Genomic DNA, 288358 nt, shown 5'->3' on the forward strand with positions numbered 1-288358 from the left:
ACTATTTTTTTTTTCAGAAGTGTAAAATTGAGCCAATGATTTAAACCAGTAGTTCACTGCTTCATTAATATTTTCATCATTAGTTAAGTTGTCAACATTTCAGCTAAAAAAAAAAAAAAAAGAAATCTAATGGTAAGTAAAGACATATTGCATCTGGACAGTTTAATTCATAATGAAACCTCTCCTGAAATGGCTGGAATCTGACCAATCTTCTGTACTTATTCCTGTGACACTTGGGGAAGAGTGGGGCAGGAATTGCACAGATTATTGTTGGTATTGCACTTTGTTTTTCCTCAGACGTACACACTGGATTCATCTTGTACACATGTACCTCTACATACCTCTGATATTATTAAAGGATTCATGAGCTCTGAGTAATGTGCTGTGATGGAGACGATGCTTGTTGCTGTGAGTATTGATCCATAGAATTTCACAGAATTATAGAATCATTAAAGTTGGAAAGACCACTAAGCTCATGAAGTCCAACCATCAACCCAGCACCACCACGTCCACTAAACCACGTTCCTCAGTTCCACGTTTGCTCCTTTCTTGAACACCTCCAGGGGCGCTGACTCCACCACCTCCCTGGGCAGCCTGGTTCAGTGCCTCACCACTCCTTCGGAGAAGAAATTTTTCCTAGTACCAAACTTGAACCTCTCCTGGCACAACAGGAGACCATTTCCACTCATCCTATCACTGTTACATGGAAGAAGAGGCCAATCCCCACCTTGGCACAACTCCTTTCGGGTGATTGTGGAGAGTGATCTGATTTCCCTTGAGCCTTCTTTCTCCAGAACAAACAATCCCAGATACTACAGTGAGTAGCAAAAGTGTAATTTTAAACTCAGGTATTTTCTCTGACCTTATGTTATGCTAAGCTTACTGAGATTTTGTGTATTTTACCCCTTCGGATGCTGGATACTTAGTCCCTTGCCCATTTGAACACTGAAAGTCTCAAAGACATTATTCTATGAGTGAAGCTGCCTCTTGGGCCTCCCGAGTTCGACAAATTCAGTTTGCTTCACAAGTGAATGTTCTGCTTAACTGAATTGAACTGTTTTCACTTCCCCCAACAAAGGCTGCCACATGCAGCTCCCGTAACTTCTTTCTGGCTGCTTCCCAGGAGCAGCACCAATGTGCTGACTGCAGAATGTTTCACGGGCTGTTTCCAACTAGCCCATGATAACCAAGTGGGATGTAAACCTAATTCAAAGAAAAAAAAGCTACACTACATCGCAATAACATTTGAGAACAGATATTGTCAGATGAAAGCAAGGAAATTCCATGTGAAGACAGCTGCTATGCCCTTCATTCACCCCCTGGTGTTGCAGAGTTTCGGGGCCTCAGAGCTGTGCACATTTAACTGTGAAGTTTGTACAAAACAGTGTTTGAAAAGCATCAACACAGTGTCAGATTTTTAAATATTAGGCAACTTGTACAACTGCAAATGGACTCCCTTGTGAGTACAAAGTAGAAGGAATTAATTATGTGTAATCATGCTCAATTCTTGTAGTTTGGAAACCTTCCTCAAGCAGGACACAGCATGGATGCATCTCACAGGAAAAGGCAGCTGGTTATTTTAAATCTCTGCATGCAGCATGTGCCCTTTGCCATATTTATTTATTCATTCCGTGAGTAACTACTTCGGTATTCTTAGGGCATTTGTCATTGTATTAGTTGATATGTCATTAGCATTAGTGGGATTATTTCCTCATTCTGTCTTCCAGAGGAAGAGTTATAGCTGCATGTTACTTACAGGGGAGCATTTGCTAGGTGTGTGGGAGTCTTGGTGTTGCATAGCTCAGTGTTGTGGCACTGATCATTAAAAAATCATGCTGCTTGGTGGAGTTGATGGTTCTCAATCCAGGTTTCACAGATGGTATGTGGTGGAGGAAGCTGGAGGAATGGGATCACATGGGATCCAAACAAGAAGCTGGCTAAGCTTCTCCCTGCGAGAGATTGATGGCATTTGTGTGACTGCAGGCACAATGCTTGGATTTAGTGCCTAGGAATCTTGGAATATAATGCTCTGTTGCATCCCATAAGCAAGTATTGTGACTGCTGCTGGAAAATTGGCAGAGGGACTGTGTGTGTTTGCCCTAGCTGCTGCAGTGGGAATTTGGGAACTCTGGGTTAGGATCACACTGCAAATTCATGGTGAAGATGCTGACAAATGGTCCATTTTACCAATTCCACTATAAGGGAGGTGTTTCAATGCAGAGTGGACTGGTAAGAACAGCTGCAACATTTACAGTGTCTCTCTTGATGCCCTCAAAAATAAAACTGAGTGCAGCAAAGAGCTGCATGGTGGAGTTCACTCCAGCACATTTGGTGCTTATATACTTGTATATCTTTATACAAGACATGAATTTGAGGGATAGGAGAAACCTTCCTTTTCCTATAGTTCGATATTAGAAAACCCAAAACTTAGGCTACCTGGGTTTGGTTTCAACCTCTACCTGTGAAAATATAAATTCCTATTTTCCTTCACCTATAACCATCATACAGTTATTACTGCTTCCTTAAAACTACCCACTAGACATTGTTCTGTTGTGACTGATTTCGTCAGACCCTTAGGAGAAGGATTGGGTTGCTGGGAAGTACATACTGAAGTCACTGAAATGAGAATTCATGGAATGTAAGCACCTCATGGCTGGAAAGCAGCTGGGTGAGTGTTTAAGGATCATAAATGTTCACTTTCAGTATTGGAGACCTCTTAGTGATGTAGTCTTGTCTCAGGTCAAACAAGAAGATTGGTGACAGGGAGCTGGGGTGAGGCTTTGGCATATAGACAAGTACGTCAGACCATGGAAAAATCAACATCATTTTTTGTAGATAGAAAAAGCTTTGTCATTATGAAGTCCTTTGACAAAATGAACAAACTGATAAACCAGGGTGATAAAGTGATTTCAAAAGAGCTTTTGGCACAATTCCACACCAATGCTGCTAAAGAAAGTTGGCAGTCATGGGTTCAGAGGGAGGGCTGTCTTGTGAATCGGTAAGTAGCTGAAGGAGGAGGGTTAACGGGAAGCAATAAATAGTCGTTTTTTACACTGCAGGAAAGTTACAATCAGACTCCCACAAGGATTCATGCTGGGACCTGCACTGGTTGGCATGTTCAAAATGGTCTTGGAAGGAGAGCGAGTAAGGAAGCAGCACGGTTTGCTGCTGATGCAAAATCCTGTACAGTAGAGAAATATAAAGCTGACGGCAAAGAGCTTTGGAAAGATCCCATCCTGCTGAGCCTGAGCGTGAAACTAGGGGCTGAAATTCAGTCTCCATAAGTGTAAAGAGATATATATGGGTAAAGCCAATCTTAATTATGAGTGCATAGTTCTGCAAGTGATATTATTGCAGAGGAAGGAGTTCTTAAGTGTCTCTGTAGGCGGTTCTTTGGAAACTTCATTACTAGCTCCAAGTAAGAAAAATATCAGGAATTATTTGAAAGGGAAGACTGACTGGAGCAAAAAGTGTTGTGATATTTCTGTGGGGATCAGTCGTATGGCCACAGTTAGAAAGCAGCATAAACTTGGTTTTCCCATGTCAGGAGGAAGGTGAATACAGCATAGACATTGGTTTCTGTATAAGACATAATTACCAGCACTGGAACTTTTCAGATTGAGGAAGACCAAGTGATCAATTGCTGGGTGATCGGAGGAAAGTGACTGAACTGTGGAGAGAAGGTAGGGAACTGTCATAAACTTCTAGCAAGTGGTAATAGGAAATAACAGACAACTGGTTTAGAGCAACAGAAGGCAGTGTCTTTTGCAGATGCTCCAGAATTTGAGTACAGATCTTTGCTTCCAGAACATAAAGGCTAAAACTATCATTGCTTCAAAGAAAGGGTTAGACTCAAAGGTGCTGTTGGCAGCTGGCAAATGTAACAAGGCAAGGGAAATACTGCTAATATATGGAGTTGTTGTGGTTTTTTAATTATTTTTTTAACTTTTACTATGAAGATAGTCAAGTATTGGAAAAAGCTGCCCAGAGTGGCACAGCTGCTATCCTGGCAGACATTCCAAGCTTGGCTGGATGTACTCCTGAGCAGCCTGCCCTGCTGCCCAGCCCTGCTTTGAGCAGCTGTGTGTACATGACTCCATACACTATGTTCACAGATAGAAGGAGAATATTTTTGTTCTAGGATAACTGATCCATATAGAGTGCAAGAACATAGTGGGGACAAGGCACCTTGGTGTATTGTTAGTTAAACACAAGTGATGGGGGAAGGGCATAGCATGTGCTGCCATGGCACGTAATGCAGTTGTGTGAGCACATATTTTCCACTTCTGGATCAAGAAGGCATGCAAAAAGATGCTCTTCATCTTCATTTCCCTAACTAGGGTCAGTGCTTGTTAGTATTTTGGTTAAGATTTTCAGGTGATAAGATAGCCCTGTGCTCTTTGTGACTGTTTATGCTCAGCAACTGGCCTGCATGGCATGAACAAACAATTCATAAAACAGAAATATTCCAAACTGCCCATCACTGCTTTCCCCTCTAACAAGAAATTTTCTGTGTAAGATGAAGACCATGCTACAGCTCTGCAGCTGAACTCAGTGTGTTCACATGCAACAGTCATGGAAGAAGCTGAGCTCTGTAGTTTTAAAGAACAAATGCACTTTAATTTTTATTCAGGTCTGCCTGCAATTAAGCTGAAGGGTTTGCATGTCTGCTAGTCTATATGTGGGTAGAAAGGCAGTGAGGTTAAGATAATAGGCTTAAAATGTATTCTCAGAAAACATTTAAAACCACAGTAGGGTGTGATTGTATGCAAATAAGTATTTTTGCAATAGCAGATTAAGCACCTTATGGAATTTGTATGGCAAGCTGCATGCTTGTACATGATGCAAAGTATGATTAAGCACTGGTGTGTGGAGTTTTTGCCTTTGGTAAAAAAAAAATTAAGGCAGATTTAAATCAATCATTGGCTTTCTCAGTCTTTACACAGCATAAGCTGTAAGTTGCAAATGGTAATTATAAGAGAGAAAATGTTAAAAATAACACTTTCTTTTTTTTCCTTGGGTCTGCATACTTGGAGCGTGTGTCCTGCTGTGGTTGCTAGTCCAGGAAAACCATTGCACTTGCAGAAGTTCTCTGCTATAGAATGGCAACACAGAGGATCTGCAGCAGAGAGAAAAGAAAACTGGTAAACTGATATCTTCTTATCACAGCTGTTCTGGTGTGCATTTTGCCATCAGCTTCCAGAATTACAGAGTGTTTTTTATAGGACTCCTTAGAGCACCTTTTTGATGCTTTTCATGTATGGATGGATTAATCATTCCAGGTTCTGGGTCTGCTGTATTTTTTTTTCATGCTCAGAGATCATTAACATGTCTGAGATGCAGCAAAATCAGATCCAATTGTGTTTGTTTCCATCCAGTACTTTTCCTACCTGGGTAACAGATATATACATTTGTTTGAGTTAACCTCGATGTAAATATTGAAGTAACTTGGCCCTACACTGCTGTTGTGCAGTTTGCCTGTAGAAGAAATGCAAGAAATAAAATCTTCTCCAAAGAAGTCAAATTACCAGGTTGAAAACCAGCGAAACGCACTCTCCTTCTGCCTTCCCAAACAGCTCTGCCTGCTCAGCAATAAACATGCAGAGGGAATCTGAGCTCACCCTGGCAGGGTTATTCTCCTTTCCTGCCTCTTCATCATAATTTGTTAGTGAAAGCAGTGGTCAGAGAAAGTGCAAGATCAACAGTTCTGAGTACTGGTGCTCCAGGCTTTGCTCTCCTTCATCCCACATATTCTGAAAGCACAACTTGAATTGAGTGGAGAGCCAAGCGCTGGGATTGAGAGAGGCAGAAGGCCAGGAGGACTGTGGAGGATCCCAGCAGGGCTTCAGCTGAAGGGTCCCACCCTGCTCAAGGGAGAACTCCATTTCTGAAACCACTGCCAGACTGCTGATCAGAGCCTGATGTCCTAAGAGAAGAAAAATAGCAATGTCTTTATTTATCCACGCTGTGTAAGGAGTGTAAGGCTCCTTCATGAAAGAGAGAACCTTCAAACCAATGTGGGCAGAAACTGCTACGTGAAGGCAGTGGGCTGATGAGAGCAACTGCTCCAGCCCCAGTAGGATAACACTGGGCATGTTCCCTCAGAGGAGGCACAGCACAAGAGTGGACGAAGTGCAGAAAAGCAGAATTATTGGTAATAGGGTGTAAAGGTGTTTGCGCAGTGTCTCATTTTCAATTACTGTATTATTTTTCAGCTTTAGAACTGCCATAATTTGCACATGAAGCTGGCATAAGCAAACTACATAATTGCTTGAAACATGGGAAATAAAAGTAGACTTGTTAATTTAATAGTATTTCAAGTAATAATTATTTTAGCAAAAATAATTATATTTCCCTTCAATTACTTATAACAACATAGATTTTAAGCCAAATCAAGAACGGAATCAAAATATATACCACCCTCATTCTCTCACACAGAAAGATGTCTGCAGAAGAGCCTGGAGGATGGAGACCATGAAATTCTTCTCAGATTGGCCTGGTTCAGGTGGGAGCAGCTAACTGCTACAGGGGGAAACTCGACCCTTCTGTTTGTTCATCCATACTGCCTCATAGCAGGAGGAGAAAAGGATGACAGAACAGCTTTTGTTTTAACAAGGCATGAAAAAAATGACTTGCTTTTAAATTAAAGAGCCCTAAAGAAATAGACCTTCCAACTGAAGTGAAAAAAGTTAAAGTTCACGAGAATTTGACTCTTTGGGGAAGTTCATTCCACTGTTAAGAATGTTTGAACTCTCTTGTGGCAGAACAAACAAGGCTGGTAACTGTGGCCTGCAGTGATCTGTGGTGGTTTTTCCTTCTCTGTCATGCCATCATCCCTCCCCTAGTTGGTTCAAGGAGTTGCTCATGTCAGCACTCAGGGCAGGTGGCATATCCTCATCCTATTAAGATCCATCTGTCAGTGCAAACCTTTGTGTGACAACCTGAAGTGTTTGGGTTTATTTGTTCTACATTCAGAATTGGTTGATGCAGGATTAATTTGCCAAAATGAAATGAGGTGCTTAGACCTTCTGCTCTGACATTTTCTTCCCAAGGGTGATTTGCTTCTGTACCAAACAAATGCATGTCTTCTCCATCTTCCCAGCTCAAATCCATTTTGATACAAATGGGAGATTGTCAGAGAATTCGGGCTAAAGTCCAGCTTCCTTTTTTAAAAACAGAAGGACAATCTTCATTCCCGAGTCTTCCAGGAATACTGTTTTTTAAAAAGCTTTTTTAAAGGTAATGAAACCCATAGCACAACAGTCAGTCACATCACTTAGCCACTCCAAACAGGCTGAGTTAGAATCATAGAATCAGAGAGTTGTTTGAGTTGGAAGGGACCTTCAAAGTTCATTTAGTCAATTCCCCTGCAATGAGCGGGAACCTACGGCTACATCAGGTTGCTCAGAGCCTCCCCAACCTGTCTTTGAATACCTCCGTGGACGGGGCATCCACCACCTCTCCGGGCAATGTGGTCCAGTGCCTCACCACCCTTATGTTAAAAACTGCTTCCTTATATCCAATCTAAATCTCCCCTCTGATTGTCTGAAACCATTTCCCCTTGTTCTATCACAGCAGACTGCATAAGAGTCTGTTCTCTTCTTTCTTACAGCTCCTTTTTAGATACTGACAGGCCACCCTCAGGTCTCCCCAGAGCCTTCTCTTCCCCAGGCTGAACAGCCCCGGATCCCTCATACTCTGTTGCCCCAGAAGGATTTCAACTGCACTAAATGCTACTTCAGATCAAAGCGAGTGAAGGCAATAACCTTAGAGCTGAAGGACACCACTTACAGCTCAAGTACAGCTCTGCAATTTATTACACCACCCATCTTCTACTGACCATTTTGCTTGCAGTCTCCAGGCCTGGCACCATGCCTGCATGCTTTGCACGTGCACCATGCAGTATTCTCAGGGTGCTACATAAATAATAATACAGCAGTAGAGGAGGGAATTGTTCCCAGTGGAGCAATCCACAACTGAGCGAACCTTTCAGATATTATGGAACAAAGCCAGCATTACTTCAAAAACTTTTTTTTTAAAGACAAAGTCAGTCAAATGCCTAAATTAAAATCCCACTCAATTGCTTTGATCTTATCAGATGCAATATCTGTAAGTTCATTTAATAAGGCGCTCATGCATTTTATCTTTATGCTTAATTTAAATATGAGAAGCAAACACATTTTATATAGTTGTTATTCTCCAATTACTACAAAAGCTTCTTAGAATCTTTGATCATGAGAATGTTGTTTCAAATCCAGTTCTGCTCCACAATTACTAAATCTCTTCACTGAAGTTAGTTTGGATGCAATTTTGGCCCAACAGGAGTGAGCTGCAGGCAGTCCTTGGGAAACTGAACGACTGTGGGATAGCAAAGAGATCACAGTGCACCAAGTAACTGAGTTGATTTATTTGTTGGTGGTATTTTTTAAGGCAGAAATTCCAACCGAAGTGGTAATGATGGCAAGTTTGTGTCTGACACAGTGATATAACAATGATTTACTGTTACTGAAAAGAAAAAACATAAACTCGTGAATTTTGTTTTTGTATCAGAGCCACTTCAGTAGAGGTTCAGCCTTGGGGTTTGGGTTTGTTTGGACATTTTTTGCACAGGGTAACACAGGTATAATGGCTACCAACCAAGCACAGATCTTGGTTATGTACAAGTGTTAGATGACTACAAAATGTATTTGGATTTGTTGCACAAACCATCTCAGGATTCAGGCAAAGTTGAAGCTAGCAGACTATACTGTCAGATAAAACTCTGAGATCAACAGCAGTAACAAAACCAAGCTCTTTTTGTCTTACAGGTCTTTGCTTTTTACTGTTTGACAAGTGTGATAAAGCAGCTGGAGCACAAAAATGGGGAGGGAGGAGGAACTTCCAAAGGACAGCTCTTTGGGCAAATGTACAAAATACACTGCAAGAAAATGCAAAGTCGATGTGAGGGCATACAGCAGCAATGGCTGAGTGGGAAATGTGAAAAAAAAAATGTTTCTTTAAACTTATACATAGGTGGCTACCAGGCTTCTGAGAGCTTGAGCTTAATCCTTATAAAGGAGTGCTGTAAAGTCTGCCTACCATGACATATAAAACATTACCAAAATAAGTGGCCTTTCAACTGAAAATGTAGCATCTCCATTTATTGATTTATTACCTCTATCACCCAGAGGCCTGAATGAAACCCACTTCACAAACTGGAAGTCAGATTGTCTTAGTGAAGTATGAAGCATTTCCAGCTCCAAATGCACAAGCAGGATGCCGTTAGCACTCAGTACCGCATGGGATCAGATTAGACTACAAACAAACTTTAATTAAATTTCACTTTTTAGACAATAAGGCCATGAAAGCTTTTACTGCTTCTCCATTTTTAAAATGCACACACTGTGTCAATCTGTTCAAAAAAAAAAAATGCAACACAAATGCATATAAAGCAATTTAATCATTTTTACAGTAACCACTGTTTTCCTGCCTTTATCCTTGATGAAACAAAACCAAAAACAACACTAGAAAGAATTCACAGCCTTAGAAATCTTCTTTATCCTCTGCAAATGCACAACTAGGACTCCTTGCTTGTTTGTTAATAAAAAGTAAGCAGAACTTGAAACACAACTTAATTAATACAGGTAGATCACATTAACTCTTTGAGATTACAAGTGGATCCTCGTCTGCAAAATACTGTAGAATGAGTCTAGCAGGAAGCAGGACTGGCAGACAGAGCAGTAATGAGATACTCAGAACATCAATTGCTGTCCCAGGAGCAGACTGCTGCCTGAGGCCTGGTAGTTGGCTGTACAGCAGAGCTATTCTGCACTCTGTTTACATTGCCCACAGCATGCCTGTCAATGGCTCAGTGTCTGGATGGAGACCAGTGACAAGTGGTGCCCTTCAGGAGTAGATACTGGGACCAGAGCTCTTTAACGTCTTCATCAATGACATTGACAGTGGGATTGAGTGCACACCTCAATCAGCACATCTGTGAATGAAACCAAGCTGTGTGGTGCAGTCGACATGCCTGAGGGACAGGATACCATCCAGAGGGATCCAGACAGGCTCCAGCAGTGGGCCTAGGAGAACCTCATGCGGTTCAACAAATCCATGTGTAAGGTTTGGTGCCTGGGTAGTGGTAACCCCCCCACCAGTACAAGCTGGGGGATGTAAGGATGGAGAACAGCCCTGCTGAAAAGGACCTGGGGGTATGGCAACTGGACATAAGCCAACAATGTGCCCTTGTAGCCCAGAAAGTCAACCTTATCCTGGGCTGTATCAAAACTAGCATGGCCAGCAGGTCAAGGAAGGTAATCCTGCTCCTCTGTTCTCTGCTGGTGAGACCTCACCTGGAGTACTGCATTCAGATACGGAGTACAGGAGAGATGCGGACCTGTAGGAGCATGTCCAGAGGAGGGCCACAAAAATGATCCAAGGGATGGAACACCTCTCTCATGAGGGCAGGCTGAGAGAGCTGGGGCTGTTCAGCCTGGAGAATAGAAGGCTCTGGACAGACATGATAGCAGCTTTACAATATCTAAAAGAGGACTATAAGAAGGAAGGGGACAGACTCTTTAGCAAGGTCTGTTACGACAGAACAAGGGGAAACGGTTTCAACTAACAGAGGAGAGATTTATATTGGATATAAGGAAGACGATTTTTTTTTACAATAAGGGTGGCAAGGCACTGGATCAGGTTGCCCAGAGAGTGGTGGAGATATACCAGGAGATATCTAAGGTTAGGCTAAATGAGGCTCTAAGCAACCTGATTTAGCTGTAGCCATCCCTGTTCATTGCATGAGTTGACCTGAGCCACCTTTAAGGTTCCCTTCCAACTCAAAAGATTCTAAGTTCTAAGGTCCTAGAGTGACCAGGGCAACAGTAGCCTTTACCTAACACTGCCACTCCTGGCTAGTAACATATTCATTTACTGAGGCTCTAAATCTCTTCTAAGGATACCAGCCCAGTAAAGATAGTGACAATTTCAGCTCTAAAAAGAATACTTCTTTTGTAGTTTCCAGTGCTCTAATCACTGCATTACATTTTGGATTTCCTTTGCCTGTTGCCTGTCCCATTCCAGAGACCTCATGCAGATCAGACTCTCCGTGCTAAGGTGAACAGCAGTGATAGAGAATGCCATCTTGACCTCATGTTGTACAAAGCATGGAATGAAGATTCAGTGTTCCTCAGGAAAAATCTTCTCTAGTTTAGAGGTTGAATGCTCTAACTACTACACAGCCTTCCGTGCAGAAGCTAGGAAGTAACATCTACAGTTAGCCAGAAGTCCTTCAAACCGAACTTTTGAAGATTCTTCATGTTGGCTACAGTGAGTTGAAGAGGTTTAGGACCTGAATTGAGCTTTAGGTAGGACACAGTCATCACTCAGATCAGGACAGTGATTAAAACAAAAATGACCCGGATTAATGCTTTACTAAGCATAGGCATGAACAGAGTATGAAATAAAATGTGAGATGTGCCAAATATTGCAGAACTAGACGTTGAAGAATCTCTTCAGGTGGAAGTACTGACAAAGCAGTCACCAGTAGAACAGATTACAATTGTTTCTGTCCTAAAGGACAGAATTCCCCGCAGCTGTGAGAATAAAGAGTGCCAGCCACTCATTTAACATATAAGCACCCTATAAAGTATACTAATTACCCGGGAGGAAGAGGACAAATACTACATATTCCAATGCAAATGAGTTCTTTTGGTGGCTTAATCTCTCGGCTTTCAAGAGATTTTTCCTCTGGAAGTTGGTCAGGTGCATAGGAAGGCAGTGTTCCATCTGAAAATCACGATTTCACGATTTATCTTCTACTGCTTTTAAATGGAAATACTATGAATGTTGCATAAGTGAATGTTTAAACAAATCCCAATTAGTTACAAGAAGATGGATGTAAACCAAGAATTTCTCAGTGCTTCTATACTTTTCATCATCCTGATTCTCATAATGTACTTTTCTCATAGTTAGTCTGTCCTTCCCTACTCCATTCAGGAATATCAAAACTTCCAACACACTTGTAAGTTAAATGTTCACTAAGCAATGACTAGTGGTAGAACTCTACTATTGAAATTAAGTTTTAAAAATAATACTTGTGCAAAGACCGGCAGTTCTGAGCCTGCTGAAGTATGCAAGCCAGGGGATTGCCTGGCACGTTCTTTTTCATTCCCATTGTTACACAGTCCTGGCAAAGAAAGATAAAGCACTAAAAAGAACCCCAAACAAACAAACAAAAAAGACAGAAGCAGGCAGATTTTGAATTTTAAAACCTGACTGCTTTACTAAACGAACAAAACCTGCAAACAGTAGCACTTGCATTTGTTTCCTCTCTCAGTGCATGTGATTTGCTGTTGAACAGTTTCATAAACTGTTCATAAACTGAGAGAAACCGGTCACGTCTACAGAAAGCAGGACACGTTGTTTAACCCAATGAACTCGGTCTGAGCCCTCCCAGACGCGCCAGAATCCCAGCAATTAAAAGACTGGTGAGACCAGAGATCACTTTGCACAGAGCTGCCACCTGGTGTTTGCGAGACAGCATATTCTTCTTCAGCTACTGCTTAAAAGCAAATTTAATGAATAAACCGAACCTTGAAAGACAATTAACTTGGTTAACAAGGATCCTTCAATAGCAATAGCTCGGTTGCCAGTTTCTCAGCTTGTCAAAGTCAGTTCTAGCCTCAGAAGACAGCCTCTAACAAAAAGCAGGTTGCAATTATTAGTGTCCTATGCACCCAAGCAAAGCAAATTTGTCTTTCATTTATGTTTTTAATCAGTATACTCAAAGTGCTACGGAGCCAATGCATTTATACTTACCTACAATGCTTGGAAAACAATATAAGCAAATTGCTTGTGGCTGATAAAAACAGTTGCTCTCTGTGATCAGCAGCAATGGCAGTCAGAATGCCAGAAAAATTGGTCTGCAGCACCAGGAGGGATTTGTGTGGGCAGCACTTGTGCAAGCTGCCCCATTCTCTTCGATGAAACATGCCCAATTTCAACAGCTGTTTTTCTTAATGAAGTCTCCATACTGAGTTCACACTGTCACAACTATTTCAGCTCTGAATCTTTACCAAGCCATGTTAAATGCTAATTATCAATTGTTTCAAACCAGTGCTTTGTTCTCAAAGCATTAACAATATTGTTTTCCATAGAAGAAGGGGATGAGGTCTGTGGGGTTTTTCTCCTCTCTGCCAGAGGTAACTGCAACACAGAATCTCAAAGTAGCAAAGATGCCCAAGCCTTTATAAACCCGAGGGTCTGCCATCTCTATCAGGCTACAAAAGAAGAGGGAGATTTACAAGCCAAAGATCAGGCACTGATTTTTTTCATGGCTTTTGGACTCATGGATTTTGCAAAGGCTAAACACAGCAGAGTATGAGTGTTAAATAGAATATCCACAAAACAGAGCAGGAATCTATTCCTGCATCCAAACACACAAAATATAAAGGCATCAACTATATAAGTGAAAGCAGATGCAGGGCTAGAAACTCTTACCTGTTGATAAAGAAGTTATTAAAAATGCTATGTTTTTGATTTTATGAAGTTTTTTTTTTGTTCTGCTGATAGCAAACTTAAGCATCTTGGATACAATTACATTTCAACCTCTGACTTAAATCAAGATTTGTTATTAACAATGATACTTGAAGCCCAAACTGGATAGAGACAAAAAAGTATTTAAAAACCTGCATGTTTTATTTTCAACTTCTAAAACCTTAACGTTGCAGTAGAAAAAGTAAAAAACAAAACAAAAACAGTAAACAGTGGCGTTCTGTAAACTAACACAGGACCATATGCAGAATGTTCCTACACCACTCAAATGCAGTCAGTACAAGCAGCAATCTGGCCTCCCTCTCTTCGATCCCTTCTCCTTGAAATAAACCAGTACATACCCAGAGATTTTAACTATAAAATGAGGATACATTCATTCTTGTTTTCTCCCATTTATCAACAGTCAGTTGCCACACACTGCAGTGATTTGCAAATGAAATTCATACAGTCTCCATCACAGAACTGGAGAGAACGCATACAACTCCACGACTGAAGTCCTTTCATCCTCATTCCAGGCTCCTTACCAACACTCATCACATATCTTTAGACTGATCATCCTCTTCAAGTTTTCTGATTTCACTCTTTAAACAGTTGATGGTTTCACGACTTGCTTTTAACCTTTCTTTAAGCTCAGCAATCTCAAAACTGGTTTTCTTTTTGGCAGCTTCCAGCTTTTCCCTGGTTTTTACTTCAAGATCTGCAACTGTGGTGGCAATAAAGAAAAAGAAATATGAATTATCTTTAAAATTTCGACTTTTCTTTATACATGTGGCAGTAATTTGGAAAGCACATGTCCTGAAAAAATACAAAACAATTACTTCTAGCCTTACAGACTCAGCAATGTTAGTAAAAATGGTAACTGGAAAAAAAATGGAATAACAGAAGAAGAAAAGTTTGCTTGATGACCTCATTCAGTCTATCAGTTTCGTGGTTGAAACAGCGTAATTCACAACGGCATTTGCCAGAGTAAAAAACAAAGAAAAACAAACAAACAAACAAACAAAAAAACCAACCAACCAGCCAAAAAAAAAAAACCCCAAAAAAACCAAAGAACAACAAAACCCCAAAAATTAAAGATTAGGTGAAAAAAAATCTCAACTGGTTACAGCAAAAGAAACGGGTGATAGTGATCAAATCTCCCCTCAGTCGTGGATCCCTCCAGATCCACACATATCATACTTTTGGACAGTGCAATTCAGTGAGGATAATTTTTGCTTGCACTTTACACCTTCATAAAATCAACCAAACTATGCCAAATATGATAAGCCAGGCATCAATAATGCCACATCCCTAGAGGTGTTCAAGGCCAGGTTGGATGGGACTGTGGGCAGCCTGGTCTAGTATTAAATGTGGAGGTTGGTGGCCCTGCCTGTGGTGGAGGGTTGGAGATTCACGATCCTTGAGGTCCCTTCCAACCCAGGTCATTCTGTGATTCTGTGATCGTGCTGTCACTGCTAACACCAAGCTATTCAAAATTCATGCAGCCAGACTCACTGTATGATCACATCCTGCAGAAAACATTAATAGTAAATGACAGTTGGTGAAGGTATTCTCATTTTGCACTTACACTCTGTTTCATGCTTGTAAGCGCCAAGTGTCAGCTGACGGGACGTTGTTAACAGTTGCTGCATCATGGCAGTAGGATCTTGAAATATCTAAGGAAGGACCAAAGTACACAGCCCCATTAATACTTTTCTAAATAAAGTCAGGCTTGGTTTACATTAAAATTTTCATACCATTTCATCATAGAATTCAGAAACTACAGTTTTCTTTCCCAGGATCGCATTGGTGTCAGACTGAAAAAGCTTCAGCAAGTGATACAGGGTTACCTAGATACAAAGACAGAGCTTTATCAGCTTGACAACCATAGGGAAACACCAATTATCTCCTAGATACAAAACAGTAGCAGATGTTCTTACTAAACAACTGTATAGGATTTTAAATGCTTTTAGGAATACAAAAATAAACATCATACAACATCAGCAGAGTTACTTAAATTCAGTATTCATTATTAAACATGCCTGCTATAAATGCAGCTTGATGTCTTTATATTGTCTGGGCAAGTGCTTGAGGATAGATGCCTAAGAACCCACAAAGACCTTCTTTAAAGCATTTCCAAACAGAGAAGATGATTTAGCTTAGAGCCATTTTGCCAATAAATCAGTTTGAGAGTGGTTTCTACAGCCTTATCATTGCTGTAGCTTAGGTGCAGTGCGATGTGTTCCTGATGTGTTCCTGTACTGCTAAGCACCAGAGAAGCCAAGTGCAGCCAAAGCCGTCCCAGAAGCCTCAACCTGCAGTACAGCACAGAAACCAGCAAACACAGGCACCCACTGAATGAATACAGAGCACGTTTCCTGGAAAAGTGAGCTCTACCAGCTCCGTGGTTGGCGGGCTGTGACCGGCCGTACAAAGCAGCCCAGCACCGGGCCGCCAGAATGGCAGAAGCACTATCAGAAGCTCAGCAGTACTCACAGGTCGCTCGTTTGGGTCAATGAAAAATATCTTGATGATGATTTCAAATTCGCCCCAGCCCGTTTCGGTGATCTCGTACGGCGGTTTGGTAACGACTGCAGCGCGAAACAGAGATGAGGGCGATGAGCCTCAGCGGGACCGAGGGGAGCAAACGCCCCGACACAACACCCACCTCGGAGAGGATTCCCGTAGCTCTCGTGCAGCTTGAACTGGATTTTTTTCACGTAGGCGGACATGTCCTAGGAGAGAAGCTCGCTCAGCCCCACCGCGCACCCGGGCACGGCGCCGACGGCACGGGCGCTTCGGGCCCTACCTCGTTCCTGTAGGGCTTCACGTAAACCGTCCACTGATGCGTGTGCCCGTCCTCCTCCCTCTTCTTCCCGAAGTACCGCGCCACGTTCCCGTACACTACCGGCTTCACGATGGTGACGCCCTTGCGCGGGAGAGAAGAGAAGCGGCAGCGGCGAGAAGCGCGCCTGTAAGCGCCGCAGCAGCCCGAGCCGGGCGGGCCGGCAGAGGCCCCGGCACCCGCCGGACGAGCCCCGCGCCCGCCCCGTCCCTCCGCCCGCGCCGCACCTTCACCCTGCCCCCGGAGTCAGGCCCGAACTCAGCCATTCTCTTGAACATATTGCACCGGAGGGGGCGCCGCCCGCAGCCGCGCCGCGCTCAGCTCCCGCCCCGGCCCGGCCCGGCCCCGCCGCAGCGCAGCGCTCAGCCCCGCGGCCCCGGCGCCCGCGTCGCGTCACGGAGGCGGGGCGGCGCCGTCACGGGGCGCCTGTTGGCCGCCGGTTGGCCGCGAGCTCCCGCCCGGCGCCCGGCCCCCGCCCCGCCCCGCCCGCGCCGCGAGTGGCGCCCAGACAGCGGAAAGAGGCGCGGAGCGACGGGAAGCCGTTTGCGGATGGTGGCTTTAATGAGGAACGCGTTTAAAACTGCCAAGCGGGGATCGTCGCGCTAGCAAAGCGGTCGGCCGTGCGGCGGGCGGGCTGGGCGCGGCGGCTCCTCACAGGCGGCAGCCTCTGATCCACGCGTGGACGTCGGTGCCCTTGCAGCGGTTGCGCCAGGCGACCCTGAGCGGAGGGAGAGGAGCGGTGAGGAACGGCGCTGCCGTCGGCGCTGTTGGTTCCTCTCCCCGGAACCCCGCGCCACCTACCACGCGTTCATGCCGTTCCCATCGCTGACGATCTTCTTCGCGCAGTTCACGCTCGCCGTTATGTCCGAGCTCAGCAGTGCTTAAGAAGGGAAGCGTAAAAAGCGTCATTTCATGATTTTATTTTTAACCGTCTTCAGGCGATCAGCGTGTTGGCGTTGAGCACTTTGCTCCCCGCTCCCGTGAGCCCGCACGGTGTCTGCTGAAACAGGCAGCAGAGCGGCGCCAGTGTGTGCAGCACGCAGGGACAGGCAGCGTGGGGGAGAAGAGCGAGAGATGCGCCACGACCTGGGGAAAGGGAACCTGGGAGCAGCGTGCAGCCACCCTGGGCTTCCAGATCCCCATTGTAAGGCCTGACTGCACAGAGATCCTTACTCATCTCTGGGATGTCTGCTGTCCAGTCTTAGGTAAGGGATCGCAGAATCAGACAGTGCCGGGGTTGGAAAAGACCTCAAGGATCACGGTTATCCAGCCCCACTGCCACAGGCAGGGCCACCAGCCTCCCCATTTAATACCAGACCAGGCTGCCAGGGACATCCAACCTGGCCTTGAACACCTCCAGGGAAGGGGCATCCACAACCTCTCTGGGCAGCCTGTGCCAGCACCTCACTGCTCTCTGAGTAAATAGCAAAGCGTTGAGATGTGTGGCAGTTTCTCTGTTTCTAAGTTCCAAAGAAAACCAAAGAATTTTCCTCTAGCGACTTCCAGCTATCAGAATGCAGGCAGAGTAAACCCAGTGAAGCAAAGCCACAAACGATGCAGAATAATCCAGGCTGCAAGATGAAGCTCTATTTCATGCATTTGTCTTTGGAAGATGGAGTTAGAATATAGCATGCGGCTACTAGTGTGACAACAAACAACTTTCTGCCATCATTTTATGGTTAATCTGCAACCAAACTGTTTTGCCTATGGTACCTAACTGCACTGTTAGTTGGCTTCCTTGGCAGATAACCATCCATTCAGCTGTGCTCTAGAAAGACAAAAGGGTTATTGCACTGTTCTAAACACCCATACTTTAAACAAAACTGAAATCCTAACTAAAAGGATGTGAGAAAGAAAGATTTTAGTCTTTTCTATTTTGCTTTCCGTGTGAACATGGCCATTTTGGAGGTGAACAAGCATCACAAATTAGCTGGCAGCGTAAGCCCTGTGCTGTGTTGGACACAGGCAGATGAGAAAGCTTGCAGTTACAGTATGGTTACCCTGACCTCTGCTGCTGTCCCGTTTTCACTCTGCCTGCAGATTATTTTCCCTCGAATGTGTTGGTCCTAGCTATATGTGTAGGCATTCCTTGTCCGTGTCAAAATGAGTTGGCGTTACAGGGATGCATTATTTGTTTGGCCGTACAGATGAACAAAACACAGTACACGATCAAAATGTTTTCCTCCCTACACCTGCCATTGCACATGCATCCCACATGGATGGTACTTAGATAGAAATAATTGTGGGAGGGCCAACGCGTATAGGATGATTGTTTCATAGGAGTCTCCTATTAAAAATGATGCTTTTTCCTTTGTATGTACAGACCTCGAGTGTCACTTCACCTTTATCTAACTAGTGGGGATTTGCAAATCTATTCACCTCTCCTCCCCGTCACTAGTGGGATGGGGAAGTGGCATTTTGGACAATATCTTGCAAGGGTCAAGCTCTTACTACCTTCAAACAAAAATTTCCAGAGGTTCGTGCCAATGCTAATCAATAAATGGCTTCTCTGAAACCTCTTTTCTCTAGAAACATTCAGATGGGTAGACAGGGAAACACAGTTCCTGCCGTTAAGAAACTTTTTCCTCTCATGTGTGCATGGCTACAGTGCAGATCTCCTTTTCGAAAATGAGAAGAGTGAGTTTGAATTTTGTTCTGCTTTGTTCTAAAGATGGGGTTGTAACCAACCTTTGCTCATCTGCTAGCACACGGATTATGGAAGGGCATTTGTTGCCTTGAGAAACTGAGCTCACCTGAGCATGGGATATTGCACAGGTTCCTGGAGCCTGGGGTCCTGCCGTCGTTGCACCACCAGCGGCTGTTGATCTGTAGGATTCCGTAGTCGGTACTCCCGTCTGTGTTACGGTTTGTAGCATGGGTGTTGAAGTTACTCTCGAATTTTGCAGCACACACCCCTGTCAAAGTTCCATTCAAAAGAAAAAAAAAACCCTCCGAGATTATTATTTTAAACCTGTATCTGACTTATGTACGAAGGTACACAATCCATCTCTTCTCTTAATTGAAAGATGACTGTGTCCAGAGCACACCGTTTTTCCAATCCAACCAGGTGTGAAAAACACATGCAACATGTCTGAACTTCAAAATGTTCTTAGTAAACCTGGCACAGAATTTCTACTCCTAAAAATAAATTCCAGCATGCTTTTGTGCATTCCTCCCTATATACAGACACACAAATCACGCCTCAGGATGCTGGCGGGCAGGCTGTGCTCTGCAGCGCAGCTCCTACCACTCTTGGAAGCTTTGGGCAGCCCCAGCACGTCTCACAGGTGGTGCTTTTGGCAAGCAGTGCAGATGCATCCGAACAAAGCTGCTCGCATTGCTCCTGCTGCCAGGCACACCCCGTGTTCTTTCTGCATCAATACCTGCTCACCTTAATGAGGCTTATTTCAGCTGCTTGTACTTTACGTGGCTTATGATGGCCTCATTTTGTCCTATTTATGTGCTGCTGCATCCGTGTCAAGGCAGCAGGAAGGAGGAGGGATGGGGACAGCGATTCACGTTTCAGCTGTGAACATGATGGATTGCTCTCCAGATCTGGGAACAGAATGCATGCATGCCTCCCTTCAAAGGAAATTGGTTTAACAATAATCTGTTGTCAGTGCCCACCAGAGGAAAGAAGCTTTCAAGTGGCCCCTCACTCCTTGACTCTAGGATCCCCTCTCAGCCCACTTTCTTTCTGACTGACCTTCCCACATCAGCATGCACAGCATCCCTTCTCCCCCACTACTCCTTGTAGCAATCCCCACCAAGCCAGCCTGACACCAGTGTCTGTGCCCAGCATGGCTCCGCACTCTGCTCCTGCTTGCTCCACAGCCTTGGGAACATCTGCAGAGGAAGGAACTGAAGCAAGTAAAACCAGAGCGCTTAGGATCTGAGGAGGTAGAACGGGGCAGGCTGCTCCTGGGAAACCTTTCCGATGACAGCATCTCTGTTCAGCTGAGGAAGAATCATAGGGAAAGGAGCGTAAAGGGAAAATCTGTAGAAAATACCTGCAGTCTGTGCAAGCAGAGATGGACTAAACGGATGGCTTCTTAATATCTAAATTCCAACATCATGCAGACCTGCTCACTTTAAAGAAGCTTGTTAAATGGAAATTCCCACCCTGTGTGCTGCCTGGAAATCATAAGAGTACAGACTTACAGTTTCCCAGGCTGTATCCCCGATAGTTATCAAGTCCCAGACGCTTCATAGCTGCTGCCAGCTCACATCTTCCATAGACTTTCCCCAGAGCAGCCAGGGGCAGGAAGCAAAGCACCAAGATTAGCAAAGACCTCATGTTGCCAGTGTCGTACACACAGTGGGACTGCAGGCTCTCTTGCACCTGTCTCTTTTAAATTCCTCCCACCCCCTTTTGATTTCTCTGTTCTACAGTTGTCAGAAACACCCTCTTGAGTATACAGAAATTTCCCAACACTTAAAACATCACTCTAAACTTGCCAAATTTCTTATACAATGTGGGAAGTACCACGTTAGCTAAGCAACAGAGGAATTTTATTGTCTGTTGCAATATCTACAGTCTTGATTTTACTGCATAGCCACTGTTCATCATCAACATACCACTAGTAACAACATAATAAAAGTAGCCATAGTAAATAAACAGGTTTTAATTGGCAGAATTACTAAACCATTCCCTAACAATGCAAATTTAGCTTTTCTTCTCAAGTGCTGAAGGATGCGACACATCATTTGTGCAACTTGGTCATGCTGTGCTATTACACAGCGTCTGAAGCAGTGCTGGGTTCATCAGGGCTCTGGGTGCAGGGGGCCGTGGAGCCATTCGGCAGCAGGTGGGGTAAGGCATCAGGCAGGAGTATTTGGGGAGGAAGGAGCACATGCAGAAGGCACAACTTCAACATTCCTCTTCTACTGAAATCTACTGAAATCTGAGATCTACTGAAATGAAGAAGTGTGAAAAACTCTCTCCTCTAGCCATCGGCACCTGTTATATTGTTCCTGTTTTGATAGTGGAACTAATAAGGAGAAGTTGCAGCTCAGAAAGCCAATGATATCCTGAGCTCCATCAGAAGAGGGGTGGCCAGCAGGGTGAGGAAGGTGATTGTCCTTCTTTACTCTGCCCTTTTGAGCCCCATCTGGAGTTCTGCATCCAGGCCTGGGGTTCCCCAGTACAGAAAAGATGGAGAAATGTTGGAGAGGGTCCAGAGGAGGGCCACGAAGGTGATCAGAGGGCTGGAGCACCTTACCTATAATGGCAGGCTGAGGGAGCTGGATTTGTTCAGCCTGGAGAAGAGAAGACTGCGAGGAGACCTCATTGCAGCCTTCCATTTTTTGAAGGGGATTATAAAAACGAGGGGAATCAACTTTTTACAAGAGTAAACAGTGATGGAATGAGGGGGAATGGATTTGACCTCAAGGCAGGAAGGCTTAGATTGGATGTCAGGGGAAAGTTCTTCACAGAGAGAGTGGTGAGGTGCTGGCACAGGCTGCCCAAAGAAGTTGTGGATGCCCCATCCCTGGAGGTGTTCAAGGCCAGGTTGGATGGGGCCCTGGGCAGCCTGGTCTGCTACCAGATCTGGAGGTTGGTGGCCCTGCCTGTGGCAGGGGAGTTGGAGTTTAATGATCCTTGGTGTCTCTTCTAATCCAAGGCCGTTCCACGTTTCTATGATCCTATGAAGTCAGTTTTACCACTAATCTGGAGCCCCGATGTTCAGCCTGTACAAGATGTTTCTAGTGGGAATAACTAAGCTGAACTACTGAAAGCAGGTATACTTTTTAATGTTACTTTCTACCAGACTTTGAAATTGTTGTTTGCTGTGTTCATTTCAGAAGGACAGTGCTGGCAAGAAGCAATCTGCCTGCATATAGTTGTATTCAATTGGAAGTGCTATGTTTAGGCAGCCTTGCATGGGGAACTGCAGACGCTTCAGAAAGTGCACTGGAAAATTGACCCTAATGTTTAGGAGCCTCTTTAGGAGATCAGCTTTTTACAGTGTCCTGCTTCAAAATACAACTCCATTAGAGAGTAGCTGCTCCAATAGGGCTCCTAGACTCCATATTCCAAGCCAAACCACTTGATGATACTGATCACATTGAAGTATCAGTTCAATTTAATGGCAACAAATGGCACTTTTTGAGGATTAGCGTTGCCTCGTGGTCAATAAGCATGGCCCAGATGAGTGCAGCCCATCTGGGCCACGCTGCAATTTCAACAAAAGCCACTCTTGTGGTTTCACCTTTGTTTGAGAGCAGTGAGTTGGGACGGTCAGGCACTCCCTGACCATACCTGGAACTCCTGTTCCTTGGATCACAGCCTGACCCAAAAAGTGCCAGAACTGTACAAACTGGGATTACTGGAACTGTACAGCTGAGAGAAAATTCCAGGATTGCCTCACCTAAACTGTAGCCAGAATGGAAAGTTTTCTGACCAAAGTCAGTTACCTTGAGGCCCTATAAATAAAGGTCCTAAGAGTCCCTTTTGTTCTCTAGGACCGCACTGAGCTGTGATCCTCAATTCCCCCCTGAGCTGGGATATCTGTCAGGTTTGGCTTTTTTTTTTTTTTCTTTCCTGAGAGTAACATTACCAACCCTGTGATTTACTGAAGGAATATTAATAAACCCTAAATCACTGCTAAAACTACAGCTGTATGCAATCAATCCATGCCAGTAGCCTGAGAGACCTGAGTTCTTATTTGACCTCTGTTGGGGTCAATAAGTAACTAAGCAAAAAGACACATAAATACCCTAGCTATCCAGTAAAGGTCTCAATTTCTTCATGATAAATGCAGCTAAAACCTCATTGTCTTCAAACAGATTTATTATCCGTATGATTTTTAGCCTCTTCCTTGTAAGCAGACTTTCATAGCCAGAACTGTGCTGTCACCAACAGGGAAGAAATGAAAATCTTAGCAAACTCCTTTCCAGTTCACAGTTATTATTTCTAAATACCAGTAAAGAAACGGGTGACTTCATGATGTCAAACAGAAACATTCCCAGCTAGTTCCTCATTCTCCTGCCAGTAGTCATCTGCCAACTGCAGATGTACCATAATTAAGAAGCTTAAGAGGAAGATCCTTCCTGGAAGTCCTATAAAAACACACTCCTGTTTCAGACTTCATAGGAGTGTGCAGTACTGGCTCCAACAGGAACTGGATTCCTTCAGGGACTTTCATAATGTGCAAGGTGTTTCCTCCTGCTGCACCTTAAAGACAATTGTTCCTGTTTCTGAGCATACTGACTAGTAGTGCCTCTGCCAGGAACAGCTTTCAAAAGCTGCATTCAAAGAAGCCTGAAATTCTATACACGGTTTCTGATCCTCCTTCAGACCCTGAGATTACAAACATTTGGGACTGCATCCTTCATTTTGCAAGTGTGACAACTTCTCTCATGCCGAGAAGAGCACTTTTCATTTTCTCTGGTATTCAAAATGTTCCTGACAGCGTGAAAAAGAAAAAATAACAAAGGCAATTCTACATTTGCATACACACACTCTCCTAAGTAGCATGCATGATCATTAAAGGAAGATCTGGCCTTGGAGCTGGGGGTACATTCCCACTATGTGTTCCCTCCCAGTTTGGCAGTTCTGACTTAAAATCGTGGAAAAACAAAGATGTCAGAGACCACATTTAAGCATCTGAGAGGCATCAGTCAGGCCAGAGGTTTGATGATGTGCAGAAGATAAGCAGTTTTCCTCAGCTTGGGTTGATCCTTCTGATGGGCTGGTGAAGGTCAAAGTGATGCTAATGAGCAGGCAGCATGGGACCCACTGTTACTGCCCCAGCATCCATCAGCTGCGAGCATCCCTCATCTTGGTGTGCTAGTGCCATCGCTGCCAGGATGGCAGAGCACCTAGAGCAGCAAGTGTTACTTTGCCATCTCCTATTTTAGCGTCTTACCACAGCAAATAGCAAAAACTGCCATCGTGATTCTCCACACAATTCATCAGAAAAGTTACCTGTGACTTATTTTACAAACCAAGGACTGCAAGGTGGCCTTGGCAAACAGCACCTTTGGCTTGGGGCGTGCCTGTATAAATCAGGCAACACTGTCTGACAGCTTTATTATTTCTTAATTCTATTGAGCTACACAACCCTTCAGATGTCTCTCTCTTGATGTCAGCCTGCCCCACAAGTTCTTGTTTGGGTTTCTCACATCTTGTTTATTGGCTGAAGAGAATTAGTAAGCAAGAAATCTCTCTTCTTCTTATGGGCAGCTGGACAGATTGCCAAGATTGTAACAGAAGAATGACAGTGAAATGATCTGTAAAGAGCACAGAGACACTGACACTGTGGAAATCCCAGCAAAATATATCCGTGTCTGTGTTATGTCAAAGATAGCTGCATAATAGAAGTAGAAAAATGCAGAAATTTGTCAGTGACAAAGTAGTAGTAATTTATGGCTCACCTCAAACAGGAAGAACTGGTAAGAATATCAAATGGCAGAAAGCTTTCACCTAGACATTCTTTGCAAGACTGCTGAAAATCCTGTTTGGGTGGCATCAACAGAACAAGAAGACAACACTGAAGAATTAAACGGCTGCCAAAGTGAACACTAAAATAGGCCTCTATTTGTCAAAGATACAAGCTGGGAAAGAATAGAGGACAACAAGGAAGTCGTACAAGAACAACTGGGTGATGTAGAAAATGGCGTAGTCAGAACAGAACTTAACAGAACAGAGCTTAAGCACATTATAGCCCCGAGGATCTCCACAGATACAAAAGCTTATCTATTGTATCTGATCCCAAATACAGAATTTATGGGAGGCCACAGCTTGGAAGGTACTTGCAGCAAATTGATTATGTGCTAATACCACCGTGAAAACCCTACTGAGATTGCACTAGGAATTCTGCATGTATTTTTGTTAGAGGAATACATATTCTGTCCTGTTACAGGAAACATGAACTGAAATTTAAATCTGCAAGAATAGGGCAAGTAGATGTAACACAGCCTGTCCTAAAGAATGGAAACAAGCTTACAGAAGTGAGGGCAGAAGCATTAACCAGGTTGTGTGGGCTCTGGTGGATGAAAAGCTTGACACAAATCAGCAAGGGGCTCTGGGAGTCTGAAAGGCCAACAGTATCCTAGGCTGCATCAAAACAGGGGTGGCCAGCAGGGAGGGGGAGGTGATTGTCCCCATCTGCTCTGCCTTTGTAAGGCCCCATCTGGAGTACTGCACCCAGACCTGGGGCTCCACAAGAAAGCTGTGAAACTGTTCAAACTGAGTGGGTCGAGAGGAGGGCCACTAAGATGATTGGAGGTTTGGAGCACCTCCTCTACAAAGACAGGTTGAGGGAGCTGGGCTTTTTCAGCCTGGAGAAGGCTGTGGGGAGACGTCACTGTGGCCTTCCAGTACTTAAAGGGAGCTTATAAGCAGGAGGGAGACGGACACATTTCTTGGACAGATAGCAATAGGAAAAAGAGGAGTAGCTTTAAACTGAAATAGAGGAGATTGAGATTAGATGTTAAATGAGAATTCTTTACTCAGAGAGTGGTGAAGCACTGGCACTGGCTGCCCTGAGAAGCTGTGGTGCCCCATCCCTGGAAGCACTGAAGGCCAGGTTGGATGGGGCCCTGGGCAGCCTGAACTGATAAGTGGCAAGCAGTTCACAGTAGGGGGTTGGAAATGTATGTTATTTAAGGTCCTTTCCAATCCAAACCATCATTTGATTCTAGTTGTTTTGAATGCTTTAAGGAGTTAAACACAATGGGGAGTGAGACAACTACATAGAGAATGATATCAGCACAAGATCAAATTAATATAATCTGGACTAGAAAAAAATTAGGCTGCCTCTTTGGTTTGTAACCAAGGGGGCAGTGAAATGGTGAGATAGCCTTCCAGTAGGAACAAAAACCCCAGATAGACCCTATTTCATCTTAAGCTGAGTCTCAGAAAGGGCTGTAAGATGCGGTTAGCTGCCCCAGCAGGAGACTGAACTTCTTATCCCAGCCTGTATTCTACAGCTCTCAGTATTTTCGTGTGGCCTTACAAAGAAGAATGTAAGGCTAGAAGACCCTCCTCCACCAGCCTCTTTCACCTTTAATTTGCCATGTTGGATGCAACTTGTCATAGTGAAGACTGATATGGAAGAATGAAAAATAAATAAGCTTCCATTTGTTTTTAAGCCTCACATAAAGATTTGATCACCGTGAGAATCCTACATTAATAGATCCATTGTTTGAACATCCACAGGTTTGACTGGGATTACCAGCATGGAGACGCTCTTAGTAAAATGAAAAGGAAAAAAGCAGCAGCATAACTAGAAAAACCGTCACCAAACACATGCTCAACACATTCTGAAATAAAGGAAATTGCACCAAGTGCTGTCATTTCCAAAGCAGTTGCTTTCAGAGCCACGAGCAGGTTGTGGCATAGTGCCAGCAGTGGAGGAAAACCACTGCAAGAACAAAAGCAGAATGAAAATAGTCTGCATCATGAGATGACAGGGAAAGGGCTGGAAGCAGATGGGATTGTTGGAGTTGGACTGTGTTACACAGGCTTGCTGCTGCAGCGGAGGACAGGGCTATGGATTACCTGGAGACTGGCAGCTGTTATCCAGAGACAGGAGTGATAGGAGATGCAAGAGCTGCAATAAGCACGGGTATGCAAGAAACAAAAAACTGCTACGCATTCATTTGAGAATTGTGGTTTTAAATTTGCCAAATTTTTCAAGTTAAAAAGAGATGGGAACATTTTTGTTGTTCTTAAGGGGATTACCTATAATCTCCCAGGAGCTGATCTCACGTGGGCCGTGTGGGAGAATCCCCTCTCACGCTTCTTCCAGCCCCAAAAAGACCAAATGGAGTGGGGAAGAGGTGGCTGACACTGTGTGTTAACCACAGCTGGGGGTTGCACAAACCTGGCTGTGTTGTGCCACCATCCTTTCTGCTGGCTATAGCAGGCTATTAATTTAATTTGGTGGTAAGGCCTTTTTGTTTTCTAAATAAAATACTTGAGTTTATATAAGCTTTCCTTTGTTCCTTGGTAATACCCCCAATCCCTCTCAGTTAAAAATCTAAGCCAGTTATTGAATCAATTAAAAACTAAAATGCTGGAAGAGGTGATAACGTAGACATGTTTTATTTCCAAATTCATTTTGAGTAAAAGGATTGTTTTGTTTTGTTTTCCAAATCACTGAATGGAACGGTTGGAGTAACGCAAAATCAGGAAGGCACAGCAGGGATCCCACATGACGGGAAAAGAAAAGATTTTTCTGCAACGTTGTCCTGTTACTGCTGTGAGAGAAACACTAAGAAAGTGGTACTGTACTCCAACTGAGATGGCAGGCAGCCAGCAAAGAGCTTCAGCTGTTATAGAGAGTTTATACTTACACAGAGCTCAAAATAGTTTTTCTTGTAGAGAAAAGTGGTACTCGCTCATCTGGTTTTATGGCTGCTAATAAAACACTGACCTTCTCTCACCCTTTCCATTCAAAGTAGTTTATGTATTTTAAAAATATATCCACCACACACAGTTTATGCATTATTTCCATCAGATCTTCTGCAACACTCCGTTGGTTGTTCTGAATGGGTCCCCATTTTCACTATTCCTACACTAGTGGTCTTTGAGAAATTGGGAGCTGTGGACCTACATGCTGCAAAGAGTCCAGGATAAATGACTTAAGAATGCAAGAATGCAGTTTTAATTACATTCATACTCCAATTAACGTTTTGAGGTTGGAGCCCAAGTCCTTTACAGCTTGATCCATGAATAAGGATCCTGTTTGGGATGAATGGTCCCTGTTTTAATCCCCTTTCACTGGGGCAGAGCTGTAACACACCCAGGCAGAGCCACATAATTTCTAAGCAGAGCCCAGCCTTCAGTGAGGGTGGCCTGTCAGAAATACGACTGACTGTCAAGAGGGAAAAGGAGTACCAGGGAACCTAAGGAGTCTGTTTTAAGCACCAGTTTCAGCATCAGTTGCAAAATAACTGCAACTCTGCAGAGCTCCTCGCTTTCAGAGGAAACGCAGCTCAGAGTAACCCGCCCGCCTTCGGCCATTATTCAGAGGTGTGTTCATCAGAGAACTGCAACCAACATTTTCTCTTCCTGGGTTCTTTCACTCTAAGAGCATTCATGCTAAGAGTAGGAGGACACACACTTGAGAACAGCACACTCAAAAGATACTCGAAATAATGCACAGAATATAAGGCAAGAAAACTACTTCATGGGTGTCAAAGCCAGGAGAAAGCCTGCTAAGCTTACTTAGCAGGAAAAGGGGAAAGAAGCAACTGCCAACTGTCAGGTATGACAGATATGGGATAAGCAACAAATGCATGGATGTGGAATAGAAGAAGCAAGTGAATCAGATTTAACAACAGTGCTCATCTATCCAAGGCCTCATCAGTCAAGCAAGTGTTTAGAAGCAGTAGTTTTAGAAGATCTCATTAAGCGTGTTACCCTCTCAACTACTCAGCTTTCAGTCCCTCGCAACTCTATTTTAAATCGACCAATTCACTACGCTCCCTCACAGAATAGATGTCTGAAGTACAGGCTTTACAAACCAAAAAACTGCCCAAATCCTCCTCTTTCAGGCTTCCCTTATCTCTAAATCTCAAAACCAAACGCCAAACAAAAGCCACCAAAGAAGAAACATGCACTTCTCCACGGGCAAACCGAGCTGTAAGCACAGAAGCTAGTTCACGCCCCTAGATGGCAGGAGGGGCCTGCCACACTGCCTGGGAGCCTCTGCACCTTTTCTACCGTGTTCTGTGGGGCTGAGCACCCAGGGGCTCTCCTTCCTTCAAAGTGTCAGCACTGCTCTGAAAGTAACGCTTTCGGATCTCCTAAGAGGAAAAACCAGTGGGTAGATCAATGCCACTGCTAAACTTGCCTCCTCTCACATGTTTCGGTCAGTCACCTCAACTCTTGCTTGGCAAACTCCTGAGCAGCAGCAGCTCTCACCTATGACACAAACAAGCACCAACTCTGATTTTTTTTCACTGTGGTTGGAGCAATGCATTGTTAGCCCAAATGCATTCAGAAAGTCATGAGGAGCGTATCATGTTTTAACTGCTTTCAGCCATGCCAACCCTCTGTTGGAAGTGCTATGCGTGCAGACTGCGTCTCTATGAAACCACTTTCAAATTGAGTGCTTCTCCCTTCCCTAAATAGAACAGGAGCCAAGATGTTCACTTTCCATTACCTACTCGAGTACTGCTCTCCCAGATAGTTCTTACATCGCTTTCAATTTCACGTGGAGATGAATATTAAAAAACCTTTCCCAGATCACTAACATTCCTCTGCTGGCAAAGAAATGAAGCCCAGTGGAGCGCTCAGTGGCTCCGGGTGAAACTAGTTCAGTTTGCACAGACACCATGGGGATTTCTACTGTTCCACTGTCTATGCTACAAGGTCTGCAGCAGAGCATCTGCACAAGAGCTCAACTGCAACCACACCAATTCCTGCAGTCCAGAAGAGTCCTTTTGACTGTAGCTCAAGAGCCCATGGAAGGGACTGCTCTACATTTCCCTCCTAACCCATACAAGTACCTCTCTGCTCCCTCTCTCCTAAGAAATCCTACCAATGTTGTTGGCTCAGTCAGTACAGACCGTGTTCAAAAACTGCTTTATTCTCATAGGCCACGTGGTTTTGTCTTTGTGCTTGCTTGTTTTTTAAAACCCATTTCACCTTCAGACTATGGCGTATACACAGTTAGCTCTTTTTTTATGAGGCCAGTCTGCCTGCAACAAGCAGCAGCATCAGTTCCACTCTGCTGCATAGCGATGGGGGAAGAAGCAATGAAAATGACCTGCTGAAGCCTGGACTTGAGCAGAATCTTTTCCTGCAGCTCACCACAGACTTTGGTCCTTGCCATCTGCAGCAGGTGCTGCAGAAGACACCAAAAGCCAATCAGCAAGGTTCTTGCAAGTAGAATTCAGGAAGGAAGTTCTAGCACATGCTGCTGAATTATTTATTTCCTTGTCTCTGCTCAAGGGATGCTACTTTCCCTGGCTGCTGTACGTGAAGGGAAAACATATTAAGACTGCTCACCTTCCTCATTCTTCTGGTACCGCTTCCGATCAGAGCTCCATGATCTGGCGTTGTCAGACGACCAATCCTTGAGAATGCTTCCACTGTGAATTCATCCACATATTACCGAACCCACACTGTTAATTTTCAAGATTACACACCCTACATATTCGTGATGTTTGCAACACGATACTTCAAAATAGTAACTGCCACTTTTCCCTGTGCTCCCCACCCCCAAGCTCAGCTTGGAGTTCCCACAGTCCCCCCAGCCACAGCCCAGCACTCCTTCCACCCATCCCAACCTTCACCCTCTGGCCTCTGCAGCCAGGCTACAGTCCATGCTCAATAGTGGAGATGCCAGGTTCACTGTGAAACTGAGGCACGATGCAGTAAATAACCAGTGGCCAAGTTACCTGCCACCTTCAGTTTGAAAGCATTAAAGCTGAAGCCCTTTCAAGGAAGTGGGGGTTACTTTCCTCACTAAAGATTCAGAACACTAGCCAAAGAAATCCAGGTTCACCTTCTCCTGAATGTGTTGCCTCTATTTCATGGACCCACGGCCCTTGCTTAACTTCATTCATTCAAAATGAAGTTTAAACAAAAAGAAGAGTGCTGTGCTTTTTCATGCCAATTGGACTGTACTTCAGATTCAGAAGCTATGAAGTCTGGAAAACAATATATTTACAAATAATAAAAAAAAAAAAAAGAAGTTGACTTATCAGTAAATGCATGCACTTCTCACTAACCTTAAACTCTGCAGAAAGCGTCTGACAAGCAGCTGAAAACCACAGCTAGCATGAACAAAATCATTTCTAGTTTGAGAAATAATAACTGCATTGAACCTACAGCTGTAACTCCACTGAGCTCACATTAAGTTCTGATGTCTGAATATCTGACAGAACTGACATAATGAGCACTGCGAGTCGAAATGAAGACAGGCAAAAGTATTTTTTTAATATAAAAATGGTCTTTATTTCTTCAATACAAGGTAAACTACTATTGCAGTTTAAGACCAACACAAAAGTTGGACAGCAAATTGCTTAACAGTCTCCTAAAGGCTGAAAAAAAGGAACCCATGAAAGCTAAAAGTTATGCAATATTTCAAGTATAACATCTAAAAATGATGAAACGATCCCTAAAGGTAGAGATTAACTAAGTACTTCTGCTGAAAACGTATTAAAATCTGCAGTTGCTAGGATACCATCTTACCTTGCTGAGAAATACAGGTCTCCGGCAACGCAATATCCAGCAGACTCTGGCCTGCTGAAATCTGGAAACTGCTTACTATATACACGTATAAAATCCTTTGGAGTTGGGCATTCCGAGAGACATCCATTTCCTTACATTTTGCAGTGCAACTCTGCATTCCAACTCAGACAAGCTCCCATGCTGTATTTCAAAGCCATTTCTTGAATATTTTACCCAGACATCCTTGTGCAAAATGGGAATGAGGAAATGCAATGATACAGGAAGACAATACAGCCTTATGTTTAGAAAGTCAGCAGTGCTGGTAATCTTCATAAAAATTTAACTGTTTACCAAATAGGAATGTATTTCACTTGTAAAACACCTGGTCCTTTTTTATATCTTTTTTTTTTTTCAAGGACACCTGCACTGATTTGCAATCACTTGCATTTATAAAAGCACACGCATTCCTCATTTTCTCACATTTGAAGATCAACAGAACGTCTCTTTCGTAATGTAATAATAATATGCACAGTTTAAAATATTTTCTATTACAAAATACAGTACACAAGAGGGTGAGGCCAAAATCTATTGAGTATATTCCAAAACGTCAGCACTGGGGGTGTAAAATTACATCACATGGTATGAATAGACGGAATTTGTTTATTTTTTTTACTTTTTAACAACTGAAATGCTCAATTCCTTTGGGATCAAAGGTGAGCACTGTCTACTATCTTCAAGAGACTTCAATCAAGTCAGAAGCTTTAAAAGATTTAAGCACAGATATGGGCCACACCAGAGCCTACATCTGCTGCAATAACCGGGGCTATAGAAAGGATTCAGGAACTAACAAGTGCGTAATTTACAAAGAGAGATGCTTTATCATACTTCGTCTAGCATGGAAAAAAAAATTCCCATGAGAACATCCAACTGAGGAACTTCTCTGTTACCAACTCATCTTCTACAGCTAAGATGGTTTGAGAAGTGCCCAGCAGGTGAGATGTGTTCCAGGAGGTGGCTGCGTGGCAGCGTGTGGGGACACAGAGCACCTCACCCCTGTCTGCAACACTCACTGCATGGCAGTGCAGTGAACAGCTGCAACCAGCATCACTTCTGCATAAACACCGTGACTCATCAACACGCTGCAACTGTGTTTAAAACCTATGCACTCCATTACCAACAATAATTTAAATCCCAAACAAATCCATGCAGCTTGTTTCCTACGCCAAAATATTTTAGAAAGTATTCATTCTTTTTTAAGGATATCACGTGGATCTGCACTTCCCTGGGATCTTGAGTGATTTATACCTCAGTGCAGAAGCAGTTTAGTGTCCTGGATCTTGGGAAGGCAGCAGCCAAATGTGCACGTTTTACATTTGAACCCACTGACAACCCACCTCACTGAGCACTGCCCTACGAAATTTAAGGCTGTATCCTTACAACACAAAAACCAATGACAGACTGCATATAAAATTCTATAAATAAAAATAGGAGTGAAGTCTGTTAGACCTGTACACACAGAGCATATAGATAAAAAAAGGAAATTGGGAATTACATATTTCTATAAATGCCATATATTTTTACTAGAAACACAGATGACAAGTATATACAACATGTAAATCTGAAGTTATCAACATGTTAACTAGGAAAACATTTACAAGCATTTGGGTATGCAACTAGATCATCAGGTAAAAAAGTCCCATTAGAAAAATCTAAGCCTCACCAGTTTCAAAAGGAAAAAAACAGATTGCTCACTACTTAGAAGGGAAAAAATAAAGCACTAAAGCATCAAGCTGGCCTAAACTTAATAAGGTATCTTGTGTAAGAACAACTATCCAAGCTTTTAACCACACTATAAATAAGAACCTCAAGTTCTGGCAAACATTTTTCATAATGCAATCAGAACCAAAGGCATTGGCACAGAAAGCAAAAAGGGAATGAAAGAAAAGGGCTGTACAATTTCCAAAATCGTACGTTCTTCTTTTGAAGAAATGTTTCTGACCTGTCGAAACACACAGTCTAGTAGAAATTTTACTAAGAAAAAAGGAAACCTTACAAAAACAAAAAGCAAACAGAAAAAAACAGGCAAAAAACTCTTCTGTCACTGAGATGCCACCACCCCAACCACCTCCTGCTGTGGGCTTTGTCTCCTAGAACAAAGGACACACAGCCGTATCCCATTCTCAACATTGCTTATAAAAACACCGTTCAGAAGAAATATCAAGTGTTTCCTCACAGACTGCTTTATCCTCTTATCGGATCGAGAGGAGATGAAATACAACAGAGCGAGTATCAAAGAAGGCAGCAGGAGCCACCATGGCACCATCAGCAGGCAGCGCAGCGCCCAACTGCCGCTTCCTGAGCACACAGGAAGCCGCCAGTCACATGGAATAGAACAACACCTGGTACAACTGCAGTACGGATTCACTTATACATGATGTGCATCAGACATATTCCTTTTTGGTGTCTATCAGGGTCTTTGGATCTTTTTCTGTACAGATTTCTTGTTTCATTTAAAAAAAAAATTAACAAAACTCACAGTAGCAAGAGTTCCATCTAAATAGTGATACGTTGTGCCTGTCAGTTCAAACTAAGTACTCAGAGAACACGCAGAAATAAGGGGCTTCATGCGGGGACCTCTTCTTCTAAACACAACACACTCAGTTTAACCTGTGTTGTTTTCTTCCTGCTTTTTTTTTTTCCCCCCTGCTATTTCCATTGCCAGCAACAGAAATCTGCACAAGAAGCTACGCTCTGTAGAAGAGCAAAGGTATCCTTATATCTATTTCAGTGAGGAGTAAAATATCAATTCCTGCATAAAATGCTTTTGATTTTTTATTTCGAGTTATAATATAGCTCTGCAATGGAACGTTACTTACCTGCTGCCTCTCCAGCACGAGCTACAGCTACAGACAGGTTATTCCTTCCTTAAACTTATTACACACAGCAGTAAACAATGTTTTGAAGTAAAAAATAAAATTACAACAGTATTGTTTGTAACCAACACCTATTCATAAAAAGCAGGAAATGAGTCGTGACTCATTAGATACAACTTTCAGTTTACAAAATTTTAAAAGGCAGCTTTCATTTGGAAACAGGTTTAAACAAACATTGCAAATATCTTCTCAGTAGCAAATAGTTTGATTAACACCAGCGATCCCACCATGAGGATTTGAGGTACACAATTTAAGGAAAAAAAGGGGAGGGGGTCTGAAGCTTGCAGCCCAGTCCAACAGCATCAACCTGGCTGCAGAAAATCCGGCCAAGGGTCGGTGATAAAAATCTGAGAGCATTTCAGACTTAAGCAAAGCTTCTGCAGTAGTACACACTACTGGTCCCGACTCAGCAAAGCATCAGAATCACTCACTCTGCACAGATTAACTTAGAGCATATGTTTACATTCCTGGAAATAGGCAGAATGTAAGCACATGCTCTGGAAAACCAAGTGGATTGAAGTGCTTTCCTGAACAGGAGAACAGATTTTAGGTCTGCTGCAAAACCTTCCGAGAAAGAAAAATCGGTAAAAAAAAGAAACAAAGAGCTGTCTAAGAGTTGCCTCTTAAAGCCATCTGAGGTCTTGAAACAGAACTTAAAGCACAAAGTGCAGCTATGTGAATCAGTGAAAACTAAGAATAAATCCATTACACAATGATTCGCAACAGACAAAGAATGAGCCTCTGTGCAAGGCGTCCAGAAACGGAGTTTTTCCAAATTAAATGAATCTTTCCATTCATTTGTGCTTACTGAAATTTAAAACAATTTCTTGTAACTGGAATTCAGCTTCCACGCTAAGCTCCAGCAAACTGTTTTTAAGGAAATGTACAAAACCTCATTTGACGGATTTAATTAGCGCCGCTTTTTGCAAATACTTCAGTATTGCCCACAGTGGAACACGGACATACAGGCGTACCTTCTCTTCTATATGCACGTTTGGATAAACCCCAAAGCATTAAAAAAGTATCAAACCCATAAAGTCTGAAAAATGGAAACATCTGCTTCCTCCTGTCACATCTAATATACAGCTATGTACAGACCTGCGGCCTCGGGGGTCGAGGGAAGGGAGAAACACATAAGCACTAGCTCTATAAAACTGTAAACAACTGCAGGATCATTGTTTTGTTTTGTGTTTTTTTTAAAAGCTAACCTTTGCACCCCTCAATGTGAACGGGTTTAAGACCATGCAAACAGTTTAATATGAACGGCAGCGTCGACCAGGATCAAGACCGTGTGAAAGACACATTTTCAGCATGCTCCCATCAGTGATGTGGGAGCATCTTCCTCAAAGCAAGAGAACACAAAGAACTGCAGTTTTTACAGTTTTATATGTCAGTGAGCAAGTTCACAAGCCACCCAGGTAAACACTGCTAGAAAGCAAAATAGCATTAGAGGTTTTTGTAACCACCTGCCTTCGTATCAAAATTGAGAGTGTGAGAGCAACATTAGTAAGTTCAACTCACTGAATGCAAGATTAGGTTGAGGCATATGCAAGAACTATTGCGATGTTTTTAAAGACAGCATCAATGTTTTCATTGTAACATTATCTTTAAATATTGCTGAACACAAGACTTTCCCTGAGGTGTAAACATCAAATAACTTGAACAGCTTTACACATCAGCCCCATTAAACAGTTTATTACAACACTACATCTACTGTAATCAAAGTGGTGCTGTATACAGACATTATCATATGAACATTTTAACATGAACAAACTACTATAAAAACAAGCATTTACTTGACTTTTTCCAATTGCTCGCACATTATAATTGCCAAATGTATATAACCAGTAATGAAGTTGCAAAAGCTATAAGGTTTAAATCACACAGGTTTCCCTCAAATAAAACAGTTAAGCAACATAAAAAAAGTAAAAGAGCTACTGGTTACCATGTATGCAGATTTGCTTTATTCAGATCTATTCCTGTTCATTTTATCCATGAATCCTTACAGGCTCAGTTCAATCACATGAAGCAAACTGCCGGACAAGCATCTTTCCTTGAAGAACGTATCTTGTCTTGTACGCTGCTCCTCTTCCTTCAGCTGTAATGTGTCAAAATTTGTGATGTAGATTTTGCTAGTCCCCATAATACACAGAAAATTGTTGCCTTATCTATACATACACAAGTCGTGCATCTACTTCACCGTATGTAAACTAACACAAGCTAGCAGGAGCAGTAGCTACTTGTTTGTGCAATTGCTTTAGGATACCGTAATTAAAACCAATTGTGCAACAAAATTGAAAGAATGTGGATCCCACATTCGGAAGTATCCAGTGATAAAGTAGAAATAGCTACTGTTCCTGTGACTGATGGAAACATTTATAAAGAGCATTTTCTAAAGTATGGATTCTGAAAGAATAAACCAACAAGCATGTAAGGTAATTTTGCCCGCAGCTAGATTTTTACATTTTTACCTGTTCACTTACAGAAGTTTTAAACTGATTTAAATTTGACATTTAAGTAATGCACTGATTGTATCACGAAGTGGGAGGCTCACAGCCCAGTAACATTTAAGAGCACACAGAATTTATAGCGGCACTTCCAAATTCCCAGCCTAGTGGCAAGCAGGATGGACTTGACATCTAAACATACACACTCACAGTTTGATCGCACAAACCCACTCTTTGAGTAATACAATACAGACCTGCAGGTCTCCTCCTGCCCTAGGAAAAAACCCAAGCCCCTACTTCCTACTCCCATCTACTTAGGCAATGAGGAACCACGCCATTCAAAGTGTATTACTGTAAGGGTTCACAGAATACTTGGGACGGTATAATTCCATACACCGGCTTTCAGTTGAATTCCATTACAAAACAATTGACTATCTTCATTTCATTAATAATTCACAATTTCAACATTCAGTAACTTCAAAGTAATTTAAATCAAGTTCTGTAAAAACCAAACACATTCGATTGTTCATTTGAAAAACAGACATTTAGAGGAGCAATTTCATGAACGTATACCAGTACACAGCTGTCAAATATTCTTTTGCTATTATAATTGCAAAGCAGTTGGAAAAACAAAACATTCCACGTTTGTATAAGCGATTGACACATTTCTTCTTCCCTTTCTCAACACGATCATTAATGGCAATGTTAAAAAGAAGAATGTAAAACCCAAGCAGCTTAGGCTGTATACCCTCCAGTAACTGGGTCATAACTGATAAAGTATGCGGGCAAGGCTGAAGCAGCAGCTGGAATTTCTTTTATTTGCAACCTTTGTTCTCAAGTCGTCAACTAGTAACTACTCTGGAGAAAGTTCCCTCCCCAGAGGCCAAAGTTTCTGTAGATGTTACACATTTTTCAAGTGACCTTTTCAGAGGCTTAGCGACTTGGACACATTCCGAGGTGTGGGCTACATCAGCACAAACCGATGGGAGAATTTGGGGTTTTAGTGGACAAAAGGCATGACAGCTGTGAGACTGCATGTCAGAATTTGCTGCTCTCTGATACAATTGCTGCTGCAAGTCATGGATCTTGAGCACTTCTACGGCAACAGTTAACAGATCCAAAGCACCACATGTAGGATCCATAATACTAGCATGAGAAAGCTTCTGCTCCTGAGAATAATTTGCTAGATTTGGTAGGCTACTTATGCAACTACAGAAACTTTCAAGAAAGCACAATAAACAGTATTTACAATTGATGCTTTCCAAAAGGGATCCTAAGATGGTCAACACCACTCTAAAACTTTTAATATTTTTAATTTTAAAAACACACTGCCAACTAAAATCCAAAGGGGTGCTAATTTTGATTCCAAATATTCTGCCAGTATATCCTGGCAAAAATCAGAAACCTTTGCAGTTCCAAAAGGAAGAGACATATGTATGGATTATACCTTCACTCTCAGCCCTTTTCAGTATTCTACGAGCAAGTAGAATATTTCAGTATTCTACGAGCAAGAAACGCTTTGGGGAGAAAATAAAGATGAAATCTCTAGCCAACCCTTTGTTGTAATGCAGTTCTCCACCTGCCTCAAGTTTATATGAGCTATCTGTCCCAAGCATGTGCCAGGTTTGTACAATTTAACATCATACAGCAATCAGTTTTTCAGCATTTCCACTGATGATACCCAAAGAGCAGACTTATCTGTTGAATAGTTTGTTGTGGTTTAGAAGCTAAGGAGCATTTCACAAATGAAATCCCAGAGCTTAAGGGATCCAACATTTTTATATTTATGCAAAATGCAACTTAAGCATTGTTTTTCACACCCAAAGACACTCTTACACCAAAACCCAAGAGATTTCTTATATATAAGTATCTCACAGTAACAACTATTTTTGCCTTTAATTCCAATCATCAAGCAAGCATATGAAAGTTTTCAACAGCTTTTAGAAGTGTGAAAATTCTACAGTAATTTAAAGCCTTATGTGCATACATCTGTCAGTTTATAATAGTGATTTATCAGATAGTTTCAGAGACTGAATTTCAATCTCACAAAACGTTGACATTTGAGTAAAACACATGATACATATTTGTCATCATATTCTGATAGCTCCTATGAATGAATGTAGGTCTCATTTATTTTATTCTATACATAGGGGAAAAAAAATACACAAAAGCAAAAATCCCATTCAAAAAAAAGTTTGTTTTAACTTCAACTAGGTTCCAGACTGTCAGAAACCTTCAAATATTGTTGTTCAGCTATAACAGCACAACAAGAATTAAAGAGTTTCAAGCTTGACACTGTATTTGCCATTCTGCATCTCAATTGAGATATGCTTCAGTCTTTGCCCTTCATACACGTACAAATTACCTACCCTACCATCACTAGCAGCTGTTCCATTTGTTGCATTTTTTCCCCCCTTTTATTAGTGTACTTACCTGATATCTTTGACTTAATGTTGCTCTTAAATGAAACACTAAGGCTGAACAATTTCCTGATGTTATAAACAACTTCATATGAACAGAAAAAGAACACTCCCAAACTACAGTTTGTTTCATTGCACGCTTCTCCTACTATCCCAGCCTGTCTATTCACCAGAGACAGATGATGAGCAGAGGTGTGTTCAGAAAACCAGCTTTTTAGTTTACAAATTCAAGTACTATGAGGTTGGAAAGCACCTTTCACATTAATATACGAGGAAGACACAAAAGGTAGATCAGTCTGCCACAGGAAAACATAAAATGAAAATAGTTCTCTCTCTTATTTTTTGAAAAAAGAAATCTTACTTCTCAAACCACAATGAGCAAAACAAAACAAAAAAAAAGTTTGTTTGTTCTCTGAAGAACATTGTACAAAACCCATGTTTTCAGTGCAAGTAATTTCTTTGTTTCAAATGCTGTCATTCTTTATAGACAAATTTCTTATGGAACTTCCACACTGCTTAAATTTGCCAGAACTGCTGATTTCGCACAGCAAGGGGAAAAAGCAGAGGCCACGAGGAACAAAAAGTGTGTGTGTCTTAAGACACTTGAAAAGGCAGCAAAATTACAGCAACATTCATGAAAAGAAGTAATAAGATTTTCAGTTCATTTGGTTTTCAAACCATCTTATCACCCTTAAGAAAACGAAATTACTAAACATTCAGAAACAAAACATATGCTTCTGTAAAGCACCGGAATAGCTATCAAACAGCCTCGAGGAGGCAAACAGAACAATGGCACTGTTTGTCTCTTACACTCTTAAGGTGGATTTCAGCTATTGAAACAGATGCACAATACACGATTTCTGTGGTAAATGCTAGAAACATAAAAAATGCCAACCCCACATACACTCTTCCTCAAAAACACACATAAAAAAAAGTAGGTAGATAATGTTTGTTACAGCTCAATACCAGTAAGATCTGGAACCGTTCTAGACATGAACATGCATATCTAGGGTCTTGGACAATGCTCCTATACAATTCACTTGGAATTCCTCATTATTAAAAGCTTATTATTAAAATAATTTACAAAAATAAGCATCCTCCTTTTAATTTTCTTAGAAGGCTAACATCATACTTCATTTGGTGCTTAAGCATTTGCTAATACACTCTTACAGAAGAGTTGCTGCTTACGCAGGCAAAAATATAATGCATCTTTTTAAAACTATCAAGTACCATTTCCCCTTCTACTGACGTTAAAAAAAAAATACAACCATATTAGTTCTTAAGCCACTCCAAAGCTGAAACTATTTCAGATACCTGAGATGAGTTACTGAAGAAGCAGACCAGCCCCAGCAGTGCATTAGTATGCATTTTACAAATGATGTGTACAAATGATTTTGCTTACAGTGGTTTGAGAATAGAAAAAAAAATAATCAGAGAAAATTCATGAAAAATGGAATACAAAGTCCACATACATCATCAGCTGTTACAATGTTAGTGTATTCTTTCTTTGTAATTCAGTCCAAATCCAGTTTAAATAGGAAATCTCAGATGACCCAGTAACAAAAACATAAAATGAGAAACTTAACATTCAGTAGTTATAGAAATTCAGACAGATTAAGATTGGGACAATGTATCAGCTAGAAATACATCATTGAGTATCAGATAAACTAAAAAAGAAAAAAATCTGTCTAAAAAAAGAACCAGGACTCATGCTGATGAAGTTACAATACTATTCTGTTTGTACACATTTTGCTTGTTTGTTAATCCTAAACACCATTCTGTTGGACTCTTAGCTTTCTTGACTAATACAAGTCAGACATTTGTCTTTCAAATCCATCATTCTTTTATATCTATAGACTTTCTATGTGCAAAAGATAGTTTAGAAAATGCTTAGTTTACAGCGACTCTGGAGAACAGATTACTGATGCATGTGAAGCCTTCCTCAAGAGAAGGCACACAAGAATCTGGCAAGAATTTAATTTTAAATCATTAAGTGTACAAACAGAAGTGTAAATACCTGCAATGGTACATCTGAACTTTTTAAGAAGAGTTTTATAATGAACACATCCATTGAGTTATTCCAATTTAATCCATCTCTAAGTGTAAGTAAATACAATACAAAGTGAATTTTACTGTATACAAAAATATTCACATCTAAACTAGATGTGTAACACCCTTTTTTCTTTTTTCTTTTTTTTTTTTTTTTTTTTTTTTTAATATGCCAGTACAGTATCACATTTATGACTATAGGTACACACAGAAATAAAAGTACAGGTGCCAACCAGAGGGTGAGGGCACACAGGCAACTTCACGTTACTTGGTCAAACAGTAACAGTAATGTGGGGAGTGACTTCAGCACTGCTGATGTTTATTAAGTGACTGAGAGTTAAATGTGTTTATGAAAATTAACTAATGGAAATAGCAAAACAAAAAAAAAAGTATGGCAACATACATCTCGGTGAAAGTGAAACATACAAACCAAAAGTCACTGCACTTTTTTTTGTCTGTATATATATATATATATATAAATATAAATATATATATATATAAAAAAACAAAGCTACAGTAAAAACCCCTCTTCATTTAGACAGAAACAAGACAAAATGTTTACAACTTAACTTCAAAAAAAATACCAAATGTCTTCATTTAGATGTGGAGTATTTAATTTGCTCTTTAAATCAAGTTCTTAGAACCTATATTCTTTGTGCAAGGGAATCTTATCTATGCAACTCCTTTGAAAAGAAAGCTCCCAACACACAACAAAGTCAAAGCGGCACATATAAATCCCACCCAAACTGAGTCCAGTCCCACAATAAGATTGAAACTAATCTTGAAATTGTGTTTTGGATATTACATAAAGTGCAACCTAATGGTACTGGACATGTTTTGTTGGGGTGGTCAGGTAGCGAAACTGTACTTGACACAGAAACTCCACCAAGGCATACACAATAGTCTAAATATACAAAAATTAGAACTATATTAACAAAGTATGTCAAGGACAAAAAAAATAGCTGCCAAACCCCAGATTAACAATTTTTAGCTCAGCTCCAATAGAAGTTAAAAAAAATTAAAAAAATAAAAATAAAAATTCTGGAAGTACATTCATCATTCAAGCTCAATGGTTACCTCCTAGTAATAAGAACTATTTGCAAATATCACAAATGTTAATTTATGATAAAAGGGAAAAATACAGTTCAACAAAAGAAACTGCATTTGCTTCTGTTAAATCTTGATATTTAAGCTCTGACATTTTACAATTAAAAACCACAGTTGCTATTTTTATGCAACTCCAGAATGATTTCTACCAATCCATTTTTCATGACAAAAAGTGGCATTAACAGATATGTACTACTGCCAACTTTATTTCAGTTGCCACATTTCTCTATTTAAGCCTTTGACTCCCCAGCTCAAGGTACGTTACTACTTTTTTAGAATATAGCATCATCAAAGTTGGAAAAGACCCCTAAGATCATCTAGTCCAAACAAATAACCCAGCATGCCACTTCGTATTTAGTAGACTACAGAATTTAATTTGTTCTCTCAGTGACAGAAAAGCCTAGCATGTAATACATGACATTCAAATACTGTAAAACTATAGGAATGTTTTCACTTTGGAGTAAATTACAGTTTACATGATTTCTAATGAGTTTTGTTCTGTTTGACTTCTGCAAATTAGCTTACATGAATGAACGTCACAAGAAAATCTGGAAACTAAACCTGAGAGTATGCATAAGAAATGGAAGCTGGGCAGACCAGCAAAGTCTGCTGGGTTTCAATTTGAGTGTATGTGTAGTGGGAAATTCCAAAAAGGAAAAAGACTATTGCAGCAAAAACAATATGTAGGGTTCCTTTTTCCCCCTAGTTCCAAATATAAGGAATCATGAGCAGCTTGGATTACCAGTCCTCGAACCAGCATGTTAAAGGGGAATGCTCACACATATCTTAAAGCTTTTAGCAGCACACTAAAGAAAGCACAATTAACCTGCTACTTGGTAGCTATCCACATATTTGATGCATGCAAGATTGCAGATACATGAAATGAAAGAACATTTTAGTATGTGAATAATCAGAAAAGAACCAATCCTTGCATCATACACTCATTTACAAGTCTTCAGAAAATGAGTCTACTGTTCAGAGGAGGAAGAGAATGACAAAGCAGGATGGTGAAGAAAAATTGACCACAAATTTTACTGGCAATAACATCTAAATTTAGCTAGGAGACAGAAAAAAGTGAGAGGCCACGTTTTTTACAATAAGGTCCGAAATCCAGCTACATTTCCTGAACTTGAATAATACTTACTGAAACAAAAAATTTCTACCAGTGCAAGGACCTGCATGTACTTGTGCTCCCTACATCGAAATAATACTCACATGTCATACGAGGAGCTAATTGCTGCAGTAGATTTCCTTTGCTTTTATAAGATACAAATGAAAAATACAAACATACATTTACTATCACCTTTTAAGATTACGACAGAGCAGAATTACCAGTCTGGCTTACTGCTTGTTAAGAGTTGGTTCAACTGCACGTCATAAAAACTGCAAACATTACTACCATCTCAAATTAAAAAGGCAGCATGCCAGCTGCAGAAGGAATCACACCAGTTCTCCCTCCCAAGGCCAGAGTTACCTGTCATTACTTACCTAAGTTCATTTCAGATGCTAAAAGAAGAAAGTAATTCATTATGTACTGCAGGACCATTGAAATGCAAGCATTCACTGAGTAAACAATCCCAAATCTAGAGCAGTAACTTCAGTTACTCAGTAACAGTAAACTTCAACACAAAACAAACGCTCACCTTCTTTAGCGATGGCGATATTCTCTCTCTCTGTCCCGTTCTCTGTCACGATCTCTATCACGATCACGATGTCTCTCTCTTTCTCGGCTTCTTTCCCGATAATAGTCATCGTGACGATCTCTGCTACGTGATTTATGGCGTCTACTTTTTTCTCGTGACCTACTGTGGTCCCTCTCCCTGGATCGTTCACGTCTTCTAAAAAAAATTACTTCATTACTTTTTTTTTGCCCCCCCCCAGAACACAAGCCACCCGCACGCCTGTTTTGTATTCTGCTGATCGGTACAACTCGGATCAAAAAAAGGCATGAGAGAAATATCTTCTCAGCCATGAAAGAAATGTCTCTGCAGATATTTTTTATGTAACAGGGAAGATGGCTGGGGTGGCGGCTAAGAACAGCTAACGGATAGTAAGATGTCATCCACTTCCAAACAAAGGAAAAGTCAGAAATTACACATTCAGAATGAAGGACAAGACAGCTAACACCAGCTGGAGAATGTGATGTGCCTCAAACGATTCCTACATCACGGCTGCTCACTGGCATTCTGAAAGTGCGGGCCAAGATCAGCTGCCCATGTTTTTATTACTCAACGTCAGCTACTCTACTCCTACAATATCCAAATAAATCCAAAGAAGTTAGAGGCTCAGTGGTTGTTGCAACTCTGAAAGGGTTGCAAATAAGCAGTGTGTAGCAGGCTGTGAGTTTTAAACCTATTCTCAATTTTTTGACTGTATGAGGAGGAATAAGAGGAAAAATCATTCTGGCCAACCTCCTTCCCTTGCCAAATGTGACAGGTGAAGAGAAAGTTACTACTAAGCAAAATAAAACTGGTAACAAATACCCTCTAACTTAATTTTCAATAGAAAATAATGATAAAAATTATATATGTGATATATATTATATACAATATATTACATCTGAATTGATGAAAGTAATTCAATTCTGAAGTTTACTTTTTGCAATACTACCATATAGAAAAGGACACAGACTATAATAAGTTAAAAAGCTAGCCAGATCCACCTTAAAAACAAGAGTCAGTTAACAGACTATTTACATTCAAAAGTTGTATTTGGCTCTTTCACAAATTTCTTGTGCAGCTGAGCAAATCACTGAGCTTCTCACATGACTCAGATCCTCCTCTGTGAACTAGTCTTGTCCTACACCTTTCCCTTCAGAAGGGTGGATGGAAAAGGAAAGCTTTACCTGGATCCAGAACCATAGGACTTGGACTCGATTCCATGAAGGCAGTCTTGAAGTGAGCTAATAAGTACTTTACAACGATCATCAGCAGATACTTTGGACTGTTTAATTAAGGAAATTGCAGTTACCAGGGTCTCTATAGCACTTCCATAGTCCCCTGAAAACGATATAAAATCATGAGATTTTTATTTGTAGTAATAATACAGTTTGGAATATTTTCCTTCAATAGCCTTCCAAATCATTTACTATAGGACTAAACATTACAACACTGTCCAGATCAGTACTCAGAAGATACTCTCAAACATCAGTACAAAAAGAATCATAGGTTGTACCCAAATTCAACCTCCTAGTGAAAGGAAGTGGCTTCAAGGCTGCAGGCTTCCTAACAGGAAAAAAAACTGTAAACTCCTTTTGCTTGGGCAGAATAGAAAGCAAGTCTTACTAACCAGCACTGGCATCTGATACAGCTCTTGAAATGGCACTGCTTGAGATTGCCCTATTTCTGTTCATGATTTCTTCAAATTCTGCTTCACTCAGAGGTGTCCTTGCAGCATCCATCTCTCTGCAAGCAATAAAAATTAGTATTTAAAAGGTTAAGAAAACATTAACGAAACATCATTGCAACTTTAAGCAAAATGACAAATAGAAAAGAAAGCAGGATCTGGGTTTGTGTTAAGGACCATGTTACAGTATAAAATCCTGAAAGCTTGAAAATAAATAAGTTAAAAAAAAAAAAAAAAAAACAATTATCACATCTGCTAAATGAGTAGAGTTATTCTTGTTCTACCAATCTAGTTTGAAGATTCAGCAGCACTTAAACCGTGCTTTACAAATATTTAACGTTTTCATAAAATCCTTCAAGGTATCTAAGCAGACATTACACCAGCTGAGTGGATGCAAAAAATACACATATACATGGGTAATGCAACTTTCAGCAAAATTAGAAATCTTTTTATGACAATCTTGGAATTACAACTATATGATCCTGTTTCCCAGATTCTTAACTAAGACCAGAGGGCTGTAACTTATAAGAAGCAAATAAAGTTCGTCATCTTTAAAACGCTCAATTTTCTGAATGACACCAACATTTTACAGCTAATTCTAGCTTTTGTTTCTGGTCAAGTTCAAGGTGCTCCAATTTTATCTCCCAATCATAGAAAGGAGAAAGCAATTAAAGTGAATGCTTACACTCATTATACTTTTAAACTCTATTAGCTACCTACACGCAGATTCTAAAGTAACAAAATTTACTCATATGAAAAAGTTTCCCACAAGTTTTGCAGTGCTCTATTAGCCAGTCTCTGAATCATATAGAAAACCTGAAGAAATGTGTTAGAGACAAAAGTTGAGACTGTCAAATTGATCCACTGCTTGATATTTCTAAAACAGTGTTAGTTCCTCTGGTAGAAAGAAAATGCAGAATAACAAGCAATACTATCCTCTTAAGTGCAAGAAGTGGAACAAGATCCTATAGCCAGTTTAGCATAAGAGGAAATGTCTAAAAATTCATACCTCCCTGAGTTTTGAGTATTATTTTTCGTGTGCCTCCCATAGAATGGAATATGTAATTTTTCTCTTATGGACATGTTATTTCCAGTGAAACGCCTATGATATATAATTAATGACAATTTAAATAGTTATGGATGATAGTCTTAACATTTGTAATGAAAATAGTGGACAGAAGTTCTTCTGTCCTATCCCCACTCCTTCCCTCCCCAGCCATTCTATAAACTGCAGACAACTTAGATTTTGTCCATCAAAAAATACAAAGCACCTTATTATTTCCAGGCAATTAAGCCAAATGCTCAAATTTCTACAATTTCTACAGGAACAAAGTATGTACAATTGTTCTGTTTTTTTGAACTTTGTGCTCATATGTAAAAGGAAGAATCAAAGTGCCTTTGCAGAAAACACTTTAGGCAAGAGAAGACTCTCTCAACTATATCAGTAAAATCACAAGTGAAAATTCCACATGTAACTATGTAGAAAATATCTCTCAAAATCAGACCCCAAAAGTTCTACGGAATACAAGTATGGTGAAAATTAAGAAAACAGTGGCAAGACAGAGATGCTTGAAAGCACAGATGAAAAAGATGTTTCAAACAAGATGTGAAACACTTGACTAGTCAAGTCAGAGGGAAGAAACCCTGACCCAGATTGGATCAACTACAGAAAAGGCCACTGCTACAAACACAGAAAGACTATACAAAATTACAAGTAGCTTGACAGGAAAGGAAAACAGAAGTCTTGCAACAAATTCCCACCCAGCTTTTGAGACAAAAGCTAACTTTTAATTGAATCCTTAAGAAAAAAGGAACAAGCAGGACTGCCAGAAGATGAAAATGACATGAGCTTGGTGCGGCACCATCCTCAACACATGCACATATTCAAAGAGAAGAACTCCAGAGCATTTTACAGTGACAGCTTGCAAGGCAAGATGGTGAAGGGACAAGTGAGAATTTCAAGTTATGACAGAAGCACAACCAGAAGCAGGAAGTGATATAATAAGCTAGCATGTAGAACACACAGAATAATGGTACTGTGAACAATGTACACAAACAGTTAAAAGCTGAAAATGGAAAGTAAGATTACTAGCATTGCACTTTAGGATTTTCTTACTGCTACAAGCACAGTTACGAGTTCATATACTAAGAAGTAAATAGGCAAATCTCATGATTGCAGGGACCCCCTCCAGCTTATTTGTTTTTTTTTTTCCCCCCCTTCTTTACTTTTTCTAACATTTGCATTAAAAACAAAACAAAACAAAAAAAATTATGCGTCTCCTACAAGGAATAAAGTTATATATAAAGCACGTTACACCAAAAACACTCACCTTCCAGGTGGCCCATAGTCACCTCTGTCATACGGCGGAGGTCGGCCATACGGATCTGTTGGAGGTGGGCCACGGCTGTCTGAAGTAGGTATGCCACTATTGGCAGGTGGGGGGAAGAAAGCTGGATTCACATGCGGTGCGGGTGGTGGAGCACCTGGAGGTGGCCCAGGGAGATGTGGAGGAGGAGCAAGAGTCAGGGGTGGCCCGAGAGGGCCAGGTGGACGAGGGGGAAATGGACCCGGAGGTGGAGGTGGACCCTGCTGAGGTGGTGGCGGACCCGGTGGCGGCCCGTAGCCTGGAACTGGTGGTGGAGGGCCTGGAGGAAGTGGCCCAAGTGGAGGCTGACCAAAAGGCTGTCCTGGAAACAGAACTGGTGGTGGTGGACGGTCACCACGATTAGGAGGTCCAGCTAAAGGAGGTGGGAGGACCTGACCAGGAGGTGGGGGGCCTGGTGGGCCCGGAGGACCGGGAGGGCCTAAAGGTGGACGTGGGGGAGTTTGTCCAGCTACAAAAAAAAATAGAAAAAAAGTTAATAAAGAAATAAAACAGTCACAGAAATAATTAAGATTCTTGTACTTTTTTTTTTCCTTTTCCTTCTCAGACAAAAAACCCTCACTGAACAATTCACAACTTGCACAAGACATGCATAGTCCCACTTTTGGGTCCAGTAGCTTAGATAAATTTATAATTGGTGATCTATACTGAAAGAGAACAGTAACCTGAAAACAGGTGCAACGTATATTAAAAATGCATGAAAAGCTATATTGGAGAAAGTACAGCAAATGCAGCACTCAAAACGAATTTCATGTCCTTGTTAGGGGTTTGCTGCTTTTTTTTTAAATTATTATTTGTTTGTTTTATTTTATTTGACTGTGTTCCTTTGACTGCTAGTAGAAAATACACAGAATGACATTTATTAAGAATATTGAAGCTGAAATGAGAACTTCACTGCAATACAAACCTGACATTTAAACAGAGATTTGTCCCATGTCAAATACCTGACTATATATGAACACCTGCACTTCAAGTTTTTGGCATTCTACGTGCCTGCTAACTGACCTTGACTTCTGTAATTCCCAAATAAGCATACTGCATTAACAGAAGAAAATAAACATTAAACTGAAACCCCATACACTAAATAATTTACCTGGGAATGGTGGCGGTGGCCCTCCTGGCCCTGCTGGTCCAGGGAATCTGTCTCCACCTGGAATAGCACCGGGGAAACGGCCTCGCCCTCTATTACTAGGTGGAAATGCTGCTCTTGAGCTTCCTCCTGGTGGACCAGCTTTACCTTCCCCAGACATCTGGCCAGACTGTGTAGCTGCAGTGGAAAAAATTAATTATGTAAATCAAAACAGTTTAAAGCTCTTCAATTCTTGATCTGAAGTTTTATGTTGCACTAAAGCACCGCTATGATCCTCAGTACCAAAAAGGAGCAAATGCTTCACTAAGATTCAACAGCGTTTCAGTATCCCCACACCACACTAAAGGAACTTGAGAAACTGTCAGTCCATGAAATTAGTCTAATCTGCCTATAAATGCTGTACCTTTAAATATTCTCATGCTTTCTTAACATTAAATCCACAAGAAGGAATTGAGAAAGCTTCTCCAACCTTAAGAAGAGTTTTACATAGCTGCATGATAAGCGCTTCCAACAAGTCCCATCTCCTAGTAAAATCACAGACATTCATTATATTGAATGATTTCTTTTATTTTCAGTTTTTAAGAGGATCTTCTATTTTATTTTTTTTAAACAAAGTTGCAACTTCATCCACTTAAGTATTTTACAGAAATTTTAAACTGTGCAGAAGTTATCAGATACTGAGAGAAAAATTGCAGGACAACTTTTGGAATAAACTTCCAATTGTTTCCATAACGGCACATGAGAGAGACTTACTTTTCCTTGACTGCATTTCAAACTGACTCAGAAATTGTTTATTGCATGGAGTCACAACAGGATTCTGCCCATGCAATTCTCTTTTAGGCAACAAATCCATCAACTTTTTGGAGGATGCTTCTGATCCCACACCCACAAGGGCAAACCTGAAAAGAAGGAAAGAACAGTCACACTGCAGTTTTTTTGTTCCCTGGTATCCTGATACCTCACGAGTAACATTTAACACAGTTAGCAGAAGAATATTTGAAATATAGAAACTTTCACAAGTCTTCTTCCAGTTTTAGAGATAGACAAAGCAATTCATTCTAGGACACAGATGAAGAACCACAATGTAAGTCCAAGATGCAGCAACACAACGAAGGTAGCTTTCTCACACAGTATCAATATACCATCCAGGGATTATTATAACCAAGTCGTCATTAACAATTCACTGTATTCTCATTGCTACTCTCATTAGTAATAGTGAGAGCAAAGTCAAGTAACGAAGATTAGATTGCCAGTGAGGAATCAAGTCAAGTGCTTGCTTTCAACAGTTAATGGAAAAATAAGCATTTAAAATCATTCAATAACAGGGACGGGATAGGTAAAAATAGCACTTATATTATGAAGAACAACATACATCACCACTACACTAACTGAAACTTAGGAATAGTCTTCATGAAAACCATAGAATCATAGAATGGCCTGGGTTGAAAAGGACCACAATGATCACATAGTTTCAACCCCCCTGCTATGTGCAGGGTCGCCAACCAGCAGACCAGGCTGCCCAGAGCCACATCCAGCCTGGCCTTGAATGCCTCCAGGGATGGGGCATCCACAACCTCCTTGGGCAACCTGTTCCAGTGCAAATGCCAATATAATTTAACTCATTAAATAGTAAGAAGTTAATATCCCCATAAAATTTATGCCTGGAATTTAATTAGTCCGAAATAATACACCCAATCATTGTTGGATATCAATACACAAGGGCCATAAGTTCACATACTGACAGAAAAATTACAACTCTTTCCTCACTTAGACCCTCCTAAACTTCAGCCGATGTACAGAAAAAGCAGACAAGAAGGTCTTACCCTTTAGATTGGCCATTAGCACGGTTTTCAAAAAACTTTATCTCCAAAATATCATTTACCCCCAATGAATGAACCGCTTCAGTTAAGTCTTCATCTGTTGTCCACTGAAAAATATAATATTCAACTATGAAATCTTACCAAAAACACTTTGACACTTTTCCACGCTCTTATTTTGTAATATAAGTGGTGAAGAGGAATACTTTACACAGGTTGTCAATATTTTCTGACTCCCAGAGGACCATCATTTATACTATACTGTGCCCAGAAAATTCATTTTTGAAGTATGCACTTCCTCACACACCATGCTGTCCAAACCCCTTCACACAGCAAACCAGCTCACAGGTACCAAAAAAATTCCTGAATAACTTTCTGAAAGCACTTTTTCCAAGAATATTAAGCCTAAACTGAATCACTTAAATAACTGCCACGTTTTTTGACATCCAATCCATTTTTTTTTTCTCCCACTGACTCTACTTCCAAACCCAAAAATCAATTTTTAAGACCATATTAACATATTTGCTCACTCCAAGAGCTTTAACTAGTGAGGGCCTACTGAACCACATATTATTTTGCACAAAAATAGCAATATTTACAGACAAAAACAGGAAACGAGCACAGAAAACATAGCAACAACTATTTAATCTTGACCAAATCTCCTTGCTGTAAGTTTCCATTAGTTACTATCTAACATTCAACAATTACACATACACTCAAAGGGATACAAGACATTTATACTCAGAGTTTTCTTCCTCTTCCTGTAACTCCATCACCTCTTTAAATCCTATCTGGGAAGTACAAAGCAGGCTTTCAAGATCCTGAATTACTTATCTGACCTTCCTCAAATCAAGGTTTCGTTTAAAAAATTAATAAATTACTTTGCTTGAGATCTAAACACAAAAAAAAACAAATACAATAGTAATGCTCAAACAAGTTAAGTCTACTTTTAGTGGATAACTTCATTTGCGAAGCCTCACAATGAGCAGCAGGTACAAATTACTGCACACTGGCCTACCTACTTTAGAAATTGCCACATTTGACTTGGATGAGCCCAGCTGATTGCATTCCTGCATTTTAGAGAGGTACAACTGTTAAGTCAATTAACTCCCTTAGAGCCATTAGTTCCTGAAATTAGGTTACTGTACTAATTAGTGAAAAACACTTAAGAATGCCTAAATCATTCTTTTTCAAGCTTCCACCTAACAAAAATTTCTTCAAGAAGGGAAAAAAAACATGAAAGAGATTTTGCTTGCATGGACTCAATGAAATGGATTTCAGGTAAAGAGAGACCAATTGCAGTTAATTTAGCTGTTCAAGAGCTACTTGCACTTTTGTTGTTTAACTACAAATGATTTTCAAATACTTTATTGCTGACTAAAGGAATTGTCTGAAGGGAAATGGTAGTTCAGTGAGTTACCCTAGAGATGTTACTCCCAGGAATGCAAAAAGAAGCCTAGAGGCAAATGAAAACAGCTTTGTTCCAAGAATCAAAAAGGAAACAGGAAAAAGACAAAAAGTAAGAAAATCCCACATAACCTTGTTTTCTTCTTCGTCTAAAAACTTCAGGAAGGGCTCACTGAAAACTGGGTTTGTTTGACAGTTTTAAACTATCTCCAAGATACTTAATATCTTAAGCTTATTCTCCTTCATTATATTCTTTGAAAAGACAACTCTTCAAATAAAAAATATTTCACGACAAATCACGTTTGCAATTTTCAAATCGCTGGCCACTCCTGGATAGGAATAAGATACTCACCCAAGTAAGGTTTCCAATGTACAAGGCAATTCTCTTTCCAGTATATGTGTAGACAACATTTGGTGCAGCTCCTTTACCTACATCGTCTCCAACTGAAGGTGGGAGAGAATCCATATAGTCACGATCTTCTGGGGCATCTCCATTATTCGCAGACGGAGAGATTACATCATCGTACAGATCAATCTGATCATGTCCACCATATTCAGCTTCCTAAAATACACAAAGCACCTGGGTTACATTTAACATTAAACACTTCTCAGAAACAAAATAGTCTGGCAACTGCCACTTTCCATAGACAGTTTGACCCGACACCTACACAACATCCGTAACGAAAAGCTAAGCCCCGACTTCAATCACATTTAAATATATAAAATTCTTATGTCTTCTACCGTATTCCAAACTGATAAAAACAAAAATACACCTCCAGCAACTGCTTTGCACTGCAACACTCTTTACCTTGTAATATAAGCAGAAAACTAAAAAAACACAAGCTCTACTCCCACAATTATACATGTGAACAAGTATGAGCAATGTGCAAAACAACAGGCTAGTATCAGCAAGCAATTTTTGTCATGAAAATATTTGGTAGAAGGAAAAGATCAAACCTGAAGTGGTCTGCACTGATAAAATTCCACATTTCAGATTTCTACTGCATTCCTAATTTTATTTTTATCTCCTCATTCACAGAGTGAAAGAAAGGAATTCTATTTTATGTCATTAAATTTAACAAACCATTGGGTTTGTGTGCATTGCACATTTATTTATTCCTGGGCTACAAAGGAACTATTCTACAATATCAAGGCTGCCTCTGGAACACTCTGGTTGAGAAGAGTATCATGGGATTTCAGAGTGAATCACCTCGTCCCCCAGGTTGGTACAGTTTACAGCACAGATTTGTCCAAGTGAACTAGATCTCTTTCAAAGGGAACAGAATCATGAGTTTATTTACAAAAGCTCTGCTTCATGCACTTGACAACTGCATACTACCTGTTAAATGGGAACAGATGAGTCAAAATCAACCCGTGGCCCTTCAGATACCTTTGAATTGTAAGACAGGATGAAGTATTTGATCCAAAAGACCAGAGGAAATTTAGCCTGAGGCAAACCATGTAAGCAATGCATTAGGGGAAAAAAAAAAAAAGTAATAATAATAACAAAGAATAACCCCAACACTTCCCACAGTGCATTTAATTTCATACACTTCCATTCATCATACGTTGGACCAGGTCCAGAAGAGGCCATGAGGGCGATCAGAGGGCTGGAACACCTCTCCTGCAAAGGAAGGCTGAGGCACCTGGGCTGTTTAGCTTGGAGAAGAGCAGGCTTCCAGTACCTGAAGTGGGCCTATAGGAAAGCTGGGGAGGGACAATTTAGCAAGGAGAGCAGGGATAAGACAAGGGGTAATGGCTTTAAACTACAAGAAGGTAGGTTTAGACTAGATATAAAGAAGAAATTCTTCACAATTAATGTGGTAAGGAACTGGCATGCCCTGCTCAGAGGAGCTGGCTCAAGGCCAAGCTGGATGGGCCCTGGGCAGCCTGAGCTGGTGAGTGGCAGCCCTGCATACTGCAGGGGCTTGGAACTGGTATAATTTGAAGGTCCTCTGCAACTCAAACCATTCCGTGATTCTGTGATATTCTACAGTGATCAATTCCTATGCTGGGATATTGCTGAAAAAGAGGCACTATCTCAATTTCTACTGACAGGAAGCCAGACCACTGTTGCTCCCTGAGAAGTTACAGAAAAAGCTTAAGAGAGCCTTTTTATTAACTTGCAAAAGTTGCTTTGCCATATGCAAAGGCAAAGTTCGTAGAACATTCCTGGACTCATCCAGCATGACTCAGAACACAAACTGCCTCATCAGGTTTTGATATCAGAGATATTTCAGTGGCTGTTATCTTGTGATTTTGTATCTAGAAACCCACACAAGTGTCCTCAACAGAGTAACTCAGAATAACAGATATGGTGACTAGAGAGGATCAGCGTGGATTCCACGGGAAACAAGCTGCAAAGCCAGCAGTCTTGGTTGAAAACCAAATATATCCATGGTCAGATATCAGCTCTTCTGAAAATATGAAAACATTCATTATTCACTGCTGTTCTTAGAAGGGTATCACTAGAATAAATAAAATCAGATATGCAAGTTTTGGCTTTGTCAGTCAAGTAGATTTGATTCTCAGTGAGCTGCATTACTGCAAGACAACACCAAACTTCAACAGAAAAGTAATGTTTTCCCAAGGAAGTTTATCATCACTAAATTAATAAAGTTTTGCATTTTCACTCATTCTCTTCAGCTCTCCACCTACATTTGATTTCTCGTATCGTTGTAATTAATGAAACCAAGGTCAAAGAACTGCCTGGGACAGGCTGAAACATGCCATCTGATGGTAAGATTAAGAGCGATGTCACAAGGCAATTAAGGAAATCCTCTACTAAACGTGCAGCAATTCTTGCCATTTATGTGTGTAGATGAAGACTTTAGGAAAGAAGAATGCAGTCTTGGAGGACAGATTCAAACAAGCAGGCACCAGTTTTACAGCAGATGTACACAAACCTCCAACTATGAGAAGGTGGAGGTCAGCACTGCCAAAATACCAACAGGAACAGTAAGAGTCTGCAGCTATGCTGTGTTTCTTTACTGGCAAGAAACTCCTCTGAACTGGTTTGAGTTTCTGTTCTGTAGGCTTTCAGACCACCATCACAGCACAGAGAATCCGTGAGCAGGACAGTGCAGGTTGCACCTAACTTTTCTGGGGCCTTAATTTAAATCAATGAAGAAAAAAATTGACACTGCTCACTAAAATTTCTACCTACATCTTGCTGGTTTTGCAGCAAGCATGGAATGCAATGGCTCAATGGCTGTTACACACGATCCTTCCCTTCCTCTTTCACATGCATACCATGGAAACTCACCCAAACACACCCCTCTTCCCTAGAGGTAGAAGAAAAAGAACCCAAGCAGCCTCACTTCTCTACTCTTAGCTATTTCAACAAACATTCCACCCAGATCACAAATTGCTTTTGACATCTTCCAACTTCCTTAGTTATAAGAGAAAGCCATTGAGCATGAAAGGATTTCTGCTTATTGTCATTCACACTCTTGCAGATGAACACCCTACAGAAAAGTCAGCACCATCACTGTCACTCCTCCTATACCCAAATCAGAGTAGCAGTGTTTCCACAGATCACGCTTTAACAAGATCTCTGTCTGAAATCAAACATCGTTTGCTCTGGAAAATCAAGACTGAAATTTCACACTCGGGGTTACTCAATGGGCTTTGGTGAATAAAAAGGGTAATGAAAAGATACACAGTCAAAAACTCACCCCAGACTAGCTGTTACGCTTCCAGTTACTCAGCCCTTCTCATGTATTTTGTATTTCAATCACTGCTTGCAGCATTTTGCAACATTCAAGTGAGAAAGGCAAACCCAGGGAGCATCGCCATCTTGTCCAGAAGGGATAAACTGAAAGTGTTACTTTGTTTTGAAATTCAGCAGCCCTACTCTTGGGCATCCCAGAAATTCCTGGTCTCTCCCACTCCCCTTACAAAGGAAAACAGTTTTTTCCTTTTTTTTTTTTTTTTTTTTTTTTTTTGGGGGGGGGGGAAAAGATGGGGGGGTGAGGGAGTAAAAGTTCTTTAAACTGTACATTCATCTGAGATATCTGAGATTTGTTTCCTCTCTCCGTGCTGTTTGAGAGTCAAATGCTGCACGCCCTAAAGATATTTTTAAAAAGATGAAATTCCATTTAAAATTTTCTATGATTTCTGAGAAAAATCACTTAATTATTAAAAAGCAAATTATTCACCTTCTCCTATATCACCTTCTCAATTCAAAATTACAGTACATGCAGTCAAAGACTTTAAATGGATGTTAACAATCTCACTTCAAAAAACATCCGCAGGTCCTGAAAAACCACAAGTTGAAGGAACAGGCAGATGTCTTTCTGGTTTTGATTAGCTGTCTGAATGCACAAACAAACTGGAAGAAAACAAAAGCCCTTGTTTCCAAAATAGCACACAGCCCATGGTGGACAAGTTTGTTAAGCCACAAGACTCCCATTAATTTTAGAGGCCCAGACACTGCAGCTCCACCAGCAGCACAAGGGCAACATTTGAGCAATCCAATCTGTCGGCCAATGTGAGAAGAACAAACTCGCACACGGTCAAAAGCATAAAGGAAGTGCAGGTAGTATCACTGTTTGCATTGCAGCAAAGCTAACAGGCCCCAGCTGAGACGATCTCAGGTTTTCTTTGTAGAGTGATATTTGCAAACAACAAAGGTTACCTCCTGCCCAGTGCCCTTTCAGTAGATCTCTTGGTCAGTAGACCAAGACAATCAAGGAAAACCAGCCATACAGAGAGAGAAGTAAGGCATCACACACACTTTTTAACACAAACACAAGGTCTGCCGGCTTACTCGTGACCAAGACAGTACTGCTCTTCTGAGTAAAAAGGTATCATGTCACAACACACCCATCCCCTCCAAGACAGCAATTGCCTTCTTGACATAATGGCTATGTTCAGTAGTCAGTTTTTACACAACCAATAAATGGCAGCATTTATTATTTATTGAACAAAAAGTATTTTTCTTTGTGTTCTGGACAAAAAGTTGAGAGAGTAACAGAATCCACAGCCACAGTGGTTCCTACGTAATAAGTCTCTCAGCTGCTTTCTCCACCTAAAGCACTTTCATTACCAAGCTACAAAATACAAAGTCAAAGCTCTTTTATTTCTAATTTGTTAGTATTTAATTATTGAACAAGAACTCTTCAAGGTATGTTTACAGAAACCCAGCAAGTACACTTATCAGAGTATAAACAGCACAAGCAATTTTTTTTCTTCCCCACAGCATTAAAATAAAAAGGTATTTCTGATCAAGCAGAGGATGTAAAGCAACAGAAAAAACTATATACACACACACACTCAGAGATAAAAAAAAAAATATGTTACTATTTAAGATGGTGGCAAATAACGCGTAATGTGTTTTTTTAATTTTATTTAAAAAGTTTATTTCTGAGCACGTGCATGCATTCATATATAGAAAAAACTTGGGGGAAAGAAAGCCAATCAGACCACAAGAGAGCTTTACAATGTGGTGGTCATATCTTCAGTGCAGGAAAGTAACTCAGTTCACTGGCCAAAGGTACAGGAAACCTTAAGGCAGAACCACACCAGCCTCACACTCAGGCTCCTCACTATCTTGATATCATGTAGTAACACTCAGTATTGTGGAGTACAAAAACACATTCTAACACTTTCTAAAAGCACCTCTAATCTTACCATGGTCTTCTGCCACCAACAGGATGCCAGCTTCTGCCATTTGTATGCGGATAATGCACTCTTGTGCACAGCACAGACGTAAATGTCTGTGGAAACGGTCAAACCAGAACACACCATGCCACACGTATTTCATGCAGGTTACAAGTGATGCATGCAAAAATACTGTGGTTATGGGACTCTCAGTTCAGAGCAAGACACTACATAATTATGAAAGACCTCTGGATGGGGAAGCCAGTTTAGAATAAAAAAATGAACTGAGCAAATTATCAAGAAAAGGGGGGGGAGGAAATGAAATGGAAATGCAATTAAAACCAATTTAAATACAACTGATGGGAGACAAATTGAGTAAAGCATTAAACACAAGGACAAAGGACACAATTATGATGGTCAATAGATTAATGAAAGAGGCAACACAGGCACATACAGTTTTGATGAGCGCCAGATGGAAAGCTGTGTTTTCACTGCAAAGATGTGACTTCAAGTCCAGTGAGCGAGCTCCTTGCAACCTGCAGTTTTCATTCAGTTTAGCCAGCCTGTATACCTGGGGTCTGGAGTCTACTTCAGCCTTGTAACCCATACTTCATTTAGTGCTAATCAGGCAGAACATCCTCCCACCTCATGGAAGCAGGCATAAAACAAATCCCCAAAGAGCTGCAATGATAAGCACATTGAGGCCGAGAGCAGGACAGAGCAACGAAGGGCTCTCTCAGCCATGAAACCTAAAAGATTTATTTCCTGCAAGTAAAAACATTCTGTCCCAGCTCTGCTATAAATACAGTTATATTGTACTTGGAAGAATGAAGAAGCTACACGGTATGTTTTCGGTCCCTGCTACTGACAAAACTAATGGGAAGGGTTCCTGCAGACCAACTAATATTGGCAACTGAACACAGCACCATGCAATTCAAGAGAAGTATGTTGTTTTACACATAAAACAAATTTTCGTTAGAAATACAGCATTGCATAAAATGTCTGTTACATAAATTACCATCAAATTGCCATCATTTTCTCCCTACAGCATTTGACAATTGTCATCATCTGTGCACCCTTGCACAGACATGCTGAACTATAAGTGCTCTCTTATTAATTCAAGCTGTCAGCTTCAAATCAGAAGCCCTGAATAGAGGTTTCAAGAGGACTCATCACAATGGCATCAGAATTAGAGGTAGCAGCACTGTAGGTGGTAACAATTGGCTTTTGTTCATGCTCTGCAGAAGGAAATGGAAAGTGCAGAGGTGTCAATCTTTGCCAATCTAACTTTCTATTTTAACGTAATATAGTTCAGCTGAGGGGTTGAGACAACACGAAAGTCCCAGAACTCAAGCTTGGAAAAAAATAAACAGAAACATTTTGCAAAAATTAAACAATCTCTGTCTGCACAGAGGTTACAGCCACAAACTACAGCACCTGGAGGTCTCCCCCCTATGCAAATCTAGCACTACTAGATTCAAATTATTTTTTCTGAAGAACTTGATTCGTATCAGTTTTTTATGTGGAAGCGACTAACACAAAACTAAAGCTGGTACAGAAGCTGCTGAGATAGAATCAAAGAACAGCTTAGGCTGAAAGAGATCTCAAAGTTTGCAGGGGCAGCTACAAGTTGTTCGCGGGTCCGAACCCCACTGTGCTCTCCAGGCAGGCCGTAAGCGCGGGGCTCTCGCGGCAGCTTCGTTCTGGGGCAGCGCCGCCCCGAGAAGCGCGGCACCCGCACGCGGGACGGACGGTCCACAAAGCCGATAGGAACGTCGCCTTTGGTGGGAGGGGATGAACGCGGCTCACGGGGGAAAGGCGAGTGAAAAAGGAACCGGAGAAATCAGTCGGTCAGTCACTCAGCAATCCAGGAAGTTCTGCGCGTTTCACCGCCACTTCCTCGCGCAAATCAATCCCCTCCGCTCACGAAGCGCCCGGGCAGCGCGGGCGGGCTGCGGTCCCCCCAGCGGCACAAGGCCGCGCTCCTCCCGCCTCCCCGAGGAGCCACCGCCGCTCCTCCCGCGCCGCGAACAATGGCAGCACTCCCCGCCGCCACCGGGAACGGACCGCTCTCCCTGGCGGGACGGCCGCAGCAGGGAGAGGAGAGCGGGAGGAAAGGCGCCCGCCCGCGGCCCGCTTCTCTCCCTCACTCCCTCGTTCCGCCCCCGAGCGCCGGCGCTCCCCTCCCGGTCCAGCCCCGAGCCCCCGCGGGCCGGGCCTGAGGCGCGGCCTCGCGCCGTCCCGTCCCGCGGAGCGCCCTGCGGCGCGGCGGGAAAGCCCTGCGGCGGGGCGGCCGAACAATGGCGGCGCGGCGCGGCCAGGCCCCGCGCGGAGGGCCCTGCAGGCGGCGCGGCGGCGTAAGGCGGGCGAGGAAGGAAAAAGGAAAGCGAGGGGAGGAGGGGCCGGGCCGCGCCGGCCCGTACCTGGTTGAACTCCTCGCCCACGTCGGCGTAGATGTCGATGTGGTCCACGCCGTCCGCCATGATCCCGCCCGGCCGCGCCTCGGGCTGCCGCCAGCCGCGCCCGGCTCCGCCGCCGCTGCCGGGAGGGGGGAAGGTGCACGCGGCGTCACTTCCGAGCTAGGAGGGGGAACTTCCGGCGGCCGCCGCTTCTCGGGGGGCCGCCCCGCCCCACCCGCCCCCTCGGGGCCGCCCTGGGGCAGAGGGAAAGTGGACCGCGCCCGCCTCGGCCCCGGGTGCTGCTTGGCCCTGCGCCCCAGGGCCCCGCCGTTCCCCCTGCGCGCCCTTGCCGGGCCGCGGCGCGAGGTGCGAGGCCCGCCCTCGGATCCTGGAACGCGGAGCACAATGCGCCTAACGCTCTGCGCGATGCGTCGTGTTGTCCGTTGTATGTGGTGTTGCTCATCCGAAAATAAAGCTGCCTTCTGACAACGAGAAGTTTCTCTTTCGCAGACCGAATGGAAAGAGCTTTAAAGACTACAGGTGGATTCAAAATTCTTTTTTTTCCGTGAGTGGGAATGCGTCCTAGCTCCTGGATCAGCATCCATGTCCCAGAGCAGCCCTGCTTCATATTGGGTGCAGCACTCGTATGCGTGCCTTGGTGCTCTCACAGTATAGTTTTATCTGAAAGGAAAGATTTGTGTTTTCCTGACAGAAAAGAGGTGAAAAATCAGAGAGCCACAGGAATAGATATGCTGTGGAGTATGCAATCTGATGGTCCTGCTGTACCTTGGGCATGGAGATCCTCAGGTGGTCCCTGGAGTTCTCATCCAATTTGTGGCACACAAAAAAAAAAAATTGTAACATGTGCAGACCTCTTGTGTTGTTCTAGGTGTTAACAGACAGAAAATCTACAGCTGGGTTTGTTCTCGGGTGTATGGGCTTTCCTGATGGAGGAACTAAACCCTCCTTCGAAAGAGCTCTTTGGAAAGGTTCAGAATACCACCTGAAGAGACATTTGCTAAGGTGTATCTAGGCATTGAGTATGGAGATTTAAACCGGATCATGACTGCTTGATGATGATCTTGTTACTTGTAACAACATGAAGCACTTTGATGCAATACTTCTGTCCATCTGTCCAAATTGGACAAAATTACTGAAGAAAAAATTAACCCTTCCTATCCTGACAAGAATTCATGGGAGACAGCAGAAAGCTCTCTCCTGACTGGCTATCTGGGCACTGGGACAGGCTGTCACAGGAAGAGGCCATAGTCTCAATCACAGAATCACAGAATGGCCAGGGTTGGAAGGGACCTCAAGGATCATGAATCTCTTACTCCCCTGCCACATGCAAGGCCACCAACCTCCATATTTAACACCAGACCAGGCTGCCCAGGGCCCCATCCAACCTGGCCTTGAACACCTCCAGGGACAACCTCTCTGGGCAGCCTGCTCCAGCACCTCACCACTCTCTCTGCAAAGAACTTCCCCCTGACATCCAAGCTGATGGAGTTCAAGAGGTATTTGGACAATGCTCTCGGAAGTGTACTTTGAATGTTGGATGGTGCTGTGTGGAGCCAGGAGATGCACTCAGTGATCCGTGTGCATCCCTTCCAACATTGGATATTCTACGGTTCTGTAATTATAGGATTCTATGTTAGGTTGTGTTCACCTAAATCTTTTATGTGCATCTGGATACCTTATGAAAATTGCAAGTAGATTGTAATTATGTTTCAAAGGGCAAAGAGATTAAAGAATGAATGATAAAGTCATTATGCTCACCTCAGAAACCACCTCAGGGATCACCACTAGCATTTCAAGGACCCTCCAGGGGTCTTTGAAGAGACAGGAAAAGGCATTGCCTCTTCTTTGCTCTGTGAGAGAGCAGAGAGTGATAAGCTTGGACTCCCGGCCCCATGCTGTTTTTCTGTTCTCAGGAAGCTTCTCCACTTTGGAGCCTTTGTAAATAGATTCAGCAATTTATTGCACACAGACATGTACAAAATTTAGTATGATTATTTTTGTTCTTGTACACATACCATTAAGCAAATTCTGTAAACAGTGTAGGAGACTAAATGTCATGCAAGCTGTTCTATTTACGCTGTGCTATGTTTTCATTCTTTTTGTGAGTAGACTCAATAAATACATCTTCAAGTTTCTTGTAGTCAGCAACATCTTCTTTATGAATAATTCCCTCTCCATGGAACAACTTAAGATAGATCCACTCTAGTGAAAATGTTAATGCTTTGTATTTTGTGCACATGAAAATCATTTACACCATATGTTGTCTTCTCCCAGTAAAATTCAGCAGGCTGAGCTAGTGTGAGGGCTGAAGCAGAAATGTGGTTGTGAAAGAGATCTTGGTGGCACAGCCTGGTCTTGGAGATGTGTGCTTCTGAAGTTTGTTGGAGACAGCAAGTGATCAAGTGACTGCAAGCCTTCCAGACCCATCTCTGAACAAGAGAGCACACAGATGAGCAGGTGTCTTCCCTCAGTTCTTCTGTCACACTGATTTCCAACTGATAAAACAGCTGGAGCTTTCTTCCTATCAAAAGCAGGAAGGAAAGGGGGCCCTGACAGCTATGCATAAGAAAGCAGCCCATACCTTAAGACTGTGTTTCTCATGGATCCCCAGGAGCCTATTTACTTGTATATTGCTCCCTTAGTCTCTGGTGCTGTAATGATGCAAATTCAAGCCTAATCCTGATTTTAAACCTAAAAGCAGCAGCTGGTGCTGTTGAGAGTCTCGCTATACATGCCTCACCTGCCCACAGACCTTTGTGCTCTCCTCCCAGAGCCCTTCATGGCCTCTCTATGAGGATGTAAACTGCTGCAAGACAATAGGGAGAAGAAGGCTTTTCCACCCATTTTTATTGCATGTGAATATTTCAAACTACATGTAAATGTACTACTTTTGCTAAGAGCAGCAGAACCAGTTTCAGTAGTACAGAAATTTTAAAAGTGATCTATTTTTGCTGACATCAACACAGGAAAAATGTCTTTTTATATTAAAAAAAAAAAAGAAATGAGAAATTTCCCCAAGGAATCAAGACTGAGAATGGCACATGAATTTTCAAACAGACTACTCCTGTAGTAGTGCTAAGGACAACTAAGTGAGAAGTTAAACAATTCAGTAAAATGCTGCATAAATCAACGTGGTGCTCAAAATCAGAAGAGGCCTCAGCCTCCTTGAGATGGACAATGCATGCTTTGTTATATAAACTTATGTCCAAGCTGTGTTAGTCCAATGGTACTGAATATATGTTTTGTTTGCTCAGCTGTAGTCCTGAAGCTTTTGATCTTTCCAAAGCTGCCTGGAGCCATTGTACAAGCACTTTTATTGTTGTGTTGTGTTTTGTTTTGCTTTCTCCCAGTAAAATAATCCAAATGGTAGAAATCCGTACATCTCCAATGGTAAGAAATTGTCTTTTCCACTGAAATTCCTCAGTTTATAAAACCACACAGAGAGCAACTGAGGAGAAAACAAAACAAACAAACAAACAAACAAAAAACAACACAATCACAAATAAAATGCAAATGGGCACAAATCCTTGTTCGTATACTTGCTTTCAAGGGCTGAAATTTTTGGATTTTTTGATGGTAAGATAATACAGGCTGACAAGGAAAGGGGCAGTCATGCTCATGCCCAAGCAAAGGCAGCAACAGCCTGTGCAAGAAAAGAGAATTTCCTCCTCACAGGTAGGTGGAGTAAGTCTAACATGAAAGTACAACAAAAGGGCATCCACAAGACCCTCTGCTGACAAAGCTGCTGTAAGAAAGAAGCAGGTGGCAACCCTGCCCTCAGCAGGGTATTAGAACTTGCTGATCGTTGAGGTCCCATCCTACCCAAGCAATTCAGTAATTCTGTGTAGTTCAGTAGATTCTATGGTGTCTTGCCCAGATTTGCCTTTTTATAGGTATTCAGTTCTGTGCTCGGAGTTTCATAGTTTATTCACACTGCACCTGCCCATCAGTCTGCTCGCTCTCTTGGTTCAGCTACATCCCCTGTAGTTCAGAGCCAGGTTGCAAATTATGGGGAATCAGGAGATGATTCACAAATGGCGTGGATTTCCCAACCCACAAGGCAGGGAGGCGTATTAAGAACAGCAATTACAGGATGAGAGATGACAATAAATTTTGTTACCCCATTTGAATCTACCCTGATATAATAAGTTAGAAGGCTCAGTTAGCTTCAGAAGGAGTATGATATAGAATTTTCAGCTTTAAATCACACACTATTTTTTAAAATTAGCTTTGTTTAAAAAAATTTCTCATAATTTTACCCTTAAGAAAAGCACTAGAATATTTTATGCAATACCTTATTGCAGCAAATTTCCACTTCTAAATCAACTGAAAGTTTTTAAACTCATTCAGTGCATTAAACACCTTTGCCTCTGAATGGGCTACACAAATATGCAAATGAAACATCCCAGTACAAGTCACTTTCAGATGTTTGTCATTTTTCCAAAAAATTTAAGATCAGGAATAAGTTAATTCCATTGTTTTTTGTTCATTTTCTAATTTATTTTTCTTAAGGAGTTCATCTGAATTAAATATATACATATATCTACTGGTCCTGTGAGTGACTGGGGCCATTTTCTGCAACTGTACTATAGTAAAAGAAATGGGAAAAGAGGAGAGGAGAAGAGGTTGGACAGGTAAAAGCCACATCAAGGTTTGGAGGAGTGTATCTCGAAATAAAATTTTGGGGAAGTAGTTGAGGCTTGCCTGAAATTGTGAGCTAGAGGAAGAGGACTATGTAGATGCAGTGGTACAATGAATTCCCAACTAACATCGTGCCATCCATTATGGCACACTCTGCACATGTGGCACGCTGCTCTACCCATCTGGCTGGGAGCAGGTACCCCACTTCCCCACAGCAGTGCACCAGCCCCACAGCAACTTCCACCTCTTGCTGTGGGACACGTCTCCAGCCACAGAAAAATGGCAAAGGAGAGAGAATAAGAAGCTAGGGGCCAAAGCTGCAGAAGATGCACCCATGTGAACAGAGGTGGACAGCAGGGCACGGAGGTGTCATGGCTGGGAGAAACCTACATCTTCATGTGAACGCCATGGGGAACAGGCAGCACCCTGGCAGCTGCCTGCAGGGAGGATGGTGGTTCAGAGGTTTTCCTTCAAACATCCCATCACTACACTTCCCTTGAGTTCCCTGGGTCAAGGCTGATGGACTCACAGGGGGATTTGGTGTGAGGGTGCTGCAAAGTGAATCATGGCAGTAACACTCCTGGCGGCTTCTTGCTACCCTGCTTGTCAGAGTGGAGGGGGCTTGCCCTAGAGAAGCCCTGCCATAATGATACATACACCCATTGCAGGACTAAGGTTTGTCTTTAAAAGGAAGCAAAAGGAAGTCTCTAAGCAGAATTTAAAATATTAATACATGTGCCCTGGTGACCTGGCACCATTAGACTTACTATCAGAATACTGTTATATAGCAAATTCATATTTTTCAAGGCCATTCTCAAGGAGTGTTTTGATGTTGATTTCAGTTCTCTAAATAGAATGTACTTCTGCTGTTAACAGCTTAGTGGCAGAAAAGTATTCCTTATTCTGACAAGGATTGTTTCTTTAGGAGTCTAACAGATATATTAGGAATAAGTAATTTTTGTATGCAATAATTAACTCCTGGTCTGTAAGGGATTCTGATAGCTCAACTTCATTTCATGTTACAGAAGATACACAAATACTCATCATAATTTTGCATTTTTCCAACATTTTACATCTGAGCTTAGTACATGCTTTACAAATTTTAGTATACATTCATTAACACTCTCCCTTGTAAGTTAGCTAAGTATATAATGATACTTATTTTAATAAGGAAGAAATATTTGAGTTCACATTTCCAAATACACCTACTGAATTTGTGAGGATCTCTTATCCAGCCACTACAGCTGGCATGTTGATAAATCAACATTGATAAATGCTGATAGAATTTATCACGTTCACCTATTTAAGCTACTCAGAATGAGTAGACATTTTAAGAAACATTGATTTTTCCTTCCTGCAAGTGTGAGGTCGTAACATATAACCAAAGCATATAAGAAAAAGAAACATCAAATTTCAGAAATACTGGAAGAGCAATTCAAAGAATGAAAATAATAACAAAAATTGTATAGCTTGATGAATTTTTAATGCAAGTAAGTGAATACAAACTCCACTTTTGTATTTGAAACCCATCTGAATGATTGAAGATGAGAAAACTGCGAGAAGAGATGAGAATATATATTAGATTCTTATAAAGGATGATATCATCCCAATGTTAATCTAATACTCCATTAAAACAGAAAAGCAAAGGAACAGCACCGACGACTAATTTTGTTTCTTATGTGTATCTTTATTCCTTTTGTTTGCCCAGTCTAGCTAGAAATAGACAATTATTGTAGATTGAACAGAAATATATGAGGAGTGATGGAAAGTTTCAGAGATGATATAATAAATGTATATTTGGGCTTTAGGTAAGTATGCATCTGTGAGTCATTTTGCATTGAAATGGAAATCAAACATGAAAAGAAAGAAAGGAAAGCAAGAGAAATCAGAAAAGCAGGATCAGGAAATGTGAGGTTTGTCAGCAAGATATAAAATGGCTCGAATGGCTGTTTCTATGGCAACTAAAAATGAATGGCTCCGAAGATAAATTCAGTTTTTTTCCTCAGCAGGACGTTAACATTGCTGTCTGTTGTCACACTCTCCAGATGACAGGCTTGGCTCCAGACTTGTACAGGTGAAGATTGTTTTACAGCAATGACCAGCACCAACTGTCACGGACGAGGATGGACCCCTGGCAGAGCTTTGGCCAGGCCACAGAGTGGCTGCAGGCCTTGCTGCACCGTCTGACACCCCAACAGCAACAAAGCCATAGCTTGGCAGACCACGGTGAACCAGGTCAGAACACTGGTCCGGCTCCAAATGACCTTGGCAAAAAGAATAAGACTGCATGAAGCCACGTGAGCCTTTGTGTGAGCAGGTGGGAGTTAAGGGGTAGAGCACACCTGGGGATGGGCTGCTGGGTCTGGGAAGGGTAGCATGACCTCTTTCATTGGCAGTTCTGCTTTATCTGCTTTCAAACACCTGTGAAACTATGGCCTTGCTTAGCACCTCAGTTTGTTATTTGGTTTGTTAAAGGTCTTTTCCAGAAGTTCTGGCACCTTACTTCATGGAAAATGGCCATTTTTTTTTCAGCTCTGTATATTATAAATGTATTGAACAAAGGCTTTCAGAGAAGAGTGCCTTTGGTTATGTGTTTTCACATAGGCATACTGAAATTTAGGAACAAATTCTTTACTCAGAGGATGGGGAGGCACTGGCAGAAGCTGGCACAGGCTGCCTAGAGAAGCTGTGGATGCCCCATTCCTAGAGGTACTTGAGGCCAGATTGAACGGGGCCCTGGGCAGCCTGAGATGGTGGGTGGCAGCCCTGTCCATGACTGGGCTGTCAGAACTAAACAATATTTAAGGTCTCTTCCAACCTAAGCCATCTGTGATTCAGTCATTCTGTGCAACTATCAGCATCAAACACAGCAAGCTGAAGTGAAATTAAATTCTTAGAAAGTCTGATCTGGGTCACAACTGACTTGCAGCATGCTTTATGTTAGATGACCTCTCAGTGAACTGTAATATCATGTGTTTCTTTAAGGCTTTTTTTCCATTGCTGAATAAAACTTCCAACAGAAGAATCATTCACAATACCAGTAAGAAGGAGAAGAACATACAGTGGAATTCTCTGGAAAGAGGTAATTAGCTGGCTGTAAATCTCCTGTCTTTGCAGTGCAACTGTCAGCTGCTAAGCAGCCTGAAAAAGCAGCAAAGAGACTGCTTTAAAGAAGTAGGTATCAAATTAGAACAGAGATTCAGATGCACTAGCCCGAGGCACAAAGCAGTAGGGGCTTATGTCAGATTTCATGTTCAGTGATGCAACAAGTTGTGACCTGCAGCTGTGAATCCACCTAACCTGTAAGCTAATGCACACATTTTTGGGAAGAAATGAAGTGATACATGGCTGCAGGTTAAGTAAATTAGTGGATCTTGTCTGGAGTGTGGACAGTAATCAGAGCATGCAAAAGCTGTCTCACTCTCCAGTATGAAGATTTCTATCTTTGCGCTTAGAAAACCAAATACAGACAAGAAATGGTGCTATGCCTGTTTATTCATAGTGGTATGTGATGTAATTACAGACTTACATCAGTGGGGAGGGCCTCTGGAACACAATTCTGCTCTAATGAACGTATAGAAAATGAGATGCTTGGATGTCACTAACTACTCCCAGGGCTGTCCTACAGCATCACGATAAACATCTAGGCTGCAAAACTGTGTTGGCTATCCCCATTCCTGAGAACTGTTTGTGTCCAGTCATGATAACAACAATTCAAAAGGCTCTCAGATGGTTCCTCCACATCTGCTTGAACTGGGGAAACTGTCTCTGACTACCTTCCATCTCTCCAATGTGCTGCAAGTGCCTACACAAAGACAAGGGTTTCACCCTCGGTTCCGCTTTTGCAGTCTCCCTGCAGGCACTACGTTCTGTCAGCGTCCTCTAGTATTTACTGGTATTCATTGCACTAGGGCACTGGGGGAGAATGTATATGTAAATGTACAACTTTGCAATCCTGCTGTAGGGCACAAACTTCAACTCTGTGGCTTCTTCTGGGGGAGGTAGGAGGTTAATTTTGGCAAATAGTGCATTTAGTAGTACAGAAAAAAACGCTGCTGCAGTGGTTCAGAGGAACATTCATCTGGTGTAGGAGCCTCTCCAACAGCAGCACTCTTGTAAGTTACAAAAGAAGCTGTGAAAGCTCCAAACATGGCAGGTACAGGAAAATTTAACAGCAGGAAAAGTTCCTTCTAATTCAGTATTTTAAAACTGACTTTTTTCGGCCATTCTGAACTGCAAAGTAATAGTTATAGCCACTCAAGAAGTCATTTTTGTAGTCTTGATGTTTGTCTAGTTTCCTAATATCGCACTCTAACCATGTTTTTATCTCTGGATGTCCCTTCTTTTAACACTCATAGCAGATAGTATTTTGTATGCTCCTAAGCTCATAACTTGGTTTGATTTCAAGTGCAGTGGAAAGGATTGAAAAATATGCTCAAGACTGTGGCTGTTACTACAGTAGGTGGCACTACAACTTAAGTCAAACAAGCAAGTCAGCTGAGCTGGGATCTTACATCCTTCTGCACAATAGGACTCTTTGTGCAATTTTAAAGAACATTCCAACAAACAAAGTAAGGATCAGGCCTTTGGCATGCATCTGTGCTGGGACCAAATTCCAATTTTAGGTTTTCAGGTCAAATTATTTCCTTAGGAAAACTCTGAATCATGCATAATAGTTCTTTCCATCTGCTTGCATTTCTTCAGTTTAGATTTTTTTTTCTCTGTTCCTTACAATATTTCACCTGAAAAAAAACCAAAAACCAACCAAACAAGCATATATCTTGTTTTCTTTATTAAATTCTGTGAAAACCCAGTTTTTATTGACAGCATATAACATCATGATCTAATCTTGCTATCATAACAAAACCAATCATCCCTTGCTGTAATTTGTGAAAATCACATCCTAGAATGATACCACACATACTCTATACTTTGTATACCTGAGCTAGAATGTATACCTGACTTTTTTACCTGTAATATTGGAGCACCCTAAAATGATTTACTGTTTCCTCTGTTGTAAAATCTCAGGAGGTAAGATGGAAGTGTTTCCAAGTAAAACGCCAACAAACAAGTAGGCCAAATAGCTTCATTTCATTCTTGTAGACACTGTGTTACAATGAGTACTTGAATTTTATATGGAATATTTCTGCATTTCAGATGTACATAGAGCGCATTTTTGTTTGCACCCCTTTTAAGCAAAATAGTGCACATTCTTCTACTGTGTTGTTTAGGCTCTTGTGGTGTTTTGAAGCGCTAAGACTTGATCTGAAACGAGTCTTAATTGTAAGTCCTATATACTTTGGAAAGAGCCATAAGGATACCAAAGATTTGAAATAAAAATGTTTGCGTTGGGCAAGAGCATTTGTACATGTTTCCAGTATACTAAAAAAAAAAAAAAAAGAGGACAACACAGAGCTTTAAACAACTCTTTCCCTTCATAATGTGTTTAAAACAGAAATCTAATAACTCAAAGGAGAAGAGAAAGAAATTATTCCTCATGAAAGCATAAGAGATGTAAACAATTCCCATGTGCATCGTTTTATTGTTCAGTGTGTACTGAAATTCAGCTGTGGCAGCTACTGCATTCCAACAGGGTCATAACTTTCCTCAGGATAATTTTGGATATGTATGGACTCTTGTTTCTTCAGTAATACACAGGCAAAATAGATTTTGAGGTGCAAAGATTTTGGATTGTGTTCAGGAAGAATGCTTGGTATGATTTACATCATCTTAATTGGAGAATGTCACATTCAAAAGAAAAATGAAGGAAACAGCCTAAATAATTTCATTTTACACTACCAAAAAATTGGTATTTTCTCAGTTGATCTACCTAAACTAGAGGTATCTGCTCCTTTATTACAACATTGACTTCAATGGAGAAGCAGTGCAGAAAGGACATGGTATTTTTTATTATATTTCTTGGCATATATATTACTATGTTTGTCAGAGCTAGTTTTTTCTACAATGCATGGACATGTTTTTCTAGTATACAAAAATGCGACTTAGAAAAAACAAGAGCTGAATCTGGAAAGTCATAGAGAACAAGGAACTGCTGCCTTAGGAATATTATTAATTTAGTAAAGAGGTTGTCACAAAGCCTTTCCAAAAGCTAAATCTTGTGTGATTCAGGTTTACATTAGAGTACGCTAGACTGCCAGAATGAAGGGAGATAGAACATTTTTATATAAACAAAAAACTGTTCCGTAAAATGAGAACTGTTATTCGAAGTGCACGTGTTTCTGAAGATTGTTTTCTTTTTCTTACATTAGCAATCGTGTGGGAATTCTCAAATGAACAGTAATTGAGGACATAACTTGAATCAGTGAGCAAATAGCTGTCGGCGAGACAAATGATTGAAACAGTGAAGTAGTGAATCTTAGTGAATAAATGCAAACTGCAGGCACATTTTTTTATTCCAAAAAGATCAGTTGCTAACAACTATTTTATGAATAAAATCTTACAGTGCAAATTTTGAAGGAAATTATATCCACCATGAAATACAGTACATTTTGCTCATCTTCAGTATCATAGGTGTCTTCTTTCTATATAACCTGTCTTAAAAACAAACACAGTGAGGGTTTTCATATACCTTGTGCTTAAGGTCTTTATACAGGCACTGGAAATAAATTTCTTAGTTAGGTTCCCTGAGTTAACCAGGAGAGGAGCCTCACTCACTCCATTAAGAAGAGGCTTCAGAAATGAACACCTTAGTTCAAACAGCATGACTGTCCTTCTCAGGGTACTCTTATTTCATAATGCATTTTGTTGGAAAATGACATACTATTCAAATAACTTGGATATTAGATGTTACTGCTACATCATTAAGCGACACATACAATAGAAGACTCAGAATCCTTAGGCTGAGGGTACTGCTTTAAGAAATGTGTCTCTGGCAAATCTATGGCTTAAACCAATTATCTATGTGTGAAAGAATAATCTTGAAAAGACGTTTTTGAAATAGCTTCTTTTCCAGTTCTTCAGCCTTTTCATCATCTGTGTCTGGAAAAAATACTATTTTGTGCTTATTCGGTGGGAGTGTAACACCTACACAAAACCGGTACTGAACGGAGGCCTTATGAGCTAAAATTTTGGCTAAAACACTGAAATGGAGTAATGAATTGGCATGAGTTCTGATCTAGTTTTAATCCAAATAGGTAGACTTTTCTGCCCATATGATTATAGACGTAGTCCGTAGTTCAAAATGAAAATGATTATATTTATATCATGGAAGGCCAATATTGTCTCATACAAGCATAAGTGTTTCTGTGCCAATAACTGCTTTTTAAAAGAAAAAGTAAATATAAGTATTTCTCATTGCATTTAGTACACTTTCCAAAGCATCGAGTTTATAATAATTATTTGATTCCAGGTATTACCTCATGTATAACCAAACTGACCGCCACTGGCAGGAGAATTACTGGCATTTTTTGTTTGTTTTTCTTTACTTTTAAAGAGAAAATCAGCATTTAATTCCTCAGCAGATGCCTGTTCTCTTGTGGGTATGTTGAATTTAACAGACATAAGCTGAACAAAGCACATGCATTTAACAGTGCAAAGAAAAGCTTAAGAACCAAACAGGAACAGAGCAAAATCTCCAGGCTGACACTTGCCTTTGGAGACAGTAGTAACAGGCAATCACATGGTTTCTTGCATTTGTCATTCTTGGTGCCATGCCAAAATGATCAGGGCTGTCAACCGATCTTTTTTCTGACTTCAAAAGAGCTTCCCAAACCCTGAGCAAAGTCTTCAGCTTTAATTGAAAACACCTCATGCCTGTGTTTTCTACAAAGCGAGACGATGTCAAAATATTTATCTTAGAGACAAATTATTGGAAAAGTGGTGGCCTGAAGATAATTTGTTAGGACAACAGGATAATTGGTTAGAAAAAGGGGATGATTATGTAAAAAGATTTATGGCTTGTGCTGTTCTCTGTGCTGGACTGTGGTATTCCCATAAGCAAACTTTTCCTCCGGTTCTGCCTCATGCCGTGTCATTTCAATGTCTATGGTGTATGGAGAAGGGAAGAAATATTGTGAGGAAACAGTGGGCAGTTCTGCAGTTCTGTTTGCTTTCAGGCATTTTGTTAATGCATTTCTATTCTTATAAGTATGAACTTAATTACGAGTGAGATCTCAAAATATGCCAACCACAGAGGGAGCAGGTAGGAAGGCAAAAGCCCAGACAGTGCTCTTCCTTCAACTGTCCCATGAAAAACAAGGAACAAGTGATTTAGCAGCAGTATTTCTAACCCATACAACCATCAGAAAGTAAAAGGGCTTCTTGTTGAGATGGCAGACACCAGCAGCTGATTAAATCCAGCAGAGGAATAAAAGGGCCGCTTTTGCAGGAGGTAGCCGATACCTCCCAGCTACAGCAAAGTGCTCGAGTTTCTTAAATGAGCTTCTGTTACATTCATGCTCACAAGGGGAATGCTTAACGTGGGTAATCTTTCTAATCACTATGCAATCTGAAAGTTTATTTTTTCTGGAAAGGTCGCTGCTAGAGCTCTTGAGAGAGGATGAAAAGGGTGTGAACTCTGAGAGGTTGTAAGCTGAGAAAAGAAGAAAATCCTGTCCTTGTGGGGCTGTTCCCTTGTGGAAAAGCAAAAAGAAAAAAAAAACCAAAAAAACAAAAGAAGGAAGGAAGATGAACTAGAGAACAGAGAGTGTAGCAAAAATGTCACAAGCTGCGTGAACCTTCTGTAAGGGAATCAATGGGAGCTGCATGCAATCAGTGTGTAAAGCTGGCCACAGAGACTCTCAGGACAGCAATGAACGCTGTTAAATCAAGGAAAAATATCTCCAGATGTTGTTTCTTTTCTTTTGCACTCCTCGTTCTTTTGTCTATTCTGATCTCTCTCTCTCCCTTCTGGAGGTCTGTGTCTTCTGCTTTTATCCTTCTATGTGTGGACAGATGCGTTCTACACAGAAAGAATTCACAGCCATACAGAGAGCAGAATTTTCAGTTCTAGTAACTAGAAAGACTAAGATATTTCCCCCCATGAATTTCAGGAGGACAAAATAAGCTGAATGTATATCTTGATGTGTGTGTTGTAAAGTATTTACACTCTGTGCATTGTTAGTTAAGCTTATCCTGAACACTCTAATTTCAAAGAAAAGCAGTGCATTGTATTTGTTTCATTGGCAGGACTTACAATGTGGCAGTATGGAGTCTGTTTATTTGACGGCAGAAGTCCCGAAACCCCACTGTAAAGGTTCCTATATCCAATGTAAAGTCCTAGACTTTCAGGATAATGATAATTAAGGTTGGAATGGATGCCAAGAAGCCCAAAGCCCAGTCTCCTGCTCAAAGGAGAGTCAGCCACAAGATCAGACTGTGTAACTCAGGGTTTAATCCAGTTGGGTCCTGAAGACCTCTGAAGATGGAGGCATTTTTGGGCAACCTGTTCCAGCGTTTGAGTGTTGTCATCGTGAAAAATATGTATATATATTGGTGTAAGCCAGTATCCACGTTGCTCTTAAGGAAGGTTTATCAGTCGGAAGTATAAACAAGCACCATTTTAATATTCAAAATTTCACATTCAGATTCCTGAATTACTTTCTTTAACCACGATGTAGGAGTGCAAATGTGTGTGGCTGAAGAGTGTTCAGAAGACAGCTGATTAAACAGAGAGCCACACAAATACCCAGCTGGCTGACAGCCAACCCAGATTAATATTAGGGTATAAAAAAGCATAGAATTTATACTTTTAGCTGTCTATTTTATGAAATGTCATGCAAGAAACATCTGTGGCTTCACCTTCTAATGAAAGGAAGTCCGGATTACAAAGCTGTCATAGTAATATACACTAATCTATGCAGTTCATGGAGATTTCAAGGAGAGGGGAACACTGAATGGTTCTCAACCTTCGGAGCTGAGAAGCGATGTGAATCACAACCCTTCAAAACCCCAGAGACAGAACTTAATGTTTCATAAGATTAGTTTAAAAATAGAGATTTTAAAAATAGTAAATGTTCCTTTAGTTGGTATGCTGGTTTTCAGTCCATTTAGGTCACACTTGCTGGCTACAAAGGCCTGAAATCCATTGAAAAGTACAACTATTTAAAAAGCAACTGAGATAGCAACTGAGACCATTGCATAATGCAGTGGCACTAGGACCCTGAATTTGTACTGCTGAAAGGAGCTGTTATGCTGCAAAAGTGCAAGCAAGAGTCAGGTCCAAGAGAGTCAAACCAGACCAATACTTTCTACAGCAGGATGTTAATTAAAAGCTAACATACTAAATTAACAAATCTGACTCAAGATAGAAGAAAGCTTGAGCTGGAGCCATTTTAAGCCACCATTCTGAACTCCTGTTCTACAGATCACCACTCTTACCTGAATAACAGAGAGAGGCCAGCTGGGGCGGATGTCGGCTGCCTTCTGCATGTTGCCCTGCTAGCCCTTGCTGCTCCCTGACTGCAGAGCTGTGTACTGCAGTGGCATTTCTAACATGCCATCCTCTGCTCTGTCCCTGAATTGCCCTTTGCACTGTGACTTGGTGGTGTTATTAGGAGACATCCTTACAGCTGCTTCCCATGATGCCTGCCTGCACTCCAGAAGCCATCTCAATTACAGAGTGCTTAGGACTCTTCCACAATTTCAATTTCTTTTCCTATTCTATCCCCGTCCCCCGGAGCATAAAGGTTTTAGAGTGCTGATGAGAATCTTGTGATAAAAGGTCCCTTCCAACCCAAGCCATTCTATGATTTTACAATTCTATGATAAACCAAACTTAATGTCCTCACTCAGATACTGTTTAAATTTTACTCAATCAAAACTCCCACTGACTTCACTAACTCTTCTGAGATTTGGCCCTATCATATTAGCACATTGCAGTCAGCTATAAAAATAACGACAGAACTGAATCCCAAAGAGTAACATCAGAGTAGCATGCATAATTTCCATCCAAGCAAAAAGATCTTCCAAGATTTTCTTTTCTGGCCAAATCTAAGCTAAACACATTCCTCATCTGTGCACAGGTCTGCTTGCTTGCCAAGTCAAAACTCACCAGAAAAACAGGAAATAATAAGATTGTGATATATAAAACTAGGTTGCTCTATTCTGTTAATTTGTTACAACTACAGAATGTGTTTTCCATTAGCTTTCAAGTACAGGGTGAAATGTTTAGCTCAACTATCCATCCTTCCTTCCTTCCATCCATCCATCCATCCATCCATCCATCCATCCATCCATCCATCCATCCATCCAAACATCCTTGTTTTTTTCCTGAGCAGAGCAGAAGTTCAGAGCATTTTTCAGCTATACAATCCCCATGAAAAAGAAGTAAATGAGAATCAAGGACTTTGTGCCTAAAGGTACATCTCTGCTGGCACCAGTCCAAACAGTTTAGAAAGTGTGACTTCCTACAGGAAGCTAAAGGCTAAGGAAAGTCATTGGAAAAATCTTACTGAACTCCAAGTGCACTTCATTATTTGGATCATTTGCCTCTCATTTTCAAGCTCCTTAACCTGCATCCTCTCACTGGACATACAGTGATCAACCTCCAGATCTCTTCACTTTCCGATCATGTTTTCAGAACCAAATGAAATGATTTGGTTAACTGGTTTTCAGAGACTATTACAGATGTTTTAAGAGTATGCATGCTGATTTAAATCTTGGAATCTGTGGCAATTTTGTCTTCCTGTGTAGAAAACAGGGCTTAAAAAATGTAACATAGGTCTTTGATTTTGTAAACTCCAAAAATATTTATGATTATGCTGCATAGATGTGGAAAATAGCAATCATTCCTGAGAATTAATACACCCAAACACTCAATTTTTTAATAATTAATTGTACTAGAAATAAATGGTTATGTCTGGTATTATTTTTACTTATGCATCTATTATTAATTGTGCTTGTAATGATTTTATGGGAGAAGTCAGAAAGTCCCATTTACTTGCAAATACATTAATCCTAAAAATAGAGCCCAGGTAAATCTAACTCAAGTCTTCCTCTTAATATACTAAACTTCTGGACAATATTAAGCCTTGCTAGTGTCTAAAAATGTTACTGAACACACTGGTATAATAGAACCCAAACTGTCAAGCAGATATATTTAAGATAACTTTTCTATGACTCTGTAATGCTGTAATGCTATAAGGTGATAGAAAGTACAGCAATAATAGCAGAGTGGCACAATGTTAGCCTACAGCAAATGAGAACAAGTCCAAATGCAGCAGCTGTGGATGCAGAAATGAAGAAAAACTTCTTACTTTCAGAAGGCCTCTGGTAGGCATACAGATTGAGAGATTGCAGCAGATCATCCTTACAAAACTGAATGAATGCTGGGAATGCTGAATGTGTCTTTCAACAGATTTCATGAACATTCCACAAAGGATATGGATGTGAGGGTATCAGAATACTAAATTATTAATTGCTTTCATTATAAAAATAAAAGCTACAAAAGGACAGAAGCTGTAATGAATTTCAGAACTTCTGAGGATCACACAATGACCAGACAGTCATAGATGTAATTTTGGAACTGAGTGAAGCCAGAAAATGTTAGGTCAGTGAGAAATACACAGATTTATTTAGGACCAACCTCATCTTTGTCCAGGTGAGCTACAAATGTGAAACCCAAGCTAATTATAGGCTTGTAGAATAAACTGTGTATTAATATATTAAGTAGATATTTACATCATGGTGCTAAATTTCTCACTGACATGTACAACCCTCTGTGCCAATAACTGAATGCTACATACACCCCAGACATGTAATTGCCACTGTTGGTATTGCTAATTTTTAATTCATTAATGATTTTAGGGACAAAACCAAGAATGTTTGCAGCTCACGTGTGTTGCTGAATGCCATATACTTCAAAGAATGTCCAAGAGTGTTAAGCAGTTCTGCAACTCTTTCCAGAAGCAGAGTTGCAAGGTAGGCCCATGTCACAAAGACACATAAGAGTCTGTTAGGCTGGAGGCAGCTGCAGGAGAAAGCATACAGAGAGAGGAAAGTTGATGCTGTAGAGGCTATCCCATATGGGAGAAAAACAATGACAAGATAGGGCACAACCCCAGTGCATAAGCTGAACAGCTGTACCTGCAACTGTGAGCTTCAGGTAGGGCCTGTACAACAGCAGGAGGTCCTTACGGCATGGAAGAAGGCTCTGTGCTCTTTTATAAGACTGGGATAGGATACAGGCAAGGCATTGTTATATCTCTGAGGGTTCCATATTGTTTTCTGTTTCATGCAAACTACTCTGTACCTCACCAGAAACAGATTTTTTTCTGTCAAACTGTCTTTGGTGGTCTGTTCCAGGAAGTGTCCCTCTGGTACACCAATGGGGCAACCATGGCAGCTGCTAATTCCACTTAAGTCGTGTTGTAGTTGCTGTGGCAGCATTACCCTCTTTTAACAGAAATGCCCCAGAGTCGCAATCCTTGGCCCACTACTTTGCCTGGGAGCATTCATGGCTCCCTTTCCATATCTCCTGTCTTTTTTGAAGGCTAACTTAACCACTGATCTGTGATTTACTCCACCTTCCACATGAATCTGTGCCCCTATGAAGAAAAGAATTAGTAATTTCTTTGGCCAGAGGGAATATCCAGAGAGAGCCTGGCTCTGATTGCAGCCTCACTCTGGTAAGGCAGGATGCTACTGGTCTCTTGGCTACCGATGAGCAATACAGAAGCCATAATAAGGTCAGCATGGGAAGAGAACCTGCCCTAGAGGCTGTTCCTATGATACTGGAACAGAGACTGATTCCCACGAGCTGCTGTTGCTCCAGACAGTGTCTGAGACTTGCCACTGGGAGCAGCGGGACAGATAGAGGAAGCTGAGAGAAGCTGGGAAGGAGAACGCTGGGGAGGGGCCACCAACAGCAACAGGAAGTAACTCGAAATGGCTATAATGACAAAGAAGGCATATTGGAGGACTGAGCACGCTCATCTTCTTCCCCATTCCCTGCCCCTTGCAGCCTCCCCTGATGCAGACAGCAGCATGGCCAGTGGAAAGACATCAGAGACTTGCATTTCATGGGAGACAGCATCAGTGAAAGCCAATCAACATGGCACTAAATAAATAAATAATTTCTCTTCTGAGAGCAGATGTTGGAGTTGAGCTGACTGCCTTGTCACCTGGGCAGCCATCACCCTTTTGCTGGCATTTTTGCTCCGTGAACTTTGCCCGCAGCATTAAGGAGGTAAGCGCTTGAACAGTGAGCACGCTGTGCACCATATTCACACTCTGCAGGCATGTTCCTTAACTGAGATGTGTCTGCCCATTATGCTGGCTCTGTGATTTATTGTTTGCCAGACTGAAAACCCTAATCAACAGCCTTGTGTTCTCAGTGAGTTGTTATGTGCTGGGGGAGTGGGAGGGTTCAGTGGAGTTCTTCTTTCCCAATCTTCATAAGCAAGCAGCCTCTTTCTTTCCTCCGTGCAAAGCAAACATTCAATTATTGTGGGAAAAAACTCACTGCAGGGACAAACTGTAAACTTTTTCAGCAAAAAGCACAAGCAAGTCTGACTCTTTGTTATAAGCATTTCATTCCAGGTTCATGCATGGAAGGTCTGGATTCATGCAGTGTGTGAAGCTGAGTACAGAGGCATAGAGAATGAGGGATTAAATCAAAGGGAGGGTGGGGAAAAGAAAACCATGGGAGTGAAGAACAAGTGGCCAAGAAAGACTGGAGGCGTGGAGAGGGGATGGGAGAGGGTACAGACAGCTGAAGAATGGGAACTGGCTGATGGATGATCATATGAATGGTGTGAATCATCCTGTGCTAATCTCTTCTTCCACTTGTTTGATACTGCAGATACCACTTGGCATTTTTCCATGATGTCCTTCTGAGAATAGAAGTATCTCTTGTTTCTGGTGTGCAGGAACTGAACTATTAAAAGTTAAAGACTAGAAAACAGTAGCTTTTGGAAGATATGTGGCACCTCACAGATCTGAAAATAGAGCTGAGCTGGAAACTTCATTAAAATGTTCAAGTCATTGCCACCTGGCAGGTTTCCTACTTTCTGAGGGGGTGGTTGCTGTCCAGTAACATATTTTGCTAAACCGTGGGAAATGATTCATGTCTAATGTGGCATCCCTAAAAGAATTCTTTTCACTGAGTTGCATTTTTGCCTTCTCCTAATTGATTTGAGATGTGTAAATATCAGTATATTATGTTTGTAACTGGAGTCAGTTCCAGACTTTTTGCTAAACTAAATGTACCATCCACCAGACATCCAAGTATTTTCATAAGGAATGGGAAGACAAATTTTAAAGGTTTGTATTTCCTCAAGGGCTGCAGGATTTGGCTAGTCCAGTTGCACATAGGACGTATCTGTCTTTAAGACTTTTCTGGATCTGGACAGGGATCTCTTGTACTTCATCTTCTACCACAAATATCCCCCTTGAGATATATTCATCTGTCCCAGCAGTACTGCCAAGAAGAACTGATTGAAGTAGCAACTAACAGTATTGTTGACACTGTGATTTTAATTTCCAAAGTGACTACAATAATTTTTTTCAGCTGAGCCTCAGTGCCCTTGCTGGCAGCCATCATGTTGGAGAGAATGAATGTGTTCTTCTCAACTGTCAGTAACCTTCTTTTGCCAAATACTTTCTTGATGGTATTTAGAACAGTTTGAATGCATCTGCTGTTTTGTTCTGGAGGATTGGGTTGGAAGCTCTGGAGGTAAATGGATATCCAGATACATGTGGTCTTGGCACAGCATGTCCCTCTGTGCCATGGGGCTCTTACCCTAGCTGCACTCCCCAAGTGGACTACAAAACCGGCAGAATTTGACTCTGTTTTTCTTCTTCTGCTTAATGTAGTGGTAGCTTAAGGTTGAATTTTATTACGAGTATAAAATTTTGAAAAAGTGGTTAGTTAGAGGGAGTTTTGTTTTACAGAATCATAGAATCATCAAGATCGGAAAAGACCATTAAGGTAATCTAGTCCAACCATCAATCCATCACCACCATGTCTACTAACCACATTTCTCAGTGCCACATCTCCATGTTTCTTGAACACCTCCAGTGGTGCTGATTCAGCCACTTCCCCGGGCAGTCTATTCCAATGTATAACCACTGTTTCAGATATGAAATTTTTCCTAATATTTACCCTGAACATCCCCTAGAACAACATAAGGCCATCTCTCATCCTATTGCTGTTATCTTGGAGAAGAGGCCAAATCCTCACCTCACCACAGCCTCCTTTCATGTAGTTGTTGAGACAAACACGGTCTCCCCTGAGCCTCCTCTTCTCCAGACTGAGCAATCCCAGTTCCCTCAGCTGCTCCCCATAAGGCTTGTTCTCCAGATCCTTCACCATCTTCATTGTCTTTCTCTGGACATGCTCCAGGGCCTCAATGTCTTTCTTGTAGTGAGCGGCCCAAAACTGAACGCAGCATTCAAGATGTGCCCATGTACAGAGGGACTGTCACCGCTCTGCTCCTGCTGACTACACTGTTTGAGATACAAGCCAGAATGCCATTGGTCTTCTTGTCCACCTGGGCGCACTGCTGGCTCACGTTCAGCCAGCTGTCAACTAGCACCCCCAGATCCTTTTCCTCTGTGCAGTTTTCCAGCCATTATGCCCCTAGCTTCTAACATGGGTTTGTTGTGACCAGTATGCAAGACCCAGCACTTGGTCATGTAAAGCTCACACAATTGGCCTTAGCCCATTGACCTATCTTATCCAGTTCTTTTTGTAGAGCCTTTCTACTCTCAGGCAGATCACCACTTCCTCTCAGCTTAGGTGCACTCAATCCCTTCATCCAGATCTTCAATAAGGATATTAAATGGGGCTGGCACAATTTTGCCACAGTTTTGCTGATGAACCAGTAGTGACAGCCATTGCAGAGACAAAACTAATGGATAGCAAATACAACACCATAAGTTAGATTACCATTAATATGTCTAAAATATTAGAAGGAATGATATACACACAATATAGGGAGATCATCTAGCAGCCCAAGCTTGAAAAAAGGAATGCAAGATCCGTAAATGAAAGCAAGAAAAGCTTTTTTCCTCATTTTGAGCACAACTGTGATATGTATTGTAAAGTTCCTGCCAAACAAAAACAAGGAAAGCCCACCCAGGGACTGCTAATAGGGTGAATCAGAAATAGCCTTCACAGTCTTTAGGTGTTAGATTTACCTCTGTGATGCTGGAAACCAAAAAGGTATGTAATCATAGAAACGAAGGTCATGGCATATTTCCAAATAAAACTAGAATCATCGGGTTAGAATTTTTTCAATTATTTATGTCTTCTTCATCAGCTTAGTTTGTCTGAGGTTGCATTTTATCTGTAACTAATTTGAAAGAATAAATAACCTGGATAATGTTGCATGGGCAGGTCTTCCCATAACCTCAATATCAACATGTGGAATTGCCTTAATCCGGACCTGGAACTGTTACCTAAACAGAAATAGTCCTTTTGTTTTTTGCTTTTTAAAACAGATTCCAAATTCCATGTCCTTATTTCATGGAAATCCTACTCAGCTTTCCAGTAAAACTAGAAATCTTTATTTATCAATTGTACTTTATTTCCAGTGAGACACAAGGAACAGTGTCGTCTAAGCCTGCTGTCAGAACTTTTCAAACACAGAATTATCAACACAAATCATGCCATATGTTCTTCGTCGCTGCAAATTGCGTGCCTTCTGACAACAAGATGGAAGAGGAAGATTTATCAGGAGAATGTTGCCAGATGCTGTGCAGAGAACAGAGGCGGTCTGTAGCTCTGAGGCTAAAAGCTTATTCCATACCAAGCCAATAAACTTCTGGCATTGTAATAAATGTGTATGAGTATTTAAAACTTTGAGAGGGAGACAGTGAATAATAAAGTCTCCTAGCTGAATAGGAATAGTGTTAGCTTTTAAAGCTTCAAAAGGTTTGTTAATTTTGTTTTGTTTTGTTGTTGTTGTTTTTGCAGATATTCAAATAAAAGTACATCCCCATATAAAAACAAAACAAAACAGAAACCCTTAGATGTTCCAATTATCTATTAAAATAGATGTTTGGTATAATTTCTGGAGGCTGTGAGCTTTAGAAAGTTGTTTTGTCTGTTTGGTCCCCTTGATGATGACGTTGGAATAAACAACACACTAACTTTGAAAGTAACAGCTAAGTGGCCTTCAGCTAGTGATCGGTAAATTGCTAATTATCTCATATGAAAGATCAGGTTTGTTTCTGTGCTGACCATGTTTCTGTTCATACTAAACACACAGCACTTCCAAAAGATGGAAATAAATCTTCTATTCCCTATTCCCAGACTAAAAATCACAAGAGATAAATCACGTGAGAAACTAGCAACAAGAATAAGAAAGGCATTATGAATTTGGAGTAAGGTGACTGAGTAAAAGAAATGAAGAAACCTGGGGAAAATATACTTGCTCTGTTGAAAAAAAAAAAAAAGAGGCAGAATGAAAAAGAGAACCATTTGCTTTTCTTCCCGCTTTTGTTGTTATCTTTTCATTTGATGTTTTTTATTAAATTTTATTTCTATTTTTTTGCATTTGTGGAATCTGTAACATGGCTTCTAAAATGTTCTGGAAGAGAGAGCGCAGTATGCAAGAATGTTCCCACTTGTTAACAAATCTAAAGCATCTGAAATGGGAGATTCAAGATAAGCAAATCTAAGAGGTAGCAGCATAAAAATTAATAGATCACGTTTAATGATGGCAGCGTTATGAAAATCAGTGTGTTTTCAGTTGCAAATCATTTGTGTGATTACGTGCTTAAATAAGATCCTGCAGCAGTCCGTACATCAGCTGCACAGTTGATAGGGAAAAAAAAGAAGATTAAAATGAATATGTTCTGTGAGTACCAACATGGGTAAGAGTTGAAAGAAATGTGGGTTAAGGATATGCATTTGAAGATTTGAGATGGAGAGAATGAATTATCTTCTCATTGAGCAGGGATACATTTGGCTTTGGAAGATGGAGCTCAGCTGTAGTTGTGTGTTTCTGACCACCGATGTTACAGTCAATTTCGCTGTTTATTTAAGGAGGGACTGTTGATTTAAGTGAAGCTGTTTCTGTCTTGTTATAGAAAAGAAATGGAAATAGTGGGTAATGTACTTAAAATGAGGACTGATACACAGATCAAAAGAAACTCCAACAGTAGCTTAGATTTGTTTAAATGTTTTTTGTTCTATTTTCATCATCACATATGTGCAAACAGAAGAGAAAAGATGTGATATGATCAGATTGATTTCTCTAACCGAACCTAAAAAAAAAATACAAACAGAATGAGGTGTACAAATAGATCCCATATTAACCATGCCATCTCCAAACACATTAAAGCATTTCTCTCAGTAGGGATAAATGTATGTCTGTTATTAATAAGAATCATGGCTAGCAGCTCACTAATATATAGGTGAAATGTCTGTATATGTAGCAAAGTACATACAGGCAGAGGAGTAAAACACTGAGCACTTTAAAAAAGAGGAGGCACATCAGTTAAGAATAGAAATGATTATTACATTACAAAGTTCCTTAAAATTTTGGAATATCTTACATCATTCTACAGCAGTGGGATTAGGAAAAAGCAACACTGTACAGAGTTACATTGAGCATATTTTTTAATGTTGATGAGTGGTAATTGATCAAAAGGAAATATCACATGGCTAAAACCAGAGGTTTGTCACTTGTGGACAGTAATACTCAAAAATTTACGTTATTTGTACACTCCAATTTAATAAAAAGAGGCATTTGGATTTTTTTTCCTTTTTTCCTTTTTTTAATTTAAAGAGCCAACCAGGTAATTTGAGAAATGTACAATGGTGTTTTACACTTAACATATTGCTACTGCTGTCATAAAATCTCATGTTCACCTGCTTGCTCAGGTATTATAATCCGAAATGTGTACTTTTTTAACCCTGCTATCTGTCTGTGAAGATGGATGAGAGCAGGAGTAAGCTTTCTGGAGAGTTTAATTGGCCAGATATCGCTAGCTCAAATTGCAGATCAGCCTGTGCAAAACAGCTGTGAAGACCTGCATTTACAGGTCAGAAGACCTGCATCTCTTTCGATACATGAGGACATATTCTGTAAAAATTTGCTTTCAACACAACAAAGAGATTCTGAAGCCAAATTCCTGTCTGCTAGAATGGGAAGGGCATGCTGGTAGGAAATGGCATTACAAAGCATATAGTCAGAGAAATGGAAACAAAACTGCAGTGTCCTAGACGTCAGAACAGGCCAGATACCGTCAGCGAAAGGACAAGATTGGCGCAGTGATATGCATCCCAGAAAGGCAGGACAACAGCCCCACTGTAGTTTATTTCTATGAATACAGAGAACTAACACAGTAACAGTCCGTACCAGAAGGCAATATGCTGTGTTAGTGGCTTAAGGACAATATTAAATCTTCCAAAACATACGAAAATCTCCCTGCAAAGCAGGCTTTATGCAGACTGCTAGTAGAGGATAATTTTATGATAAGGAAGACTGGCTTGTGATCCTTCACAGGAAACCTGTTCAAAAAACTATCTACAGAGTCCTCATCATTACAAAAATATGCAATACCTAACACTGGTTTGTGGCAGCCCCATAAGCCACCACAGAGAGAGATGACATTCATTGACACAGGACAACTGTTGTGCAGCTCTTCACTCAACGCATTTATTACACGGAATTTTTCACCCTATAGATTGCAGGAGCCTGGTATCCTTAAATTAGCCTCAGCATTCTTAGAATCATTTAACAGAAGATCCAACAGTCTGCCTCCCAGTAGCAGCAAAAGGCCACCCCAACCTCCATGTCAGGGCCTGATCCTGCACTGCAGTGCAAATAGTCTTCTCATAAAGTTGTAACAAAGCATAAACAGATAAACCCTCCCAAATAAAGATCTCCAGACGTGTTAAATCTCCTACCAGCATGTACTTTTCTTTCATTTACCATTTGTAGAGGTAGAGCACTTAACATATGATAAAGTGCAGAGAGCTCCTGCAAGATGAGACCAAACTGATTATACTATGCTTTAGGCAAAATAGTATTATATCCAGCACTCTGGAAAGGGCTATCCAGGTCCTATCTTGGTTTGCCTATAAACAACAGATTCACTATATAATTGTTATGGCTTTTTTTGTTGTTGTTTTTTTTTTTTTTTTTCCCAAAGCATTGGGCAGACCCTTGTGAAATTTCTGTAAAACACCTCTCTTAAGCAAACAGGGCATCAAGCCGAAGTTCAGTCTTTGCTTACATACACAAACTGAAAGAGCTAAAGGTGTAACAGGGCTGCTGCAAACTCCCTTCTGTGCCTTGGAGGAATCTTACACTAGAATGATAAGGATTTTATTTGACCTTTCAATTTAAAGTCTTTCTTGATTGTGATGAGTGACAGTATTTTCAACAACATGAGAGTTTGTTACAGGAAATTTTAGTGAAGGGCTCTTTTGTTCTGCCTGTACTATTCTTAAAGTATTGTCATATTGAATGCATGTATCTGTCCATTTCTTTTAATGGTTTTACTGAGAGCTGTAACTGGTGATGAAGCCAAGGTCCTGAGCTTTGTGTCTTTTCAAAGTATGAAGTGATGGGTTTGTCCATTTACAGAAAAAAAGAATGAGTTGGAATAGTCAATTCTGGGTTTATCCAAGGCTGGATTTAGCCTTAAGGTCTGGACAAAAATTCAGTGTTTTCACCTTGGGTTTTAATATTCTAATATTTCTGTTTCATTAATATTTGAGTATATTTATTTTACCATCCTTCTGGTGTCATTTCGCTGCATATGTCTTGTCATTCTTTAGATTGTAGTATTTAATATGAAGACTTTCTTTCTACTCTCAATATTTTGTTCCTTATGAGAATTATGTTATCTAACTATGTGTATATTTAGACTTAATTTAGCCCTTAAGGAACTTGACATACCTCCCACACATTTGAAGGCACTTGTGTTTATTTACAGAAAACCAAATTTCGACCTGCAGTTTTCTTTGTAAATAAGGAATAAGGAACAACAAGGAGCTTAGGTCATTAGTTAAGAACCAAGTCATTAATTGTACAAATTCATTGCAACTATTCCTTTGCTTATATTACATAGATACTTCAAAGCCTTCACGTCAATTAACCGCTCAGCAACTCAAGCTTCTTGAGTTTCCTTGATAAGACTCCTCTGTGCTCAGATTTGTTTGCTGGATGGATGGTACTGAATCAGAACCTGAAAACCTCAAATTACCAGCCTGATTGCTGTCTCTGACTTTATAGTTCTCTCATTAGTAACAATTTTGTATTGTGGAAGTATGAAAAAGCTGATAATATTTGGATTTTTAATTGTTGAGAGATACATACAGTATACTTAAGAATGCTGTTTTATTATCAGTGCCTCTTCTCTCATTCTTGTTGAAAATTTATCATTTTAAAATGAAACTATCCATTCTCCCCAGTTCATTCAGGTATTTCTTATGCTTTCCCAAGCTATTCACTCATATCCACTTATTTCATAATCTGTGCAATTCTGCTATAGTTTTGTATTTTAAGAGCAAATATTCTGTTTGCTAAAAGGAAGAAAGTTCAATAAAATGGGAGAGTTACATAAACAAGGAGAAGATACCACACTTGTGTGAATTCATACACTACAGTATATTAGAACATGCAATTACTTTCAACTTAGATGTTGAAATTAGTAGCATTAGTAGCTTACTTGTCATGGAAAATCAGTGTCATCTATTAGGTCAGAAAATCCAACTTTCCATTGCCAGTTTTAATTTCCATAAATAGAAAATCTCACATATAGTGGAAATTACATTCTCAATTTTCCTAATTTCCTATGTGTTGTACAGAGTAATAAAGAAGCCAAGAAAGCATTTGTAATGCCTCTCAGCACTGCCAGAGATTTATTAGTGTGGCAATATTAGGAAAAATGGAAGTAACTGAGCCTAAGGTCACCAAATGATTGCAGCCACTGCTGCACATGTATATGAGAAGAAAGTAATCTGATCAGTGAGGACCTTGGCTTGCTATGCTTGGCTGCTTCCTAAATACTTCTGAGAAGGTCATCAGATCTTCCTGAGTTTAAGCAGAGAGAAAGGAAAAAATGTTTGTAGCCCTTAAGAAAATCTTAAGAGTGGCCTTACAACCTGCTGGGTACCACGTGATACTTCATAATCAGGCTGAAAAGGAAAAAAAGTCTTTTGAAGATTCTACAGCAAGTGGTTCAACTCTCTTTATGTTTTCTATCCTTGCAAATTTTTAAGCTTTTAGCAAATATGACAGGTGTCAGTATTACCAAATTACCAAATACTTGTGCAATAATTCACTTGAGCTAATATAAATAAAGTACACAGAAGTGGTAGGAAAGGAACAATGAACTGACTAATGCAATGCACCCTGATCATCAAAAAAGCACCATGTAGGCATTTAGCACTGTACAGATTTACCTGACATGACAGACAAGAATTACAGTCATTTTATAGGTTCAGGAGTTCGGCCTATTTGGATCTCTTAAGTATTAAGTATTCAGCTGAACACAATGCTGTGAATAGAAGTGTAAGTGCAGAACTTTGATAAGCCAGATGATCTTGAAAGTGAGAAGATATTTTTGCCAATGCAGAAGTCACAAAGATATCTTTGAGGCAGATGTGCACATCTAGCATCCAAGTTTTTTAGTGATGGCTTCACACAGTGGTACACATTTTCTGTATGTGCAGAAAATAGCTGAAAATGTGTAGGTAGTAGTGACTGACTCAGTATAGAAGTGAGTAATGTAATTGACTCAATATAGAAGAAAGTAATGTAATAACTTTTTTTAAGTAAATGGAAGCAAACTGGACCTAGGAATATCCTTGGTGCATTTTGGGAGTCTTGTCAAGTAAAGAAAATAAAATTGGAAGAAGTCAAGTAGCATGGTGAATCGGCCTGGAAATTGAGGGTTGGTGAGCAGAGGAGACAAGAGGTCAAGCTGGGCACAGATACTGAGAGCAGATCCCTGAAGTTCCCAAACCTCTGCAGGCATCGAAGTGCTTTGAAAGGCACAGGCATTGTCCCTGATGAACCTGCGGACACAGGATAATAAACTCTCAGTAACTGAATTAGCAGTAAACAAATATAACCTTGTTCATGAACTACACAGGGGTTGGTGTAGAACTGAATGCTTGTTGTCTCCATTTGTTTTTTTTGTTTTATTTTTTGCACAGAAGGTTACATAACGAAACCTCTTTTCTACAAGAGCGCTGTTACAAAATAGCATCCATGAATCCTTTTCCTGGTCCCTTCACACATGGACTTGTTAAATGACACTTGACTTTAGGCTGTAAATAAAAGACATAGCTGAACCAAGGGTCCTACTCTCATTTGCTGCTGAAGCTGGAAGAAATTACACGAGATCATAGAGTGCAGACAGAAAACACAGTTATGTGTTTAAGGTTGCTAATGCTGGTGAATTTCATAGGATTACGTCTCTGCTTCTGCTATGTGATATGCCTTAGTAAAATAAGACTTGCCAGATGTGGAATGTTCCTTATTTTTAAGGCAAATATAAGGTGGTTAAATTAGCCATATTCATTCTGGTGTATTATTCACATTCCACTTTCATGAACAACAACAAAAACCCGCAAAATAAACCCTCACCAAAAACAAGCAAACAAAACAAAACCCAAAGCACAAATAAATAAATAAAACAAAAACCTGAGAAAACTACTGATTTGGTCTCCCTACAAGAGTTCAGAATATCTTTTTTTTTCTTTTTTTTTTTTTCTGGTGGTCAAAATAGTGGCTTATTGAAATTAAGTTAATAATTTAAGGAAATGCATCAGTATCATGCAAAGGAAATTGTGTTTGTAGTTCACTCTGAATATGAAAGAGGATAAATACAATCATGTTTTAAATGAGTCAGTTACTAAGTTGGTCAGAAGAGATTTCTCCATAAAAGACCTTCAGTTGTAAGGACAGAAGAATTAAAGTCTCTTGAAAATGTAAGCAAAGAAAATGTTTCTTGTTTAACTCCTACTGAGTTCAGCAAAATACAAATTCATGACTGTCATTCTTTCTAAATGAAAGCAATTGTATTAACAAAATGTTTGATTCCATCACCGGTCTCCACTTGTAAAGGGAACACCCGCAAGACCTCAGATTGACTGGTCTCTGACATGAAAAAAGGCCACCCATTGAAAAATGAGTATGAAACAAAACATTGAATAGTTGTTGATCAAGAGGCATTACTTACTGTGTACTCTGACCAAAATAGGCTTCCTGGGTGTGAAAAACAATATCAAGTTTGTATAACAACTATCATAATGCAGATACAAAGCATGAAAATAACTATTTCATAGTAGTCTTTATTCTGTCATTTATGTCTTAATTTTCAAATGCTGGATTTTTGCCACTCTAACGATGTTGGTTTTTTCCAATTTTGAAGCATATAGAATTCTATTTCATGTATCAGGAGTTCTGTATTCCATGTATCAGGAGTAGGATTACTACATAAACTGAGATCAGCACACAATGCATTGTCCTCAGAGACCTCAACTCCATTTATAGAAAGAGGCATTAGAAAAACATTTGTTAACTCAAATAGATGATATTTCAAAGGGAGAAACTAAACTACTGTATTCAAAAATTATTCCTTTGTGCTTCTAGCTATATTAAAATTAGAATCATGACTGAGATTTGCAAAACAGCAGTGAGAAAATGAAAAAACAAAACTCTTCCATTTTAATTAGTTAAATTCCAAGTTAATCAAAGCATTTTAGCCACATATTCTATCTCATTAAAGAAAAAAAAGTACTTAATGGAAACATATCTATTTTCATAGCACTTTCCTGTGGACATCTTTGTGGGCATTTCTGACCAGAGAGAGAAAGAATGGGGATGAGAGGCGCTTACATCTTCAAACAAGAGTAAGCAACAATGTATAATCGTATTTTAACCAGATAAAATGCTTGTGTGGGACAGGGAAAGTTCATTACATCACTACTGACCCAACAACTCACTACAATTTTGTTTTGTTTCAGAATAGGGTGTGAGGAATTCATGATGACCAAAATTCTGATCCCGAACCACGAAAAGAAGACACAATGGAAGTTACATTTGCATATGTCCATTTATCAACTTTAATTTTAGGTAAAGTTATGTAAATTCCAGAGTGATGAGTAAACACAGATATTTCTAGAACTGTAAAATTCCCATCCAGGAGAGCTCTCAAGCCCATTTCCTCTCCTGCAAGATAGTACACAAATAATAATAGGTTTAACTGTGATTGAAGTCAAGGAAACTTTTGCATATATGTAAAGTTGTTGGAACATGGTTGTGTGATTTATGGGCACAAATTCTGTTTACCGCTAGGTAAAGCTGAACAACAGATAAAGATCTTTTTGTAATTCTAGATCTAGTAAAAAGTACCTAAAATACAAAGATTAATTAGGACAACACTGGCTGGAGAGGAAGAAATAAATTCAGGTCCTTTTATAAACAATAATATGTATGAACTTACACAATAATTAATCCAGTATTTTTTGTGTTTTCTTTCCTCACATGTAGGTAAAAGAAATATCATTTGTTTTTAGACAAAGAAATTAGTCTGATAAAATTATCTAGTACAGTAAACACCCAATTGAATTTCATGAGGAGGTTTGAGAGTACATCTTTCTGGATATATTTAAACTAAAAAGGCCAAATTTAGGAGAACAATATCATGAAATATGAATTGTAGGGAACCATAACAAGTCAAAATTAGAAGTTTGCATTCATGTAGCTTACATTGCAGAATCAGAAGAAGATGCAAGTTCTGCCAACTTGGATTCTCCTTTAAATTTGGTCCAATAATCAAAATGATTACAGATAAAATAAAAACAAGAATTTTCTTCACTTCACTTAAGAACAAGTCAGCATTCTATTTTTATAAAACATGGTTTGATTTTTGGATTGTCTTGTGTAGAACCCTGAATTGGACTCAGTGATCTTTGTGAGTCCCTTCCAACTCGAGAATGGTTCTACCTGTCTACCACCATGAAGTTAAGCTCTCTACTGTGAGTTTGTAAGCCAGCAATCACATCAGGCTTATATTGAAATACATTCATAATGGTGATAGCCAATTTGAAATAATACCAAACATTGGAGCACAATATATCTGTGATTAGGGCGAGACAGAATATTTAGTATTCAAAGAAAATAGGTGCAGGAAGTAGCAATATTTAAATGATCAGATTAGGTATTAATATCCATGTCAATCTAGAAGCAAATTTTATAATAAGTAGTGCAAGTTAGAGTATTAGCCCACAATAAGATCTTTCTAAAGCATAAATAATTCTTTCTATAGTCCAGTATTTTGTCACACAATTCTTTATGTAGTTAAGCTTGCATAGGAGCAGTCAAGGCCTCAGAAAGTTACTGAGCGTGTAATGAAAAGAGCAGACTGAGGATTCATAGTCATCCATTCAAACTACACAGAATGAAAAAAAAAAACATGAAAAACAATGCAGAAATGCTTTTGGTAAGCAGTACATGAAGGCTTAAAATGCATGTAACCTTCAATCTTGCTATCTGTAATGGAAATTTCAATAGAAGTCTTAAAATAATGGCTACCTTTGCATTAACTTCATTTAGTGATCTCCACCACAGGTTCTCTGAGGGATTAATACTGTTTGCTTTCTTCATGCTCATTTTCAGGCATCCTCTGTGGGAGACTGCCAGAAGGATTTACTAATGCAAATGAGAAGCAGCAGCTCTTTCTCAAACAGTTAAAAGCCTCACTCCACTCCCAATGCAGAATTTTGTATTATGTACACGGTCATATATTAAAAATAAAAATGAAGATGTTTGGCCCCCAAGATTTCTTTCCTTCTGAGGCTGGGACAGACAATTTCGATCTTGCTCAGATACCAGGTTGCTGCCTGATAACCATGCGTAAGGCTGCTATAATGTGTGTTGTTGTGACACATCCATCCCAAGGATATGACAAGAATGCAAGAGTGTCTCTTGTCTTGTACATCTTCTCTAAGCATGGATTTGACTGTACAGGAAAAACTACTGAGTGGTTACCTCTAGGGAAATAAAGAGTAGCAAAATAATTATTCTTACATGATTTACTTTAAGTACAAAGCATTCTAAATTGAGAAATTACTTTAAAATATTTCTAAGTAAGTGATATCAGAAGAAGCTTAATCATATAAAGATTCAATTAACCAAGACAAAAATTAAGGCTTGCTGTGTCTTTCTTGCACTCTCAGCTTTCTAAGTCTTCTAGTCATTCCGTAGAACACAAAATAGAAAAAGAAGCATCTCTGGTGTCAGTAACAAATTTATTTAATCACTGTTTTTTCCAATGAAATTATGCATGAACTCCAATAAACCACACTCAGTGCCTGAGGACTGTAAGATATTTTCTGGCAGGTATCTTGCTTGTGAAAAGCTGCTCTTTTGCCAGCCACCATACCCATCTTGGGAGCAGCTTTTCTCCCTGGATTTGAAAACATTTGAGAATAAAAGTTATTATTTCCAGTGCTTATTTGTGCAGTTTATTGAGTTTGCAACCACAAATTGTGTCAAAATAACCTAAGTAAGTTTTCTGTCTGAATAGGCTGCCTTAGATGTCTTATTTATCTGAAGGATCTAGTCAGTGATTATCCTTTTCTATGCAAAATAAGCAACAGCATAAGACAAACAGGGCTTTCTACATTGGAAATAGCATCGCCTTTCTTTACTTTTTATTAAGTCGGCTAGATAAACACTAATTAATCTATGGTTAAATTCAGTAATACAGTGCCTATGTTGCTAGCAGTGAAGAGTTACAGGATTTCATGTCCAGTCTGTCTGTCAGGAATGAGCCATTACCAGAACTGAGATGACTGTCAAGAGACAAGAGTCTTTCTCTTCTGAGCACATCTCACTTCTATGAAGAAATTCTCTCTTGACCTACGTTATCAATATCCACCTACCTCTTGCCAGCAGTTCACTTTAAATATCCCATCTAAGTTGCAGAGGCATGATTGGTGCTGGCTGATCCAAGATAGGTTTTTCCCAAGAAGCATATTCTTTCTCCTCTCTGGCCAACTACCCTTTCTACTCCCTCAGCCAAGGCCAGTGCTTACAATGGATGGACCAGCAACCTGAACCAGGTGAAAATGAAGACAATTTTTGGATTTTGTGTATGTGTGTTTGCTGAATTACCTTCCAGATGAATCAGTTCCCTGATTCAACTGCCCACATGGCTGCTTGCGTGCCTACACTAGGAAATAGGAAGCAGCAGGGCTGGGTGCTGTTATGACTTTCCCAGTGTAAGTTCAGTTTTAGGTTAGTTAACTCTGACTACGACACCACACCCTTCTCTCTGGAGAAATGGAGTCTCACGGAACCATACGGTTTAATAAACAACAGTCTATCCAGTACACAGCAAGTACAGATTAATCCAAGAAAGGCTCACCAGCTGCTTTCAAGGAGGTCAAGCAAGCTGCATGTTTGTTTACTGCTTCACTAAACATTCATTTTTTAACTGCTGATTGATAAAATCATAGACATCGATATCTAGAAAGCTCCCTTTTCTTTTCTCTCCCCCAAAGAAAAAAAAATAGTTCAAAATACTGCTATGTTGATAGGAGACCGCAGTGCATATTGTTTAACTGGTTGTCTGTGTAGAGGCCCAGTTTGCATAAATCAGTGCAGAGAAATAGAAGTTTGGATTTTTTTATTATACAACCAAGTTTTCTAAAGATGTCCTAATTTATTGTTCAGGAAATGGCACCATTGTTTACTTGAAACAGATACGTTGATTAAGTGGCCTGAGGGAATTTTGTTTTAAAGAGACAGGCTAGCCATTAATGTGAGTAAGAGTGTTGCATTCTTCATGACAATGGCAATTAGGAAGATATTTGGATTTGAAGATGGTTAGCAAAAATGATGAAAATCTTTTCCAAAAATGATATTTCCACATGTTCAAAGCTGAAATCGGTCCAGCTGTTGGGACAGAACTCAGATTTCTCAAAAGTATTGCTTAATATCAGCAAGAAATTATCTAAGGAGAATCTCCATAATTTCCATGGTATTAACTGCAATGCATTTAATATACAAATTAGGAGACCTGACAGGGTGCTATGTCAACATCTTAAATCCCTCAAGTTTAATTATCCTGTACACAGATTAGCAGGATGTTGGTGAGCAGAAACTTCTCTCAGTTCCTTTCTCCATGAAACACCCCCACTGAATCCTACGATTTCTTTATCTGGACAACAATGTCCGTAACACTTCCACCTTCTCACCCTTCTTTCCAGATTTCAGCCTTCCCATCTCCTCAAAACCCCCACGGACATATCTTCCCTTCCTTTTCCTATTTAGTTCCCAGAAACTTACCAGTTTCCAGCCCACTGATCTTCCCACCAAACCCTCCTGGCTTTCCTCATTCTACTTAGCTACCAAGAGACCCAACATCCTACAGGGGCTAAATTCAATTCTGCCATTCCGGAACAAATCTATTTTCAAATTAGGTCTAATTTTGTGCATTACTGAAAGGGCAAGTATAATAAGCCAGTTTAAGAGGAGAAAGATAAATCCACAACATTTTACAACTGTACTATAATACTCAATGCATAACACTGAAGAACTCTGCTTTGAACAAGGTCATGTTCCCATGCTTTCTGTATCTAAACAAATAAATGCTTTAACCTACTGCGGAGCAGAACTGACCTGTTCCACCATAGCACGACTGTGTGTTGTCATACAGTAGCTCAAAATCTCTGCTGTATGCAGATGTTGCTGTTTGCAAGATTGGAGAAGTGAGAGGCTTGTTAAGCAGCTAGTTGTGGTTCCAGATTCTTCAGCTAATTCAGTGCTTGTCTGGACAGCTCTAAACTATACCAGCTGCTAACAGTCCCCCTTGGGATAATTTTCTAATTGCAGATTACCAGACACAGCAGGGCATCCCTTTCTTCTCCTTCCCTCGTGCTGGGATGGAGGGAAGGAGATTTATGAACCGAGTATGCAAGCCTCAGATTAAAACTATCTGCATAGTAGAGACAAATAATAAGCTGGTGAATACTTGAATGACTTCTGGTGCTTTTGTTCTTTGTCATACAAGGAAAATAACATTTGCCAGGCTAAGAAGCAGCCTGTTAATTCAGCACGGTGGGTGTTATATTCCACAAGGACTTCATCACAGCTTATTCTGGTGATTGGTATCTGGGTTTATACTAATTCAGGACTGAGAAGTTGTACCAAGTTCTTGTTTCTGTGTCATCACTTGTACTGAACTCACCCATCTGATCCTCCTCACTTGAGAAAGACTTTATCTCATGTCTTTTCCCACACCACAGATCTGATTGTGAGGTTCTTGTTGCTACCTAGACTGAGACTCAAAGAACCTGAAGCTCCAGTCTGTAAGCCTAGGACATTATTTCAGATGAGAAAGTTTTAAAAGCAGCAGCAGCCCTTAAGAAAAAAAAAATCTTGTTAGTGGCTTCTTTTATTTCTCCAAATACTTCAAAAATATTTTGAAGCTTCCATCATAGTGTGGGATACTATTTTTTCTTACCAATCTTTGGAAAGTGATGAAATCCTGTATGACAGATGACAAAACACTGAGCAAGATTTCAAAAGCGAGGATTTGTTTTGTGACTGGCTCTCAAAAACCACAAAGCTTCCAGAAATTTTTACTGCTGAGACCCAACCTAAATATATTTCTGTTGCGCGTTCTATAGCGCATGAAGAATTTTTCCTACCTGTTGCTTCTGGCAGGATTTTCTTAACCTGTCACTAGAGGGCAACACAGCCACTCATATCGTTACAGTACTTCCATCTGCTTCCAAGTAACTGCTGAGATTCACAGGTGAGAATTTCACTTCAAAAATTGTATTTTCTTCCTACAAAATTCATGCTCAGGTGTTAGTCTTAATAGTTGCTTGTCAAACACATTTCATTGTATGACCTTGAATGTTTCTGAGAGGAGAGCAGTCAATGCTGTTTACAGCCGTAGAGCTTCATTTACCTTGCTTCATCATAGGAATCATTTTCCACTGTAGTGCTGAGAATGATATTGCAGTCAGTTTCAGCCTACGTGGTGCCTGATTTGACACTAGGAGATTCATCACTGACAGTTTTACACAGTATTTGGTCTTTAGCTCTGACTTTTAAGAACAACCTTGTAAACTGGTATATTTGCCAAGTTTGGATGAAACTGACCTTCTGAAGAGTAATTCAGGAGCAACAGGTATCCTCAAGCTTTGTACTTCCTATTACAATGCAGGCTTAAAACAATCACATAAACAAACAAAAAAGGATTCTGATACACGTAACTCATACTAACACCCCAAAGGATGACTTGTCCTATCTTGTGAGCACCTAGCATGGAAACAATCTATCATTTTGAAGTGTTTTCTAAATACCTAAAAACTGGAATGCTCTCATTTAACCATGACTCTGTTGGCTACAGTAAAGAGTGGTGTGATTTCAAAAGGAGATAATGCTGTGCAATTATCAAAGGTGTTTTTACTCATTTCACTGAGATTAATTTTTACAGCCCCCTGTCATTTCACAATGCTGCCAACACCCTAACAGTCATAGTTCTCTGATTTCACGTGATTACAGTGGGATAGTTTCCAAGTGTGTATATGTGGGATTACCAGTGAAATCATTTTCTTTCCTGCTTACCCAAATGGTGTCACCAGATCATCTTTCAAGGTGCTTGTATATATATATATATATATAAACACACACATTCAGGTCTCACATGTTGAAATGTGAGACCCATGTACTTCACTTCTACCTCCTGCCTCTCCGAACACATTCAGCCCACACATTCAACCCAACAGCTTCTCTCCTGTGCCATGTAGCAAATGCAAGTAACTGCAACCATTAACATCCTTTAAGTAAATAATATAAGGATACCCATATTGATGTCTCGTAAAAATGTTCTTTGACAAAATGTGAGGAAAAGTCTTGTAAACTTTTGATTGTTAGAAAACAGTGGAGTTTGAGTGTGGAACAAGGGTAATGGGGCTGCTACCTCCTGCAAAAGTCCATGCTAGAAGGAGCATCATTCAACAGAAGTCTAATGTTATGCACTCTGTTAAATCAAGTAGCTTTAAACATTCTATCCCTTGTCAGATGGCACAAGGTAGTTCTTCCCATGAACTACGGCTACTTAAGATGCCTGAACACTGATCTCTTACCATCATTTTTAGATGTTTATGTTTGGGATATAGATGCTCGCACCAAAATACACTTTGATGTTTTTCTTAAAGCTTCTGGGTTAAAAAATAAGAACAGGAACAAACTTTTTATTTATCAGAGCCTTCTATCTAGAATACAGAATCTGTTATTTTGGAATGGATCATGCACTGATTTGCTTTTCTAAACTCAGAAGGCAGCAGAGGGCATCCTGCTGTGAGTTGTAAAGAAAACTGTCCTTTGACTTGCTCACCCAAGTTCTCCAGAACATATGAACACTTGTATTCCAGCTCACAGCTGTAGCTATATCATATTTTAAAAGAAATCTTGATGCCATCCCAACTTTCGATGCAGGAACTCAACTTCAATTTTTTCTCTCAGCCCTTTCCAATACTAAATAAGACAACGAAAGGTGATGAAAATGCGCCTGTGGTGAATCCCAACAACAGGATATCCCCAAAGCAATGTGGTTAGCACAAAAAACAAGAGAAGCACTTATTTCGTAGATATAGTCCAAGCCTATTAAAAACTGATTTTAAAGAAAAGCTGCCAAGCAGAGATTTCGTCAGATTTGGACACCCATATTCTCTTAGGAGTCGCTCTGCACACAGCAGGCGTGGTTCAGCCCCTGCTAAACCTCAGGGGGAGGAAAACAAGGAGCAAAACCGCGCGGGGACACGGTGCTCCCTCAGGAACAGCCCCGCCTGAGCCAGCAGCAGCGACAGCCGGCGGTGTGCGACAGCCCGTTTCCCCTCGGCAACCTACGTGGAGGGTCGTGGAAAGGGAGGATGAGAAGCCAGGCGGCAGCTCCACAGCGGATGGAGGCCACGCCACCCCCGCGCTGACGGGAGCGGCCCGCCGCTCAGGTGAGAGTCGCCGACGGGGCGGGTGAGGGAGCTCCCCCCTCCCCTCCTCCCTCGGCCCCTGGGCGGGCCGGGGGACCTGAGTGGATGGAACCGGCGTCAGTCAGGGGCAGGGCGAGGCCGGGCGGCGGGGATGGCGGCCCCCGCCCGGCGCTGGGGCTGCAGTTGCGAGGAGCGGTGGCAGCATGCGGACGGGAGCTGGGGTAGGAGCGCTGGGAGAGACACCTGCTCCTCAGAGGGGTGGCGGGCGGGCTGTGCCAGAGCCGGGCACCCACGAGCCCTCCGACCGCCTTCCCTCAGCGGGGTCACGGGTTTTTGGTTCGTCTGCTTCTTTCTAGGAGGCGGTGGGCGTCCTCTGCCTGGTCTCTCTGGTGTTCGCGCTGGACTACAAGTACCACCACAGCGAGGAGCTGGAGGCGTACCTGAAGGAGGTGCACGCCGCCCACCCGGATCTCACCCACCTGCACAGCATCGGCCGCTCGGTAGAAGGTGGGTGCGGCGGGGAAGCGCCGGCTGGTTTTGCTCTACTGGGGACGAGGCAGCGTTCCCCTGCCGAGGAGGGGCCGCGGGGGTCCTGCGCTGACCGCGGGCGCCGGGTGCTCTCTGCTTCGGTCTCTCCTGAGTTTCCTCCGCCTCTTGCTTGAGCGCGAGTAACCAGCTCTGATGTCACCACGGCGCTGCGGCTTGGGTGGAAGTCCTCCCGACGCCTATCTCTGTTGCGAGTAGAAACTACCGAGTGGCAATTTCAGAAGTGGGGCTGTTGCTCAGGAGCTTAAAACGCGTTTATCCCGTGGGCTAAGTACTCGTCCCAGGCGAGCTGCGGAGGAGCATGTGTCTTCTAACCTGTGGGCATGTTTGAAACATCCACCCTCTCTTGGTCTTGTCTGTTACCTGAGTAAATTGGGACAGAAAAGAAAAAGGCTATCAAATACCATATAGAACAGAGATTGTAAGTGAACATTTAGGATTTCAGTCTCCACCCACGTAGGAGAAATCTCACTCAGTAACCACCTTTCTGATCTTACGTATTAAAACTTTTTTTCCTCTATGATTGGTGCTTCATTGCAATGCTTTATTTAGTGGATACAGCTTTATGTGTTCTTTGAATGCTAACTTTTCTAATATCTTTATTAGCAACCTTAACACTTGCCTGACTTTGAGGAAAAAGGGAAAAAAGGCTATGGAGATCTATTCAGAAAACAATCGTGAGATATAAAACCAGATCATTCTTTGGAAACATGTCTTTCTCTAATCCTACTTTATATTACTACAATTAAAGTATTTGAAGCTTGTTTTGCTTCAAGTTTTTATTATTCTAGGTAGATAACAGTGAAGAACGCTGACAGTTTATTTCTGCACATCCTTCCTTGTGTTATTGTAACTTCTGGTTGAAAAGAGTCTGGTCTATTTCAGCAGGGTAGCAAACAGCTGTCAGGTAGCTATGGACATGTGATCTCGTCTCTGTGCATGTCTACACTCATTTCTAAGGAAGCCTTTTTATGGGAAGGTTCAAACTAGACAAGGAATCTTGAAGTTAGTTACACTGTGGTGTCCTTGCTTTCATCAAAGGCAGAATCATATTGGATTATGTTTTTCACTCAAACAAGAAGTCTGTACAGTTCCTCATGTACAAACTAATTATCCACATCTTTGTATCCCTACCTTCGGGGGACTTAGGTAATTTTTTTTATTTTTTTTTTTAATGGTAGAACTTGATTCTGACTTCTCTGACACAATCTCTGTTGGCTTATCTTTCTGCTGCTGGAACAAAAGTCCTTGTTCAACCTGAGACTAAAATTTTGCCTCTTTCATATCTAGACATCTGAAAGCAGGTAACATGAAGTGTTCAACTTGTCTGACTTTAATTAGCATGAAAACAAACTGGAAATGCATCATGTCTTGACTGTGAATGAGTGGTGCCCTGAAACTTTATTCGGACTTCAGTATGTTGCCTTCTGCTTTGCCAAACTGTGGGAGGGAAGAGAATTATGTGGGCTCTTGCTTGCTCTGTCAGCATATCTTCATGATCCCCAAAAAGATTACTGGTTACTCTTTATGCGCTTCTTGCACACCTGCTGTATTCTTCTGAATGGAATACATGGACAGTAGAAACATTCTCTGTATCAGGTAAGCAGAGTGGCAATGGAAAGAAATAAAAATAAATGAAGGGGGAAAAGATTAGAAAAGTACTGAACTTTTTTAAGCACTAAAAGATTTCTTAGGAAATTTGCATTTAGAGTCCCATGAAATACAGCAGAGGATGGGACTGAAATAGGATCTTTCAATTCACTTGCTCATAGTAAGAGAAAGTTTTGTGACAGCAGTGGTTATATAATTTTGCTTAAAATGAAACTTCAAATATTGGTCAATGAGCTGAAGTTTCAGTCCCCTCTTCTATGTTAAGCTGGTGAAAGCAAGAATGCATATATGTATACACATGTTGTATGGATATAATACTGTTGTCAATTAGCTAAACTGTGAGAGCAAAATCATGGATAAGAAACAGAATTTAAATATTAGAAAATTCAGTAGTAAGTCTCTTGTTATGAATTTAAATATAAAATATTATGAATTGGAGAGGTGACTATAAAGCCACTAGATGTAATTTTACTGTTGCTATGAATGGCTACTGTTTTCAGATTGCTACTTATTAAATAACATCAGAATAAGGCCTAGATTAATCTAGTATTACATACTGCCATTAAGATTTGAATTATGCCAAATGTGAAGTGAGAACTTGGGTTTTTCAATTTATCTTTTTATTATTTATCTTTGACTTGAGTGGACTCGGAGCTCCGTAAGGGTTTAGGATCTGTCCTTGAAGCCCAGATGTGGAGGAGTGTATCACCTCTTCAAGAGATGACTGCAGGTAGTTCTACAGAAATAGCTGAGTGCTCTTCATGCCAGAAGTCACACGTGCTCCAGACAGGGTAATTTAGGTCTTGAGGCCAGCTACTTTAAGCTAGCCTTGTGGGCTAAAAGTTATGATGCTCAGGGCATTCTCCATTCCAATTATGACCGTCTGCCAGGATAGAGATTCTATAGAATCTGAGTACCTGACCCAGTGCTTAACTACCTTTGCTGTAAAAATAACTTTTCTACCATCTAATTAGTATTTGCTTTGTTGTGTCTTTTTGCTATGTGCCTTTAAGAAGGATCTGGGTCCATCTTCTCTATAATCATAGAATGACTTAGGTTGGAAGTGATGTTAAAAATCACCTAATTCCCTCCCACGGGCAGGGTTGCCAACATAAAAGGCCACCAGCTTGGACTCAGATCACCTTCTTGTCTTGCACGTGCCTTAAAATAACTTCCAGGAGGATCTGCTACAGGATCTTCCCAGGCACTGAGGCGAGGCTCATCAGCCTGTAGTTCTCTGGATCTTCCTTTCTCCCTTTTTTAAAAATGAGAGTGATGTTTTCCTTTTTCCAGTTGCCAGGGACTTTGCCCAACAGCCATGACTTTTCAAATAATGGATTGGCAAGCAAATCAGTGTTTCCTCATAACTGTGGGATACATGTCATCCAGTCCCGTGGACTTGCACGCATTCAGTCTCACGAGGGGTCTCTTACTTTCACTTCTCTTACACTAGGATAGATTTTGCTCCCTCGGTCTCCACATAGAGGTTCAGAGACATTAATATGTCTTCCATTAGGTAGTGGAAAGTTGTTGTAACATCATCCAGGTCAAAGAAGCCAAACTTCATCAGCTTCTCCTCAGGCATTCTTCAATGTTCTAATCATCTCAGTGGCTCTCTATTGGACTTTCTTTGGTCTAACAGTATCCCTCTTGCACTGAGGAGCCTATAACTGGATATGGTAGATATAAATTCACTAGTGCTGACAGGGGAGAATTTTCATTTCCCTCATGCTGCTGGCTTATGTTCTTGTTGATGCAGCCCAGCACAGAAGTTACCTTTTCTGCTGCAAGAGCACTCTGCTGGTTCAAGTTTGTCTTATTGTCCCTGGGGATATCCCTCCAGCTCCCTGCAACTCATAGCTTGCAGACCTGAAACCTAGGTAGTCAATTTGTAGCCTGTGCAAACAGGGAGTTATTGGATTGATAATCCCAATATGAAGTGGTTCTGTTCCAGGACAAGGACTTTGCATTTGCTTTTGCCAAACTTCATGATTCTTTGGTTGAGAAATTCCTTCAGCTTATCAAGGCCGCTTTGAATGGCAACTCTGGCCCTGCCGACAATGTTAAACAGTATCAGCCTCAGTACTGGCCCCTGAGGAATGCTGTTAATGACTTGCTGTCACTTGAACCACAAATTGCTCGGTCTCACAGTTCAGCCTCTTTTTTGACCTTGCTGTAGCCTACTGATCTAGCCCATACGTCCCCAAGTTTGCAAAGATAATTGGAGGGGTAGTTCTGACAGCTTCACTAAGGTCAAGGTTTAAAAAAATCCAGTATTCGTGTCTCTCCCACTGAGCCAGTCACTTGTTTATGACAGCTAAGCAGTCAAGTGTGATTCACCACAGATAAATATGAGGGGAGATTTAGAAAATGTGTACTTTGCCATTTATGTATAAGCATGTCAAATGAACACAACAAGACCAGTACCAAGAACCTTATTGAAAAACAATGTAAAAGATGTTCAGTCTGTTTGCAGTGATTTACATCAACACATGGAAATTCACGGCTCCTCTGCCAGGTTACTGGGAAGAATGTATTCTAGATTAGCAGCGGTCTGTTCAGTCTTCATTCTGTACAGTGGAAGAGATGATGTTTACTTTACTATTTCACCTTGCAAGCTATTATCTTGGAGTCTGAGGAGAGGGATATGTAAGTGCAGTCAAAAAACTTAAGCAGGGGTAACGAAGGCAATAAATGAGACCTCAATTCCTGGCATGGATGTCTGGCTCCTGCAGGTGGAACGTTGGGTACTGTATTCTGGGCTATCTCTATGTATGACTCCTGTGAAAGAGAAGGCTAAAAGAAAAAAAAAATAATCTCCCCAAACCTAAATTGATGGAGCAGGTTAGTCAATGGCAGGTGACAATTCCCATAAATGCTATAAAGTATCAATTTATTATGCAATTAAGTTCTAGGAAGTGCGGTTCCTCTCTTCTCAGAGACCCATCTGTACAGCAGTGACAGGCACGTATCTGCCAAAAAGAGCTTTGCTTTCCTCGTGAAGTTACTTAAGGTCAGATGTGCAAATGTGTGGTGGCTCAGGACACTCTCGTTCTTTGTTGCTGATGCGTTGTTTGAATAAGCTTGTGGAAGACCTTTGGCAGGAGCTGTGTTTTCTAATCTGCACAGTATTCAACCTCAGTACAGCATGTATGCTCTACAATAATAGAGAAGACTGCACAGCTGTGTCAGCCTAGAGAATGGGATGCATTGTGGTCGTAATTAACCTTGCCTGCCTAATGGCAGCCTAGTGGAAAACAAAGACTGGCTCTGTAGCTGATGAATCTTACGGTGTCTTTCTAAAAAAGATGACTTTCAGCGCATGTATTATCCATAGCTTTTTGTTGTTAGAAGTAATGTGCATTTATTTTATTTTTTAGAAGAGGGTGGAGGGGAAAGGTGGGATAGCAGACTTGATGATGATAATTAAGTAGTCCTGATGATTATCTTATTTGGAAAGAATAAGCAACATCGAAATAGCTGAGTGGCTTCTGTAGTAGATTCATGCTCATTAAAATCTTTTTGGATACACTCTGGATTCAGATAAAGTTGATAGCATAGCAATTTCAGCTTGTTTTAGATCTATATTTTCTGGAGGCTAGTCTGCATTTTTAGATTTCTAGTCCAATTGGAATAGTTGTAAACATTTTCCTTAGGACACTGAGCAAAGAAGGTTGTATTTGGTTCATGTTACTTCTACACAATGAAGAGCTTAGAAGGCTAGCTCTTCTTTGGCCAATTCTATCATCAGAGAAATAAAAAGGAAAATAAACTGGCCAGGTTTTGTTCTAGTTTCACTAGAAACTTTCAGAAATAGGACAGCTTTGTTGCAAGTAGATTAAAGTTGGTATGTGCTTTTCTGTTGGTTTTGTTTTTTTTTTTTTTAAGGGCAGAACTATGTGATTTAATCATCCTGTTTACTGTTCAGTTACCGTTTGTTGCTTTTGAATTGGCACATTCCCACCCATTGATCTTGAGCACATCTCCAACTCTTAATAGTAAACAAAAAAGAATATCTCATTTATTAGCATTATGCTATCCCTGTTCTATCAAGAGAAGCTGATACTTACAAGCTATTCTTGCTTGGCTGTGTGTGTACATATGCATACATATGTCTACATGAAGACATAGTTGGCAGGGCTGCCAGCAGACCAGGTTTCTCACTGGTTCAGAGGAGGTGCCTGTTGGAGCTCACCACATCACCTTCCTGCCCACATTCATGTGTTTCCCTCCTGAGAAAATAGAAGAGAATGCCACATGCCCAGGTCTGCATCTCATAAGCAGCTGTCACTCAGCTGAGGAGCACACTAGTAGTGAGTGAAGGCTGTGTAGTACAGAAGAAAGTGTGTCCCTACTTTGTAATGTAGTTGGAGAACCTAGACAGCTGCTTCAATGTCATTCTGTGCAGGTGTCAGTGGGAGTTATGCCTGAGATGTATGAGGAGTTGATGCTGATCTGCTAACTGTGCTGATACTGTGTGATTAATGCCTGTAAGTGTTTAGGGGAGACTATTTAACAGAGGAGAACAAAGTTCTGGATTGTTGCATTCCAGTGAATATATTTTATAAATATTTTTATTATAATAATTATTTATGATTATAATTTAATTAATTTAATAATTATATTTAATTATAATTTACTATAATAATTATTTATAATAATATTTAATATTTAATATAATGTTTTATTATATTAAAATATTATTATAAAAGATTGACTACTGTGTGTAGTCTCTATATTGATAGAATTTGAGTAAAGCACATACAGACTACCTGGGGGCAAAATAGGAAGGTATTTTCAGGCTTTTCTCATGGTATAGTATGTAAGGAGCCTGGGTTACTGCCATCAATACTACCATGAGCTGTAAATGTATTACATTTGTATCAGAAACTCTTTAGGTTCCAAATGCTCTTAAGTACTAGAAAACAAGTTTTCCTGCTGGAGGAAACAAGAACAATTCCAGTAGAGCACTAAGGTTTTGTAGATACATATTTTGGTTTCTTCTGGTTAGTTTCTGGGGTACTGGCACTGTGCTAATAGAGAATGAGAAAGCTCCACCTAACCCAGTATACCTTGAGGTGAGTTTCTCAGTGCTACCCATTGATGTTTGACAAACCACTGTGAGAACCAGTGCATCTAAAAAGAGGGAGGAAACATAAACATAATAATGACAGCTGTTAATTTTCAAGACAAAAAAAGAAACTGCCTAGAGGAATATCCACGGAGAATATGATATCTTTAAAGAGAATACTGTAGGGCTTTTTGTGCATGTACATAGTGAGAGAGGCGTTTGTGTATACAGGAGTATTAGTGTTTCTTCCATTTGAGTGACTGCTGCAAATGTTCTTCCTCCTGTCTCCAATCCTTGATAATGTCTCCCCTTCTCTTCCCCCTGCTTGTTTCCCACCCCGCAGATTTCCTCAGTCCTATGATTCACAGGCTCATCATGCAAGCATGGCGTGTGTAGATAATATAAGCATTGAGATTTTCAAAGTTCATTCTAAGAAACAAAAATGAATGGGATGTTTCCCACTCTAAGGGCCCCATTTAAAACACACTTAAGTAATCTGCTGAAGTCTAGAGTTTCATTTAAAAACAGGCATTCTAAAACTTACAGTGATTGCTACTTTTGCCCATTCTTGCTTCTTTTTATTTTTTCCTCTCTCCCCACTGTCCTCTGAGTGCTTCTTCTAGCAGTTTAGTTAGCAGAGTTGATGTAACTGCATGTGCCTTACATGCCTGACTACAGAAGAGCCGCAGTACTTCCACCTTCTACAGTATTTTGACCACTGTAATGCGACATCGGTTGTTTGGGTGCAGTTAATTCCGATAGCCAAACATTACACTTTTTTTGCCTGATAAAATGACCTCATACTGTCAGCAATGCCCTGACAGACTGCCTACACTCCCTACACAATTCTGAAAGAGTACTTAGCTTGGGCCAGTGTTGCACATTTGGCTTGAAAGACGATTAAAACATTGAAGAAGTCAGTCTTAGAGGTGTGGAAACTGACTGTAAGTCTCTTGCAATGAAGGACAAATAATTTGCTTAAATCTCTTTCCTTACCTTTCCTATGAATTGGTCAGTCCTCTTTGCCTTCTATGTGGTCTCCTATACCTAAAAAATAATGATGGAAGTGTGTGTGCATGCAAATGCAACTCAAACACAATTCTTATAGAAAATATGGTCAGAAATGTTTTTTTTTCCTCTATGAAATTTACCAGAAATACTATCTAGGAGAGGAAAATAAGGGGAGGAAGGAGAAAAAAAGACAACTGCTTGAAGGAAACCTGTCTTAGCAACGTAGTCCAAATGCTTTTTGTATAAAAACTTTTCTTGTACTGGAATCATTCTGTTGTAACTTTGGAAAGGAAATGTGATCTACTTATAAATAGTATATAGTTACTGTGAGCAGAGTTTATCTATAATCTGAGCTGTGGGAAAAATCACAGCTTTCCTGCCTCCTCTCTGCTTCTGGACAACTAGAAAGCAGGGAGCAGAATGTATTTGTTAAGCTTTTCTTCCTTTATTTAGAGTAGTAAAGGTGTAAGGGTACAGCTATCCTATTTTTCCCTCAGTAAGGCTCTGCAGGTTTCCACGTTTGCTTAGAAGTAGACAGAAGTGATGACTGGGTGTGATTATCAGCAGTAGCAATGCTGGCTCAGTACTCTAAGAGCTTCAGTTACACAAAAGACAGTTAATTTACCTTTTTTTTTTTTTCCCCCCTCTTTACTTTCTGGAGGCTTCTGCTTTTTGGAGCTGTGTATGTGTGTGTGTACATTTCCAACCATACAAATGAGAGGGGTGATCTTCACAGAATCACAGACGGGCTTGAGCTGGAAGGCATATTAATGATCATCCAGTTCCAACCCCATGCTGTGGGTAGGGTTGCCAACTTCTAGGTCATGCTGCCCAGGGCCCCTCCAGGTCAGGAATATCCACAACCTCTCTGGGCAGCCTGCTCCAGTGCCTCACCATCCTCTCCTTCCTAACACCTCTTCCACCTAACATCAAATTTAAATCTGCCCTCTCTTAGTTTAAAACCTTTCCCCCTTGTCCTATTGCTATCAGACTATGTCAAAAGTCTGTCTGTATTTCCCTGAGAATAAGGAAAATTGGGTGAATATTATGTTAGCTCAATGATATGAGCTGAATTGCAACTTACAGTACAAAGTCTTAAATTTTAAAACAAATTCTAGTCTCAGGCTTCTTGGAAAGAAAGAGGATTGCTCTCTGATGCCTATTCTTTTCCCAGGTGATCGACAATTTTCCTCTTGTTTGCAAGGAGAGCACAGTAATGCATCCCTCCTCGCCTACTCCAGGTGATGCAGCTTTGCAAGATAAGAGCAGTACACCTTGCATCCTTCCTGTCCAGGAAGGCACCTAGGGCTAACAGTGTTGCTGATTCCCAGTGTTTCCTAATTAAAGCTTTACTACATGTAGTTATGGCGTATTGTGTCCAGCTAGTTCAGTGAGTACAAGTATGAGCATACTTGTATATAGGCAAGATGCAATTTCTAACCCTGAAGCATTTCTTCCTTAGACCATTCTACTACATTTAGTCATGCACAGAAGAGATCTAGATTATTTTTTATAAAGCTGGATTTTTCCTTGTGAATGCAAGTTGGATGTGTGCAGTTGCTATTTCTGCTTTTTTCAACTTCCTGTGAATTAGGTAGTTAATTGAAAGGGGAGAAAAATGTGTAGGTGTGGTTGTAGCCCTCTTTTCCCTCCCAGTGAAGAGGCTGCCCTGCTGGTAAATGGTTCCACTTTGGGCACAGGAACTTTTACCACCTATGCAGTAATTCAGACAGGACAGAGCTTAGATTATGCTTTAAGAAGAAAGTTCTTCAGTTTGATGTCCAGGGCTTACTTGCAAATTCTTGTTGTTATGGAGAAGTTTGGTCTCTGGCAGTTGAAATTATTTAACGGAATGATTGTAGTGGCTGCATTACATGCTGAGTTCACAGTGGATTTAGGGCAGTTGAGTTATATTTCCTGTTTGTTCCCAGTACATATTTTCTGCATCCTAGGGTCTGCAGTTACCTGAAACATTTGAGCAGGGAGAGCTTGTACAGATCTGAAAAAGTAAAATTTGTGCTAAGGATAAAATAAAGAAAACACCGTTTTCAGTAAGAAATAGACTCCTACTGTGTCGTTCAGAAGTTCAGTCTGGTTCAGTATTCTTTTTGTCATGAACAGCTAGAGAAAACTCCAAGAATACGTTAAGCACAGAATACTTCCAAATACGTACAAATCAGGTGTTTCTGACAAAGCACATTTCCTAACTGTGATGACTTGAACTAAGTTACAGTACAAATCTTGCTTTGATGCACAGTTGCATTAGGCTGGTCTTAAAATCCAGAAGGAAACAAAGACCATCAGAACACACTCCCTTGACAAGAGAAAGGACTAAGTTGCTTCATTTGCTGTTGGTAGTCACACTGCCTGGATGTTCCTGTCATGTTTGTTAAAATGGATTACCTTTCCTAAAAGGAAGTCACTACTATTCCTTGAGAGATTTTTTTTTTAACCCATTATGAGAGAATCTAGAAGCAACTGGTTGAACTAAGGTAACTTATTAACTAAACCAGGAGCAAAGGTGGTGATAATAACAATTGTATTGTTTAAATTAATTGATCTTGCATTTTTTCCTCTCCAAACTGTTTGATTAAAAACAAAAAAAGTGACAAATACAATGTCTAGAGTATGCCAAGGATGCCTAAGTAGATATGCTTAGCAAGTTTCTTGGCAAGGTACCTCAACACTGAGGCCCTCATGTATACTAGTAGCTTTCGAGCCATGTAGGAACAACAGCCTATGGTGTCCTCCTGGTTTTCTTCTCCTTCTCTTGGCTTCGAATGCCAGGAGTAGTTTGGCCTCCTCTGCCTTTGGCATTTAAAAACAAAACAAACAAACAAACAAACAACGACAACAACAAAAACCTAGGCCAAATAAAACCGTTTAATCAGGACAAATTACATTGAGACCATCCTCCTTCTTGTACCTGGCTTGCATTATACTTTGCTTGTGATAATCCAGTGTGTTACTGTGAACTGATAGCATTTCTTTATTTTATGGACACAGTTGCTTTTCTGAAAACTACTAGAGTATACCACTTTTACACTTATCTCAGAAAATATTATAAATTACACATCTGTAAATTTGGTTTTAAAATCTTGTGCTAATAGAAGCAAGAGTTGGTGAGGAGGATAAATGTTTTGTTTGGTTTCTGGGAGTGAATATGAAAGCAGGGAGTGTAAATAACAGAGAATGCCTGTTTAGGGTAATTCTATGTGTCCATGGAGTTTTCCCCTCAGTGACCAGCACTGAATAGGACTAGTGTACATGAATTTAAAAACAGTGTTCCCTTCTGGATTGTTTTTGTTTGGATGTTTTAAAAATTGATTTCTATTTCTTGTGTTCAAATACAAGGTGCTATTGTAGAAACTGCTCTGTGTTGGCAATTTTCCATGTTTTTATATATAATGAGTAAGATCAGCTTGATTATGAGAACTGGAAATGGTACTGCATGGCGAGTCATATATACATAGGAAATAGAGGATTGTTGTCATAAGATACAAGTCCCCTGAAATTGTTTAAGCAGCTATAGGTGTCACAGACAACCAAAGATGTGTAAATCTTTAGGTAGATAAGCAAGAACTATGAGCTGTTCTGACCCCTTTCTGTTCTCAAATGCTTTGATGACAAATGACCTGTGTCTGAGGTCAGTCCTGCCATCTTGCTTATCACTTGCTGACTCTAAATCAAATTGACTGATACAGTCTCTGGAAACAGGTGCTTACTGAATATAGAGAAATTATTATTTTTGTTTATATATAACCTTTAGAGATATGTATTCTTTTCAGAGAGAGATGGCCATAAGCCTCTAAGAAAGGATACAAGGAAAGAGACCAGAAGCAAGAAATCAAACAGCATAGTCAGCACAGTAACTGTCAATGTCGGTGCATCTCTTGATGGGATGTCTGTATTAGCACTTGAAGGTTGACAGGTGGAAATGGAGAGCACAGGGTAGTCCTAGCACCTTGAAACAAAACAGCGTGGGTAGGACATCAATTAAGCATTCATTTTCTTATTGATGATTTTCACTCTCGACTGCAACCTCATTAGGAACAGTGTGTCTAGAATAGTTCTTGTGAAGTATGATCTCTTTTACAGCTTCTCTATTAAGCAGGGTACTTGGGAAAGCAAAACAAGTAGTGAGACTTTTGCCCCCTTCTGCAGGATCAGAAGCACTATTGATTTTTGGGGTATGGGCTGGGCACAATAATCTGATGTTATCTGAGGATCTTTTGGGTTTGTTCTGCTTATATATGCACCATGCTGAACACTGCTAGTCTTGCACAATTGATGTATGTGACTGATCTGTCTTTAGCGCTTCAAAATACCTTGAACAGTTTCTTATGTTTGAAGTGTCCTAGCTTCTCTTGGGATATCAGTTTTGTCATTCATTACTAATGGAAATCCAGTCCAAGTGTTTAGATAAACCTTTCCGTCAGTAGACTATGAGAATATGGTACATTGACAGCAAGGGTAAACTGATGTGCTACAGTTGCTTATACATCTGTCTGACCCTCACTTCAGGTATGCAGGTTATCCAGAGTATAAACTGTACATCTAGAATGTGTGTTTCCTGAGCAAACACAGCTGCCTTCTACTGGTTGATAATTTACAAAGTTTATATCCCTGAAGGATACTTTTTTTTTTTTTTTTTTTTTAACTTACTGTAGTCTAGAAGATACTTTATACAACAGTCTGGCTGGCTTAAACTTGCATATTTGCTCATGTCTATAATGCTACTTCTGCAGTACTACCTAATTTTAATTATTTATGTAACCAAAATCATTCAACGTGCTGCTAACTCTCAATTTTTGTTGGAATCTGAATCAAGTTGTGTGTGCTGTCGAGCAATCCTCTTGCAGAAACAAATTTAAAAATAGCTTTAGAAGTCCAGCTTGGAATGGTGATGACTAATCTGAGTAGTTAAAGTTTCAGAAAAGAGGTGTCCCGTGCTGTTTGTTAGATACCCTGACACAGTTCTGCAATGAAAAGAAAACTGTCAAGATCAATTAGTATCTTGCATGGTAATAATTTGGACTTACACTAGTGTTGCATACAAGGATGGAGTACCCAAAGACATAGCTGAAGGTTGCCAAATACAGTTAAGGAAATGTTTCTAATATTAGTATGCACTGTTAAAGTGGATTAAGGAGTGTTTGAGGGATTGTGTGGGAACTGTGGTACGTCTACAGAAGAACTTACCAAGGAGCAACTCATACCATCCTGTCTCCCCGCAGTGTTTTGTATAAGTAATACACATGGCAGTTATTTGCATCGTTTCTCTTTCTTCTGTCAAGCCATAATTATAGTAGCGGCTGCTTTTGCATTGGAAGCTGTTACATCAGCTGGTATGTTTATTTCACTGCTGTTCTCGTCGTGGAATCTAGGCTGAAGTTCTTCTGCTTATACTGGAATCAAGTATGATTGATATGATATAAGCTATGCCTAAGGTGTAACCATCACCCCATTATGTTCTCATAGATCAAAACCCTGTTTTTTTAGTCCCCCTTCTTATCTTGCACTGCTTTGATCATATGTTTTAGGGACAGAAACGTGCTTAAGTAATTTGTGTGGTGCACGATAGAATGAAGCCCTGATAGGTTAAGTTGACAAGATTGCTGAAATACCAGTAGTGCATAGCAATCTGAAGAAGTACGACAAAATTATTTATGCTTTTTAACTGCTCTGTACATACTAAGATGGCTGTCCACAGAGTTTAGAAACACATGTTTATGGATAAACCACCCTGATGGTTTGCTACTTCTTGTCAAACATGAGGGAAAACTTACTACTTCTGCTTAAGAAGGAGGATATGAAATAGAAAGACATGTAAATTGTTGTGGCTTATTTAACATCTCAAGAGTATTGCTTGAGGTCCTTACTTTGATTTGTATAATGACTGGTATCATATTGTCTTTTTTCATAAGCTTGCATCATGTTTTTTTATAGGCAACGGAAATGGATCCACATAGTTTCATACCTGAGGCTTTGATTTAGACATCTAAAAATTCAACTTTCCAGTCAAAGTCAGAACAAGTTTTGCATGACCTATGTTCAGTGCTGCATTACTCAAATTAGTTTTTAGTCAGATTTGGAGCCAGCGTGAACTGGTTTTGGACTTTGTCTTCTAATTAGCATTGGTCTTTCTCTTCTCCCTACCTTGTGCCTTTTTAGGAAGGGAGTGCCTCATGGATAGGATCTGCAGTGATGCTGATCTGTGCTGAGGTGATGTGTAGCATGTATATGGTCAGCTTGGGAGAACTGTAGTCGGCATACTACTTTTCATTAATTAAAGTAGACCTCCATGCAAACATTTTAAGCTGGTTGGCTGGGTCTGTGGGTATGGACAGCATATTGTCTAGTTAGTTCATTTCGCTTCTTAGCCACAACTGCCTTTGAAATAACAACTCTGTTTAATACATGGAACCATGAAGAACAAAGAGAAGAGAAGCAGAAGTAAACTTCAGAGCAAAACAAGGAGTGTAACCCAGTCTCCAAGGCCTACAGATAATCTGGTTTCTTTCTCACTTGATCTGGACATCGGTTTCAATTCTCTGTTTTAATTCCCACTTTTTGTGGGTCTGTTTAGAGTATTGATACCGTGTCATGAATATTGCTGTGGCAAAGGTAGAAAACTCATCAATAAATCTGCTCACCCTACCAGAAGCTGTATAATCGGGCTTTGCTCCAACGCAATTACAAACACAAGTTTGTCTTGATTACTTGCTATATAGTTCAGTGATTAGCTGAAATAATTTCTGGTTTGGCAGTGAGGAATGGTTTCTCAGTGTATGTTCAGTTGATGCAAAGCATGGGAGGTGGCTTAGCTGTTCAACTATGAAAACAGAGTTATCTAGGGCTTACTGATTAAAGGAAACTTTATCTACTGAATCTTCTTATATGCAGTAAATTACTGCTATATGGAAAGAATCTTACATCATCCCTTGTAGGTACACTATCCAGTACTGCAGGCTGAGCAGACCCAGGAATTTATTTTAATTGTTAATGGTAAGCTTAATGCTTCTCACAAGCTGGAAGTGCCAGAAAATAATTGATGTCTCAGTTCATGGGAGTGTTTATCATTATGATGGCCCTCATGCACACAAACTGTAAACAGTCTAAACATTCATGCTGGAAAGACCAATTTAGATCAGTACTTAATGCTAGTCTATACTTAGCTCTTCCATGTGCTTCCCATGAGGACCATGAGGATGATCAGAGGGCTGGAGCACCTCTCTTATGAAGACAGGCTGGGGGAGCTGGGCTTATTCAGCCTGGAGAAGAGAAGGCTGTGGGAAGTCCTCATTGTAGCCTTTCAATGCTTACAGGAAGCCTACAGGAAAGCTGGGAAAGAACTCTTTGTCAGGAAATGCAGTGATAGGACAAGATGTAACAGTTTTAAACTAAAAGTGGGTAGATTTGGGTATGTCAGGAGGAAATCCTTTATTCAGAGGGAGGCAAGGCGCTGCAACAAGTTTCCCAGAGAAGCTGTGGATGCCCCATCCCTAGAAGGCCAGGTCAGGTTGGATGGGGTTTTGAGCAATGTGGTCATGTCCCTGCTCTCAGCAGGGGCTGGAACTGAATGGTCTGTGAAACCATTCTGTGATTCTAAGGCACTGGAAATGTGGGCTTTTAAAAAAAAAAATATTGTTTTTGTTTGTTTTAAATCAGAATATATGTAATTTGCAGAAAGCCTTAAGTGACACAGAATTAGCTTGTAGCATTGATGGGTTTTTGTTGCTTTAGAACTATGGTACGGTGCAAATGCTGCTAAAAATAGGGTGCTGTTCTACATTAGCTTGTAAGATACCCTGAAAAGCCTACATGCAATGGATGTGCATGTCAGTCATCTTTGCCCTTAGTTAGATTTGAGATAGCTCTGATGGTCTTGTTTTGTTTGAAAGGAAGCAGAGGCAAATCTCAATGTCTGATTATTGGTGAGAAGATCCTCCCTTTCTAGGGACTACAGTACAGCTTGTCTATTGTAACTGGTTGGGTATTTTATATGCTACGTATTTAGATATAGGAAAGTAATCCAAACATAGTTAATATATTGGTTGGCTTGAAGTACAGATCCCACTTTCAACTGCTTCACCTTTTAGGTCACTGCTTTGTATTCGTATGGGAAATGAAAAACGATTTGAGGAAACGAATGCTTTTAGTTGACACATATTTCATTTCCTCTGAGAGGGCTTTTGACACATAGTACACTCAACCAGTTGGCTCTAAGCTATTTCAAAGACTTGCCTGTGTGCTTGATGCTCACTCTGATAACAGTCCTAGAGTTGGATGGATCTGTAACCTTACAGAAAGTGTATGCCTCCTCTGTAGGAAATAAGTGATCTACAGTTTAACTGTATTCACCTCCATCTAGAAGAGAGAGCTGGGGCACATCTCTTTTATAGGTCTTCTGCTGCCTTAATCTTATAGTTTCACCATAATCTTTTAGATGCTGGACATGCTTTTTAGCACTGCTGCTTCACCTGACCAAGCCCTGGCCAGGGAAGCTGCATGTTGTAAGGCTGCAGGTTTGAGCCTGTGGTTTGAGCTGGGGTGGAAAGGCTGCAGCCAGAAGCAGGTAGGTAGCTCCCAGTGCAGCAGTCTGTGTGGCAACTGAGAAGCCAAACATTAGGGAGGAATGTCCGATATATATATATAATATATATATATATTTAAGTTTTTTTCTTTTATTTTTCCAATAGAAGGAAGGAGAGCATGGCTTAGAGGGAAGGACTTTCTTGGTAGCTCACTATGGATTACCTCTGGATGCAACCAGGGAGAGGATAATGTTAAAGACACGGAAATCAGGTTCAGACTCTCATGCATGCTGGATTATGAATAAAAGCAGCATGTTTTCTTTCAGTACTGCTGTTTTTTTCTAGTTCCAAACATACTTCTGCAGTAAGACTTGTCTTGTTTCCACAGAATTGCACAATGGCTGGGGTTTTGGAGGAGAAAAGGGCCAGGGTTCTGGGGGCCGGTGCTTCCTTTCTCTTTTTGAAGAAAGATGTGCTTAAAAGCTAGTATCTGGCTTCTCCATTCTGCTGCTTGTCTAGACTTACAGAAGTTGAACTTTTATTATTAATGAAACAGTAGCTCTGCACACAACAAAGCTGAATAGCTTCCTCACCAAAGCACTTACTGCAAACTCATTTCTGGATGTTCCGGACGACTGCTTGCTCGCATTGTCCTTTGTAGTGGATGTCAGTGGTGGCATCTCTCAGCATTGTGTTTGCAAGGATTGAATAACAACGTCTTTGGAGTGACTGTGGACAACTAGGGAATGCTGACAGCACTCTTGTTCAATATGTCTGCTGGCATTGCAGTCTCACTGCTTCCTGATCCTAATTAATCCAAGATTCCGACTCAACCTGTGAAGTGAGCTTAGCTTGGCAACCACTGACTTCAGTTTTAATCATCTCACGGTTATTTCAGTACATCTTGTAGTGCTTCTGGTTCTCTTCAACATTTGTCTCCTGTTTGCTAAGATACTACAGTTGGTGCAGCGTTCCTGTTTTCTTTCTAGCCATGTAACTGGCTCCTTGCCGCTGGACCATGAGTGTTATGGGATCTACCTCTGGGAAACTGCTGTCTTCCAGAGTTTCCTACAGACTTAATGATCCACAGTAGTGTAGGAAGTAATGCTCTGTATTCTTGCTGATAAATAATAACAGCTGAACTCCTCCCAGATAGCTCGTGGGTCCCACTGAGCAGTGTGTGAGAGCTGGGGACAGGCAATATGAATGAGATGTCTGGCCATTAGCAGCCCATAGGCTGTGACTGCTGCTATCAAGGAACTGGTCCGGTTTCTTTGCTGCCATCTGCTGAAAGCAGTGCTGGCCCACCTAAGGGAGCAGCATAGTGGGAAGCACAGTTGTGTAGAAGAGCTCTGAAATGCCACAATATCGCTACTAATAATAACAACAACAAAAATGCCCTCTCCCATTTTCAATTGGGACTTCCAAAATATTTACTTATTTTATTACTTACTTAAAGCTCAGCTTCCTGTGCGTCTTTAATGATCTTAACTAACGCTCTTTCTGTTGCCGCTAGTTCTTACACTGTGAATTTTTGGGACGTGTTTCTGTGCATGCCAGCTCCTTCTTATTTTTTCCCTGAGCAGTAATTCATGTATGTGTTCAGCTTTTCTACCTTGTCTTTAATTAGGGGGGGGGGAAAGAAAAAAGTTTCTTCTTTGTGACAAGTATCATATATAAATACTATACATTTGCTTGGTTAATTTGATTGACAATCTTCACTGTAAAATTTGATTAGAAAAATATATATTTCATATTTCCTACCACTGTTTAAATGTTCTTGACATTTTAGGATTCACTGCACGCTTTCATTTGGAAGACAGAACAGTGGTTCCTATGACAAATTTAACAAGTATTTCTGTGAATAAATCTACTTGAAAAAACTACTATAGGATTGTCGGTGCAATTATGAAATATGGAAACTTGTTGGTCTTCTTGATGACCAACTCTTGTGTACATTTTGTTCTTTAAGTTCTGTATCATTTTATACTTTGTTTAAAAAATTGTCTTTTCCCCTTCCCCTCTTAAAGGTAGAGACCTGTGGGTTCTTGTTCTGGGAAGGTTTCCAACCCAACATAAGATTGGCATTCCAGAATTCAAGTATGTTGCTAATATGCATGGGGATGAGGTACGTTACAACTTTTGCAATGTCACTTATATCAAATATATTTACTAGAAGTTTAAGGTGATCTGCTCTCAGGTGTGTGCTGCTTATTATCAAAGTATACACGTATTTCTTTGTCAAGAAATAGCCTCAAAGAATTTCAAGAAAAAAGTTACCTTGCTATGGCAGAAGTGTTTTGGGAGATCTTTCATCATTACATTTAAGACCTTTCAAACAGAAAGAGCTTTGTCTTCTCCATAAGAATAAACCCAAAGGCTTTAATTTTACTGGCAATGAATCAGATGTAATTGTCTGCTTGTTACCAGCTGGGCATGAAGTATGACTGATGGAACTCTTCAAATCCATCCTAAGAGTGAAAAATAATTCTTGTGAACCACCAAATAAATTGTTTTTAGGGAGGCAAATTCTCTTAATTTTAAGGTAGGAATAAATACATTTGCCTAAGATAACACAGTGAATACAAAAAGCAAAGCAACTTCAGGTTGAATTTGCCTTGGAAAGAATCATTTATTAATGATAAAGAAGAAGAATGGTGATTGTGAGATTTCCAGGTGTAATATGTAAATGTGAAATAAAGTGCAAGCTTCACTCTTCTCTCTGATCTTTTCTTGCCTTCTATTTCCCTTATTCTTTAGCTTTCCCTGCTCTTATTAGGCATGTTTTGGATAAAATTGAACTACGCCATATATTTCTATGTAGACTTTAATTTCAAGGGTAAAGAATTCAACAGAGAAGTGGCAAAAACTGTCTTTGTACGCTAGACTGAATTCCCTACTCATCTACTTCCCTTGGTTTTGGAAGTGTATCCAGTGTAAAGTATTACTGATCACAAGCTGTTTCTATTATCAATGCTGTGCCTGAGCACTTGCATGCCTAGAGGCACTTGTGACATTCCATGCCAAGAATTTTCCCCGAGTTCGACTAATTTCACCTGGTTTAACAGTGGTCATTTTCAAAGTGCTGCTGGGAGTCTGACTGCTTTGGGATTTAACTCTCGTGTGGGAGGAAGCTGATTCACAGCCTCAAATGGATATGTGGTACTGGATGCCCAAAACAGAGCCTGCAGCTCATGAAACCTGTTGTGTTTCAGCAGGGGAGTGCAGGCTGCTTAGGGATTGCAGCTGTGTGGGACAGTCCCTACGGGCTGCTGGAGAAAGCTTCAAGACTGTGGTTACAGATGAGCCAGTTTTGGTGGAAAAGAATTGGAGGGGAGAATGCCATTTTGTCCAGAATGGCTTGCCTTTCAAATCTGCTGCAACTGGACATGAGGGCGGATTCCTGCAGCTACTCCTTTTGAAGCATTCACAATGGGGCACTCCTGGTACTCTTGCTACCTACAGAGATGTGCATAAGAAACTTGGGCTGTGGAGACACTCAGTGTTTACGTGCTTACATGGTTAGGGGTTGCTAGAGAGCGGGCAACCTGGCTTGCTATCTAGGATATGGATTTTGAAGTTAACTTTATAACGAATGAAGAAACCATCTAAGTGCTGTTCACAAGCTTGTCTGAGAAGAGTTGTTCCTTGAGCTAACAGCACTGGAGCTTTAGGTGCTGTATTATGTGACTCTCTAATGAGCTACGTTCTGGCTTGTTCATCAGAACAACCACGCACCTAGGAAAGATTCCAGAATTAAGGCTGATCCTCCTTATCAGGCCCCCAACCTTTGCCTTTCTTTGTGCGTGGACGTCATACTCACTTGGTGTTTGTTTTTTCTATCTGACCATAAATGTGTTTCATATGGCAGGAAATGAATTCCTCATATAGAGCCGCATTGGAGAATTTGAATATTTATTCCCATAATCTAAGATTCTGTTAGACTAGTCACTGGGGAAGGATTCAACTTCCCCTATAATAGATTAAGCAGATAAGTTTTTCATTAACTGTATGACAAGCTCCAACTTGTGCTCCACAGACTTTCATAACTTCAGATTGCTGGATTACGGCCTCATTGATCTCTGAATTCCTTTTGTGCTTCAGTGATGCTTTCCATAAGTGGTACACAGCGAGGAAATTCAGTTCTCTTCTATTGCTGATGCTCCCCCTTTAAGCTGTCACAATAATACAGACAGCACTTACCTCTGATTCAGTCAGTAGGCTTCTCCTAAAAGCACTGGGAAGCCTGAACTCTGTGTGTGCAGGCTGTTCTCATGTGCTGCTGGAGGGAAACCTGGGTTAACTGGGCGACTACCAAAGAGGGAAGCTCCACAAGAGTACGTAATGCTAGGAAGGGAGCACTTTTTTCAGAATTGGGAAGATTATGTTTAGAGTAGGTTAAGGTTTTTTTTATATACCATAAAACATGGCTGGCCAAAGCGGAATGATTTTGTCTTGTGACAGCCATTGCCAAACAGAGTGAACTTTTGCCCTGCATCCCTGGAGATGCAACAGGAGACTTTTCTCATTGTTTCTGTGCTTGAATGAAGTTGGACATCATTTTTAGCAGTACTTATTTAGCCCACGCCAAACTAAAACTGAAGATTAGCGATCGTTCTGTCACTTGGAACTTGAGTCTGAACTTCTGTGCTGGACTTGAGTCAAAATGCATTAATAGGCTGCACAAAACCCGTAGGCCTGTGAAATGTCGATGAAGTTTGCATTAAAGATGAGGGAGGTTGCCTGCTGCTCTGGGGCCCGTTCATTACAGTGGTAGTCCCTGTGTTTGAATCAAAGCACTGATTCGGGACTTCAAACAGTTCAAAGCAAATTAGAGGTTTGTCTGGTTTGGTTTTCAGCTGTTCCTCTCTGTAGGGAGCAGTGATGTGACTTACTGTGTTTTTCATTGTTTTGGTTTTTTTTCCAGTTGCAGCTCATTGTGAGTTAGGCAGCAGCTCTCTCCTGTCCCAGGGCTGTGCTCTCGTTGAAAGAGTTTCTATTCTATGTATGCAGTTGCGCATTCCTCTCTGGGGAAAAACTCATTCCTTGTCACACTGAGCAATGCCAAATCCCCTGATGCTTTGAGACGTGCAACTTTTGACCAGCAGTACTGCTGTCTGCAAAGCTAAGCTGCAGGATTTCACTAATAGGCTCTTTCTAAACCATTCATATGGTTCTAGGGCAAAGTGTATCCAAACAGAGTGTAAGCTATCTGTGTGATACTGCTTGTTCTCTGTAGTGTACTACATAGATGTGTAGCTAGAGCAGCATGCTTACAACAAGCAGTAGCACCAGTCATCACAGAATTCATCCCTTTTCCAGGGTGACAGTATTCATACCATCCTTCTCTGAAACCATTCCCTTCTAATAACTTAGTGCAGCAGTATTTTGTCTCTTTTTCACTGTGTACTGGTGGGCCTGGACTAGAATACGTGGAAGGAAAGTGTGTTTCTATTACTGGCTTGCCTCACAATTTAAGTTCATGCAGCTATACCCTATGTTATGGACGTAACCATCTCCACAGAAGGGTTTCCAGATTAGAGTAGCTCTATTGTGATAATTGGAGTGTTCTAAAACAGAAGAACAGGAAAAAAAATAGAGTGAGTCTTTTGTAGAGGGTTGTGACTTTATTTCCAAAAGTGAATAGGAGCTGCATTTGTGCTACCAAAATATCCCCATATGGTAATACATTATTTTTTTATCACAATGTTGGGCAAAAGGTTGCATCCATGTACTATAAAATCTGCTGTAATGAATTCTCAGGGCATATTCTACTGTCATTTATATATTGTACAAGACATACTATATATGTTTATATTTAATACATAGGGAGCTATTTTCTGCCTGCTTTCAGTATCAGGAGATGCGATATAAAGAAGGTTGGAGGCACGTGGCATTTCAGGATTCCCAGCAACCAGATCTATTTTTTTAACCTTACTTCAAGGAAGTGTGACACTGCTGAGATCTCTTTCAACACTCATAGGGCTGCTGCCTGCCCTCAGTTACCTTTCTGATCTCAACTCTCACCCTCCTCAACGGGAAAAGCAGTGACCCGTGTCTCAACCAGGTGAAAGTTGTGCAGATCAGAATTTGTCCAGGCAGAAACAACTCACACCAGCTGCTAGTTCAAAAGCAGGCTGGTGTTGTGCTGCTACTTTCTTCGGTTGTAAAACAAACTGCAGTCCCCACATATTTGGTATTTCCATGGTGATCACTGGTGTAGAAAGAAATGGGTGTTTGCCAAATGGCGTATGTATGAACAGTGCCTTTAAGACTGGTGGATTTTACTAAAGTAGGACAAACACAGTGGGGTGTGTCACAGCTGTGCATAATAATTAATGCTGTACAAGTGTTAAAAAAGAATGCCTTACATGTGTGGCATCTCAGCGATAAGCCTGAGGGCTGCTGGTTTCTCTACTGTAACGCTGCTCCCTTACGTGGGTCTGTATGGGAGTTGGGGCTGGAGCAAGGAGAGTGGCAGGGCTGTGCTGTTTCAAAACAGGTCCTACCTGATGGATTGGATCTCTTTCAACATAGATCAACTGAAAAAAAAAAAAAAACCAACACAAAACAAAAATCAAACAGGCCACGGTTAAGGAAAGAATTTCGATCTTAAAAAATGGGCAGCGTCTATCCACCCATAGTCCCCTGGCATTAAGTCTGTATTATTGGATAATAAAAAAGCTTTAAGACCAGATGTGATGGAGTGAAGCGTTAGGGCACAGGTACAGTCACAGCTAACCTTAATCTTTTAACAAGCTGCAGCTCAGGCTTCTTTAAATGCTTCAGCACCTGAGCTGGGTGCTGACCCAGCTGTGCCAGAAGTGACTGTCAGTAGGCTTAAGGTACGTGTTTACAGGAAGGGCAGTCACACCCTGCAGATCCATGTCCCAGCACACACATGGCTCTGCTTTCAGGACTTCCCCTGAGGATCACTGAAAGCCTTTTCTGATGATTCTCTCCCTCTGGGGCACTCAAAGAAACTTGGACAGCTGAAAGTGCAGAGAATCTTAACATGTCCCTAAAGAATCTAACTGTCCCTAAAGGTGGGGAAAAGGGCTCATCTGAGCTGTGGCAAAATAGTACACCTGGATGAGAGCCCATTGCCCTTAGGATGATGCAATTAAAACCGAAGACATGAAATCTTTGCTCTGCTCCCCACATCTATGTATTAGATAAGAGGTATGTTGAGGTATCTGTCCTTGGTGTTACTTTTAGCAGCCTGCCTCCAGCATATCGAGATTCATTTGAAGCCCTTAAGTTTAAAAAACAAAAACACCAAAAAAAAACCTTGTAGCTTGGTTGCACAGGTACAGCTGAACTTGTCAGGGTAAATGTTGGCTGGGCATTAAGTGCTTTCTGAGCGCTTGATCAAAACTGGAGCTACACTTTCTCAAACTAAGACTCCCTTCCCCTTCCTTCAAACACCTCCAGATGTGCTTTGTTAAGAAACCTTCTGGGAGTTCTGGAGGTACTCTGGAGCAAAGCAATACTATTCTGTTGTTCTACCAAAATAGAGTGGTAATACACACAGCTCAGATTAAGTACCCTCTGTGGCAGGTGGTAGCTGAATTGTTCTGGTACTCAGTACTTGGGTATGGCAATATGCAATAGGATCCCTATGCAAGGGATCCTATAAAATAGGATTTTTTAGTGCTCTATGTGTTAACAAGCCTGTGCTTAACTCTAAGTTACCATGAACATCATCCATTAAGCACTGCTGAACTGCTATTATTTATGAACATTATCCTTTTTCAGCCACCTTCTCTTTCTGCATCTTTCCCTTTCTTTTTCTGCTTCTCTACTTTTTTTTTTAATCTTGAGAGTACTTTTCTTACCAGACATTGAGGAGAAGTACTGTAGGACCAGGGGGCTCTTTCCCACTCCCTCCATGGAGCAGCCCAGTCTTGCCTGCAGTTCAGCTTCCTGTGTGGTAGGGCTGTTCTTGTTTCTCTGAGTGCTTGCTTTATCTCTGGTGCCCAGGGCCATGCTCTGGCTGACATCTCTCCCCTCCTTTCTTCCCCCCTCCCTTGCCTGCTTCCCAAGATGTCTATCACCCAGCACTGGAGCTGAGCTGCTTCTACAAGACAGGTTCTGTTGCATACCTTCGAACACCTCGCAAAGTAAATGTAGCAGACCTGTGGAGTGGTCTGGCTCCCACGTGCTGATTTGTAAGCTGCCAGCAACAGGGGAAGTTAGTATCTTTATCCCCCCCATCCAAGTCTGCTTGATGTAGAGTCCAGAAAAAGAACCACTAGTTACTGGGACAGTCAATGCATTTGTTAGTGCTGCTTCCCCCAGCAGATTAGTGGATGAGGCCTTGCAGAAGACCTTCTGGAACTGACAGGTAATAATTAAATTAGGAACAAATCTCCGCAGAGCAAGGTGGGAAAAAAGTCATTTTTCCTTATACAAGCAGCACTGCAGAATTGCTCATCTTTAGTGTGATGCTCCCAGAGGTGTGAGCTGCAGCTTAGCAGAGCAGTTTGGAACTGCTGCTCTCCCGTCCTCTTCCTGGGATAAATGTCAGCTGCTGAATAACTGAGACCCAGTTTGGTCCCAGCCTAAGTAGTGGTGCAACAGTACCAACCTGTCTTCTTGCAGGCAGAGCTCCTGCTGGGTAATGTTTGTGTTCCTACTTATGCCTACAGCGGGAGCAGGATTTGCCACTTGAAGTGAAAACCGAACAAGATATTAGTACAGCAAACAGCTGCAGACAACATTTCCTTTCCTCTGATTTCACCTTCATTTATTTACCTTACCTTGTACCAGTTTGCAAGCAAGATGAGGTTGACCAGTTTCCTTCAGTAATGTAACACCACGTTTCTCAGTTTAGGAGGGAAAGAATCATTTGTGGTACTTCAGTCTTAGTGGTGCAGGACTCATTTTAAAAAGATACTGAGATACTCCGTAGCTTGGAATTAGAGCTTGCAGTAATTTACCAGTCTCAATTCCTGGAGAAGAGTAGAGATAAGCTATCTGCAGAGCACATCCAGTTGCAAGTCTTGATTTGTTCCCATTCCAGTTTGAGATTAGGAACACTGCAGCTCCCTTGAGGCATGGGTCATGTTGCTATAGAAAGCGCTCCCGGAAAGCGTGGTGCAGCGAACGTGCTGTGCTGGTGGATGCTGGCACAGAACAATGTTGGTCTCAATTCTCTGAAATCTGCCAGAGCACACCAAAGGGGGAGATGTCCCAACAGTTTTTGTGACTTATCGAAGTTCATGTGAACAAAAATGGGTATTTAGCTTCCTTCTGCCACTGCCCTTTGAAACCTAACCTTTGAAAGGTTACATCAAAAAGGCTCTTCCATCTTTGCCAAAGAATTTGCACGTACCCATTCCATTTTCCCAGTGCCAGTGTTTATGACAATAAAATGCCTTATAACAATGTACAGCAAAAGTGGCGTCTCTCTATTTCCTGTACTGGGAATCAGCCTCTCTTAAGCCTGTATTAGAGCTGACTTCACAGAAAAGGAGATGAACAAGGAGAAAATCTGGCTCTGATAGATGGAAGGAGTCTCCTTCCTTCCCCCTCAGCTATTGCTGCCATGTGGTGATGCACAGCACGGGTGCTCGTGTGCAGGACGCAGGGACCCTCAGGCTTTGGCACAGAGCTGACTCTGCAGAGCCTCTGATATAATGCAGTGCTGCGTTTCCAGGCCCACGTGATCCCTAACAAGCAGCCTCTGCAGTTTTAGGTTTTGATAAGGCTGTGCCTTATCTATACAGGATTTAAGTAGTGTAGCTGACACAGTCAGTTTCTCATCACACAAAAAGTTCTGGTTGATCCAGGTTTAAAATCCTTGTGAAAATCTTCTAGTGACTCCTTTAATCTTTTAAATTACCTTAAATGTAATTGGAGGGAGAGCATGGAACAAAACAGTGTTGACCAGAAGGCTCTTTCACGCCTGTGTAATCCAGTTAGAACTGAAACCATACAAAAAGCTCCAACTATTCATGTATAAGGTGGTGGGGTTTGGAATGTTTTGGGTTTTTTTTCTTTCTACAGCAGACATAAGAAAACTTACGCTTCTTTTACAGACTGTAGGGAGAGAAATCTTACTCCATTTGATAGAGCACCTGGTGTCCAGCTATGGACGCGACCCAGCTATTACCCGGCTACTCAATAATACCCGGATTCACATCATGCCAACGATGAACCCCGATGGCTTTGAAGCTACAGTGGTGCCCGATTGTTATTACTCACGAGGAAGGTATGGGTGGCTTAGGTGGGTGGAAGTGGGTAAGGGAAATGGGCGTGGGGTAATGATTGGAGTTAGCAAAGAGGCTGAATCATACTGAGTGGAGAGAATAGTCCAGTGGATGCATTAGGGCTAAGTTTGGCCTCTGCTGTTCAGAAGAGTCACTGTTACAGGACAGTTTTTGGAAGAGTGAGTCACGCAGATGTTTGTATGTGGTGTGGTCAGAGAAAATTAGTCAGAAGGATATAACGACCTGACCTTCTGGGCAGGAGACCCAGGCTGTGAATAGAAGTACAATGACCTCTTTAGACCTTTAGAGTACTATATTAAAAAAAAAAAATGTCCACCCACAGAGATCTTTTTCAGTTAGAGAACTGTGTAACCCTTCTTCGTGTTTGCAGTTCATACTGAATGCAGATCTACTTAGTAAGAGGGAAAACTACAAAAACATAGCTTGCTTTAATAGGTGCTGTGCTAGGAAAAAAAAAGTCTCACATGGGAAAATGTAACCCAGAGTTGCATCTTGCACTACTTCTGCATTTTTTAACATAAACTGCAATGACCAAAAAGGGGAGGAAAAGTTTAATTGGCTAGAAGAGGGGGAAGAAGAGGAGAGAGTGGAAGAATTGGAAGAAATGTCAAAGGGATGAAGTTGGAATGTGAAGAAGGAGCAAACTCATGAGCTACTAGTTCTCCTGGAGCTTTGGCCGTGGCAACACCAGGAGCAAGGGAAATGGTGCTCTAGGTAGAAAGAATTCTGAGTTCTCCAGGTGGGTAGTGCTTGCAGAAAGCATACTGAAATCTATTTTCTGAATGCTTGAGGAGATAAATTTCAGTGGCCATCTTACTTGCTCGCTGAAGGCACCAGCGTGCCCCAGTTCTCCAGTTCTGTTGGGCTGGTGCTGTTGAGATGCCTATGGGCAAAATGGTAACAGGAGTGCCTTCTCTCTTTCCTAAGGTACAATAAGAATGGAGAAGATCTGAACAGAAATTTTCCCGATGCCTTTGAAAATAACAACAATATCATTCAGCCAGAGACTCAAGCAGTGATAAACTGGATAAAAAATGAAACATTTGTTCTTTCAGCAAACCTGCATGGGGGTGCCCTGGTTGCCAGTTATACATTCGATAACGGCAACTCAGGTAAGCCTGGAACAAGTTCTTTCTTCCACAGTTGATTCATTTTAGGAATTTTTGCTCTACCAAAGCAAAATGTTTAAGGTTTTCTACAAGGTATTTTTCAGCTTTTAAGTTGGGATGGGCTGGTTTTGGTAAACATCAAGGACAAAATAGGTTATTGAAAGACACTGCGTGCTTTGACTATCTGTGAAGTTCTTATCCTGTGTAAAAGATGATGCTGTATGTTTTATCAGTAAAGAGAATTACAATGGCTGTCTTCATTCTGCAGTTACTGGCACTTCAAATGGTTACAGCAGGTCTCCAGATGATGATGTTTTTGTTCACCTGGCAAAAACCTATTCTTTCAACCATGCCAGCATGTACAAAGGGACTGGGTGTGACAGCAGACAGACCTTCCCAGATGGCATTACCAATGGGTACTCCTGGTACCAGCTGGAAGGTAAGAATGTCCATGCTGCTTTTTCAGCTACCTCAGATTCCTTCTTGCTTCTGCCACCTGATGATAAGAGCAATGACTGCAAGGATCGATTGGAGTAGCTAGTGAGAAATGAGGAAGACAGCCCCAACAGGGATTATCTGAGAGGATACAGGTTAGCAGACTCCTCATCAGCATTGACAAGAGTGAAATGAGACAGCTTCTGCTCTGGCTTTGTCTGTATCCTTTCTTAGGGCATATATTGCACACATACATATGCATATACAGCTGCCTGCTGCTCCAGCAACAAGTTGAGAACCTCTGTTCTCCTTTCAGAAAGAAAACAAATGTTTGGCACTTATATTACCCGTAGGGAAAAAAAAAAAAGATTACTGAAATAAATCTTTTTCATTTCTGTTTTCACATGGCCAAATAGAATATGGGTCCTGTAAACTCTGGCCCTGAGTGCTGCTTTGGCACCTTAAAGGGCTCCTGGGACAGCTCAAAGAGGCAGACTCAATGCCAAGCCCTGAATCAATCCATCTCCGTTGGGCTGGGAGAGCCTGAAAAGCCTTGTGAGTTTTTGAGTCAAAGACCTACCCTTCTTCAACATTAAATGTCATCGTTTCCAAGACACCACTGTGCTTTAAAAAACAAGAAACTCTACAAGTATTTGTGGAGTTATTAAGCTGCTTTTCCAGAGGAAGCAGTAAATACAGGTGTGGCACTGAGGAATAATTTGTCTGTTTTATGTGCTGATTTTCTTACAGGTGTGATGCAATTAGCAACACTTTTCATTCCCCTTTTTCATCTTGCTTGACCTTTGGTGCTTCTTTGCAGTTGAACACTTTGCTTTATTTTCCCTTTAAGGTGGAATGCAAGATTACAACTACGTCTGGGGACAGTGTTTTGAAATCACACTGGAGCTGTCATGCTGTAAATATCCTCCAGCAGAGCAGCTGGAGAAATTCTGGAGAGACAACAAAGTTGCTCTGGTTGAATATATAAAGCAAGTACACCTAGGTGGGTACCAAGTGGAGCAGGAGATAAGGCTGAGGCTGGGCTGGTGGGCAGAGTAGGAATGTTTCAGCAGCTGGGGTCGGTGGTGGGGCTCTTGGCTATGGCACAAACCTTGGGAGCTCCTGCATTCAGGAAAGGACCTGAATGATGACTGCTGCAAGGCCAGGGCTGGTACGAGAGGACAGCTTATGGCTGTGCTGGGTGTGGGGCAGCAGGCGCTCCTACAGTGCTGCTTGGGGTTGAATGTGTGACTGGGCAGGAGGAAGGGATGGGCCTTTCAGGGAGCTGCCCTGGGACAGTCCAAAGGTCTCTAAATGGGTACATGCAGGCACTCAGTGTTTCAAGGATCTTTGCTGTTTGGATTTTGTATTTTTAAGGCCTTTTTAAGTTGGGTCTGCACTTCACAGCTGAAACAGAGAAAATCTGCTTATTGAATTGGAGATATTTTGCAGTGAGTTAAAGGGTTTGCATAAATCTGTTGCCGATGTCGCATTTCATTGCCATGAACGTCCAACTGTTTTGCTTATTGATGGTGCACACTTTAGGGTGGTTTGTGAGAATGCATCCAACAAGTATGTATGGTGCTTTCAGCAAATGAGGTTTAGAAGCAAAGCTTACTGGAACAGGTTGCCCAAGGAGGCTGTGGATGCCCCATCCCTGGAGGCATTCAAGGCCAGGCTGGATGTGGCTCTGGGCATCCTGGTCTGCTGGTTGGCGACCCTGCTCATAGCTGGGGGGTTGGAACTAGATGATCATGGTGGTCCTTTTCAACCCACTCCATTCAATGATTCTGTGATTACAGTGCTGTTTTCTAAAGTCAGAGGAAGCTACTAATGACAACAGAAAGGAATTTGTTTTAGTTTCCTCCAGTAAGATTTCAGTACTGGTGATATTATTACATGTACTTGAAATCACTGAAGTGGCCTTTAAGTACATCCAGCAGCAAACAGTCCGACTTTGCCAGAGAGGGCGGCTTGTCACATGTACACACTGTTATCTTTCCTCCTTCTCTTTCATAGGAGTCAAAGGTCAGGTTACTGATAAAAATGGGAATCCTATTCCCAACGCAATCGTGGAAGCCAAAGGGAGGCCTCACATCTGCCCCTACAGGACAAACGAGCACGGCGAGTACTTTCTTCTCCTTTTGCCTGGGAAGTACGTGATCAACGTAAGTGTGCTGCCTGCTTGAGTTATTCTGATTGTGCTTTGAATCCTTGAGCACAGCGAGGGTTTTGAGTAAGCTGGACTTGCTTGAGTCAAATATAGGAGTTGTCAAGACTCACTGGCAGATTTTTCTTTTGAAATAATCTTAAAATTTGAGTCAGCAGTAAGAAGATGTTTAGATGTGGTAAGATTTCCTGTCCCTGGGATGTCCAGAAATAATCACTCCACCGACTGGATGGTGGAGCCAGCTGAGTTGCTGGATTGTGCTGGGGCTGGCCTGAAGTGTTAGAGCTCTGAGGCAGCAGAGGCTGGGATCCACATAGCCCCAGGCAGCAGCAGGCTGACAATGCCATTGGTGACAGCTGTTCCCCTGAGGGTGGTGTCAGGAGACAGTAGAGGGCATTTGTACAACGCAGTCTCTGGCAGATGCCAGCCCAGGATCTGTCCTCAAGTGTGATTGCAGGATTCCCTCTTCCGTACTGCCTGAGGTGCTCCTGTGGTCTTTGAGCCAAAAAAAAAACCAAAACCCACAGCTGGTTTGCAGTGAGAATCCTCCTCTGTCACTTCCCAGGGAAATGACTTCCCTCCACTCAAACATCAAGCTGGTAAATTCCTCCTTGGGCTTCAGCGTCACCTGGGAGCCTCCTCCATGCACTCCACTTCCTGTCCCCTTCACCCTTCACTGCAGCCTGCAAAAGGAGTATGGCAGCAGTCCTTCACTCAGCCCCCAGAGGCAAACAGTCTCCATCAACAGCAACGCCTTACAGGGGGCAACACCCTGACCCAGAACATCGTTACGCAGCAAGATGGTCGGATGGTCGGTTCATCCACTGAGAGGCACTGACCCAAATAAAGCAAAATTAGCAGAGCCATGGGAACTGTGGGGAGAAAAAAAGTGTTCTGTTAACATTCCAAGCTCAGCTTTTGTTGTTTCCTCTTGTTTAGCTCAACTTACGTTTAGAACATTTTTCCTATACCCTGAAACTGTAAACAAGTTTAAAGTGGAACTCTGTGTTTAAAACACGAAATCTTTTGTGCTTGTTCCCAGGCTACGGTACCAGGATTTAAATCGATGCTGAAGACAGTGGACATACCTGACAACACCGCTAACTTCAGCGCTCTGAAACAAGACTTCTCATTCCCAGAGGTCTCTGTCAAACCGAGACCTGCTTCGTGCCCCAGAGCCCCTCTGTACCAGGAGCTCGAACGCTCGTCAGCTGCAGTGAAACCAACTCTACATATCTTGGTTTTAGTGATGGTTGCAATTTCCATTTTCAAATGAAGTCGGGAATTACGTGACGTGGCAAAAGTCTCCTGCACAAATATGGCTTCTGAAACAAAGATTGTATGCAAGAGAATGTTTCTGTAAAGCTGAGAATTTGGTTTATAATCACGTTTATTGCATTTTGTAAAATACTGCCTTGACAATCAAATGTTATACTTTAATTAGACTGTCCCTTTTCTACAATGATACTTCAAAGAAATACTGTACAGCCTATGGAGATGGTAGCTGTGGATGTTTGCTGCAGTGTTACAGACACACTTTAAAGAACTTGCCAGAGGTTCAAAAACAGTTTGGGATTGTGCTGCAAATGTTTCCCAGTGGTGCTCTATTGGACCAGCAGTTTGTGTGCCCACGCACGTGTAAGCAATTAGATCCATCCTAATTTCTCATAATAAAGCCACTTCTATAAATGAAGAATGACACTTTTAACTGTGCTCTTTCCTGTCTAGACAAATGAGACTGATCAGGACTGAAATAACATCAGTAACACCCCTTCTAAGAAAGGATGCAGAGAGGAAGCAGTGGGAAGTATGTGCCGAAAGGCTGTGTGCTGAAGGCTTGGTGCCAGCCTGTGCCACCAGGCAGAGCTCAGAGGGAACACTGGTTTCAACAGTTCTGCCTACAGTCTCTGAAAAACATACAGAAGTAGTCTTCTACAATTGTAGAACTATTTTTTTTTTTAAACTGGAGCTTCAGTATGAATGGTTGCAGTAACAGCATCAGCTGTGATTTGGTTTGTTTATTTAAGAGCACGTTTCACAGCCCTGCTCCCTTGCTCTTCGGCCCCTGTATGCCATACAGCAATAGCTGGAAGGTTCAGCTCTGCCAGGAGCAAGCCTTGAGCACAGGCACTGAGGGCTGTGCTACCAGCGTGGCACAGTGCTCACTGCGTGCACCACTCACAGATTCCTTTTGCTTCAGCAGCTGCAAATAATTTCCAGGCTGCTTTGAAGCTGTTCGTCGTTTATCAGGTTCGTTAGTCTCACTTCACGTGTTTATTTTAAAACTAAATCTGCCCTTTTCTTAAGCAATTCAAGTAGTTACAAGAGATTCTATTTGGAGATGCCTGTATTTTCCTGTACAGTCAATGAGATTGGCAGGAACACAGCTGTCCACTGATGCAAGTACAGCACTGTAAACACACCACTGTTAGTAACCTGCACTCTTATCTCTCCCATTAAGATACTGCAATATGGCTGTAAGTGCACACTGCTACAGAAACCCCAGTGCAGATTCAGATTGACATAGGTGTATGAAAGACAGCAGACTGTCAGTACCCTTGTTTGCCATACCTCGTGGGTTGTCTACTTTTAGAAGTTGCAGAGCATTTGTAAGTCAGAGGAGAGTACCAGTGCACAGCCTTGCTTCTGATTTTGTCACTTATGGTACGAGGAACAGGAGTGTGCTGAAGTCTACCATCTCCTCAAAACGTGATGCAGGAGTAGACTGTACTACCCACCCCAGGAACCTGCACTGCTGTTCTACAGTTACAGAGATGCATAAAAATCAAGCAGCACTTAAAAAACATCAAATCAGAAACACAAAAAGAGCACTGAGGAGGATATAAACATCTTTATTTAAAGCTTTTAAACAGATAAAATGTTCAGTTTCACCAGAAAAGGAAAAACTTGAAACACAAATGTAGTACATGTTGGGAATTCTTCTTGTCAGTGTAACTATACTCTGTGCAATGAGCAGAGAGCTGTATCTCACTGAATGACCGACAGAAATACATCCAGTAAGTCACGGGGGCAGCCTACAGGAGTGGCAAAATTGCATAGTTTGTAATCTCACACTCAGCTGTCTATTTAATAATGATTTCAGCTCTGCAGAGTCAGACAACAAAGTAAGACTCCGCTTTGGGAAATGCCATTTGATATTTTAGGTGTTATGGCATCAGGATGGTGACTGCCACTAATTTAGCTCAAGAACAAGAACTGCCCCCTGAAAGCAACATCTAGTGAAACAGAGGAGACAACACTTCCTAAAGTGTCAACAACAACTTCTACACATACAATATATGCGACAGAAAGACGTTCTCCTTTTCAGTGCACCTGTGGTAAGCAAGCATACGTTAGTTGGAAGCAACACTGCGAGACGCAACCCTTCAATATTCCAAGAGCCCCCATGCACCTCTGCCTGCACTGTGAGTAACAAAGGCAGTGAGCAGAGCTGGAGGCAGGCAGGAGCTGTGCCACCCTGCAAGTCATTACAAGTGCATGTGTTCAAAGCTCTTTTCTACTGCCACATAGCACAGCATCAACTGCCCTCCCCTTTAGGCTGTGTTGCACAGCAAAGCATCTCCTCTGCCTGGGGTAAACACAACACAACTTCTGGTTAAGATGAGAAAGAATGTTTCAACCCAATCCTCATTTATTTATTCACCTCATTTTGTTGTTTCATTATTCATGCTTTAATAATTTCCTACTCTCCCTCCTGTATAATCACAGTTTACTGAAAATTATTCTTGTTTGTGCTTTCTTTAAGAATGAGGAATTTCTTTTTGTCCTCATGTTTGTCTTGTAGGGGAAAAAAAAGAGCTTTAAGTCCTTCCATCCATACAGAAATTTCAGAGTGACATCTAAACAAACACATGGGAATTGGAACTCCGTGACAAAGATGTACCAGGCTGTTAGAAATAAATGCAACACCTCACCAGTTACCCTTTGTAGCATCTTCACCCTCTGTAAATCAGCCTCCTCACTGAAGCTACAGCCAGAGCCTCAGCGTGGCAGATATCACACTGCTCAGTGCCACAAACAGACAGTGCTCCATAGGAGCTGCTCTACAAAACCAACCTTTGCAGCACAAACACTCGCTACCACCAGCAACCCCGTTACCTGCTTCATTCCCACACTTCTGTTAGAAGCTGCTTCGAGTATTTCGCTCCACACTTAGCTTTCTTGGTTAAAGGGAATGAAGCCTTTAATCCAAGTGTGATTTTCTTGCACTTAAAAAAAAAAAAAAAAACACAACACAACAAACAACGGTGAGTTCTTGCAGCAGTTGTACCCAATTACTGCTTACTTGAAGCTCAGAGACAGTGACTGGAACTGGGCCCTTCTCTATTCTGTTGGTTCCCCCATCTCTCTTGGTCACCTTCCCAAGGGTGAGGGCAATCACTCCTAACACAGATATTCAATACGACGCCTCCCACTGATCAGTTCTGGCCACCTTGCAGACCTGCCCTCCGATGTTAACAGAGCTGTGTGTGGCTGCAGTGGGAGACAGAAGCATTCCTACAGAAACCACCACCCAAGCAGTTTCCCCGTGTTCATGTCGCATTAGCTTTCATCTCTATTCAGTAAGCATTTTACAGTTTCAACACCAAGACGATTTTAAGGGAAGGAAAAATGAAAACAAAGGCATATGTCTTCCATCTCTCCACCTGAATGTAGTCTGCATCTCTGTTTTAATGCTACAATTCCTTAAATGTCCTTCTTGTAGCTGTGACTTAGCAAGCACATGTGTTTATCTGTACAGGTACCAACAGACCAATCCAATAAATTAAAGCTCACAACACTAACTATAAGCACAAGAATATTTACAAACTGCAATAAATTAATGATTAAAATGCGTACAATATTAAATAACTCAATAATCTCAAAGACCTCACCAAGTAAGAACAGGAGTCCACTTTCATGCTACAACGTTGCCAACTTTTGCACCCTTACACAAGGAAGGGCAAAAGTCTGCCACAAAGAGGAGAGCAGCCAACAGCTTACGGTCAGCGCAGCGCAGGGTGACCAACGTTGCTCTCAGTTGGGTCTTGGTCTGCCCTGCACTGTGCGCGTCCCCAGCAGCTGCTCCAGTGGGAAATGAGACAGATGCCAATACCCCACCACTCTGCTCCCTTATTTGTAAGGCACGCTTTTAAAAAAGAAAGGAAAAGACAAGAACAAACAAACAGCAAACCTTCCTGGCTGTTAAAAATAACATTAAGCCAGAAAACAGAATTCAAAATAAAAATTTACTCTGAGAGAGCAATATGGCCAAGGACGCAGGCCCCTGAATCACCTGAATCACCTGAATCTCCTTAGCACTGTGTGGAGCAGCGAGTGTTTCCAGGGCTGCTCTCCACAAAAGAATATGTGCTAAAGAAGTAAAACTTTAGATCACAAATGGAGAAGTCAGCTGTGCTGTATGCTCCCATTTTACCTTCTGCCAACGCAGGTTTAATAGGAGATGAGACGGAACTGTTTCTGAAGGAAAATCCCAAAGCTGAGTGCTTGCAAACACCAACATCATTGCTGTGACTACTCAGGCATTATTAAGAGCTGATTTCTTTTTTTTTTTTTTTTCTCCAATATGGAGATCACACAAGGGAGCTGGAAGAGAATGCCCAGAGCAGAACAGCACAATTTGTCCCAGCAGGAACTGGGTTAGTGGCAGCTGCTTCCCACAGCTGGGGTTCTACAGCAATCACAGTGACTGCAGAGAAGGTATCCAACTGAAAAAGACATGAACTATTCGTCCACTGCAGTGTCTCTCAAGCGCACTCCCCATTTCATCAGTGCTTCTCCCAACTACACAAGCTGGGAATTCTCTGCCAGCTGCACACTGCAGACCAATCGGACTGCTGATCAGTTCTGACCTGCAGCAGCACTGAACAGTCTCTGTAAGCTTCACTGTGCTTCAATTTAGCAAATACAAATGCAGAGAAATGAAGAGGAAGCAGTATGAATGGAGTCAGGATCTGCACGTAAAGCAATTCTTTCTTTGAAGAAACACACAACTGAGTTCTCTGTTTTGTTTAGTTAAAAGGAACAACGGTGAAGCTTCAGAGCTACCGCTATCCTTTAGCAGTAGCTTTCAGCAGTCAGCTCAACTGCACAAACATCACTGACTCAGGTAATTTGGGAATTTCTTTGCAGTCACACGTGTTTACCAAGTTTCTGCTGTACACTTTTTATTTCCCACAAGGAAGTAACTAGGAAAATTAGCAGGCACTTCCCTGTATTCCTGGTGCTTCCAGTCCTGGTTTCCAGGCACTTATAGTGGAATAAATATTTCAGGTTTTTGATGTGGAAGAAATTTTAACACCACAGGCCTTTGTGCACAGAGGCAGTTTTGGACTGGCACCACGAAGGTAAGGAAGCCACTTCTCTGAAGGTTGTGAGATGGTAAAACACAGCACAACTTCTGCATTTAGATCTCATCTCCATTCTTGGAGCTCTCCTGACTCCAAGAGTATTTGTAGGCCCCTGCAGGACAGCTGAACTTTAACTACCTGTCAGATTAACAAGCTGAGAACACCCAAATCCTCTTAGGGTCATCCACAGGAAGAGACAGAAGCCACTTGTGCAGGAATTCTGCATCTGAAGATCAGATCAGATGAGAAATCTAACTACATTTTTAGACACTTCAGCTTACAGAGATGCACTCATGTTATCTCCTTTGAATGCATCACAGACCAAAGTCAATTAGCAGACTTCTTCATAAAGAAACTGATAAATTTCACGAGGGTTTTGTGGAAGTACACTGAGGGCACAAGAGCTAAAAGAAGGACGGATCCAACTGAGACAAACTCTTATCTGGCCAAAAACTTTGCAGCAGGTTTTCAAAATTCTTGTGATACACAAAAAAAGACAATGGCAAAAGTTAGAAAGGCTGCTGAACTTAACAATCTGAGCAAAGTAGAATGACAGAGCTTTCTCTCTCTCTGCAGGTGGAGGTGGACTTTTTTTCTTACTATTTTTAATCAAGTGCAGGAAAAAAAAAAAACCAAGCTATAAACATCCCCTATTGTTGGTGCTTTGCCTTACTTTTTAGCTAAGTTCCTCACTTTTTCTTTCCTGTTCACATCTTGCACACTTTGCTAAAATGACGAGGACAGTACAGACCACCACATCCACACCATGTGTCCAAAGTCTCTTTCTCAGGACATTTAAGAGGTAACCGTAAGACTGTAACTCTCAGTGACTTCTCACAGAGCACTCAGACAGCCCTGAAGTTCACAAAGTACACTACAGAAACAAAACACACCGTACCCTCTTCAATTCCCAAAACCTTGAATGTTACTTTCTACCACAGCTTCCCTGGTTTCCCAACAAGCATCCAAAAAATCTCCTTCTCAAAGCGATTTAATTTTTCGGGAGTGAGGGGAAACAAGGCTCTATTTTGTTCTTTTATTGACTTACTCAGATGGTTCTGATTCTGCCTGGTGCTTTCGCTAGGCAACAGATTGTGGAATGTAATCTTCTTTCTTCTTAACTGATTTTAAATGAACTCTTCAAAACGTCCCTCTTCTGATCATCGCTGAACAGGGGCTTGCAATATTTGTAGTCAATATCATAATTGAAACGTTACTGACTTTTATGCACAGTAAAACACCTGGAAAGTCAAACACTGACCAACAGGAATTGGTTACTTCTACTGAGAGGGATATAAAATGTTCAAGGTTAAATTAACTAGCAAATATCAGGCTAAACTTTACAACTCCAGTGCATTTACTTCAGCAATGACTTTTCATAACAAACATAAAGACACCCAAAATAGTCATCTGCAATAAGCATATAAAAATAATTTCTTACTCTCTTATTTGCTGTACCAGTTTATGAGCTCCTTTTGTTGCTTTCCATCACCTTAGCCAAAATAAGTTAGTACAATCATTTGGATGGGCTGCCTGCACACTGGGCAGGGCTTGTTCCTCTTCTTCAGTTTTCTTGCACACGTAAAACACGACATGAGATGTCCTGTTTTGCCATGTACTATGCAGCCATTTTTTGGCCTGCTTTGGCATATGACACAGGGCTCTATGCTGCTAACAGGCAGACTGGTCTCCGTACCTTCCTCTTTGTCTTTCATTTCTTTCTTCTCAGGTTCCTTGAAGTCCTCCTGGCTGCTGCAAAACGCGCTGCTAGATGTAGATGGCTGAGAATAATCTTCACTTTCCTGGGACTCAGATATCTGTACTGCTTTATCTTCATTCTCCTCCACAGCTGGTTCTTTATCTTCATCCGTTTTCACTTTCTTACAGTCAGGAACATCAAAACCTTCGTCAGATTCCAGGTGGAAAGAGCCTTCTGATTTGCTCTTCACCAGTTTATCGCTCTTTGCATCAGGAAGCCAGTCCTCACGGAGGGCCCAACATCTGTGGCAATGGCGTGGAAGCGGAGGATTCATTTCACTGCATTCAGGGCACTTCCAGTAGTCCTTTAGTAAATTAAAGGATGAAACAGCTTTAGCCACTTAGAATGCTCATTACTGAAGTATTCAGAGATCATTAAGAATTCATTACTGCTAAAATAACAGCAGTTTGGAGCTATCAACAATTTTGTACAAGAATTCCAGTCAGTGTTCAACTCTGCTTTTTGGTCCTGGATTAAAATAGCCTCACTGTTACACGACTTCCTATTTTCTTCCCTCTTACAGTAGATTTACAAAATAGAAGCATAATAACACTGGCTTACTATTTCTTAGCCAAAATTTGAGAAACCTCTTTCTGGCAAAATGGCCGTTGACCCCATGAGTTTCAGCAACTGGAAAACAGTGGAGACTGAAGGGACGCTGAGCTGGGATGCTGAGCTGCTGGTGTGCAGAGCGGCCAGATGAGGGCACTCTGACACAGCCGGGCGTCGCTGTGTCCGGCACCAAACACCAGCCATTAAAGAAGAGTTGCATCACTGCATCTCAGAGCTTCCTCCACACCATTCCAAAAATAAGCCACCACCTCACTAAAGACACTCCCTGCTTGTAAGGGCAAACACCTCCTTAGAATCAACACGCAGAAGGGGAAAAAAATTAAAAAACTTCTCATTTGGAACACCTGAAATGCTCTCTGCTTTGACCTCTGAATAGCATCAGCAACATCAAAAGCTTAAGAGCCTAATCCCTAAAAATGGAGTACAGGTATTCTTCCACACACAAGCAGTGCTACATTTTCAGACTGCTATCTGTAAAACACAGGGCTAGCTAGGCCCCCCTGTCTACAGACCATCAAAGAACAAACATTTCAGGTAATTCTTCAAAACAGCATTCTTCAAACTTCAACTATGAAGAGCAACAAATGAAGATGCTTTTAAATTACAGCAGGTATTTTTTTCGTGCCTGTACATTTTGCTCCAAAATCCTGAACTTCCTCCCCCACTACAGGAACCTTCTGACAAAACTTAAAAGCCATCTAATCAGCTTACAGTACTGTTCTGCAAACAGGTGTGCACTCACATCTCCGTGCTACGGATTGGCTCTCAGGCTGGACAATAAAACTAGACATTATGACTTAAAGGAACAGCATTTTTATAATATATTGTGACTTCATGATTTTTTTTCCCCTTTCTTTGTTTTGTTTTTCCATTTTGTATAAGGCAGATCTAGGCTCAAAAATAATTTCCCCCCTCTAAGACACTGAAACTGCAAATTAGTGTTTTTCTTAATGCACCAGGAAACTTACTAAAAACATTTTTCACAACATCCATGTTTTGGATTCATCTACATGCCTCCACCTACTGTTACTTCACCCAACTGATGATGCTTTGCCAGTCAAGATTTTACTCACAGCTAGAGAAATCTCTGGATCTTCATTGAATGAATCAGAATCACTATCTTCATCTTGATAAATAGTCAGCTGATACACCTATTAAAAATACAAAAGCACTGATGTAACTGACAGTATTCAACTAAAAATCTGGTTTCTGATAGACTACTTTTAATAAAATGCAGTAACAAGAAACGATGCACATACTCTCAATTATAAAGTACTTCCACAAAATTTGATGACTAGTTTGGGGATGAGGAAGAATCTTTCACATTAGGAATGAAGAAAAATGTAGAGCATCCAGACAGGAAGAACCACCCCTAAAGAAGTGGTTCTACTCAATGCTGGTAGGGTCACACCTGGAGTACTATATCCACTCTGGGCTCCAGTACAAGAGAAACATGGAGCTGGGGCAGCTCATCCTGGTGTAAAAGGGGCCCAGGGTGGGGACAGACTCATTCATGTATAAAAATATCTGAAGGGAAGACATGAAGATGACTAAACCAAGTTGTTTTGGCTTGTTTTGTTTTTTTTTTTGCCCAGCCATGGGCACCAACTGGAGCACAGGTGACTGACTGAACACAGACACTGGCTGCCCAGAAAGGCTACGGAGTCTTCTCCTTGGAGGTCTTAAAAGCAGTGTGGGCAAGCAGCTCTAGAGTGGCTCTGCCTGAACAGGAGGATTGGACAGGGTGATCTATAGAGGCTCCTTCCAACCACCAGCTTCCTGTAACGGTCACTACTGACTGCTCTTGGAAGCAGGGACCACCTCAGTCCTTTCCTCCTCCAAAGCAAACCAGTTTTTTCTCTCCACAGCACTCTAACTCACTGTAAATCACTACAGCCAGTCCCATTCCTTCTCTCCCAGGAATCATGCTTATGTATGCCCCTGTCTGATTCTGCCTTTGGTACTTACCTGATCTTGCCACGAGCCAATTCAGCTCTTAAGTACAAGAAAACAAACACAGGAAAAAAAAATATTTTCCTGCTTCCCTCCTGACAGTCCAGGTATCCAGATCTCTCAAAAATGATGACAACACCTATAGCACTGCCTTCAAGCCTCCTAAAGAAAATTTCTAAAACTTTATTTAAGCATGCCTCTATGAAATGTATGTATTCACTGAAGCAAGAATTCTTTAGCAAACCATTACGAGGAAAGTTTCCATTCACTATGAAGCGCTGTCAAAAGTCCAACAGCTCCAAATGAATGCCTCTAGAATTAATTACATAAGAACAGTCTCAACCCCAACTAGTGAGTTGGAATCAAACATGTGGATGCAATTTGTCAGGTAGCACACCTGAAGAATTACTGTTGCTTCTTGTTGGAATCTCAACATTTAGTGGTTTTTTTTTTTTTTTTTTAGAGCTGAGGGAAGGAAATTTAAAGTACCTCATCATCTTCATCTGTGAGCTCCTGTCCTTCTTCATTATGGCTATAGTCTTCTGAATAAATAGATTCAACTTCAAACTCTACACTAAACTGGTCTGAAACAGAACCGTGGTCAAACCAATCAGAGTTTTCACTTAGCGAACTGGCATCAAGATCCTGAATGAAACGAAAGAAAAACATTCAATCTCACTAGACCACATCCATAACCATCACTGTTAAGATGAGAAAATAATAAAACATAGAACAATGTAGTAGCTATGGAAGACATGAGAACAGCTGCTGTTAGATGGAACAGCACTTAGGAGACAAACAGATTACAGCTGGCTAAACAAAGCTAGCTGAAAGCTTTCTGTGGCCTCTGGAATAGAGGAAGCAGTCAGCCCATGGCCACCATGGAGACTGCTACTATTATTCCACAAAGGCTCTCCTAACAAGTGTAGAACACATGCTGTCTTTTGGCACGTTCATTAAATTCTCTATTTTTCATCAGCAAAATAAAGCATTAGTATACAGTCTGCGCTCAGTAATTCAGAATCCAGCATATGACTAAGAACACTACCAGCTTAGGTCTTCAGCAGCAAAGCTGTAGTGGAATTACCAGCAGCCTACAGCTATGAAGAATTACATACAGTGACTACTTTTCTTCTTTCATCACTCTAATGCTCATTTTAAAACAAAAGGTACCTGACATTTCTCCCATACTGTGCCAAGTAGTAAGAATTTGCCTAGTTTTTAATGAATATTCAGATGAATGTTGGTATTTTAAAAATGCTCACTCCAGCCTTGTCAACAAACATATTAAGGATCCCATTCCATCCACCCATCTCCTAACTTCTCTTTCCTCAGACTCAGACAAATTAATTACAGAAGTGATGCTTATCTGCACTTGCAGTAACTACAAACTGTACCACCAAATGAAATAAAATCAAGTACGTATTTTGACTTACAGGAATGGAAACAGAGTCTGTGGAATCACTGCTGTTGCTTCTGTCCCGGCACAGCCCGCTGACTACACACCATGAGAGACTTTCATCAAAGGTCAACGAGATGCTGTCTGACTTATGACGTTTTCTTCTGTCACTATGCAGATCATCTGAAGAATTTTCTTCTGGGCACATTCAAGAATCTTTATTACTCCAAAACATCTATGCAGTGTGCAGGTTTGTTTTGTTTATTTTTTTTAAACAGCAGCTTCAAATACAATTTACGTAAGAAGAAATTTGAGAAAACTAAAATCATCCAGAACTAAGTAAAGGCACCAGAAATTAACTTAAGACAACACAGTAACACCATGAAAGGTGAAACGTTCCTGAAACCAGCAATTCACGGGCTGGCTTTCCCTCTTTGTGCCATCAGTATAGCTTTCAAGTGGCAGCCTCCACACGTAAGAAACAAAATAACTGCACACCTGGAAGCATTTTTACCTCTTTTCACACACAACACTCATAATAAGACTATTAACTTTAACCAACACAGATAGGATTGTAATTGCACTAACCCCCTCTACAGGCAGAGGACAGAAAGAGATTTTCAGAGGGCTTATGAGGCCACCCCAGAATTTGGAGGGAGATGAGTAACTTGCTCCCAGATCAAATGTGTGAAGAGGACCTCGTGCTAGGCCAATTTGGGTTCAAGTTTCAGACACCTCAAGAAATTTGACAGTTAGTATCAGCACTAAATGCAGTTCTATTTACTCTGAATTCTTCAAATACATCATTATGCAAATGAGTTGGACAACACACAAACAAGAAAATCTTCAAGGCTAACATACTATATAAAAACTGAAGCATGAAAATACTTCAAATTGTACTTATTAAATATGCTTAGTCTGAAAGCCAAAAAGCAATGCTTTTTTACATACAACACGTTTTGATACATCAACCAACAGCAGCATAAGCAGTAGGGAGACAGCATTTATGGGGCAGGCAAGTCAAAATTCAGCTCCACTGACTTTTAGAATGTTTGATAACAAAAAAATGTGTAAGAAAGCATTACAAAGTCAGTATATATGCACAGTGGAGTGAAAGTTCCCCAAGAGGGCTGACAACTTGGTTCAGCAGACCTCATTAAGAACCTGCTGTCCCCTACAGACGCCCTCTGTGCGCCCCTCTATTGTCCAACTTCAACCTGGCCCTGCGAAACACACCAAAAAATCCACAAGTGTCCAAGTCTTGAATCTTTCATTGTAAAAGAAAAGAGAACAAAACACTTGTACATACTTTGAGACTTCTCTTACTTTCCCTTGGTGCTTCTTGGCTCAGCCCCTTTTCTTTTTCCGCCCTGAGAGCCCCACCAAATTTGGTGCCCCCAGGCCCAAGGGTTGCTCCTCTCCATCGTTGTCCTCATTTAGTTGCCATGGCTCCATGCTGTACTGATACTGTACCACCACAAGTTTGCTATACACTATGAAAGCGGCTCCAAGGGAGCCGCTACCATCACAATTTAACAATAACAGTGGTTTAAAAGGAAGATTTCCTATAAATTAGAAAAAAAGTGTATATAAAAACACTATATTAAAAGAACTTTTAAGGTTGTAACAAACTAATAAACGGATGCAAAGGCAAGAGTTAATAATCAAACCTACAATAAGTAAGCACAACACAGGACCTTACGTGCTCTGGGTCATGCCTAAATATTACAGGTGATGATGATTAACTGTGACTTTCCATCCCTCCATCAGATTTTGTTGCAACATTAAAATGTTCTTTTAATTTAGTGCAAACCGCTTATCAAAGCAGCACAGTTCTTGGACCAATGATACAGAAGTCTATGCTGAAGACACACACACACACACAAAAAAAAAAAAAAAAAAAAAAAAAGAAACACTACACAAAAACTAAGGAACTTTAAAATGTTCCCAAGCAATTGAAGAAAAAAAACCACCTATGCAATGACAGGAGGTTATCACTGCCCAGTTAGTTCAAGTGTCAACTCACAATGTAATGGAAGTGATGAAACAAAGTCGTGTAAGGAATCCCAAAGGGTGGCACTTAAGTTCAACTGCACAGAACATCTCCATGGAGCAATTTGAAGTTACACAGGTTTTTGCTGACCAACTTCTTATTTACTAATTATCAGAAGAAACACTCCATGGTCTGCAGATGTATTTACTAATCATAATTAACTACAGTAAAGAACTGGAGACAAATACGATGCTTATGTGGGCAGACTGTCATGAAATGCTTAAGGAATGGTCAGGTACCTAAACACATCCAACTGCATTCATTACCAACTGAAATCCAATGAGAGCTGCTTTAAGAGCAAAGAGAATGTGAAGTGTTGCAGCTGTCTACAAAGGGACATGGAATGCACTTGACTGCATTAATAGAAACAGAAGTGTCCTCATTATGAAGACAGCACAACTGACTAAGTCCTGCTGATGTCAATAATTTGGGTAGACCACAAGGCAAATTCTTCTACCTCGCTAACACCTCCTAGTAATCCAAACTGTAATGTGATACTGGAGCAGTGCAAGGAATTGCGTATCTCTTCCAGACTGAACGCTCTGGTTCAGACAGAGAAACACTGTTGGCATCTCTCAAGGCCAATAAGGCAACAGGATGTCCTTGTCATGACACTCAAAGCTCTGCATCACGAATCCGCACGTACCAGATTCACTGTGTGTTCTCCTCCTAGAAGATGTTGTTGGCTGCGAAGTTGCATTCGATGAAGTCTGCTTCTCTTCTAACTCTTGCATGGACTCCTGATTAACAGAAATACAGAATAAGCCCACACAGGAATATGAGGCGAGGGTCACAATTACTCTAACTGCATCCAAACAATTGACAATACAGAAATGAAACAACTTACATCTCAGAACATGAAAGATAATATTAAAGGTTACCTTTAGAACAGTTTCTTTTTCAAGCCGAAATCTGGCATCGTCCTCAGGTGGAACAGCCAGTGTAGAGTCTGAAAACAAAGCAGTAAAGCAGCACTGAATTTGGTTATTAATTCCCTTCAATGAATGTACCTTAGCTGCAATTCTGCAGATGAAAGAATATACGTACAGAATATTTTTACATTCCTATGAAGTATGTTTTACTAGCTATCATCTCACATGAACACTGAATTAAATGACATTCGACAGAAGAAACATAGACTGTTGTTAATTATGGATCCTTATGACCAGGTAGACTATGAATTAATCAATTATCTCCAAAGAAAAATTGTCTAAATTTAAGTTTGCTATCATAAGGATGAGTGCTGTAGTATGGATTTAGAAGCCCATTCACAAAACAGCTTCCACTATTTAACTTCTGCTACACTACTTATATTAGCCAGAAATTACAGCTAACGTATTTTATGCTGCAGAAAAGTTATGAATGTTTTAAGTATGCTTTTTTCCTTAAAAAAAAAAAAAAAAACAGAAACAAAAACCACAGAGGACTCAGTGTTGACAGTGTTATCTTCTAAATGTACGTCACTCCATTTTGGAAATGAAAACTGAACACTAACAGAACAGAAAGCATTTGTTCTGACTTCACTGTTGGCACAAGCTCACAAAACTCATTTCTGGAATTAAACCTTTAACACCACAAAGTTTTAGCCATAAGAAATGCAAGCAGCTTTTTAATCGAGTCCTGTTTGTGCTTCATCTGGTTCAAATCCCACAACATTATCCAAATGCAGTATAAAACCTTCCCAATCCCCCAAAGGAATACTGTTTGCTTTAATTTGCCTTCATCTGTGAGCACTGCAGCCACCAGTGCATAAGGCCCAGCAGCTAATTATGGAGAGGCAGATGCCATCTGATTACCAGACAAAAGATGCACTGACATGAGTTACATTTTCTCTCCTGCTATTTCCCAAACAGAAGGCTCTCCCAAACTAGCTTACCTTGTTGATTGATTGCTATCAGATTTCTGGAAATCATGGAATATATTCTCCTTAGATGGGGATAAAGAAAGATGATGCAGGTTAGCTACTTCAGCTTTACTTATTCATACACACATTCCACACGTTGCTGAAAAGTTCTTCCTTTTTTTTTTTTTTCCCCCCAACTGTGATAATTGGAAATTGCCCAAAAAAGCAAGGCAATTCCTATGACAAGTGTAGAAAACAGTTATTGTGAAGTGCTGAAGCACTTCCAGCAATGTTTCACTCAAAGGAAAGAGTTTTTATCCATCTCAGTACAGTCGAAAGAGCATTAGCTTCTAAATGCACTCAGAGAGCAGAAAAGTCACAATCCTTTCCACAAAGAGCCCCTAACAAATCAACATTTATTTCTAACGAGAGGAATTCTGAATCAGTGCTTTTTGGATGGGACTTCTGATAATCTGTACAGTCTGGCAAGACAAGCAATTTACTCAAAAGAAATGTTAAAGTACCGCAGGCTTGATCAGTGGCTAAGAGAACACACTGTGATTACATACTGCTGTTCTCTGCTGTTGACTTCCAAAGCCTACGCTGCTTCTCACATAAATCAGGCCAGCAGTCTGGTCTTAAATGTTTCTGCAATCCCCTTGCAGCTGTTACATTACAGAAGAGAACTCTCTTTCACCTTGGGATGGTCTGCCTGAGGCTACTGCAACACTTGTGAATGTGTGCAACGTTTGGGATTTCTTCATTACAGACACAAAGGTTAGTTCAGAGAAAAAGACCACATCAAGTGACAAATTAGGAAGGAGAGCTTACCATTTGTCAAGCTATAAAGAATTAATACAAGGCCCTACAAATTGCGGTCTCCATTATTTCACAACCAGATTCTCAGAAAGGAATTCCATTTTACCTGTGCTCTTTTACTGAAAAGCTCGTCACTCCAAATAAATCCCCAAGAAGATCATTTGCACAGTGCACAATATGCTGCTCTTTTTCATCGTATAACTGTTTAGACATAATATATTGTCCAAGATAGAATATTACCTGTAAAACAAACCACAGACATTATCATATACAGAGGCTTTGCTCTTTGAAGATCAAATACAAGATAACACATTAAACTGTGATTTGCTCCCCTTACTCTGATCACCCAAAACTCCACCAGAGCTGCCATTTTCACCTATTGTTCCCTAAGAAGTCTGTTATTCTAAGGGCAGCCAGAAATTTTTGTAGACGTTGAGAAACTTGAGAAACACTGCCTACCAACTGAGCAGGAAAATTCAAGCCAATACCTTGTTTCAACACTGTTTGTGAACCTCACTGCCTCCCCATCAGTCAAACCAGAAAAACAATCTCCCTGTATTTACTGCAATCTACCTTTATTAATTAAAAGTTCTCACCTCCTTCATAGTAAAAGTGTCTTTTTCTGCACCAGCTAACTTCAACAGCTTCAACAACAGTGGCTTTGGTTTAACCTGTATGGAGATGAAAACAGAACAGCATGCAGCAATTATGCCCTGAACAGCTCTACAGATAAACACAGATTGGTTTCCCTCTTCTACATTAACCTGACATAAAAGACACACCGGATAACCTATCCAAGGTTTTGGCTCTGCAAAGTTAAACTTAAGACCTCTATGATTCTGAGGTCCAGAGTGCAAGAGACAAAGCAAAGATCAGGTTCCCGTGACACTGTATGAGGCTGTGGTTTCACCCGTGGCAGCCAGCTCTGCCCCTGAATCTCATCACTTGGGACAGGCAGACAGACCTCGTCCTTCCCACTGTAGGATTTCAGTCACTCCTACACCCACAATACCCTCCCACAGGCTGGGCCGGCATTCTCTCCACAGCCAATCTGTGAACAATTCCTGGAGCAAAGGGAGAAAAATCTCCCAAGTAATTCTTCCCCCTCCCCTTTTTCCCTCTGGCTGATCCCATTCACTGTACTGTCCTCCAAACAGCTGTGCCAGCACAATGTAGGGGATGAGAACCAGCTGCAGGGCAGCCACAATTGCAAGCACGGTGCCTGCATGAAAACGGCTGGAAGTCCCTCGGCGCTCCCACTTTAACAGCACTGCCACTTTAACAACAGCACGATTCTGTGTCCAGGCTAATTTTAGTTATCCAAAAATATTCCCCCAATAAAACATGAGACAAGGAATAAATCTTTAAAGGAAGAAGGGAAGCTTCCCTATATTCCACTTCAAACATTTGCTACAATTAACATCAAGCATTAGTGCGTTAGCAAGTGATCAGCTGCAAGAATCATGCATAGAAAAGCCGGCAGACAACACCGTGTGCCTACTCACTCCCATTCTAAAAGCTTCAGCTCCTTGGAGCACGCAGGACACAGCAGCTTCACAGAGGAAGCCCACACTAACTTATGGGGAGAGGAAAGAAAACATGCGGGAGTGTAAACGCCTCTGGATCCATATAAGAGCCTGCTATATAAGCAGAGGAGAGAAGCCCCCCACGTGGGGAGCGCACAGCCGGCATCACCCCGCTGCAGCCCGCCTGGGCGGCGCCGCGCATTGCTGGGGGCTCGGACTAACGCTTCCTTAAAAAGCCCGGCGTAACCGAAAGCGAAAACGCCAAATTTAAAACCCTCAGTTGCGCCTCGATGGCTTTCCCACACCCCGAACGACATCCATCATCCAGAGCTCATTACCCGCTTCGAAACGCTTCGCCAGGAAACTCGTACTCAGCTCACCCAATCCTCCCAAGCAAGCAGCCTGCCCGCCACAGAGCTCCGGGAAACAGCGCTCGGCTCCCCGGCCCCCCACACGCGGGCGGTTCGGTTCTGCTCCGCTCTGCCCCGCTCTCACAGACGGGACCGAAAGGCGCCCGTGTCCCCGCACCGCCGCCCGCGAGCACTGACCAGAGCCTCCTGTTCCAAGGCGCTGACAGGAGAGCCGTCCGTCAGGGAGGTCATCTCGGTATTGCACGTTTGCCTGCAGTCGAGGGGACAACAGACGCGGCGTCACGTCACGATACGTCACGACCGCACAGCGCTGCGCCCCGGGCTCGGGACAGCCGGGCCATGCGGGCCGGGCCGCCCTTATATAGCGCTGCCAGGAGGCAAGTCGGGGCTTGGCTACGGCCGCCGCGGCCCGACATGTCCGAGCATGACCCGGCGCGGCGCTGCCGAGTCACCGCGGGGCGGTGGAGCGCCGCTGACTCACGGCACGGCGCAGCAGAAGGCCGCCCCTCACCGGCCCCGCTCTCCGACGCCTGCGGGCGGAAGCCGCGCCGCTCGCCTAGGCCGCGCTCCGACCTTCCCTGCCCGCCCCCCTCCGTCCCGCCCTGAGGCGGCCGCCCCAACGGCGTCCCGGCTCCCGCGGCTAGCTAACCGAGCCCCCACGCACCGCCAGCCGCGCCCGCTTGGCCGCCCGGCCCGGAGGAACACGGGCCTTACGAGGCCGCAGCGAGCTCCGCGCCCCACACCGCCATCTTGGCCGCGCGGCCCCCCCCCTCCAGCGCCCCCTAACGGCCGCGGGGCAACGGCCGCGTCGCGCGCAGCCCTCAGGCGGTGCCTCAGGAGCGGGGCTGTCGGGGCGCCGGGGTCGCGGGGCGGCAGGAGCGGCGCTGAGGGAAGGGGCTGTTGTGGAAGGCTTCGCTCTGCCGCCTTTTCCGTCTTAATAAAGGCAGAGGGTCCTGCTAACAGCGCTGGTGCTTTCACGGAGATAACAGTGTCGTGCCGGGCTAAAACGCAACCGTGCCTTTGGGTGATGATTTGATTAGCAGTGCTCACTTTGGCCACTTTTTTTTTTTTTTGCTGATATTTAGGAAACTAGGAGGAAATATTACTTCCCTAGAGAAATGAGCAGTGTGAGCTACGTTCCTGTCCCCTCTCACTCTAATTTTGAACATGAGGCTATTCAGGAGCATGTTATTGGGGTGGATGCTCATTAGTGGCCACGCTTCAATCAGGACTGATTGGTTATCAGTCTGTCTCCTTTTTCTTATTGTCAGGTTTATTTGCCCACAGTGACACTTCAGAATTATCTCTGAAGAGAGAAAAGGTTTGTTAAGGAACAAGAATGCTGCAAATGATGTGTGAAGATGGGCAGCAGCAGAGCAGCTCCGTGAGGCTGCTTTTTCCCATGACAACTAACTTGTTCCGACAAGCAGTGGGTAATTGCCTGGACTTGTCCACTGGCCAAACACAGATTTCCAGCAACAACAGCACCTCCGAAAAATCCCAGCCTTGGTTTATTACACTGAAGTGTTTGTGTGATGATAGAGAGCAAGCTTGCTGTCCATGTAGAGTGTAAAGCTCAAGGCCTAGTGAGGGACGGCTGAGAAGCTGCAGCAGGTCTGCTCTACGTGCTTGTCCCTATTAGCATCAATGCAAACAGACCTTGTTTTAAGTGCCTTGTCCTGCCATCAGCAAAGTTAGCTATCTGATTGCTTCAACACAGCACACAATTTACTCAGATCCTTTCTGAATTCCTAGTCTGGTCATCAATAGAAAATAACTTCTATACAAAAATGTGATAGAACGGAATGGCTACAGTGAGTAGATTTAATGCTGAGTGCTGCATCTTGTCCTTATGTGGCAGACAAGCAATGTACATACATAAGGTATTTTACTGAACTGAAAAAAAGAGTATTTCATAAAATGAATCGCAGAACAGCCTGGGTTGGAAGGGACCTCAAGGATCATCAAGTTCCAACCCCCCTGCTGCAGACAGGGTTACCAGGCACTAGATCAAGTACTAGATCAAATTGCCCAAGGTCCCACCTAGCCTGGCCTTAAACACCTCCAGGGATGGGGCATCAGGCACTTCTGAAGACATATCACATTACTGAACCATCTTTTAAACATGACATCATTTTGCTCAAGGTGTGTGGTAATAAAGATTTTTTTATATTAGCATTACATTTTCTACATAAATATAGCCCAAGATGTATTAAACTGGTGGCTATTATTTTGTTTCTCCACTTCTCCGCCAACAAGCATCTCATGACCGGTGTATTTGTGATCAGGTTGTGATTCTTTAAGGAACAACTTTTCTTACCGCTCTATTAACAGCTAAGACGGGGAAAAAAGAAAAAGCAGTTTCTGTCTAGAATTGTTATCTGGCTCCAAGGTCAACCTTGCCTCTTTTCTCAAACAGACTAATCTCGAGGAAGGAGAGGCTTAAGTAGGTAAAATATGCTGTTTATGCTTTGCTAGAGAGATAATGGCTATTTTCTGACTTGTAATGCTGCACCACTTTTGTCGCATTTGTCACTAATACAGCAGATGCTGTTTCACCAACATGCACGTTATTTTCTTACACCTGATAGTTCTGGACAAGTATAACTAAAAGTTTTATGAAGGGTGAGTAATAAGCCTGTATAGTGGTGCGAACTGACTTCCCCACTATGTCAAGGGCCTAAAAAGACAAGAAAAGAAAGGGTCTACAATAAGACCCCATATGCCACAGGTTTTCAGTATCTCTGTAATTTATTTCTAATGTTACAGATAGTATCTGGAGCAGTCGTAGTTAACTGAAGATACCCACTTCACATCACTGGTAGCTAACATACTACGACATTCATATCAGTATAAATTCAGGTTCTACATACAGATGTTTCATCATGTAATGCTTGCAAGCTAAATCATTTTTTCTGAGTTGGATCCAGTTTACCTATAAGCACATTTCCCAGAGGAAAGATGGGTTGCTGTGCTGCAGGGATGCCCAACTCATAAGAATAGATGAGCCATAAAAAACTTCAGTTTCAGATTTTTATTCCTCATCCCAGTTGATTTATTTTTCCAACATGTCCTGACTCTTTCCTCATGTACTGCCTAGACAACACTCAGCATATGCCTGAAATGGCCTGACATTCCCACAAGATGGTCAGAGGCACAGGTGGTCAGGTTTCTTCAGTTCTGCTCTGTAACCCATTTGCTGTTGCTTGGCTATCAGCTGGGCTAACCTCTTGTGCCATCCTTCAACTGCTCCCAGGCCAAAACAAAAAAAATTCTGGAGCTTCTGCTGATGGGTCCTTTCTTAAGCCTTAGCATCTCTGTTAGTGTGCCAGAAACCCGTGATCTGACTGTCAGGCACAGCAAGGGAAAGGACAGAGGAGAAAGGATGCTGAGATGGCGCCTGCAGCAAGGCTCACTGCAGGGCTGCCTGCCACAGCCACGACCCTGTGTGCTGCTCAGTGGGTCCACGCACGGCTGTGTAAATATCAGAGAAAGAATTCTGTTGTTTTCTTTCTTGACATTCCTGTTCTCTTGTGTAAGAAAAAGCACATGTAGGAAACATGGTTTAGAGAACTCACCCTAACACTTGCTAAGCCAAGACCTGTACTGGTACAGAGGTCAGTCAGTACCATCAGAAACTTTGTGCTATAAATGACATCCAGATTTTGTGCAAATGAAAAGGAGATGCAGCCTTCTGTGGGGTAATTTTGAACACAGTAATGCAAAGTGGAAATCAAGGGGAAGGCTCAGCAGCTGGGAGAACGCAGACAGCACGTTCAGTGCTCTTGCAGCTGTTAAGCAGGGAAGGCTATGCTGTATTTTGCTGTATTTTGTATTTTGTTAAACAGGAGCTGTGCCAGATACAACCTTCCACATTTTGAAAACCGTAGCCTTACTTCTGGGGGACTGACAAAGGCAGTGCCAAGCAGAAGGTTTTTCTGGCAGGTGGTCAGGAGCTCTCACTCCCTGCAGCCAGGCAGCACGGCTCTTGTGAGCACTAAAAGCAAGCAGCCCCAAAAACACCTGGAGCTGAACCAAGGCCACATCAGAAGACAGCAGGTTTTGGTTTTGCTTTTGTTTACTCGAAATACACATTCCTCCATGCTTTTGGGAGACCTGCATAGCGTCTGACTGCCTGCCCAAATCTGATTCTTGTTTGGTAGCAGCTCAGTCAGCCTGAAGCAAAACTAAACAGAACAGTAATGTATGCTGTCAAAAACTGGCAAAATTATAAACCCATTATCTGCAACTTATACTGAGCGGTGCCCAGTGCCTAATGTGGAATGCAACTTTTTATTCTTCTATTTTTCTCTCTCTAGTATTCAGCTCAGTCCTCGCTTTTGACAGGAGCTCGTGGAGTGATTCTGGAGAACAGAAAAGAAGAAGCCTAGGAAGGAGTTCTGTCTCCCAGCAGCTTTGGTGACAGCTATCACTGAGTGATAGAATAAATCCATTTTTTCTCCTACTCTTGTTAACCAGGGGTGAAGTATGCGGCTGGGATGTGACCACGTCCTGCTCTCCCAACTTGTAGCTGTGAAAATTGTCAATGCAGCGACCTCTCTCTCTGTGGGACTTGTTTGCTTCTAATTACATCAGAGAAAGCCCCGTTTAAACAGGTTAGGATGGCGCCAGTTGAGTTTAGAAGTGTTTCATCAATTCGGTGTTCCACGGTCATTCTGATGTCAGTCTGTTCAGGGAGTCACCCAGAAGGCTGCATACGGAGCTCGTGTGAAAGATGGATGCTTTCAGGAGCTCCCAAGGAGCCCCGCAGTGCATCCACCTTCTGAAATGTTCTCAGGGGAGCCTCGCTCCAGGAAAGGCTGCCAACAAAGTGGGCAGAACAAGCGCCGTCTGCTTGAGGTGCCGCGCACGGGCAGAGCCATACGGACAGACAGAACTCTGGCTGGGGGTGAGGTCAGCCTGACAGTGCTGTTTTTGCTGTTTTAGTCAGGCTGCAGTTTGGGTTGGGGGGGCAGGGGGGAAGATAATAAACGGATCCTAACTGCCTGGCCGTGATTCCAACTGCTCGTTGCTAACAACAGAGGCCCGCGGGGCGTTACATTACATGACACAAGCAGCTCCTTAACCAGGCCCTGCATTGTGGTCTGGCCGTGGATCTCCTACCGTTGTCCAAGCCCCGCTGATGTATTTGTCCACATGTCTCCTGCCTGCTCTCCTTCTTACTTTCGAGCTGCGTATTACACAAGAAATAGTAGTCTTTATTTTGGAACTTAAAATTGCTGTAACTCCCTCCCTTGCAGACCTGGTTGTGTTCTGCTTCACAGTGTAATGTTTGGTTGGTGCAGCCCTTTCGCTGTATGATTTTACATTGCACACAATGAACTACCCATTTCTGAAGAAGCCTCTGCATTTCCCTTCTGCTAACGATAGATGTGGCATGTGAATTACAAAGTCACCATTCTCCTGGTATCGGACTGATCTCTGCTTTTGAAAGCATTGCTTTACAAATACAGCTTTTAACATACATGGAGTGAAACAATACCAGCAGTTAGCCAAGTCGTTGGGAGCACTTTACTGAAAGCCTTACCCACCCTAGGGCAGCTTCCTATTGAAATCCTGAAGGTTAATGTGAGTAATCTCACTCAGGAGTCCCTAGCCATCACAAACAGGCTACCTTATGAATCTACAGAGAGCATTCCAACGCCTACGCTGGAAATGGGTTTATTGAGATAAGTTTGCTCTAAACTTGTTTGAGATTAGGTCTCCTCCAGACCAGACATGGATGCATACGTATCCTGAAATAAAATGTTGCACCCAGCTCAGTCATCCTTTTGAAGTGTCACCTTGCTTTCCTGGCTATCAAACCTACATCTTTTTTATCTATATTCAGGTATATCCCGATGAAATATCACCTCACCATCTAATTGCTACAACTACTTGTTGCTTAGCAAGAAGAGAAGTTTTTTATGTTGTCCAGTTGTCTGCTGGTGAATGAATACCTGCTTTAGCACAAACATGAAACAACCACATCTAAGTAAGGAACACTGTCACAGAAGTACAAAGGCTCTCTCTGGGCTGATGGAGCAGTACCATCACCACAGGGTGTGAGAGAAGGGTTCTGCAGTTCTGCTAGGAAGGAGCTCTTCCAGTGCTAGTTCAGTTATTTCAGTGTCTGTAGTGGTATGGACTCTTCTGACTGATGTTTTGTTCACCTTGTGAAACTAGCAGTCTAAATCTGCAGATGTCCTGGAACATCCTGAATCACAGTCAGAAAATCAACCTGAACTCCAGCAGAGACCCAAACCAAGAAGATGCAATTTATGGACTGCTAATAGTAAGCTTGTGAGCTTGCACACAAGCAAAAAAATGCATTGCTTTCTTTGTCAACAAGCAAACTATCATGTAATTCTTTGTCCAGACAGTGGTTATTCCAGTCTTGCCCTTTTCCCTTCAAAATGGCGTCTATTTGATTTGAAAGACTTCTTATAGGAAGAAAGACACAGAAAAGGTAGGCTTTCTACGTGTAGAGTCAGCATAAATACAAAAATGACAAGAGGGGAGAGTACAAAATAAATTCACTGATGAATCCCAGACAGTTATGGACAAACTTGCACCAAGTTTTCCCTTTGCCTCGTTGGCAAAGTAGGCTGTGATACAGCGCTTTGTACCCCGGGCATCTTGAGCTTTACACAGGAAGCAGGGTATACTGGAGAGGCAGTCTTCCTGAAGCACATTGTCTTTTAATCTTTAAATTTGCAAACCATAATGAACATGCAGTAAAGTACTGTTATTATTAATAATGATTGTTATTGTGTTTCCAGTGATGTATTAACATTCTGATCAAAAGAAAGATCTGAAAAGGAAGAGAATGTACACAGAACTTATTCAACTGCCCCAATATTCATACAACCTTGTTATTATGTAGTTGCACTTTCACCCTGAGTGATCCTTTCCCAAATTTCTTCTGGCAAAGGGTTTATATTTCTGAAGTCTCTTAGAATTTGCATCTTTCATTTTTATTTTTGGCTGATCACGCGGTTTACTTCCTGCATCCTACATGTACTTGGATCTTCACAAAGAACATAACTAATCATCTTGCTCTCTCTTTGCCAAAACCTGCCAGGATTGTCTAAGTGCATTATCAACACGGTGTCATCAGGTTAGTGAATGTTAAAGATGTGATACAAAGATTTATTTGCTGATGTTCTTAATGGGTCCGTTTGGGACCTCTTCCTTCCATCTGTCCTCAGGGTTTGTCCCTTGCCACTAAAACATGGAAAGCACCTATTTAGCCTTCACTTGAATGTCATTTGTATCCATTTCCCATGCTGCAGCTGCTCACACCACATCTCAGAGTTCCTTTTTCCTATTCAGGTGTTTGCTAAGAAAGGGCCTGGGAAGTAGGGACTGAACCTCATCTCCCAGAATTAAGGAACCATGACTGGTGAGGAAGAACAAACCAGGAAATACTTTTGTTCTATAACAGAACATGCAAATGTCCCTGAAGATCTACAGGTTTCTGCAAAAATTATTTCTCCTTCAACAGCAATCTAACTCAGAATAAAACCATTTTTCTGTTGGAAATGTATGAGGCCATGTGTGAGGGGATAAGCATGGTACCCAGGCCTTTCAGCTACAACTGCAGGGAAATGAGCCGGCCAAGAAAACAGCTGGGTGTTCCTGGGAGGCCTTCTGAAACCTTCATAAACACAGTTCTGTTATTGCAGCCTGGATGATTAATCTGCTCGTGCCAACTGGGGTGACAAAGCCCTGGTATATGACAGTCACAGACTTCTCCTGAATCACGGGGGAAGCTCTTGTATGTTTTCCACCCTCAAAGCTGCAGTGAGAAACTAAGCAGGGTTTGGGCATTCTGGAGATCAAGCGATCTTTTATGTACACCTCGGAGTTTCTCCACTTGCCCCCTTTGGTACCTCTCTCATTACTTGCATATTCTTTGTCTCTTTGTCCCCTATATTTTGGTAGTATTTTCACAGTCTGTTTAAATATATGCCCTCTCAACCCTTAAAAAGTAGTTTCATACCAAGAGCTTGTAAGCTGATTTACTCTCATGCAAGACTAACTCTTGCATGTCCTCATTTTTCTAGTTACATCTGAAAACGTTTCTACAATTGGATTAACTCAGAAGTACAATGCAGGAGGGTTTATTCTTTTTTTACTGTTTTAATGTCCATATATTTGACACCTTGCCTTTATTTATTTATTTATTTATTTTTTACTTTGGAGTCTTCATAGCTCCTGTCTGAAAGTCACCTGGTGCTGGCTGCCAGTGTGTTGTATGTTTTAGCCCAGGGAGGTCTCTGATGAGCCCAGCTGTGCTAGAGAAACTTGAGCAAGACGAGTAGTAGTTGAAGGGGACTTGGTTTTGTTCCAGAATAAGTTTTTGGTTCTGACTAAATACGAAATAGGAAAATGAAGGGGAATCCCCACCCTTGCAGTTCTACAAATTGAAACCTCTTTCTAAAGGACAGGATAACATCCACAGTGTTTATCAGCAAGGCAAGCTTTGCAGGGAAAGAGGATATACAAATCCAGCTGGTATATGCATTTCTGAAGGGTGTCATTAAGGTTGTTTTCCTGCCGTCTCCCCTGGCTACATTAGCTGATCTAACAGACAGCGCTCTGTTTACAAAGGTTGCCTCACTTAGCCTTAGAACATGCAGACTTTCGAAGTTTTGTCCGGAATGGCTTGTGAGTGATTCTGCCATCTGGTGGAGAAAGGTTGTTCTTTTTTTTTCTCCATTTTAAACACGCAAAGAAAGGCTCTTGGAAATAAATGCAGAAAACTTTCACAAACCCGCTGATGCCATTGTAAAAGCAGGACGCAAACTGAGCTCTGCAAAAGAAAAACTCACAATGAATATCTGTTCTATGCTTTGTTTTAGTCTATTAAAGGCTTAATTTCTCAATTCTCTCTTATCTTCCAGAGCAAGCATGTCCATGGACATTTTGGTATTCTTTCACTCAGCTGGTTTCACAGAGTCTGTCTCAACGCCCAGATTAGATCAGCCATCTCATTATTGTTATCTATAGTAGCTTTGATTCTGTAAACTTTTCCTTGGCAGCTCCTTCTACCTTTCTTGTGTATCAGAAGAGATATGCAGTCACTGGATTTTGACTTTTGACCCATCTTACTTATCTTAAAATCATGTCATTTAGAAATGAGCCAAGGCCAGATGGCACAGCATGAGAGAACATTTTGAGAGAAATGGACCATGGTAGTGCTACTCATGAGGGAAAAGTTCCAAACCTGCCTCTGGATCTGAGAGAGATTCCTACATCATGACCAACTTGGTTGTCAGAAGACAAGCCAGAGTTACCTTGCATAGACAAAATAAGCCTCAAACACATTCAGAAATGCAGTGCAGTAACGTATGTGTGAGTGCACATAAGTGGCTTTCTACACCAGAAGATTCATGAGAATATTTGCTTTTCTTCAATTTTTACTGAAGAAGGCCTGGTGGAATACAGACCATCCCTTTTGGCAAATACTTTGCCTTTCCTGCTCTTTAACTCTTGCAGTGCAGGAGATGCCACTATATCTAGATAGGGCAAATAGAGCTGCTGGGAACTATTGACTTGGGCCTGTTGTCCCTGATTCCTCATCAGCCACACTATCTGCATACCACCTCTGCTCATCGTATTTTCAGTTAGCTCAAATTCCTGACGTAGTCCTGAGTAGTTCCACAGTGGCTGGGCCGGGTCATAGCTGGGATGGTGGCAGACAGGTGGGCAGGGAAACGGCAGGATCTGCTTCAGCTAGCTTAGGCGTAGTACTAGTGCTGCCAATATGCAGACAGCTCGATTGACTTCAAAGCATACCACTGCAAAAGGGAGCTGCCCTATTCCCTTCCTCCTCTCCTCACTGCTGGCTGTTGGATTGACACAGCTATCTCCCTTAGTTAAGTGATGCACTGAAAACATGTCCTGAGCTCATTTAACACTCCACACAATGGTCTTGCCAGGAGCTGTGAATTCCCAGCCAAGTTTTTCTGGGAGCTGGCTTTGGCTCATTTGACCACAGAGCTATCTGATTCAACAGCAGGCTGTTTACTTTTATTTGCTGCCAGTCAGCTTGCTTTACCATGCAGTCAGATAGGCATGAGACATCACAAGGAACACGCAGCTGGAAGCAGAGACCGGGAGATGGAAATGGGGCCCAGGAATAATCCCTTCTAAAGGCAGAGAGCCATTCAGTGGCATTTCCCTTATCACCTCACCGCACTCTGGGTGTCCTGCCACCACCTGTGGTAAGTCACTGGGGCTGATAATCTCTGCGGTATCTCATGAGATTGAACCAAATTCCCAGAAGTTGCCCTCAAGTGCTGTGTAAGGAGAAGAGTACATGCTGCCCTACCCCCTTATTCCTGTGTTGCAAGGAAGCTGAAAGCTTTCTTTGCAAGGAATGTTGGGCTGATTATACCTGCAAAAACACTTCTGATGGGAATTTGCAGACTGTTCTGTTTTATAGCTCACTCTGTACTTCAAGCTAAACCTGTTCTCTTCTCTGAGAGCTTCTTTGGCAGTGCACATCCTGACATCCAGAGAGCACGTCTCAGCTGTGTGTTTTGCATTTCACTTGCGCAGCTGCTTAAGAGAGTTTTCTTACTGATAGCAAATGCATATATATTACTGCAGCAACTTAACAAGAGCGAGAAGGGAGGATCACTCATCACGCAGCTAAATCTTTGCATTGCCTTCAAAGCTTTCTCCCCCCACAATTCCAAAATTATGATCTTGATATTTCTTTGCCTAGTAGCAGGCAAGATTTGCTGTTGTTAATATAGCTTTGATCAAGCAGCTCGAGCAAGTAAAGCTGTTCCAGTTCCAGACATCACTTCCCTCTGCTGATTCCTCTCTTATAGCAAAGCTTACCGCCCCCACAGCACACTACAGGGCGGGATCACTGCCCACATCCCAGTGGGCTCAGATCACAGTCTGGCACGCTAAGCTGTTGCTCAAGTGGCTGCATCCAGATGAAACTATGGCACTGGCACACATTCCTCTGTGCTGACGTGGATGGGAAAGGACAATGGTCTCTAGGAGAGGAGAAGCCACAAGCAGCTGGGGACATCACTGTCCCCTTGGTCCATGCAGCCATAGAACTATTTTAAAGAAGACTGAAACTATAACTCCAATAAGACTAAGAAAACTTTATGGTGTTCTCTATACTATGCATGGATATCAGCCCTTCATTTTTGCTAGGTTTTCTTTCTAGTTTTCAACACAAGTGGAGCCTCTCAGAGCCCATTGTCTATTGCTTCCTCCCCTGCTGCAACCCAATCACAGCAAACCACTTTTGCAGAAGTCTGTCCCAAAGTTTATTTCATTTGTTCATAGCCCCAAGATGTTAAATTCCACTAGTAAGGATATCATATCCTAATGTAATGTATTTAAATATCTTTGTATATATTGATTTGACTGTATTTTTAAAAGGAAACCTCCAAGTGCAGGGGACTGCTTATCTTGCTTTTACAGGGTTCTGAAAACACTGAGAATACTTAACTATAAGAGATTTAAATCCCAGCTTGCCCAGGGACAAGTAACAGCAAGTAGAAATTAACCAACCTTTGACAGTAATATCTCACTGACTTCCAGCTTATGTGACACAATGTGAACTATTATAGACTGTCACATGAGTAAAGCTGTCTTCAGGGAAGGAAAAGCAGCTGATGCAGCACAGACTTGTTCTGCTAAAAGGAGCAGGCTGAAAACCAGGACCAGCGTCAAAATGCCTCATGCAATGTTGAGGTCTGAACGACAACCAAATACAACTGGTTCTGTAATCTCACACCTAGTTCTGCAGCACCAAAGCACTGCAGGTGCTGAGCATTGCGTGCTCCATCACTCTCCCCACTACACATCCGCTGTGCCATCAGCTGGACCATCAGCTGGACCACCTGGGGCTGCAGGTTAGAGCACGGCCCAGGATTTGCTTAGGGGTATGACAATGACCTGTCCACCTCTAATAAAGGCAAACTATCCATGAATCAGAAGAGCCCTTAGGGGGAACTTTTGCTTGGATTCTGTTTGTAAACAAGTCTCCTGCATCTCTCCCTACTTTTATATTTATAACATGCAAACCAAAGTCTTGTGCAATGTGAAGAAGTGGGTCTCCAGAAAACGACACCAGCAGAAAAGCATGGGAATACTGTTTATCCTAATCAGAAGGGTCATCTTGCATTTATAAAACTGGGAAGATGTTTTCAGAAATATCATTGCCTAAAACACATGTGACCTCTGCTGTTGGTTTCTCCTTTTAGCTGGATTAACAGAGCCAGCATTACAGCCTAACCATCACAACAAATATATTTAACAGGCAAACCAGCCTGGACCCCAGAAGACCCTAAGATCCCTTTGTGCTCCTTGGACAGCAGCATTTTATCTTATGACAGCTGATATTCTAAGGCACAGTGGGCTTCTCCCACTCAGCTAAGGGATAGAAACATACACATTTGTAAATAAACTACATTTTAATAAAAGCTTTTCTGATGCAACTGCAGCGTACTGTAAAACAAAACCTATCCAGTCCCTGCATTTAGCTATCCAACAACAGGAAAAAAAACAGTGCTTTTCCCCCCAGAGAGTAAGAGAGTAAGAAAGTGAAAAAGAAAAAAATATTACAGGGTAAGGAAGCAGCACAAAGACTCTGCCTCACTGTTGAACAGCATACCTCATTGATTTGGAGACCAGAAAAATGTCAAACTTGTCAACTATGCAGCTTCACTTCTGGAAAGGCTGAGCACACACCATTCTCCATTAAGTACAACAGAAAGGGAAGAAGTTGACCCCAACAGATCCAGCCCTGTTATTCAAAATCCTAATGGTGGAGTTAGGTACCTAAACTTAGACTCTGTACTCATAAACTTGCCAACATGCCTATATGTATAGTGTATCCATACGCTGTAAGCTTCACTCAGTTACCTATTAATCCAATCTTGTTTTCTTTTTGTTATTATTACTTTTTAAACACACAGTCACTTCTGTTCTGGGCATGCCAGGGCTGTGATAGCTCCGTGTGCTCCACCCAACCAGCAGGCAGCTCCTTTAAATAAATTTGTCTCTCAGCCTCACCTTTAAAGAAGTAAAAATACAACTGTTTTCTGTGCCAACGTCATTAAAAATATGTTCTCACATTGAACTTCAACCAGAGATCTCCTCCCTGCACTTCCTGGATGTGACACAGCCGTTTAGAGGTCTAAAAATAAACCTGGCCATTCGGAAACACTGCCAGCCTGCATGTGTATCCTGTATTTATATAGCTATGAATACAATTTCTGTCTCAATTGCCAAATTCCCTAGAAGATGGCATAGCTACACTTCATACAAAAGGGCAGACTGCAACAAGAAAGGGAGTTTTCTTATGCGCCTCCTAAAAGGAAATGGCAAAGACTGCATTTTGAAAAGATGGGTAATTGCCTTTCAACACTACCAATGAGAACGGAATGCATTTCAACTTTTGTTAGTTTCAGTTGTACCACAGATTGCAGCAATGACCCTTTGGGGTGGATCCCCTACAGCAGAGCTGACTGGACACTGAGTATGTTTTATTTCCCCAGAAAAGATCCTTCAGCCATCAGGAAGATAACAGCAAGACCCAAGTCAGCCAGATGAAGGTAGAAACAGAAACTCTGCAAGACAATCACAGAACTGTAGGGGTTGGAAGGGACCTCCAGAGATCATCGAGTCCAACCCCCCTGCCAAAGCAGGTTCCCTACAGCAGGTCGCACAGGTAGGCATCCAGGCAGGTCTTGAACATCTCCAGAGAAGGAGACTCCACCACCTCCCTGGGCAGCCTGTTCCAGTGCTCCATCACCTCACTGTAAAGAAGTTCTTGCGCACATTGGTGCAGAACTTCCTATGCTGCAGTTTCCGGCCGTTTCCCCTTGTCCTGTCTCCACTCACCACTGAAAAGAGTCCGACCTCGCCATTCTGCCCCCCACACCTTAGATATTTACAGACCTGAATCAGGTCCCCTCTCAGTCTTCTTTTCTCAAGGCTGAACAGACCCAGATCACTCAGCCTTTCCTCATAGGAGAGATGCTCCAGGCCCTTCACCATCTTTGTGGCCCTCCGCTGCACTCCTTCCAAGAGATCCCTGTCTTTTTTGTACTGGGGAGCCCAGAACTGGACGCAGTGCTCCAGATGAGGCCTCACCAGGGCAGAGTAGAGGGGGAGGATCACCTCCTTCAACCTGCTGGCCACGCTCTTTTTAATGCACCCCAGGATGCCATTGGCCCTCTTGGCCACAAGGGCACACTGCTGGCTCATGGCCAACCTGTCATCCACCAGGACACCCAGGTCCCTTTCCGCAGGGCTCCCCTCCAGCAGCTCATCCCCCAACCCGTACTGGTGCATGCAATTATTCCTCCCCAGGTGCAAGACTCTACACTTGCTTTTGTTAAACCTCATCCGGTTTCTTTCTGCCCAGCTCTCCAGCCTGTCCAGGCCTCGCTGAATGGCAGCACAGCCTTCAGGTGTGTCAGCCAATCCTCCCAACTTCGTATCATCAGCAAACTTGCTGAGGGTGGCCATTATCCCCTCATCAAGGTCACTGATGAAGATGTTGAACAAGACTGGACCCAGCACAGACCCCTGAGGAACACCGCTGCTTACAGGTCTCCAGCCAGACTCTGCACCGCCAACAATGACCCTCTGTGCTCTGCCAGTCAGCCAGTTCTCAACCCACCTCACTGTCCACTCATCTATCCCACACTTCCTCAGCTTTGTTATAAGGATGTCGTGGGGGACAGTATCAAATGCCTTGCTGAAACCAAGGTAGACTACATCCACTGCTCTCCCCCCATCCACCCAGCCAGTGACAACATCATAGAAGGCTACCAGGTTGCTCAAGCATGGTCAGACAAGCTAATAGGGAAACAAGATGTTTTCATTGGACCAGTGAACGTGGCTGAAAACAGAGGGCAGCTCTCAGGCACACAAACCGTCTTCTGTACTCACAGCACCACCGAGCGAGCAGGAGGTAGAATACTAACTCCCTTCTCAGGAAGGTTATCCACATCTGCAGGAAGAGCCTGGCAAAGATTTGATACTGACTGAATCCAGCTATTTATTTCTTTTTGCACGGCATCCATGTGTTCAATTATTAACAGTTCGTTTAAGCTCAGTATGTCAACTACTACAGCATAGCAAGAATTCATACAACTCAATTTTTGCAATACCTGTCAGGAGGTAAACCGACAGCTCTCCCTCGTGCTTAGCATGGATATGCCTGGTGAAATGGCTCTATGTATTACAGTAGGATTTCTCACTACCCAAGATGGTATTGGCTCCCGTTGATGGCTTCTCACTTCATGTTCTATTCCTTCTCTATCGTTGCAGCAACTGAGCTGCCAAATGGAAGGCTGAGATTGCTATCAGAGTACCAGCAGGAGGAGAACCTGTCTGCAATAGAAATGCGTTGCTTCTTTGTATCTACATGACAATACTGGAGGGGCTAACAGAACTGCATCGTCCCAGTTAGAGTGAGGTTTTGCAAAACAAAGGGTATCTTCACCACTTACCCACTCTAATTCTCCTTTACTCCCCATTCCTCTTCTGTTTCTAATTAAACAAGGAAGTTGGGTTATGAATGGCTACCAAAAAAATGGTGAGAGGCAAAAAAAACTCACAGGCCCTAGGTCTGTAAACCAAAATACACTTCTTTTAAAATCCAGGTGAAATAACTGAGTGCACACCAGGGAGCAGAACAGACATCCTGGGAGAAAAATCTTAAAACAAAAGGTAAATTGAGGGACAACCAGGCTTGTTCTCTGAATTCCCTTAAACTGCAAGTCCCACGTTTGTTGTCAAATCCCAAGAAGATACAAAGTTCTCTCACCTATCAGAGCAAATCTGCTTTTTCCCTTCTCGAGAAGGCTGCTGAATTGCAGGATATTTATAAGTCACTGCTAAATTTAAGGACAGCATGGCAGTCTTTGGTAGCATGGTACTGCTCAGGAGCAAGTCTCTTCTCAGCAGCTCAACCCTATAAATGCAAACAGCCTATTAAGAGAGCCAACATTTCCTTCTGATAGATTTTGCAGATAATTCAAACTAGACATTGGTTAAACATTACCTGTACTCCAAAATGCTATAACACAGTCTTCTGAATCTCCTATTACATAGGGCACTACTTTCAAAAAAAGTTTATTAATATGGGCAGCCCAAACAAGGTTTTCAGGCTGCTTTAGCTGTTGCTGGGCATTCATTTCATGGAATGAGACAGAGAAAGGACACATTCCTGCTCAATTGAAGCTCTGTCTTGAAGGTGGATTTCCTGGAGAACAAACGGGCCTTTGATAGGTTTAGCAACAGCACACCACCCTCCTTCAACCTCATGCCTGAAAGAGAAGCTGCTCACCCAGCAACAGGAAAACTCCTCTGGCACGGTGCCTCCCAGAGCCTGCAGGAACACACACAAAACCAGATGCAAAATCTGTCAGAAAAGTGCTGAGTTACCAAAGCTAGTGCTAACACCAAGCTTTGTACTGAGAATCTGTCCGTTGGTGAAGGCACATTTCCTATTGCTTTGGGGAAAATGAGAAAACTTGGCATCTGCAGTATTTGCAGGGACAGGGTTAGCGAGCAAAGATAAAATATGAGTCACTGGTAGGGTAAGCTAATTGGAGTCATCTGTATCTGCTCTCATTTTTAAATGCCACCCTCATATCTAAGCTAGTTTTTCCCCTCCATCTATAGTTAGTGTAGCTTTTTAAAAGAGAAGAACATTAACCTAAGCAGCAAAGCACCTGATAGGACCAAGGTGCAACTTGTATCTACAGGTTAGTCTTTTGTAGAACATAAAAACAAAAGCAGAAAGTAAATACCATGGTTTCTACAGTATGGCTTCAAACGTGAAGGCACGCAGAGGGTAACACTACACATTGTTAATGATGCCAAACTCTGGTTTCTCTTTGATGAAAGCCAAAACTGAATTAAATACATATAATTAGCAGGAAAACAAAGCAGTAAAATCCAGAGCAAGCATCTCTCCCCCTAGATAAGTACCAGTGATTTTTCTGCACCATTCTTCACCAGCACCATCCAGAGAGCATAGGGCCATTTCTGCAGTGGGATGAGGATGGAGCCTGAGCAGTCAGGAAAACACACACAGTACCTCCGGAAAGAGAACCTCTGCACTGGGGATCTTTGTGCAGGACAGAAAGGAAGAGAGGACATGCAGGGACTGGGCATTCAGAAAGGATTTGGGGGGGGATACTGAGAAGGGGGTGAATAAAAGCACGCAGGCAGCCTGTATGTGTGCAAGCACGTGCATACATATGTGTGTGGTCCATGATCTTGCAGAGGGAGGGGAGGCACGCAGCCTTTCTCATGTGCCATGAGCTCAGCCCCAAAACATGCAAATTCCCCTTAAGTTACTCAGACAGAAACCCAAGCAATACTATTTTGTTTTACACACTCTGAAAGCACAGATTGTTCAAGCAGGAGATGAGAAAAACGAGGACAGTTCTCCTCAATATGCAGGGATCAGTCAAGCATTAAAAAATTTATTTCCACCTTACACATGGCATCCAAAGAAACAATACATATAAAGAGATCACTTACCCAGCAATTACACAAGCTTCCCACAGTTAACATTTTGAATTATATGCCAAAAGTAGTTCAAGATACTTTATTAGTTAGGGACAATAGGTACATCTCACGGGAGAGTTCCTGAACATACGGAAACAATCACGTCACACAGGTGACTGACTTCACTGACATGTCCCACAGTCAGTCCATATTAGTAAAGTTCCATTTTACACAATACCCCTTGCTTTCTCCTGTGGATCTGCTCCTGTCCCTACAGTCTTTCGTCTTGGCAGGCATTTTGTTCTGTTCATTCTGCCACTTTATGTGTACATCAGTCCCATCTCACACGCTGCTGTCATACAGACTTCTAATTCAGTCGCCGTCCCCAAACTGTAGGAATCTTTATGGCCTGTCTACATTTTAGAAGAACTTGTGCACAGCACAAATTAATGCAAATGGCTTTCTCAGAGCACTTACTGAAAGATGTGCATCTAGAGACTGTCCTGAACACCTCTCTCAGCAGTCAAGGCTCCATTTTAAAACTACTTATAGAATTACAAAAACGTATACAAAAACTTTTCCTTGGACCAGAACAATGTCTAAGAAAGAGTAGAGGTGTAAAGTTATCCAGGTATATCTAACTCTGAAATGTTATGGAGTGTTGCAGTGCAATTCAGGTTACACAGAGTAGTATTTCTTTCTAAAGTGGAGAACTGTGTAACAGAATAAGGAATTTCTACTCTTCAGAAGATGTACGTTGTTTCTTACACAAAGACCTAGCTCCTAGGAACGACGTATTTTTGTCCACGGTTGTAAACGTCCGTACCTGTTTGCGTTCATGTAATTCCCCTCTTTAAATCTGCTAGAGGTAGATGAAGACGAAATAAAGCCCAAAATGTAAGAAGATACTGCAAATCAATTCTAACCTTGCAAATCTAGAGAACATATGCTTTCACCAGATTTACTGAGCGCATTTATTTTTTATGTCGTATTTAAAATAGAACAGTACTCAACTTCTTCCTCCCATGCTGTCATATCAGCGCTTGGTACTGGCACAAAGTCGTTGGCAAAGCGTTCCTGAATTAGCACACAGCCACCAATCCCAAATCACGCCCTCCAGCCGCATCAGTGCGCTTCAGGGCCCGCATCCCCAGGCCGCATCTCGCCGCGCTCAGCGACCCTTCTCCATGTTCCTCCACGGGTATTCTGAGCACGGCTGCTCACCTGTATGTGCTGCAAAGCATTTGGCGACCACCACGAAATCAGAGATTTTAGCAGGCTCGCCATCTCACGTCAAGCCTTGTTTTGGCAAAGAGAAAGTCGTGAAGCAGTAGCAGGTTTTCTAAAAACACTAATGAATGAGCTGACTCCCTGACAGCTTAGAAGAAAAACTGAAGATAGCTGTTCAGATCTCTTTTCATGTTTATCTACAGCTTGGCCTGGGGCTTCAAGTTTTCCAGGTCTCCCCTCATTTGTCAATGCATTCAAGTCAAGCATACAAGAAATAGGAATGAGCTCAGAGCCCTCTTTACAACAACAAAACGTGGGAGATTTCCTCTCTGTCACCTACCAAACAAAAGGGAGGAAGCATCGCCAGGAGCCAGAACATCCGCATTACAGTGCCTCCAAGTTTCTTCAGATCACAATACAGGCATGATCGCAAATGTGACATTACTTCTCTGTCTCATAACAGCAGCCACCACCATCTCATTTGGTATGCAAAAAATACAATGATCGCAGTAACATTTCCACAGCAATTTGAAGCGTGCCAGGTTCTTTGTTAAGTTACCACTTAAATGTAATGAAAACGATCGGACAGAGTGAGATAGGAGAACCCTGACATTTCACATCATTCAGTTTGTTTGCTTTAGTTACAGAATAACCATCCTGGCAGTAAAATTAAAGCCACCGTTCTAAATGAATGAGGCAATTCTGTGCATTCTAGAATCAATGCAGATTTAAGTACTCGTTGTCCCTCACAACATAGCATTGCTAAGCCCCAGAAAGCCCTGCTTTATGGACGCTGAACCAATTTACTCTTACTGCTTTCCTGCTCGCTAAGCTTGAAGTGCGTGTAGGCTAAGATGCCAAACAACGTGCACAGAATGCCAAGGCCTTGGTTAACAGACAGGGGGTCCTTAAACAAGAGGCACCCTCCCAGCAGGGTGATGCAGAACTTGAAGTGTCCGAACATGTTGTATCTAAGCACCTGTTAAGGATTACACAAAATCACACTGGCATTTGCAGTTAACAGAGAACGTTTAGGAATTTGGTTAGTTGTGCTCAGGGCACACAAAGGTGTATCACATTCAACTCATGTAGGATCACCATCCCTGGAGGTGTTAAAGAGACATTTAGAGGTGGCACTTCGGGCCATGGTTTAGTGGGAATGGTAGTGATGGGTTGATGATTGGACTTGATGATCTTAGAGGTCTTTTCCGACCATAACAATCCTACAGTTCTATGAATTAAGCTAAAAAAAAAAGGAATGTGCTTTCCCAGCTTAATCATATAAGAGAAAGCAGGCAGGTCACAAGCCGGTTTTCCCACAGTAAATCAATCCAAATGAATGCTAGCATAATTGATATGGAAACAGGAAAGGCAACTACTGTTACAAAGGATACGTGACAGGCGATGTGTTCCCAATGATCCAGTAAATGGACAAGTTTACCATAAAGGCTATCACACCAGACAGCAGTACCATTATCTGTGGATTAATGCACACAGTCAGCAACCCCACATACTTCTGACCACCTCTAGATACCTGTAGTTCCTTTACTTTCAGATACAACATATCAGGAAAGAGGAACACATCAAGAACAAAAATAAAACAATTTTGTGTCAGTACAGACAAAAGTGGATGAAAGCCTTACCACGGCAGAAAGCGTCCAGGGCCCAAATATGCCCCCTTCTCCAAAGACTGGTTCAAAGAAGGGAATGATGAACAGCAGCATGGCCAAGGACATGGGTGCCTGATAGTACAGCAACTGCATGGAGTTTACCTGCAGTTCATGCTGCTTTGCTCCGACCCACTAAGACCAAAAGAGAAGGCTGTTAAACATCAGGAAAACAACCCACAATTTGAGCAGAAGCAAACCACCTGCTAGCACAGAGGGTGTCTCATCTCACACGGACAACACCATTTAGACAGACTGGTGAGTGCTACCATCCACCTTTGCCAAACCAGATATTTGTCTTTTGTGACTACAAGCACATGGAGCACAGCCACGTGAGAAGAAATTTGCCTTCTGAGTCTACCTAGCCCTGAAGACACTCAGACAAGCTCAGACAGGATGGGGCTCTGAGCACCCTAGTCTAGGTGTAGGTGCCTCTGTTCAGTGCAGGAGAATTGGACTAGATAACCTTTAAGGGTCCCTACCAACTTGAACGATTCTGTGATTCTATGAAAGGGAACACAGTGAGACCCCTCTAAGCCAAATGCCTGGCACCTCAGCCTTCTCTTCCTTCCTGACAGGAAGAGTTACACTTCAGGATAACGAAAAAGGAACAGAGCTGGGAAGAAAACACTAGCTCCCCTTTACTCATGGGAAATTCAAGATCCTGCCTACGAAAGAGGCACCTTGGTCAGGGCAGAGTTGCAGTACTGCAAGGGCTGCCTCCTACACTACATTCTGGATATATAAACATGCTTGCATGTTTATTGCCTTCTAAACTGCTGCCTCTTTGAACACAGCACAACTTATGCTCATTTCCAAAGTGATACATTTACTTCCAAAGACAAAAATGGCGCTGTTTGTTGCCAGGAATATTTCTAAAGCTATATTAAAATATTTGACTACCAAACGTGGTGACCTTTCCTCCTTTCACATCTCATTTGTTGGCAACACGAATTCCAATATACATTTGCTATTAAAAAAATAAATCCTCAGGTACCATCACTTCCCCAGCCACCTGAAGCCACTCTCCAGCATCTCTACCATTCTGCCCCAAACAGGACAAACCACCACTATCTGTCATCTCACATTCCAGAGCACTCTGTGCGTACTGCAATCAAAGGGGCTCAAGTTGAGACATCATCTCTTTAGCAGGACGGGGGCTGCTTTTAGAACTGTGGCAGACTGATGTGTTGAAAAACAGCAGCAGAAAGGGCTGAGCCACTCTGTGTTCTTCTACCACAACTGAGTAGAAGGTTACACTGGGCATTATCACAGAAAATCCTGAATCTGAAGGGCCCTGTAAGGAGTCCAGCTCCTCATGGGAACATCCAAAATCAAAACTCCAGCACTCGGGGCCGTGCCCACTGCCCTGGGCAGCCCGTGCCACACCACCGCATTATGGTGAAGAACCCCAACCCAGCTCCCTCCCCTGACACAGCTCCATGTCGTTCCCTCAGGCCCTGTCGCTGTCACACAGAGCAGAGCTCAGCGCTGCCCCTCCGCTCCTGTGAGGAGCTGCAGCCGCCACCAGGCCTCCCTCAGCTCCTCTGCTCGGCGCTAAGCACACACAGGGACCTCAGCCTCGCCCTCCCGACCCTTCTCTATCTCCGTAGCTCCAGCGCAGCCCCTGCGGGAACCACGGAAGGATGCTGACGGAGCGTCAGCAGCTCAAGGACGCTCCGCAGCTGCCGGCAGCGAGAGCCGACCGCCGGGCACCCCGCGCGGCACTGCCCGCTCCGCTCCGAGGGGCGCGGCCCCTCCCGCAGCGCAGCCCGCCCGCGCCCCCCGGCCCCGCCGGTACCGACCACTTGATAGAGAGAGGTGACCAGGACGCCCAGCGTGGCGAACACCGTGCCGAGGGCGCTGAACTTCACATCGTAGTAGGAGTTGAGGAAGACGCCGAGCGTGATGGGCACCTGCGGGACGGAGAGGCGTCGTGGGGCGGCGGCGTTGGCTCGGCGCGGCCCCGGCCCCGCGCATCCCCCGCTCCCCACCCCCCCCCCGCCCTCACCAGGGTGAGCTTGATGCGGAGCGGGAAGCTCTTGCCGTAGGCCAGGCTCTGGATGAGCACGATGACCGGCGTGGTCATGGCCTTGGCCAGCTGATAGGTGCCGATGGTGTTGCTCTGCAGCGAGAGGTTGGTGAAGACGACGAAGCCGCAGAAGCTGAGCGCCAGCGGCATCACCTGGGCGGCCCGCAGGCTCTTGGGGGCGAAGGCGCCGAGCGCCTGGCAGAGGTAGAGGCCGAGCCAGGTAATGGCGAAGTGCACCAGCGTCAGGCTGAGGTTGGGGAAGCCCAGCCGCACGTACAGCCACTTGTTCAAGAAGACGATGCAGATGGAAGCGGCCAGGTTCACCAGCAGCCCCGCCGCCAGCCGCCCCTGCGCCGGCACCCAGCCCATGCCGCCGGTACGGCACCGCACCGCACCGCACCGCACCGCACCGCACGGGACGGGACGCCGCGCCCCGTGGGGCGGCAGCCCCTCACGGCCCCGAGCGGCTGCAGCGCGCAGCGGCCGGACCGCGACCAGCCCCGCCCCGCGACACGTGGCCACGCGCCTTCCGGCGGGAGCGGCGGGGCTGAGGGCCGGGCGGCTGAGGGCAGGGCTCCTCCCGGCAGCGGCTCCGATCGCGGGTGCGCCGCCCCGAGCAGGCGGTGCGGTTGTCAGCAGGCACGGATGACGGGGGTGGGCCTTTGTCAGGCGGCGGCGAGCGCTGAATTAGCGGAGCTGGTGCCGCTGTCACGCCCTCTGCGTTAGAGCTGCGCCCCCTGCCTCTCCCTTTAGGGGAGAAGCTAGACGCATTTACGCATGTAAACGTGCAAGATTTCTAAACGGAACGCAGAACCTCGCGCTCGCTTCCGGACACGATCGCTTCTTCCCCAGGTCAGGATTACCTCAATCTTTCGAATGACGGAACTGAGCCCTTCAGCAGCGCTGCTTCCTCTGTTGGATGTTCCCCTTCGCCCAGTGCTTCTGCCTTCCCCTCCCCTGCTTTCCACACGCTGCCTCACTTTCCTTTTCCGCTGCACCCCCGTGCTTTCTTGTACTGCTGAATAACGCTTCTCCTCTACAGGCAGCTTCTCAGCATGTACACGAAGGAAGTCCGCACAGCACCACCTTTCTATGTGTATTGGCAGCTTAGATGTGAATGAACAAACATTTTCTGTTTGTAAAGCACATTTATTAGAAAAAAAAAAAGTTACAAAAGAGACTGTGTAACAAATGTCCTCTTGTGCTGGCCAGGACTTCGAAATCTGTGTAATTGTGTTTCTTGGAATAAAGATCAGAATTAATTACACAACGAACCAAAGTTGATCAAAGTGTCCAGACTTAACGATCAAAAGTTTTGCAGATATCTAAAAGAAATTCTAAGACTGAATTTCATATCCCAAGGGATCGAGATCCTGGTCCAGAAGCATCAGAGAAGATTCTCTCAGCTTCTGTAAGAATTTTCGGAGTTCTTCCTTTGAAAATACCTAAGAATAAAAAAAAAGTACATAATTGAGTTATATTTCTTTGCAAGGAATTGCACTGGTATCAAAGTGAATGGTGGTTTGCTGAGCTACTCAATGTCTTCACTGATTTTTCATCTAGAAGAGTGCCCACAGCAGATCCATATTTCAGAAAGGTATTTGGTGTGGGACTGGGAGCAGTAGCTGTACTCAAACCCCACAAGGAGTGTCCAGATACTCTGTCTCAGCTGCTACACAAAGTACTGGGGAACTGACAACTTTAATTTTCCTGTTATTGCTGGCAGAGATATTATAAAGGCAATCCATGCAAATGCATCACAATGTTTTTCTTAGGCTCGATGTTTCCTATCTGGTTTCTAATCCTCTACTTCCATCCAACATGGATGCCTTTTGGGTATGTGATTTTTGTGAGGTATGTATTTTGGGGGACTGAATTTGGGGGTCTTGGAGGGAGAAGGTTGGGTAAACCAAGTGCTCCCAAGTGAAACCTGCTTATAAAATGCTCTGAAGTGTAATGGAGAAAAAAAATCAATTATAATGAAATACAGTTTTATAGTTCAACTTCTTTCAGTTCAATTACTGTCATCGAAAAATTGGTACTCAGAAGAACTATTCCGCCATCACCTTTGGTGTTTCAAAGTTAACGCTCGGATTCCTTTTAATCAGCATAAAAAGAAACTCTTTACTACTGCAGTGAATGGGAAGAGACGGAGAAACTTAGGATGTTCAGCACCATATGGTGTCTTCCTTTCAGTACGGAAGCTTCTTTCACAGCCAACCCACAGAGCTTTTAATTAGAAGCCAAGCTGCCTGCAGCTCTCAGTAACTCACCGTATAGAGCTTGTGTCGCTCGGATGCCACCATGTCAGCCAGCCGCAGGCACTCCTGGTACTGCCCAGTACTGTGCAACACCGTGTGCAGTAAGAAGCACATCATTGGCAGACACAGCTTTCGCAGCAGAATCATCTGATGCGTTCGTTCGGGGTCCTCCTCAGCATCCTTACCAAAGCACAATATACATTAGCATGACAAACAGCCACCTTTAAAAGGCAACATAATCAAGATATTTGTAGTGTCAGAGGAAAAAAAAGCAGGACTAAGCCTAAACTGGACTGCCAGATCTGGTTTATATCATACCTGAAGGGGAAGTGACCTATAACTGGCGACTGCAAGGCCAGAGAGAATTATTAATAAGTAAAGAGAAGGACATTGAACTAAAGATGACAAGGGTACAGCTGGATACAATCCAGCACTTTGTGGCCCATGGCGTGACATTAAAAATTATTTTACCTCTCTAACATCAACCATCCATCCTCCATCAACGAACAGCAACACGTTGTACATTTTCTCCTTGACATCACTTGTAAGACCATCCAAGAAACTTTTCCAGATACCATAGTCCACCTGGCAAAGAAACAGGAAATTATCTTCTGCTGGACAGTGTGATTCCAAGGCTACTGTAGCAGAATCTTCACCTCGTGCAGCACTGCTGCACAGCCAGCATTGCTGTAATTTAGATCAGAATCTTCAGCCAGGGAAGAGTTACTAGGGAAATCAAATACTCAGATTTATTTATAACATTGATAAACAATACATTGTAGTGAATACTTAACCATTACATAATGCAGTATTGCAAATAAATCTGAGTCACACAGGAAAAAAGTATGAGAATTTCTTGTGCAGTGGCTCTACTATTGTACTGTTTTCTACTCCCTCTTTTGGCATATCAATACAGTACTTTATAAATAGAGTTCTTCAGCAAAAGGAACGAGCAGACTTCTGCTCGTTAAACTAAGACTGTCTCTTAAGCAAGAACATAAATGTTGATAGTAAATAATTTTTACCTACCTCGTATTTTTTTTCTTTATGTTCATGGGCCACTTTTTCAGTGAAACTTGCTTGTGGCAACAAAGGCGGCTTCTGTGGAGCTGAGTTCATGTGCTGAAACCATTTATTGAAGATTTCATGGGCTTCCTGCATTGCGTTGGAAACAATGTTTGGACATCTGTTAATTTTGAGTACAGAAAGGAGCTCTCACTATTCTGTAAACTTTCAGGTACAATGTATCCAGGAATCAGAAGTTTATTCAAATAGGTAAAGCTTAAATTGTCACCAGCAAAGCAAAGCCACCATTATTTACATTATTATCACATTAGTATTTATTAATAACTCGGAACACAGTTTATTTAAAACTCACCAAATATGCCCTTATACATAAGTGTTCTCTTATAGCATTGTCGTCTTCAGCTGGAAGAGAGGCTTCTATTCCCTGTTCTTCCCATTGGTTATATATTTCTGCTATAGAATCTTGAGGAATCTTCACAAACACGTCTTTTGCAGCTTCATGCTTCTTGGATGCTGTAAGAATGTGAATTGAGTATCAGCTGCTGTGCAATTTCCATACTTTACCTACATAAACTGACAAACTGTATCACAGTTAAGTCACTATAAGGAAAAAAGATGCACTGTACAGTGCTATACTCTATCACACCCATGCCTTTTAACACACAAGATGCAAAGCCAGATCAAACACATTGCCAAAAGTCAATGAGAACAAAACCAACACTTAAAAAGTCTACAGTATTTGTGAAGTTGAGTACCCAAGAACTTCCTCATGATAGCATTGCTTTGCTTGAGTGCTTCAGCCCTCTGTGCAGGATCAAATACGAGCCAGTCAATTACGTCTATTTTCAGCCGATCTGCCTGTAAAAACCAATGTATTTATTAGAGTTACTAACATTTAAAACACACAGGTGGCATAAATATAATAAATCTACTCAAAGAAATACTCAGGCTTCCAGAGATCTTTGGACAGTCTTACAACGTATTAATAAGAATCATTTTATTCACATCTTTTGTATCAAAAGCTTAGGAAACCTGGTTTAGGGAACCTGGTTGGCAGGGGGGTTGGTCTCGATGATCTCTAGAGGTCCCTTCCAACCCCTACAATTCTGTGATTCTGTGAAACAATCTGTGTGCTCTGAATTCATCCAAAAAATTCATTTTGAAGTACCTCCAAAATTTTCAGACCAATAGGTAAGCATCAGATCTCAGGAACTTCTATGAATTACCAAGCATGGAAACCTTAACATGAAAGCACTGTATAAACGTGGTTTATCGAACCCTTGCTATAAACTTTAGGGTTACACTCAGCCTGGGACCAGTTTTCCAACTGTTGCTACTTCGTTAGCTCAGAGGGCAAGAGTTGAATTTTTTTTTATGAAATTGCAAAAAATTTACTCCATGTTTACAAGGTATCAGGGCTTTCCAAACACTACTCTGGAAATAGGTTAGCTATTAATAATACCTCCAATAGTAATTGTCACTTAAGTATTGAATTGGATCCAGCTGACATTCAGTGGTGATGACAAGGAACCTGTCAGCACAAACTATGTCTGTAGTAGCTAGAATGTATCATTTGAACATAGAATGAAGTACGTCTGACATCCAAACTATTAATCCTCATATTTCTTAGAAGCTACAATACTCTTCTCTCAGCTACAAAGTATTTTGTCACAGGTATTTCACAGGCTTCACCTTTACTTACTGCTCTCACAGTGACCTGCTCCTAGTGACACACAACTCAAGCCCAGAAGATCAAAGACATGTAGAAACAGAAGTTAAGAGTTCATGCAATTCATCTCCTTGCTTGGCCGCATGAAAGGCATGTTTCTCCCACAGACTCTCTCAAGGCAATTTCCAGCAGTGTTTAAAGAGAAATATGGAACAGATGTGGTGAAGGACTGAAGGACTCCGTGCTTGACTGCAGACTGGAATAGCTCCCTAACAAAGCACACTCACCTCTGTTGTGCCTGTGTCCAACATATGATCATGGTGACTGAAATCCCCAGCATCCTTCTTGCGGATGTTCTCAACAACAGTTTTTGTTATGGCTGCAACATCCAGGCCTAGGTGAAAAGAGAATTACACAGTGGGGATCAGAAATTCAAATTTCCTGCTGAATGAATTTCAGACTGGGGCTGTGGACCTTCTTTCTTACATTACCTGTAACTGTTACTGGGCTGGTCACACTCTTACTGCCACACTAAATTATAGGCTTTTAAGATACATAATTTATTGCACGTATATTAGATGAATAATATCCAAGATAACAGAAAACATCAAACAGTCTGTGCTGGGGACCTGCATGCAGATATGTTTGTCAAACTTCAGAGCATATATTTAAGATGGGCAGTTAGCATTTAATTTCTGCTATGTTTGGACATGATCCACAAGCAAAAGTGGTATTTAGCTTGTTTTAGAAATAGAATTGCTATTCCAGACTACAGGAAGAAAACACAATATAGAGCACATCTCACCTGCTTCTTTTGCTAACTCAAGACAGTGGTGGCGTTGATCGCTTTCAGTAACATCTTCTAGAAACAGAGCATACTGGGCAACAGCCAGCTCTGGGGGCAGGTGGCTCACATAAAAAGCTATTAAGTCTGTGTGCTTCTCTGATATCATCCGCTGAAGAACAGAAAGCAAATATTAAAAAAAAACAATGTTCTCTGTGTACACATCTAAGTTATGAATATTAAATAATGTGTAAGCCAGATGCCTAGTTGTGTGGGTTTTTTCCCCCTTGTACCAAAGACTCCACTTGTTTCTCAGCTTCTAAACAAGGGTCAGTAATCTCCTACGTAAGCATCTCTGACAGAAGTGCTGTATACTCAGGCACCTCCATGCATCTATTAGGAGAGCACTAACTCTTTCCACCATGTAACCTTTACTCTCACTTTTTCCTCCTTTATGTCTAACCTCAAAGAAAACAAAATAGAATTCTGAAGGCTTACCTGAATGTAGGTCTTTAGGACTTCAACAGAAACTTCCTCCTTATTGCAAACAAATACAAATTCAATTTTAAATGAGATAATGTAGCAAAAAAACAACACCAAAAAACAACAAACAACCCCTGAACACCATGAAATACCAATGACAGCCTGTACAATGCAAACAGCTTTAGCTACGAATCAAGTGTTGATTTCTGAGCCATCATTTTAGTTTGATATGGTTATCTTGTGTCTGTGCAGATTTTTAAGCAATAACAAACTAGTGTGATATCCCTCACCAAGGGGTTTTCAGAACTTAAAGAAACATCCACTGGTATGTATTTAGAATTCCTGTTCAGCCCACAAGGTGAGTTTCTCGTTGCAGCTAACAACTACAAAATCTAAAGCCATTGGACCATCAGGTGCTGCAGTAAAGCAAATCTAAAACACAAAATAAAGCGAGGTGCCAGCCCACCTTACATTTAATTGATACAAATATTAGTGCTGCTGACTCCAGGGCTACTAGTTCATAAATCTACTGCATTCAGTCGTAGTCAGTCTGTAAGCTGGAAAATGCTTAAAACCATGCAGGCTGACTTTTGTCAAATTCTTATTATCATCTGTGAGTAATGCAAAGCACTGCAGCATTCAATAAAAACAAGCTTGCCTTACTTTTGTCTCAGCACTTTGATGAGTGCTGACAGTACCTGAGGAGATTTCTCTAAGTTTTCTCTACAAGCAAGAATACTAAAAGCACACATAAATGACATCAGGGATTCTGATCTAAGAATTTATAGAATTTATATGAACTGTATTCAAAACATCAAAATTAACTTCAAAATATATTTTGGCAGGGGAATGAAGCAATGAGCTGACATGAAAAAAAAACAAACAAGCACAATAACTGAAAGCTAAGTTGAAATCAGCTAGAGAATATATTAATCTTTTAGCAAAAGAAGAACTTAGTTCATATGTATGCTTCTAAATTTTAAAGTAATAGAGAAATGGGGCTTTAATTACTTGTGATTGCCTCAGGAAAGAGTAACTGCAGCTCTGTGACTCATCCTTCTATTCAGCACAAAGTGGCTAGGTAGCTAGCAAACTGTACGTGGTATGTATTTGTAGAAGATACAATGGCTTTGGTTAGGACCAAAAGGAACTAATTGCCTCAAACAAATGCAGTTATGAGCAGAGCATCCAGCAATAAATACAATTCCAAGGGCAGTGCCTGAATCAGGTTATTTCGGCTGCTGTATGTAAATCTGACCTTGAATTTTGAGCTAGGCCCTTTTTTCCCCACACAGGCTTCTAAATAAAATCTGCCTTCCTCAAACAACATTTCTGAAGCTGATCTGGAGAGAAAGAGATGCTCTTTTTAGGATCCAATATCAACAAACACACTACAGGCACGTAGCTCCTCACCAGCCCGGCAGTAATTTACCATTACAGTACATACTTTGAGTATTTAAATGCATTTATCCGAATTCAAAGAGCGGACACTGCTACAAGAACTTCACCCTTACCTTGGTCTGCTGGCCCAAAGTGCGGAAAAACAGAATAAGATGTGTCATGAAACGAAGGAGGTGCCCTGGCAGCACACTTCTGTCTTTGGAAAGCCATCTGTTGAATTCTTCCATCAGACCTGTAGCCACCAACCACATGTCTGTATCAGTCAGACCCCAGGAAAAGCACCTAAGAAATAGTTCAAAACTACGCATCTATTCAACTAATATAGTTTAGCCTAAAAAGCACAATAAAACAGAATTGCAACAGCTTGGCTAATATTTATGTTTGGTTTTAATATCTGCTAAGCATTCTGTAATTTTTAGACAATGTTGCAGCAATATTCTCACACTGCTCATATGAATCATTTACACGATTTCATGACCACCTCGAAAACTATTTTGTAGGTCAGTCAAGCTGCAGAAATGCCCTGTAGTTCTCAATTAAAGAATCAGCCTTGCTTTTAAGTGGAGTTTGCCTACTGTGCATTTCTAAAACCCATTCACAGAGAAGTTTCTGGAAATATCACCAGAAATAATGCAGTTGGTTGACATTTAAAAGTCACTTAGAGAAAAGCTCACCATCCACGTCTCCCAGTATAATGAATTTCTGAATCACATGATAGTGTTCTTGATTCTCCTCTATAACTCTCTGGGGAGAAAAACAGAAAGTTCAAACTGTGAATAAAAACTCATGGCACAACATGTTAAAAAAGAAAAAAAAAAAAAAAAAGCAAATTTGAAAATGAAGCAAAGGTTTCTTAGAGGAAAAAAAGCAGCTCTCTTATTTCAAAGGGCGTTCTACATAAAAAAAAAAAAAAAGAAAATGCACCTGCTATGTCCATGTCAAATTATAAGAATACTGCCAAACTGAAAGAGCTAGAATATAGATCTGTGAGCTAATGCTGTGATGTTAATGCTTTCAGAAAAGGGATCCAAAAATAAGGGCTTTTTGCTTTGAACAGAATAACAGTGTATCAGAACAGGTTCTACAATGTCATCAAAGGTGCAACATTTTCTATGAATCCTTAAAGAAAAGGCCTGTGAAATGTACTTGAAGACATTTTTCTGCAGGGAAACTAAAGTATGAAACACAATTCAAATGAACCAGTGAAACTGGCTGGTGGCAATAGCACCAGAAAGGCCATGGCAGCTGAGTGCATCTGGCGAGCTGCTTCCACCTGTAAGCTCTTTATTTGACCCCACCAAACACAGTTTCAATTTAATCTTTATAAAAATTAACATATAAGTTATCTATTCTAGCTTAAATGAAATACTCCGTGTTAAGGACAAATACAGTATACTAAAAAATACGTGCTTTTCAATTTTGAAAGACTTGTTCTGAAATATACATGCAAACCTCCTACAAAGAAAACCACAAGCAATCAATTTTCACACGTTTTATCAGAGTGTTAAAAATGTGATTTACACTGTCTGCTTCGCACGTCTGACAGCAATTTGTGGTCCACTGTTTCTTTAGCACATTCAGCTAGTTTGGCAGATAAGAAACAAGACAAAACCTGTACCTTCTTCATCATTAAAAGGTGGCAGAAAAATCTATTTGAATTAAGTATACATTACAGGGATGGAAAACCTGTCACTGTTTTGTGAAATAGTGGAGAAGCCCAAACAATTGTGTAAGTAGAAATAGCAAACAGTGAGGAGAAACTGTAAGCACTATGTACCGTTTTGTCTGTTGCCTGAAGCTCTTCAAAAACTTTTTCTGAAGTCCAGCTTTAAAGTAAAAGAGAGAAGGTTAAAAAAAAACAAACAACATCACCACCACAAACATTACATTGAATATTGTGAAAGGATCCTTTGTTGAGGGTAAGAACATAATTGCTACCTAAAACTTACTTGGTTTCTAAATACTCTCTAGGGAGCTCTTCCATCTCCTCTGCAGTTACTACTGATGTTCGTATTTCTTGCTCCACAAGTGTATCCACCATGACCCTGAAATATGCCCAAACTGTGTCCTCCCAGGTGTCACAAACTGGAAGAAGCTGTGTATTTTCAACAACAGAACAAAACAGAGCAAGAACTGTTAGAGATGGAGAACCATCAGAATCCAAACACATCAACTGTAATTTAAGATCAGTTTTTTTGCTGTCAAAGCAGACTAGAAGCTATCACAAACAGCAACCTTTCCTTCACTAACACAGGATAAAACCAAAAATCCTTTCACTAAAATAACAGTCCAGTTCCTAGATTATTTTTAATCAGAAGTAGTCAAAATAAAAAACTCTTTTACTTCCTTTAACCAGTGGCATCACTGTGACACCATTCCCTCTTTTTTTAACAGTTCAGAAAACAAACCCAGATGAAAACAATCCACTCTTCTGCTGCGAATTTTCCAGCAGGGCCATCTTCCCTCACAGCTTTATGTCATGGCTGCACAAGTCACAGAGGAATGAGTGGTGAAGGAATGAAGGAAGGGCTCTGTGGCAGTGCCATTTGGAAGTGTTTGAACTGTGTTGCTTTATCCATATTCTAAGAAAATACTGAGAAAACTACCTACAAACATTCCCATTATACTTCTAAAATTATAATAAAGAAAAAAGCCCATCTGAGAGATCACTGAGCAAGAGAACCCAGATAGTGCTATTATACATAGAATAACACACTAAAACTTTGTATCTAGTTCTTATCCAAAACTTACTAGGCTCTTTCAGAAGCCCTGGGACAAGTTCCAGATACAACACTGCACTTCAGGAAACATTTCTCTCTTACAGCAATTTTAAAATTACTGAAGTTACAGAAAATACTGAGTTTCATTAAACGTGTCTCCTTTGTCAAAAGGAGGCAAGCATTTTCTGCTCTGTACTTCAGTATAACTTCACAACGCCTCCTTCTGTAAAAGAGCTCATTTCAAACTTCAATGAATAAAAGAACTGTAAAAAGGCACTAGTAATCCTTCTTTTATTTTGTGAATCATTTTTATTTCTAACACATTGTTCCAAGACAGGGAGGGAAAGGAGGTGCCGAGCTCCTCAAGTACAAGACTACCACTGACTAACAGCAGGTAAACTTTCATTACATTGGCTGTAACTTTCCTCATCACCTTTTCATACATAACCCCTCCCCCCCCCCCCCCCCACCACAGTTTTGTGCTCTCCTTCTCCTAAATAGTGATTTATTTATATACACGTATAAAAAACATCACTACTAAAGAGGAGAGCACAGAAAATACCTGGAAGATTCAAACTAATAAGAGGAGAGAATTACTTAAGACTATCAATAGCGAAATTTGCTTACAGAGTCATGTCTAGATACACCAACTTGTCTAATGCTTGCAACTTAAAACACTGACAAATCAGAATATGGTGCATGAGCAGAACAGTGGCTGAACAACCTTTTAGATAATACTAAAATTTCAAATCTAAAGCAACAAAATTAGAACTGGTTGTACTGATAGTCAGCAAGAATAATACTAAAAGTATGTATAAATATACTAAAGTATATTTAATTAGACACAAAAATCGTACAGAGAGCATGTCTGCTAAAGCAGCACTGCTTGCTACTGTCATGATTATTAAGCTCTTGAAAGCATATTAAGAAGTATGTCTTTATGATATTATTATCACATATAAAAACAAAATGCTCAACTGTCAAACACCAAGTACTAGGAGGCTTGACATACCTGTTTGAGGTTTCCACTGAGTGCTGCATAGATTGCTCTCTCATATCTGTTAAACTGCTCCTAAAATAAACAGTTGAAAAATTACCCGTGAGTTAAAAAGCACCCATGCTTCCTGATCAGTTACATTTTATTAGAGTTTAACCAGTTACAAAGTGTTCCATGCACTTAAAAAGAAAAGTTGGGAAACAATGTTTTTTCCTTTCCCATTCAACTGAGTCCAAGTGGAAGCCAGCATCAGCAGCTTCACTGTCAACCAAGTAAAAATGACACATCCAAAGCCTTAAAGATTGATGCTGATTGGGCAGATTTCTCAATACATGACAAATATATTATTTCAGAAGTCCTCTTAGAAACATGAACTGCAAATCCAACAAACAGTAAACCAAAAAGGTAGGCTTACTTAAAATCATGTTACTGAGTTCAAAGAAATTCAGCACGAGTGCCAAGCAAATTAACGCTATCTTACCTCTTCAGCCATACGCCAACAACATATTTTCCAAATGCATCTGTATGGATTCCCTTCAACAGGCTGTACCTCATTTCCTCCTTGCAGAGGATAATAATAACAAAAGAAAGTTATTAAAAAAAGAAAGCAGTAAGATAAAAGTCTATTTTCTGTTATTAACATTGTTTCAATCCCTTTGAAACTCTTTCCAATGCTTATCAATGAATATCAATGGATTGTCCTGCAGGGTAGCTCTTCTGGCAAGTCTGGTAAATGAATGTCTGAAAATGACAGTACTTTAAGCATTTAGTTGCAATTTAGCCTTAAAAAAAAAAAAAAAAAAAAAAACCCACCAGGCTTTGACCACATTTGACCTCAATATGGGTAGACTATTAGTGTTAGAAAACACAAAGTTAGGGGGCAAAAGAATTTTTAGTGAATTGTTGTATTTCAAGGACTATAAGCATCTAATAAATGCTACTGCTTCAGTGCTGCTGCCAGGCTGCATGCCTCCGCATGACAGTGCGCATCACAGGAAAAAAGCCAACACCTAACAGCAGGGACGTAGGGCAAAACAAGGCTAAGGCACCAATGAACTGCACAGACAAAAATAACAGGATATCAGGATTTGAAAAATAGTGAAGCACTATGCCTTCCTGTCTCAGGTGTGCATAGCACTCAGACATGTTCATAAATCCTCTGCTACATCTAGCAGAGTCCAAATACTATAAAACTGTGTATTTTTCCTCCATTTACCACTGCTGTACTCTTTAGTCCTATTATATCTTTTGAAAGACAGATAGAATGTTTTGGAGTCCATGTAATAAAAAAAAGATGGCTTAATGACTTTAAACTGGAATGGCTTTAAACTGGAATGGCTTTAAACTGGAAGAGGGTAGATTTAGATCAGATATCAGAAATTCCTTGTGTGAGGGTGGTGAGACACTGGAACAGGCTGCCCAGTGAGGCTGTGAATGCCCCCCTCTGGCCACATTCAAGGCCAGGCTAGATGTGGCTGTGAGCAACCTGGTCTAGAGGGAGGTGTCCCCGCGTACAGCATGGGGTTGGAACTAGAGGATCTGAAAGGACCCTTCCAACCCAAACCATTCTGTAATTCTAGATGGCAGAAGGTTTTCTGATACTGAGAAGACACGTACTGAGACATGAATGGTGCTGGTGAAGATCTACACAGAATTCCTAGACATCTGTTTTCCTAGCTGTTATGCTTATATTAAAAAAAACAACAACAAAAAACTGACTTTACTATGCCAAGTGGATTTGGTGAACTCGTACCTTCAACTAAAACCATTTCATACATGTTAAATGTGATCAACAGACATGGCAGAAGTATTTTAGGCACGAGAAAGTCCCTTAATATTAAAAGAAAGAGCTATTTCTGTTTGCTAAAGAGAAAGGCCTTTGCTTATTTTCACAGTTCTCAAATACAGGTGGAAGAAAATACCTCCATTTATGTTGGGATCATGATACAATTTCCATCCTTCCAAAGTTGCAGCTCTCCAGGCCTGACCACATCGTTTGCATAAGCGCTGTGCCTGAAAAATAATGGATTTCTTCTGCTATTGACTTCAAGGGAAAAATGTAAACACTACTGAAATCATTAATTTGTGTCGAGATTGTACGAGGCAAAAAAGAATCTTAAATAACTCAAAATAAAGGAAGGATTACAAAGTAAATAAAATGCAATCAAGTGTGTTTTTCATTAAATGTTTTAGTTTCTATCTATACTTACGTATTGATGTCAAGTTATAAGTTAGCACTTACGTAAGCTTAAAGTACCACCTTGTTGCTTAGATCCCTTAGCCATCTCTTTACCTACTTTTCTAATTGATACAGCTTGCCAAACCCCTCGGTGCTGCTAAAAATAGCAAGTCTAACTTTCCCATGGTAGCAGTAGCTACTCACGAGCACAAAGAGCTTTAATTCAAAGCTGTTTTGAATAGCACGGAATGTAAAACAGAAACTGTACATGGAAAAATAACCCTAAAACAAAGCTTGCTTACAATTGTTCCAATCCTATACTCCTGGAAGAAAAAACCAAACCAAACCAAACCAAAAAACCCTGAAGATTATCTGATTAGTCTGACTGGTACGCTCCAATACTGACAAAAAGCCATGAGCATTTGGAGACACTGCAATGTGTGGGCATGGTTTGTTTTGTCCTGCTCCATTCTCTTCATACTGGAAAGGCTGCAGACAGTCAGCCATTTTAGGAGTGGTGACAAACAGAAAGAAGAGGCAAGCTGGTTAAGCTCACATAGTATGTATATTATCTATCTATCGTATAAACCAAGGCTGATTCTTGCTTTTAACTTAACTCTTTCAGTAGTGAATAAGAGACTGCACACTTACTAAGCAATAGGAACACTGTAGTGCAACAACTGAAATAGCAGATTTATATTCATACCTCTCTGAAGCAATGTGGATTTGTGCCCATAGTATCAAACAATGAATGGACAGGGCAACAGAACACCAGCAAGTAACCATTTTTCTAATCTGAGGCCTTGGACACAGGAATCTGAAGTCCCTTTTTCCTTTCCATTATCCAAATGTCATTAGATAAATATCAGAGCCTAGTGTAAGGGACTGAGCTTCCAGCTGAGGCCTTCAGACCACACCACAGTACAACTATTTACATTAAATCACAAAAGCTGCTTTACAATTGGGAATCTTTATTCAGAGCAGCTTTAGGACCAGAACTGCCAGACGTTACCCAGATAAGGATTAAAGCAAAGTATACACATTCTATATTTGTAACAGCAGGCAAGAAGCAGAATTATTGTAAAAGGGTGAATGGAGAAGAACAGCATGCTTTCTAGAATATTCAGATAAAGTCTATTTGAAGTTTTTCCTTGTGAAAACACCTGGCTACACAATAAAGGTTAAAAAAAAAAACAACAATAAAAGAAACCAACAAAAAGTAACATGCTAGCCATGACTCTCCCTCAGCTCCATTCAAATCATGCAGCCAAGGGGACATTAGAGGAGCAGAGCAAGCAAAGGCTGCTTAATTAAATGCTATTTCTAAGGAAAGCATACATAAAAATCTCTCTCTAGTTACAAGTGTAAGCATGTTCCACTCCAAAATATTAACTTAAAAGTTAGTTTGTAAGATAATCTACTAATTATTAGACATGAAATTGGGAAGTTATTTGAAAAATCTCATGCGTTTGGCAGCATTTTGTACAAAATCACTAAGGTAAAGAAAAAACTACATTATCAAATAACCAAAATAAACGTGCAACTTTTTCCATAATGTCTATTTTACACCTGAAGTTACTTAACTAAAAGCAATATTTTTCCCACCACTGATTTAGCATCACTATCAGTACTGACAGTTTGTTGAAAATTAAATCCCTACAAGACAAAATTAAATAGACATTTTACTACATAGCTTGTCATTAGCTTCAATAGTAAGATTTTAAACAAATTAAACTAGTTAATCAAGAATATTCTTTCACTCTCTTTGCCTTACCTCATCTGTCATCCCTGCTCTGATAAGAGTGAAGAGATACTTCAGTAATCTTGCATCATCTTCTCGATCCAAATCATCAAGTGGCAGTTTCTGCCTTATGGGAGCATCTGGATCCTGCAAGGAAAAAAAGGAACCATCCATCCACTCACATAATGCATATCTGCCTCTTCCAATGATTTCCTGACCTGCTTTACAATTTAGAGTCACATTTTCATACTGGCACAACATGTTATACAGCCCACATAATATCTAGCATGATACTTCCTCATATTTCGTATTTCCTTTATTTCTCTTCTTCTGTCACTGTTCCTACCAAAGGGAGACACTGTAATCCCTTTATTTACTTTATCATTATGCCTTTGCTTCAAAACTCTCAACTTCCAGCTTTTCTCACCTTCAAAAATCTTCTCCCCTTCTGCCTACCAGCCTACCTGACTATCTATCCGTCTCCAACTTCTCAGCAGCCTTTTCATAGTAGTTGTACTTGCTTCTATTTAAAACAAATATATCAAGATCCAATAGTTTTAATCATTATGCTAATCATCCAGCAACTTGCAACTTCGGCATTCACTAATATTCTCTCATCAGCTAGCTCCTTACTGCTGCACAATTTCTGTACTGATTTTCCAACTGAATGCCTCGCGATTTTTAGATACCTCAACAATTTATAGATGGCAAAAATCACCCTGTCCCACCAATTTTTAGAGAACAGCACACATGCTCTGTGTAAAGCGTTCTGATTGGTTTTTATGCCCATTTTGAAACCAAGTCTCACATTTAAGTAACACTTACCAACTCTGTAACCAGAGGCCGAGAACTTCCAATGTATGCACTCAACCGTCGCTGCTTCAGGATATGCAGCGTGTTCTCCCTGGGAGCAGTGAAATGTTTTTGAGAAAAAGAAGGGATTTCTAGCAAACATTTTAATAAGGCATGAAAATTATAAAATACTTCTGGATTGGTGGAATAGGGTTACAAGAAAGACATGATTGGTTTGGTTTGTGTATCAATGAACAGTGTTACTGTAGTGAAAATGTCAAATTTCATTAGAAGTGCAATATTAGAATCAATTCACGTGGCTTTGAGTTCTTTCAAAACCAGTTTCAATGTATATGAACTATGGATTGATTTCTGCACTAATAAAATTTCCCACTAGCATTCAGCGTTGTCAGTCTTAGACAGAAATACAACTTAGGATGAACACATGATTCCAGAAGCCTGTATTCACCTGTCTTTAAAACAGTGCTTATAATAGGAACTAGAATCAAGGCTTTGCTCTCTCCTGCCTTAAAATCCTTCACTGATAACAAAGATGGCAATAATGACTTCTGGTGAGAGATCAATGGCAAAAGCAATGACATGAACTTCAACAGGCAAAAGTTCAAGCCAGACAAAGAACTGAGCACAGAACAGAAACACATGAGAAGAGTTTTATCCAGGCTGATCAGCAGATGACCATCTCTTATTGTATCTTTTTATGAAAAATTAAACTGTCATCTATGTAAAACTAAATTAAATTGTTTTGTCAACCTTCTGTCAAAAGTAGTACCTGACTTCTGAGAAGTCATACCTGAACTGCGGTTCAGGTTTTCCTTACGTTCAAAGAACTTAAGGAAAAATGAATGAATGGACCAACTTTTTAGGTGGCTCAGGACTGATTCTGTGTCTAGTTCTGTGAATATCACACTTCAGGAAGCATGGGTACAATCAAAGTAAGTCTGAACTTACCAATATACAGATTTGGCATAAAACTCAATATTATCAGAGAAGTTCCCAATTTCATCCTTGGCAATGCTCTCTAGCCAATCTACCACCAGCTGGAATGAAATTCAATAGGTTTTTTAGAACAAACACACAATAAATAATATTCTGTCTTTCATCTCTGAATCTACTTGTTATCTACATAGTAATCCAAGGTATGCATATCCTAAGACAAATTCACTCTAAGTACCCAGTCTGAAGGTTGCTTTTGCACTTGATGTATTTCTCACTAGATGCTGCAGTTACTACTGTGCAATTTAATAGTTCCTTAATTACCAACAACAGTTTCAGATGATCCACATTAGAACAGTTCTCAGCCTTCCATGCTCTCCAGCCTAGCCTGAAATATTTCTGATCTTTAGAAATCAAAGAGCAATATTTCTGCACATACAGAAAATAACAAGCCTGGATGAATATAAAGAAATATCTACTTGAAATAGCTTAATAAAACACACAGAGCTCATGTTTTCTAAAGCTGACGTAATATTAATGTCATAAGCATTTAAGTGTTGACTCATCTATCAGCATTTTCACCATAAAAATTCTGTCCTACCTGGCTTTGTCGAATAAGTGCATCTTTCTGAAACAAGTTGTCTACATTTGTCTTTTCACTTGCATTTAAAACCTATTCAAGAAAAAGTTCATCACCACTTCATGGAAAAGAAAACCACAAAAACATGAATATCAAACTGAACACACATTAATTTCCAAATTGGCTGTAAGCTCAGCATGCTCCCCTCCCTTGTCCCTTTTCAGAAACAGAAGATGCTACACATCTGTTTTATTTGGATCAATCACCTACCTTCTGTCACACTAAAATCTGTAAAAGACTGATAATATAATTCAAATGTATGGCCACAGAAAGATTTTACACAGTAGATCCACTGATTCCAGTGACTGCTCTCATATTATCACAGATTCATTATTTTGTATGAGCAAAAGCCCAGACATTTTCCCAGAGCTCATATGAGCACTAAACATGAACAAGCAGAAAACAAAATAAAACACACAGACCAGCCCCAACCCCGATCCTTTTTCCTGCTCTCCTGCATGAAGTTAGCCTTCTTACAACAAAAGCAGAAGAATACAAGCGTTCTTCTAAGTAAGACAGATAGGAAGAGACTTTTTGGCACAGCAGAGTTTAATTTAAAAGCACTGACAACTTAGCAGTGGGAATCATAGAGGAAGCTATTTCATGACTGAGAAAAAAACAACTACAATCATAAATTTTACAAAGGCTGAGCTGCTTTACTTGTTTTGTCTTCCTAAGCATATTCTGGCAGCAAAGGCTGGAAGCACTGTATTGAGGCACACAAGAAGACTACAGCTGAAACAAGGACACTCCGAAAAATTTGATTTCTCTTGAGATAAATTGGAATCAGGATTGCAAAGCACCAGACAGCTTGAGACCGCATGCTCTTCTAGGCAAAGCAGAATTATCTCTGCCCCAGGGAACATTATCACTACAGATGCAACTTTTAAAAATAAATATATCGTAATTTCCAGTGGATTTTCCAAGGGCATGAGGAATTCTTAATGAAACAAAGCAAAATACACTTGATACAAATGTTTAAACTAGCACTTTCAATTTGGAATTGAATATATTGTGTAAGGTGAATTTAACTATATGTAGAATAATTTAATATTTATCTTGATAATAATTTAAATCAATCTCATCTTTGTTTACCTTCTTTTACCTCTGAATTTTGAGTGGCTGCAATACTGGTATTATTAAAAAAATAAAATGCAAGGGTGTAGCTTTAAAACGTATCCTTTAAAAACAGTAGTACTATTCTTCACCCTCAAACTTACTGTGATATCAAAGGCGGTTTCATCTTCCAATGCAGATTGTATTCTGTCCCTAGAAATGAAAATGAAAAACCTTAACTACAAAAATAAAGCTGAAACAATTCAGGAGAAAACATAATAAAGGCAAAAGCACTTAAAAATCCTTTCAAGTGTTTTATAAAAATACTACAAGTTAAGAAAGTAGCAACTGTTAACAACTTTCAGCTCCCATAAGTAGGCAGTAAATAGGCATCACGATCAGCAGTCAGTTCCACAAACAAATAAAAAAATAGGCACTTAATTCCTTTACTCTGTACTTAGTATGCAACATGCCTAAGAAAGTTAGCTCAGTGTAAAAAGGCAAAGGGTTTTTCAAAGAAATTACCTATAAAGTGAGGACAACAGTCTCCACGTTACCATCTCCTGCTTGAGAAGCCACAAGACACTGGCAGTTTTTGAAAACTTCTGCTGTCCAGGAGTTGCTCTGTAAACTATCTTCCCCAGTATGTTCACCTGAAGTAAAGAAGCAGATACAGTCAGTACTGCTCGTCACTTTTGTTTTTACAATCCCTGCTGATAATGAACCATCAGTCTACGGTTCATTATTTAAAAAACAGACTTCTTAAATGTGATGTTGAGAACTCTACTGCCAATTTGTTAGGAATGCGGTAGAAAGCTCTTAGATCACCACAGTAAAATGATTTTATTTATTTATAGCTCTGAGAAATGTGTATTTTTTAACCCAGCTCCCTATCACTGACAAAAAAAGAAATCTATACACCACTTCATGCTTGCCACTTGCAGTGAAATGGCAGTCAGATGACATTTCTGGTATTTAGTAAGCTGCACAACAGGCATTCCTGTGCCAAAGCAGCGGATGAGCAAAGAGGGATGCTATTCAATGCCAGTGTTCGTGACTTATAAGACTTCAACCAGCTGGAAGATTTAAAGTGTCTAAGTTAAGCACTGTGACTTTCTCAGAAAAAAGGCAGAGCGATTTCCAGAAGGGACGGGAAATTCAAACAAATATAAAGACCCATCCAAGCAACTTATTTACCTGATTATTACAGATACTTTCATACTCATCCACGAGATCGAAAATGGTAGTTGATGTATGTTTCAGGAAGGAATGCAGAAAATCTGAGTACATGCTCATAGTAGCTAGAATACACAGAAGAAGAAAGCCATATAAGATATGATGTGGTTAAAAATCCCAACATTAAAAAAAAAATCCTTCTGATGCCAAGGTATCTCATCATTAATAAATGTCATCAAAGACAATGATGATATGAACTGTTTATACTTCATAAAGTCAGAAGAATTTACCAGCTAATATAAAAAGATACTTAGAGGCTACGAGATAAGTAAAATAAGTATTAAACATTTGCTGTAAATCTGTCATCTGAATTTTAAAGACAAACTTGCTTCTATGCCTCCACAAAGCTAATTCAATTTGTGTATTACATCACCACAGCATGCCATTCGTGTCATCAGGTTCCACAGAGAACAAACTGGCAAATGTCCAATAACTGGAAAAGCTAACTTTCTGAATTCTTTAAACTAGACTGTTTCTGGCATAGAAATATCTAAGTGAGAAGATACAGGAAAGCAAGGCCATGTATTTGTTCAATTGTGATGAAAACCTCAGATCATCTCACCAGCTTCCCCAGGATCATCCTCACGCAACAGTACAGCACTCATGGTGACATCTTCTGTCATGTCTAGATTTGTAAACATTCCTGTCTGCTGAGGTGAGAGCATTGCTGTCCAGTTACTTTCATCCAACTAAAAGCAAAACAATATAAAGAAAATAAACAGCAAACTCAGACTACTACAAGGCTAGCTCCAAGGCTTTTTCATTCCATGTGAGTGGTACAAACAGAGCAACTCAAAAAATCAGTAATGAAATAACTGCCTTTAAATAAGGCACAACTACAATTTTAACAAAGTGTTCTCAAAAGATTAGAATTTTCATCTGGAAAAAGAACACTCTCTTTTATTTCAGGAAATAACAAGTGTGTATGCTAATCTAATCAGACCCTGCATTTTAAATTCCTCTCTACCATTTTTCACCCTAAACATATATAACTCCACCCTTTCACAGTCTGTTATGTTAAACTTTTTATTAACTTAGTATTTTGTTGACTAAGTTGTAAAGCAACTGTGAAGAATTAAGTAAAATAGATGAAATTATGTTTATTTCAGTCTTTCAGTCTTCTTAGCGAATTGCTCAAAATACTGACTGAATGAAGCAATACATCTTTAAAGAGAAAACACAAGAATATTAAAGTGGAGAACAAACTTTCTTAGGTGTATTTTAGGGAAAGCCTATCTGACAGAAGGGAGCAAAATGGCTAAAAGAGAAGATAGACTCTATGTACACTGCACAAACAGGATAGCTCCCTACATCTGTTCTGGTGACAGCAATGGTTTCTCAGCAGCAATTAATGACACACCAGGACCCAGGGATACGACAGTGGTTGATTATTTTTCCTGGCTGTTAAAATGCTCCCAGTCCAAACCAGAAAAAACAGACAACCAGATGACATTGCTGTAAGTCTCTTAAGCACATCCAAAAACTGTGGGCATATAATGTGTTGTTCACCTCTTTATGGCCCAGATTCTAATCACAGTGTTTTGTCTGCCTGATTTCTCTCTGCCATTTTTGCCCTCTATCCAGCCAGAACAGAATGCTGCAGCACTCCAAAACCTTCAGACAACTGAGCAAATATAACTCAATTCCAGAAAAATTATATCAGCTCCCTGCGGGAAATACCAGAGTCTGATGAGTGCTGTAATCTACCAGCAAGTGCATTGCCACAAGATATCCTTTTCCCATCAACCTCCTGTGAAAGCTTTTGTCTAGTCCTGAACTTCCTCCTGCTAAACTACACTGGATTCAGGTCAGAACACTAAATACTCACAAAACACTATTTACAGAATATCAAGAGGCTCTGAATCACAGGCAGAGTGCTACTACTAACAGCTAACAGCATTGATCAAGAGTCAATAGGATCCAGAGCCATACATCTCAAAGAAACCAGTGGGCTGCCACAAACTAAAGAAACAGCCAAAAGGAAGAACATATTAAAATTCATATACAGAAAAATACATTGTTTTGAGTCAACTTAAAAATAAACAGATAAAATAGTTCAGATCTACCTACTGACATTTGTTTGACAATCATTTGTTTTACCAAAGATGTAACCATAGAAGATAACGTCATCTAAAAAGTAATCAGAAAAGCTTGCTCTTTGAAGTTCAAACATTAACATGCAAATGAAACTTACTCCAGAAGAGTGCTAAAATAACAAAAAATTCTCAAGGTTCAATTTGCTGACAGAACAATCATCTCTGAAGAATCTGTAAACGAGTGAAGTCAAGATTTTTGCAGTCACAAGCTGATGTTTTAAGGACCAGTTTAAGATATATGGGGTATTTAAGAAGGCCTAAAAACTCTTCACTCCTCACTACATCATCTCAAAGAACATCACAGTAATAAATAATACTAGTATCAAACTTCAACAGAAGCAGTAATAACAGTAAGCTTGTTCCACCTGCAGTTTGTCCCTGGTGTAAACTACACAGAGATACAGTAAATTTGTAGCTTCCTTGAAGTTTCATAGGAGCTAAAGGGAAAAACGTGCTCTAACTGCCTTACCATAGACTGATTGCCAAGCAGACCAGAATTCTGCAGAATCAAGGGAGATTTCCCTGCTGCTCCCAGGATGGTAGATGTGTCTGTCTGCTTCAGAGAGCTTCGAGACAGCGGAGTAACTGGAAGACAAAAAGCTTTCTTTGCCAACAGTCGTTAAGACCACAATGCCCTATCATGGAACTCTTGATAGCAATCTTGTAATGGAGACTGAAGTGTTTATGAAATCCTACTCAGTCATGCACCAGCCAGATCGGCCAGATGGAGAAATAATTTGCTTTTGTCCGTAAGTATTTTCTTTCCATCACAAGGCTTGAAACCCAGAAATACCAATTAGAAAAGAAATATGAGTCTCAGGCCTAAGTATTTTGAAGTGATGAGGTTAACCATGAATTATGGAACTTAATAGTCTACACATAGTTATGCTAAGGCTATATGTGTATGACTAAGTCTGGAGCATTCTCAAGCACTGATCTTCCAAGCAGAGTACCCATAAACCTGAAGACAAAGCGCAACTATTGTCATTTCAGTTCCATTGGAAATCACAGAATGGTTTGGTTGGAACAGACCATAAAGACCACCCAGCTTTCCAACCCCCTGCTGCAGGCAGGACTGCCATCCACCAGAACAGGTTGCCCAGGGAAAGCCCCATCCAACCTGGCCCTGAACGTCCCCAGAAATGGGGTATCCAGACTTTCCAGGGCAACTGGTCCCACTGTCTCACCACCCACTGAATAAAGAACTTCTTTCAATGTCAATTCCAAATCTCCCTCTTTTAGTTTAGAACTGTGGTCTCCTGTGGACTTGCACCAACAGATCCACATCCTCCTTGTGCTGGAGGCCCCAGAGCTGAAGCAGTCAGTTTATAAACATATTACTCCTTTTAACTATGTAATAAATAACAAAATAAGACTTACACGGCTGGCGAAACAACGAACTGGAAGTTCGGGGAATCATCTGGCCTCTGGGTGTCATACTTCCAATACTGTCATCCAGGGATGTAAGAACTGATTAACAAGTTAAGAAACACTCTTTAGCTTTACCCAAAATGACTGTGGCAGCTTGAAAAAGAAGATCATTTTAGTGGGACTCAAATTAATAAGAAAGACACATTTCAGACTAAAGTAGAAAGTCCCATTCACTTATCCTGAATTATATCACAAAATGCTTCAGCAAAAGGTTAAAAGCTGGAAGGCTAGAAGGGACACTCCAAAATACGGCTCAAAAACATCAGCGTGGCAGGTATGGGTTGTCCTGGTCCTCATAGTTGCTTGGATCAAAGAGAACACTGTTCCATGAAGTGCTGCTACATCCTGCATGAACCATAACAATTAAATCTCAATGCATTAGGAAAGGAATTTTCTCTCCATTCCATGACATCAATGACTTTAACTACAAGGCAATGGAGTTCAATGCTCTACATATGGCTTACTTGGAATTGTTGGCAGAAAAGTTTCAGCCCCATTTTATATCAGCCTTCGGGTTCCTTGAGAGCAACAATACGATCAGGGCCAATATTGTGGTTGCAAGAAACTCCCCCACAAAATCAATGACAAAAAAAAGGCCACCAAACTAAAATGGAAGGATGAGCTTTGAGCTTACGTGCTGCATTCCTTTGCTATCATAATCAGAAAAAAGATCATTATATTAGGTGCCAATTTATTAAATATTTCTTTTTATTGTATATAACTGGGGAGAAGAAAGTTCTGTGGAAATCTAACCATATGTACTTCTCTTGCTGTCATGGTGCCTGGAAAGGTATGGTGCCCTGAATAAATACACCCTGATGACATAAAATGTACACAAAAGATCATAAAAGCTAAAATATTTTAACAGAGAGATGAAAATTCAGAGAGGGAGTTGGCTATGGCTCACATAGTTCTCTAGGCTGTCATCAACCCAACTTCATAAGCCCACGAAAAACTGTGAAACACCATACTATAGAAAGAGGGAGCACAACAACATCCCTGCCATCAGAATGGTCCACAACTGAGAAAAATCTATCTAGACATAGTCAAGAATTGACTATACAGGCATTTTGACTCTTACTCCTACTGAAGTTCACTGAATAATCCAATCCAAGATATAGCCATAGCAGCTTTGACACGGTTTGTGATTTACAAAAACAACAGAGGGAAAAAGGAGAGGAGAGAGAATTTCCATTCAGAAGAAATACCACATTGTGACAAGGCAAGTCACTGCATCTCTTGGCTTATTCCTAAGCTCTCCTGTAAAGGCCAAGTAATGCACTGTGCTGCTGAAAGATGCAGGAATATAAGGACATCATGAATACAGCATGCAACAACTGAACAGAAAATAAAAAGCTTCTGCAGAAAAAGGATACTAGAAACTCTTTTCTGAGAGCTTTGTTTTCGGCCAGGCTTGGCCATCTCTGTACTGAGGGGTGACAGTACCTCTCCAAAACTGCTTCTGGAAAACAGAAATGCAAAGTAAGCAAAACACATCCAAGCAAAACATACAGTATAACGTTGCTCTCTTTAGCTAATCTTTTCTTTCAAATGCTAGTAACTTCACAGCAGTGATTCAAAATCCCAGTTAAAAAAAAAAAACAACAAAACATTCCCAAGTAGTGATATCTTAGGTCCAAATGTCTTAGGTCCAAAAATATCATAGGTCCAAATGTCTATCCTATCCATTAGCAAGAATTACAAACAAATCCAACCAACCAACACAAGAATTTTATGCAGTGCTTATTGTGCTGGAGAACAAGAAGAATCAAACAATCTGGATATGAGCCAGTAGTATGTGCTTGCAGACCAACTATGTTCTGGGCTGCATTAAAAAAGTGGTGGCCAGCAGGGAGAGGGAGGTGATTTTCCCCCTCTACTTGGCTCTTGTGAGGCCCCATCTGGAGTACTGCGTCCAGGCCTGGGGCCCCCAGCACAAGAAAGACGTGAAACTCCAGAAGCAGGCCCAGAGGAGGGCCACTAAAATGATCAGAGGGCTGGAGCACCTCTCCTATGAAGAAAGATTGAGGGTCCTGGGTTTGTTTAGCTTGGAGAAGAAAAGGTTCCGAAGAGACCTCATTGTGGCCTTCCAGTACTTGAAGAGAACATGTAAACAGCAGGGGGAACGGCTGTTTAAGAGGGTGGATAGTGATAGAACAAGGAGGAATGGTTTTAAACTGAGGAGGTTTAGGAGGTTAGGTTAGATATTAGGAGGAAGTTTTTCACACAGAGGGTGGTGATGCACTGGAATAGGCTGCCTAAGGAAGTTGCGAATGCCCTGTCCCCAGAGGCATTCAAGGCCAAGCTGGATGTGGCTCTAAGCAGCCTTGTCTGGTGGTTGGTGACCCTGCACATAGCAGAGGAGTTGAAACTCGATGATCATAGAACAGGCCATTCTATGATTCTATTGATTCTATAAATTGCAAGGTTTGGAAGTGACATCAAGAGATGATAGAGCTAAAACAGGGTTCCTACAACAGGTCACACACATAGGCATCCAGCTGGTCTTGAATATCACCATAAAAGGAGACTACACAATACCTCTAGGCAATCTGTTCCAGTGATCTGTCACTCATACCATAAAGAAGTTCTTTTGCGTGTTAGTGTGGAACTTCCTATGTTCAAGTTTATGTCACTGCTCCTTGTCCTGTCACACTGCACCACTTTGAAGAACTTGGCCTCATCCATTTGCCTCCGACCTCCTCTTCCCTTTAGGCATTTATAAACATGAATGAGATCTTCCCCTCAGTCTTTTCCCCAGGATGAACAGCAGAAAAAAACCATAGAATCATAGAATGGCCTGGGTTGAAAAGGACCACAGTGATCATCAAATTTCAACCCCCCTTGCCATGTGCAGGTCACCAACCACCAGACCAGGCTGCCCAGAGCCACATCCAGCCTGGCCCTGAAAGCCTCCAGCGATGGGGCATCCACAACCTCTTATTGGGCAACCTGTTCCAGTGCATCACCACCCTGTGTGAAAATACCTAACCTAAACCTCCCCTGTCTCAGTTTAAAACCATTCCCCCTTGTCCTGTCACTATCTGCCCTTGTAAACAGCCATTCCCCCTCCTGTTTATATGCTCCCTTCAAGAAATACGTGCAAGAGGGAAAAAAAAACCAAAAACCAAACAACACAACAGCATAAGGTTTAATCTAAGTCTTACATAAACACAACGTATAATACTATCCCACTGCACTACATGAGGTTGGCACGGCTCCTCTGGATGCCGCGGAGAGGCTCAGCCGCACGGAGGGCCGCGAGACGCAGCCACTCTTAACCCGCCCGGCGCTGGTGACGGCGGAGGACAGCGGGGAACCGGCGGCCCCGCCGCCGCTACTCACCTGTCCATGGCTGCCCGGCCCCACTCGAGCATTCCCGCCTCTGCCGGCCCTCGGCACGGAAGCAGAGGCCGCGCTTCCGGCCGTGAGAGCCGTGGCCGCACTGCGGCTGCGCGCTGAGCCTGGCTGAGGGCGGCAGGGCGTGGCGGGCGGCTGTGAGGCGGCGGCGTCTTGTGCCCGTCCGCGGTACTGCGGCCCCGGGTGGGTGAGGTGACTCAAAGAAAAACGCCCTTAGGGCTGAAGTTGTCCCGGTATCATGTAACCTGCTGTGAAAGTGTGAGGCAACAACCGCCGTGGCAGGGGAAAGAAAAGTCGTAGGAGTTGCACAGAACTGCACCGTTACACGTTTAACGTGCCTTAGTTCTGAACGCTTCCTCAAAAAACGGAGTAACGTCGGTGTGAAGTACGAGCGACGCACAGGTTCGTATCTGGATCGGTGGTCTGGCGCTAGCCCAAACTCCAGGACTGGTCCTTGTCCAGGGCAGAAAGCTGGAAGCGAACGAGAGACGAGGAAAAGAAAACGCTCCCCTCAGCGCTGCCTCCCTTCAAAGTCCGGGCATGAAAACCGAGCAGAAGAAATACAGCTGAAGAGAAACTAGGAAGGCTCTCAAGAAGCAGAGCATGCATTTCTAGCACGATACAAGGGAGTTAAGATTTAAATCATGAAATGTATTTCTGAATTGCCATTAAGTATCACGTTTGCACCAACACTGATCCTGACCGCAGCCACGCTGTCATACTCTTCACAGCAGAGCTCCACACGGACAGGTTGGGTGAGCAACGAGACCCCATCAGCTAGCACCAACTGCCACCAACAGGTCATCCCTAAGGAGTGTGCTCCCCACGAGCTGTACAGAAGGTTCATGCAGCTTAGAGGATGTACGAGATTAAAATGAGCAAACTATCTAAAATAATTATTAACTTAAAATAGGAAAAGATTAAGATGATTTATAACTGTCACTGTCTGTCTGAAAAGCACAACAGTAGTGCCAAAGATCTGTCATATTGGCCTCATTACAAGCATTGAGCCCGGTTTATGGGAACTGAGTTTAACATGCAGATTTTTGTACTGTGTGCAAGTGGTTAGTGTATCTTCCTTGCTAGATTTATTAGTATAAAGATGCCACGTAATATGAAAACATAATGATTACTGACCAAAGAAGGAACTGTAAATTCCACTTTGATTTCACTCTGTATCCAAGATTCCAGGAGCACGCCCTTCCTGCTCTACCCTTCCACATTACAGCAGCCAAAACAATTGCACAAATTAATTACAAACCACGCTGTTCTTCAAATGAAAGAATTCACCTCACACCACAGTCTCAAAGAAAATAAATTCTGGTGGCAGTGAACTTTCTTAAAACAATGAAACTGTGGAACATGTTATGCAGAACTAGCATTTCTTGAGGCCAAAGTGAACACAGCAGAATTATGAAGACATTCCTTTCTCCATTCACAAGTCTCTCCCTAAAGAACAACTCATTGAAAACAGGAACCCACCCTTTGCCTGATGACTCAAGATCACAAAAAAATAAATGGTTTTGGAGGATATTTAAGGAAAGACAAAGCACCCACACTTCTGATTTTTCAAGTCCAGATATTGCAACACTGAGAACACAACACTGCAAAACATTTTTGCTTATACTTCCATACTGAGGAGAACATAAAGTTTGATAAATAAGCATTATTCCAGAGTTTTACTTTAAAGAACAGAGCATTAAAATTAAGCTTAAAGAATCTTCAAATTGTTCATAAGCCTTTCAAAGGAAAGACTAAAGGGCTTGATACTCAGAAATAAGCTTTTCTAAAGCTACCTTAGGGAACTACATACAACTACGTTTTGTGATGTATTTGAGTAACTTTTTATTTGCCTTCATTCTTCTCCGCATACACAGGCAAAATAGAACAGCTATAAAGTGAAGTATAACTTAATGCTGCTGGAATAGCAGATACAAAGCTTTCTGTCTGTGCTGATGTTTGGCTGCATCTGCATATTACAATTTAAAAAATAGGAACTTCAGACACCTGTATGCAGACTACTCTCACATTCCAAGACTAGAAATAAGTTTCTGTTGTTTCTAAGACAAGGCCTATCTAGTACCAGTTTGTTATTGTGGGAAGATTTCTCCCCTTCAAGCTTCCTAGGAGACTTCAGGAAATATTCATCAAGTTTGATCCACCCAAAATTTTAATTTTATAAAAGAAAATCCTCATCTTTAGTGTTTGCCCATGAGGAAACAGCAAGTCTAATTACAACAGTACAGGCGAAAAACACAGCTTTAATCAAAATTCCAACAATATTCTGTTCCCACCTCTTCTTTCTAGCATTGCAGTATCAGTACACATTATGAAACAAACTTAACATCTATCTCTACAACACTTTTCCAGAAGTTATGTTTTTCTTATGCAGAAGAGCAGTAGTAGTTTGAGTTTACAGTGCGTTCATTTGGGCTTCTGAAAACATCTTACAGTCTCAAAATATTCCTGTAACTTAGGCGAGTAGACATTCATTTCACAGAATAATTTGAGAATGAAGAAGGGCAAAAGCAACAAGTTAGAAGAAATAAATGTAGACTGAAAAGTCCTAATAGGAAGAGTGCAATTTCATTAAGTATTTCAGGACATAAACATTACTTTTTCCCATAGAAAGCTCAGACATTTAAATACTGACATACACCAATTCCAGACAAGTAGGAAATAAAGCAGTCAACCTTTGTGCGCACTGTAAGCATAAGCTAACTTTACAGGCAGTAATACACACGTATTAATACTGAATTTGGAAAATTACTGCATTAGTTTTCTCAAATGAATTATGCAGGCTTTTATCCAAAGCTTTAAGAGAAGTGTTCTGTCCCTACACAAGTAGTTCATCTGTGAACTTTTTAAGTGTGGTACAGAAAACAGTTATCCTGAAGTAGAAGTTCTCAAAAAACTTCAGCAGACAGGATTCTTTTCTAGAATTAAATGCTTACATAGTTCCAATTCCTGGGAGGAACTGGATGTTCACTTCCCCAGCAAGAACAGTTTCGTATACTGTAATTACTTAGGTAGGAAGAAAATAATTTCATGCTTTTTCCCCTTATGCTTCACGTCCATCACCTTGCATCACTTTGCCAGGCATCCTTCCTTTAACAAGTGGGACACCATTTCCTTTAAGGCTTTCAAGGAGAACAATAATGGTTTTTAGTTGCCACCTGGGTTAACATTCATTGATTTTGCAAGTCTAGCCTGAGTTCTAAGTGTTAATGAAAGTGTATTTTACTTCTTCAGCAGTCTTTGAATGGAAAAGCATAGAGTTTCTATAAATTTTTAACTTCCCTGTGGCTTGATCAAAACAGACTATTTCTAATGCTGAGGCATTGTATGTTTACTACTCCACAGCGCAACCAAGAATGTTTCAGAACAGAGCTTTCAGTACAAAGCCTGACATTCCTTATAATCAGTACTTTTTGGTTGGACACTGAGACCAAGCAAAGGTCTCCTCTGATGTTATCAAAGAATTTTCTCTCCTTCTCACCTACTGCCACCTGTACAGCTGCCCAGAAGAGAAACACATTAAAAAGCTGAGATAATGTCAACTGGGACATAAAAGCATTATATGAACTGAACAAGCAGATGTTGAATGTGAAAGAAGTGAAAGGAGGAAAAATACCTTCCTCCTTGACAAGCTAATCAGTATCAAGCTTATAAGAAAACAAACAAACAACAAAAAACACTAAAGCACCCACTGCTCAAATCTAACCTGCCCTGGGGACCAATCAGAAGGCAGAGTGTGCCACAATACATTTATGGGGATCAGCCACATGTTCTGGTAAAGGGGAAGAAATTTCAGTCTTAATTCCAACTCTGCACAGTGAAAGACTATACTACCTCATTAAAAAATGGCAGTGACTGACAAAAATACCAGCAGGATGGATCGTATGGCCTCTTTAATAAATTCACTGTGGGTAGTGAAGTAGCTAAGGCTGGGAAATTTTGAGATAAAACTGAATTGATTTGATTTTGCAGGAAAGAATTAGAACAAGCTCTGATAATTCCATGCCAGAGGAAAAAAGAAAAGAGGTACCAAGTATTTGGGCGTGACAGTTTTCAAAAGCACAGCCAAGATCAGGAGATCATCCATAGTCCATGCATTCCACTTTACATCTGTTAATACTGTTGGACTGTGAAGTCTGCAAAACTACACTTAATACTTCAAGAATGCTCTTCTGCAGATCTCCCTGAAATCAAACAAATATGGTTTAATCGTCCAGAAAAATCATGTTTTCTCCCAAGATATATTCTTTCCTTTAATTCTAACAGAAGATTCTTCCTAGAAAGAAGGAAAAGAACAGGCAACATATCCTTCGTTTCTCAAAAAAGTCACTGCTGGTCTACTTTTGAAAACACACTTTTCAGTAAGGGAGCTAGTCTTACATTAGCATTTCAAATATTCCACGTCCAAAGCAGTAAATGAAGTTTCACTCAGAAATTCTTCCGCCCTAGTACATGTGATGCTATTACAAGAAGTATCTGTGGCATGTATTTGTCCAAAGACAAAGCAATAAGTGTTCCTTGTCGTCATATGATGTATGAGTCTGCACTGTGCAAGAGGTCTAGAATCGATATTTACTAGCTCTACCAAAACACAAAACATTCAAGTAGTATATAACTGTAATGCAAGCCCTTGCATGGCAATCCAAATTTATTGAACTACTGATGCTAAGTCATACAAAATTGCACCACTTTAATTAAGGCTTTTAGTTTACATTTGGCCACCTCAAAGCAGTTGTAACATTAGGTTGGTCAATTTAAATACTGTGGCTCCCTGTTGGATATACACACAATCTTTACACCCAAACGTTAATGCATACAAAGCAACAAGGCATTGTTAAATAAATCAGCAAAAAGTTAATTACTGCAACTTAGGCCCTGTGACCAATTACACATGATTAAAATTACTTCCCACATTCACATCCACAGTACTCTTCCACCATTTAACATCTCAACCAAAACGTTACACATGTAAAACAATCACTAACAGGCAAAAGTACTAAACCTGTATATTTGGTATTGCAAATACACTTATGCATGAGCAAGCAAGGGAATTCACAGTGAGAATCTACAGCTGCAGAAGCCCGAAAATGATTTACAAAAAATTGTTAAATCATTAAAAAATCGTTTTAAAATATACACTTCTTGTTGTAGACCCCCACTGTACACACAACTATAAACATTGTTCCCTATGTAAACAAGGAAAAGGAAACATACAATAAAAGGTTGAAAAGTCTGGACATTTCCTTCCCAACAGATATTAAAGGCCATGTCTTTAGTCAGACGTTATACTGAAAGGACTCTTAAAGACTAGATCACTGTCTCCACAGGTTTCTCCTAAAATTAAAAAACTATATAGCTGTTGTGTTAATCAAAGCGCTTTTGTACAATACGATGATGATGATCCTGTATTTCTTTAAAAAAGTTACAATAAGCTACAAATACCGATGAAGCAAAGTTATCTGGAGTAGTCTATATAGGAGCTCTTTGGACTTTCTTTTATTATGCTAAAATAGTGGTGCTTTTAGGATTTACATTATTGTACTCTCCAATAGAAAGTGGGGATTGTTGAAGTATACAGTACACAGTTTTCATACATGTACAACATTGGTGGATGAACAATGTCTCTTATCAGTAATACTGGATGTAGGCTCTGGTTTTACCAGTTGCATACACTTAGAATATTTATAAGTAAAAATCTCTCGTGACACTGGAAAGTGATTAGAATGTGCAAACTGATGTAGTAGCTTTCATCCATTTCTTAAAGGGTACCACCACAGGAAAGTCCATTTAAGATGTTGGTAGGTTTAATAAAGTTGGAATGCTGGCACTGTTGAATTGGGCAACAGTTCTTCAGACCTGTAACAGCAAAATGACAAGTTAAACCATGACAAATAGTTATTACTGTCTAGTTAAGAAAAACTGAAGCAGGAACTAGCAAAGTTATTAGTGAATACGCTCAGAAAATAACCTGATTGCTTTTCCTCTACTAATATAACCTCTACTGTACATGCACAATAACAAGTCAATAAGTAAAACTGAGTTGGGATACACATGGTAATCCAAACTGAACTGTGGAAGCAATATTTGATGGGCAGTACTAATTCCTTACACTAGGACAATTCCAATGGCTGTGAAATTGCACTCACACATTTGGAGAATCAAAGCTCTTAGTTTGAAAGCCCTGTTAAGGAAAGGCAGCAATAATATCTGTTACTCTCAGCTAATGCCTCTGGAATCCTCCTGGTTTGCCAGTCAAGAAAGACCTCTGCCCAAACTAGGGCTTGGAGAGGGAGAGGAGGAAACAAACTGTTCAAGAGCAAGTTGTAGGGAAAAAAAAATAAATATCACAACTAACTCTTGAAAAAGCTTACTGAAGAGGCAGGCTGAAACTTGCATGAGCCTTCAACAGCGTTCTTAAAACACAGCTTTAGTTAGGCAGAACATCAGCAAATTGTCAAAACAAGGGAGATTAATTTAATAACAGTAGCTCCAGGTCAAATATTTGGAGTGTTACAATGATCCCTTCACCACCCTTTTCCCAATGCAACCACTAACCATATCACAGCCTATAATACATCCGTGTAGTCCAAAGAAAACAAGGAATTTTCCTGCAACACCATGCAAATATGAGGATGAGTTTAAAGTGGTAGTTTGTATACTAAAAACATCAATATTTTAGTGTGCATTCCTGATAATTGAGCTCTTGCAGTATATTTTATCAGCCTCCAAAAAACAAAAGTTCTTTTTCCAAAAGCTAAGTGTTGGAAGTATCAGGACAAGTGTCATTAATGGGAGTTTCATCAATACCTTAAAGCTTGAAAAAACTTTTTTGTATCAGTATGAATAGTGTATGTATGTATCAGTATGTATCAGTATGAACAGTGCATCTTGCACAAATTTTGTAGTTAACATCATAAAAGCTTCAGGATATCAGGAATTTTTTAATGCAGTTCTGCACAATAGAAGCTACAAGTGTACTTGTATGCTTGCTTCATTTGTTTTTTCAAGTCAAAACACACAAAACTGAACATTTTAAAAAGGTTTACCTGGCTCAGAGCTACAGTACAGCTATGTATTAAAGTAGCTGACATGATGACTTTTTGCGTGCTTTTCCAGGCACTGGAGTTTTTCTGTTAATTTGTCGCACAAGGTCATAAAAGATCTGTGAATATAAACGTCCGTTGGTTACTGGAATTAAGATTCCCTCACAACCTCAACTCTTCAATCTTATTTACTCAGATACTCAAAGATCTCTGCTAATATTTAATTATCATGAAGCTGGAAAGCTAAGCTGCACACTTAACGTATGTCTACTTTTGCTGAAGATATTTGATCTGTGGGTCAAATTTACCTGAAAATAACAACATGCCACCACGATCAACTAGCATACACCATTACTTCCAATTAATTCAGCAGCCTCTACAGAACTACAACACTATATTTCCTAGACAGGTAAAGCGTAAGACTCACACTTTGAGTCTCCTTAGAATTCTAATTAGACTACAGCTTTGTGGAAAAGCTGATTTAAGACAAATCTAAGCACTGCAGTTAAATAGCAGCTGTTTTGTTCATAATTGACATTGTGCCAATTATTTCTGCATCTCGCACATCAAGTCCTCACACTAAAGCTCTCCTAGCAGTTTTTTAGGGCACTGTTTGCAAAGGAGCAAACTATCCAGCAAGGGCTTTTAGTATCTGATGGAAATAAGCTCCAGTTTATTAAACACAGAACTTTACTATAGAGTTCAGCAAATACATTTTTAAGAACAACTGTGTAGTTTCCAGAAAATCCTAATTTAATATTCATTACTCATTTTAAAGTCAGCTGTGCATAAAATCACCACACTCATTTGATTACAAGTCTTGCACAGAGGGCCTTTCAACTTGACTGACACTGTCAATAATATTTTCCAGCAGACACAATGAACTGCAGGGTTTATAATAAAATTCAAGCTGTTCCAGAAAGGTAAATATTAAACACAGTCTTTTTCTAAATGCTTTTTGCATCAGATTCTTTATGCTTATATACCCCCACTGAATAAGAAAGCATATACTATGGCATGTCCTAAAAATGCATAAATGCATGTGCTTGATCAGATGCCTAGATCCTGCTAAATAAGTAGCAAGATACAAGAGATGGTTTTTTTGTGTGTTTTATTTTATTTTTTGCAGAGCATCTATTTATTTTTTCCTCTCCAATCAGCTACTTCTGAAAACTGAAAGTTTTAAGTAAAAGTGAACTGTATCCCTTGATATAAATTAATCATAGATTCTCAAAATAACAGGGTATACTTTTGTCCATTACAATCAATGTTATTTTTGATTTTTTCCTGACGTATGGTAGCATTTAGTTAACAAAATGTTGTCTCATTCTTATCTGCCACCGTTCCATCACACAGGTATCATGCCTTACCTCATTAACATTTATCTTTGATTTTGCAGAAGACTCTAAGAATGCACAATTATTCCATTGCCTTGCTAGGTTCTGACCTTGTTCCTTTCCCACAACTCTTTCATCTTCCAAGTCACACTTATTGCCAACCAGAATCATAGGCACCTAAAAACAAGTCAGTATCAGCATAGAAATCATTAACAATTTGGAAAAGCACAATGTAAGATACCTGACTGCCAGCATAATTGAGTTCTGGTATAACTGAAACTTAAGCTTACACTTCTGTGAAGCTTCAAAGTGACTGCATTTTTTCTTGTCTGCCATTTCGTATGGAGTTGCAAATGGTTGGATTCATACAAACCACTAATTAAGTAAATTTTACATGTACTAAGTGTTCTTAATGGGATTTTACTTTCACATGCATAGACATCAACTGTTAAAATTAAAGGCATCAAAAAGTCTATTGATGACTCAGCTGCAAGACTTCAACATGTTCAAAAATCCTTGGCATGTATTTGAAGATTGAGAGGAACTTTAAGCAATACAATTCCATATGATACAACCAAGGAAGGCTTATGCTAACCAGAATGAATGTACCTCAGAAATTAAGGTTTTGAATATCCTGAGAATTATTTTGATTTTAGTTCAACTCTGTACAACATTAATACTTAAATAAAAAGGCAGTTTTTAGGTTTTGGAAAGAAGAGGTGTGTGAAAGTTAAATTCTGCTTTCTCAAGATACGCTTGTGATAATGGATAGTAAATCACTTTGAGATAAAATACACTGAATATAGGCAAGACAGGTTTAATAAATTGCAAAGTGCTTTCTAAGAGTCACAGTAAGCTTCTATGAAATTGAAAAATATGTTATGTCTGCCAAGAGCTGAAGCACAGATATTTGAAGAAAGGGATCACAGATTCCACCAGCAGATTAAATAAGATCTTATTCCCCTCCTCTGCCTAGTGCCTCAGCATGCAAGGTATTTCTGATAAAAATAGTTTTATAATGTTTGAAATGTTTATAATGGCTTTATAATGTTTGAAATTTGAAATACCTTTCCTTTTATTAATGGAAAAGTTAGTCCCTTTCTACCAAGGTTAAGATTTTTTAATCAGTTATAGATTTGTTTTAGCTTCACTTTATATGTTAATAATGCTAAGGGCTGCATGCTGAAATTGTGTGGAAACAGTCTGACCAAACGTGCTCACAAGAATGTACAAAATGTAAAGCTACAGAACACACAAGTTTGAAGCTTTCAATACAGTCTTCTGGAAAAATTTAATTTTGTTTTCAAAATACCACAAGCAGTGAGAAACACTGTAGGCTTTTTTAAACTTTGTTGTGTAGTAATGGAAGTAAAAATACAGTTGCTTTAGATATGTTGCTGCAGCCCTAGAGAATAAAGTTATGTATAGTTTCAAGTTAAGCATCTGAAAGGTAGAAATTAAACAATTCTCTTTATGGAGTACATGACAAGTTATGTGTTGCCTGCTCTGCCTCAAGAGTTGCATTTCTTTACTATGCATCTGCTGGTTGATTTGTTTCTTACCTAAAGCATGAAACCTATCTGACCAAAGTGTAAACACTACAACACTGCAATGAGAACTGCAGAAGACTTTAGCATTTAGAGAGATGCTTACATCATCAGTGTCTTTGACTCGAAGAATCTGTTCTCTTAGATCCTGTAAATCATTAAACGTAGACTGTGCTGTGATGGAATATACTAATGCAAAACCTTGTCCGTTTTTCATGTATAGGTCTCTCATTGCTGTAAACTGTTCCTGTAATTAAAAAAAAGGTACAGAGCTTGCATTAAATTTGCACTTTCTTTATACAAACTGCCACATACTTCAGGTTACAAATGTTTTACAAGTATGATGCATTTGTGCTCTCCCCTTTTTAAACTAGTATTTTACTGTTTTATTGTATGCACTAAAGTAAGTTAAGCCACTTCTAAACAAATCCCAAGCCTGGAACATTATATAGGCTGTTTGTACAATATCTAGATACTGCCAAAGGCTATAGCACTGACAAAAAAAAGTCATCACAGAAACTGAAATAATTTGAAAAGAGAGAACAAGTACACTGTAGATTACAGATGTTGCATTCCTCCTGGATCCTTTCTATTTCAGCTCTTTCCTGTCTCCTGTTTGTTTTTCGAAATACAATGCAAAGTAACTGCATCCCCAGTCAATCTCCGTTTTATACACCAGACACTTCCTATGTAAAATCCTTCTTTCATTTTCAAGGAGACTGAATAGAGGATAGAGATGCTCAATAGACTTGTCACGTTTTGTAGACTTTGGTGAAAACAGTGCATAACACAGCAGCAGCATTAGGGCTTGTCCCTGATTGAGAGCTCTCACTAGTATGACTGGAACAGCATTTGCCTTACTCACCTTGGTGACTTAGCTATCTTGTGATTCATCAGTCACTCATCAAGTCCAGGAGCTAGTTTATCAATTGAAAGTACATGATCACAAACTACAACTGTATTCCAATCTAACTATTCCACGTCACGCAGCTCTTCCTAGTGGAGCGTAACTAAGTGTAATAGGATTTATGAGGCTAAATAATGGAAACATTTCAAAGTTCTGTCTGTTTGCATGTCTTCAGCTTTAAAATCCAGTAATTTTTTATTTTTATTTTTTATTTATTTATTTTTTTTTTAGGAGGAGTGGGACTTAATTTTATATGCAACTTCTCCAAACTTCTGATTTCTTTTATAAGTCCACCCCTTTTGTGGTTGGATGCCTGGAACACGTTAATCAAGATCTTACTATATCTCCACTTCTGTGATTAGAGGCAAGCACTAATGCAAAACAGTGACGTTGTTTTCAAAATGACACAAGATATTTAGGTAATAAATCTGCAGCTGAAGTGGTGATGTCAGTTTTAGGCTTATAGGGGATACCAAATATCCACATACTAAACACACACTGAGTTTTTGCATATTTGTACCCAAGAAGCCTGTATTTTCATATATAAGTTTTTCTTCTACATCTGTACCAAATACTACACGTGAGATGAAAAGCACAACCTATTACAAGGGAGTATCCACTCAGTCTTTCTGTAGTTTTACACAACCATACTCTGCTTTGCAGTTTAAATAGACGATTATGGGATCTGATTGCTATTAGAGTTCAAAAAACACATACTATACTCCAAGGGACGTTCACTGGAATCAATGAGAAAAATGACTGGTTTCAGTGTATTTTGGAACAAGACAGTAAAAAAACATGAGTAGCACGCAAAGGGTAAGCATAAACCCTATGCTTTGAGTCTCCATAAGCTGACTAAAGAGACACTATTCCTACCCTCATGTCAGGAGTCCGTCTCAGGCACAACAGAGAAATGAGAGAAGAAGAAAGTACGTATTTTTACAGCAACAGAAATCAAAACCAAGTAACCACACTGGGCATAAATTTGTCTCCAGGCACTGTAAATTTAAAACAGCAGCAGAATCACTTTTAAAAGCGTTCAGACTGATATTTCTCCTATTACAGAACATTAGATCACAGGAAACTTGCAATTTGTTTTCTGTTGCAACTCTCTAGCATTAAGAACAAAACTTCTGTTGAAGAACAACTTACATCCACATTGACCGCGGTTACTCTTTTGCAAACGAGGAAGGAAACCTGTCATCATTTACACTAAACTCCTTATAGTTTTTGAAAGCTTTAACACTGTACAGAACTTGGGAGAACTGGTTTTACTTACCGTTCCTGCAGTATCTAAGATTTCAAGCATACACTGTTGCGCATCTACTTCAACTTGCTGTCAAGAGAAATAGAAGTGATTAGAATGCTTCCTCTTGCAACTCTTCTCTTTAAAACTACTACAATTGTGTGACTTTATAAACAGATTCATAATGCATAAAGCAACAGTTGCTTAAGAAGTTTATATGCATGTACACTCCGAAACCAGCAGGAAATGGCCTTCTAAAGAGCCCCAGTGACATTTTCAAAAGCAGCTTCAGCAGCCAAGTACCACTCTGCAAAGTGATTAGGAATTTTTGATTATTAAAAAGGAAGGTTGCTGAATTTGCAATATCAGCAACTAGCACAACTGATTCCTATTTGTTCCAAATATCATTCACAGAGTGAAAGAACAGGTGAATGTTTCAAATCTGAATTAGCACACTAATGCTCATTCAACTGCGATTGAAATCACTAAGAGAATAAGAGGTATACAGCATACAATACACAAAGCAAGCCACTAAGTATACTTTCACAAAATTAAGCCTTTAGAGGCACTAATTAAGAAACTGAACCAACTTTAAAAAAAAACTACATAAGTGTAAAATCAATTTTGTGTAAAAAAGTGTAAGATCAATTTCCACATCCTTCTCAGAGTTCCTCTGTCAGTCTCAAATAAAAAAAAAAAAAAAAAAACCAAACAAAAGGGGCTGTGAGGGCAGCAGGACATAAAAGTGCCCTCAAACTGTTTCAGGCTGGTTGCCCACATTTTTTTTCTTTGCATCTGCGCACAAAATTCAGGGTTAACTTTAAGCTTTTCTTTTGTAAGTAGATTAGAACTAGAGGAGGAAAAAGTTATTTCCACTCATCTCACACTTCTCTCATGTTCCCCAGGGATGGAAAATTTCTTCAACAGTCACTATTTCAGCACAGACTGCTGACAAAGAAAGTCAGCTAATTAAGCACCATCTATTCTCTTCACGAAGAAATATTTGGGGAGTAGATCAAGACTGACTTTTAAGACTTCATGCTCACTTATTCTATTCATGCTCTCTTCATTTCTGCTCAGACAAAAATACTTCAAGCCACATCCTCTCAACTTCAAATACTTTAAATTTCACATTAGCAATACAGAATTGTAACTGCACAATAAATGTATTTTAAAACTACCCATGAAGCAGGTTAGAACACTAACTGGAGTGAGGAAAATAACATCATGAAGTGTCATCCACACTTAAGCAAGACTTCATCTAACTGATTTGAAAAGAATACAGACATATTCCTCTGTTTGAGGAGCAAAACTGAAATGAATTTTCTTGTGATAACTTCTCCAGCCTCCATGGAAACAGCCTGTAGACAAATTCATCCAGAAAACATCACAAATTTGATGTGACATGAAGACTGGGAATATATAACAAAGGAAACATTTCGCTTTAATACAGCTTGTGCATATTTTCAGAGTCACTTGTTGCAAGCTTTTGCTGGGTCAGACTCCCTGAACATTATGATTCCACAATTCCTGCTCATCTAACATAAAAAAAAAACCAACATTGCTACATTTTTGGGTTTTTATTTTGCTAGCACTGTCTCTTTAATAAGACTTCTGCATGCTGAAAAAGCTCTGAGCATATGGGCTTTCAGACAGAGCTAGATTTCTGTGAGGTCAAAGAAAACAAGTGTGAAATTATTGTTTTGCTAATTCCTCTTCTGTTCAGAACAAACTCCAATAACTCCACACTGCAAAGGCTGCTAACGCAGTCTCTGTTCCACTATCAATACTGCCCTAGAGCTGAAACAGGAGGCTCTGCTCAGTCCATTCCTACCCATGGTTTGTGCATCTTGCCTTCCTCGCATAACACCAGTATTTCTATGGCCCCCCATGGGTGAGCTACATCAGAGAATCAACACATTTGGAAAGTAATTCAGCTAAAAAATGAACAACATTAAGAAACTGACACTGATCTGCTTCATTAAACAGTTAACTCTTTTGTCAGTAATCCAGATGTGAACTGTCTTAGCTGAGAATATTAATCATGGTCTCAGTGAAAAACGAGCAATGTGGAGAATTCAAGACGATGCACGCCAAGTCAGACCTTTCAGCCTGTCATGCTGAGGATGAGAAGAGAAACTAACAGGTCACTGTTTGTTTATTTATGATACGTTTGTGTCAACTTATTAATAAAACAACAACCCAGTTAATGGAACCATATCAAGCAGATCAGTGAAACCGTTAGGAATGTAGTACATTGCTGCCTGCATTCTGAAGGTGAGTCTGAATTTGGGTTTAGCACGTTTTCTTAGTAGCAAAGAAGTTTGAAAACTCTGGAATCCAGGTCAAAGTCTACTTGCAGATCCTAACTCAGAATGTAGTTGTGCACACATATCCATGTAAACTCATACAGGAAAATAATTAAAAAAATAAAAGTGGTAGCATATTAGTAAGCATGAAATTATATATTTACGTATAATTTTTTTTTTTTTTTTTTTTTTAAGTGTTTCAGTGTTCCTAATTCCAACAATAAAATTACCACTTTTTCCTGACTAGCTAGTAGGTATTAGGCTTAAACATTAAAAAGCTAGCCTTGCATTACTCCTTTTAGGCATACTTTTTAAAAGCATCTTTACATTTCAAACTTTAGTTAGCAGATAGTATGTGACATTATCAAGCACACCCTTTTTAAAGTAAAAGCTCTAATGCTTCACAACATCTACAGCAGCCTGAAGCATTAAAGCTTCTTAAGCATAAGAGTTTTTACACTTACCTTTCTGTAGGAGTCTTCTATCGTAGGATCGTATTTTTCAACAAATATTCCTTGAACAAACTGTACAGTCTGCAACACAAAAGTTCTTCTAAGATCCTTCTTGTACAATGCACAGTGCATACAAAAAGTTAAAAACTACCATTCTATGTGTATAGTCAGTTATTTATTGCATTTTGGAAAGCAAACTAAGCAACAGACAAGTATAAATTAAGTGAAATGACAGGAAGTTAGAGGTATTTTCTTATGTGATTAAATATTGTCAGGTAAAGTAATACTACACCTTCTTCTAGCCACTGTCACTCAGAGCATAAGCATTGATTAAAGGTTTGTCTAACTCTTGGAATCATTATTAGTTGAAGAGGATACTGTACAGCTGAATGGCTTCTACATTTGTATTCAGAACTACTGCATCTTTCATTGCTCACCTGCAAGGAATTACTCAAAAAACAAACGCCAGTATTTACTAGCTTTACATAGACTAAGATATTCTTGTATACCTAGCATGTAGGACAATTTTAGCCTGAGTGGAACTTTAAGACTGGCCAATTCAGAACAGACATGTTCAAATCCAGAAATGCTACGGTAAAATAAGAACTGTGAAGTGAAGGGAAATGTTATTTCACAATCTAAAATGATTTGTCAAGTAGGTCTTCCTTTAGGAACTCCTCTGTAAAAGAATAATTTCTCTGCACTTAAAACTACAAGTGTTTAGATCTTACTTTCTGATAATGTACACAATTTGTACACAATTAAGTGGAAAGATGTGAAGTTCTCAGGTGGGCTGAGAAGATCTTGTTCTGTGAACTTCTTTAGTGCTAGTGTAGGTTGATATGACTGTAACTTCTCTGTATTAACTGAAATGCACAAGCTCCTTGGTGTGCGGTCACCTACCTGCTATAGCTGTTCACTTATTTGCTAGCAAAGGTGTTGAAAACACGTTAGACAAATGGATAGAAGTATCTGCACTTAAAATAAATTAGTGCTTTAGAGACTACTGTGGAATATTACAAACAGTACCCCAAAGAACTTTGTACAGACAGAAGTTAGCAAAGCCAGGCACACGCAAGCCAGTTCACCCTGCTGGCCTCCCAAAAGAGCTTCATTTCCCACAGACCAATGGCCAGGCTGGTAGTGAAGCCAGAGACCTCCATACTGCAGCAGCTACACATTTCACTGCGTAGGATATGCAAAGGTCTGACCAAGCACCAACAACCAAACTCATCCAGAAATAACAGCATGCAAACTGCACCAATGGAGTTGAATACACCAAGAAAGCACTGGCAAGCACACTGCAAAGAGTGTACTTATTGTAACCAGGAACCCTCAGCAGCCGTTACTTATGTTTATTTGTGCTTATTCACATGAAAGTAATAGGGGTTAATAGAGAGAGTCAGAGAAAGATGAAGATCTGGAAATATGCTTTAACTGTCTCACAATACTTACCAGAGCAGACTTTCCAACACCTCCAGAACCAAGAACCACCAGCTTGTATTCACGCATGGTGCAAGAGAGAAATTGCCCTCAATACCTAAAACACACAACAAATCATTTACCAGCTTTGTTCATCAGGACTGCTACTTTAGCATTACTACAGACACTGTTCTCTCAAATGTGTAAGGCACAAGCAGTTAAATACCAATATAAGCTATTAGATACCATTATAAGCAGGATGTCGTTCAGTTATTGCACAATAAGGAAACTATGGACACTTAAGGACAGTAGTCCTCAATACTACTTTCCTTGCACTACACAAAAGAGTATCTCTAAGTTTTTCTTTTTAACAGGACTTTAAGATGTAGAAGTTTTCATCCTTTATTTGCAGAAAGGAAGAATTAAGTGTAGAAATTAATTTGCTCCTATTGACAGTTAAACGAATTCTGTCACAGCACCCCAGTCAGTGATAAGTATTCATCACACAAGCACACACAAGGTCTTCTAGAGGAACCAAGCCACAGGACCTCCCTGCAATAGTCACAACAAGCACTGAAGTATTTCACAGGGTTCTCAAGATCTTTCTTTCACTCACAGAAGTTTTCTGCACTATGCACCTTGCAGCAACAGACCTGAATCATTATATCCCAGATTCACTCAGATGCCTGAGGAAACTGCAGTTTTACAAACACATTCACAGCACTGAATTTATCAGGTAAACTGCTGCTGCCATTGCTCTATTACTGCAGAGAACATTCATTACCTATGGAATTGACACAGACCTTCTAAAAACATTTCTTAAATTTCAGAGCTATTACACTATTACATATCCCTTCCTCATCCAACCCCCCAAATTTATGTCATGCTGCACAAGTTCTTGTAATTTCATACGCACACACGTGTAAGTGATTTTACTCATATAAGCTGACATGCACGAAACAACATCTCCACTTTCCTCTGAAGAACTGCAGTGTACCATTGACATCATCAGTGCTGGCTCAAATGCTGGATGGGAAATTTCTATCAGGAACAGCATCTTTTTATTCCTCATAAACCACAATACAAATCTCAGGCAAAGTTTCTATTGGTTCACTCAAAGTTTGTTCTATATCCAGAACGCACAATCATGACATTGCAATACACTTCACTATGTTTGATAAAAAGGCTTCATGATTTTTAAATATACAATGGTCATAGTCAAACCACCAACTCTTAATGAAGCTGCAATAAAATAAAATGCTGCAAACCTTCAGCTAAATAGCACATTCTCTATCACATTAGAGTTCTGTCATAAAAGGAAAATTGAGTAAACCCTGTTATAGCAGAGCTAACAGTTACCATTAGTAAGAAATAATTATCCAAGAGGAGGTAAGTGTGAATTTTCTCATTCTGAAACGTTTAAAAGCTAAATTATTTGCAGAGAGACTTGTGTAAGAAAATTAAGCCTATCTCTTCCCAGGAAGCAGGCATTTTTCAGAAAAGAACAGCAGGGTCCCAATAGTTTGAAAAAATACAAAAACCAAATCAAACACACAAAAAAACAACAAAAACATCTACATGAAAACCACGTGCTTAAATCTGAGACCTGATTAATGTTCTGCTAGATACCTAAAGCAGTTACAATGGCTGTGGTTTAAAACTATCTTGAGGCAATCGAAACACCTTTGAGACCATTCCTCTCCAGCAGGCCAGGAGTTCCACGCTGGCTGTGTGCCTGCCTATGGCTGTCTGCTGTGTTTGCTTACTTACCTTCACTGAGAACTAACCTGCAGAACCAACACAGATGCTGGGGCCTGGCTTTGGGTCTCACTGCTCAATTGAAGATCCCTCTGACAGCCCTGCAAGCAGCTGAGTTAAGAGAACTGCTCCCACTGCCTCAGAAAGAAGCTCTCTGCTCCTTCCCTGCACACACTCCAGCACTCAACAGGCTGAGTTAGTTACTTGCCTTCATACTTCCCCCTGCCATGGAAGAAAAGTTCAGGGGCAGAGGCAAGGCAGGACAGACTGCTCAACAGCAACACTCTCATACCTAACAGAACAACTTCTCATTCTACCCTTTGAAAGCACTCTTCCTATACCAAACCATTCACACCATGTTTATAATCTATTTTGCACCCTTGGAGATGTTCCATAAGACCTACCAAGCCATATGTACCAAGCCTCACTGCAAACACCAGGAACAGGTTGCCCAAGGAGGTTGTAGATGCCCCATCCCCAGAGGCATTCAAGACCAGGCTGGACGTTGCTCTGGGCAGCCTGGTCTGGTGGTTGGCGACCCTGTGCATAGCAGCGGGTGTGTAACTGGATAATCATTGTGGTCCTTTTCAACCCAGGCCATCCTATGATTCTATAAAAGGTATCATCTCTAATTAATGAAAAGCACCTTTCAAACTCCTGACAAATTAAGTCTGCAATTACTTTACCTGTCACTGCCTTAAAACAAACATTCATTTATGCCTTTATTTTTGGAAAGGTGTCACTGGAATGACATAAGACACAGTGGGTGTAGGGGAAATCCCAGCACTGTAATCTGAGTGAACTGCAGCAATTTCGCTGTCTTGCAAAGAATGGTTTGAGCAGAATTTCTCAGTATTCAGTCTGAAGTTAGCAACTAAAAGTAGAAACATCAGTAACAAAGGCTGACAGTAATTCAGAAGTAACAGAACTTAAGCAGCACATACCAAATATCTGTTTTACTGACTGGTTTGAGTCATTGGTGACTTCCAGCAGAGTTTAATGCAAGCCAGGGCTTCTTCTGGCAGCCAGGTTTGGAAGCTCAGTCCTATGTATCCAGCTGCTTTACAAGACTCAGGAGCTGGTTTCACTACTTTTAGTGCGGTACGTAATTGAAGCACATACATGCGATCACAGCTTGGTCAGCCAATCCTCTTCATCCACAAAATACCTAAGCAAAAAGCTTTAACATCTCTGTACATGTGTCAACGTCTGCAGCATGCTCAACAAATGTTTCTCTGACCTTTTCTCCAAATTCAAGCAATGAACAAACAAAGTGCTAACTTCCCCTTCCCCATGACAACCTGTCTGCCACTTGCACAACTACTGCTTGACTACCAAAAGCACACAATAATGCTTCAGTTATACGCACCCACGGCCCCTGTACAGCACAGAGGTAACTGGACATTCCTGCACTGCTTTACTGTTAGTCCAGCCATAACTTCTTGGAGCAAAACACAATACAACCTACTCCCCAGTACACTTTAAGATTAACACGGACATCTCTGGAGCACCGCATGAAGCAGAAGCAGCATCATCCACTTCCACTTAGCTGTACCACTTCACAGGCTCTGAAGAGCAGCCCTGATGTCACTTCACCTTTCTATTAACTTCTAATAAAAGAAGAGCTTTCATAACAAAAGAAGTTTTTTTCTGGCTACAGAGCTTTGCCTCCTCAGCTAACAAAGTACCAGATTACAGAGCAAGAAGCTGTTGGTCTGCCATGCTATTCTGTGCAAGAAAATCTTAGCACTTCATTTTCCAGTGGTCAGCTTGCTGTTGGCTACAATCATGCTCAGCCACCTGAACTAGGACACCAGTGCTGCCTGAACTTGATTTTCCAGTGATTCCTGACCAGTCAGCCCTGACTGTACTCGAGCTCAAACTCATCCTTCTGTACCTCGTGTTGTACTAACTGCTTGCATTTGAGACCTGGTTCCTACTTTTACTTTCTTTTTCAGACAGAATCAACACTTTCTTCCAGAATTAATACTATGTTCAGCTCCATCTAGTGCTGACATGGTTTCCTATTGACTCATTTATCACAAGTGATGGGAGTAGAGGAAGAAGATGGAAGATGAAGTATGAAAGAGGAGATTTAAGCCATGAAATACCCAATCATTCAGTTACCCTGATGGCATTCGAAATAACATAAGCCATTAAGCCTCATGTAAGACACTAACGTAAAATGTTCCACTGTTAAAAGCTATGCACACTATAAAACCTGAAACAGAAACTCAATCTCCTGGTGGACTGATGGCCATCTATGCCTGATTTTTTTTCTCCTCTAGATTCTCTGAAACATATATGAACCATAAACAGCTTCTCCTTATAGAGTCTTTCCCTTGCATTTCACATGTTTTCTTTCTCCTCCCACCACAACTGGGGGGTGGGGAAGAGGAAGGAAGTTACTGGTGAAGAGCATGTAAATTAAGAAGCCACCTGCACTATCAAGACAGGAGCTGAGAGTAGCTCCTCAAGAATAGTTGCCAGATTACACTAACCTGACATTTCGGTAATACTCCTTCATTCTAAAGCTATCAGTCCTGAGAAACGGATGTACTCAGGAAGGTACCAATAGAAAAGAAGATGGTATAATAGCTACTGAGCCATAGGTAAGCAAAAACAAGATTGGACAGAGGATCCTAAGAAGCACCCATAGAATTACCCAACAACCAGATACAAATCATTACAAACTTATTCAAACTAAATAAACCAAATAAGTTATTTGAATCCCTACCTTCCCACTTCTCTTAAGGAGAGTATTTTAATGGAAATTTACATTGCTTTGAAGGCTGGCTACCCTTAAAGAGACAAGCCTTTGAGAAACAGGAGCAGTGCCAACTTCCCTCGCTTTTTTGTTCTTCTAACTTAGGCAGGACAGTGCTGTCAACTGTGGTCTCTATGTAGGCACTAAAGAACAGGAAGCATGCAAAAAAAAATAAAGGCCTATTTCCCAACCGTAACTAACTGCAAAAAGCACTGGCTTTGAACAACTGAGTACTTATATGCACAGCTACTCGCATAACTGAATTCTGCAGATGTCTGGTGTAAGTTTTAGCTAGAAAGGAAAACTAGGAAATCTGCTCTTTTTCAAGAAATAAGATTTTCACGTGAACTGTACCCTAACACCATACTGAATCCAGGAAGAAAGCAAGCAGGGTTCACATGTTTTAAGGATCCTCAATATCACATAAGGAACTCACAATCAGCTTTCTACCCTGACCAGATAAAGTGGGAAAAAGTGGCTCTTGGACATTTTCTTAGACACGTCTCCAAACAAAAGCAAATCAAAGCGATGGCCTTTAAGATGGTCAAGGAATAAAAAAAAATGCTACCCCAGTGGTGAATGAAGAAGTTGTATGCTTACTGTTTGTAAAGCCTTCCTAGAAAGCAACCACACAATAAAGAACTTCAAGAATTTAGGCAAGATTAAATACCATTTGGGGCATCTGAAAGGAATTTGGCTTGATACAATAGTCACAAAAGCAGGTTTGACTTTTTGGGGGGCAAGCAAGGTTGCAGGGCTAAAACTTAGTTTGCTGGTTGCCCTTCAAATTTTCTTTTAGGATTTGTTACATGTCTGAGGAATGGAAAAGCTAATCATTTAATCTCCCCAAGTGATATTAAGCCAAATGAAGTTGTAACTGGAGCTCAGCTCCAGGCCAAAAAAGGATCTAAATGCAGTCACTCCTTGAAGATGTCTCTGAGACAGACTTATATGAACTAGTTGTTCAAGTATGGAATTAAGCAAATAGCCCTTCATAAGAACATTATCATTCTGAGAGCTTTATAGGCATCATAACTCTCACAATGTTCAGACCCTGACATTCTGGTTGCATCATGAAGCTGCAGTATATTCACTAAAATTTTCATGATGCCTTTGCATATTTATCTCTTTGAAAGCAGTTATTTTGAATGACCTTGTGAATAGTACTCTTAAACTCCTCTTAATTGTTTCCATGAGAAAAAAGTTTCAAACATTAAAAAGGCAGATCAAGAAAATTAACTTTACCTACCTGCAGTCACCCATGGAGAAATTCACCAAGGAGAAAAGAGATCCTACATCTCAGAGAGGGGATATTGGCTCTGGAACAGTACAGGTCAGTGGTCAGACATTTGGAGGAACAGCTCTAGCTCATTCAGAGGATCAGGTCACTGACTAAGATCAGAGGATTCCATCTTCCAAGAGAAAATGCTTCTCACCTCTGGTACTGGCTAAACCTAAATCTAATTGCCTACTATTCAGATTCCACACAATTTTGAGTCTTTGCCTGGTTTGGAACCCCTTCTCCAGGGAAAGAGCTGGTTAGAAAGAATGTGTGCTGTTCTTAACATTCCCCAAATACTTACGTGTAAGAGAAATACAGAATTCTTAGCCCTCAACTCCAAGCCAAGGAAAGATTTCTCAGAATTATTTTAGTGCATAAGCAACACCCTGACAACAGAATCCAAAATGGAAACCAATTCATTTCCACTACTTTTAGATGTCTTAGGAATTCAAGCAATTTAATTTCTTGCTCGAGAGGGTAAGTGATACCTCTTACAATAGTTAAATTAAAATACTCCAGAATTGGCTGTCACACTCATTTAAAGAAAACAGTACTCTGAAATCAATTCTAAAGACAAGATACAGCAATAAAAAAGGTTGATAAGCTCTAACTAAACACGTTGATACCCATGACTCTGGGAAGTAGAGCTACTCTATTATTGACATGGACTCTTTGGAAGCAAGTGAATTCAGTAAACAGTCCTAAAAATCTTTATTTCCAGTTTGTGATGGCTTCTTGTTTCAACAACAACAATAAGTGTTTCACAGAAAGAAAAGGATTGGTCAGCTAGCTCTTTTGGGCTTTAAGGCAGCAATTTTCCTCGGACAAAAATATTTCTTCAATTATCTTCAAATATTTTAACTGATGCCAGAGAATCTTGAGAGGAGTTTCATGAAGCTGCCTGCATCCAGTAATGTGAAGTCATTCTAACTACTTAAGAAGAAAGCATGGGAACAAGTTACTACAGCATGAACAGGGCATGGAGATTTAAGTTATTCCCCAAACAACTCATGGGGATGCTTACCCTACAGAGACAGCTTAACCAAGTCTCCCTCCCATCACTGATGGCAACTACCTTGATCAATACAGAACACATGGGCAGCTTCCATAAAGGAGCTAGCATGCGAACATCTGAATAGTCCTCCTCAGCCCCCAAAGTCAGAAGTTAGCTCCTAGCTAGATCTTTGAACACAAACTTGAACTTAGAACTTGCATGTTCTAAGGATGCAAACTGATGGCTGGAGACAAAGACTGAGCAACTTGTAGTGCTTTCATACAGAGAGTAAAAGCAAGCCTGTTGCTGTTGTTTTCAAGATGAGTGAAGCAACACTCAGTAAGTAATTACACTATGTTCCAACACTGAGTTCAACTAGCAGCTTCGTACAAAAATTCAAGTATGTCAATTAAATTTTGAGTCCCTTTTAAAAGTTACATTAAGTCTATTTAAGACTTAGTTAGAATTTGCAACATCAGATTTACTCTTATTTGGTAACTATTTGCTGCGATGCGCTTTCTTCCAATTTCTGTAGCAGTCCCCATCCCCCACAGAAGCTGTTTGTGCATGTTCTACCAGTCTGACTTCCAGCTACACTGATGATCTCAGAATTCCTAAAAAAAGATGAATTGCAAATGTTTTCGACGTTTGCTAAGAAAAATCCAGGCAGACAGTAAGGAAAAAGAATACTCTGATTTTTAAAAATATTACAAGCATTAAATTCAGAGAATGCATGATTATCACATTATAACACTCTGCTAGACACAAGCTAAGTATTCAACTACACAGCAAGTTTTGAGAACTCAAGACAGCAAATCACAGCTGTAAATTGTCTGTACTGTCACTACAGAGAAGAATGAGTGTTTGGCTCTAAAACTTGATTAATGGATTACTTAATCACAGCATACCTGATGCACCTCCCACTGCATCCTCCTGATTAACAGCACATAGAAGCGTTTCTTTCTCCTTGTAACTGTCATATCTGTTACAGGAAATTTTACCTTTTGTTACAAAAGCTGATAGAAATAGCAGGACTGCAAGTACGGTGTACAGGCTTTTTCAGTTTTTAGACTTCCCTCGTTTAAAGAAGTGCCTCTGCAGTTAGAAAGTTACTTCAAAAAACAAACAAACAAAACAAAACAAGCCTGTCAGTTGGCTTAAGAGACTCAGCATTGGAAAAAGGCAGCTTCACTTCTGTCCCAGAAACAGACCTGTCCTCCAATTCCACATGGTGCTCATGTTACACGAGGAGATGCCAGCTCTACTCTGTGACGCTGGCTGCTGAACTTTTAAGGCCTTCTCACCTTTAAACATAAGGAAATGCACAGTTCAGCTGCAATTCCAGTACTTCCTGAATCTTTGTTCCCACTGCTGACTTTTCTTTATAGTCTACATATAAAGTATACACTGGGCAAAGTCTGAGCTAGCATTCTCATATGCCAAGGTATGGCTACTTCCACTATCTTCAATATTAGACATTTGGTTTAATCCCATTTCTTCTGGGACCCCCAATATAGAAAGGACATGGAGTTGTTGGAGCAGGTCCAGAGGAGGGCCACAAAGATGATCAGAAGGCTGGAGCACCTCCCCTACAAGGACAGGCTGAGAGCTGAGGCTGTTCAGACCGTAGAGGAAAAGGCTCCAGGGAGACCTTACAATGGCCTTCCAGTACCTGAAGGGGGCCTACAGGAAAGCTGGGGAGGGGCTTTTTATAAGAGCATGTAGCAACAGGACAAGAGGAAATGACTTTAAACTGGAAGAGGGTAGGTTTACACATTGGGAAGAAATTCTTTACCGTGAAGATGGTGAGACACTGGAACAGGTTTCCCAGTGAGGTTATGGATGCCCCCTCCCAGGAAGCATTCAAGGCCAGGCTGGATGTGGCTGTGACCTACCTGGTCTAGAGGGACGTGTCCCTGCTTACAGCAAGGAGTTGGAACTAGAGGATCTTAAAGGTCCCTTCCAACCCAAACCATTCTATGATTCCATACACAGATCTTCTTCTTCATTACATCATTTTGTTACTAGCCTCTTAAGACTGGCTGCTATAGTTCCTTTACATTCAAATCTTCAATAACCACCTGAAAATGTCATAATCCCTTGATAAGCTAACAATGTCGTAAGATCCTGGAAAACTAATATATTTCAAAATACAATTTATGACAAGCTGCATGATTTACAGTGTCTGTCTCTACTGCATGATTTACTGTCACTCTATTACAAACCAGGTTAGTAGCCCAAGATATCTTTCAATTCTTGTACATCATTTTAATTATGGTTAAAAGTTTTAGCAATTGAAAGGACACTAATCCTATGTCAATTGAGAATATTAGGTACTAGCAATCATCATCAGGAACAAAATTAGTTCTTCTATGATAAATGAACCATATCAAAAAAGTCTCAAGTAATTGTAACTCATGTCCATTTAGAACTTCCCATCAGTGCGTCCTTAACAGAAGTACGGTATTTGAATATGAGCAAGCATCACTCACACTTACTCAAGTTATACATAATTCCCTAAGCAGTTCCTTTTTTGAAGCTTAAGACTTCTGTCTTGAGGCTGGGGAGCAATGAAAAAGGTTAGGAAGAAAAAAAACATGGCATCCACCAATAGCTACTACCTTCTGCCACATAGTGGTTCTGCTTCTGCAGTAATGAAGGTGTGCCTTAACTGCTTATCTTCACAGTTAAATTTTTTAGCTGAATCCGCTAATGAAGGTGAGTTTGTGCAAGAAATAAACACTTAAAGGAGGAAGTGGTTGAAACTTGGACAGAAGGCATGTCCTGTGAGGAGAGGCTGAGGGCACCGGGCTGCCCAAGTTGGAGGAAAGGAGGCCGAGAGGCAAGCTCACTGCTATCTGCAGCTCCTGAGGAGGGAAAGCAGAGGGAGTGTCAACCTCTCACACGTACCTTGACTGGAAGAAGACAACTGCTGAAGTTCACCCCCACCATTCTTGCTCATATATAGATGCACATTATCAGAGTTGAGTTGCTCTGGAGGCAACTGCTAAGTTGTTGCAATACAAGGGTATTTTAAAAACCAGTGAAATAAAGGATGGCTTATCTTTACATGCCAGGCTATAGTTCTGCATCTGCTCTGTGAGCAGCTGATGCATCTCAAGGCAGTCCCCCAAAAATCTCATTTAACGGATCAGAAGTTTCCAAGAGAGGAAAAAACATCAGACAGTTACAAGCAGGAACCCAAAGGTAAGCAATTCATGTTTGGAAGCCTGAACTTCAAGACAGAATGACACCTACACACAAAGCTGAATAATGTTAACCAAATGAATTTGAATCACACTCATCCCCACACCACTCTTACATGGAGCAGATCTTTAGTGAGTTACCAAATTAGTAAGGGTTGTATTTGTTTAATCAAGTCTCCACAAGAGTCTATTTGAATCTTCTTAAGAGGAGTCTACCTCTTGTTTAGACCACAGTTAGTTTCTCTGCACCTTCAAAGCTTGTCATTTACTGGAGAAACCTGTAGTACCTTTAGATTTGCTATGCTGCCGAGTTAAATCAAACCTACAATTTCACAGGCTAGCAGAAGATGTCCAAAGCATACTGGAAATTTAAATCTGCTTCGGAGGTTTGGATGCAATGATCTTTTTAGATACAGACCTGCATGTCTGGTCATTCACTAGTCATACTATGACAGTCGCCACGCTATTTGAGCAAGTATTACTGCTACATTCTAAACCTGTTATTGAAAGAGTTCCACTTCAGCAAATTAAAGATATGCATCACAAAACAACCTATCTTTTGGGAAAAGCCTGAGTGGAAGAACAACTTCTCAGTCTTCCCAGAGTGTTCCAGTGAAGCCAGTTTACCCTCCATGAAACCACACTCTCATATTTCCACATCACTCAGGGTGTTCCCAGTACACCCAGTGCATCCTCTCTGGTTCTCAAGATCTATGACTTCAGCTGTCTGGAGATAAGGCTGTGAATGGTCCCTTAGCTTCACTCCTGTTATTGTAGCCAACTGGGCATTCAGTTCAGAAAAGGGGCTTTCAGTTTCCTTCATGAGAAGTCCACCAAAGAATTTCATTTCAAAAAAGAACTTCACAGCAAGGCTAACCAAGGCAGAATTACATTAGCTGAAATTACAAACAGTTTAAAGTTGACAAATTTGAACAGAATTGTAAACTGCATCTCATGATCTTGCCTCCGGCTAGTAGCAGGATGTATTTCTAGTGAGCAAGACTGTACTTGGTTCAAAATATTGGCTGTTGTACCTAAGCGAGGGCAAATTACTGAAGAATCAACACAACATGCACGTTAACTCACTGGACAGAACTCACACTCCTAACAGAAAAGGAAAAGGCAGCTTCAGGAGTTTCATCTACATCAGGAATAAAATTGTACAACCTACTTATTCTTTTTCACATGTACTGTTCCATTTATTCACTTTAATCCGTACTCACAGTTACAGCATTTCTTGCCTGAGTCTTGAGAAACTAATGGAAAGCAAAGATGCCAAACACTACCACATACAGTAGCCTAAAGCACTTCACTTTGAAACTGTTATCAGTTACTCAGTTTTTGCAGAACTTCAGCTCTTACACAAGTTTTCTACACAAGATCTCTGGCAGAACTCCAATACAGCTCAGGTCATTTCCTGAAACAAAAAGCTTAGGGAGATCAGAAAAGAAAAGAGAATCATAAAAAAGCAGTGGGCATGCTCAAATGCAAGAAAGGTGAAAAGATAAATTGAAAGAGCATGCAATGAACAAAAATAACAATTTCAAGTTGTGTGTGGCCCCTGGGCAGCCTGGTCTAATGGTTAGCAATCCTGCCTTGGCAAGGGGGATTGAAACAAGATGATCATTGTGGTCTTTTTCTACCCAGGCCATTCTATGATTCTACAAAAACAAAGATTCAGAAATGCTCAATACTCATATTTTTATATAAAAAGCAAGTAGAAAAATATACATCAAAACTAAGAGCATTTGAAGATCAAGGATCTAGTAAAAAAATTAAAAGTTATAAGCACCTGGATTTACTGGGGGATTGCAAGCTTCCCACTGCTGGGCTGCAAACTTCTTCAACACCTGCATGAACTTCTACAAATTTGTTGTATTCTCAAGTAACTAAAGTCAACAGAAGTTGGATTTTTAGCAAAGCATTTCACAGCACATTAGGAACACAAGGCGGCTCACACTGTGCACTTATATTGCACGAATACTGCTCATGTTAAACTTTTTTGGAAATTCATCCATGGACTGCTATAATTCGGGCAAGAACTATCAAGATGAATTCAAGCTAGCAAAAAACTCAAGTTTCTGATGCTGCTCATCATAAAATCCACAAAAGCACATAGCGTTTCCCATACATCTGCACGAGTAGAATAACAAGCATAAATAGATGGACCACTCCCCCAACAGGGATAAGAACATCACATTCACCAACAATTCTCAATTTTAAACAAGTCAGAATGGCGTAGATACAACTGCAGAAGCATAAGAATCAAGATAGCACAAGCCATATTAATTTACATACTTCTCCAATCCTAACAAAACCCTTCAACAATACTTCATGCAATAAGCAATCATGAGAAACTAGGCAGGCTGTGTTTTATGGGTCATCTTTTTTAAGGACATGAAGCTTTTGGAACGTTATGTTGTAAGCAGTTTCATAATGAAAGATCAGAGAAGGGTTACTGACTGCATCTTAAAATGTCTTGATGATTCACCTTACCTATTTAACAGTTCTAAGATTAATAAGCAAAAGATTCCTGTCCAGTATGCCTTTGGGCAGCCCTTGCACTTAACCATGTAACGTAGACACACAGACACGCAGCTCAGTCCCAGCTATGTCATCTTGTAAACAAATAAATCCTGCCCTAAATACTGTATTGTGGAAAGTAAAATTCTTAAGTAACTTCCACTTACTGGACTGCTTCCATTCTACATTCAGGTTTGCCCTTCTCAAAATTAAAAAAAAAAAAAAAGCAACAAAACAAGATAGGTTGCAACTTTCTACTAGTTTTCCCATGACTTACTTTTGGGGAAAGTATTAGACCAGGCAATACTGAAGTTTAACTGCAAGCAAGAAGTGCACAACCATATGATGTAGCTACCAGTATCATCCAGGTTCTGAGACAGCCCGCGTAGCAGACAGCACATCAGCTTCATCTTAAGTAAAAACATGATTGCACACAATGTCTTCATAAAAAAAGATGTAGCCGGTCTGATCCTACAACTGCTGAAGGCTCTGAATCCAGTAGTACTCAAGTACCACACCTAGTACTGTTCTGGTCCTCCTTCTGCCTCCTGGACATCTCCTCTCATGCTCCATGTTAATAACAAACACATCTGCTGCTCATCTTCCAGACAGATATGGTCACACCCTTTTGTTTCTTCTTGATATATGAAGACTGCTTCAAGAAATTCCCCTTCATTGCAGGCATGGGAAATACCACGGCACGAGTAACTAGGTTTCAGAAGATGACTGAGTGGGAAAAAAAAATACAACCTGAAAAGCTAAGACATTAATATAGAGCAACAAAAAGGAACACCTGCAGAGACTGTCTGCTTTTGGAAGTTAGGATAGATTAAGCAAAGAGAAGGCTAGCCAACATACATTATTTTGGTGTTACAGAGCACATCCATTTAAGAAAAAGTTTTGACCATCTGATTTCATATGAAGTTATGAAAAAAGCCACGCTAAAGAAAACAACATTGTTCAACTACATCTCTACCTCTAATCCAGACTAACTGCTGAAAACAAAGATTAATAAAAGCTTACAGTTAAAGCAAGTTAATGTTCAGTGTCTACAAATTTTGATGCAAAGAACACATTTTCTTCAGACTTTCTATGAGGAAACAAATTGTAATTACAGGTGCTTGCTTGAAGGTTTCTCCTTAGTTATGAAAATAAACGGTTCCCCTGTTCCAGTTCCTCAATATTGTCCAGAAAATTAATGATATAAAGTTTCATATGGCTCTAAGATTAGGGTTACACTGAAAGGTATTTCATGAATTATCAACACTGGCATGCAATATCCTTTTTGCAGAAGGACTGGTCAAATAATTAAGGTGTGGAACACCTTCCTGTGTTGTAACAGCTGCAGGAATGATACCCAGTGATCCCTAAAGACAATCTTAGTCTGCAGAGAAACACGGGATGCTGTTTCTTTGCACAGGACACAAATGTCCATTAGAAGGGATGGGCTTTCCCACTTCTGCACTATTCTCCGGCCTTCCTCTCTTGGCCAAGAATGAACTAACCATGTGTACTGTAATTGGCAGTCTCTCTTCATAGCTGCATAGCAGGGACTTACTTCAAACGACATAAACTCCTCAGATTAATAACTAGAAAGCTGAATGGAACAATACAGTAGATACTGCCAAGCGCCTCTTCTTCTTCCTGGTTCAACTCTAAGAAAGTTCCTTTAACTCTGCTACACACTTTTCTGTAGGCTCCAGAGCACCTTCACTCTGCTGCTTCAGCAATGAAAACTACTGCTAAGAACACTGCCTATGGAAATGGAGCATTCTGAATAGGTAGAGGGCCCCCAAATCATTTTGAGGGTTGCCTAAGAGGCAGATTGCCAACCTGGTGCATACAGCCTTCTTCCCCTTCCTTGCCGCCAGAAGACCATGCAGAATGTCAAAAGTTCACAACTGCATTCACAAAGAGGTGCACACAGTTTAAAAAAGAAAGAAAAAGGCCTTTGAGTTCCCCAGTGTTCTTTGGGTATTCTAAAGCAAGGGAGATGTGGGCTTCAGGCCAGTGCTCACTGCCACTACTTCAGGCAGCCTCATTCAGCTGTTCCATCAAGAAATGACTTGTGCCACCAAAGTGTTTGACTTCCTCCAAACTCTGCTTGCCTACAACAAGCAAAGTATCACACACTTTTAAGTCTAATTTTTAATATGCCTATCCCCCCCAGTTTTCTTATGTTTGACAGGCCCTGAGACAAAAGACATACATTAGACACATCCAGTGAGATACTCAAGCTCTTCTGCACTCAATCACTGAACAATTTTGAGGGCTGTCACTTACTAAGCAGGTCCCTTATTAAATCCAAAAAAAAAAAAAAAAAAAAGAGACCTTCCCTTTTCCCTGCTTTACATGGAAAGATGGAAACAGACCACCTCAACCATGTATGAAGAGGAAAATGAAGTCTGCCTTCAAATGGGATTGCGTAGTTTCTGTAGATACTCCCTCAATCTCTTCAAAGGAAGAGGCTGACTAAAAAATCCCTCCACCTGACCTAGATGCAACAAAGCACAGCAGAAACCTGCCCCAACTCAGCAGGGACTCAACACACCAAAATACACGGACTACTTCAGTCTGCTTTGGCACTTGTTCTGAGGCAGAAGAGTGGCACTGCTTCCAACCACAAGCTAAATATAAACTTTTGTTGCATGGGGTATACTTAGTGTTCTGTTTACTGAAAAAGCAATCTTGATTAAAACTCACAAAAGCTTGAGAGAAATTGCTGAGTGTGCCTTTAAGAGTTAGAGCACTCTCAAAAGTCAGTAAGGTATCTAAAGGTCACCTCAGCATTACTGGGCAATTCACAGAGCACCCACTCACCCCTCTATATCCCAGAAGTGCTTTTACCTATATGACATCCTTGCCCTCAGGAGCACCTCTCTGAGCAGCCAGCAGCACTCTATGACGACAGGGTTCACAGCACAGCAGTTAAGTGCTGAGCACCCAAGTACTGCAGTGACTCCTGCACTCCCCATGTTCCAGATGATAGGTGGACAGCCTCTTATTTTAGCTCCCACATTTACTGACTGCTAGATCACAAGCTAAGTCATCTTCAGCACACTTCTTTCCTCAGGAATTTCTTCCTCCTTTTGTAGGCTCTCACCTAGATTCCCATCTGCTTGCTTCTGTTCCAGAAAGGCGCTCAATTAAAAAGTCAGTCAGTTTCATTCTGTAAAACTAGCACAGCACAAAGAAAGCTGTCATGGCTCACCTGAGATTTATTTCTGATGAACTGCCCTGCACAAGAATCACAAAGTTTTAATAATGCTCAGAAAATTAATCTGGGGAAGGTATATAGTAACAGAAGGGAGACAACCAATTACAAACAGCACAAAAGACCATTTGTCTTTTTCATACGTGAGCTCTGTTTTTAAGCTTATAGTCTTTCAACTCTGTTTTGCAGATTACACCACCACCCCCAGGCAGACAGGTGCTTCGAGTACGATTCAGCTTTGCTAAAAAGAAAAAAAAAAAGAAAAGAAAAAAAAAAAGAAAACCCACAAAAAATAGAATGTATTACGTGACCTTTATAGCACATGGAGCAACTCAGAACTCAGATAATCACGAAGTCTTACACCACAGCTGCCAGCTAAACTTGAAGTAGCTCATACCACTAAACAGAACATCTCTGAAATGCACAGGTAACAGGGAAAGAACACTGCACGTCATTATTTAGGAAGTTTATTTGCAAAGCCTTTGATGTGAGCAACCAAGGCAGCCTTCACTACACACTCAGCCCATTTTTAGCTAGAGTGAAGACTGCAGTACAGACTTTGAGATGGGAGGGGAAAAAAAAAAGTAATGAATAAAGAAAAACCTCTTGAGCGTTCCACAAATTAAGTTTTAAGCTTGAGACTTTAGCACAGATAGAAGGCCAAAAGCAGATCACTGGACTGCTTTTTCAAGTCTTCTGTAGAGGAGAAAAGCAGCACTTTCAAAAGGGAAATAAATTTATCTCTGAATGATTACTAACATAAAATGAGGTGATTGTTTCTTTGCCTTTTAATTTACTAGAAAAAAAAAAGAAAGCATTTCATCCCTTCTTTTCTGTAACAGTGATTTCAATATACATTTTGCCACAAAAGAGTACTGAAAAGTCGTTGTCATTCTCCATCTCCTTACTTCATATTAGGATAAAATATAGCTGCTATGTGCTGGAAATAACAAGTCCCACTAATGAAAACATCTACATGCAGGCACACACACACAAACTACAATTTTCAAGCTGCGCATCTCTGAAATATCCTCTTTATTGGAACTGCACCACCTCACCGTCACACCCCCAAGGATGACTTTTTTCCCCCTTAGAGCAGCACAACCTCCAGACAGAAGGGCAGTAAGATCAAAGAGCACGCTGATGGCTTCTGCAGGAGCCTCGCCTGCTTCTAGATCCTCTTTTTGTTATCCGAGGCCAGTGCAAAACACCCCAATTTCATTTCATCCCTCTGAAAACTTTGCTTTCACTTCTAGTGGACATATATTTCGATGGAAGGGTATTTTTTTGGGGGGAAGTGGGAGGAGGAGGTAAAGGGGGGGAACGCGGGGGTGGGGGTATGCGTTCCGCTGGCTTGGTGCAGGAAGCATCCCTCGAGCTCTTCCATTTGCGTCGCCGCCGGAGTTCAGACGTGACGAGGAACACCGCCGTCCCTTCCGGCCTCCGGCTCCGCGAATCCCCGCCACCCTTCGGGCTGTTGTTCCGCGGGGCAGGACCCGCTGACCGCCGGCGGCGCCGCTCCGCGCAGGGCCGGGCGCTGCAGCCGCACCCCCCGCCGCCGGGCGGGCCCCCCCCCGGGCACAGCGGCCGGAAGCGGCGGCGGGCGGCCGGACTAGGTGGGGCCCGGCTCGGACTTCCCGCTGACAACGGCGACGGCGGCGACGACCCGTCCCCGGCCGGGCGGCACCCGCCCCTCCCTCCTCTCTCTTCTCTCCCTTCCTCCCCGGCGGCCCCGAGCCGCGGGGTTACAACTTTCCGCTTCCGCTCCAACTTCTGCGGCGGGCGGCGGCGGCAGGGCCGGGCCCCGCACTGCCCCGCGCCTCAGGCCGGGCGGCGGCGGCGGCTCCTCCTCCGCCATGTTCCAGGCTCCTGCCCCTTCCCCCGCAGCGCGCCGCTCCTCGCCTCGCGCCCCCCCTCCCCTTTCCTTCCCCTCGATCGCCACCTCCCGTGGGCCCGGACAGCGCCCTCGTTCCTACCGGACAGCGCCTCCGCTCCCCGCCGCCGCCGCCGCCTCGCCGGCCGAGCCCGCTGCGCTCCGCCCGCTGCCTCTCGCCGCTGTGCCGGGGCGCGGCTTGGGGCCGTCGCCGTGACGCCGCACGCCCAGCCTCGCTCTGGCGCGGCGGGGGCGGGGGCGGTGCGGAGGGGTGGGCTGACCCCGTCGCCGCGCCCCCACTGCGCAGGCGCGGAGCCCTCCCCCACCCCCTTCCCGCCGGCCCCTCCCCCCGCCGGGCCCCGCGCGATGCCCTGAGGGGCGGCCCTGCCTCGGGCGCCGGGCGTGTGTCGGCCTCGGGGCGGGGAGGGGTCGGGCGGCGCTGGGCCGACTGGAAACCGCCGCGGGGCGGCTGCGCGGCGCGTCCCCGCGGCGCGAAGGGAAGGGAGGGGGCTGGGGAGGCCGGCCTGGGTGTGGCGGGCTGGGAGCTCGCATCCCCTAGGAGGGGAGGTCGGTACCCGGGGATGGAGAGCCCGGGACAGAATGAGCCTTGAGGAGGGAGCGTGGGCCTCTCAGTCGTGTCGGGGGAGGTTCCGGAGCTTCGCGCTCGTGGCAGCGCCTAGCGGTCCCTTGTCAGCCGGGAGCCGTGGGGAAGGCGGAACGCTGAGGCAGTGTTTCTGACCTCTCCGAGAGGGCTTTCGAGACCCGCGGACGGGGGGTGCTTCGGAGATGTGTCACGCTGCTATAGGCTGCTGCTCCACGGGCTGTTACACCTCTGGGTGCCCTTGTCAGCCCCGCACGTACAACGTGGGACGTCCGTCGCTTGCAAATACGCTGCTCGACCCTAGTTTTCTTTCACTATTAAATAATATAAGGCGCTTTTTACTCTCCCTGAGCGCCACTTACATTTTTCTAGCCAGAAAGGGTTTAACTGGCAAATGTTAGAAATACCCATTTCTGTGTGTGGGAAGCAAACAGTTAACGCGGTGCAGGCAGATAAAACTTTTGCCAGAGGAAGCGGCGTGGTGTGCGGGGCTGACAGGAAGCTGCAGCGAGGCTGCTGGCGAGGGGAGTGGGTGTGGAGGAAGCACGGCCGCTCCGTTTGTGGCACAGAGATAGAAAAGGGAAAAAGCGATGACATTTTCCCCCGTTGCGAGGTGGAGAGGGCCCGGCTAAAATGGGAGATGCACAGCGTGGGGGTGGGTGTGTGGGAGAGGCTGGAGGTCGGAGCCAAAGGAGCCAGAGCAGCCACTGGGATGTGCTCCCTAAGTTGGAGCAGCTTTTCGAGGCTCACGGCACCAAGAAAGTGACACGATTTTAAAAAGAGTGTTGCTTTTAAATCCCAGACGTCATAAAATCTCTTCCAGAGTCCGGACAAATCTCTTGGTGTTGTGCAGCTTAAACTCTCATGCAGTACTTTGATAATGAATCCCTGTAAGTGATGGATAATGCGCAAGAGCTGACGTGAGAAGCCGAGTGTGCAGAAATGCAGTCGGTTTTCAGCAGGGCATCCATTGTGGGGCAGAGCTGTTGAAATAGATGGTGTCTGTCTTACGTACGAACCAGAAGAACATCTCTTGCCTCTGTTAGCTGGGAAGTTTATGTACTCGCCAAACAGAAGCAGCATCGGTTTCTTCAGACTTCTCTGTAAGTAGATATTATTATCAGTTCCCAGCAATAATCATGACACCAATAAAAAGAACAAACAGGAAGATGTATCCTCTGCCCTCCCAACTTTTGTCGGTGACCTAGATTAATCCCAAATAACAATCAGTGTTCAGAGTGCAGATGAGTGCCACTGCCAGATTAATACTTTGCAGTGTGCCTTTAATTGCCCTGTGCCTTACAGGCAGCGTGATGAGTATTGTTCTTTGCTGTACAACAAGAAAACAGGAAGAGGCCTCTGGGAGTTTGGATGAGTCTTCTGCAAGCAGGTCTTGGTGTCTGAGTTTCACAGGGGAATCTAAAACTCAATATATTAAAAGAAGTGTACATACGCATATATATACATATGGATTACTTAACGCAGACACACTTGAAAACTGAATACTGTAACTAGAAGAAATAGGCAGTTAGGATCCATTCTGAGTGAGAGGGACTAAACATTCCCTTTTCCAAACTCTCTCGACCACGTATTTTGCATGTAAATCAGGCTCTTAAGTATGGATTTTCCTATGAATCATTTGGAGGTTAATACTCAGCACAACTCTTAAACTAGCTTTGCTCACCTCAGTGTGGCTGGTGAATAGAAACCTGGTATGCAGCTTGTTGTGCTTCAGGTGTGCCTGAGCCACTCACTAGTGTTACTCCAGTGGCTGCAGCAGTGTGAGGTGCCCGTGTGGCACTGCAGGTCCCCAAAGCATCATCAGCTTTCCTTCTTGGCTGGCCTACTTGTTCACAACAACATTCTGTGATTTTTCAAAGATGTATGGCAAATACTTAGGTTGCCTACTCTCCAAACAACAACAAAACAGTAGAGAACCTGCTTATGCCCATTAACCTTAAGTGACAAGTCGATCCTTACAGCACGCTGCACCACTTGACCTCTGGGTTGTAACTTTGCCTCTCAGTTTGCCAGTTGCCTGCCTGTACTTCGTAAACCTCTTGTGTCAATGACCAGTGCTTAGCTGGAGCTTACGGGATGTCAATATTGCACATCACCAACACAGAGAGCTGTCTGGTAATGTCGTGGCTGCTGGGAGAACGGCTGCAAGGGAGCACAGGAGAATCTCTCTGCTGGAAGAAGAATATGAAAATACATCTTGTTAAAAATCCTGTGGAATTACTGTGGGGGAGAGTTCATAAATTGCTCAAGTGAAATGAAAGACTGTTTTTTAAGTGATGCTTTAATAAAGGTTGGACAGAATGGCCTTTGGTCACCTCCTTGTAGTTCTTCTAACTTTGCCTGCATTGTTTTTGCTGGAGCTGCATGGGTGTTGGAGCAAAGAATGTGGCTGTGTGAGTACTGCAGTTTCATTACTGCTGAAATGCAGCCATCTCTAGGACAGAATGCAGAGCACACTTGCGCCAGCAAACTCTGGGGCTTAATGGGCATGTGGTGCCAGAGAATGTTACCCTGGCTGCATGCCAGTTAGCTGTGAACTCTTCTAGAAATTTGTCCTAAAGGGAAAGAAATGTCATCTGGTTAATCTAGGAGTATGCTTTGCTTTCTAAGAGGAAGCAAAGTTCTTGTCTGTTCTGCTGCATGGACTGAAAGGGTTCAGTTTGTAGCTTGAAGGCTCCATTGTTCCAACAAGAGATTGTTTACCAGGTCAGAATGTGCTTTGGATCGTGAGAGCAGCAAGGAGACAACATCTCCAACACTAAAGAAAAATGTCTGTTATCTCTGAGACATAGCTGTGTGAGACATCTTTATCGTTCTTTATCCTTCAGTGTTATTTTTGCTTAGAATTTCTCCACGCTCAGAGATGTAGTAATGTTGAGTGGGAATCCTTGCCTGCCAGAATAGCTCCTTCAGACATTGCATAAATGCTTCTTCCCCTTCAAACTGTGCAATTTCTGTGCCTCCTCATCTATTCAAACAACTCAGCCCGAGATTTTTACGCTGATAATTATCAGTTTATCATCTTTACTTCTGACGTAGCTTCCTTGCAGTGCTGCATCTGAGCCTCTCTCCATTTCACCTTCTTGTTATATTGCTATTTACTAATCAAAGCTGTTTAATTTGACCTTTAATCACAAAGTTGTATGGAACTGAACTCCAGATTTTGTTCCCCCGTGTTTCCATTGTTGAGGGAAACTCTAAATCACTTTTCTGCTCCTCTTCCTCTTCCAGCTTATGATGAATTACTGCAGTTTCCTATCATATAAGGATGTTCTTTGACTCTCTTCTCATTTGTCTGCCACTATCTCATACTGGTCTATCTCTCTTCCATGCTGTTGGCCCAAATCCTTTCATTTGTTTATAAAATGTGGCCCTTCCTTTATCTTTCTGTCTGTTTTTTTTTTTTCCTTTTTTTTTTCTTTTTTTTTTTCCCTTTGATAACTGCTTTGTGGGCCAAAATCTGCCTTTGTTTTTCTAAGCTGAGACTAATGCAATCTAAAGCAATGGATGCAACCGCAATCTAAATTGTAAGTGTCAACATTTACTTTTTGGGGCATCATTTTTTACATCTGTTTTCTCCTGCCTTTGAGAGACTGCTTTTTATATCACCACAGCTTCTCCAGATAAAGCACAGAATGGCTGTTTCACAACATGGCTTTCATGTTGTGAAAGCACGGTGCTCACAATTGCAGAGAGATTGTAGAAAATGCCCCTGGCTTTGGGATTTAAACTCTTAAAAATAAGGATTAATTTGGTAAAAGGAAAAGCCTACTTTATTTTATTCAGTGTTGAAAAAGATCTTTCAAATTACTTTGGACAACCAGCTGATCAGATAAAGAACAAGATGACCACAGTAACAGAAGTGTTTTAAAAGAGAAAATGAAGAATAATGTCTAGGAACTAGGGAGTAATAATTACCTGGAGCAGAAAGTGGCCAAGATACGGGCAAGCACTTCTCTTAAAGAAAAAAAAAAGAAAGAAAAGAAAAATTCACACATTTTTTAACTATTACCAAGCTTCAGAAGTTTTGCTTCCCTCTTTCTCCAGAGGACACTTAGTGGCACATGGTGCAAACAGGAGGTTACCGCCTTCTGAATCACTGCCTCCTGTGATACCAGGATGGTTCTTCAAAGCCTGCCATAAAAGGGCTGGGTGCAGTGACAATTAACTGATGATGACTGATTGAATCACACGTCAGATAACATGGCAGCATGACGTTCGGAACTAACACTCAGTTTCCTCTGTTTGTACATATATGTTCTTGCTCAGAATGACCTCCTTCACCCTGTCTGCTGAGTTTTCAGAGTAATGCACGGAGCAGCAAATCTGAATAGCTCAAACAAGGACACCATAAGAGCCACAGCGATAGTGCCAACCTCATAAATGGGAAGTGGGCTCTCTTGGTCCTCTTTCACCAGAAAATGAAAGTGCAGAATTTTACCCTGGGAAAGCTGTGTTTAGAATTATTATGAATGTCAGTGCCAACATTTTGACTGTAATTACCTTTCTCTGATTTTTCTCTGATTTTTCTCTGATTTTTCTTCCTCATTGCTACGCTTTTTAAGAATACTCATTTGTATCCAGATTCGGGTTGTACTGAAAACAGAGGAAAAGTTACTGTTGATTTTAATGAACTTTATAGCAGGACTTAAATTCAGCTCTTGTGGGATGTGCGACATTTAGCAATACTTGCATTTAAAATATATATTCACTTCTGGTTTACATCAATATTAAGACAGGAGCAGGTATATTTAACAAAGACAGGTCTAAAAATACTCAATTATTTTTTTTCCTGCTTCCCCCAGCTGCAGAATTATGTCCCAATTAACATAACGGTTTACACTGAAATATAGATATGATTTTTCTTTGCTTCTTTTCATTTCTGTTCACTTCAGAATCAAGCCTTAATTAACACAGTGGGTCAGAAGCATTCAGAGGAATCTCTTGAAATCATTAGTTACGTTAGCAATTCATTAGTTTTGGTACTCAGTTTGGCTAGAAGAACAAAATGTACGGCATAGAAAGCAGAATGTATTTCATAACCTCATTAGATCATTTTCTCCTTAGCTTGCTCTGTGGACATGGCCTTGTTCTGCCATATCTTTCCCCTGGCCATGGAAGCTGTTGCTGAAGCTGCAGCCCAGGAGGGAGGCTTGAGTAAGGACCGAGCATTTACGTCAAGGAATATGTGTATTCCTTACTTTTCAGCACCAGCCAAAAAGCAGGGTACTTTTCCTCCTCTATTTCCATGAATGTTTTTGTGAAAAGAATACTGTTTATTTAGCAGATAGAACTTTCAATTTTTTTCACATCTTTTTTAACAAGATCATAAGTAACTAACCCCTCAAGCAGCTACAACACGTTTACCATTAATCCAAGAGCTTATTTTAGCAGAAAGATTTTAGTGAATTTTTTATCACAGTGAAAAAAAAACAGAAACGTTTCAACAAACTTGCTGGTTTTGGAGGAGTGTGTCTATTTGGGGTGCCTTAAACACAGCATAGCCAGCTGATCAACAGGAGTAATTCTCCTGCTGTATTTTGTGTTGGTGTGGCATTGAGTACTGCACGGAGTTCTGGTCTCCACAATCTAACAGGGATGTTAAGGTCCTTGAAAGCCTCCAGAGAAAGACAGCAAAGCAGGTAACAGGGCTGGAGGGCATTTGCAGTGAGGAGAGGCTGAGGGCACTGTGCTGCCCAGCCTGGAGGAGAGGAAGTTGAAAGGCGACCTCACTGCTCTGTGCAGCTTCTGAGGAGGGGAAGCAGAGGGAGGTGTTGGGCTTTGCTCCTGGGAACCGATGGCAGAATGGGAACAGCACAGAGGTGCAAAGGGAGGGTTGATCAATTGGAAAGAATTCTGTGCCATGAGGATGGTCAGACACTGGAACACCATTTCTAGTGAGGTAGTAGATGCCTGTCAGTGCTCAAGAGGCATTTGGACACTGCCCTCATTAATGTGCTTTAAATTCTGATCAGTCCTGAAGTAGTTAAGTAGTTGGACTAGGTGATCTCTGAAGGTCCTTTCCAACAGAACCACTCAATTGCATTGTACTGCATTCCCTCCCCTCCCCTCCCCTCCCCTCCCCTCCCCTCCCCTCCCCTCCCCTCCCCTCCCCTCCCCTCCCCTCCCCTCCCCTCCCCTCCCCTCCCCTCCCCTCCCCTCCCCTCCCCTCCCCTCCCCTCCCCTCCCCTCCCCTCCCCTCCCCTCCCCTCCCCTCCCCTCCCCTCCCCTCCCCTCCCCTCCCCTCCCCTCCCCTCCCCTCCCCTCCCCTCCCCTCCCCTCCCCTCCCCTCCCCTGCTGCTTTCTTGGTTTGTTTCAGGGTAGTTTACCAGCTTGTAGGCCTACAACCTATTTGGCGCTTTCTGATATTACATTTGGAAGGATGCAGAGTCAAATTCCTTCTTGCTTCTTCCCCTACCTGGTATTCCGAATAGGCAATTTATGTAATAGATTTATTTTATGAAGCCTTTCATTTTACTGCTGCTACACTAAGCGGTTCTGTTGAATTTTGAATGCAAGGTTTGCTAATATCCCACTCCCACAAGATGTCTATTTGGTTATATTCCTTCAATTTTTATCAATAGAAATATTCCTTTGAAATATAAATACTGTCTTCTCCAAAACGTTCTAACAAATTCAGAATTGCTTCAAGGTCCCAAGCCTTTTAACTGCCTCTGCACTAAGCCAGATGTTCTATTACAACCTGAAACTGCATAAAATCTATTCTAATTTGAGCCCTAGACAGTGTCCTAGTGTTCAGAGATGGCTGTGTGAGAGAGCCCTGAATCTCATCCAGAGGCAGGGATGGAGCAGAGGCTGTTGCCTTAGTGTTGGGTGTCCTTGGGTGGAGGTGATGCCGTGTTGCCCTGGTGCAGGGTTTCATATGTGAAGGTGATACTTCATAGTCGCACAACTGGTTTGTAAGCACAGGATGGCATTTTGGATTCAGCTCAAGTGAAAGAAGACACAGGGACATGATTTTAATGATGCAAAATAAAATAAAACTTCCAGTTTTTAAAATGGTATAATGACCTGCATTGTTAGTTCTGCTCCCTGCACTCCCAGCCTTTTTTTTACATTCTCCCTTTTCCTTCCAATCTTCCTTTTCCTTAAAAAATGAGAAAATTATGGGAGCTTTAGACTCCAGTGAGGCCCCAATGAATTGCAGTTATGGATTTCATGCAGTCTTCCTAACTCTTATAATTTAGTCTAAGCTTTGTTATATATATAATTCCATTGCTCTGTACGACAGAGCTTTCCCCATCCCCCTTTTCTTCTCTGTATCTTTTATCTCATCTGCTTTTTTGCTTGAACACAGCAGTTTAAAGACTTCAAGTTAGTGTTGGGGAGGGGCTGTGTGATATAATCAACTTCAAGATAGCCTTTACATTTCCTTTCTGCCACTACAACAGTGAAACTTATGCTCAAGGATGAGCATTTACTATGATGATATTTCTCTATGCTCCTTCAATGACACACAAATACAGGAGTAGAGTTTTTTTTCCTGAAAGCAGTCTAAGATTAATACCGTGTTATTTAACAATTTTGGTAAATAACAGTGAGTTCAGAGAAAGAGCAGTGCCTGTTTTATACCCAGTTCTTGGGAGTAGCTTTTTAATGTTTAACTGATTTATATGTCTGTCTATGGGCATGCTGTAATGGAGGAAAAGCCCTCAGGACGGAATCCTTCCTTTTATAGAATAAGTCCCGAGGTACCTCACACTCTCCCAGGTTGGCCCACATCCTGGTCACAGTCTGCTCTATTGCAGGCACAGCATCATCCTCCAGCTCCAGGAATGTTCTGTCCGTGGCTTCAGGATGTGAAGACTGCAGTGTATGGGCACATGTGCTTGAGAAAGAGAGAGCTGCCCACATTATTTAGTGTACAGGGAACACTGAGTGTTGTCGACTCACTGGACCAGCAGTTCCCAGTGTTTTCCATGCTCAGATCTCTCTCCAGCATTTGCTCTTGAATCTTTGTTGCACACCCACATTCATGACACCGCTGTGGAAAAGCTGTGCATGTGCTTGTCCAAGTTACTCAGGAGATATAATTGTTAAATGTTCTGTATTAACCTACCTACTGTTTATCACAGAGTCATGAACTGTTTTGTTATATGGATGCTTATTAGATATTTTGGGGTTTCTTAGTGTATTTACCAATACAAGGAGGATTGGCCCATAATTAGGAAACCTAAACATCACTAATAAATCCCAACCCTTTTATTTTTCAGAGAATATCAGTGGTGAAGAGCTTGCCAGCAGAATGTATATGGAAACTATCACTCCTCCAAAGGGTAGTTTATCTTACATACTCAGTGTCATAGAAGCATAGAATCATAAAATGCCCTAGGTTGAAAGGGAACAAAAAGATCTTTTAGTTCTGACCTTCTGCCATGGGCAGGGCTGTCACTCACCATATATCAGGCTGCCCAGGGCCCCATCCAACCTGGCCTTGAACACCTCCAGGGACAGGGCATCCACAACCTCTCTGGGCAGACCTTTCCAGCACCTCACAGCTCTCTGGGTGAGGTATTCCCTCCTAATAATCTAACCTAAATGTCTCCCTTCTTTTAGTTTAAATCCATTTCCCCCTTGTACTATCACTATCAGAACATGTAAAAAGTCAGTCTTATAAGCTCCCTTTAAGAACTGGAAAGCCACAATGAGGTTTATCTGGAACCTTTTCTTCTTCAAATAAACAAGCCCAGCTCCCTCCCAACCTTTCTTCGTAGGAGAGGTGCCCAAGCCCTTTGATTATCCTTGTGTCCCTCCTCCGGACTCACTCTAACAGCTCCACCTCTTTCTTGTGCTGGGGGCCCCAGGCCTGTATGCAGTAATCCAGATGGGGCCTCATGATGGCAGAAGAGAGAACGATCACCTCCCTTGCACTGCTGGCCACCCCTCTTCTGATGCAGCACAGGATACTGTTGGCCTTTTAGTCTGCAATTGCATACTGTTGCTTCATGTCCAGGTTTTCATCCACCAGAATTCCCAAGCCCTTCTCTACAGGGCTGCTCTCCGTGAATTCTTCTCCCGGTCTCTACACATATCTGGGATTGCCTTGACACAAGTGCAACACCCTGCGCTTGGTCTTGTTGAACCTCATTAGATTTGCGTGGGTATTTTTCATGTCTGCCCAGGTCTATTTGTATGGCATCCCTCCCTTCTGCTGTGTCAACTGCAGCACTCAGGTAGGTGTCATCTGCAGGCTTGCTGAGGGTGCACTCAATCCCATGTGTCATTGATAAAGATATTAAAAGCATTGGTACCAAGGCTGACCCCTGGGGGACACTACTTGTGAATGGCTTCCACCTGGACATAGATTTGTTTACCCAACCACAACCCCCTGGCTGCAAGCATCCAACCAAGTCTTTGATACACTGAATAGTCCGGCCTTCATATCAGCCTCAAATAGTCCAGGCTCAAATTCAGAAATAAGGATGTGGTGCGGGACCATGGCAAAGACCTTGCACAAGTCCATCAGCTACCCTTCCTTTGTCCACTAATGCCATCGCTCCATCCTAGAAGGCCAGCAGATTGGGCAGGCATGATCTGCCCTTGGTGAAGCCGCACTGGCTGTCTAAGATCACCTCATCTTGCATGTGCCTTAACACAACTTCTAGGAGGATCTGCTCCATGATCTTACCAGGCACTGAGATGAGCCTGCAGTTCCCCAGGTCTTCCTTTCTCCCTTTCTTAAAAATGGGATGATTTTCTTTTTCCAGTCACTGGAGTCATTGCCTGACAACCACAACTTTTCAAACACGATGGAGAGCAGCTCAGCAACCACATCAGCCAGCTCCCTCAGTATCCTGGGATGCCTGTTGTCTGGCCCCATAGACACACACATATTCAGTCTCATGAGGCAGTCTCTGACTTGCTCTTCTCTTGCACTGGAAGGGCTGCTCTGTCCTCTGCCTAGAGGCATCCCGTGCTTTGCTACCATTATCACATGTAATAGATTTAATGTAGTTTCATATATTTACTGTTCCTTTGTAAGATAGACAGATCAACCATAATTCCACTCTCTTCTATATACAATCACATAATATATCAACAAACAAAAAAAATAATCAAGGAATGTATAGATAAATATGTAACATGTATATAAATAAATGTATATCCAAAGTGAAATTGAACTAATTGGTTGTCCATTTACCCAAAGACTTCATAAACAGATACATAAGTAAATGAACAAATAAGCTATTTTTGTGACATCAGCTACCTAATATTTTCAACTTTTCAAGTAGGTTTTGAGTGCCAGCAGCAATAATATTTAGGAAAATCCCCTGTACATATATACATGTAAACATACAGTTGGAACTGCTTTGCTAATTCCATTTTTGAATTTCCACACTTCTTCACAATGAAATGTTTGACCTTCATGATGTATTAACATACAGATTTTTTTTTAATTTAATACACCGATGAAATTGGGGCACGGAACACAGATGACTGCCTCTGGGCCCTTAGGCTCCTGATTATCTCAGGATAACTGTGCCTTCCTGGAGTTGCTCAACTGCTGTATTAACAGTCTTTACTGTGAAGAAAGCTGCATTAGATAAACATCATTCAGAAGAGTATCTCTAATTGTCCCAGCCTACAGAAATAATTTTCCTCGAGCATCAGCAGTAGATAGGTGCAGTTTTCAGATCATCAAGAAATATCTTTGGCTAGCATCAGTGCTGTGTCATCCTCTTTTAATTGACACTGAGTGTATCACTTACTCATTTTAACCTATTTACAAATCTCGATTAAGTCACACTAGTTAAATGTCAGTATATTCTTAGAGGTTTTATGGACTGGGGCTTGCCTATCTATATGTGTTTGGAAACTCACCCAGAGTTGATAAAGGGCATTCACTGATACCTAGGCTTTGGATAGTGCCAGCAGCAGCTGCCAGCACTGACTTGCTCTTCTCTTGTACTGGAAGGGCTGCTCTGTCCTGCTCTGTCTGAGGTATAGCAGTAAGAGGGTGCAGTGCTCATCAGTGGCACCCCAGTAGGTATCTTCACCCCCTGATCAAGAAAAATTTGGAAACAGGATGCTATTCCTCCCTCTGCAGCCCTGATGGAGACCAAATCCTGGGACCGAGGATCAAGGCCTTGCAGATCCACAACACAGATCCAATCACTGCTGGAGCAGCCCTATAGCTGTCTTCTAAGTATGTTGTTGGCAGGACATGATAGAGGATCACCAAAGGGTGATTGGAAGATGGCTTCTTTTTCCACTCAGCCTCATATTTTTTATTGTCTGCTCTTCTCCCCACATTTTGTCTTCCCACATATATCACACAAATCTTGCTGTTTTTCCCCTGGTCAAATACAGAGACTGTGCAGTATCACCACATCTAGAAGTCATAGCTCGTGTAACTGCCAGCACAGAAAAAGTGTGTCCCCTGCTAAGAAGCTTGCCAGAGGTCTCAGAAATTCCATCTGAAAGGATTGTCCCTCATAGGAGAGACTATTCTGGTAAGTGACATCTATCTCTGCTGCATCATCCTGAGGAAATGTTGATTTCCTGGGTCCTTACTGTACTTCCAAGACAATTGCTTCCAAGTGAAATAGGTTGAAGGCATTGATATTATATTGGCAATATCAGATGTCCATATTTCATTTACTAAAAGACAAATTCTGTTGTATTTCCCCATGAATAACAAGTGGCCTAATGGAAGTGTCAGAGTGTTGGGATGTATTTCAATATGGTAAAAATCAGAGCTATTTTATGAAGGAAAGAAAATACAACTGAATTATTAATTACTTTTTCCTTTTTCTTTTTCTTTTTCTTTTTCTTTTTCTTTTTCTTTTTCTTTTTCTTTTTCTTTTTCTTTTTCTTTTTCTTTTTCTTTTTCTTTTTTTTTTCCTTTTCCTTTTCCTTTTTCTTTTTTTCTTTTTTTTTTTTTTTTTTAAGAGGGTAATGTAAATCTGTCTTCAAGAATATTTTATCACTAACAATTTGGATATTGATAGAATTTCCACAGTGCTGACCTCCCATCAGAATCTATTTCTAGGCTATGTTTTAAATACTGCTTTTGTTTGGATTTTCTTTCCCTATTGTCTGCAGGGAATTTAGTAAGAATTACATAGTTCCTTTTTTTCCCCTCAAATTTGTACTCACATATGACTCAAAATATAATACCTTATGTTCAGTGAGCCATTTTTCCTTTGTGCATATGTGTATGCTAGTATTTACCATTTATGTATACAGCACACATTATTTCCATAACATAATACATACACATAAAAACATCATACATAGTTATTAAATGGGGTTATGTAGCAATAATAGTTGCAATTATATCTATGAATGTAATGTACATGATGGGAACAACTGTAACAGCATACTAAGAAATGCTATTACTGGTAGCACTTATTGCAGAGAGAAAATAAACCAAAATAACTAGTGGATTATGAGAACCTGAAAAAGTAACTCTTCTAGAACTGTTATTCTAATTAAAATATGTATCATTAATCCATAGAAACTTTACAAGGTACAGAAACCCTGCTGTTATTAGTTAAGTTCTGAGGTGCATGTTAGAAATGTCTGTAGGCAGAAGTGATGCTGCGTTATAAGGGTAAGGTGTGGCTGCAGAAACACATCAACACTTCTGCTTTAACATTGTGGCTTGTCAGCATCGACAGCTTCTGACACCTCTCCTCTTCCCACAGCAAGCACACCCAGCTCTGCTGCAGGGGGAGGTAAGCAGCTGGCCTTCAACCCAGCTCTGTGCGCTTGAGCAGCTCATCCTGAAGCACTCAGCTTTGCTGACATTTTATCCTGGGGCTTTTATCACTGAAAGGAAGTGGGGACATTGAGTGCCTCACTCCCACCTCTGGCTCCCCAGGATGTGAGCAGATCTGCTGCCACAACAGCCTGAGTTCTGTTCCAGTGGCAAACAAGGACCAGGACATCAGGGGAGAAAGGAAAAATAACGATTGCTTCTCTCGGGCTGAGATCCATGAAGTGACACTAGTTTTTCAGTTGCAAGATGATGATATGTGAACTTGTTTAAATGATACAAAGCAATCCAATATAATTATACTAATTAAAAAGAGAAGGATGGCAGACCAAGTACTTTTGCATCTTAGATACTGGCTGTGAGGTTTTAAAGTCTGAAAGTCATCTGTACAGTCTTCAAAGAAAAATGCTTATATCAATACAGAGTTTATCAGTTTAATGATACCTAAATTCAGTGCAGCACATATTCCTACATACAGACAAATTGGGGGTCCAATATTGGATTTATGACTGTGCTAAAAACTTCCAGAGTTCCGCGTGCACAAGGAATGCATAATCAGATTTTAAGAGATTCAGATCTTCAGTTCACAGCTGCCTTGAAATATCCCTTAACAATGTCTTTTCCTACTGCTTCCTCCCAGCTCTAAGGGAGAGGAAAAGATATTAATTAAGGGTGCTACACCAGTTCATACCAGCCAGAGATCCAATCCGGTATTTACAGTCCACAACAGAAAGAAGAATCTTGATAGAGATCTCCAAGAGACATATGTTAATTATTGCAAAGATAATTACTGGGTACAATATAGGAGTTGATGAGTACTCTTTACTCACACAGGATCCTGCGGGCCAAGTGTGAAACTGTGCTGTTCTTTTCGTAAAAGAGGGTAAAGTATTAACAAGAGACTCAAGGATATTCAGTAATTCTAAGGAAAAAAAGCAAATGAAAACTGACTATTTATTAACTAGCAACTCTTCTGAGCAGGGCAGGAGTTTTCAAATTTGTCTTGATGTGCTAGAAGAGGTGTAAGAACCTGGATGTTGGATTTCAAGAAACAAAACTTTATCTTGTTTTATCCTATCCTATCACAGTAATCTAATGTCCCTTCTGGATTCCTCCAGCCTACATCTCTGCTCTTGTGCCCACAAGGTTTTCCCTACAGTCTGCCCTGAATGTTGATCTGCTGGAAGGGCTCCCCTGCACCAGCAAACCACTTGACAATGTAGTCCATTAGGGCCATCCTGGAAATGTTCTGCCTTAGTGTGACAGAAGCTTTCACAAAAGCCCTCTGAATATTTACAACATAGGACACTACAAAAGAAAGGGATGGGTGGAGAACCATCAAATGCAATATTTCAGAAAGGAAAGAGCATGAGCACATAAGAAATACCATACAGAATCAGATCAATCACCTTTTGTCCGCTGTTCTCCCTTTGACACACACATGAGACATTGTCCACGTAAAAGAGCATGCAAACCCTGATGCTTGATGGGGTCCATCAAGCACTGTTGTACTGAGGATGATGGGGGGTATCTGATCGTTCTCTGTGAATGTGTTGGAAGTTGCTCAGCTTTTTTCCAGCTGGGCTCTGACTGCATGTCTGAGAATATCTGAAAGCCCAGAGTAAGCATGGTGCTAGGCACTAGATAGTTGCAGTTTTATCAGCATGAAGACAAATTGTAGGAAAAGACAAACCAATTTTTCTCTCTTCTCAGGTTACAGCTTTTCTGTTTTCATTCTTTGGCTCCATCTCTTATTTGTAGCATTTTGTCATCTTACTTCTGCTATTTGGTCCCTGCAAGACTTCCAGTCTACCTCTTTGTATACATTTCCTCCTTTTCAGTTCCTGAATGCTTTTTGCATATTGCTTTTTTCAGTACTTTCTTTCTGTTCTTTCTAGTCCTTGCATTCGTATTTCCTTTCATGCCACAAATCCATCATGTAAAGCTAACAGCCTAATACCACCATGTAAGATAGAGTTATGGGGAGAGGCTTGGCCGAAAGTCAGAGGCAATCTATTTACTCCCATCTGGCACTCTCTTGGACTTTTAAATGCTCTCAGGGCTCAGTGGCCAAGTGAGGAGGAATAAGACTGGGCCCAAGACTGACCTGTTGCTTTAAGCAGTCCCAAGGTCTAGAGCCACAGGTCCACTCCCTCACTCCTACACAAACATTCCTTGCTGTGGAATTGGGCTCATGAGAGACACACTTGTGCTGTCCTGCTGGAGTCAAGACCTCTCCAGGGCACCTGCAGAATCTGTGGTAGCATCATTCTCCCAACCAGTTTTGCACTCTTGTTGAACAGAGCTCACATGCAGCTAGCTGCATTGCTTCCAGAGTGCTACGTGTGAAAATAAAGGCCCTTCTAGATCTGGTGCCTGCCATTCTGTTCTTGTTGAACTTCATCCTCCAGGGATCTCAGTAGATTTGTCATTGAGCAGACAGACTGTAAGGTGGTATCAGTACAGCTGCATGAAAAATGAATACATCTGCATTGTAAGAGAAATGAAGCTTTTAATTTTTCAAAATTCATCACCTGCTTGAGGCAATGTAGCTTTGTGGTTGATAAATAGATTCATTTTATTTTGATTTTTTTTTTTCAACTTTGTACAGTTATATCAACCTTCCTTACATGCCTTTCAAAACCACCATCTATAAGCAACTGCCCTGCAGACAGTTTGAGGAAAAGCCACAATCCTTTTATAAGCTAGGCATTATTCAAAAGCAAGGTTATACTTTGGGCTCTGTTCTGCTCTTCTTTTCTGTGTGGTGGAAATATGCCAGCTGTCTCACCTTTTCAGAATATTCTCCAGTGCAGTGGCAAGTTAGACCTGAGCCCTTGTTTACTCCTCAGTGACAGAGCAAACCCGGTGTTTCACACAATAAAAAGACATGTGCCTACTCTCTGCACAAGACCTCCCTTTAATTTTTTACTCGGGTAGCACTGGAAGGTCAGGTGAAATCTGGCCTCAGAGCATTTCATCTGACTCATTTATTGTACAGCTTCTTTCATGTAAAACAGTAGAGTAAAGCACTTCTCAGAACAAAGGAGTATTGGAGAAGCCTGCTAAAGATGTTGGGTTCATTAGATTCGCACAAGTCCAAATCCTGTCCTTCAGGACACACCTTTCATCAGGAGTTAGATCATGGAGCTGGGGAATGGAAATTATCCTTTAATACAGTTGTATCAAAGGGATTCCACTTGACAGTTTTCTCATTTCTTTCCACAATTGGAAATGCTAGCAAAAGCCCTAGAACTCTAGTTAGTTTCTCCTTTGATTTATTCCATGTCTCAAGCCTGTTGCCTCAATTTTTTTAAAGCTCTGTATGACCATAGGAGAGCCCCATTTTTGTTGGTAAGTCACAAAGAGCCAACCTTCCTCTCCAGCCTTTGCTATCACACAGAAATGAGTTCTTCAGGTTTCAAGCTGTTTTGTGGCCTCTGTTGAACGAGAAAGGAAACGCTCTTCTGGGAAAAGACCCACCTGCTGGTGTCTGTGCCATGAGGTCTGTCCCTCTGACCCTGATGGCTCTTCCTTGCGAAGACACAGATCGGGGTGGGAGGGTTTGTTTGTTTTCCCAGTGGTGGTGGCAGCTGTGAAGGAGGCAGATGGAGTCATCAGGACCAAGAAGAGATGAGACTGGTTTGCAGGCAAAAGGTCAGTAAGTGTGCTAACAGCATAAAGCCCAGCATCCTGAAGGCAGCAGTTCTGCTTGCTGGGAGACCGGGCAGAATGGACCACAGTGTCTAGACACACATGCTCTCAGTAAACATCATCTTCTACTGCCAGCATTGAAGACAGACTACTGGATGATGTGGATCATTAAATTGACCTAGTAGGACCTTTTTGCTGCTCTTATAATTAGGACCTGATATTTGAAATTACTGTAGTTCCTCAGTGAAATTTTCATAGCGCTTGGATTGCAACAGCAACCATGAATTAAATTAAATAATCAGAAGTTATGTCTGGCCTGCTTTTTATTGCCATAGGACACTTTTCTATCTCATATGTATTCTTCCTTATGGTGTACTTGCAGCAGGTCTTGCATCTGTTAGTGTCTCAATCTGTGTTTCTGAGGGGGTACATTTAAAAGCTTGAAGGGAGAAAAGAATGAAGAGTGCGAGTGAGCTGGAAATGGGTAATGGATCAGATGTGGGCTCATTCTTTTTAGATCCAGAATTTCTATTCTAATTAAAAAGAAATAGTTTTGGTTTCTTTTCGAGATAGAAGGGTGAACAAGTCCGACAGCAAATTTTATCAGACTCCAATTCCATTATCAATCTGATTTACTTCACTTAATCTCTCTGGAAATTGTATCTGACCTAATTTTTTCAGCAGTGACTCTTACAGCAAGAGCAAATAATAGGGGTGACCCTGTGCATTCCTGCCATATCTCTTTCTCTGTAATGTTGATTATTGTAGCTTCAGCCCGCTTTTGCCTGTGAGGAGACAAAAACAAAGATCGGTTGAAAACAGCCAACACATTCTTGCAAACTCACATTTGGCAGTACTGAATGTGGATAAATATTGCCAACATATATCGATTGCTTTCTGTGCTTCAACCAGCTTCAACAGACCCAAAGTTATCTGCCAAGTATTCGTTATTTGTAAATGACACTTCATACTGCCTGGTGTTGTGTGAGCTGTCTCAATTCATGGTGTACCTCACCTGCTTGGAGTGTTACTGGCTTTATAGAGGACTCTGCTGTTTTTAGCAACAGATTTTGTGATTCCTCCTTTAATTCAAATTTAGCTCAGAACCAGACTGCTAATAGCAAGACTTCCAGTGATGGCCACTTGCCACGTTTCTGGGAGCTGTCTGTCTCTTAGCTCATTGCTGCACTGTGAGGTGGATGCTTTGCAAACGGCTTTTCTCTGTCTTCGTCCGTTATTATTTCAGCATGCATGTGCATCTGCACTTGCATGTGAGGGTTTGTGTAACCTGATAAGATGCCTTACAGTCTATTCCTTTAATAAGTCTTCTATATTGCTTGCTCTGCAGACAGCAGCTGAGCTGCCTGTGCCGCGCATGGTGGGTGATGGAGAATGTTCAGAATTCAACAAGTGTCCACTGGCTCAGCTCCTTTTTCTCCCTCACAAAGGCAGGCTGCAGTGCAGAGGGAAGCACTCTGCCCTCCCAGCAGCCATGCCCTGGGTGGCTGGTGGTCCCGAGGGAGGCATGGTCTGGGATTCAAGGACAAATTGAAGGAAATTGTTTTCCAAAAGAGATTCTATCCCTTTGCCAGAAACAGGCCTATTTTATGAAAAGAATGGTGGAGCTGAATGCAGCTGTATTGTGTAAACATAGAAGCTGATAGAAAGAAATCTTTTATTGGGTTAAATTGTTATTCCAGCGTTTGGACAATAATACTCCTACTAAGACAAGCTCTAATTGGTCCAAAACCAGTGTCATAGGCATTACAGAAACATGGCACAGAGACACTGTGCATTAAGATATAGGCTATTTCAAGAAGGTGTGGAAACCCATTACTGATGCTTCTTACATGATGTCGGTATCTATGAATACACAAAATCAATAACATGACAGGAATGCCTGCTTTTAACAGCAACTGCTACATGTATCAGGTTGTTTGGAATCCCTTCCTGAACTGGAAGGTGTATAGTGGCTTATAAATGGTTTCACTGTCTTTCTCTGTGGTGGTCATTAATCAGCTCATAGCTTACTGTTATAAAGGAAATCATGCCTTTTGTATTGCACAGTTGCTGTGTGATGGGGAGGCTTCAGGACCTTCCTCTTCTCACCAAACTCCTCCTCACTGCATCGGTGTAGTGGCAGCATAGGAAATAAATGGAATCACTTCCAGCTTCACTAGCACTGCCTCAACTTGCTGCTGGTACTGAGGAAGGCCCAGCTGGGAGAGCAGTTGGAGGAGGCTTGAACATCAGCCCATCAGTGTACCTCAAAGATCTTCTGTTCCCTGGTCTCCAAAAAGGCCTTGAACTGGGAGTGACTTAACTCCATAATGAGATCCTATTGTTTTAATTGGTCCCTCACATGGAAGAGATAACGTCTTTAGTTTCAAAGTATTTGTGATACTAGAAGTTTCTGCTTCATCCCTTCTTCCCTTTCCCTCTCCCTCCCTTCAGGGTTTCAGCAGAGCGTTCCCCTTTTTGTGCAGAGAGGTATGCAGGTCCTTGTGTGCAGCCCTTGTGATGGGATGGATGGTGCATGCTGCTGAAGAACTGCTTTGAATGAGTGTACAGTTCTGTAGTTGGAGAGCTAATGGGTAAGGAATTATTACCAGCTCCTGGATCTCAATTATGCAATCTTTGTCTCTAGTCTTCTACGAAGAAAGAAAATTGAACCAGAAACGAAATTTATTAGCAGGATCAGTTGCCTTATGAATGTGGTAAATGCTAATGTTATATTGCAAATGGGGTATTTGCTAAATAGAAATGCTTTTAAAACAGCATAATCCTTCACTGTCCCTTCAGGACAAACAACTGGAGAGCGGTGATTGCAGAAATCATTTAGGTCATGCAAATCAAGCTCCAGCAGCAGTGTTTTCTGCAGTCTGAAGGGAAGGCTGGACTGTCCTATTAAGAAGCCTTGTAATGATACAACGTGATTAAAATGACTTAGAAGAAATTACTAAGTGGGGGTCAAGAAGGGCTGAGAAGGGCAGGCTGATCGTGGAACTGTGCTTTTAAATGGACTAATTCCAAGGGAGTATGTTTATCACAGTCACACATAAATGGCTGAATAGTAATCACACCAAAATTATGTGAAAACTGTAGCCTTTCCAGGGGCTGAAGGTAGTTTAGTGGCTTTTTACGTACAGAGCTGATTTATATCAAATGACACGGGTCTAAAATTCTCACATAATGTTTTTGCAGAAAATGACGATCAGCTTTCTTCTTGGCTTAAATTTGAATGTCACTCAGAGAAATATCAAGTTACACAATATTACACGACGTAAGCAGAATGTAGCCAAAGGTACTGCAGCTAATGCTGCTGCAGTAAGCTTTATCGTACCGAGAAGCCAGCTCTGCCATTTGCGGATCTTGGAGATGCATTTCCTGTACAGTGACACTGGCCTGCTGCTCCAGCTGAATGAGGAGGGTGTAATTGCTTTCTTTAATGGAACTAAAATATCTAGGATGTATTTATGTGTGGCAATACCTGGTGGAAAAATATCAGCCAACTGGTTTGGTTACTACAAGCTGTGTACCGGCCCTCACAGCTCGCAGAGCACTGACTCTTCAGTGTTATTGCACAGCAGAGCTGAGAAGTACCTCTTTATAAGCTAATGGTTATAAACCAGATTGAACTGCAAGCTGTCTCTTGGCAAACACTGAGAAGCATGTCTGCTCCTCCCCCTCCTTCCCAGCCACTTCTTGCTTTAATTCTCAGAATTATTTCTATTTCTATCCTCCAGAGATTTTAGTGCTGAGGGACCAAGGGCAGTATTAGTGCATACAGCTCCCCAAAGTCCTTAAAGCCAGCCTGAAATCTTGTGCTCACCTGACTGCTAGCTAGCTCTAAATTAGGTTTTGAAAAATGCAGGTTTTTGATGTGCTACCAAAGTGAGTAGCTGGTTGCCTCTAGGGCTCCATCAGCTGCTTCCCAGCCTTCCTCACAAAAGGCAAATAGTTGATGGGGGTGAGGAAGGGCTCAGGAGGGCAATGGTGATTGCTGGTGTGAAGTGGAAGAGACAAAAAGGGCTGTCTTTGTCCTGGCCATAGAGTTGGGAAAAATCAAAGGCCAATTAGATCTCTACCTGACAGTGTGCTGAGGAATACACGAGCTAATTATGTACAAGGTGTTACTGTGACAACCCAAGAGGCAGTGGCACACTGAAAACAAAACATGGAAATGTAAAGCAGAAACTAGAGGAGGAAAAAAAGAGAAAATAAAAAACATGGAAGAAAGAGGAAAGAAAGTGCAACAGAAGCAAGAGAAAGAAAAAGGTCACAATACTGTTTGAAAGGATGAGGGGAAAATAAAACAGTAGGTAGCAAGGTGGCATCAGGACTGATTCATGATCACAAAGTGCCTGACAGCCAGAAGAATGGTTAGAAGACAAGATATCACAATGTGGTGCTTCTACATGATAGACGAAGAGATGTTTTGAGTGGGGGTTTTGGGGGGGGGGTTTATTCTGACTTTAGCTAAAAATTAGGCATTCAGTTCTTCAAGGCTCTGTTTGTAGTTAACAGAGAGATGTGTACCAGTGCAGACTCAGCTGTTCTGTGGTCAGTGTCAAGTGGTGGCTCCACAGATGTTTCCTTTGCTATCAGTGGTGAATTTAGTTAAATTCCAGCTCTTTTTGCCTCATTGCCTTATTGTTCTTCTCTGCTGTCCTAGGAATGGTGCTGGTGAACTTCCTGTGTATGTGCTAGGAAATCTAGGAGAACTCCTGTTAGCCCGTGTTGATCTCTTGATTGTCAGAGTGACCATGCAGGATTTCACTGTCCTGATTCAGGGATACTCAGGGGAGTAAAAACAGGTGGCTGAAAGAAGAGGGAGACCTGCTTAAGCTGTCTCTGTCTGAGAAAAAAACTGCTGTGCTGTGAGACCAGGAGTGCCTTGCTCTTTGGAGGTTCTCACTGGGGCAGAAAGGCTAGAACAGCAGCTTCTTGTCTTCATGGCAACCACTGGGTGAGACTCTTTCTACCCAGCATTTCGTGTGAGCTACTCATCACGACCAATGGCACATTAAGGCTGCTAAAAGCAAGGCAGCAGACTTAGTTTTGTGACACAGCAGCCCAGGAGAGTGAGGAAGCTGCTTGGGAGGAGTGCTGCTTGTGGTGGGCTGTGTGGGGTGTTGCACGCCGCGTGATCACCAAGTGGCTCCGAGACGTTTCACTGCGTGAAATGACATCCCATATGGCAGGAACTTACTTCCGTAATGTGTCCCACATTCTCCCTGCTATCCTCATTTTCCCGCTGGGCTAATCGCTTTGGCAGTGTAAACAGCACCCGTGTCAGTTACCTTTTGCATTTAAAAGCTGCTCATATAGAAAAATTTGCAACAACTAATTACAGAAAGGAAGTTCTGATATGGCAGCTGTCAGAGGGCAGTGAAAATTAATAGAAACCAGTTAAATGAAAACAGACTTTGTTTGAAATAGCTAAAATGCATGGTTGATTTAAGTGTCTGGCCAGCTTGGATTAAGAAGTAATCTACGCTGGGCACAGACCTCCAGCAGTAACTGCGCCACTAATGAGTGAACAATTCTCTTATTATAAAATCATTATCAGCCAATAAAACGAGCTCAAACCACAAAATAGGAGCAAAGTTCGGGGATCTGAGAATTTATAGTTTAGTTCCAACGCTGAAAATGTCAGGAAATTAAAAGAAGCTCTATATAAGTCACTACACAGTGGAACCCATTGCACAAAACAATCCCTAAGTGCCATGGCAACATTCTTGGGCCCTTTTGAAATGAAATGCTGTTTCTAAGGTGAAAGAATAAGACCTCAGTGTTTGCTCTCAGCTCTCCATGTCCACCTTCATCCCGTAAGTATGGTTCACACAGCTCTAATTATCTAGGAAAATGCAGGCAGGGAAGACAGGGGTGAATGTTTGACTTAAATAAAAATATGAGTAACACAAAACGTATCTAAATTAGGCTACAATGACATACAAGAAAAAACAGCGAGCCAGCACTGTGCCTACTCAGGCAGGTGCAGCTCCCTACAAAGGGCCCATACTGCTTCTGGACCCAACCTAGGCTTGTGCAGAGCTGTCCTAGGACCTACCAAAAGCAGGGTGAACAATCAGTGAAGGCCAATGGGCAGCTGACTGTTGCCAAAATTGTGAACCTAACAGGGGATTTTTCTCAACCAAGGTTGAGAGGGAGAGTTTATGACATTGCCCTCTCATTTGGCTGGGTTCTGCTCCTAAGGTCTTGCAGCCTGCACACATGACTTTCTGCCTGAAGAGCTGCAGAGTGGATCTGTAGCACCCTACTCCCCTTGGTAATGGGCAAGGGGGAGTTGCTTCATCTAATCCAATTAATTTGCTCCCAGAGATCTGAATAAAGGCAGATTCAGAGAGTTCATGGCAGGGCAGGAGAAGAAAGTACTGCAGAGAAGAGGTTAAATGTTTTATGTAAAACAGCACTGCTTGTTTCTTCTTAGGTAAATTTTGTACCCTAGTCACAGGATCACAGTGTATGTGTGGTCACCTGGAATATGAACAGGCAGTTTATTGTGCTAATTTTGGGTTGTTTGTAGCTTCAGGAAGACATTGCTGCACTGGTTGATGACACTGGCACAGTTTCAAGGTTGCCTTCACACAACCATAAGGGAGAGGAGCAGACACTGTGGCAATTTAGGTTCTGGACCAGAGTCCCAAAGAAAGTGAATCCTTGCAAATTCCAGACCATGAAATCAGAAAACATTGGGGGGAAAAAAAAGAAAAAAGTATTAAAAATATCTATAAACTACTACAGAAAAGATTAGCAATGACTCATAGAATACAGACATACCAATTTGGGACGCAGCAACAAAATTACTAAGTAGAATGGCAGTTAGTTCTGTTATACAATGCTTTAATTTGTAGGTTTTAAAATTCTAGGTAGAAATGAAGGAAATATCCCCATTTTCCAAATGAAAGACAGCAAGTGGACTATGTCATGATGATTGAAAAACTGGGTCATTGTTGGTCCTGGTCTCGCCTGGACTTTCTGCATGCCAAAAATGATTTTAATGTGGAGGCTTTGTTGGAAACTGATGCATATCAGTCTCCTGTAAGAGATCTTTGATTTCTGGTACGTTGCCAAATCTGTAGTTTCAGGCCTAACTTATTTAAGATACCTCACAAATGGACTAACCTTGTAGTATATGATTTACAAACTGTGTAACTAGGCAACTAAAAAAAGAAAAAACCTCCATGGCAGTTATCTAATCTGTCTTAGGAAACCTTTGTCCTGCTGGGCAACTTTAACCAAGAGATGGTTTTGAAAGAGATTAATATTCTCTCTGTTGTCTCAATTTGTAGTATAAGGAAGAGTTTTATATAATTTATGCAACCATATTATCCTATCTGTATTTTGAACCACCAATCTGCAGCATATCTTCTACATCAGAGAGGCAAAATACTAATTTTTATAGAATTATACATCTTGTTATTAAAAAATATTATTTAACTAAACAGTAAAGCATTCTTGTCTAAGTACACAGATTTTATTTTGCTACATCTGGCTTCTCTATTGTTAATCAATAAAAAATAAGGAGGAAGTATAGCTCTGGGCTTTTTCTGTTCCTTTTTATCTCTTCTAGTTTGTAGTTCCTGTACTACAGAACCACTTGGGACTCATGGTTTTGAATATCTGTGGAAATATGCAGATCACTTGCAGTGACCCCAGTGTTTGTCAGAAGGATCCTGCAGATGAACCCTCATTTACCCCCATCATCCAAGCCAACCCCTAGGAGCTACTTGTTGCGCTGCATCCCAGTGAACTGCAGGGAGATGACATGAAGCAGATGTTGTAGAGCAATGGAGTGGCTTAGCTTTCTCAGAAGAGTCAGGAAATCTGAAGCCAACTTTCTTACAGAACTTTATAAATATGCCACAGTTAGACACAAAGAAATAAGTTATCCTGATTAATACCCATGCATATCCAAATGCTAGGGAATGATAAAGGAGATGACTCTGCTGTTGGAACAATGGCTTTGATAATTGTACAGAAAAGTGAGTTATTCCTGAAGTATAATTTATTACTAAGAACTAAGCTGATGATGATGAAGACTATAAATACCATGATTATCTAACACAGCAGATTATCTGTTTTGGTAACAACAGTAAAACCTCTAATAAAAAAAAAAGCCAAAATAGGGTAAAAACACCCTTCCCAAACATTATCAGGAAATGCAGCAGCTTTACATAGACTCATCTGTTTCTGCAAAGGATTCAATGCTTCCTCAGGGAGCAGAGGTTCCTAGGCAGAAGTTCCAGTGCAAAACACATTGTGTGATTGGGCCAGGAAGACGAATCAGGCCTTTCTCTCCGGATGTAACTGAAGTCATCTGTGAACCGTTCAGAAATCTATATGAGCTTCCAGAAAGACATTAATGATTGCCCACTTTCCAGTCATCTGCTTGCAGCAGCCAGGCTGCGTGGAGCTCCTCTTGCACACCACATCCTGAAAGGTTTGCTGTTTGCAAAACATTTTATCATTTTCCACTTTAGAATCTTCTAAATTTAGTAATGGTACATAGCTCTGCCTCCCCAAGGACCTCTGGTTCAAAAGTCTTGCTCTGTTTTGAATGCAAGTTTATAGCAAACAGCACTGCACAACTTTTTATTGGCTGAAAAACAACCCACATCTGTTCTTCAGGCCCAAATCTTTAGCTGGGCTATCTGAGGGTGCAGGAGTGGCTGGGGTGTTTCAGAGTGCAGCAACTGAAGGCATTTTCTCTCAGTCCCCTCTCAGTAGAGGTTCCAGCAGTCCCTGCTGCCCAAAGTCCTGTGGCTGCTCGCAGGCCCCTCCTTGTGCTGCCATGCTGGGATGCAGTCATCAGTTGCACTGGAGCCTGCTTGCCCACCCTTCCTCAGAGTCCTCCTTGCTGGAGCCATGTTGATGCTTACACCACCACTATTTACCAGCCCTCCCACTGGTTCTGGGCCCTTGGTGTCCTCAGAGGGAAGCAGATCTCACCTTCCCTGAACTGTGTAAGTTTATTTACAAGAGCAATACACTTAGAAGGCAGACTTCATATAGGGAAAGATGTCTTTCAAAGCGTGAGTCACTGAGCCTTTAATTTACCCACATCTTCAGAGAAGGTATTTTGGAGCTGGGATTCCTTTCCAACATCCTTTCTGTTCAGTTAGTCCCATGCTGGGTCATATCATACCGAATGTCTTCCAGCACACTAATTTATTCTTGGCCACAACTCCTCCTCCATCAAGTCTGTTGAAGTTCTTCCTTTCCTATTCCCATTCTAAGTTTCTGTACAGGTCCAGCAGGAAGTTCTTCCTGGTCTTCTCCTTGCCTACCTTGGGCCCAGCATAATCTCATCCACAAAATCATATGATGTCACCAAGTGGCTAACCAGAACTTCCACCCCTCTGCCACAACATTTGTCAGCACCCCTGTCAGTGACAAGTTCTGAGCTCTAGGATCAGATTAGAAACACTTATATTGCCTGGAAAAGAGAAGGCCTTCAAGAAGAACAAACCAGGTATGAAGCAAATACAGACGTACACTTGGCCAAATTTTTCAGTTTCTGTCAATAAGCTGCCAGTAACAGAATAGAATATGTCTTGCTGAGCTTAATACTTATGCAGTATTATTTTAGATATTCTCCATTACCTCATGGCACAAAGGATGTGTTTTTTCTCAGTATGTGCTAGACTTAACACTTCTCTTGTGAATTCATTTGAACGGTACCAGGAGTTGCACAGGGAATTCTCTCCTGCAGATGTTCAGTAAGAAGGAATGGTGGAAAACAGAAGATGCTGATTATGAAACTACCTGGGAGTGAGTCCATCTAACCACACTGCAGCATATACATATATATATACATTTATATACATATTAAAAAACAAACAAACAAACGAACAGAAAGCAAACACAAAAAACAGCGCATATGCATAGTTCCACTGTGCAGCCAATTTTAGATTAGTTCTTGAGAACCTTTCTAATAGATTTACCTATGCATGACAAAAGGCTTGTAGCTCAAACCAGATTCAAGTACTTCCACTGTATAAAGTCATATATTTCTGTTTTGCTCTCCTTTTTTTCCCTCCCAGACCTCCCTCCCCCCCATTTAAAGGTCAGGTTACATTTATCTGATGTTTTGAAAGAGAATCTCATGTCCTCTCTTAATCTCAAGGTCAAAGATCAAACTTAGTTTGTCAGTTCTCTAAACGCTTCCTGAAAGATCTCCTTCAGATATCAATATGAAGAATCTTAAGCAATAACACGGAAGACAGAATACTGAAGATGTGAACTTGTCACCACAAAATGCTGTTGATGATTAAAATTATCATAGATTCCAAAGTGACTAGACAACTTAGTGAAAGATGGATCCATAGAGGGCCACGAAATGCAAAATCACCATGTCTGGTTTAGGAATTCTCTGAACCACAAATTGCTGTATACTCAATAGATATTCTGGGAATAACATCACGCACTTGCTCTCTTCCTAAATTATTTTCTAGAGATTTACTACTGCCTGCTGTTAGAGTCAGGGTACTGGGATGCTGGGATGTGCTGACATTTTCTGGCTCGTTTCTATGTTTTTAAAGATTTCTGTGGGATATTTCACATTTTGTCATGGGAGAAGTTGGAGGAAGGGAGGATTCAAATGACAACTGATAGAGGAGCAGGAATAGAGGTCACCAAGGGAAAAATTAAGAGAGGAAAGTTCCAAATATTGCCATTTCTCTGTGTATTTGCTGTCTTTCTTTCTTTCTTTCCATAGCATATTTATGATCTGAAGAGAGGCTAAGTCACTTTTTGGATACATAGTATGTAACCTGATGAGTCTTTAAAGAGTAAAGAGCTTGTTACTAGTTCTGATCCACTGCCAGTCCAAACAGTCTGCCTCTGAGTTGAAAGGAAACATGTGGTCATTCTTCTCTGCTCTCTTCACATCCCTAGAGCTGCCAAATGTGTAATTTAAAAAGTCACGTGTAATTCTAGTCAGTCATGCTTTAACTAATCCATTCAGCTACAGAGTACCTGGCTCTTTCCAACTTCCAAATAGATTTGTTTTCTTGACTTTTCTGATGGCATCTCTCTGTGGTCCTGAATGCTGAATCTTTCAGTTTTCCTTAGCTCAGTCCTGTTATTTCCATTCTCCATCTGCAGAATGATCAGGTTTGCAGTTACCATTTTGCAAGCTAGGAATTCCTCACCCTGCCATTCCCGTGGGTGTGGAATGTAAGGACATGGACTCCAGCCTTGTTTTCATAGAGTAGTCTGGGCTAAGACCTAAAGTTTGGGAAATGGTTCGGATAGTCAGCAGCTGTGGACTTCTTACTGGCATGAGATTTGAGTGAATGTTTTATCTTCTGTGTGTCTCAGATTCGCTTTCTTTAAAGACATCTATTCTCAGTGTTGTGTGGTTTCAAGCTTAACTGTAATATGAATACAGAATTTGGATCTGGAAAGGCTTGGTGGTTTAGGCAGTGTTGCATAGACAGCTATGCTATATCTAGAGCAAATTTGTATCTGTGGCAACTCAGCCGCTTCTGTATGCCACAGACTGAACTGTTCAATCGTGCCAGACTGAAGCTGGCTGTGCACAGATGGACTTTGGTTGTACAGGTACCTGATGGTTCAAGGTGTCTTTGCACAAAACCAGCCTCAGTTTATTAAGTCTGGCACTGACCTTGACATACGAAGCCCAGCTGGACCTGAACTGACTTCTGCAGAGCCCTTTCACAGGCCCTGTGCTGTGTCCTCAGCCAGTGCTGAGCTATAGTGTTCAGCATGGACAAAAAACCACAGCTGTGTGGTCCTGAAGGAATCAGTGTGCTCTAGAAGGGCTTATTAGCGCTAATGTGGCACCAGCCATCTTGTCTGACTTCACAACAAACCATTCAAATGCTTTGGCAGCAGCTTGGTGCTGTACTGCCTGTAGTTTTCCATTAGGTTGGTAATTTCGAGGCCATTATTCCTCTCCTCTTCCCCAAAGCTCCTGATAATGGTAAGTTGGCTATATATTGAAAGCAATGATCTTGCCGTAGCTGTGTGTATTATCAGACCCTGTAACTTTTATGGTTATTTAATGCGGTGTTGCAAGTTTTGTCCACTCTTTTTTAGCTAGGCAGCCTGCACTTTCAGATCCTAGCCACAGAGCATAGCGAAATTACTGGTTAACTCATCCCTGTGCTAAGTGGCACTTAAGAGTCCTGTCTGTGGGATATGTGGAAGGGATGGGCCAGAGAGCTGGAAATAGGACTTTCTTACATATGAAGAAGCACAAGAACAAGTACAGTGTCACTGCTTAGATGGTTAAAACAGTAGCATGCACACAGAAAAAAAGACAGAAGTCACCGGTTTTGGTAGAACTGGTTGCTACCAAAACATGAAGTGAATTATCACTGTTTTGTTTTGTTTTCTTTTTTTTCCCCAAGAAGGAATACCAAAACTAAGCATGAAGGTATTTTCAGATAAAAGATATAATTGTGAAGTATTGTGCTAGAAGTAAAAGCAGTGAAAGGAATAAAGAGACCTCTGAAATTTTGTCTTCCTTTGTCTACTTTCCATCAGATTTGAACAGTTTCCAGCACTGTGTTCTTCCTTTCCGATGGTACAGTACCTTGGCAGCCATTCCTGAAGGCTTTTCATAACCTACTGTAATTACTCTGAAAATACAGTGATATCTGTAGAGCCTTCTGAAAAGAATATTACAAAAATTAATAGTGCAACTATTTTCCCATTGATGTGAAAATGGAAGGACCACCTTTTCTGATGGTTTGACTGTCAGAGATCTGCTTTTTAGACCTACTATCATTTCCTTTAATCTCTTTTTTTTTCTTTTCAGTTCTTGCTTAAAACTATAATAGATGCACCAGCTTGCATAACTGTATCAATATTTTAGAAACTACCAAATCTCACTCACACACACACACTCACTCACAAGAAGAAAAAGAAAAAAGAAAAAAAAAAGAAAAAGGAAGCTGAACAATCTTTGCTAATCTCTTATGCAAGATATATCAATTATTTATGAAGGTAGCAGACAAAGGGAGGACTGATCTTGAACAGAATCCTAAATACTACACAGGAGAAGCCCTGGGCTGGCATGCAGCTCTAATAGCGATGTTTCTTATTATTGAATCTACTAACCAGTCTGTCGGGAGATAAACTGCAAGTTAGTCTCTGGCAAACTTTATACTTATTGGCTGTGAGCTGGATTGTCTTTTGAAAAAGCAGGAAAGAATGAAGATAGGATCCTGCTGCCCAAGCACCGTTTTGTTCCAGCGCTGATCAAGTTACAGCAGGTCAGCACTTTTTCCCTCTCATCTCAGTTTTTGCTCACCTCTTTTTTTCACTTGTGTGGAAGGCAAATGACCTTTAGCAGGGGGATGAGATGCTGTGGTGGAGGTCTCTATGTGGCAGTTAGGGAAACCCAGGATCTGCATCCAACAGAACCTGTAGCTTTCCTTCCCTTCTGGATGAATATCCACTTATTCTGCTGTATGTGGTAGTGGCCTTAATGCCTGTAAACGCTTGTGACTGACACAGTGAGACCTAATTGCAATATCTTGAAGCTGAGCTTCATAGATTCTTAAGTACTATGTGTTCCTACTACATCTAATGAAGGTTTTCCATACTGATACTGCATAGTGAGTTGCAGAGGCAAGGTCTGAGGGGGGCACGCTCTTTTTCTCATCCATACAGTGTCAATTTCTGGATATCCCACTTCAGAAGAGTGGGGGGGGACTAGTGGCAAAATTTCATGAGGAAAGCAAAAAGAATCATCAGAGCTCAAGAAATAATCATGAGAGCACAGGCTCTGAGGAAAGGCAGCAGGAACTGAGGTTACTTTGTGTGCAGAAATGGAAAGAGAAGAGTGACAGGTTGTCAGCCTTCAAATGTGTCTTTGTCAGATACATCAAGGCCTGCCAGAGACGGGATAGGAAATAGTCTGACCTCCATATTCATGTCAAGTAAGACCAAAAGAAAACTGTTGAGGGGGATAATGCAAGTACAACATGCATTTTGGGTATCAGAAGAGATGTCTAATAGCAGAGACAGTGAAGCACTAGTATGGTCCTGGGAAGCAGCTCTCGATGTTCTGGAGATCTCTGAAAGAAAGCTGGAGAAGCATCTGTGAGAAATGCCAGAAGTTGTGCCCATCCTACTGTAGGCAGTGGGACTGACTAGAGGGCTTCCTTGAGGTCCCTTCCTGCTTGTGTGCGTGAGTCCAACACTATGTATAAAGATTTCCAAGATATTTCAGATGGAAATATATTTAAAAATCTGAGATGTAAGTGAAACTACTCTTCTTAGCTCTTTTATGTACTGAATTCTTTTCCTACTCCCACTGGACACAAAACACTTACAAAACCCTGAAACAGCTGAATGAGAGCCCAGTGCAGAGGCAGCAAGAAGTACCTTGCCACAATGCAGAAAATGGTGGTACGGCTTTCAAAGCACATTAAGAAGGAAGGGACTGCTGTCAGCCAAAGCGAGAGCTGCTTTACAAATCTGAATGGTCTGCTACTTTCTCTCTGTGCTACATTCTGTAAAAATAATTAAAAAAAAAAAAAAAAAAGAAAGAAAAGAAGAAAATCACAAATGTAATAGAAAATGCTTTTGTCTCCCTAGGGTTTCAATATGTTCAAACTTTTTTAAGAACCAGGGAATAGTTTTCCTCAGGGAAACTGTTTTCACCATTTCCCCCTTGTCTCATTTACTAAAAGAAGTAGTGCTTTGAACTTACAAAGAATCATGCAAAAATGATGATTTTATGAACAGAGAGAATGGTATCCGACAATTTTTCATTTAGAAACAAGTTCAGGTTTTCTCATTTTGAATTTAGACACGCTACATTCTCCTTCATTCTCCTTTTTTTTTTTTTTTTAAAGCCACATACAGAAAATACTGCCATCATAGATTGCACCTACATAAAATATAAGCCTGTTCCTTGTGATCCAAGCAGAACAGTGCTATATGTCAGAGTTTTACAGGTGTTTAACTTCAGTAGAGTGAGATCTTTGAGGTTAACAGCAAAGCATGGGGAAGTTATGCGTTTGTGCTCCAGTGAGATAAATGGGAATGATGGGATATTTATTCTTAAGGGAACCTAAAAAGCCACAGAAAAATTCTTTGTTTCTTTCTCTTTCCTCTACCTTCTTCTCTTTCCTCCTCCTTCTCCCTTGTGCTCTTCTCTGCTCTGTAGCCCCCAATGGAGGGTAGAATGTTTGCTTTGAGACAGTGGTGGGAGATGAGCAGAGGCAAAGGTTTTGGCTCAGGCTAGGCTTTGCTGTGTGCAAGTGCTGCACACAGTCATGCTGGGGTTTTTACCTTGATAGAGCAGTTCACCTTCAAATAGTTCTCAAAAGCAAGTTTCAAATGGCCTTGGGCATTTTGGCTTGAAATTTAGAAAGTGATTTTGAAAAAGTGAATGTTTTAGCTTCATTGCTAAACTTAGTTATCATAGAATCATAGAGTTGCCAACGTTGGAAAAGACATCCAAGATCATCTAGTTCAACCGTCTACCTACCACCAGCATTCCCCCACTAAACCATGTCCCTCAGCACAACATCTAAACGTTTGTTGAACACCTCCAGGGTCAGTGATTCCACCACCTCTCTGGGCAGCCCATTCCAGTGCCTGAGCACTTTTTTTTGGAGAAGAAATTTTTCCTAATATCCAGCCTGACTCTCCCCTGGCGCAACTTGAGGCCATTCACTCTAGTCCTGTTGCTAGTTACACAGGAGTGTATTTGTACACTGGACTTTCCTTAAAAGTTATTTTCATTTTTGTTAGCAATTTGCTTATCTTTGCCCTTGCCTTTAGATTAGAAGACAAAAAATGCCATGAAGACTTAGAATCATAAAGTAACTGAAGATGGTCCAGCTGTGGAAGTCCCTGTTCGTTGCAGGGGAGTTGGACTAGATGACCTTTATGGGCCTCTTTCAACTTCTGACTCTAGGATGGCTCTAAAACATCTGATTCTATGATGTTTGGTATAATCCCTTTTTTTTTTTTTTTTTTTTTTTTTGGGTGCCTTCGGTTGATAGCACTACATTGACTTGATGCCTTATTACTGCATGAAAAATTCAAATTAAAGAAATCAGAGAGCTGTAAATTGCTGGCATATGTAGTAGTAAATTAAAAGGCAGGCATCAACAGAAATAAAAGCCTGCAATGGAGTTCTGAGGATGCACTGGGAAACTGAAGGAAGACATCAAAGTCAACAACAACAACAAAAAATTAACAATTTAGCAAGGAATCTGGCTTTTAAGAAAAGACAATGGATTCAACAAAGTGATTCGTGGTCCATAGAGGATAAAAATAATGAAGTTGAACAGCAGGGGCTACAATAAAAATGATTGGAAATGAATACACCATTAAAAGAAGTTGGTACAATCTTTGCCAACACAACTGACAGCAATTAAGCAATAACAAATTCTTTGGAATTGTCTGAAGATGAGATGATTTGCTGCTCCACGTTGTTATAGCATTGCTTACATGTCAGGGAACAACTGGCTTTTTAAGCTAGTCAGATCGCAAGATTCATGAACCAGCTTTTAGACCTGAATCACAAAGAATCCCCTGGTAGTTTCTAATGCTTAGTTAGGTGACAGCCTGAAAGGACAGAAAAATGAGTGTAAGGCATTAGTAAAATTATGTCAGGGATTATCTTGTACCCCTTACTTATGCTTTTAGTCTCATTAACATTATGAAATACTAGTATTGAGAATGCTTGAACGACTCTCCTACATCATACATGGAAACCTGTTTCCCAAGCTGTGTGGTTTGTAATGCAGTTGCCCTGTGAGGATTTGAACTCCTGTCAATTGCAAGAACTGTGATTGCCACTGTGATAATGCTGAAATAGGTGAGGGCTAACTCTGGAGTTCATGTATCATGAGCAGGAAGTGCTGCACAAGTTTGTAAGGCTGATTCTGATTCCACTTAGCCTAGTTTTATTCCACTGAACTTCAGCAGAGTAACTCCTGGTTTGCTGCCTTATAAGGGAGATCAGACCCAATATGACTCAGCCCCTAGCATACCAGTCTATTCTAAGTAAGCCTATAATAAGACCTTCCACAAATGAAGCCTATTTTGCTAATATGCAAAAAGAAAAAAAGAGTAGGAAAAGTGCTACTTTATAGACACTTGTTCCACTTCTTTTTTTGGCTTTTGAACTGGATATGTCTACACAGAATATAAACATTTGTTCAAGACAGAATTGACTATGAGCTACCTGTGTTAATTTTAATAAGATATGACAGCACAGGCTAACAACTAGAATACAAGCAGCCTGAGCACACACAGTAGTCATCTGCAAATACCACTACTTCTTGTTATGCTTGCTAACTAGCTTTATGCTAATCTGGTGTTTACCCATTATAAAATTATTCTGCTGGAAGAGGAGCACACAGAAGCACACATGAAGAGTGTGCTCAGGTATGAGGGTTGCCCTTCTGTTTATTGGAGTCACTGAAAAATGCTCGATTCTGAGTGATCACCTTGCCAGGATAGAATGATCCATAGCCTGAGGAAAGCATTACCTCTATGCCATTATGCACACAGTATGGCATACCCCCAGTTTGATAGCAAATATACATTGTGTGTGTGTGTATATATATATATATATATTCCTTTTTTTTTTTTTTTTTGAAAGCTTATTAATTCTGTTGGAAATACAGGCTATAAAACAACTTCCACAGTGACTCCAGCTGTGAGGTTACCCAGGTAAATGCCTTCAGCATACAACTTTGCCCATGCAGTTTGCTCCAGTGACAGTTCATACTGCATGCATTCATTGCAACACATCCTGTAACTGGAGTGTGCTCTACAAGGTCATACTATCTACCTTACAAGCTGCTTTTAAAACTAGAAAGACACTTTGAACATCAGAAAATCATCAACTCTTCACCTAAAAAGTCATTCTAAAAGCAATACATTATCCACCAGAATATTAATCCAGATAAATATATGGATATTTTTTTTTCTGAGAGGATTGCTGCAGTTACTGCCTTAAGGAGTCACTAAGGCCACTCTTCCCTTTGCTCAAATTCCTCATTGAAACTTATGCCTTTTAGGAGGCTGGTGAGAAGTAAGGCTATTCATAATATGCAAGTAAAGGAGATTAGGGAATACATAAAGGACACAAATCACAAACTTAGACTTCGCTTTTTCTCTGTTGCTTCCCTTTTTGAGCTAGGGATGATGAGTAAAAGCTTGGCTTTTACCAGATAAAGAATTTAAAGCAATTTTTAAAATGTGTGTACAGTTTCTATTGGATCCTTTCAGTCAGCCACAGGAATAATGGCAAATGCACTATTATGATTATTATGTGTTGCACTATTATGATTACTTCAAACTTGGGCAAACACATTGTAGACTTCTAGCCCCAGGCTGCTTAAACTCTGAGGCATGGGTCAAACAAAGGGATTTAGAGTGTTGCCTTTGGAGGCCTTGTTTCTGTTGTGCTTCTGTGGCTTTTTTGTACACTTTGTAGACAAGAAAAATTTCAGAATTATTTCCTCCTCATTCAGAATTTGCGATCTCTGGTCTGTTTCTGATTAAGTTCTTTTCTGTGTTTTGCCACAAAGTCTCAGAGTAAGATCCCTGGGGTGAAAGTGTAAAAGCTTACTCCACTGTTAGCCTCTTCTGCAGGACGTCCAGGTTCTTTCCTGGGCATGTTTGACTGAGAAGTGCCTGGGGTCCTCTGCCCAGTGCCATAGGGTCTTCTGTGTTTATCTCCAATGGCAGCTGCTCCTCAGAAAGGCACTGGCTGTAGCTGCTGATGTTGTGAGGCCTCCGGCAAAGATGTATGAGATGGCAGGAAGTGTGGTATACAGCAAAAGTGAGAGGAGTTTGGGAGGAAGGGTGAATGACCCTGAAGGTTGGAAATGGGTCCTCATGGTTTCTTGGGGTCACCTCCTCTGGCCACTCGTGAAGTTACCAGGGACACTGAGTGATACGTGGCATCATCAGTCAAGTCTGTTGTATAACCATGGCTGAAAAGCGATTATTGATAGTTCACCAAAAGCTTGTACAGAGGTAGCAATAGGGTTGGATGGAGACCTCTCTGGGTCTGGAACTGTGCACTGATTCCATTATCATCTGAGATGAAGAAACAGTGAATTTGCAGATGGCACCATTTGAGGACTGCTAGTGCACTAGAGGAGAGGATGAGAATTTAAAAATAATCTTGAGATTTTGGAGGAAAAAAAGTACACTTTTAAGAAGATAAGCACAAAGCTCCAATTAGACAAAAAAAAGGGAGTTTCAGTCACAGCAAGAAGGAATTTTTTAACTGAATGTTTGAAAACGCTCCTACTGGTAACACCACTGCACATATGGGGTGCAGTGGAGCACTCCCAGCCAAGGGCCTAAAGCAACAGAGAAGATGACATTAGGAGCACCATGCAGGTAGCTGGCTTAGCCCTTTTATTTCTCACTGTTTTCTTTCCACTGCTTTGCGGATGCAGCCAAGCAGTGTAACCTCCACTGCTAGTCACCGCAGAGAGCCCTGTCCCGGGCTGGTACAGCATCCTAGGGAAAAAAAAAAAAACATGAAAGAAGGAGAGAAACTCTCTATAATTCCTGATATAAATTTTCCACGTGCAGAGGTTTTGACATCTGAGCAAAATTTAGGAACCATGCCTTAGAATTTTGTCCCTTTTTTTTCCTGTCTTTGAGTTTAGATGCTTCAAGAACGACTGAGCCATAGCTGACCGTGTTCAGACGAGAAATTCCCAGCCCAGGTCTCTGCAGACCTCCTTGGGCTGGCTGTAAAGCCAGCTACCTAACTGTCCCAGTCTGATAGCTGTGAGGCTGCTGGAGGCTGGGCACAGACATAGAGGCCTTGGGAAGTGGTTTGAGCGATAGTTTCTCTTCCCTCAAGCTTTCCCATTTAAAGATGGATTGTCGTGTGTTATGCCGACCATGTTTGCTATCTGAGTAGTCAAAGTAACATTTTAATGTGGGGATTTTCCTGACCAAATGCATTTTGCTTGTATCTTCTGTGATGAAATTTGATCGTTTCAGTGTCCAGTGCAGTTAGCGCAGTGGCAAAAAAACCCTAAAATAATATTCAGAGATCTTGGCCTGAGGGAAGAGAGAAAAATAGGAACTGTAATGTTTTTGGAGTCTTCATGTCTATAGCACGTGAGTTATTTGATGACACAGTCCCCTAGTAAGAGTCTTGCGTGATATGGTTTAGTACTAGTGGTGGCAATGGTGATGAGGAGATGGTTGGACTGGATGATCTTATAGGTCGTTTCCAACATTGTTATTCTATGATTCTATGATTCTTGCTCTCATATTCCTCTTCCTGTTCATTATCACGTGTCTACACACAAGCAAGTACAGGTCAGGACAAGTCTCCCATCCTATCTGGCTTTTGCCATGCCCTTAGGTGCTCTGACCTCGTAATTCCTGCTGTAGCCCTGAGTACACATAAGATAGGAGAATAGGAGGGGAGCTTGCAAGCCTTGCCATCCTGCCACAGGCCTTATGGAGGAGCAGCATCACCTTCCAGGTACACGGACAGCCCCGTGCAGGAGGAAGGAATGGGAGAGCATGAGGGATGTTGCTGTGCAGCCCCTCCAGGCTTCCGTCATTGCGCTGAAGGGGTGCTGTGAGAGCTGGGGCTGCTCCATAGGCTGACAGTCTGCGTGGGGGTGCAGGGCCTACAGAGTGGATGTGGGGCAGGAGATGGCTGCAGCAGCCTCTCAGTGCACCCACCTATGTCCTGCATGTTTGTCTGCAGCTATTCCTGAGCTAACATCCTGATATCCGTATTGCGGGAGGCAGAGCTTAATGACTTCATTAACCTGAGTAAATAATTAAAAATGCATTAAACAATTACCTAAGTGTACAAGATTAAGTTAAAAAATATGAATCTACATATGTGTGTCCTTGTTTGTTGCCATTGCTATCTTGTCTGTCCCTTGCTAACTGAAGGAAATATATCTTTTCTTCTTCAAAGTCAATATGTTTTTCTGTTTATTATGTCTTGTCACTTAGTGGCACATCCAGCTAGATTTCTAGAATTAGATGTTGATATTAATAATTACTTGTCTGAGGTAAATGAAGGTGCTAATGAAGTCAAGGTCCCTCTGGGGGTAAGGTCTGGGCTCATATTCCTATGGAGGCATATCTGATTTTTTGGGAAGGCAGCTAACACTGTTTCCACACAAACACTTCTCTTGAGTGATAATACAGCATATCATCTCCTCTAGCAAATAGTAACAAGTGCTACAAAGCAGGGAGCAATTTGTGAAACGCTGAAGAAGAAAAACAAAATTGCTGCAAACTACCCAAAGGCTATGGAGCTTAACTCAGCATGTGGCAGAACTGAACGCAGAGCTACTTTAAATAATTGATAGTGCTGTAAACGTGCGTGATGTGGTACAGGAAGAGGTCAGTGCCTAACACATAATGAGCCCTTACCCTGAAGGGCTGATGGTCTGATAGTGCAAACAGAGGAAAGCCTCAGCACCTCTTTAGAGGAAAGAGATGCAGGCAGCAGTGTGGCCCTTTGGAGCAGAGATGCCTCAAGGAGCGTGGGGGTACACGTTCAGAGAAGAGGTCTGCAGGTAGAAACAAGTGAGAGGGACTGGCAGAAGGTCAGGTGCAATTTGGAGGAGGTGCCAGAAAATTCAGAGCCGTGCCATTTTAAGCTGGCTGACTAAGACACTTCAGTGATTCAGTTCTGGCATGCCAGCAGAGCTTCAGGAGCTCATGTGAAACTAGCTGGGTTACTCTGAACCCAAGGTCTGGCGTGAGCGGTGCAGACAGAGAACCCTGCCGCTGCGACTTCCTCCGCTCAGATGCAGGGAGATTATGGCTGTGGGTGGATGGCTCTGAAGATCACACTCGTCATCTGAAATGTTAGATGCAGGGAATAGTATGCTTTGGGAGCAAGCAGCTTTGTCTTTATTTCCTGCAGCATTACCATTAGATGATGTTCATCACAACATGTGAGATGTGGTCCAGAGAGAAATGGCAATGCTCCTGTGAAATAATTGTGCTATTCTGAGGCATCATTGCCATTACCCTCCAAGGATATCCAAGGATTGCCCTTGGATATCGCCACAATTCTGCAGATCTCTTCTCTACTCCTGAGGGCAAGAATTTGGCATAGAGTGCACTGAATCTGAACCAGAGACATCTTCCCTCCCAGTTCTCCCTCCTCCCTTTTTGCTGTCTCTCACAGCATGGGACATCTACCGGTAGGACTGAGGCCTCAGAGGGCAGGGAGAGTGGAGCCAGGGAGACAGCTGGTTGCCATTATGTTATTTACTCCTTATCCTGAAACATAAAAATAATGATGAAATGAATATTATTTGAGAGATGAAGAAAACTGGAAAGATTATTTTAGAATGACAGGTTCGGCTCTAATGGATTTGCATCTGAAACATCTGTCTGCGTGTAAAGAATTTTCACGCACAATTGCACAGACTGGAATTCTCCATGCAACACTCAGCAACTGCCACAAAAATCTTTGGATACAGCTCTCTCATACTATGTTAAGTAACTTATCAATAACTTAAGAAGAGGGACGTCCAGTAAAAGCGATCTTATCCCTTTCCCCATTTAGCACATATTGATTAGGGGTAGATTTTAAGATGAAATTTTAAACAGAATTCTCCATTGCTCTCCATAGTATCCTGGTTCTGAAAAGTGGCATGATACCACCATATGTTAGCTTCATAAAAATGTTGTATATAACCAAGCAACAAGAAGTCAATTTTGTGATACAGAAGAAATGTAAAGACATATGGTGAGTAGACCTGCCCTGTGAAACACCAAATTTTCTGGTTTACAGAACAAAAATCTCAGTATTTTCACTGCCTACTCTAGGCTCTGCTTCCAAGAGAGCCTGCAAAATGAAGACATATGGGGCAGGACTCATCTCACCTAGCCTGAGTCACTGACAATTCAAACATATGCATTTCAGTTAGACACCTGATCTGATGGAATACAGGCCCTTGCTGGTTTCTCTAATGCTCTGTACTTTTCAATTTCAGGCCTCACTGTTTTGGAAACATTCACATTACTTCTTGAACTTTGCAAGATACCCTAATAATAAAATAAATTATGTGCAGCATGAGCTGACTCTGGGAAGGCCTGGAAAATGTATTTACAACATACTTTACATCTTTGCTAGTATAACGTTTTATGACACAAATGCAGATGCTAAATTAGAAACACTCTTTTTCTTTTTTGCTAAAATGTCACAACAGTTTCTATACTTGATCCTCGTTCCTTCGAGCGCACACAGACAGGGACACTGTTTTGCTGCTGCTGTTCTTCTGACAGTGACGGAAGTCTCGCATTCGTGGTAAAGGGGAATGATGGCTACCCAACTGTAGCCAAAAATAAATAATGAGGAAGCGAGGGGCAGACTGATAATACTTTCTTCCTGTGGGGAACCATCGCAGGCAAAACAGTGGCTTAAGGTGATGTTCTTCGCTACATAAAACAGTTTAGCTCTCTCAATTCTCTTGGCTTTTTCTTCTTTAAGGTCTGCCTCCTTAGATATTAGTTTCTCAGACAGTGAGGAAATGCTGTGTGCTCTGTGACTTCCCTCCCAACCCTGTGATGTGCTCTGCATTACTGAAATTGTATTTCAGCAGATCGGGGGGGAAGAAGCCACAGTACCAATTTGGAAAACTGCACTGCATTAATGGCAGCCCCTCTCTTTTTGGTTTAAGTATAAATGCAGTCATGAGTGCAGATCTGCTCTTGTGTCTGCTCAAAACAAAAATTTCACTGAAAGCAGAATTACAGCCCTGATTGCTGAACAGGTCAATGGAATATCCATTTAGAACTCTATTTCTTGTATCGGGAATAAAGAAGCCTGTAGAGCAAATGCAAGATCAAAATGTTACACTTTCAGATAGACTGTGTTTCAACAAATATTAATCAATCAGTAAAATTCAGGGAGATGAAAGCATCTCCACCTGGGAAAGCAGAACTCACAAGCTGAAGGTACAAAGATAAGAGATGCACCACTAGATTTTTCTGCACGTTTTCCACTCTCTCAGCAGGTTTCCAGCATGAGGACTGTGGGTGAGGTGTTTAGACTGTGTGTGTGTTCCCTGAGCTCTCCTTCCTTGTAGATAACTTTGTATAAAACTGTATAAATGGATTCTGCAGTTTACTTTTATGCTTTCCTGTGATCACTGTGTGTGTCAGGAAACCCGACCTATGAAGAGTGGCTTGTCTAATGATTTTGTATTTGCTTGGAGTCAGAAGCAAGAAACACAGTACTGGCTCAATATCAGCAGAACCTTTTTCCAATTTAAGGAATCTTTAAAATGCATTTTCAATTCTAGCTGAAACTTCAGGGTTGTGAAGTCAGGAAACAGTCCACAATCTGCCTACAAACAGCATATACAAACACGTAAACCAAATAAGCCAAAGGAAATGACAGTGCAATAGCCCTTGACTATATGGGCAGAATGATTATCTAGGAGGTTATTTTTAAGTTGGAAAAACCTTTATTTGTCTCTAAAGTTCCAGGTTGTTCAGGGAAACGTTTTCTGATGTTGCTGGCCTGTTTGCACTTTCTTCTGGACAATTTGTGTGGCATTCAGAAACGTATGCTCGTGACTAATTAAATTGCCTCCTGACTGCTTCTAACACGCATGATTATTCAACATAACAAATTCAGCATTAAAATACAGCAAAGCAAGTAAAAATTACACAGTGAACTCTTTAGACCCAAATACGAATCATTCAGATTTAGTTGGGAAAGGAAGGCATTTAATTGTTTCCCATACTATCAACTACAAATAAAACACAAATGTAAATATTTAGTTAAAAAACAGTGGTGCTCTTGGCGGCTGAGTCAAAGTACTCCCAAATGCAGGGCAGATTTTGGTCTCAGTTTGCAGAGAGATTATTGCTGAAGTCAGTGGGAACCCTGCAGGGGAAAAAATGGGCCTTTCACTCTATTGAACAAATGTTGTGTGCAAGGCTGCACCTCCGGAAAGAAAGAGGGCATAGGAGAGAAGCTGGAAAATAGTCATTTATACAAATAAAAATGTCAGCAGGTCATCACCTACAAGAAAGGCCCATATGAAGCTGATGTAAGGCTTTACTGGCTGATGTTTTTGGAAGAGAAGTAACAATAACCCTCTCCTAATACAGGGGGAAAAAAAAAAAAAAAGGTACAGAAATGGGGAAAAAAGAAGTATGGCACAGTTTGAACAAGACCTGAGAAGAGCCCAGCACAGGGGTCTGTTCTTTGCACCACAGGCAGCAAAATGGTTGCTAGCTGGTTGGTGAACCTCTGGGCATGAAACTTTTTAAGGTGTTTGGAAGCCAAGAGAAATCGGGGGTCCTGCACAAGGCTCCTTGCCAAATCAGCAAAGAAGACATCTGATGCCATGTAATGGATCTACTCAAAAAGTCATGAGATTTATCAATCAGATCATTGCTTAATATTTCAGTGAAGATAGCTGCAGATCACATGGGACTGCATTAACGCAATGCATACTCATAGCTCCTGTCATCCAAGTAGCTTGAACGACTTTCTTAGAAACTGCATAAGCCTCTCAGCAGATGAGCATTATAGTTTAAAAGATGGACATGGCAATGTGCATGCATGTTAAGTGAATTGTACAACCTCTTAAACAGTTGTTTTAAAGACAGAGACATAACCTACCAGTTCTGACTCCAAGTCTCACGTTAATAATATCTGGACCATTCTTGATTTCATCCTTCATAATGAGTAACTCAGCTGTTTGTCAGACTTACAGCAATGTTTTCCACAACACGCAGGTAAAATTCCATGCTGCATCTCCAGTATACACGTTATATATGCTATGGACCTGGGGGCACGCTCCCAATTGTGATCAGTGATGTATAGTGGATAGCAGATAGAACTTTGAAAAGTATCGCAGCTTAAACCCAATTCCTTCACAGACCACAGCATAACCCAGGCCGTTCTTGTTCCTGCTGCTTTTCATCTCCCTTCCTAGCATTTCCCACTGGCAGATGCTGGCGTAGATGCCCAGGTTTTCCTACTGTCTTCTGCAGCACTTGACTCAAAGGAATATTTGCTGCTGTCAGTTTTGTGCACCTCTTTTGCTGTGCTGTCAGTGCTGTATTCATCATAAAGAGGCTGAAACACAGCAAAAGATCTTGATGCTACCTACTGTTGAATCTCAGGTTCTCTCTCTCCAGATATTTGTGGGTTATACATAAAACATAATCGGTAACCAAATAAACATGAACGGATGAAACCATTTTAAAATATTACTCTTTGAAATGTTCTCTATCCTGTAATTAAAGCAGTGGTAGCTAATGAGCATCGAGATGCAAAACTGTGGAAGCGGACTTGCTTATGAGCCAGTGGATATACGCTTTCCAGACAGTTCATAAAACTCACTGTGCACTGAACTAATGAGAAAGAGGCTGCAGCTGCCAACCTTTCTCCCTGCTGACCTACCACACTGCATGCACTGACCTGCCATTTCTGATGGTCATGTCACCTTCATTGCAGAACACAGAATTTACAAAGGGAGCCATAGAACTTTAATCTACACAATATGATTTTTACTGGAGGGTAAATGCACTATTGATGTAGGTGACTTATCATGAATATTCATATTGCAAGTGGATGACCCAAATGGCACAATTTTAGGTTTCAGATTAAATATAGTAAATGGCATGTTTCTGGCCCATTGCTATGGTTTAGAATAGTTAATAACATCTACACAGTGCATAGATGGAAAGGATCATTTAGTCCAAAAGGGTCGCAGAGGAACAAGATTTAATCAAAATGTGGGAAATTTTAATTGCACTTTTCAGAAGTTTAGTAGGTGAAAATAATAAACAGAAGAATGAAAAAAGACTCAACAATCTGTGTAAGGCAGCAACACTGCAGTCAGCAGAGTGGTCAAATTTTTAGATCTGTTTGTGCCTGAACTTCAACACAACTCTTTTCAGGATAGGATCCTGCCCACGTCACACCTTCCTCATTCAGAGGATCAGCTCAGAGCAATCGCAGTCTTTGCCAGTGTCAGATATAAAGTTTCTTTTATTTCTGAGGAAGGGGTGGAAGAACTTGAATACGGCGTCCTGGTAAAAAAAGTAATCTAATATTGTCACTTCTTTGTAATTCTATGTTCCTCCTAACTGCACATTTAATGGCCAGGGTCACACTCTAACCTGATAGCCAGCCTAGCAGAGCCACATCCAGGCATGTGCCACATCTGACTTCAGGCTTGCTTCTGAAACTGGAAGAATGCAGAACAGTGCTGACTCTGGCACAAATTTTGTTTTATAAAGGACAATAGAGATAATCATCAGAACAATTATGCAAAACTCACTAAAACTTCCAGGAATTCACAAGTAGGTACTGAGAAATATTCAAGTAGCAATTGGTGGGATTTCAAGTGCTAGTCCTTCTTTTTAATCTAAACAAGCACTGAAAGACCATGACAAAAGTGGTTAAACTGATATAATAAAGTGGAGTTGAAACAAGAAGTGGATGTTGGCACATACAAACAGCGTGGTAAGGAAGATCTATAAAAATAAATACAAACAAACCAAAGCAAAATTGGAGGAGTAAAACTTTACTCTCAAATTGTAGATAGCTCTTTACTAACTTCAGATGATACCATGAGAAGATGCCTCTAGAAGAAGCCAAACTATTCATGGTGGTTGCCTCATTCGTCCTCCTGCCACCGGGCTTGGACTCAGAAGAGAAGTTGAGTCATGAAAGTAAACAGAAGTAAACAAAAACTGTTGTGCTGTGTGGGAAGAAGATGACAGCAAAACTAAAGTGGGTGAGAGTAGGTAGGAGACAGAAGCATGATATACTGCCTGGGGAAAGGAGTCTCTAAGTCCTCACTAAGCACTGTGTAAGCAGAGCAGAGTTTGGTAGACGGACAGTGCTTCTGTCAACACCACCAGCTCTAATGTTAGTGTCCGCCCTGCTTGTCACATATTGCACACTAATACAGTATAACCATTCTTAGATCAAACACACACAGTTGAGTGGCTTTGCTAAAAGGAAAGCCTAGCTGGAGCACTTTCATTTTGAATTATGGCTGTGGTAGGGAAGAGCTTCAGACATCTTCAATAACAAAAGTTGTGAATCTCTACCCCAGCAATTCATCTACAAACAAGGGCATAACTGATCCGTGAAACTACTAAATTAAAATACACCAGCCGTATTTATCAACCTGCCTGATCAGGTCACTGAGAGCTTCCATAGAGGCACTGCACACCCTGCTTTAGGCTGTCAGCAGCACCTGCATCCAAGCCCTGTCTGTCATGAAATAGGGGCTTGGATTTCCCACGTTCCAGATTACTTGAGTACTTGTAAAATGATAATAACCTGTCTTTTCATGTGCATAAATTCTCCACTGAAACCTGACCCTTAAACTGTTGCTGTTTCTTAGCACATAAGGGGCTTGGTGTAAAGCAAATAGGAATAAGATACCTAAGAATGCCTGGTTCTTGCCTTTTTTTTCTTTTTTTTTTCCTTCTGGATTGGATTAAACTCTGAGAGTATCAGCTGCTTTCCAGTCAGGATAAATACCAAAAAGCAACCAGGTGTCCTATCTGTGCCTGGCCATGGAGCCTCTCAGTCCTGCCCTTGGCTTGACTTTCTGGACTTCAGATCTGGCCGGAAGCATGGGATCACAACTCCTCTGTTGGTACGCCGTTGTATGCTTAAGGCAGCAAAACTGTGTAGGGTGCTGGAAACAGAGAGCTCTTGCATCTATAGATGTCTGGTTTTGTCTGGAATTTCTCCTCCTTAAAGACGATACACAAGACCCTGAATTTTGTCCAGTTCAGGCTTGAGAAAGTTATGCAGAGCACGTGACTGATATTGCCGAGGTGCGGAATGTTTGTGTCAATAAGAATGCAGGAGGTGCTTGTTTCGGTGGGAGACCTTACTCTTTGCGTCACAAAGCCCTTGTTTCATACAGGCTTCCTCACCAAAGGGATTTTCTCTTTTGCAATCTGATCCTGAGCTGGTAGCTTGGCATCAGACCTCCCCATCACATAGCACAGGAGGACTAGGCACCTGAACAATGGAGCTTTGTTGCTAGTCTGTATTCATCAAAGAAACAGAGACCCCAGACCTCTTCCTGACAAGGCTAATAGCTGATTAACAGCTCTTGACATAGCGAGGTGGATCCTGTGGCTCAGGATGGCCTTAAAGTATATGAAACACAAGCAAGAGCCAATCTTGAGGCTGGTCTCTTGCCCGTCCCTACCCCCATCCCTTCCACAGTTTTGTCAAATTAGCAAGAAGTCTATCTTTTCTTTGCATGTTTTCCAATGAGGGTTCGTGATATTTTGCCCAAATCTGGTAATTTGATATACTGAACTTTAATAAAGATGGTAATTTTTGATAAATCAGTTCCTGTTTTTTGTTTTTCCAATTGGATTTTCACGTTCCTTGCAAATTCCCACAATACTGAGGGTCTTCTCAGGGGGATTTGCTGGTGCATCTAATTATAGGTGTAATTGTATTAGGTCCCTGATATTTTTCCCCACCACTTTATGTTTAGTGAATGAACTTATTTCAAATCACAGTATGGATGTTACAAAAACCCTTTGGATCTGCAGAAAAGAGTCAGGCAGCAGGAAGGAGAAGAAGTGCAGATGACAGTGCTTGTCTGTTGTACTGCCAGGCAATTCCAAGGTGTAAACCAGAAGCAGCAGGTGCTCCGCTAACAGCTGTCCCCAACATACGAGGAGCCAAAGAAATTGAGAGGAGAGATAGGCAGGTAGAGGGTGAAAGTTTGGGGCAGAGCTGCTCAGTCAGCTGGTAACACAGGAGTAAAAGGAGGACGATACCGCTTTGCTGTTGCCTAAAGCATTTCATAGCTCCTGATGTGGTGACTGCATGTATAAGGGAGCCTGCTGGACTCTGAGTGGCTGCTGAGCAAGTCTTAGTAATTATTTAGTGTGCAATGTATTAGCTGGATTAAGGCATTTGGACAGAGATTTGTATGGTATGTTGTGTCAGAAGGCTTTAAAAATGATGGAATTATATTGATATTAACTCTAGAGGAACTGGTTTCTGCAATTTTTGTTCAGGGCAAATGGCCATAACTGTAGGTGTGAATGTCTTTTTACGTCCTTAGGCTAGATTTGCAAAGGCATTAGGTGCTGAAACATAGACTGCTACTAACATTTTCAGAAATATTGTCTGCTTCATAAAATCCTTCTTGGCACATTGGCATATTGTTTGGCTCTTAAATATCTTGGAAATCTAGAATTGTGTGTGTAATAGAATGTGAAAATAATAGGAGGTCAGAATACAAAAAATTGAGGCTGTTTTCCACCTTGTCAGGATTGGCAAGCTGTTAAACTGTTGTCACAACAAAGTGAGAATCTCTCACATGGAGCTCATGGAACTGAGGAGCGGAAATGAATAACGGCCATCTAAAAAAAGAAAGAAAATGAAGAAATGCAGAAAGCCTATTTTATAAGCCCCTCATCATGCAAATTTAGATGATTTACTTTTGCTTTTGCTTTTTTTTTTTTTTAATCTTTCCACCAGAGAATTATTACATGAATGTAGAATTGTAAATCGAGCACATAGATCTTTCTGCACACTTGCAGAAAGAGAGATCTGAAATCACATCACCGACATTCTTAAAACTGGTAAGGACACTTCACTTGTTCAGGAAGGTTAAATATATGCTGCAACACTGAGCAAATTGAACTGCACAATGAGGGACGTCAGGAGATCATAGCATATCCTAATCATGAGGTGGATCCTCCAGCTTTTTCTTTCTTTCTTGTTTTTTAACTTTCCTTCTTTATTTCCAAGAGTGAGAGATAGAATGGTTCTTGAATATGTAGATCAGTATAATTTAATTAGCTTTTATGACCAGGACTCCTCAGAGATAACCATAAAAGTCAATTAGTCTGCGTTAAAATGTAGCCATTTCCCTGAAGCTTCTGCTGAACAGCCTTTTCTTCACAGAAGTGTTAGAAATCTAGATATTTAATCTAATAAAAAGAACGGTCACATAGAAAGAATTGTGCTGTCTTTTCTAATATGAGAGATTTCCTTCTGCACTTTCTCAGTTCCTGAAGCACGTTGTAACGTGCAGTGCATACCTTCAGTTTATGCATTTAGAGGCTGTACTGGTCAGCCAGCATTACAATACGATCTTGCAGTCCATTTAAAATTGGATTTGAGGAAGATGGTTAGCAAAGTGTAGTGCCTCAGGGCACAAGCTGACTGTCTGCAGGGATCAGGAAAGGTCTGTGTCCCAGCTGTGCTCCCCCTCCTAATTCCAGATGTTGCACACACAGCTGGCTGAGCACTCCGGAAGATGTGCAAATGTCTCACCATGCAGCCAGATGATCACATCTCCATGGGTGCTTCCTTTCCTCGCCCTAGCCTCTCCATTCTGTAATCAGACTCCCTACTCCTACGCTGCATTTCCCTGCTCGGCCTGCTTGCCTGCACCTCCCTTTCACATGGCCACCGCTGGTCCAGGTGCTGTGGCTCTCATCCTGCAGGTATAGATTGAGCAGAGCAGAGGAGGAGGATGAGCAGCCTGAAGCCATGGAGTCGTGCCTATCAGCAGCTGGGCACTCACATGACAGGCCTTGAGGGGAGTGGCAGAGCAGCTGGGCATGTTCCCCATCACAGCCATGAGCATCCGGCCCTGAATTCCAGCAGAGACTTATTTATTTCAATTAGCTCATTAAGCTTTCCAAGCTCCTGTGCTTATCTCAAAAATAAATATTTGCTGTACAACACGGCACACTGCTGGGTATTGATGTTCTCTGCGTAAGAAAAGTCCTTGCAAAGCATACCACAAAGAGCTTGCTAAAAATTTTATTGTAAGGATCTTCGTTCTGGCTTTACACATTTTCCTTCAGGACTAAAGCCTAAAGGTTGATGCTGCATTAGTGTGAAATTTCTGTGGAAAATACCACGTTTCTTAACAATGCACTCAAGTTCCTCAGGAAAGAGACAAATATGCAGCAAACAGAACCTGTATGAAACTTCTGGTGGATAAGAACAAGTACTGTCTTGAAATCTCAAGTCCTTCTCTCATTTTTTTTTGTGGAATAAGGAGAAATGCTTCAGTGTTAGCAACCGCGGCACTGAGGCGATGGTACTTGCATTGATGCAGTTAATGTGTCAGCAATTCCATCAGCAAACCTGCTTTTCAGACCTGTTAGCTGAGGTCTGAAAATCAATTCCAGACTTAATCAGGGACGGAGGGGTGTACCACAGCGTCCTGCGTGCTGGCGGTACACAGGCACTGCTGGGGAGGGCAGATTCCAAGGTCTCAGGCCATGAGAAATTCTGTGCTTACAGTATTTATGACACAATAACACAGTTATGCTACAGAGTACAGAGAAATTAGACAAAATAGGGGATTCAAATGCAGAATAGTTTGATCCTCTGATAGAAATTCCTTGGCCTTTTGGCATTATACCACAATCTGAGGCACGTAAAAATTGTGCTGGAGTTTGCCACTTGTCATATCTCATCACTTAATTATTAAACATGCTTGGCATGATACGGTTGCTCTATAATAAGGTCTGTCATTACTTGTGCAAACGAAATTCCTTGTGCTTTTGTCCCCTCCCCTCAATAGTCGCTTCCTGATAAGGGCACTGCTGCACTCCTGGCTGATGCAGGCTCTGAGGTGCAGAGCAGCTTTGGGGTGAGATCTGCGCTCTGTGAGCAGCCACATGCCACATTTCAGCCTTGTCTTCTTCATAAAGGAACAAATCGTGCCAGAGGAGCTGGCTTGGGCAGCAATGAGCAGGGCAGTGGAGCGTGCTGGTGTTGTGGGAGCTTCTGCAGACACCTTGCAGCTAATTTATCTTCATCAGCTGTGTGTGCCACACACTAGCCTGAAGCTGTGTCCTGCTCATGGCTGCCTCTGCTGCAGAGAAGTGGTAGATTTTGGCAGGGGGCAAGGTGAGGAGCAGGAGCGGTGCTTGTGTCTGGGCCTTTTCTGAGGGAGGGTGTGTTTTTGCTGAGGCAATAAAAAAATGGATCTTTTGTGGTTTCATAAAATCATAGAATTGTAGAATCCTTTGAATTGGAAGGGACCCTTAAAGGTCACCTAGACCAACTCCTCTGCAATGAGCAGGGACATCTACCGCTACATCAGGTTATGCATAGTGCCCCCAGCCTGACCTTGAATGTCTTCAGGGATGGGGAATCCACCACCTCTCTGGGCAACCTGCTCCAGTGCCTCACCACCCTTACTGTAAAAAACTTCTTCCTTATATCCAAGTTATATCTCCCCTCTGTTAGTTTGAAACCATTTCTCCTTGTTCTGTCACAATAGATTCTACTAAAGAATTTGTCCCCTTTCTTCTTACAGCCCCTTTTTAGATACTGAAAGGCCTCTCTTGGGTATTCTGGAGCCTTCTTTTCTCCAGGCTGAACAGCCTCAGCTTTCTCAGCCTCTCCTTATAGGGAGGTGTTCCATCCCTTGGATCATTTTTGTGGCTTCACAAAATTCAGAAGGAAAGCCTTCTGAATGATCTTCTCGCTTTTTTCCTTGTCCTTGAGGACAGATCCCCATAGGGTATTTCATTGACTAATTCCCTGAAGAGCTGGAATATGGCTTTCCTAATTTAAGCTTCCTGATATTACTTTTTGTCTGTCTAATGTCCCTCAAGAATGTGAATTCCACCATAGCATGGTCACTACAGCCCAGACAGCCTCCAATCCTGATGTCGCCAATCAGTTCACTTGTGTTGGTGAGCAATAGGTCCAGCACTATATTCCCCCTATATACAGTGGGAACATATACATATTATATACAGTATATACAGTAGAGCTGTCTATTACCTGGATCAGAAATTTATCCTTGATGCCTTCCAGGAGCCTCCTGGACTGCCTACAGCTTTCTGTGCTACTTTCCCAGCAAATACATGAATTTATAAGTACATACTGTGCACAGCAATGCTGTATCTTTACAGCCATATATTCTAGCCTATATTTAATATATATATATATATTTAAATGATCCTAGGTATTTCTTTCTGAAGCTGGCCTAGCGCTTGCAAACCCAGCCCTACAAAAAGCGCTCTGTGCAGAACCTTGGTCCATCTTGCCCTTGATAATGAATTGGAAATTACTTCGCTTTAATGTCTTGACCTCAGGGCTCAGAGAGATCTGGCAGCAGCCCCATAACAGAGCCTGAATAGGAAACATTTTGCTGCTATGGTGTACATAAAGAAAAATTGCTTCAGGGAGCACAAGGTGAGATTTATGGACCACACAACTCTGCCAGAGCAGGGGTGAAATATAAACAAATGAGAAAATAAATATGTCGATTCCGTCCTTTATCATGCAGGTAGTAGGGATAAAACAATGGTCCTACAGGAAAATGCTGAGGCAAAGCCTGGCTGAGGAGGCCCTTTAACGTTTAATTTTATTGTAGAATCTCTTAGCCAAACAGTAGAGCTCTGTGTAAGGCCCAGACATGTTTGCTGTGTGTGGAGACCTCTGTTTGCAGGGCAGTCCTGCATCTTCTCTGTGCTCACGCATGGCCTTCCAAGATGTCCTGTCTTTACCACTTAGGCTTTCCCTGTCCCTGTCTCAGAAAGGAACCGGGAGTTTTCCCATTGTGAATGAAATTAATGAGGAAGGAATCTAGGGAAACTGGCTATTCTTCGACTGATTACTTTTAGTATTCCTACTGGCTGTGTTGGGGTTCAGCTTTACTGAAAGAACAAACAATAATGTAATTAATATGATTACTCTAATATAATGGAGTCTGAAGATGCCTTCAGCTTGTCGCAGCATGCACTTTTAAATTTTTTGCTCTGCAGTAACATTAGAACAGCCAGACTTTCAGCCCTACAAACTGTGGATAATGAATTTCTTTCATCCCAAACAATTTACTAGCCTGTGTATTAAAACACTTAACCAGATCAGTTGTATTTGTGCCAATGCATGCTCTGACGTGCTCAGCAATGGAAAAAAATGAGCAATCAGTGTGCAGTAATGATTATTTTCTTAGTAAACGCTTTTTCTAAAAATGATGGAAAGAAAGTCACATATTTCTCAGTGAGAAGTGAGTGCTGTTTACACAACCAACATGAGTAATGAAAACAAGTATATTCCCTCCTGCCCTTGCTCTCTTTGGACAGCATCCAGCATTGACTGAAGTCAGTGAGAGCTCTGCCGCGGACTCCTTTGGAGCAAGGCTGGATCTGCTGTCCACAGTCAGCATTCCCCTCCGACAAGGACAGCTTTGGGAAGGCTGAAAAATCCCATAGAGAATGCAGTGATTGTCAAGCTTGTGTTTAGAAGGGCCTCAAAGCAATGTCAAACTGGAGAGAGGGGAAAAAAGAACAAAAACAAAAAAGAAACAAAAGAAAAAGAAGAGCATTAAGATAGAGGTTTGCATGCTTTTTTCTAACATTCTCATTTCTGAGGCATTTGGCTATATTTGGTTATATTCTTAGGATCGATTCCAGGAACAGATAGAAGAACTAAAAACTTTGTGAAATGAAAGTAAGGATTTCCACACAATCGTCTGACTTCAAAAACTGACGCTCAGGAAGAAATACCCCACCCTGAAACACGTGTTAAAATACCAATATTTTGTAAACATGTGATTTTAAGTTAGCAACACAAATAAGGTCTAAAGAATATAATTATCTCTTTTTTTTTTAACATTTGATTCAACTGTGTAGAAATTATGCAGCAAGGGGACCATCCTTTCCCCTTGGAGCTAACCCCCATGTTTTATTACAAACCTGAATGGGACAAGATTTGCAGTTACAACGTGCAGGAACATTTTCTAATGCAACTCCTAGAAATGGAGTTTACAAAAAATCATCCTGAATCCCAGAGAACCAAAACTGCATGGTTTAGCCTGCGGGGGTGGATGCCTCGTGTGGGACTCGCCCATCTGCTTCTGTGACCTGGGCTGGATATGGGTCCTGCTGTTCAGCCACTGGCTTCAGAGGGAGATTTGCCTCACAGAATATGGGGTGAACACAAACTTTCCACTCATACATCTGCTAGAGCAGAGCTTTTTCTCCAATTGCTGATCTCTCCGATCCTGCTTGCTCTCTGGGGCGATTTGATCTCAAAGCATATGAACTGAGACTATTCTTGCAGTTGTAAAAACAATGCAGATTAATGAGAGTCACTCCCTACTAGGTGACCCCTAGAAAGCCTACTCTGCAGACACTGGAAGGCAAGAATTTTTAATCCATTTTGGTCAGACAGCGATTAAATCACTGGACTTTTTTTCCCATCAGCAGCATCTTCAGTGTGGAAACTCTGTGGTCAGTTTTTATGGCCATTCAGCAGGGCTGTACACAGCACTGCACGTTTCCTGGTAGGCATGCACGTTACGTGCTTTTAAAATTCATTTCAGGTAATCTGCTGTAAAGGAGAATATTGAGGCCGTGTATCTTGGCCACCCAATCTATACTCTCCTGTTAGCAGATCTATTTGCCTCTGCCGTAATAAAAGCACCATCGAGCAGAGCACATGTGGAAGTGTTCCCAAGGAGATCACTGCATCTTAATCGCTGCCTTACGCCCTGCTTAGCACCACGTCTTCCAAAGCCATGCACATGTCCGTGCAGCAGTATATTTTCATCGCATGTCACTCCCAAATAAATTATTCAGCACTGTTAGATTAGTTATAAATGACACCAATCAATTAACACCACAGCCGGCCGTCTTTGGGGCTTTTGTCACAGGCCAGGATGGTAAAGCTCTCGCCTCCACATCTCCCAGTAAGAAGGATTATGTTAATGACAGCTTATTTTTATAGAATTTTTAATTGATGAGCAATACGTGTGGACTCACTGTGCTAACATTAGGTCTAGAGAGAGCTAATCTCTTGAAGGAGAATGCGATACGAGCAGTGCTGCCCTTCCCCAAACAAAAGCCCCACTTGTATGTGGCACCAAGCAATGATATGAGCTTGCTGCTGTCAGCTGTCAGAGCGTTTCACAGGACTTTACACTAAATATATGGGCCTTTTCCTGACAGAGGGCTGCGCAGGCCTTTGAGAAGGCCACACACTGACATACGCTTCGTTGCTGCTCTGTAATAAGGTGAAAAACTGGGGTGGCTCCGGGTCATGTGCAACAAAGACAGCAGGAGCCTGCACTGAAAAATACTCAACCCCAGAATGGCTTTGCTGTTGTGCACGTGGAGTAAGTAATGAAGAGAGCTGTGTTTCAGTGCTGGCAGAGGATAACACAGCTGATCCGGTGTCTTCTGTGCTTCTTTAAAGAGCAGTAAAGCTTCACGATGATGGATAAATGCTATTATTGTGCGTTAAATGTGTGTGTTAAGAACAGAGAGCAGTATGATGCTTACTTCTTCAATAAAGACTGACCATGCATCTCTAACTGCTTGAGTGTTTTATATCTAAACCATTCCTGTAGCCCCGAGGACTGAAACCATGCTGCTCAGAGTCCAGTTGAATTCACTGTGTAATGTCACCAAGAACTGTTCAAAAACACACACGTGGTACGTGGACATGGATTGATTCATTAAAGGTGATAGTGGAGTCTGAACTGGAGGGTGCAGTGAAGATGATGATGAATTTTAATGTGGCCAGTGGCTACTGTTCAGCAAATATGAAATTGGAAATCAATGCTAGCTGTTAAATACGAATGGATGCTGCTTTCTCAGTTGAAGCTGTCTTCCATTCCCAGTCTTTCAGTATGCCAGGGGATTGCTGGTGTGAGTGAAGAAATCTCAGCTTCACAGCAGTGCCACTGCCCAGGAGTTGCATGACTGCGTTTGAACATAAGGTTATAACTGTTTATAGATCTCGTGCTCAGGGGGAAACTTGAGGGAGTGTTTGATGGTGCAGTGATGCCTGAACCTGCTGGCACCTCGACACTGGCCTGAGGCATGAGATCAGAGTGCAAACCCTGCAAGCTAGGAGTGACCACATCCCAGCTTGGAGTTTGTGTAGGAGAATTGTGACATACCCAGTCACAGGTGCAAGGAAATGCTACCAGATGTCCCCTGGCTGCTGGCAGGAGTGGCTGGAAGGGAAATGTCTGCCTCTGCCGGCCAGGGAAGCAAAGTCCCCTGTGGTGGAGATACAGCGTGTACTTGGGAGTGCGGAGGAAGCACCAGGAGGTCCATGCTATATTTTGTTTAGGGCAGCAATCTGCCATAACCCAGCTGTGTTCCTGTATAAGGTGCTTTAGCCTCTGATGCAGTGGCATCTTGTGTTCTTCACTTGTATCTTCAACACATAATGTGTACGATGGAAAAAACGTTGTTTCTTCATAATAAAATACTAGAGAACACAGTGACCCCCTCCTCTGAAGAAATGCAATGAAGGAATGAGTATCCCAACCTCATTTAAATATTTGCTGGCTCTGTTGACGCTGAAACATGGAGCAAAGTCTGTAATTAAATGAGAAAACAATAAACACAAGTAGCAAGCTATTGGTTTTCATTAATCCCCATCTAGAATATTTTTAAACTGTGTCTAACAAAACGAGCATCGTATTTTAAAAGCTCATCCTCCAGATCTCTCAAGTGTAACGAGTGATGTTTATCACCTCCTTTATGAAAATGTAGCTTCTCTCTCCCTTTTCGCACTGCAGCAGCAGAGGAAGATTGGGGGCAATTCCTAGGTAAGGGTAAGGTACAATGGGGATTTAGTGTATGTAACTGGATGTGCACTGGAATGTGCACTGGAAACAAACATGAATACTCCTGTGTGAGTATGATAGGGTATTGGTGTAATCAGCTCTTCTTGGGTAAATAAACAAGATGAGCTGATCTGTTCACAGTGAGGGACCTGGAAGACGTGGTCACTACACAGCACCGGGAAGTCAGGATGGCAGAAGGACTTTGAGAACCTCCAGCCTACAGCCTGGCATTGGAATAAACCAACATGGTCTTATGTATTGAGTCACAGACAAGCTCCATCTAACACAGCTGGTCCTGCCACCAGGGGCAGAGCTCACATGAGGACATTCACAGGACACCAGACGTGGTCAGAAGGGACAGTAGTGCATCAGCTCCACTGTGTTATATTGACCCGTGTCAAAATTTACCTGCCTTTCCCCATTGTTTATTTTGATTTTACCTTGTGTTGGCTCCCACATGACAGCAGTGTTTTTCTCATTTCCGTGTTATCCTCGAGCCTGCAATGGCAACTGGGTATCTATTTCTCCTTGACTAGTATGCAGGAATTGAGCTAATAAGGTTGAAGCATTCATGATTCCCAGCTACTTTGGCCAACATTTTAACACTGTCAGATGAAGTTTCGTAATTTGAAGTTTATTGGAGCTGATGATCAAAATGGGAGGGAGGAGTGAAGTGTTGCTAACACATCTCTAGAAATTATTCATTTTGTGAATGTTAGAGGGTTTTTAAAAAATAAAAAATAATAATAATAAAAAAAGATATTTGACGTTTCAACCAAGTCTGAAAGCTTCAGGATTTAATTGCAGTAAAATCAATGGTGCACCAGAAGTAATGAAGTGTGCCTGAATTATTCTGACATAGATATAATTGCTGTATAACTCCCGCAGCAGGGCCTGGTCCCCCCCACCACAGTCAGCATCTCATTGTTTGCCAAGAGTAAAGATGTCAAGAGCCAGTGGGGCAGAGAGCAATTAGCCAGGGTGATCTCCCTGCCTGCTTTTGTGCTTTTGAACGATGAATAGCAAACAGCATGTGTGAAGAGGAAAGAGTGCTAGAAGAAGATGGCTTGCTGGCATCCTGAGCACGCTTCACACTCCGGTGGTAGAGAAGATGAGTGTGGAGGTGATGTGGGAGTAGAGCAAAGGC

At 41.4% G+C, this 288358-nt stretch overlaps 8 protein-coding genes and 2 long non-coding RNA genes across 20 annotated transcripts; 2 read left to right on the forward strand and 8 right to left on the reverse strand.

Moving 5' to 3' along the window:
• Nucleotides 1–13658: 13658 nt before the first annotated feature.
• On the reverse strand, nucleotides 13659–16713 carry YEATS4 (YEATS domain containing 4). Its single transcript, XM_052668974.1, has 7 exons — nucleotides 16588–16713; nucleotides 16325–16444; nucleotides 16184–16250; nucleotides 16012–16106; nucleotides 15273–15365; nucleotides 15104–15191; nucleotides 13659–14239 (listed from the first exon to the last, which is right to left on the reverse strand). Exons 1-7 carry the CDS (start codon nucleotides 16636–16638, stop codon nucleotides 14070–14072), a joined length of 684 nt encoding a protein of 227 aa, XP_052524934.1. The 5' UTR covers nucleotides 16639–16713; the 3' UTR covers nucleotides 13659–14069.
• A 188-nt stretch (nucleotides 16714–16901) lies between these two features.
• LYZ (lysozyme) lies at nucleotides 16902–23497 on the reverse strand. The gene is made up of 4 exons (XM_052668975.1): nucleotides 20522–23497; nucleotides 19114–19275; nucleotides 17162–17240; nucleotides 16902–17078 (listed from the first exon to the last, which is right to left on the reverse strand). The coding sequence occupies exons 1-4, from the start codon at nucleotides 20655–20657 to the stop codon at nucleotides 17012–17014; spliced, it is 444 nt and encodes a 147-aa protein (XP_052524935.1). The 5' UTR covers nucleotides 20658–23497; the 3' UTR covers nucleotides 16902–17011.
• A 7755-nt stretch (nucleotides 23498–31252) lies between these two features.
• Nucleotides 31253–60661, reverse strand: CPSF6 (cleavage and polyadenylation specific factor 6). 5 transcript variants are annotated; one of them, XM_052668961.1, is made up of 11 exons: nucleotides 60520–60661; nucleotides 52845–53054; nucleotides 51092–51195; nucleotides 50022–50167; nucleotides 49272–49445; nucleotides 48125–48629; nucleotides 46804–46896; nucleotides 45738–45853; nucleotides 45295–45448; nucleotides 44093–44284; nucleotides 31253–36524 (listed from the first exon to the last, which is right to left on the reverse strand). In XM_052668961.1, exons 1-10 carry the CDS (start codon nucleotides 60577–60579, stop codon nucleotides 44098–44100), a joined length of 1749 nt encoding a protein of 582 aa, XP_052524921.1. In that variant the 5' UTR covers nucleotides 60580–60661; the 3' UTR covers nucleotides 31253–36524; nucleotides 44093–44097. The 5 variants fall into 5 exon arrangements, with proteins under 5 accessions (XP_052524921.1, XP_052524919.1, XP_052524920.1 ...); XM_052668959.1 differs by having other exon boundaries at nucleotides 44093–44287; XM_052668960.1 differs by having other exon boundaries at nucleotides 31253–43955; nucleotides 44093–44287.
• Nucleotides 60662–98863: 38202 nt separating this feature from the next.
• Nucleotides 98864–131473, forward strand: CPM (carboxypeptidase M). Of its 2 annotated transcripts, none has more exons than XM_052669163.1 (9): nucleotides 98864–99061; nucleotides 99397–99547; nucleotides 117847–117944; nucleotides 125860–126032; nucleotides 126979–127163; nucleotides 127429–127599; nucleotides 128446–128598; nucleotides 129615–129763; nucleotides 130808–131473. In XM_052669163.1, the coding sequence occupies exons 3-9, from the start codon at nucleotides 117930–117932 to the stop codon at nucleotides 131039–131041; spliced, it is 1080 nt and encodes a 359-aa protein (XP_052525123.1). In that variant the 5' UTR covers nucleotides 98864–99061; nucleotides 99397–99547; nucleotides 117847–117929; the 3' UTR covers nucleotides 131042–131473. The 2 variants fall into 2 exon arrangements, with proteins under 2 accessions (XP_052525123.1, XP_052525122.1); XM_052669162.1 differs by lacking the exon at nucleotides 98864–99061 and adding an exon at nucleotides 99156–99261.
• Nucleotides 131474–132597: 1124 nt separating this feature from the next.
• On the reverse strand, nucleotides 132598–165785 carry MDM2 (MDM2 proto-oncogene). 5 transcript variants are annotated; one of them, XM_052669161.1, is made up of 11 exons: nucleotides 164256–165785; nucleotides 148610–148682; nucleotides 147132–147206; nucleotides 146642–146775; nucleotides 145750–145799; nucleotides 144755–144822; nucleotides 144520–144613; nucleotides 141858–142018; nucleotides 140911–141066; nucleotides 139542–139619; nucleotides 132598–138199 (listed from the first exon to the last, which is right to left on the reverse strand). In XM_052669161.1, exons 1-11 carry the CDS (start codon nucleotides 164360–164362, stop codon nucleotides 137630–137632), a joined length of 1566 nt encoding a protein of 521 aa, XP_052525121.1. In that variant the 5' UTR covers nucleotides 164363–165785; the 3' UTR covers nucleotides 132598–137629. The 5 variants fall into 5 exon arrangements, with proteins under 5 accessions (XP_052525121.1, XP_052525118.1, XP_052525119.1 ...); XM_052669158.1 differs by lacking the exon at nucleotides 164256–165785 and adding an exon at nucleotides 149097–149197; XM_052669159.1 differs by lacking the exon at nucleotides 164256–165785 and having other exon boundaries at nucleotides 141858–142015; nucleotides 148610–148916.
• LOC128073884 (uncharacterized) lies at nucleotides 149483–162323 on the reverse strand. Its single transcript, XR_008202920.1, has 2 exons — nucleotides 161088–162323; nucleotides 149483–157493 (listed from the first exon to the last, which is right to left on the reverse strand). It is a non-coding gene; the product is annotated as an uncharacterized LOC128073884 (long non-coding RNA).
• A 111-nt stretch (nucleotides 165786–165896) lies between the features above and the next one.
• SLC35E3 (solute carrier family 35 member E3) lies at nucleotides 165897–171294 on the reverse strand. The gene is made up of 5 exons (XM_052669164.1): nucleotides 170858–171294; nucleotides 170652–170762; nucleotides 168823–168981; nucleotides 168574–168656; nucleotides 165897–168150 (listed from the first exon to the last, which is right to left on the reverse strand). Exons 1-5 carry the CDS (start codon nucleotides 171245–171247, stop codon nucleotides 167964–167966), a joined length of 930 nt encoding a protein of 309 aa, XP_052525124.1. The 5' UTR covers nucleotides 171248–171294; the 3' UTR covers nucleotides 165897–167963.
• Nucleotides 171295–171406: 112 nt separating this feature from the next.
• Nucleotides 171407–176878, forward strand: LOC128073885 (uncharacterized). Its single transcript, XR_008202921.1, has 3 exons — nucleotides 171407–171730; nucleotides 172654–172732; nucleotides 175840–176878. It is a non-coding gene; the product is annotated as an uncharacterized LOC128073885 (long non-coding RNA).
• NUP107 (nucleoporin 107) lies at nucleotides 172007–197834 on the reverse strand. 2 transcript variants are annotated; one of them, XM_052669155.1, is made up of 28 exons: nucleotides 197690–197834; nucleotides 195721–195806; nucleotides 194294–194383; nucleotides 193383–193498; nucleotides 191380–191506; nucleotides 190779–190882; nucleotides 190107–190234; nucleotides 189746–189794; nucleotides 188487–188558; nucleotides 187901–187989; nucleotides 186965–187043; nucleotides 186173–186286; nucleotides 184142–184232; nucleotides 182701–182777; nucleotides 182235–182294; nucleotides 180452–180597; nucleotides 180280–180328; nucleotides 179177–179246; nucleotides 178616–178734; nucleotides 177117–177155; nucleotides 176640–176790; nucleotides 176122–176228; nucleotides 174921–175023; nucleotides 174518–174678; nucleotides 174169–174294; nucleotides 173611–173724; nucleotides 173152–173319; nucleotides 172007–172323 (listed from the first exon to the last, which is right to left on the reverse strand). In XM_052669155.1, exons 1-28 carry the CDS (start codon nucleotides 197719–197721, stop codon nucleotides 172216–172218), a joined length of 2775 nt encoding a protein of 924 aa, XP_052525115.1. In that variant the 5' UTR covers nucleotides 197722–197834; the 3' UTR covers nucleotides 172007–172215. The 2 variants fall into 2 exon arrangements, with proteins under 2 accessions (XP_052525115.1, XP_052525114.1); XM_052669154.1 differs by having other exon boundaries at nucleotides 182701–182780.
• Nucleotides 197835–202338: 4504 nt separating this feature from the next.
• RAP1B (RAP1B, member of RAS oncogene family) lies at nucleotides 202339–231843 on the reverse strand. The gene is made up of 8 exons (XM_052669165.1): nucleotides 231706–231843; nucleotides 214019–214103; nucleotides 212576–212644; nucleotides 209836–209892; nucleotides 207756–207896; nucleotides 206136–206279; nucleotides 204769–204884; nucleotides 202339–203578 (listed from the first exon to the last, which is right to left on the reverse strand). The coding sequence occupies exons 2-7, from the start codon at nucleotides 214073–214075 to the stop codon at nucleotides 204798–204800; spliced, it is 555 nt and encodes a 184-aa protein (XP_052525125.1). The 5' UTR covers nucleotides 214076–214103; nucleotides 231706–231843; the 3' UTR covers nucleotides 202339–203578; nucleotides 204769–204797.
• Nucleotides 231844–288358: the final 56515 nt, after the last annotated feature.

Source organism: Tympanuchus pallidicinctus, unplaced genomic scaffold (assembly GCF_026119805.1).
Source record: "Tympanuchus pallidicinctus isolate F22 unplaced genomic scaffold, pur_lepc_1.0 scaffold8, whole genome shotgun sequence".
Taxonomy (NCBI): Eukaryota; Metazoa; Chordata; class Aves; order Galliformes; family Phasianidae; genus Tympanuchus; species Tympanuchus pallidicinctus.

Bases quoted from the DNA above. Each gene is read 5' to 3' on its own strand.
- CPSF6 (XM_052668959.1), bottom strand. From the start codon at position 60,579: ATGGCGGACGGCGTGGACCACATCGACATCTACGCCGACGTGGGCGAG. The intron at 50,168-51,091 runs GTAAGACCTTCT...CCTTCTTTTCAG, and splicing joins GCTAATGGCCAATCTAAAGG to GTTTGCCCTTGTGGGTGTGG. The intron at 46,897-48,124 runs GTGAGTGTTTTT...TATATATCATAG, and splicing joins GACTATGGGCCACCTGGAAG to GCGTTTCACTGGAAATAACA.
- MDM2 (XM_052669161.1), bottom strand. From the start codon at position 164,362: ATGCTACCAAAGACTGCCATGCTGTCCTTAAATTTAGCAGTGACTTAT. The intron at 142,019-144,519 runs GTACGTGCGGAT...GAATGTGCCCAG, and splicing joins GAGAACACACAGTGAATCTG to AAGAAAATTCTTCAGATGAT. The intron at 139,620-140,910 runs GTACTTTAAATT...TATTTTTAATAG, and splicing joins TCACAGATGAAGATGATGAG to GTGTATCAGCTGACTATTTA.
- RAP1B (XM_052669165.1), bottom strand. From the start codon at position 214,075: ATGCGTGAATACAAGCTGGTGGTTCTTGGTTCTGGAGGTGTTGGAAAG. The intron at 209,893-212,575 runs GTAAGTGTAAAA...TTCTCTTGACAG, and splicing joins TAGAAGACTCCTACAGAAAG to CAAGTTGAAGTAGATGCGCA. The intron at 207,897-209,835 runs GTAAGTAAAACC...TTTTAATTACAG, and splicing joins TCTTAGATACTGCAGGAACG to GAACAGTTTACAGCAATGAG.
- CPM (XM_052669162.1), top strand. The intron at 127,164-127,428 runs GTAAGCCTGGAA...TTCATTCTGCAG, and splicing joins ATTCGATAACGGCAACTCAG to TTACTGGCACTTCAAATGGT. The intron at 129,764-130,807 runs GTAAGTGTGCTG...GCTTGTTCCCAG, and splicing joins CTGGGAAGTACGTGATCAAC to GCTACGGTACCAGGATTTAA.
- YEATS4 (XM_052668974.1), bottom strand. From the start codon at position 16,638: ATGTTCAAGAGAATGGCTGAGTTCGGGCCTGACTCCGGGGGCAGGGTG. The intron at 15,192-15,272 runs GTATGAAAATTT...GTCCTTCCTTAG, and splicing joins CTGAATTCTATGATGAAATG to ATATTTCAAGATCCTACTGC. The intron at 14,240-15,103 runs GTAAGTGCAAAA...TTGCCACCACAG, and splicing joins TTACAAGCATGAAACAGAGT to TTGCAGATCTTGAAGTAAAA.
- NUP107 (XM_052669154.1), bottom strand. From the start codon at position 197,721: ATGCTCGAGTGGGGCCGGGCAGCCATGGACAG. The intron at 191,507-193,382 runs GTAAGGCAGTTA...TTTTGCTTTTAG, and splicing joins TGCTTGGCAATCAGTCTATG to TTGGATGAAAGTAACTGGAC. The intron at 176,791-177,116 runs GTAAGCCTTCAG...TCTGTTCTTCAG, and splicing joins TCCTAAAGACCTACATTCAG to CGGATGATATCAGAGAAGCA.
- LYZ (XM_052668975.1), bottom strand. From the start codon at position 20,657: ATGAGGTCTTTGCTAATCTTGGTGCTTTGCTTCCTGCCCCTGGCTGCT. The intron at 19,276-20,521 runs GTAAGTCTGTAC...GAACTTTGACAG, and splicing joins GGGATACAGCCTGGGAAACT to GGGTGTGTGCTGCAAAATTC. The intron at 17,241-19,113 runs GTGAGCTCAGTT...TCCCTTCTTAAG, and splicing joins GTGCAATATCCCATGCTCAG to CACTGCTGAGCTCGGACATA.
- SLC35E3 (XM_052669164.1), bottom strand. From the start codon at position 171,247: ATGGGCTGGGTGCCGGCGCAGGGGCGGCTGGCGGCGGGGCTGCTGGTG. The intron at 168,982-170,651 runs GTCGGTACCGGC...TTTTGGTCTTAG, and splicing joins TCACCTCTCTCTATCAAGTG to TGGGTCGGAGCAAAGCAGCA. The intron at 168,657-168,822 runs GTAAGGCTTTCA...ATTAATCCACAG, and splicing joins CCTGGACGCTTTCTGCCGTG to ATAATGGTACTGCTGTCTGG.